Source organism: Diospyros lotus, chromosome 14, assembly GCF_014633365.1.
Source record: "Diospyros lotus cultivar Yz01 chromosome 14, ASM1463336v1, whole genome shotgun sequence".
Classification (NCBI taxonomy): domain Eukaryota; kingdom Viridiplantae; phylum Streptophyta; class Magnoliopsida; order Ericales; family Ebenaceae; genus Diospyros; species Diospyros lotus.
Genome location: NC_068351.1, coordinates 4291768 through 4580125, shown reverse-complemented (window position 1 = coordinate 4580125; position 288358 = coordinate 4291768). Strand labels below are relative to the sequence as shown.

Here is a 288358-nt window from a genome sequence, read left to right as displayed (position 1 = left end):
CCAAAGGGCCTTTGAGGAGATAGGGCCAATTTTGGCCCAGCAGCTCAGGCCCAAATTGAAGCCCAGCTCGGCCAGCCCTCTCCCAGGTATATAATAGTTGTTTCTCGTTTTGTGACCTACCTTCTCTCTGGCCGTTTGCGACTCCGTCCAAAACCCTAGCTTATCCTCTCCTCCTATCTCGCCATTTCTATCTTCTCCGAAAACCTGGTTCCTCCTTTGACGGATTTTTTACTGGTTTCGGTTTATCTCTTGATGGCTATAAAACCTATGTGGGTTCGATGGGACGAGTGGGTGAAAAAGAAGAGAAACCTAGTTGAACTCGTTGGGTCTCTATGTGAACCATTTCTGTGTGATCTTCTTGCTGTGTGCTGGTACCGAGCTGGGCTGATTGGATTTTCGTTTTGGGAGAGTTTCTCGTTGGTTCGCTGTAGGTGATGATATACAGATCTGAGCCTTGAATAAGCTGTAACCTTCATTGGTATTTTAAAAGGGAAGTTTAACTTTCTGTTCTTGTGTTTGTTGTTTTCACTTGTGATTTGATTTGTTCGCTACTAACAGAAAGTGTTTTGGCTTCGTGCGAGATTATTTTCCTAACAGTGACCTTCCGACCACCTCGAACACAAAAACAAGAGCAAAAGAGAGGGAACAAGATGTAATAGAGAAAGCTTTGAAACTGTATTCAAGATGGAATGAGTACGAGGGGAACACCCCCAATGTATAACCCTTGTCAAATGATAGAAATAACCCCACTTATCCTTCTCTGATGGGCCTTGTGTAAAAGACAAAAATAACCAACCTTGTCCACGTACAAAAGACAATTTTTAAATGGGCTCTTTCTTTTAGACTCACTCTTCCATTAGTTATAAGAGAATTGAGTCATGTCCAATAGCTAAATCCACTCACGTTGGTTGACACTAACAAAGTGTTGAAGATAACACCCTAAGAGGATGTTCACTCTCTCTGTCTATCCATTGATCTAGGGTGAAAACTCATGGAGAAGTGTAATGTGAAGTTTCAAAATTTTAATAACTCTATTCATAATCACTTAGTGGATTGCAGATCTCAGTTGCTGATGATGATATTTTGGCAAGCTCCACTATTTTAACGCATGTTGGAAAAATAGTTCAGTTTTGCTTTTAACTTTGAAATCGAACGACAATGAGATGAAGGTGTCATGCTTGGAAAAATGATCTATCACCACCAAAGTTGACCCACATTCCTCAATTTCAATAGAGCTAAGATAAAATCCAAGGAGACACTTCCTTATGTTGGTTCGAAATGGGCAACGACTTTAGTAAGCCTTTAGGGAATTGGTGTTCAAGCTTATCCTATGGGCACATCAAATAGGTTTTAACATATAACTCCACCTCATCCCACATTTGAGGTCAAAAATACGAACTCTCCAACAAAGCTTTAAGTCTTTTTTTTGTCTTGCATGTCTTAACCATTGTGTATCGTGACACTTTTTATGAGCTTTTGCTGAAGATAACTCTTTTTTGGTATGTAAATTTCATATTTCTTAATATAAAGATTGTTATCCTTTTCTTAGGAAGACCTTATTTTCTTCTCTCAAGCTAAATCTAGTATTGGTTTGGCCACAAGGTCTTAGTCTATGCCTTCGCGAATACTTTCCAAGAGATCCCGTGCACCAGGCTGATAGGCGCCAACTTCGTTTTCCGACTTAAAGCATTTGCCATGATGGTACGACCGATTTTGTACTACAAGTCGTAATCAAACTCTGCCAAGAAGCCATGCTATCATACTTGCTTCGGAGATGACTTCTTTTGTGTCTGAAATTAACTGGTGGTTCCATTGTTGATTAGGATTCAAAAGTAACAAGTAATGCTACCATGTCCGAAGGCAATAAACCACATTAACTTTTATTAAACGGTGTAACACCTCTTAGCCTTGTTCAATTTTCAGCTCTTGAAGATAATAAGGTGTTTGCCTTGCTTTTGGTACTTCGTCAATTGTAAAGTCCGAGGCATCTATATGCACTTCAAAGGGTTGGTTGTAATCAAGTAGGACAAGGACAAGTTCCTGCACAATTGTTGCCTTCAAAGTATTAAATGCCTCCTTGCATGCCTACTTCCACTCCCATGCCTTTACCTTCTTTAGGAGGTCCATCAATAATTAGCCAATCCAAGAAAAGAGCGAAGTTCAGATACCTTTGTAGAAGTCTCTCACTCTTGGATTACTTGTATCTTCTAGGTCTCCATCTGGAGCTAGCCTCCTCCAATGATATGCCCAAGGAAATGTATCTTCTCTTGGGCAAATAGCATTTCTCCCTCTTCACATAGAGCTTGCTCTCACGTAGTGCTTTAAAGTTCTCCTTAAAATGTTTCACACAGTCTTTCAAAGTTTTGTTATAAACCATAATATCATTTAGATGGACCACCACGATCCAGTCTAATTATATTGAAAGATCTTGTTCATTAATGTGCAAAATGTCATTAGGGCATTGGTTAGTCTAAAAGACATGACTAACCATTCATAGGCTCCGTGTCTGGTCAAGTAGTCTCTAGCTCATCTCCTTCTGCAATCCATACTTGATGGTAGCCGGATTTGAGATCCATCTTGGTGAAAAACTTGGCCTACCCTAATCTATCAAACACATCCTCAATTAAAGGAATATGATACTTGTTATTCACTATTACCTTATTTAGCACTTGATAATCACCACAAAAGTGTCTCATCTTGCATTATTTGGAACAATATTAACGCTCCATAAGGTGCCTTTAAGGGTTTGATATGTCTTGCCTCCAGCAAACTATTCAATTACCTCCATAGTTCTTGTAACTCTGTGGGTGTCATTATGTATAGGGGCATGACAGGTAACTTGGACCCCAAACACCAACTTGATCTGATAATCCACCTCTCCTAAGTGGAAGCTTCCTAGGTAACTCATGCGACATCACACTTTGGTATTCCTCCAACACTGCTTCAATTGCTTACGGCAGGGCCTCTGTTATCCCTTCACCTGAGTTGATCATCTTTAGGCTGACCAAGAAGGTCACGTCTCCCTTTTTCCAACCCTTCACCAGTACATGGTTGAGAGAATTGTCATCTTCTTCTCTATGGACTTTTATGGGAACCATGCCAGCAACTCCTAGCTATAATATGCAACAAACGTTCAAATAAGGCATATGAACAAAATTTATCTCCTGTAATAGGTTCATGCCCACAACCATCTTGAAGTCATCCATAGGAGCTACTGAAAAGTCTATTACTTCCTGTCCATGAGCCAATCTTGAGTGGGACTCCCTTGGTCGTGCCTACTAAGGACGTGGCAGTCGTATTGACAATCTTAAGCCATCCTCCTTCATTTGTGAATTGTGATCCTCAATCCCAGACATTCGGTTTCTTCAAGGGTGATAAAATTGTCGGTGGCCCCCGTGTCAACCATAGCCCAAGACGACTTTTCGTTAATGGATATAGGAATATACGTCAACCCCTTCTATTCCTTCCTCGAGATCACCTTGGCAGCATTCAAGAGGGTTAAGGTCAAGGAACCCATTTGCATGACGGTGGACTGGTCATCTCCCGCATTCTGGCCTCCCTTCTCCATTGCGGGCGGCTAACTTCCTCAATTTGCTCTCGGGATGAAGTTTGGAAAATTTTATTTATGACCATACGATTTTCACTTCGCAATTAGTGTAAAGTAAAATATTAAATTTTATTATTTATAATCATATTTATTATTTTTTATAACTATTTTTATTCCAAATATATCCTCTAAATATTATCCTCAAAAAAGACATCTCGCGCGCATCAAATCCTCTTCTCCTTTTTTTTGTTAGAATTATTTGTTGTTATTTGTTGTATTATTATAATTATAACTTTTCAACGTACATTAAATTATTTGTAATAATATTTTATTTTAGTATTTACTATTAGATTTTATTTAATTTTATTTTATTTAATTTATGACAAAATATCATAAATTTTAAAGAAATAAAAATAAACATAATTTTATTACGATTTGCATTTAACTCAAAAAAAATTAAAATTAGAATTAAAATAACATTAAGTCAAGAAAAAATAAATATAATATTAATCCAAGATTCGGGACATGATGATTCAAAATAATTTATATACATTTGAAATAATTTATATATAAAATTATTATATATATATATGTATATTATACTATTACCTGTATATAATATATTATATACAGGTAATAGTATAATATTTTATATACATTTGGGGAGAATGCAATTCTCCGAACCTCCGAATTCAATTAATATATGTTAACATTATATTAATTATATAATATGTTATATAATTGAATTTAAGAGAATTACATTCTCCCGAATCAGGGTTTAGGAGAATTGCATTCTCCTAAATTTATAGTTTCGGAAAAAATGATTTTTTCCGAACTCATGACTTCGAAAAAATTGATTTTTTTCGAATCTATGAATTCGAGATGCTTATTGAACCCTGAGATTCGGGGTTCCTCGAACACCCAGAACCCCGAGGTTCGGGGTATCCCTTAGCCCCCGAACCTCGGGGTTCGGAGGCATCCCCACCCTGAACCCCGAGGTTCGGGGCATCTCCCATCCCCTGAACCTTAGGGTTCGGGGACATCTACTAGCCTCGAACCCTCGAATCTTGAGGTTTGGGGTTTCAAGGCATATTTTTTATTTTTTAATTAATCTTATTTTTTTAATTCATCCCTCATGTATTTATATATAAATTATGTGATTTAACTAATGATAAATATTATAAATTGTGTTGTTTCTCGCTAGAATACGTAAATAATAGTGGATAATAATTTTCTATCGCTAATAGTAACTAGTAATTGGTTATGGCGGGGAGATCTGGCCTGAGCAATGTTTGGTGTTGAATAATAGTGATTGTGTAATAGTTGGTGTTAAATAATAATGATTGTGCGATATTCAGTTATAGTTGTGGGTGAGTAAAATGGCTGTCGCAATTGTTGTAAAAAAAGTGAGTAAACGCGCAAAATATTTTAAAAATATTTTAGATTGCGGTGCCAAAAAAAAAAAAAAGGGTGCAAATAGAATTTCTAATTAAGTTTTTCTTCTTCTGTTCATAGTCCTTCTGCCAATGTGGTTTGCCTTCTTTGCCCTTCTCTTGTTATTACGTAGCCACATGATAATCTCAACATTCTGTCACGTCACTCAGCCTCAGCCTCAGCCTCAGCCTCAGCCTCAGCCTCGCCCATGTTGAGCTAGAAGGTGCTTGCCGTGAACATATATAGTCCAACTTGAATAGATAGATATATTGTATAAACTAGCCATGCATCTGGAACTCGGGCCCACAACATGGCCCAATTTGGCAATATAAACCCAACCAGGGAGGCCTTCAAAATATCAAGCCCAATTCACCAATGTCCAGCCCAACATTGCAAGCCCCGTCAACAAATCGATTGTAAACCCTAATGAAATTTTTAATATTTTAGGGGACATTGGCGAATATAAAAGGACCTAGAGTGAGAGAACAAATAACATAATATTCTCCACAAGTGAGCGCCCTAATTTTATTCGACGAAAGAGACATTCTGTCGAGCACAAATTCACGAAGCTTCTTTCCTTTTCTCAATTCGCCGCGGTGTCCGTCCTCTAATATCGCATTATCGGAATCTATGTCAAGAAAGCTGCAATACGAACTCTCCGGTTGAGTCCTCATTTCTCCTCTCGGTCAGGCAAATCTCACCCCGACGAACTTTCTCAACCAGAGATCGACCTCAATCTGGCGAAAGGTAAGTTTGTCTATCTGATTCTCTTCCTCTCTGTTTTGGATTATCTCATTTCTTCTTTATCATGTCCGTTTGTTTGGATCTTGTGTCTCTCAATCCTTCCAACTGTTAAATGTTGCTATCTAGGGCTGTCGACTGAATTCTTCGTCTCGATCTGTCTGTTGCATGCATATTTGCATAAATGATCAAATCTGTTCGCTCTTGCTACATTTTCTTTTGTATTTTATTAGTATAGCTATTTTGCTTCGGTTATCTTCTGAGAACATTGGATGTTGCTTGGTGATTGGTGTTTTCTATATCAAAATGAAGCTTTAGCGGATGATTTATGATAAACTAATTAAGGTGCTTTTTATTTTTGTGGTGCATTTCTACAAATGGAGTTAAGCCCTTTCCGTGAGTATTCGCTTAGTCATATTTTCGTAGATTTATTATTTATTGTATGAAAATAATGTAAAACGTATACTTTTGTATGCTTACAAGTCCCTGGAATTGTGTTTTTTATTTCCTAATCAGTTAATAAAATAATAAACCATATCGCTTTAAGCATCCTTTTTTTAAAAAAGAGAAAAATTAATTTCAAAGAATATCTTGACATGGAATGCAACATCAATTTCCTTTTGATTTTTTTTATCATATTAGAAGTGTCATAAATTTTAGGTAAACTACCAGAAAAAATACAGACCTTTGACCTTGTTTTCAACTTTAAAATTGGTCTTTTTTTAATAGTCAAATTAAACTTCTTAAATTGTTTCAATTTGTAAAACCCTTACCGCTCCAACTATTTTTGTGGTTTAAGTAATGACATTGACTGCCTATGTGGAAAATGGAAGAAAACGTGGCCTGTGAATTTTGCTTGCTGGAGGTATTTGTGCCTGCATAGTTTGAAATATCTTTTTTTTTTTTTTTTGCAACTCCATTTCATTCCTCTCTTTCTCTTCTTCATATAGTGCTTGTTAATGGGGTTACAGGGAGACCACCATACGCACAATGCGTTGCAGTTGCAAAAAGCATGGTAAAGTGAAATGCTCACATTGCTCCCAACAAATTTGACGATTCCATCTTGCATTTGGGTTCAAAGCCAAGATGACTTCTGTGAGGTAAGTATCATATTTAAATGTTTTGTAGACATGGGTTTATTGTTAGTGAGAATGATAAATTTTCATCTCAGAGTGGTGAATTAGTATTGATTACATACAGCAGGATTATAGCCATACAGGTGGGGTTTATTATAGTTTGAAACAAATTGAAGAGATTGTAGCATTCTAAGGTGTTTTCTTCTTTTTGTCCAAGCCAACTTGAAAAGATTGGAAAACATGTTCTGTGAGTTTTTTGGTTTTTTCAAAGTAATAGGATTTTAATAAAATATTACCAAAATAGGATTCTTTTTAAAATATTACCAATTTTTTATTGGACTTGCTACGCCTTATGCCATGTGGGCAAACTGGCTGGCATGACAATGTTGACATATAACCGCCTCAAGTGGTTATGTTTCTTATATATAACCATCTTGGCATGAGGAATTGTAGCTGATACTTAGAATTTTTTCTCTGGGTTGGACATATTGGGCTCTTACAAAGCCTGCTTGTGCCATGAATTATCTTTATTCACTGAAATATTTGTGTATAACCCATCTGTTGTTAAAACCCAAAATCCCAATTTCAAACCGGATCTTTTTCTTGTTGTAATTTCTAATTTTATTACATTATGTTGAGTGGAAGTCTTGTTGATGGTTCATTTTTTTTTTATGCTAATTGTTATTTGTATTTCTTTCTAGAATTTTATAATAAAACCTCCTTATTTCTTTTCATGTTTTAAAAATTTTACTATTTCTTGCATATATTTTATTTTGTCTAGTTGATTCAAGGTATGATAAATTTATGCAGGGCACATGAATGAGTGTTTTTGGCGCAGTTTTTGAACTGTTTCGTGTCCACTAAAATAACATTTTTTGACTAAGTACATTGTTAAAAGTTGTCTAGAGTATAGGATAAGAAGATCAGTTATAGTAGTTTATTTGAAGGCCAATGAAGAATTAAATAAAAGTTTATATCCCATGTTGTAATTAGTGATAGGTGGGGGGTTAAACTGTAAATATTTAATAATCTTCATTGGAATATCCACCCACTATTATAAATAGAGGGCAAAGGGGTAGCGAGTGAGAGAGAGTTCTCAGTTTTCTATTTGTAAGGTACTGATTGCTAGAGAGAGGCTAGAGTTTGATTGCTTTGTAATCTTGGGGCGAAGGCTTGGTGTACTCGGGAATAGAAGGGAGAGAATTCAACTGTGTAACTGATTATTCTTTGAATAAAGAAGGCTGCTCGAGGGGGTTCAAGACTGGATGTAGGGTTGTCCAAAAAGGCAATCCGAACCAGGATAAAATCTGGTGTTCGTGGTTTGTGTTTCTGTTTCTTGTTTATTTTAATTCTGTTTCTGTTTATCCTTTCTGTTGAATTCATTGAATCTATTCTTAAGATCAAATTCATGTGTGTGAGATTGTGTGTGGCATAATTTTTGTCCAAGAAAACTGTTCCAGTGACCCTAGGTATAACATACATTAACAAGAATGATCAACATACACATCTTTAATGCATTAACTGTATTTGTATATGCATAGTTTGAAATATCTTTGTTTTTTTTTTTTTTTGATACAGCTCCATTTTATTCTTCTCTCTCTTCTTCATAAAGTGCCTGTTAATGGGGTTACAGGGAGAACACTATATGCAGCAAGATGCATTGCAGTCACAAAAAGCATGGCAGAGTGAAAGGCTCACATTGCACTAACAACTTTGATGATTCCATCTTGCATTTGGGTTCAAAGCTAAGATGACTTCTGTGAGGTAAGTATCATATTTAAATGTTTTGTAGACATGGGTTTACTGTTAGTGATAATGATAAATTTTCATCTCTTAGAGTGGTAAATTACAGGTGGGGTTTATTGTAGTTTGAAACAAATTGAAGAGATGAGAGCATTCTAAGGTGTTTTCTTCTTTTTGTCCAAGCCAACTTGAAAAGATAGGAAATCGTTTTCTGTGAGTTTTTTTATTTTTAAAAATAATATTATTTTAATAAAATATTACCAGAATCGGATTCTTTTTAAAATATTACCAATTTTGGATTGGGCTTGCTATGCCATATGCCACATGGGCAAACCAGCTGGCATGGCAACGACAACATATAACCGCTTGTGGCTCAAGCGGTTATATTTCTCGTATATAACCCATCTTGGCATGAGGAATTGCATACAGAGGCTTAGAAATATTTTCTGTGTCAAACGTATTGGGCTCTTATAAAGCCCACTTGTGTCATGAACTATCTTTATTCACCGAAACAATTTAACCCATCTGTTGTTAAAACCCCAAATCCCCAGTTTGAAACCTGGTCGTTCTCTTGTTGTAATGTCTCTTTTTGTTATGTTATGTTGAATGGAAGTCTTGTTGATGGTTCCTTTTTTTTGGCTAATTATTATTTGTATTTCTTAACTAGAAAGTTCTAAGAAATCTCTTTCTTTATTTCTTTTCGTGTTATTAAAATTTTGCTATTTCTTGCATGTATTTTGTTTTGTGTCTATTTAATTCAAGATATGATAAATTTATGCAAGGCACATGAATGAGTGTTGTTGGTACAGTTTTTGAACGGATCTCTTTTCCCTGTTTTAGACTGGCCATGCACTTTTTGAACTGCGTTGAAGTTTGTTGATCTGTTTCTTGTCCACTTATAACATTTTTTTGACTTCACACATTAACAAGAATGATCAGCTTAGGACTGAATTTTGTGACTTAAGAGTAGGTTTTTGATGTTTGAATAATATTAAGAGCGCTGGAAGTCATTCAAAGTGTGTCCGTGTTTGGAGCATCGTTATTTTCATTATTTGTACCATGTCTATTATATACGAAGTTGCCTTGTCATATTCCTTGTTTATACTTATTTATTCTATGTATTTCTTTTTATGCTTTATCTTGTGTTCTGCGTGTGTTTGGCAGGACTATGGATGTTGTCAGGGATCTGTATGTGGCCAGCCTCGTCCAGAGACACGTTATGTATCTATGGGAGAAGTATTGATCGAAGGATGTATGGGTGGGGGAAAGATCCACCCACATTGACCAACCATGGATCAGCTCGTGCTTCCGTAGGACTGGTTTTTATTATACCCACAAACCTGGTGGTGTTGGGCTTAAGTTGGATTTGCCCTTATCACACCTTCCATCTCACGATTGGCGAGGTGATAGTGAAGCTATAAGACGTGGGGGTGTGTTATCATATGGGGTTATGATAGACGGGTTGTTAGATATGGGAACAACGGACTAGCAATGGTTGGCACTTTGTGAGTAGTTGCTTTGCAAGTGTTCCACTAAGTTACCAAGTAGTTGCTTTACCACACAATTGGGAAAGTCATGCAAGGGTATGCTCGGAGCATATATCTTATGCATTGTTAAAGAAATGCTGCTAGTAAGCTAAGCTTGCAGACAGGCCCAACTCATATACTTACCATTGCTCTGAGATCTTGACCAATACGGCACTTCAAGAGGAATCTGCTGTGGTGGTCGAGATCTCAGAGCAATGGAAAGTATATTAGTTGGGCATTGCCTGCAGACTTGCTTGGTAGCAGCACTTCTTTGACAATACATATGATATATGCTCGCGCATATCGTTGCATGACCTTCTCAATTGCGTCATTTGTCAAATGGGCAAAATGCTTCCATATCAACGTGATCTTCAGCGATGACCCGATCGGACTCTGCTCCCCGACTTGGGTCTCTACTCACAAAGTGCCAGCCATGGGTACTTAGTTGTCCTCGTTACTGGTTGCTTGTCTACACATACCCCCATGATAATCCCCCTATCCCATAGTCACTACCCTCTTGCCCAACACTTAGACGGAATGTGTGGAGGGTTTGGTAATCGAATTTATTTGCAATGTAACCGAACTAATGGAAGTTTTGAATTAACTATATTAGTGGAAACGATTGTAAAATATTTAAATGGTCAGGAAAAGTGGGTTCTTTTTTTTTTTTTTTTTCCAAATTTTTAATTTTACGAATAGTAATATTTAATTTTAAATTTATTTTAATTACAGATTATTTGAACTAACTGTATACGTATAATTATTGTAGTTATAGTTATTATATATAAAGTAAAATCTGAAAAAAGTGGCCGCTGTCGCCGGACACGGTGGCCAGCCGCTTCTGCTCCATCGGCGATGGCTTAGCAGTAGAGGATGTTGAGAAGAAATATGGAGTGGATGGTCCCAACGGATTCTTGAATCTTGATATACTGTTGAGTGGCGTTAATATCATCAAAAACCCAATTTGGAATAAAGTTCAAAACAATAAAACAGAGAGCACACTCCCCTATCTTAAATGCGAAAAGAAATATCTGTAATTAGAAAATTTTGAAGTGGGAATGACAACATTCTGAAGATAAATATTTAGGTTGACATCTGTACAAGTGCATATGTTTATATTTATCATTTTTAATATTTGTTGTTTTATGTGACGTGCCACGTCAGTGTAACGACACTGACAATTCAAACTAAAAGTCCGATCCTATTATTGATAAAATTAAATTTTGTCTGTCAATTTTTTCTTAATTAATTTTGTGTGAAGATATGCAATCCAATCCTAGCAGTCCTAACAAAAATTAACCAATACAATAAATTAGTAAATATATTTAGTAGGAATTGTAAATAAATTAACTTATTTAATGACTGAAATTAATTAAAATAATTTTATTTTATTCAAAATAACAAAATGTAAATGGTTTAGTAAGTTTTCATTTGGTAAGTAAAAGGTTTAGTAAGATTATTATAAGATGTTTTAGTAAGTTTATGTAAGCGGCAATTTAGTAAATAGCATAAATTTATTGTTCTTTTAAATAATCATAAATTTGATTATTTCAGCCTATTTGGTTAATAACTTAATTATAATCTTACAATTATTCCAAAAATCAAATATCAAAATTTTGAAAATTTAAATCGAACAGCAACAAATTAAGTTTAAAAGTAAAGCAAATTAATTAAAATTTGTCTTTTCATTTCTAAAATTCAACTTCTAACCAAAAAAAAAACTCCCTTGCTTTCTTCAATTACTTGTGTTTGTGAAAATAGCTTGTTTTTCATTTTTTTTTCTTATTATTATTGTTGGAAATATGATTTAAAAACTCAATCTTAATATTTAGAGTGACATTTTATATTGATATTACATATAATATAATATATTAATGTATGACCATTACTTCAAATATTAAATATTAAAATTAAGTGTATAAGTATTATTATTATATTATTATAATATAATTTTTGCTGAAACTTGTTTTCATCATTTAATAGGGAAAGGGTGACGTGGCATTCATTTTTAGAGGAACAATAATTAGGTCAGCTAAAGTATCAAAGCTGTCTAATTCGTGTCGGCTGTTGTTTTCTTCATCTAATTAACTTGTCGACTTGCATTAGTCCATCGCTAAAATCACTTAGGGTTCATTTGCTTTGAATTTAAGGGTGAGTTGACTTAGAAGTTTTGTTGAGATTTAAATATTCTAATTAAGTATTTAGTAAATCATAAATAAATCACAAGGGTTGGTCGAGGTCGGTGATTTGAGTTTGTAAATTTAATGAGATTGAGTTTAATGTTAGAATTTTTTTATTATGTGTGTAATATTAATTGGATTTTATTTTTTAAGAAAAAGTCAGTTGGGCTATAACTTAATAATGCCTGGAGACCCAAATGAATTATATGTGATCATGATTGGATATTGGACTTGGTGCACCTTATTAGGCTTAGGTCTATTTGTATATATAATTGATTTGTGGAATAAATGTAGGCCCAATAGCTAGTTCCCCTCTTCTTTCTAATCAATCAATCTATTACACTATTTTCTTCCCATTAAAAAAAAGGCTAAGACATAATAGTAGAGAAAAAGAGGAAGATTTGGTTTGGTGGAGTGCATTTGTGCTGGCCATTGTAAACAAGTTTTTCATCGCCGTTATGGAGTTGAGAGGTATTCTTCTTCTTTGTTAATATCAGTGTTTTATATGATATGTGAATTTAATATATACTGTAAAGTATTTATATTTAACATTTAATACTCTAATTTTATCTTATAAATAGTCTACATAAATTTTATTTTTTTATGATAAAAGCTAAGACCAGTCTAGACTATAAATAAACTTGCAATTGAGACCAATTATAAACAATGCTATTTTGAGTAAAATGGCATCGTTTCAGTCCTCTCTTCTTTTCTTTTTGCATATTTGGGATCAAGAGACATGAAATATTAACGACAATGGAAGAAGCATAGTTTACATATTTAGAAGAACTATTATAATTATTATCCGAAATTCAACTCATCACCTTCTCAGTTCCAGTGTGGCCCTTTGTTATTTTTGTTTTGGTGCTAGATGGTGATGGAATAATTGAACTCACAAACCCTTTGCCTTTTACAAATATGGGAACATGAGACTATGACAAAACAAGTGCAATTTGTAAATCTAAGGAAGGCCCCTTTGCATTCCTAGTTCTAGCATGACCTTCGCCTCTCCCATTCTAGCACTGGACAACAACAACAAAATAGTTGAATGCACAAACCCTTCATTTTTTATAAATCTATGAATTTGAGAATAGTCAAAAGTTACGACGACAATAACATAATATGTGATGAAAAAAAATGATAGTCATTCTATTATTGTCAAACGCCAAAACAAGGAAGATAAAGTGCCACACCAAAATTGGAAAGGCAAAAGGCTTTCTTAGATCTATTTCGCGTTAGTTACTTTTCCTTATTATTTGTTTCGAGATCTATAAAGAGATAGAGAAAAAAATGATAAGAAAACCAACGATGTTATTTTACTTAAATTAGTATTATTTTAATTAGTTCAAATTGAAAATTTATTTATCGTCTAAATTGATTTTTAGTTTTTTTTTATTTTTTTATTCTTTATTATATATATAATATTTAAGATTAACTTTATATCATTTTTAGTCATTTTACTATTTTAATTCCTCTCAACTCTAATATTTATCAAATACTAATTTTTAAAATTTATTTCAACTCAACTAATTTACCAAATACACCCCCCCCCCCCCCCCCCCCCCCCCCCCCCCCCCCCCCCCCCCCCTAAATTTCAACTCATGTCACTCCACCTAAAGCTCAAAGATCCCCTTAATCTTTCAGTCAATCAACTATATGATGATGTCTATTTTGACACTCAGCTGGAGGAAGTCGTAATTATGAAAGCGATGAGCCTTGTACTTCAACCCTTTCATCATGAAAATAATCGAACCATGATCCTCTGGAAGAGTAAGTTACTTTTTTCATAAAAAAAATAAAGGTGAATAACTAGTTTATTAAGTCTTTTGAATGTTATTATAAGATATTATTCTTGTCAAGATATAATAATAAATTTAATTATTAATAAATATGATCATTGAGCTGCTTGAGTCTGCAAAGAAAAAAATAGTCAAGGGATGCGAAGAAGGTTCTAGCACAAACAATTTGACACTTAAGAGGCGTTTGGTACGAAAGAAGTTTTTAAATTTTTGGAATTCATAATTCCTAAGAATATTCTTGAAAATTTTTTATTTTTATGATTTATGCAATTTTATGTTTGGTTAGATTTAAATATTCTCAAGAATGTTGGATATTCTTTTCTGAGAATCTTATATTTTTATATTTGATTTAAATGAAACATTCCTAAGAATCTATGTTTTTGTTTAAAAATAATAAATTTCTTCTAATATATAAAACATTTGGACCTCCAATCTTTTAAAAAATCCAAAAACGTCATTTTTTTACACATTATGTATATATGTGTGTATATATATAATATATATGTTTGTATAATAAATTATGTATATATATTTGTAAGAAGGAAGTTATGACAAAAATAATCGTAAAAGAGCTATAGGGTTATAAGAGAGTAAAGGGTGTTTTAAACTTTTTATTTGTTAAAAACTTTTTCCAGTCCATGAGAATTCAAGATTCCCAACCCTCTTGAAGTTTTTTTTTTTTTTTTTTTTGAAAAATTGATTAAAAATAAATTCTAAAAATATTATTTTCCTAAGATTCTTTTTTAAAAAAGTTGTACCAAATATGAGAATGTAGATTCCTAACCTAACATTCCCAAGAATCTAAAAACTTTTTATGTACCAAACGTCTTCTTAAGTCAGACATTGAGAGTAATAAAAATCTAAGAGCAGTATTTACATCAGTATCAGAGACGTACATTTTCTAAAAAGAGTGCCTACCTATTTATAAAGAAATATGGAGTAATCCAGAATGACACAAGATTATGATTCTTATAATTTTTATCTTAATTGTTCTTAGTTTAACTAGAACTACAATTGTTGTGGATAATATCTGTAAGAACCCATATTTTAGTAACATTGTCATGTAATTTAGACAAGTTTAGAATATCGAAAAATTGGTTTGATAGCAATTATACGTACCAAATTGATTATAAGAAATGCCTCGGAGTGAAATTGTCTAAGAAAAATGATATGGGGTCATTGAGTGTTTCGAGATAGGATTTATGGTATCGAAAGAAATCAGGTCGAGAACAATTTTCGATACAGTTAAAATGCAGCTGCCATTTACACTGCAAAATTGAATTATCGTAAAGAACTCCCGGGAAGTCAACAGAAACCTGAGAATGTTTCGATTTTTCGTAATGAGCAACTCTTTAGTGGTTTCAGGATGAAACGACAGCCTAGTAAGGACACTGGAGCGAAATCGTCATTATCAAGTAACTTTAAAGTTATTAATTTTATATTTTCAGTATTGTAATACAATTTAATTTGGCATTTGAGGGTATACTTGCAATTAGGGAATTGCATAGATGAAATAGAAGTAAAATTAGAGTTTAAATGTATAAATTTTCTTAGTTTAAAGTGTAATATATGGTTTATATATATATATATATCTAGGCGTGAACGGGCACGCAATGCCCATGCCTCTGCAAATGGCCAACCCGAAAGCCATACCTCTCTGCAAGATTTTTTGGAGTGTTTCTCATGCCAAGAGGAATGGCCATGGCGGGTTTGGGGTAGTGAGTTAGCCTATAAATAGCAAGCAAAGAAGAAATGGAGGAGCAGAGAGTTTGAAGAGAGCTTCAACCGAGAAAGAGGCAGAGAGGCCGAGAGATGCGAGAGAGAGAAAAAGCTTGGTCGAGAGAGAGAGGGAGAGACCGGTGGCTGAAGCGAAGGCCGAGCTTGGGATGGCCGAACTCGGCCATGGAAGTGAGCTCCAAATGGCCATGGCCGATGCACAGCGAACATGGTCGCGGGCAGCAAAGTGGGTGCGCAGCTGGGCAGCTCGTGCGAAGGTTGCTGGTAGGGTCGCGACGGCAACCAGATGCGTGGAGGGGCAGAACAGCCGAAGTTGGCCATGGTAGTGCGTGCTGATGCAGCTGCAGGCAGCCATGGCCGACACGAAGGGGAGCTGCAGCGTGCGTAGGGGGCTGCTCGGTAGCGGCTCGCGGTAGTGGGCATGGTGCGCCCGGCGGCGGAGGCGCGCGGTAGCGCTAGCAGCGGCGATAGCCAGCGGAAGGGCCAAGTGGCCTGCAGCGATGCGCACGCGGGAGTTGAAGAAGAAGGAGGAGGAGGAGGGAGAAGAAGAAGAGAAAAAAAAAAAAAAAAGAGAAAAGAAAGAAAAAAGAAAAAAAAGGAAGAAAAAAAAGAAAAAGAAGGAAAATAGAAAAAAATTGGAGAAAATTTCTAGAAAAAATCTCGAAAAATAGGATTTGGGTATTTATTAATATTTCAGAGATTTTGGATGAGAAAATGGTTCGAGCACGCGTTTTGGGGATATGGCACGCATATCGAGAAAGCCTGAAAGGCTAAGTTAAGGTAAGTAAAATTTTTTAAAAAATTTTAGAAATTCAAGAATATTATTTTATGAATTTTCGTAGTGAAATATTCAATGAAATATTTGAAAAATATTTAGTTTGGATTTATTAAGGAAAAATAAAAAGAAATAGAGAGAAAAATAAAGAAAATACAAAAAATTATGAAAAATAAATTTTAATACTTATTTAAATAAATATGGTGATTATGATGATTTGAGGCTTAAAGTTGAAGCAACTTATGCGAATTTTGAGGTTGGCACGCAAATCGAGGTGATGTGCAAATTTTGAGACTGACGCGAATATCGAGGTAGCCCAATAAGCTTGAAAAGTTAAGTGATACTTCCCAACTGGATTTAGTTTTATGGAAAATGGTTGGGTGTAGGTGATTTATGTTTCAAACCCCGATCCTCGGGGATGCTTTTATCATATTGACATGCTTTGATATATATTCATCACGTAAACTGCATACATGACATGCTATGAAATGCATATGTACACGTTGATATCATTGATCACGCGCATTGTGGTCGTAAGGAATACGAACTGACATTGCTACTGTACCAATGGTGCACCCATACACCCTGGTTTCGAAAGAGGTGGTCGCAAAAATGGTGAGTAGCATGAAAGATGCAGTTAACCCTTACGATGAGTAAGACATTGCATTCATACACGAAATATGTTTTTTGTACCCTTACTTAGATGATTCATCATTTAACTTGGGTTTTGCCTCTAGAATACTCAAACGTTCCAAATGGAGATTGTAGCAGATACGAGGATGAATGAGGCATGAAATGGCACTTAGTAAAGTGCATGAGGAATAAAATGTATGTTATGTAGCCCGTGTATTTAAGTTCTGCTACTTTGAATTATGAACGTTTTAAGGATGTATAACCTTATTTAGGGTTAATGTTGAGAACTTATGTTTTGTATTAAGTTATGTTGAGGAATGATGATTTAATGAAGATATTAGGTTCGATCATTGCCTCCGCATTTGATGTGATTTAGAATAACAATATCTATTTTTTATAGATGATGTTTACCTTGTCCTATGTAGGGATAAAATTCTTTGTGAAATTTTGTCTTATCATTTTTCTAAAATGATTTTCAACTATCAGAATTATCAAGTTTACATGTTGTGTGGGACTCCTCTTGTATTTGAGGAAATACATCTATGATGCACTGAATCTTCCTGTATACCTCGATAGACGGAGAAGTCATGAGCCCTTAGAGCTACAGATCTTTTATGGTCGTGGGACATAATGAAGGTCGTGGGCAAGTCCGGACCTTTCATGAGGCTCATGAGGCGATTGCCTCAGGGCCCATGAATATTTGATTATTTGGGGGCCTATCAAATTGGGAACCCTTCTTTTTTGTAATGGCCAATTGTCCAGCTGCCCACCCCTTGCCCCTTTGCAAACCTGGCTCACCCTTATCGTTCTCTCTTTCTCGCTTTCGATCGCTGCCCAGTCTCTCTTTCTTTCTCTCATTCCATCACTCCTAGCTTCGCCCTTGCTGTTGGCGGATCGCCTTTACTCTCACCATCGGCGACTTGCCTTTGCTCTCTCCTCTCACTACTCGCCTGCTCCATTGATCGTTGCTCGCTGCCTTTCTCTCACTCTATCGCTCGGTCAATCAGTCGCTCGCCTTCGCCAACTCGCCTGGTGCTCGTGGCCAGTAGGTGGTGGCTCATTCTCCATCACTCGCTACCTGTCTCCGTGTCAGTTTCGCACTCTTGCCGGCTCACCCTCATGGCCAGTGGCTCATTGTTTTTACATCTTGCCTCTTGCTCCGTTGCTCGTTGTCGCTGGTCGTTCATTGCCTCTCAATTGTCGATTGGCTCATCACTCATCAGATTCAGTCTTTCAGATTTGCTTCAGCTCTGCTTCTCAAAGGCTCTAACTCTAGTCTCTAGATCTACTTCAACTTTCTTTCTATTTGAGTTCTTAATTAGCGATTAGTTGCTCCTTCATTTCGTTTCATTTATCATGCATTTTGAGATTTGGCTTACTTGCCTATGTCTATTTTATTTATGTTTGCTAAATCTAGCAAAAGCAAATTTAATTTGATTGATGTTGCTCTATTTTGTTTAGGATTCATGACATGATGACAACTTGTTTTCTTGTTAGAAGTTAGAACTAGAAATGCCTTGTTCATTTTATTTTTCTTTTATTATCACAAGTCTAGATATATAAATTAAGTTTAATATTATTATTACTTAAGTGTGCCTGTATTGTCATAATATTTTTTTTTCTTTTGGGTTTGTTTAGGTTTAAGCAATAGTCAAGTCTCCTAAACATATGTTTAGAGCTCAAAAAAGAAAAATGAAACAAAGGGAAGAAATATTAGTTCAATGTTAAGCCGGTGATATATTTAAATACTTTAATAGTAATAAAATAACATAAAGAGAATAAATAGTTAGAAACTTGAGTGAAATTTTGGTGGAAAAACAAGAAACTTGGAATAATAATGTCAATGAACAATGCAAAAATGTTGATGAATTGAATGAACACAAAAATAATCATGGTGATGTCAATGAATTAAACAAGAAGAAGAAGAAAATGTTAATGGTAATCGATTGAATGAGGAAGAATGTTTGATATAGTATAAATATTTATTTTTGTATACTTTATTAAAAAAAATAAAATTTAAATATACTTTATAATTCGGACGCCCATTTTTAGATTTTGACTTAGGCCCCCAAATTTCATGTATGGCCTTGGCCGTGGGCCATGCCACAGCCGCATGTCGTGTCGATGGTCGCAGGCAGTTTCGACGACTGCGAGCCTTTAGGGACCGTGTGTTGAGGCCGTGGCCGTGGGTCTTTTAGAGCAGTTTGGGCTTTGAGGATTTCGCGCGCCTTCTTATTCCGATCATTTGGATTGATTTAATTTTTTTTTCTTTTATTTTATCTTTTTGTACTATGACATACCGGATATATTTTTTAAAAAAATATTTAATTTAAGTCATATTATTATTGTTAAAAAAATAAATTCACCATTCTAATCATACTATAATATATAATTTAGTACTCGCACTCTCATTTACGTTCAGATCTACTTTAAATTGATTTGTATGGAAAAAGTGTATGTAAAAATAATTTATTTTACATATTTCTAAAATATAATGTTTGACCCACAAAGCTAAAAGAAAAAGAAAAGGAAAAAGAAAAAACTCATATATATATGTATATATATTATTTATAGGCTGATGATGCAGAAGCTGAGGTAACAAGATACAGCTGCTTAACTGCCACTAACAATAAGATATGGTGGAGGATATTAATCTCCAATTAATATGTTATTATAAAGTATAATAGTCTCTACTTCTAAAGTTTGATTAATTCAGCTCTAAAGCCGCACGCCTAAGAAAGATTCATTAAATTCACAACCAGGGCCTTCTAATCATTTTGCATTTGACTCTCAAATTTCATGCTGCTGCTGCTGCCGCCGCCGCCGCCACCGCCACCGCCACCGCATGCGAGCATGGATTAGGTAGGGCCGGGAACAGTCTGGTAGTGCAATCATGGCCGTTGAAACTCGCTCGATTTAATCAATTGTGATGCAAAAAGGTTAATTTTTTGATACTTAATTTATATGCTCAATTTGCAAAGCAACCGCTAACAGCAATGGATTAAGATTTAATAAGACGGGGGTGTTGCCACGAGGCGTGAGCCATGAAAGCATCTGCACTAACGGTACACTCTGGTAAAGGCAATGTGGACAAAATGGTACAGTGGAGAAGTGACGTATGCCAAGCTGGAGGGAAGGAGGGGTAAAATAGTAAAATAAGCACCGTCTTGGGTGTTGCATCGCTACTGTCGTTATTTTATCCGTGACAACTTGCCATCCTTAATTACCCTTCCAATGTTTTGATTGGCAAATTTTAACCGATTTGCAAATCTATATATTAAGTAATTTACACAGAATTTATTTATATATACACTCATTCTTACACAAATTTAAACTTTAGTAGTAAATTAAATTACTATCCCCTCAACACTATAAGGGGTGCAGTGGCACCCCACCGTAGCAGTTAGAGGGTGTTTGATAACATTCCAACTACTTCTTTTGTTACCAACTTCCAATTTTAAAACTTTGTGAAATGACTAAAAATAATATATCACTTATCATTAATTTTGTGTATCTTTTAAGAAGTGGTTGGCTCTAAGTTTAGGAGGGAGCTGAATTGAGATTTGAACGTTCTAACTAAGTGTTCAATAAATTAAGAAATGACCAAAGTAGGTTGAGTTAGGCAAATTGTGTTGACTTAAAACTCATCTTTATTAAATTTCTATGATTGAGGTTAAGGCTCTCTTGAACCCAAAATTTAAAATTTTTCAAAACCCAATTTTATCATTAATTATAAAACAGTCTACATAAATTTTATTTCCTTTTGTATCCGTATCCTTTATTAGGTATACGTGTATATAGATATAAACTATCACAATCAAACAAGCCCCAAGTTTACTTTTTAAAATTGTATTTTTTTTTTAATTTTTCTAAAATGTGGGTATTGTTTATGTGAATATATATATATATGCTTGTGTCAGTCACCCCATGTGGAAGGGTTACACTCAAGTTAGTTGGACTGCCCGTCACCAACCTTATTATATATGAACAACTTCCAGTGACGAAGTTCACTAGATTAACTTTAGGACTTAAATCAAAAATATCATTTTAAAAAAAATTGAATAATTAAGACCATGTCATCTCTAAGTTAGTACATTAATCTTTTAGGATATTTAATTAACAAAAAACCTTTTGTAAGACCACCTAATATATGGTTTAGTCCTAAATTTATAAATTGTACAATAAACCTTTAGTCCTAATATATGGTTTAGTAATGTTTTCAAAAACAATTGTTGAGATTAATTGAAGTGTTATAAAAATGTTAATTTACATGATTATTAATTAGGCAGACAAGTTTAGAATTGGTTGAGGGAAGGGCGAAAATCTAATCCCATCATATTTAGGGGCGGTGGTTGGCAGTTGGGTCATTTCGGCTGAAGCTTTCCTTTGTATTATATATTTGTATAATTACTTACATATTTTATTATTATTATTATTATTATTATTATTATTATTATTAATTAGTATTAATTAGCGTGTTCGTTTCATCTTTTTTATCTTTTGTGGCTCACAAAGAAAAGGAAAACCAAGCTCAGCTTGATAAGCTTTAGGCATCAAAGGCCAGCCCCCAGCCTTGTTCAAAAGCGCCTGCAGGCCGGAGAGAGAGAGAGAGAGAGAGAGAGAGAGAGATGCAGACGCAGAAGCAGGGAGGAGAGCAGCTACAAACACTGATGCAGGCAGGCCAAATCTCTGGAAGCCTGAGCTTCAACGGAACCCTAACGAAGGAAGACGAAGAGATGTCAAAGTCGGCTCTCTCCACCTTCAGGGCCAAGGAAGAGGAGATTGAGAGGAGGAAACTGGAGGTTAGAGAGAGAGTTCAGGCTCAGCTTGGTCGAATCGAGGAGGAAACCAGGCGTTTGGCCACCATTCGCGAGGTACTTAGTCCATTTCATTACTAAATTGATCTGTGCATACCGTGATTTTAGGTCATGATTTAGAAGATATTAGGGAGGTTTAGAGCCAGGAGACCAAGATTTCGGTGTAGTTTTGCAAGGAAAATGACGATATTCGTGGGATTCTTGTGTCTAGGGTTGTGTTAAAACTGAAAGAAAATTTATTGGTAACAGAAGGCCACAAAGTTGCGTTCTTCCATAAGAAATCGGGGGGGAAAGAGTGATGGTATTGTGATCTGGAATTTAAGAGAGTATCTTTGTGGAATTGCTCATTTAATTCATGAGTTTTTCTTTTTTTATGTCTATTGTTGCTTCAAAAAAGGAATTTTAGTTCAAAGAAAGGGGAATGCGAATTTGTTTCCTTTCTTCAAGATATGAGGGCGAAATGAAGTGAGTAATTAGAAGCTTTTAATATTTTAACTATTTTTGTTTCACAGATTGGTTGAAATTTGGCATAATTTTGAAAGAGAACAACATAGTGGTGTATTTTCCATCACCTTTGGGATGGGAATTGTTATTTCTAGAAGGCTGATTTATTTGATAACCCAGGCATTTTCCCAACGGTGTTCTAAAAATAGGCATTTGAAAAGTGTAATTATTTCAGGCTCATGTTTGGTAAGAATTAAAAAATGCCGTTGTTAGGTGAATCTCACATTAAGTGGTGCTGGGTGTGCTAATGAACTGCTTAAGATTTGTCTTGATGAACAATGGTTTCAAACCAAATAGGAGCTCGAATCATTAACGGATCCAATGAGGAAAGAAGTCTCAGTTGTTCGTAAGAAGATCGATTCAGTCAACAAGGAGTTGAAACCACTGGGACAGACTTGCCAAAAGAAGGTAAAAAATGTTTTCTCTGTATTAAACAGAAGATCGTAATGCGAAACCAAAAAATTGCCGATTCGTTCGTTTGCAACGAGGAGTTAGAATTTAGAGTACTTAGTACTTTGATCTGATTGAACCGTCGAATCTGGCACTTGTCTGGTCACAGGAGAGGGAGTACAAAGAAGCTCTAGAGGCTTTCAATGAAAAGAATAAGGAAAAAGTACAGCTAATTACCAGACTAATGGAGGTATTGGCTTCTCCTCTTATCTTGCTGATAGTACTTATTTTTACTCAAAACAGAGGCAAATTGCTCTAGGCAGTTCCTGTTTTCAGTATCAAACTTGCGGGTTTGGTTTTTTTTTTTTTCTTTCCCCCCCGTTTTTGGTTCTAATTGCCATGTTTTTGCGTTGGTGATTGATTACGCTTAATCAATCAGCTTGTCGGCGAAAGCGAGAGGATGAGGTTGAAGAAGTTGGAGGAGCTGAGCAAGAGCATAGAAATGGTGCGCTAAGAGCCACAACCCAAACGCTGATTACTAACGGGGACCTTGTGATGTACTTAGGCTGATTTACCTTGCTGTTTAAATTAAATCTGTGGGTGTCTTTGGCTTGTATTTTGATGGTGTTTCATGTCTGCTTTATTAGTAATGGTAGCTTTTTTATTGTATTTTATTTTATTATTTATTCTGTTGAAGAATTTGCTGATCCGGAAAGGGTAAAGGTACCCTCTAGACAGGTTTGTAATTGTAACAGGGGTCTCATATATATCTGGACCTGTTGTTCTCATCTTTCATCTCTTACCATTCAACTCTGCACCCTCTTGAATTCCTTTAAATTGGTTTCGAATGCTAAAACTGTAACTTTGTGGAATCAGATCGATGGAGATGAAACAAAGCTCGTCAGTCGTCCCGTGCTTTGTTTTGGCATTACTTTTTGACCGATTATGCTAGCTAGAAAAATAATTGCCACAATAGTTAATTGGGTTAGTCCATATATATATGTATATACTATATTTTAGAAATTATTGTTAAAAAAGTTAGAAAATGGAGGAGATGGAAACGAACAGAACACTTGGGTATCTTTCTTCATTGTTTGGTCATTTTTAAATGAGTTTATTTTTTCGTGAAACAAAGCACATAGCCAAGCTGTATAATCTTTTTTTTTTCTTTTTGAAAATGAACACAAAAAGCTAGAAACAAAAATGAAACTAAACACTAAACAGGTCTTAAATAAAGAAATTTCATAAAAAATGATGTTGATTAGTATTAACAAAGAGAGTCAGAGAAAGCCCCATCAAAGTGCTTTGTAATGGCAGGCAGACACATCATTTTCCAGTTAACTTTTGTACAGAAAATTCTAAACGACTAAAATGAGTATCATTTTCCACTAAATCACCCATAAACGCATTACATCTAATTAATGACTCTTCTTCTACTCTGATTAATTTCCTTACCTAAATCTACTTACAGGAAAAACACATGCTACACATTTACAAAGCAAAAGATGCCAAGGAAAAGATCGCCTACAACTTTAGAACAAATTAAAGTCAACAACCAAAGCAATCTATTACTATTCCAACAAAACAAACAAAGAAACGAAGGAATCCAACGTGTGCATTTTCTAAGAACAAGCTTTAAGATCTCAACAGGCGTCATACAACCAACGCTCTGCAATATAAACCCATTAAAAATGCTTGCCAGAAGCTAACTTTGCAGGCCAACAGCCATTGAAAGGAAGAAATAATTTGGTTGCGTTCATCTGCCTGCCGAATCCAGCTCACTCGTCCATGCTTCGTTAATCTTTGCCTGTCCAACGGCTATTAATAAGATATTATTATAAATAAAGTGGCGATAAGTCAAAAAACAACAATCAAAAACGCTTTTAATATATACCCAATGAATCGGCCGAACTCGAATAAGCCAACAGCCCTGTTTGGGCTGCCACTGCCAGTTAGCCTGATCTAAGAACTGATCCAATCTTCGCTCCAAATGGAGGCCTCAGCCTCACTGGCCTTCGTATGGCCCAACCTAGATGTCAGCAGCACATTGTCCAAGTTTGACATATGACTACTATGATTAATTATAGTGCAATACTCTTAATCTTTCTCAATGACTATATTAAAAATATATATACAGCTGGGGCCAAAAAACTATACTTTATCTTATTTGTTACTAGGACTCAAATCTCTCTCTCTAGACAAATTCACGCATGAATTTTTGTATACTTTTATACCTGATTTTGTAATTACTATCCGTATTAACTGACTTTATCAAGTATATATTTGAAGGATGATAACCAGAATGACCTGATTTAGTTTTGGGTTGGATACCTTGTGTGCGCCATGTTTGGATTTTGGATTTATGTAGGGAGAAGAGAATGAAAGCTAAGTGATCGAAATTATACATGTTATTGATCTGGGTATAAGAAACATCAAAAGTAAAATAAAATATACAAAGAAACAAATAATTTTTTTTTATTTTCTTGTTATTTTTTTGGTCTGATGAACACTTGTTCGGTTCTCATGGATGTTCTTAATTCAACCAACCAAAGTGGACAAATCAATGTCAAATTTCTGACGGTTTGGTTGCATGAATCCATTATCCATTATCCAAACATGGGATTACGTATTTGAAAAATCGAAAGCTGTTAAAAGTAGAGTAGTTGATGAAGCAAGAGAATAATAATTGATCATGGTCGGATAGATGATGCACAATCATCATAGGGTTATCTTAGTGCCACATAGTTAAAAATGCCAAAAACATCCATCTCGAGCATCATTCATTCAACATCCCCCCTCTCCCCCATAATTGAGCTTCTCAATTAAACAATAGAGATTTGGCCAAACACGCCCCAAACATCACAAAATGGAAGCCATATTCCCCCTCCAAACTTACAATCCTACATACCCTTATCCCGTATCCAAGGCCTTAAATTTTTTTTTGACAAAATATCACCCATTCCACAAAGCCCCTAATGGCTAGATTAAAGGAACCCTTCCTCTAGATTGATAGGTGGGACATAGAACACATAGATACAAATAAAGATGGTGTCTTTTGCTATCTAAGAAATATTATACAAACAAAATCTTTAAACATAAAATATAACCAAAATATAAAAAATATTAATATTATTTTATATAACAACGTCACAAGCTATTATTATTATTATTATATTATTCATTTTGGCTAAAGGTAAGTTGTGTACCACATTTAATATGTGTTTTTTTACAAATAATGTCATATAATACAGTCACTATGTCATAGAATAATAGTTTACTATTCTAGGACGTAACTAATTTATGAAATAGAATTATACTACACGTACCTTACAGGTAAAGGGAGATATACAGAATGATTCGCATGTCTCCTGTGAGAGTGACCTGTAGGAATAGAATAAGGGGGAGAGCTGCAGATGGGGTGGGTTTGGGAAGCTTCAGGGGAAATGGGCATTGGACATTGGAAAATGGACAAATTGAGGAAAATTAGGTTGAAAAAAAAAGAAAGAATGATACTCTTTTCTTCTTTCTTTTCATCTCCTTCTTCTGTACGGTGAAGTTTTAAGGTTAGATATGAATGATATTAAGGCATAGGCCTACGGGCTAGCTTTGACTCTACTCTACCCACCAATTATTAAAATTATTATTATTGCATGATGATGCATCCCCCCTTCTTAGTTACTCTCTCATGCTCATATCTTTGAGGTGTACATACATTGATTTTATTTTTCAATCCACCGTCACTCCAAACAAATTGGTTTACAAAATTTGTCCTCATCTTGTCAAATTCATGACATCTTCAAATCACCTTGTGTGATGTCATTGTTAGGCACTACTAATTATTGCTTATGATGCCTTGCTACCGAAAATATTATTTAACTTTTAATTGGTAAGATGGAATTAAAATGAAGAGAAAAATAAAATACAAAATAATTATTTTATTTTATTTTATTTTATTCTTGAACTTTACTAGCCCAATCGAGTCCGGCCCAAGACCTCTATTGGTCTTTCGACCCAATCTCGACCTCGTGTTTGTCAACAGTTATTATCATCACCTATTGTACTTATAACACTTCAGCACCCATTACAAGTTTTTATTGGTATTTAATGTAACATTTAATGGAGGTCTTGTCGGTACCACACCTCCGTGAGAAAGTCTTTTCGACATCGGACATCTCTATCCCATTTTGCAGTAACACCTAAACTCAACTTGCATCTTTTTCCCTCTATATAAGCAAGTCTATTCCTAGGCCAATGTATGTTCTTTTCAGCCTATCAACACTTTGTCAACTTAATCTCATACTCACTTCACCATTGAAGTGCTTTGTAGGTGCCGCCATTCTTCACTCCAATTATTAAAACCAGCTTCAACGCTTCTAGAATCTTTTCATTTGACAATTCTTTGGGTTAGAAGAAACAATTATATTATATTCTTAGCTGGCCCTAATACAAAATAATGGTGAACGAGGCTCCCTCAACAATTAAAAGATACAGTATTTAATTTTTAATATATAAAATGTCAAAATTTTATATCTTAACTATTAAAAATTACTATTTTAAGTCTTTACCTGAGACACGAAAGGGGATATAAACAAGAGAGCAATGGAATCAAGTTCAACAAAGAGAAATAATAGAGATTAGTTTTGTCATATGTTATGATTGAGAACATAATAAGGTAACATTTTTTTGGTTAGTGATTTATAATTTTTTTAAACTATGTGTAATTTAATCTTTTTTTAATGAAGGTAAATTTTAATTTGATGTGTTAAAGTATTTTTTTTTTACTTTTAATAGTTGAGATATGAAACTTTTGATAATTTGCACATTAAAGACCAAACACCATATTTTTTAACTATTAAAGGAGTGCAACAAACTAATCAGTGTATTCAAATATTGCCAATCGATCATTCACATGACATGTCACTCATGAAAATAAGCGCGTTCATATACGCGTTAACATTCTATCATAATAAAGATTTAAAGAATAATTTTTAATAGTTAAAATACAAAATCACAATGTTTTATGTATAAAAAATTAATATCATATTTTTTAATTATTGAAGAAACATTGCCACAAAATTAGTATGGGCTAAACAATATTGAGAATTTGAAAGGATAATAACTTAAAATTCGAAGTCTAAATAGGATAATGGATCAATTGGAATATATGTTACTCGAACATCTTCAAGATTTTGATCTACTTAAAATAAATGTTGCAGAGTCTAAGTTACATCTCTATTTGTTATATATATATATATATATATTTATTTAATACATAATGCCATCCCTTAACAATTTAAAAAATATAACATTTAGTTATTGATATATAAAATATCAAAATTTTGTATCTTAACTATTAAAATTATAATCTTAAATTTTTACTGTAACAAAATGTTAGTGTGTATATAAATGAGTCGATTTTTGTGAGTGACATGTCAAGTGGATAACCAGTTGATAGTATTTGAATAAGCTAATTAGTTTATTACACTCCTCAATAAGTAAAAAATATGATATTTGATCCTTAATGTGCTAAAAATCAAGATTATATATCTCAATTATTAAAAATTATTGATTTAAATCCTTATTTTAACTAATAGTAAACAAACTTGTTATCTAGATCACATAGAATATACACATAAAAAAAAGAAAATGCAATTAATGTCATAAAAAAGTCACGTCGTGAGATGCATTAGATTAAAGTTTATCTTGGTGGGGAAAATATGAAATTACCCAAAGCCTAAAAAAAAAGGCCTAAATCCCAAATATCTAAATATTTGAATTACTAACCCAAAAAATTTACCTTCCGTTCTTAATCACAAAATATGACACAATTAATTAACTCCATCATTTCTTTTATTGAACTTGGTTCTAACACTGTCACACTTCTTTGGTTTATATTTTTTTTTTGTCTCATGCTAATGACTTAAAAGTAATAATTTTTAATAGTTAAAATATATAATTTTGATATTTTATATATCAAAAATCAAACTCTATATTCTTTGATTATGGAAGAAATCCAACAAACCAATTGTTCGCCTTTTTTCTTTCCTGCAAGTGAACGGAATCATAACAAGTAATATAATGATGAATCAAGTATCGTTCCCACGAGTATTAGCTCTTAATCCCTACTCTAACCATTATTAACTTCAATAAGTTACACATAATCAAAATAATACTCAATAAAAGTTTTATATAAGTTAAAACTAACTCACCAAAAGAAAAACACAAAATAACTCTTTAGGTTTTAAATATAGAAATCTAATGCACTAGGGTTCATGAATTCACTATAGTTCTATAAATGGTTAAATCTTTCAATGATCGGGTTTTATAATTCTTGTTTTGAGATGAAAATCAATGATCCTAAGTTAATCAAAAGTCTCTCTCAATGGTCAATCGAATATATGCTCACATATGAGATTAATTATCTTTAATTAATCTACAAATATACAAACATGCATTTATCTACAATGATCATCAAAATAAGATTTCACAAGGCATAACAGCATCTCTACCTATTATTGAACCTTATGTCATTTATTATCAAGTGCTAATTTATATTGAATCTCTCAAAAGCAATATAAATCACAAACACGTTCTAAGGGCGGCCAAGCATTAAAACGGAATTAGTGTATAACAAATGATCAACTCAAAAGACAAGAATAAAATAAAACCCAAATACTTTTAATTAAACCATCATTGAACTAGGTTTCATCAATCACCCTAGCCATAAAGTACTTAGCCTAACATAGTTTCAAACAACGAAAGAGTAATAAAAACGGAGTTCATGATGTTGTAAAGAAGAAAGAACAGAAAAATAAAATCAAAAACCAAAGATCTTCAAGAAAATCTCCTCTTTTTGCCTCGACTTGTCCGTCTTCTCCTCCCTTCCAAAAAAAACTCTTAATCTTTCTTAAATGAGCCTTTATATAGTTCTCTTTAGGTTATCAAAGTCCTACACCTTGAAGGAGTCAATCTCTCTTTTATTTGGATTGAAACGGGCTTAAAACGAAGCTTTGAACCTTATCGCGGTATGCTTGTTGTTGCAGACCCGTGAGCTCCAGAAAACAAATCCTAAAGCGGTCCTACAGCAGTATGCATTCCGCTGTAGGACCGTGAGCTCCAGTAACTAAATCTTACACATGTCTTACAACGGTATGCATGTCGCTATAAGCCCGCTTTGTTTCTTTCTTCATCATCTTCCACTTTTTTGCTCGATACTCTTTTGCTTTCTTTCAATTCGGTACCCGACCATGCCTCCAAGCTTTATTTCACTCCCATCATATGCCAAAATCATTCTTTTTGCTCCATATTTGCTTTAACACATGCTCCACATCTACATAAGCATGTATAGAACCAAATCAAGTAGAAATCATGCTTATTGAATGTATAAATGCTAAAGTTATAGACCAAAATAAGTGTATAAAAGAAACTTATCACCAATCAACCTATTCAAATATTGCCAATTAATTATTTACTTGATATGTCACTTATCGAAATAAGCGTGTTTATACATATACTAACAGTTCCGTTATAGTAAATACTTAAAACAATAAATTTTAATACTTCAAACAATAAATTTTAATAATTAAAATATAAAATTTTAATGTTTTACATATTAAAAAATAAATATTATATTTTTTAATTATTAAAATAACGTTGTATGTATTAAATTTTTTTTCACTAACAAAATCAAATCTATCAGATTATATTTTTAACGATTATTTTATTTTAATATCTTTAATGCCTCATATGCTCTTTCAATCAAAATAAGATAGATATATTATATAGAATATTACGATCATTAAATTGACGAAGGAAAGAGACCATATCCTAAAATCTGTATATACATGTACATAATGGGCATGGGGAATGCTCGAAGAGAGACAGGTACATAAATTTAGATACATGCATGTGCATGAATAAGCACTCACTTGCACGGAAGTGCGTTTGGGATGCTGTTTCAACGTTTTCAAATTATTTTCTATTTTGGAAATGATAAAGACGGTCTAAAACGATTTTTAAGCCATTTTTATAAATTGCAAAACGTTTGGGAGCTATTTCACAATTTGTTAAAATTAAATGAAAACGTGTTTCAAGCGAAATGCGTTTCCGGTTCCCACAATAAAGGCTACGTGGCCCACACCTCACGCATCTCTAAGCTAGCCAAACCCCCTCCTCATTTTTCCTCTCTTTTTTAATTTTTTTTTTCTAGTTCTAGTTTTTCTTTTTCTTTCTGGTTCTTTTTCCATCACTTTTGATTTCATTCACCTATCGTCGTTCCTTGCCAAAAATCGTTCCTTCAGTCGCTTTCAGTCGAACCTCGATTCGTTACTTTCGATTTCATCGCTTCTAGTTGAACCCCGAAACTTTGTTGTCAGACGTTCTTTCAGTCGGTCGTCGCTGTTGTTCCCTCTCAAGTAGCTCTCAAGTAGCCGACAGTCAAACTTTCACTTTCTCTTTCTTTTTGTGTTCTTAGACCATTCATCTTTTGTATTTAGAAGTATATGCATTTTTTTTTTGTGTTTTTTGTTTGTTTAATTTTTGTTTTTAATTTTTTTATATGAAAATTAAATTAATTAATTTTTTTAGTAATATGACACATTGCATATTACTAAAAATAAATTTTTATATTTGAATTATTTTTTATAATTTACTATATTAAAAATTATATTTACAAAACTCCTCCTATATTTTTTAAATTTATAATTTATCCCATATTTCCGTTTTCTATACTTTTAAAAAAATGCCATTTCAACATTTTCATTTCGTTTCAGGAACATATCATTTTCCATTTTAGTGCTACATAGAATAAGCATGTATCCATATATTGTGCACGTATGTATATATTGTGGAAATAAAAAGAAGAAATTGTAATTAAGCAAAAAAATAAAGGGAAATTGTATTTGTAGGGGAAGAGAAGAGAATCCTATGCAGGGCACCACGTCATCAGGAGGCCGTCGCTTGTCGTTTGACCTGAGACTCAGAGAGGGAGAGGGGGGTAACCGTGGGGATGGGAAGGGAGGGCCCACCAACAGACTGGACAAACCTCCGACCATCGCTGACACCTGCACGAGGCACGTCCACCAACACGTGTGGATATTAGGCCTCGCCCGTCCATTGTATTACGTGGTCGCACCGTTTTACGGTGTATCTGCATCGTACACGCCAAAAGGCCTCTCTTTCCCCACCTCGGCACCTTCAATAGGACTCCCCCGAGTCCTGATTTCGTATCACCCTCGAGATCTAATTTAATTTAGTAATTTTCACAAAATAATAACATAAAATTATTAGAATAACAAATAAAAATAATACCATCACGTTATTTTTCTTGATAAAATATTTTTCAATTTTAATCAAATAAAATTCCTTTACATGAATTATATTATATATATACTATTAATTTGAGTAAATTTTTTATTGTGTTTCACCAAACGGCGTCGTTCCTAGCACAGCGGTGGGTTTCTCTAATTGAATTTTGGCAGGGTCGAAAGAGTACAAAATGATCTCAGGGACCCATAAAATATTGGAAACATGAACTCCTGCTCCCTCCCTCCTCCTACTACTACTACTGCAGCCGCTGGCTGGGCTGCTTAATAAATAATCTTGAAGAAGCGTTTGCGTCCTGCGTTTTTGCTTTTTTTATTGGGACAAATCTGGATGGTGGCTGATTTCTTGCTGTAGCTGAAAGCCGCTCTTGTCTTTTATCGTTGACCACAAAACCTTTCATTATATTATTATTATTATTATATGCCGTACAATTGTTTTTTACTTTCAAAGTAAGTTCAGTGGCACGCAGGGGCAAATTGGTTATTTCAGCAACGTGTCAACCATATCATTGTGGCAAGGAAGGGTTCTCATCCTTGGGCCATGGCGAAAAAAAAGAAGAGAGTGACTGACTAATTATGTTTTTTTGACATTTTGTGGGCTTAATTGTTTTTATATCTCTGTCACTCACTGTCAGTCAGTAAATAAGCTTTACCTTTTTATTTATATCGACTTCATGGAAATTAACACGGGCATTATTGATTAAGATGTAGTAGTGAACTATATAGTTAACCTGATGATTTTCATGTGATTATTATGTAAAGTAATTGAATGGTAACATGTAAGAGAATCTGCAAGCTATTAATATGGTAAGTTAATATTATTTCCTGGCGACACAATTGATGATAGTTAATGGTTCGCTCCTATTCATGTCTACCAACTACCCAACTCTTATATATGGTGAGAATTAGTAATTGACAAATGCAAAACAACAACTAGAGCTTCTAATTAAACAATAGAGAATACGAGCTAGCGGGCTTATATGTTACAAGAAGAAAAAGGGGGAATCACTGAAACACATGCAAATTAAATAGACTAAATATTAATTATTAATTTTGATAATGTCCCCTTCAAGTTGAACACCCATGTGTAATTCGAGTGTTGAAGAGGGGGAGGAGGAGGAGGTATCAAAAACAGGTCGGTAGCTGCTACCAAACGTCGTCACAAAGGGAAGCCATCTTTCTTGAATCTTCTACGAGTTCTGACTGTCTGACCCTGAAGCAAATAATTAACCAGGGGGTATGAAAGAGGACAAAGGACACGAGCATTCATGGAAATAGGGGGGGGGGTTCACACACTCGCTGTTCATCCGTTTATTGGTTCGCGGGCTTGTTGATTGTTTCTCCAGATATATTTAGAACCCCACCTAAACTAGCTTCGAGGTGGCAACTCAGCATTAGTTGGGTATGAATTAATACAGATGAAAGGTTTCGAATTCGATTTATCATAGGTTTAAATTATTTACAAGCAGTTTAAGGTGATAGTTTAACTGGAGTTAGTCTGAGCAAATTTTGATATTCATATTGTTCGATCATGTGTTTAAGTGAGATGAGATCTAATTAAGAAAGAAAAAGATAATTTTGTGATTGGTTTAAGTAATATTGTAGTGTTAAATTAACATTAATTATGAATCCTAAACCCTTACCGTGGACTCATTTTGGTTACTTTTTTGATACGTAAACTAATTTTATATGTATAGTAATATTTGTGGGGCAGACTTAAAAAGAGTCCTAACTAGCCTTCAACGATGCACGGCCAAAGGAGAATTGGCTTTCCCAATGTTCTTAGGATTCCCTTCCATGCAAGTTAGTTTAATTTAGTTTAGTTTAGTTTGACACATTTCCTAAGATTCTCCTTACAATTGACCAAGAGTATTAATCCTATAGCATTAAAAAAATTTATTACAGCCAGAATTTTACCAAAATTAATCCCACTTTCTTAGTTACTAATTTGTTGGATTTTATTATTGACGACTTTTCATGTTCTTCAATAATCCCCAATTTTATAAATTTTAAATTATTAAACAGTAAGAAACATTTTGGGCAAACATATAGACTTTTAAAATTTTTTCTAATGAAAAGGGATAAGTCTGAATTTAACGTGACATTATGTATAGAAGTATAAACCTAATCTTTTGTCTCACTCATTAAGTTAGGATTGGTTGGCCTATTTTTGCACTAACCTAACCTAACCTTTTCCCTATTACAGCCAAGTGCCACCCATGTTACCAATAATCAATAGATTGTTGCGGCTATATTGTTAGCCCTCTCACTTTTAAACAAGAGATAATATTATCACACATAATTATATCTTAAAAAGACTTTTTATAGAAGAATTCAAATATGTCCTCTTTTTCTAAACACTTCCCCTAATAGTACTAATACTAACACCCTTAATTAGGTAAGCTTGTAATTTTAAAAGACAGACATTTATTTTAATATACAATATTTATTGCACAAAATAAGAAAATATACTCACACATTAAAGGTTTTGTTTGCATAATAATAAAGATGTTAACAAAGACACTAAATACCTTTAAAAAGTAATGAACACCTCAAGCGTGTCAGTATGGCTTGATTGATATTACTGTGATTTTAAACTAAAATACTTTTGATTAAAAGGGTTTCATTAAGTGGTACTTTACTTTTGAATAGCATTATTCTTTACTTTTAGAGCATAATTACACTTTCCAAAAGGGAAAATAATAATTTTAGATTAAGGGACTCTTACTTTTTGTCAAAGCACAATAGATTTTAGTGAGACTCATAATCATTAAAAATTATTTACTTTAATAATTATTATCTTTCTCCATAATAATGATACATACCACTTTCCATGATAATAACTTAATAACTTTAAATACATATATGCATATAAAAAATGATAATATTAAAAATATTTTATTCATTTACTTATTTGTTTCGTTTTTTTATAAAATAATATTAATTTTATTTAAGATAGGACTTCATTTATAAATAATTTAGGTTCTATTCGATTGAATGTAAAACAATTTTTTGTTGACTTATTTTTAGCTATGAATTATTAATTTAAAATATTTATTTAATGTTTTAATGTCTTTTTCAATCATTTCACATATGTAAAACACATTAATAAGACATTAACCAAACACTTACTATTTATTTTAATATTAATAAGTACAATACCGTATTTAACTACCAACGCAACAAAACAACCACCTACTACTTGGAAGGGTACAGTACCCTTGGCCTTGGCTACCAGCCCTTAAGATGGGATGAAAAATGAAGGGAAAAGCATGCAGTATAAGAACAAGGGAGCGTAACCTAAACATTAAGGAGAGGTTAAGAATCACGCTGGAACGCGAAATAAAAATATCCACACCCCCACATACCCTAATATTAATTCGTCACAACAACAGTACACAGCCCACCCATCACAATATATCAATACAAAATACTTGAGACAAACGTTCTGGTCTTTAAGAGGTGCGAAAGCGATGCATCGGGCATACGTGGGCGTCAAAGGCTGCACACCCCCCCCCCCCCCCCCCCCCAACCAATTGGTGCACGAGGCGGCGGCGGTGCCGGTGCTGGTGCCGGTGGTTGGCTCTTGGCTGCAATCGATCGAGTGGCGATGCTGTATTTGTGCACCGAAATAGCCTCGTTTTAACGTCTATCCCTTTTGTCCTTATTCTTGGCCTCTATGATTGAAAGACACAAAGCCCTTTCCTCCTCCTTTCACTGTGGAAAGAAGCAACATTTTACATATAACACTAAAATTGCATCAGAGGGAGGGTGGGTGGGTGCGTCGACATTTTTTGTATTTTCTCCCACAGAATCTGAACGGTAGCTGAAGACACGCTCGCTGCTGCCTCCTATGTCAAAAGACAATGCTACCCCTCGCTCCCTTTCTTTCTTTCTTGATTTCTGTCTCCCTAACCCCATGCTTGTTTGGGAGGAGGAGAGGGATGGCACAAAGATATATAATAAACTGCAATGGGAAAATATTTTTAAAAGAAATAAAAATACAACAAAATATTTTAAAATATTTTTCAATCTCTTTAATTATTTACATTAAGTGAAAGAGTTTCCTTTTCCTTCTGTCTTGTCTTTTCTTCGTTACTTAATATAATTAGAAGTTATATTATTTATTTATGCATGTGTGTAGGCAGTAAGTAAACAACCAACACCAACAGCACCTCAGTTCAAGATTATGTTACTTTCTCAAGAAGCAGTCACAGAGAATCCCTGAAAGACATGCAACTAAATTAGATGCAAAATGTCTGCTCCAATATTCAAAACCTACCATATGTTTATAATTAACTATTAATATTAATTAATTTCAAGCTTCATTATTGCTGTCTGTCATTACTGTCCACCTTATGGATATGGATGAGAGAAATATCAAAGGCCTGGCAGTTCCATAAACAAATTGTCATACATATATATAATTCAAGAATTACTTTTTAAGGTAGTGTTTATTAATGAAGATGTGAGTTGGAAAAACGTGAGATTCAATTAAACACTACGAAACTACAATCTAATTTAATATATTTGCATGCCAAGGTTTTAAATATATACTAATTAGTCCCCTAAGTTTAAACGTCGATCACTTTTGACTGTTACCTTAGGATGCAATTAATTAAATCTCTAGTTTAACATGAACGAGGAGAAGAAAGCAACTTGGTGTATAGATTTAATTAGGATAACTATGTCCCAGTTATGTTCTATTCTCCATCAGTAGAAGACTGGAAAAGAGCATCAAACAGAGAATGAATGAAGACAAAAGACATGAACAGGAATAGTTATTAATAGAAGGACATAAACAGATAGGAAAGAGTACTGCGACTACACTTAATTTTAATATTTTATATTACTCTCATGATATATTATAGATATGACACACAAAATAATTGTCGGTTTTTTAGTTAATTAATTCTCAGCATTCTTGTAACAAAGATAAGTTAAATTAATTAATTATAAATTAAATTATCGATCATTTTTTGAATTAATAAAATTATTTTAAAACTAAAAATAATATAAATTATCTAAAAATAAAGGAAAATAATTAAAATTTAACTATTACTCTAGAGTAATGGTAAAAATTACCTTTTGTTTTAACGGGCACAGCTAAATTAAGGATTACAAACAAAAGATTAGAAAGCCATGCACATTAATTAGTTATTAATGCAAGATATAATTGATTTAATTATAATTAATTTGCATGCATAGGATTCTTGTTTGGCAGCAAAATGTTGAGAGATCTATTAGTGACAGTGTAGTACCATGCGCCAAAACTATAACTCTTACCATGTCCCTCTTGTGTTATATTATTCGAAGCCAAAGCTCTTAAAATAACATCTTTACAACAAAATATATATCTTTATTGTACGTAAATGCAAAATTTTTTTAAAGTTACATTACCAAACAAATGACTAATTATCAAAAACTAAAAAAAAAGACATATCAAATGTACTTTTTTTCATTTTTTTGTGACAGAATTTAATGTGAAACGGATAAGAATTTGAAAATTGAAAAATCTGATAGATAGGAACTTTGGACTTTATAGGAAAATTCATCATATAATTTTGGCAACCATGCACCTTCTAAAACAGCAGTAAAAGCAAACCCAGAAAGTACTTTCTTTTTTTGCTGTTGTGTAACGATCATTTGGAAGCTCAATGCAGGTGTTCTCACTGCTCATGGTTAGCAACTTTTAATATTGATAATAAAATATGATAACCTGAGACATGTTTGTTGCCTTTCGGAGGACAGTGCCCTTGTTTTCATCTCAATTTTGACACAGTAATGTACTTTAACACCACTTTTTTGTTTAGGTTACAAAATTTTAAGCTTCACCTGCAGTAAAGTGGAAAGCTTACTGTTCATTGTTTATCGTTATTGACGTGTTATGACTACGCATGCACACGCTTTCCAAAAAATTTTAGCAAATTTCGTATACAACTCCTTTACAAGACTTAATATATATAATATTTTTTTTCCTTTTGTCATAAGCTAAAAAAGTATTTTAACATTTAGATTTTAATTTACATTTGAATTGAAAGCCACATTCATTTGTTAATGATTTGTGTTACGGCCGGTCTCTTAGTGTTGCAATGATGTATCGACAAAGTCTTGCATGCATTTAAGTCTTTTAAGTGGCTTTACTCAATTATTTGAATCTTGATTGGTTAAGTATGATGTGATTTTTTGAGTTTAAAGATAAAGAGATTAATAATAAGGGTAGTAGCTAGCCGTGTTTCTTGATTTAGATACTAAGTATGTGATTAAATAGAAAAGAATCATAAATTTATCGTTTTTTCGTTTGTTAAGTGATAGTTTCATTCATTACTTGTTGGAGGAAAAAGAAACAGAATATTCAGCATTACAAGTAACAGCAGCAAGCCAAGCCAAGAGATGGGACGAAGTAGAAAAGTCTGAGAAGATACTCTAAAAGAGTCAAGTAGACATAGAAGAAGCACAAAGAATATAAAGACATTCGATATATAGAAGAAGCACAGACTAATTGGACAAGTCCAAAATACACCACCCACTTATTGGATTCTTACAATACAAACGACTCCATTGGATTCCCTTTCCTTTTGCAACTCTTCTCTCTTCAACCCTTTCCCATTTCACTTCCATCATTTACCCACAAAACTATATATAAACCCACGTTATTATTTGCTAATAAATTTGACAAAAACGTCATTTTTTTTATATTGAGAAATGACAGAAGTCAGAAGAAATATTATATATATATGCATATATGTAGATCGATGATATGAATTGAATAGATTTTCTCAGGAAAATGAATCAAATCTTCCTCAGTGAATTGAGAAGGAGGACCCACAATGGCAGAGGTCTTGAGAGACCAACATTCTCAGAAGAAAGTAACAGTTTCAGGTAAAAGAGAGAGTGAAGAGTCCAGCTGTTGAATTCCCAAAATGAAATGGTGGTGGGTCATTCTTCCATCTTTTCACTCATAAATAGATGTGTGTATATATATATATATATCCCATCAAACTGAAGATCTTAATGCCTATATGTACATACACACAAAACATATACAAAATATATATTTCATATTATTGATATATAGTACGTGTGTATTTGAATTAAAGTTGGGGTTACGGAAAATATTGAAATGGACTTGACCCTAAAAGAGAGGAATACGACCCCTGTCTCACGCTCCCTTCCACTCACTGTAATTCCTGCAGTTCGCCTTTTTACAGTTTGCACGCACAGACACACATACACAGACTGAGATGCGACAAGGATTTGAAAATTCAAGATCGGACCCTTCAGATTACGGAACGGACGGGTCAAGATCCGTAATCTCGTTCCTTGGCCCGCCCGGGTGGCCTCCCCCCATGTATTTTGTCGTTTTCCTCTGACCGAGTGAGACGTGCAATAGCTCGCCGATTTTTTTTTTTTTTTTTTGTCGTCAACGCCTTCGGGGAGAAGTGATAATGGTTACCGCGGGTGATATAGGTTGTTGGTCCGTGCAACGGGGGGTGTTTTTGGGAATTTGGTGATATAGCGTCTACGGTTTTGCGCGTCGTCGGCTGGACCGGCTGGGGAATGGTATTCTCTATGTTGTGTTTGTTAAGAAAGGCAATTAATGTAGGAGACTCTGTGACTCACACCGAGGATTTAGTTTAGTTTAAGCCTTTTAAGTTAGGTTTTTAGTCCTTTCAATCTCATAATTAAGCCTTTACGTAATTATGGGTGGGGTTTTCAGATATAATCCATTTATCATTATTATTATATATACTTAATTATAGAAATATATTTATTATTATATAAAAAAAACACTAATCCTTGTATAAGATTACCTAATTATGAATATTAAACTGTAGATTAACAATTAATATACGATCATTTAAGTAAAAGTTAAAAAAAATTAGATGGAACTTTAAGGCCAAAACGTTTAGGAGAAGGGAATTGATGGCGTCGAATCTAAACAAGCCACAGTTGGTCCAGCAAAGCACCGCAGGTCTCGAGTAGCCTGTGACTCCCCGCTGGCTGCCTGGCTTATCTCTTTGCTTTGCAGATTGCAGTTAACTTTATATCATTAACTTTTCTCTCTCAACAACTAATAATTGATATGATATATTTAAGATATTAATATTTTGTATAATAATAATAGTATAAAAACACAAAAAAAGCTTCATATATTAATAGTTATATGAAGCTTTAATTTTTACATCACACCATTTAATTTATTTAAATAATAATCAAAATACTCCCTTTCACCCTCACACCCTCTCCCTCTCCCTCTGTCTCCCTATTGGTGCCTATATAGAGAGAGAAACGGAAAGAGAGACAGCAGGATCCTTCCCTACCACTTCTGCTACAACTACACAAATCTTGCAGCCATTTCCATCTCTCTTTTAATTACAAAACCTTGATGCTTTTTATATATTTTCCTGCTGGTTTGTATCACCAACATGCCTCGATTTTCTAACCCCAGATTTGAATGACCCAGCCAGCAATAAGGAACTCTCCTCATTCCTTCCTCTCCCCCCCCCCCCCCCCGCCCCAACTATTTCTACCCCTCTTCTTCCCCTCCTTGAATCCTCCCTCCAAGTTGAAATCTCTTCAACTTAGCAACAAAATCAAAACCCATTCCAAAGTTCCAATCTTAATTTTTAGAGTTTTTAGTGGATTCTGATCGATGATGACTCATAAGCATTTACACGAGCTGCTTAAGGAAGATCAAGAACCGTTCTTTCTCAACGATCACCTTGCAAACAGGCGGTCTCAGCTCAAAAGGCCGATTCCCAGAAACTCTCTACAGTCCAAGAAGCGGAAGCCGATGGTGGAAAGCTTCTGCAAGCAGGCGTGCTTCTTGTCCTTCCAGGACTCGCCGGACGTGAGAAAGTCTCCGTTTCATTTTCCGTCGCCGGCGCCGAGGAAGGGCCCGTGTAAGAGCCCAAACGCCGTGGTTTTGCATGTGCCCGCCAGGACGGCGGCCGTGCTTCTCGAGGCCGCAATGAGGATTCAGACACAACCTTCCTGCTCGAAGCCGAAGACCCAGATCAAGAACATTGGGTTTGGGCTGTTTGGGTCCATTCTCAAGCGGTTGGGTAGTAAGAACCGGAACGAGGCTAAGTTTCTGCCGAGAAAGTCGGCTGGAAAGAGTGGGAAAGTGCGGGAAACTAGTGTGGATGAGGAAAGAGCTCGGTCCGAGATTGGTTTTTCTTGTTCTTGCAGTAATAGTAGGCGCAATAGCACTGTTTGGTCGGAGAGTAACGAAGAGAAATCGCTTGATTTGGAGACGTGTAGCAGCGGTAGGTCTGAAGATTCGGAAGAGATTGATCAGTTTGGAGAAGATGATCAAGAAAATGGAGTCTTTACTTTCTGTGAGAAGCACTTCTGTACAAGTCCTATGAGCCCTTTCCGATTTGCTCTGCAAACTAGCCCATCTCCCGGTCGCCGAAAGCCGGTCTTCTCGCCGCCGGCCACATCTCCGAGTCTCCACGAGACACAGGTTTGTTATTTGGATCATGAATATACATACATGTTGGCGTATAATTAAATTGTGATATGGTATTTAGAATTACATTGAATATTTTCTTGTAATTTTCTAAACTATTTTGGAGAATTATATTTAAGATAAATTCTCTTAAAACCCCAAAGAAAAAGAAAATCATTCCTCAAAACATGTAAAATTTTGGAAACTATTTTTTATTTGAAAAAACACGCAGCCAAACAGAGCCCGAGTTACTCGAACCAGCGGGTGAGTGAACTCGTGAGTTAGCTGACTGAGTCGAACGGGGTGGGACTGTCGGCAATCCTATCTCGTTCTGATTCTGTGGCCGGAATGTCGTTCATTAAATGACGAGATTACCCATCTGAACCAACCCCAACATGACATATATATATATATATCCAAGCCAGCTTGAGGATTAATTTGTCATTTCGATCACCCCGACCTTTCATTTGTACTTTCTTTCACGCATCTGCCAAGAAAATCTTTTTAATGACCCTGACTAGAAAACCATTTTCCCGTAAAGGGCAAATTCATTTTTGTTCTTTTACCTGGACTCATTACCCTCAGTTTAATCAAACATCCTTGGGATGCCCTTCCTTGCAGTCCCGTCGTTCCACTTCCATCTCACAATTTGTAACAGGAGAAGTAAATTTGAGTTTAATCTACGCGCACTATACAGGGAGGGAATTCGAACTTAAAAATTCAGACCTCTCATCAATCCCTGTGACCACTGGGGCAATCCCTGGGGACAGTTTAATCAAACATCCTTTAATCTTAATCAAGCCATTAACCTTTAGTTTAACAGAATTACACCGAAGGTCAATACGTGCATGCCAACCTTTCACCACTGTAATAATCCAAGTATTCTGTGTTGAATTCCTTCAATTTATCAAGAACTAATTAATGCTTTGAAGTTTTCTGAGTGTGATTTGATCGGTAATGAACAGGACAAGGAGAAATGTGAAGCAGAAAACACAGAAGAGATCCTGTTAGAGGAGGAGGAGAAGGAACAGTGCAGCCCTGTATCAGTGCTGGACCCTCCATTCGAAGATGATGATGACGGCGACGGCAACGACGATGACGACGACGAAGGCTACGATCTAGAATGCAGCTACGCCATTGTACAAAGTACGTGACATTTTCTTTTTCAACTATTGTCAATAATAGAAATCTATGCATGGACTCGACTTTAGAAAATCAAAAAACAAGTCGCTATAAACTCGCCGCATCTAGTTCTACTCTCCTTATTGCTGGAGGAGTCCTTTTGGATGAGATTGGGGTGTTTCTTGAGAAGTTAAACTTATGCTGGCTCTACCACACCGAAGGGTCCTAATCCATTTGATAACGTTGACGTTGGTTGCCTGAAATTATTTTTGTGGGATCCATATTTTGATCCTGACAAGGCATTGAGTGGGTGATCATGTCCTTGTACTATCACGGCGACTTGTTCATTAATTTTCCTTAAATGATTGAGGCTTCCGGCGGGGTTTAACTTCATCTGTGACCCACATTGTGGTGGCGCCGGTGGTGGTTGTTTCTTAACGTTGAAAGTATTGTCAATTACCAACTCAAAAAAAGAAAGAGAGAATGCATTGTCAATTCAAATATGTAGGGTTTGAATATATGGGTTGTTGATGGTTTGGTGATTCAGTATTTATTGTTTGTAGTTTTGAAGTTTGGTGGATCCCATTGAGAAATGAAAGCCAGAAGAACTACGTACTGCCATTACTCGATGCTTCCTTCTTTAATTCCCATTTGTACTTGTTTTTCCAGAAAAAGTTTCTTACAACTCATCTGAAAAAGTTATTGAGTATTAAGATGGTTACCAATTTATCCCTGTAAAAATTGTGTTGTGAGACTTTTCCCGATCTTATTAGATTTGGGATATAGACATTAGATTGAACCAAGTTAATTTTTTTGTGTTTACTTTAGTACTTGTATGTAAATTTGCACAACTCGATCCTAACAATTTTACTGGAAATGCAGGAGCAAAGCAGCAGCTATTGCACAAGCTTATGAGGTTTGAGAAACTGGCCGGATTGGATCCGATTGAGCTGGAGAAGAGAATGTTAGAAGAACAAGAAGACGATGACGAAGAAGAAGATGATGATGAAGAGGAAACTGAAGAGAAGAAAATGGATTCCTTTGTTAGGGAAGTTGTTAGCAAATCAGGCCTCCATCGCGGAGAAGCCTCGCCGGACATGAAGAGGCTGGTTCTGGACCTCGTGTCCGAGGAGAAGAGAGAGGCCGGAGACGGGGAAACGGCGGCTAAGCGGGTTTGCCAGAGGCTGGACTCATGGAAGGAGGTGCAATCGAACACCATTGACATGATGGTTGAGCTGGATTTCAGAAGAGAGCTTGATGGCTGGAAGAGAAGCGACAAAGAGCAGCTTGGAGAGGCTGCCATGGAGATTGAGCTTTCCATCTTTGGCCTATTGGTGGAGGAACTAAGTGAAGATCTGGTTTGCATGCATGGGCATTGATCAAAGTTCATCTCCATCGATCTAAATAAATTTTGCCCTTTTTTATGTTTATTTTGGGGGGTGGGTTAGATTTATTAAATTTAATTGAATGTTGTCGCACGTAGTCTGACTTGAACAACTATGAGGGGGACAGGCTAATCTCAGTATAATTAACTAAGACGATGGATTTAGATGATGGTAGAGTGGCATTACTATATATATGTATGTATATGCGTCATGTACATGTAGGAGGGGAGATGTATGTACCCTTTGCTTAATGAGACATGAGAGATTAGAATCCTAATACATTCTTGCCCCCTTAAATTTAAGATGATAAACAATTAATTTACACAAGAAAAAGAAACAAAGTGAAAGAGGAATAATGATTGAGAACAGGTAGAGCAAGGAATATGATTGGCCAACGAATGCAACTTGAAGCAGAAGCTTTTATGTATTTCTATGGATAAATAGCAGCAGCATCTCCATCTTCTTACCTCTTTTATAAATTCTTTCTATATTTGATGGTTCCCGGCCCAATCCCCACTGTCGGCGACCAACTAGAATTGTGTAAATTTCGTAATAGATTCATCATTTAGTTACCAGAACCATAATGGACAGTGTTTGGACGACTGCCAGCTCTGGTTTTTATTTTCTTTTATACAAATAAGCAGCTTTAATTAAATAAACAAGTACAAGGTCGCCATCTAAGGTTACATTATTGGCCAAATGTAAGCTTAAACGCATCAATTATTTCAATCATTATCATATGTTTGTTGATTACTAGCACAATACACACGCGCAGACACACACATATATATATAAAGGCAATTGAATATTGATGGCTTATAATTTCACCATCTTTGTATTTATATATATAATCTACAGTGAATGGAGAATTATCGTAATTAAGAATTAAGAAGAAACAGGGTCAATCATGGGGCCGAATATGAATAAGACAAGACAATTGAATAGAATAGTTAGTTCACCCACCAAGATTAGAAAGCTCAACCTCCTTCCAAACATCAATATACATACATATAACCACACACACACACACACATATATATATATATATAAATTTAACTATTCGAGAATTTAATTTCAACATTTGATAGTTCATTATCTTTAAGTAAAATTTTTTATTAGGGTTTCTTTTATATCATCACAAGTCTTTATTTCGTTAAACTAATGGTTCATATAACTAAATTATTACCAAGCACATGAGAGATACTGAATATAGTGTCCTTAAATATATAGTTTTCTCTTATAAGTAAGGATGTTCAATATGAGATAATGCATTTTTTGAGACTAGTATTTTTAGTTAGTATTGTGTGTACAATTATAGCTCATTTTACATGTTAATAAGGTTAAGATGTTGACAGCAAATCATGCTAAATACATAGATCCCTTTTTCAACTAAAGTGTAGATAGAAATAAATACATTTGTTGCTAAGATGAAGTTGATAAGGTTGAATGACCACCGCCCACAATGATGCAAAAAGGAACCAAAAGGAGGAGGAGATGAGAAGTTTGGAATCATTGGGCTGTCAACTAAAAACGTATAGCTTACTCATCCAAATTGGAAAAGCGATCAAAGTGGATTTTGACACCACAATTTGCTTTTATTTGCCCTCCTTCTCCTCTTTTTTCTTTTCATTTTTGGCCCCTTTCCCATCTAATCGTCATCTCTTTTGGATGAGAACAATAACTTTAGTTTAAGTTTGTTTTCATGCTACTAGAAGAGATCATTTTGATATACCACCAAGGAATGGTTCGTGGCACTGGCACCTTTGGTTATAATATTGTTTTTAGTTTTATAAATAAAATAAAAAATTAGAAAGAAAATTACAATCAAATTACCCATTAATGATTGGTAATGGTGTTAACGAGTTTAAAGTTTCAAATTTGAATAGTGGTGATGAGTTCGTTTTTGGGCCTCTACGTGAAAGCCTGTTCGGGAACCATAAAGGAATGGTAACTGGGCTTTTTGATCATTCTTATGGGCCTAATGGGCTTCCACAAAACACCGGGCTTCGATTTCCATGAGGCCCTTTAGCCCAATCAGTTATAGAGATATTAATCTTTTAGCATTTTCACAAAAAAATGATATGTCTTCGTCCATAAGAAAACATTCATATATAGACATGTTTGGTATTTGCTTATTGTTCTAAATAAGCAATGGATCAGTGAGGTGGTTATTTAAAAAATGTATTATCGAGTTTGTATATATCCGTCAATTTTTAAAGATTATTTATTAAATTTATTTGTGAATGTAATATTTTTTATATATAAAATAAAAAAATAGACTAGAAATGTGTTATACCTTGTTTGAGCTAAATCTAATCAATTATTATTTTTAACAATTATACCTTTTATAATTTGAAATTAAAAATATTATTTAAATGCTTAAATTAGATACTTTTATTAGCATTGATATTTTACATATTTTCATTGATATGATAAATAATACAAAATATCAAAATGAGAGTGTGACTATAAATATTAAAATAAATATCTAAATAACATTTTCTATCCTAAATCACAATAATTTCAAGTGTATAACGTGATTTTACTCAGCAATTTCATTTATTTTAAATTATTAATTTAATATACCATCATTATATTTAAAGATATGCAAACCGTCGATTTGATTATTAAATTGTTCAAATTTCACTTAGTCGAATAAATATCAAATAAATTAAATCGAGAGATAAAATCCAACTCGATCGTTCAATTAACTCAAAAATTGATCTAATCAATAATTAAAAAAATTAAACATAAACCATATAATTAAATTAAACTGACCGGATAAATCAAAGAAACATTAAAAACTGAACAAAATGGACCCAACCTATAGACTGAACTAATGGATCGAGAAAACAAAAACTGAAAAACCGACCAAATCTGCACACCCCATGTATGGCTTCTCCGATTCAACTCGCCAACAACAAAACTTAGCATAGTATATTACCAGAAATCCTAGCTACCACAGCATCTTCACTCACTTCAGGATCAAAAACACAACAGAAACAACAAATGCAACAATCCAAGCTAAACTCGAAACCCCAAACCCAAAGTACAAAAAACCAGATCAGTGTAAGCATATGCAGACACTAAATCAAGAACCAATTAAGTACCATCTGAATTTGAAATAGCAGAAAATGAAGTACCAAAAATCAGAACCTTAATTTGTGGAAGGCAGGGCTTCCAGCAACAGGTCCCCGAAGGCGAAGGGGAAGGAACAAGGAAGGTCCACGACAAAAGGGGAAGCCGACGGCGACGGCGATTTCCCGCGGTTAGAGTTTCGGCTCGGGTATGGTTGTGGGTTTCGAACTCTCTCGATCTTCCTAGTCTCTCTCCTTTCTTCTTCTCTTTTTCTTTTCTGTTCAACAAGTTTTATCGATTTAGTTAATTTAATTATTTCAATCAAAAAAATTAAATTAAAACTGAATATTCAATTTTTTTATAAAAAAAATAACTAAATTAAATTGATATAAAAAAAAAAAAATCGAACCGATAAATTAGTTAATTCAATTGAATTAGTTTGGATAGAACGAACATTTGCTCCTCCCTATTCATACCTTATTCATTTTTCTATTTTTTTTTTTTTTTTGCATAAAATTCTTCAGAAAATAATATATAGTCCAAACATAGAATTATCTAATTCTAGAAACGTGAGAAACAAACCGTACTTGGTTGAATAAACAATGAATCGAAGGCTCGTCCAAATTGCTACGATTTACTCAGAGAGAGAGAGAGAGAGAGAGAAATTGCAAGGATTTTGGGAGGCAACGACCAGGCAATTTCTCAGCCTCGTGGAAAGGAACTTGTGATCGAACCTTCCCAGGACGCGGCGTATTGACTTCTGAGTGGCGACTAAGTCTTGTTACTTGATCACCACATATTCATCCCTGAAATCAACTCATCACCAACTGATTCTATATATATATATATATATAGCAAACCAAACATCCAAGACTCCATTATTCTTGGAACCCACAAAAGCTTCATCCGTCATTCTTCTTAATTCATCAACAACTTCCACTCTAATTCTTCCAACTGTCAAAGCTTCAAGATCGATTACTTCGCCATATGAATTTCGATTCTTTTGCATTTCCTCTGCCCACCAGGCCTGCCGCCGTGGCTGAAGAATCAGTGCAACTGCCGCCGGAAATGGCGGTCGCGGAAGGAGAAATCGTCGACGAGCTCTTTCAAATTCTGGTGGAGTGTCTGGAGAGAGTCGGCACCAGAAGCCGCGAGCATCTGCTGAGAAAGTTCATTGAAGAGATCGGGAAGGGGGCGGCGCTGGAAGAAACCCAATGCTGGAGAGGCGTGGTGGCTGATTCTCCGGCGCCGAACAAGCTTCAACGGTTCAAAGTCAAGAAACCGAACTTGGACAGCGTTGACAAGGATGAACCGGAGGAGAACACCGATGGAAAACCGCCTTAATTGATCTCTCCGGTTGAAGAGCTGGTGATGTAAATGGTTTTTGGGTAATTGAACTGATTGGTTCATTCTTTGATTCATATATATAACATAAAGCTGTAATTTCTCTTGTTTTTGTTTTCTGAGCTTCCGAATTATAGTGTGAAGCTTCATCTGCAATTTATTGCTTGTGAAAGTAGTAAATAAGAAGCAACAAGATTGCAGCAGTGGATGTACGTACAGTGCCATGTTTATATATATATATATATATATAGTATGCCTTGATGATTCTTTCCTTTAATTTTGGATCAACGGTTCATATATAAATGCATGAGAAAGAGTTATCAAAGCGGAAAGAAAGTAATTAACGGGAGTGCTTTGTACGTACAAGGTGGTGGAGGCATATGGGGATGTGTGGAGTGGAGGTTGAATTGAGCCATGCATTAGCTGATGTTATTGGTGGTCTGGTATATACTCATGGTTATAATTACGTCACTTGTCATTCCAGAGATTAGTAATGGACTTGTGAAGGGCAGTGAGATCAATGGGCTGGCTGTACGTAGTCCAGCCTAGTACAATTATTCCTGATCAGATGCCAAATTCTGTGCACGATCGAGGAGGACTGCCATGAAGGTGAGTAGTTGGGTGTTTTGAAAGGGATCAAATTAATTCCATCCATTGTATGCATTAATTGTTGTTACTTAGTATATATTAATCTTGTGATTAGTCAAAAAGAAAAATTAAGATTGAAGACTCTTTCCAATAATTAACAGATTAAAAAAAGAAAAAAAAAAAAAAAGTGGACCTAAGAATTAGATCATTGTGTAAAGTAAAATGTATGAGTGAAATGCATGATTTGCAAACAGACTTTTTGTAGCTTAAACATGATTTTGAAAGTTGTTTTAATTTTCTCTCTTGTGAGTTTTTCTTTTTTTCCTCTACCAACCGTCTCCATTAAGGCAATGGTCATCATTGGGACCAATTAAGTGAGAGAGCTTCTGACTTAACCACGAGGGTTTGTGCATGGGGATGAGAGAACTGCATTGAGTTTGAATGAGGTGAAATATTCGTTCAACATAGTAATTTTATTCAAGCTAGCGTGACCATAAGGATAAAATCGAAATAAAATTAAGCGACACTTTCTACGACATGAATTAAACAATTAATATACAAAGAATATATGAATATATATATATATACATTACTGTTTCTGTAAAACTATATATGCCAATAAATTACTTTTGTCTTGAACATATGACATGAAACAGATCTACATGCATGCGGATGCAGTAGAGTAGTAGTACGAGTACTTTTGTAAACAAAGCCCATGCATGTGGTCCCAATTTCAGATATTTTCCTCCACAAAAAATATGAGATAATTTGTCAAAATTATTTACAAATTTAATCTTTCCCATTCATAGCCATAGCCATAGGTAACTATAAGCCTCGAGGGATAAAATCATTTATTTGTGTGACGCAAGCGCAATACCTGCACGGCGTCATCATCACAAGAAGTGGGCGACCATGGATCCCTTTACTTGTAGGTACCGGAATCTAAGACCACTTCTTCTCTTCTTCTTCTTCTTCTTCTTCAGGGTTTGACGTTTGAATTTCAATAGGCCAGCCTAGCTCCAACGCAACAATGCTTGCTTCCAATAAAGGCAGGCCACCTTTATGGATGGGCTGCCAAGCCGACATCACCTTGTTATTATTACTACTGACTACGCGTACGTACGGCCATCATTCTCCATCCGTGCAATTTCCGAAGACGAGCGAGCTTCCATTGTTTCTTCTCTCTCCCTCTCCTGCTAATTCAAATATATATTTTGTTAGCCGAGCAGTCCAGTTGATCAATAAGGGGCACAAAGTATTTTTCATGGTAAATTTTGGATTAAGGTTGAGGATCAACTCTTGCAAATGATAATGTGGGGTATTTCTCTTTAAAGTGAGGGAGTTTCTTGTACACGATGAACTCGGGTCTAATCACTGTGTCCGGTTAGATCACCATGATTAATCTCCCCTACGTCTGTCAGGCCGGGTGTGGGGGTGCTCAGAGTGAGCGATTTCACCTTTTGAAACAAATATATAGGTTTTTGTGTATTTAATATATTTTGTTTTTAATATTTAAATGTTTTTATAAATTATAATAAATAAATTTATTTTAAAAATAAGAATATTTAAATCCTAAAAATAAAATAAATTAAGTGTATTCGTTATTTACAATAAATGTTTTTTCTTTGTGCTACAGTACGTAAAATTTAAACAGAAATTAAATTAGATTTATATACTACAAATATTTTATTTAAAAAGGATTACATGTTCTGATCAGCAAATTAACTTTGAATAGCCGACCCGCGCGCGCCGTATGATTCATTCAAACTTTGGAATATCGATTCGCCCACACTTGCAAGGACCACTTGCAATACTCACGAAACCCTTGCTTCCTGCTGGCAGCTGTAGTGCTGTGTATATATATATATATATATCCAATAAGCATCGCCTTAAACCACAACCACATCTTCTTGCTGCTGCTGCATCTCATTTCTCTGCAAACCCTAAACGAAGTTAAAGCAGATGATGGCCATGGCCAATCAAGGACCCCCCAGTCGAGAACACTTTCACCGTCCAGAAGCGCTGCAACTTGCACAGCTTTCACAAAACATGGCTTCTTCCGAGACATGCGAGGATCTCGAGCCTCAGCCGGCCTACTTCCGATCTTCAGAAGCCGTGATGATTTCGGAGAAAATAATTCATCTGTCGCCGGCGACGGGGAAGACGCCGAGAGAAGAGAAGGAGGCTGTGGACGAGCTGGTCGTGATCCTGATCGAGTGCATGGACGAGATCAACACGAGAAGTAGGGAATTCTTGCTGAGGAAATTCTTCTTCGAGGTTGAGAGAGATGAGAGGCTCGAAAGGTTCATCGTCGAAAGGCTGAAGCAATCTAGGGTTGAAGCTATCTCCCAGCTCTGTGAAAAGCTTCCTAGGTGTGTGCGGCGGCGGTTGAATCCGAGTTCAGCCAATTTTGATCCAGAGCTCGAAGTGATGGACATTGATGATGATGAACAAGGAGAAGAAGATCAAGATGATAACGTTACGACAAGAGGCATCTGTGTGTCTGTTGAAGGCTTCTCGCAGAAGCTTGAGAGATTCAAAATAAAGACTCTTGATCTGGGGGAGGCTGCCAACGAGGAAGAAAGGAAATAAGAATTAGGGTTTCATATCAGCCCTCAAAAGTTCTGTCCAAGTCGGAAACTGTGTTTAAATTGCAAGATTAAATTCCATTCCATTCCATTCCGTTCAATTGATTTATTATTTATTTTAAAGATTAATTTCTGTAAAGCATATATACGTACTCTTCAGTTTTTGTTTCGTCCTTGCCTCTCGTAGACTATGGTCCCTAAGTGGTTATATATCCCTTTACCCTTAATTGGGCTCATAAGCAAGCACCTTAACCAAAGCAATTCAAGCAGCAGCTGGAGCCAACTTGTTCCCATCAAAATATATATAAATTCCCTGCACGAAACCAAGCAAAAGGTGACGATAACTTTTATTAGAGCTGAGAGGAAAAGCAAAACCAAATGGCCAATCTTGATGAAGACCTGTGTCTTGCACGTATAACTTAAAAAATAAAATTAATATTTTAAATGAAGGTCTATTATATAACAATTAATTGGCTGTTGTAATTTAGTTTTATATTTTTTTTAGGGTAAAATTTAGATTGAAATTAGATTTAATCTGATCATTGACTTACGTATGTTATAATTTCAAGCAAGTTTATGATGTCAAATCTTATTAGAAATTTTGTTTTTATTCATGGAAACAAAAATATACAGAGAGTATTTTGAAAATTCACTTTATTAATAGGGTTTTATAACATAAAAACACCTTGTTTAATTTGTGTAATCGACCTTATAATTTTTTTATTTATGTTAGTTTATATCTTCAAACTTTTATTTTGAATTTGATTATGAAACTAAGAACACGGGTGACCATAACCAAATGGCTAGGCCGATTCCCATTATACTCGATCTTTCGATTCGACCATTGTTTTGTTAGAAACAACTGTGGAAGCCCATCAAATTAAAACAACTAAAAGTTACAAATGATTATTTAAGAATCATAATTGCAACGTAATAATCATAAATCCGGATGGGCTGAGGCCTCATTAGATCATCGTCCTGCCCAAACCCAAGCATAAAGCTTTGGGCTTCGACCCAAAATAGTAAAAAGTTTCGAGCCCAAAAGTACAACACACACACACCGCTCTTCGTCTCTCAAAATAATTTTAAAAAATTGTGGGAATAATTAAGAGTACAAGTGTGAGAAGCTATCTCCTTCTCCTTGAGAGGGAGGAGGATGGCCATTGGCGCGCGTATACTGTAAGCTGAAGTCGCGAGCGACGATCGACAGCTGCAATGCATTTTGCAAAGGGGATTTGACTAATGAATTTAAATTCGAAACTGAGCTGCTGTGTCTGTCTAATGCCGAAACACACTTCCTTTTCATAATTAGTACTCCTGCTACTACTACTGCTGCCGAAATCAAAGCTTTCGACTTTCTTATGTGTCATGATTAAGCTTTTTTAGGTGACAACTCACTCCCATTCCCATAAAACAATAAGACAACTTTTAGATATAATCAACCCTAAAGTGATGGGCCTGCCTTTGCCTGGCCGCCCGGCCCTGCCCCGCCGTTGCTTGGTGTTTTCCGGCCGCCCATCAATTCCTCTTTGACTTTCCCTCTCCCCACTCTTCTTCTTTAGTGCACCAACGCTTCCACTTTTCTCCCTCCAAAATAATATCTTTGGCTAAATTTAACAATAGAAAATAAAACTCTAGTACATTATAATAATATATATATTATATTCTATTGGAGACTATTTAAGATATTTAAGAAAAAAAAAAACTCATAAATTAAATAACAGATAAACTTGTATTTTAACTCTCGTTTGATTGGTGGGTGGGTACAAAGTTGATGGGTGTTTGCAAATTGAACCCTTTGTTTATATATTTGGCAAGGCTAATTAATTAAGAGCTTCTTTAATTCATATAATAATATAATGGTAATTATTTGGGCAATCCCTTTTGGTAGGTCTCCATCTTCATGCAATGGGGTCGCATGCTATCATAAACTGGGGATCCCACGACGGATCCCGATGAATTGAAATCATATATGATTGGATGTTGACAACCATATTGCCATTACCTCCATTTTGAATGGATATAAATTTGCTTTCTTTTTTTTTTTCCTCCCTTTTTAAAGCTAAAATGCCCAGAAAAATCGTACCATTGTCCAAACCTTATAACAACACTTGTTTCCAGATTATAGCCTGTTATAGATAATGTTTTTATATTATTTTTATAAAGAAAAATCACATGGAAGTGGTATCTTAATTAGTGATGCTCATGAAATAAAACTAAAAAGATTATAGTTTATTATAATAAGGATTTAAATCTTTTTTAGAGCGAGATCAAATACAAATTTTTATACACATATAATATGTGTAATTTGTAAATTATCGTATATATTTGTGAATTTATTTAACATAATAATATGGAACATATTGACTTTGGTTCTAATCATTACAAGGAAAAGTATAAATAAATGAATGATACCTTTTTATATGAAATTTCAACTTAAAAAATTTGCTTGTATGCCAGTACCTACCTAGCTAGCTAACATTTAGGCGGAAAATATACCCATATATTCAGCACAAATGATACAATTACCTTTGGCTTTAACTAAATTTTCCCTTAGTGGTAAGATCACCATGTTTGGTTGGAGACAGTGTTGAGAATTAATAGAGATTTGGGTTCTTCAAGTTCCAAATTTAACTTAACAATTTCTTATTTTTATCTTAATTATTATATATCTTGATTCAAAGAGTATTTTAATCTTATCTCAATATAAATTTATTTTAATTATTTTAACAAACACTACTCAAGAGTATTAATATATTGTACAATCCAAAAGGAATTTTATATACCATCACCCTTCTTATTATATATCACTCTTTTTGTTATATAATATATATTTTATCTTATATAAAAAATATCATGACATTTTTTGGTATAGATATTTTAGAATAGATGAAATTAAATTTTATTCACTAGAAGAGTGTCTTATATATGTTACTTACCTACTTGTCAAAAAATAAAAAAATTTAAATAAAGATTCATTTAATACACTTAATTGGTATGGTATAATTTTTATTTTTAGAGCAAAAGTTCTAAATAATATAATACTTAGTGATGAATTTAAATCTTATAAATATATTTTTAAGATAAAAATTATATTACATGAAAATATATTTTAATATTATCAAATCTTGATTTAATTTTTTTTTAAAAAAATCACATCAAGGAATAGATTAAATAATAATTAAAAATACGATAATTGCAGTGAGAGAAACGTCAATTGGAGCTAGAAAGCAGCCTCTGCTGATCTGCAGAATCCCTCCATCAATCTCATCACTCAATCCCTTCACTTCGATCTACAGAACGACTATCACGTCATTAGGTGAGTGCACCATTTTTAATTATTTGTTTTTGAATTAATACACACAAACACACCCACCCACAAATATAACATCTTTTTAATGATTTAATTAATTTGTCAAGAAATGGGCCTCCAATTCGGACAGAGAGTGAGAGCTACTGCCCAATACTTGTTGAAAAATTATTGGAGTATATATGGTAATGTTTGTTAAACTAAATAAGATAAAAGTTATATATTAAGATAATATTATATTAATAGTTTTTAGATAAAAATATGGAATGATAAAGATAAAATTAAAAAATATTTTAAAATTTTTATTAGACAGTTTGTTAAATTTTTTAAAATGCATTGAGAATTACACTTTTTTTTATATATATTTGTTAAAATATATATGTTAAACACTGAGATAAGAATTTTTTTAATCAAAATATTTTTATTCTCAAATTCATTCAGTACTATTTGCAACAAGGGTGACGACGGCCGGTGAAGTAGGAAGATGAAAGAAAAGAGGATAAACAGGAAGATAAAAGAAAAGAGGATGAACAGGAAAATTGAGGGTTTTATGAGATGAGGGTATATGAATTATTTTTTTTTTATCTGTAAAATTTTAGATAAGAAATCGATAATTTTTTAATTAATTATTAGATAAATTTAATAAATATAATAAAAAATATCTTCATCTAAAATACTTTTTATATTCCATTTTTGTTCAACTAATTATATATTGTGAGTAACAAAAACTACACAAGCTAACTCCAATTATTCACCGTTAAAGTCCGCTGCTCTATTGTCAATCGAAAACCCAGCCACGGCCGGACAACTCATAGTAAATGGATAAAGTAGGCTTGCATGATCAGTTTTTAGAAATGTTGCCAGAGTAGATATATATGGGTATTATTTTTTTATATGGCTAATTATATATTATAACGTATAGCGTTTTATTTTATTATTTTGTAATGTATAAATATGAAATATGATAAATAAACCGATTTATTTTGGGTATGTTTTTAAAATAAAATTTATATTTTGGTCGTCATACTCGTATATCTTGACTCAAAATGATGTAAGAAATAATTTACAAATGCCATCTGTATCCGTATGGATGAGCATGAATGATGAATGGATCACATCAACGATAAAAATATATGTTTATACAGAATTTGGGCAGCTGCATGTGGAGAGTCAAACTCAACCGCACGATGAAGGCTAAGGCTGGCATGTGCATGGCAGCGGTGCAGGTGCGGCAGCACCTGATCAGCGTAGATTCTGGGCCATTCGTGTCTCTTTCTCTATTTTACGTGCAGTGCATGGATGGAACGTTCTGCTCCCCTCCCCTCTCTCTCTCTCTCTCTCTCTCTCTCTCTTAACAGAACCATGGTAACTTGACAGCAGGGGGACAGTGAGATTCCTGTTTGTACACATATAATGCCATTGCTTGTGTGTTTTCTAGCCATCATCGGGCTTCCGGACCTGTACATTTTTTATTTTTTTTTGGGTTTCGGATTTGATATAACAATAAAAATATCTTGTAAGAAAAAGAGTAGTTCATTTTAAAGGGGGAGACATATATACTTCGATGTGGAAAAAAAAAGGGTCCAAATTAAGTAGTGCTGTGTGGAAACAAAGATAATAAGAGAGTATATATAGTGTAAGAGTTAGAGTATAAAACGAAGGGATGTGGTGTACTTCCAAGGGAGGTGTGGTGTAATAAAAAGAGGTTGGAGGTATTGGTGATCCCTAGATACTCTAGAGTTTCTCTCATCGAAGATAAATAAATAAATAAATGAAAAGAGGTGACTACTGAGGAGCTGGATTTGATTATATTAAAACGATTGATAAGTTAATCAAGTTTAGTTTATTTTCATTGATGTCAAATGAGACCTAACTCAACTTGTGCTTTTACCTAGTGAAAGTCTGTCTTACTTTGATTATATTTTTGTACCTGTATTTAAAAGTAAAGGTAAGTTATTGCATATACATTCTCGTTTATACAATCATATTTACTTGAAGTTGGACACTTACAAAATGGATAAGAGATGCCTAATAAGGTGGCAGCATGTGATGAGGCTTAATTAGGTTGGAATGGAAATTAGAGATTTTGATTTCGAGTGTTGTCGTATATATAGTGGGTTTTAAAAGTGAAAGAATTATCAATGATATAAACAACAGTTTTTTTTTTTTAAATTTTTGTGTGTAATAGTGTGAGTTATATAGTGTTGAGTTAACTCTATAAAGTTAAATATCACGAATGAGACACGCACTAAACAAGATTCTTTCTCCTCGACACACATTAGATTAATGGTCATCGATCAGTTGCAAATAAAAATTTATATACAAATCCTTCAAAAGTGGGTGTTGACAGATATAGGAAGATGGCAAACCCATTACAATCGTACGGTAATTAATTGCCGCTTTACAATGAAACTCGTGAGTTTGATAGGTATAAATATTACTGTATCATATAAAAGAATTTATAAAAAGTTTCTAATTGAAATTTGATTGCTTGGATAAAAATAAGATACCCTCTTCGTCAACTTCATAATGAACTTGTTAGAAATGCCAATTAGTTGAGATGAGAAGTTAAGTGAAATTTGAAAAAGCTCATGAAGAGGACATTGAAGTACCGAAGGTCTGAAGCTGCGTTTAATGAAGCACTTCAAACTTATAAATAATGCATATAGTAGTACGTTCAGAGTGGAAGCAGAGTGTCAGGATTGCTTGCAATCACATGCTCTGATAAATTTTTGTTGTATTCAATTCAAACAATAAGATGGAAGAGGCTCAGAAGGCGTTCATATATTTGCAACATTTATATATACCTAAAAAAAATTGAAAAGAAAAAAGCATGAACATGAAATGCAAGACAAGACATATGTATGTATATATATGCATTATAGGCTTTGGAGAGATCACATGATCCGATTTTTGTAATATATACACTAAGGTTGATATCCAACAATATTGTTGCAGGAGACCATTGACTATTTGGTGTCTTGTTTGTTTGTTATTTATTTATTTTGCTAATTGGTGTCTTGGGGGCCTCCCCACATATATATCTTAATAGTTAATTTACAACAATTAATGATTGGTTAACCCTTTAGAACAGGCCAATTAAGCTTAGTTTAAGCTCTCTAGGAGGGGCAGAAACATGTAGCTATAGCTCTAGCCAGTCAGTCTGTCACAACATATATAATTCATTAGGCAGGGTAAATCAACTAAAGTTGAAAGAATTAATGTGGGTTTTCCCAAGTACGTACAAACTTGATTGCAAAATTTCTCAACCACTACTTGGTGCGACACTGAATTGGATGTCTTCTCTTAATAAAGAGAACATCAGCTTCGACAGCCGAAACAAAAGCAATTAGGTATTTTTTAGACTGATTCTGTGCTTCTCATGCGATATACGTACAGCCACCTATCACGTTAACTTCTAATCTGGACTTATTATTGCTTTTTACATAACACATCGTCTCATATGACCCTAGCTTATAAGTGAAAGGGTGGGTCATTTGAAAATATTCCAAGAGATACAAATAAAGTTAGATATGTCAAATTCAACTAATATCCATAGAGATGTAAAAATCTCTTTCACCGGATAAAAATCTTTTCAAAATATCAAGAACAGATCAAATCTAGTCGACTCGATTCCTTAACCATATATAGCAGTCTAAGCATACGGCAGCAATCACCAACTTTCATTTATCTCCTCCTTTACATTAGCTTAATTAAGAAGGCTCCAACGATTTCCTAACTCATCATCCCAGAAATGCATTCTTTTTGCATGTTCGGAGAAAGAGCATTTTAATCCAACCTGCACCAACTGCAACTGGGTTCCCTTCTTTAATTGATTGAGTCATCAATTCTTAAGATTGTGGATTAATTTTGTAGCACAATTAACCAATGTGAAAATGTTATTTAGACATTAAATTCTAACATTGTTAACATTAATGCCCATGCATTGAATTGTTATTCAGTGACATTAATATGATATAAAATACAACACATCAATATATGAATGTCATAAAAAATATTAATAAATAACATTACCTTTGACCAATATCTCAAAATTAAGGAAACAAGAAGTTCCAAAATGGACAAGCTTACAGGCTGCGAACAAACGAGGAAAGTAAAACAATGCTCTTTTGTTCTTGTGAACCGCCAGTTGGTTCGTTACAACTCAGTCTCGCATTTATATATATATATATCTTATAGTTTTTTCAGCGAATAATCAAGGGTTTGAACTTTGAATGAATCTAATCCTGTTGTTAGAATACATTTTAAAGTGGCAACTATATATTGCTAACTAAATCTTCCTATATAAAGTATTTTATTAAAATGTATATATTTTTCCCAAATGAATAGTAACGTGATTTTGGTCTTGTTTTCTGAGAAAATAATACGTTGATATTATTTTTCCTAAGCAAATAATACATTTGAGAATCATTAGAAATCCTAATTTAGGGGGATATGTCACGTCCTTTACTTGTCTCTACGCTTTTGTAGGTGCTTTATGCACCTAATTTTTGGACATCATTATGGTGCAATTATCAAATTCTCTTTTACCTCTCAAAGGTGTGGTCCTAAAGTAATCTCCTCTTTCAATAAAATAAAAGAACTAAATGCATGATAACTCAATAAAATAAATAAACGAGTGGTTGATTGGTGGTGATCTTTAATTAATTAAAGAATATGGTAAAATATATGATCTATATTTTAGGTGTAGCATAAATATATATATATATATAAAGACTACATTTATATGCTTCAAAATCTCAACATCATTATATTTAATCACACCTAGCTAGCAAATTAAATAACATATTCTTGTAATTTAATTAGAATTAATTTACTATATCGACTACACATACTATCTTTGTGCATGAAATTACATAAAGATATTGCACATTTAATTAATTTACGTGTCAATGGAGGCTCTATTATAAAAGCACGCATATTGAATCATCTAGTCATCATCATTCAATTTCTTAATCCGCATAATTAAGTAGGTATATTATACCATCTACTTATAATTATAATTAATTAATCAAGAGTTCAAGTTTGATTGTTGTACTCAGAAAGACAAATCAAGTCGAGGGCATTCCAAGTTCAATTCCACGCCACCTGCTCAAAGACTAGAAAAGGATCAATATTAGGACACAAGGTAAATTAGATTTAATACATTTTAATTATAATCATTCACCAAATCAATATAGAGAAACCTTATTTTATTAATTAAAGATTCTTCCGAAACCAATGTAACTTGTGTCTCAATTCAAAGAGTAGAAAACAGAGAGAGAGAGAGAGAGAGAGAGAGAGAGAGAGAGAGATCTAGAGAGAGAGATGGCCGCCATTGTCACTTTGTTACTCAGTACTATACAAAGAAAAGAAGGGACTTATCTTGATGAAGAGTCTATGGCTTAATTAAGCGTGAATCTCCCTCGTCACTACTTGATTAGTCTTCTAACCTTTTGACATAATGTCCTATCTCTCATTGTCATACACTGAACCTTCACATCCTATGGAATATGAAATGGTCATATATCAAGTTAATTAAATAAATGTGGCAATTAAATGAACTGTCGTTCAATGGAAGAAATATAACTCAATAAGGTTATATATATATATATAGTTATGTTAATGAGTCTTCTTGGGCGGTTAAGGTGTAATGTATTTATTAAAACAAATTAATAATTTTGTGCACTAGAGTACTGAGTGGAATTAAAAACATAAGTTAGTGGTATAAATATATAATTAAGAGTAATGTTAAGGTGCAATAAATATCTTATTTTGAGATAACTTTTATTGTTACATCTTAATTACTTTTAGTCTTTAAATACTTATATCGATTAATGATAAATATGCCTTGTTTTAAAACATTTTATTAACAAATAAGATTATTTAATTTGAGGTTACACTTTATTTCAAAACAAAATAAATTTATTACACCTTAATCAATAATCTTAATATTACTTTAAACATAAAAAAAAGAGATAATAAATAATTAAGATATGAAAAATCTTATACATATATATTATATATAATAGTCGCAAATGGAGACATTCGGAGAACTAGAATTCATAGAAGTGCTCCAAATGATGTGAATAATAAAGCTAATTAATTAACCTAATAGTTATAAAAAAGTGAACTCACCCTTATAATTAATTCATTTCTTTTGTTTTACTCTAACTTACATGTTTTACTAACAATTATCATAAAACTAAATATAATTTTTTCAACAAATCCCATTTTTAAAAATCAAACAAATTTTCTTGTTAAATTTTAAGAAAAAAATCTTAAAATTAATTCACAAAACTTTTGAGAAACTTTACGAAAGTTTGGATAAAACTAAGGATTAGGAAACCCTTTCTCATAATTTTACTATCTTTGTCCCTACAAGAAAAACCTTATTTTCAATCATAAAATGTAATCCTCGATCTCCCAAAATTCTCCACATATTATTCACATTTACAATCTTAATTGATCATGAAAACACACACACATATATGTACTTAGGACCATACAGAAAGTCTAGCTAGCTAATTGCAGGATAACCTTATAAAAACAAAATTTTTTGCAGGAATATGATAAATATAAATTAACATTAATTTGTTTAAGAATATTAATAACACATGAAAATGAATTTTATTATAGTTACAATGTCACATTAATTATTAACAATTCTGTGTATATATATATAATTAATTTGTGATGGGTCCATCCAGAGCCATGGTCCTCTGCATAAATTCAAAGCTTTTTCGTGAACGACACGATCCGGGTCTGCCGCTACTTTCACCGTTGCTTCTCTCTCTCTCTCTCTCTGCAGCCTTTTCACTGTTATCAGTTCACAGCAATCCACGCAAAGATGGAGGACCAGTACGGCTTAGCCGATCTCCGGCAGTATATGAACGGGCGGCCCCATTTTCCGGCCGGAGACCTCTTCGGCCACCGGAATCTTACGCCCCCCCATCAGCATCACTATGACATGGTCATGGTGCCGCCTCGCGGGCTTCATCCTCACCACGAGTTTGGGTCTGATACTGCCGCCGCAGCCGCCGCCACCAACACCGCTGCCAGTGTGACGGGCACGCCCAATACTGGCAGTCTGAACAATGGGTTGGAGGTGGAAGCCGGCGGTGGGTTCGGCGGCGACGGCGGCAGTGGAAGGTGGCCGAGGCAAGAGACTCTCACTCTTCTTGAGATCAGATCTAGGCTTGATTCTAAGTTTAAGGAGGCTAATCACAAGGGTCCATTGTGGGATGAAGTCTCTAGGTGAGTTCACTAGTACACTACTCTCTCTCTCTCTCTCTCTCTCTCTTGTTTTTCTTTATCTTGAAATGGAAGAGAATTTTTCTTCATAGCACAATAAAAATGGTGAATTTATTCGTGTTTAAAGTCATGTTATCCAGAAATTTTTACAGTATTTTCCGGACAATCTCGAGATTAAAACACTATTGCACTGTGTAAAGTAAATGAAGAATCATACGCACGCCAATAATATACCATCTGGAACTAGGAATAATCTTGCTGGACGCTCGGGTAGTGAAATCCTGATCCAGGAACATTATTATTTACAAAAAATATATTTTTTTTTACTTACTAAACCTACTTCTTTTTCAATCTGGTCGCCTCAAACTCAGGGAAAAGGAACAAGATTGTAATAGAAGTTAGTTTTCGTCTTGTTCTATATATATGATTTTTGAGTTTTCAAATATCTATTTTTCACTTGTTTTATATTTGATCAATTTCCTTGAATTCAGATTTGGGCAATATACATAGCTTTGAGCTGAAGAAACTGAAAGCTCAGTCTGCTTCTCTGTTGCTTTCGGGCAACTCGTATTCCAATCTTATGGTTTTGATTACTAATTTTTTCGTTAGAACAAAGCACAATGGCAAAGTTCGATCAGTTTAAAGGTCTCAGAAGTTATTCTCTTATTTACTTCTGATTTTTATGCATAAAAATTGGCTGCCAAAATTAGGTTAAGATACTGGAATCCAACATCAAGGATCAGTCTCAAGAACATGAAGCAAAATCAAACTATATCCCATAAAATTAATTTCTCTCTCTCGCGCGCGCGCGCGCTCGCTAAGGAACCTAAAACAATGAAATATTTTGTATTACTTCGAATGACTTTTATGGCTGCTCTACAGAGATAAAGATAAAAAAATCAAAATTAAACTCAGACATAAGACTAATTTTCTTTTGTTTCTATATGCAGGATAATGTCCGAGGAACATGGGTATCAAAGGAGTGGGAAAAAATGCCGAGAAAAGTTCGAAAACTTGTACAAGTATTACAAGAAGACTAAAGAAGGGAAAGCTGGAAGACAAGATGGCAAACACTATAGATTCTTTAGGCAGCTTGAAGCTCTCTATGGTGATTCCGGACAACCAGTTTCAGTCTCAGAAACCCATCATATATCAAACAGTAATTTCACATTCCAAACTGCAAGAAACAACATCAATGCACAAGCAAACCAGGAATTCTTCCAAGCTGCCAAGCTCTCTGATAGCATTAGCCTTTCTAACTCTTCCGAATTCGGGTTTTCTTCGTCAGATGAGAGTGATACTAATGATCAGGCTATGTTGATAGACACTGATTCGGTGGAGAGGGGGAAGAAGAAGAGAAGAGGGAGAAGGACTTGGAAGGCGAAGATAAGAGAGTTCATTGATTCACAGATGGGGAAGCTAATGGAGAAACAGGAAGAGTGGCTGGAGAAGATGATGAAGACTATAGAATCCAAAGAGCAAGAGAGGATTTTGAGAGAGGAAGAGTGGAGGAAGCAAGAGGCGGCTAGGGTTGAACGAGAGCACGCTTTCTGGGCGAACGAGCGGTCGTGGATTGAAGCTCGGGATGCAGCTCTAATGGAGGCCTTGAAGAAGTTGACAGGAAAAGAAGTGAACGAGAATGGAGGGGATGAGATAAAGAATTGTATAAGGAAGAAGAACAAGAAATGCAAAGAGAATTCAAGTTACTTTCCGAGCAATGAATCGATGTACAATCAAGGAGGAGTTTATTGTGATGAAGCAACCAATGGTGGAGCTTCACCACCTACTTCAAATGCAGGCAATATGACCATGAATGAGAGCTGTTTCAAGTTCTTGGTGGGGTCTGATCATGGGGAAAATCTCTGGGAAAATTATGCTTTGAAGCTCAGCAAAGGAGAGAATTAGTGCACGAGACTTCTCACATTTCAAGTGTCAAGCAGTTAATATAGAAACTGTTCACGAAATTGAAGTGATTAACTTGGTTTAATGCTAAGAGAGATTTGACTAGCTATGTGTGGTTTGTGGAGGTGGGTAGCTAATATTAACTGAGGGATTAGGGTTCATGTGTATAGGCATATTGATTGGTGTTTCATGGGTCGGATAGTGTTGGCTATTGGGTGTTTTTAATCAATTGGAGTTTAATGGGAAATATTGGTGGTGGTTTGGCTTTTGATAGGATTCTCATAATCCAATCTTTGATGAAATTATTATATATATATATATACCTTAATCCTCCCTTAAGCCTGCAATTAATTGGTTGTTCATGAGTGTTTCTTCTTATATGCTTATAAATACACACACACTCTCTCTCTCTCTCTCTCTCTATTATATATATGTGTGTGCAAATAGGATTTTTGTACAGAATCTTATGTAGGATAATCAAATTCTCGTACGTACAATGATCAAGTTTTGAAAAGTTAAAACCTTATCTTAAGAAATCCTATTTATCAAATTAAAATGTCATCGCGTATTAGGATAGTGTTTTATTTTCCCAATTACGTACGCCCTCTAACCTTTTCTTTCTTTCACTTTGGTTATTCAATATGATCATTCCTTCTAAATTAGCAGTATCTTTCATTTCTTGCTTGATTAATATCTATAAGGTATTTACAGATAAAAAATATATCTCTAAAGTACACTGCCATATGCGTGACATTTTTTTACATTATGATTATGCAAAAATACTAAAAGATTTTAGTTTCCTTTTAACCATTAATGTTATATATATATATATATTTTTAAACAAATTAAACTGCAATAAAAGAATACGATTTCTCTATGCCCATTAGTCCTCGTGGAACAAAAAATTACATATAAAAGTAGCTTGTGATTTGTTTTTTTTTTTTTTTTCAGATAACAGCTTGTGATTATTATTTAAATTGCTTTTGCCCCATCATTCCTTATTATACTTATTGTAAGAACAAAATTCCACAAAATTTTGTACCTTCTATCTAGCCCAAAAAAAAAAAAAAAAAAATCTACAAAATTTTCATTTTCCAAATCATGATTTGAACTCCAAATACAATGATAGATACACCCATTATACATACACATATGTATATGCTTGTGGAGGAAACTCGCTTTGCCAAACAAGGTAGAGTAGCAATCAGTACCAATTAATTGTAACTCTACTTACAAGCTTAGAAAAAAGAGGGGGAAACTGATTGGAAGAGAACCTTCAATGGCAGCTACTACAATGACAACACATACTGATCATTTGCTCTATGCATGCAAATATATTTGTTTATACATTTATGTAATTGTTGGAGAGGTATATGTGCAGCTATTGCCTAGGGCAGAGCCAATGATGCTTAGGAAGGAGAAATGAAGCTCCAATTCATCGCATTTTTTTGGTTTTAAGGACCAAACAAAAAGTCTGCACAGTAGCAGCAGAAGTAAGAAATAGGAACTCGTTTTTTGTTCTTAAACTCTCTCTCTCTCTCTCTCTCTCTCTGTGGAAGCAAGAAATAAGAATGCTTTTTGTCTGAACTCAGTCTTAATATTGTTCCCAAGGCCAAACCCTAGAGGCTTGGAGAATTATTCAGCTTTTAAGCTTCTGGGTGACGCCATTGATTTGACAAGCTACTGAGCAAAACCCAGTAAAATCTGCCACTGCCCGCTGCTCTTTCCACTTTCCAAGCCCCACAAGGCAGAAGCCACAATCCCAGATTAGGAAGTCTAGCTATGGTAGGACACATAATTTAGAAATAATATTCTAAATTCTAATACAAAAAATATTAACAGAATGAGTTAAAAGCTTCATATTTTAAGTTGTTAAAGATAAAAGCTACATAATACATATTTTGAGCATATCATATCATGAACTAGATATAGATAACCTCCTTTAATTAATGTTTATATTTCAAACAATCATATATTTTATCCTAATAATCTTGTTTTGGATATTACTAATTGTAACATCCCCGGAGCTCACCCAACAACATACGGGTCGTGTGGGTAGGGAAAAACATGGATTCTATTTTAATTTTATCCTTTCCTTTTGCAATAAATTAGAATTTTGTTTGCTCTACCTAGGAGAAGCCAATTAATTTAAGGTATGTAGTTCCAGCTCCCTTAAAAAGTCCTTATATTCTGTTTCATTTCAGCCCATTAATTCTACATTTCGAATAAGAATTTGTGGGACGGGGGGGATCGCATTTATATAAATTATATTATTTTCTTTCTATTCCCCCCCCCCCCCCCCCCCCCCCCCCCTCTCTCTCAAAATCTTCCAAGTTCCTGACATTAGATTAGCCTACAGGCCGATAGATAAATTGGGCCAAATGATCGTTAAGCCCAATTGGCTGTATAAGCCCATAATCAATCCTTTACCATTGCGAAATTAAAGGCCCAGCAAATATTAAAATTCTCTTTTTTCAACATGAATGAATTACATCAAGCATCCATCGGCAATGACAGACAGCTATTATTATTATTATTATTTGTTTTTACCTCAATACACATGTAAAAGATAAAAAAAAAAATGTTTAATTTACAAAAATGTGATTAAAGGGAAATGTGAGATCATGGGTTGAATTGTATTTTATTTATAGTTTGGTGGAAGGTGTCGTTCAAAGAAATTATTATCAAAATATTACCCGAATCCCCTTCTTCTTCTACTCAACTATATATCGATCATTGCCCATTTTAAAGTAATTATGTAATTATGGTTTGGTGTGATTTAACATTTTACCATCAACCAACCATATATATGTAAGTACTCATGACACTACTAATAAGGTAGCAGCAGCCAAATACACTGCATTTTCAACTCTCATGAGATGAGTGTATCTTCTTCGTTTCTTATGAATCATTCGAAAACAAAGAAAAGACAAAGATTGCAACCCACTCACTCACTCACTCCTACTAAACACATGCAGCTGGAGTGGACTGGAATGGACTGGACTGGACTTACCCTTTTTAGTTGCTATTATTATTATTTACTGGCCATCAAAATCCATCTACCACTCAAAAGCACAAAAAAGTAGCCCTCGCGGCCGGCCTTTCTTTAATTCCTTCTACCAAACCAAGAAGGACAATGCTTTATCTATAATCAGCCAAACCTACCACCAATCGCATCTCCCACCAACCTCCTCCTCCTCCTCTATCCTCGGCAACACAACCTAATAATAATAATCACCTACCCATCCATCCTCCACTCACCACTTTCAGACAAAAAAACAAAACAAAACAAAAAATAAAAGAAAGGAACCCTTCCCACTGCAATTTCATTTTCAGTCGACTGGCAGTAGCTGCCTCTCAGACAGATCTACTCATAACGATAATATTGTAATTTTATTAGATGTGATGAATTACATAATTTTAGTACAAATATTTTTCGTTTTGTTAAAGGTGTTTTTTTCTTTAATCTTTCCAACATTAAAGACATTTTTTGGTTTGGATTCTCTCTCTCTCACTTTGTGTGTGATAGTCTTAACAACTATTCCAATTATTAAGGGTATGTTCTCTTCTTTTGAGTTTTCAATTTTTAAAACACTGAAAATACATACTTTTTTTTGTTTTCAAAAACTTATTTTCAAAAATAAGAAAAAAAATTTATAAAAGAAACATTGGGTGTTTTTTGTGAAAACACATCCAAAACATCGAAAACGCACGCACCCACACCCCCCCCCCCAACGGCAGAGACCCACATATCTCATTTCTCTCCTCTTTTCTCCTATTTCTCCTTTCTTTTCTTCTTGTCGTCGACTGCCCCGTCTCCTTTCTTCTCTCTTCTCTTTTGGCCCTCCATCGCCATCACTGCTGTCGACCGCTTACGCCATCGACCGCCCCCATCACAAACCCTTACATCACGTCCATCGTTGACCACTCCCGTCTCCTTTCTCCTCTCTTCTCTCCTTTCTCCTCTCTTCTCTTTCGGCCCTCCACAGCCCACCACCATTAATTGACAACCCCAGCATCGTGCCTATCATCGCCCATCATCAGTTGAGCTCTTTTCTTCCTGATTTATGCAGCTCCCCCTCCCCCATTTGTGATTTGATTTTTATTTGTTTTGTTTTATTTTATTTAAATATTAATATATGTAACATGATTTTTTTGTATTAATTCACTTTAATAATATTTTTAAGATTTTAGATTATGCTATGATAAATCAAATGTTTACTATTTATAATTTAAACTAATATTTTATAGTTTAAAGTCTTTAAATTAAATTTATAATTTACTAATAAATATTTATAATTCATTTTAAATTAAATTTATTAAATAAAATATCATAAAATAATATTTTATAAAATTTCAAAACAAACGCATTTTTTAGTTTTCTATTTTGAAAAATAATTTTTCAAAATTAAAAAAAAACGTGTTTTTAAAAATATCAAAATAAACACTCAAAACATAAAATTAAAAATAAATTTAAAATTCAAAACTAAAATACAAAAAGAAAATCACCTAAGATTCTATTAAGTCGTTCTATTAAGTCTTAACAATGAAGCATGGACTGGACTGACTGATAGCACAACTTTTCTTTCATACTTTTCCAAGCCCGTGTCGTTTTTCAAGTTAAAAGAAACATCTATAAATGTTTTCTATAGTCAATGGTAAATACTGCATTACTAACTTAAAAAATACAGAAAAAAAAAAAATGCTACTTCAACACACCATATCTAAAATATAAAACACACAAAGGACATTATTTTGCTACTCCAAAAGCCTCAAAAGTAGATGTTAAAATGTTGCCCAAAACATTTACAAGTTTCTCGTTTAGGATTTTAAATTTCCCCATGATTCCCCTGCTTTAGCCCGCCCGCCCACCCTTTTTAGGTAATAACTCACTATTTGTTGTTTTTATTTTCAGGTGTTGTACTACTCTTGGAAGTGTTTTTAAAAATAAGGGTGAAATATAGGACCGCAATAATATAATATTTTCCATATAATAAAGGGAAATTAAAAAAAAAAAAAAAAAAAACATAGGGGAAGACTCCAGTACTAATACTAGGACCCATTTAAACACCATTCCTCCTATTATATTTATTTTATCTACTGAATATTACAATTCAACTACTATAAATCAAAAAAGCTTGAGAAACAATCCACTGGGGTTTTCAAACCTACCACCCAAAATAGTTGAAATAGGAAACTGGCAAACTAGACCATCAAATCCAGGAAGCTACGAATTATAATTCAATGGTTGGTTGGTTCAATTAGCCACATAATCCTGGAAGCTACACGACTAAATATTCATTGACCCAATGGGATTCAAAAGAGCCTCTCTCTGCTTTTAGGACCTAACGCGTCAAAAATCGCAAGATTAATAATAAAATTATTCTAGCTTTAAGATTAAAAGAACTACTAATGTTCACACCAAAATCTAAGGTAGAAAATACTACTACCAATCTCACAAACAGCATCTCAGTGCAGCGAAAATAGATAGGTCACTAAAATGGCCAGCCTAATGGGTTGACCAAAGGATAGAGCATATACTCGTATGGCACACGGAGTATCTCTTAGTCCAAACTTAACCTTCTCTTTTACCCAACAAAAATATATATATATATATATACAATTTTTCTAAAACAAATAACAAACAAACGCAAGGCACATCGCGTAGAGTGGTCGAACAAGAGTAGGATATCAAGGGCAATTTCTTGGGCAGTTATTAGTCTTGCACAAAATGAAATACGATTCCAACTTTCCTCAACATACCCACCATCCTCTCGAGGCTTTATTTTAGTTCCAAACAGTTCGAGACCAAAACAGAAATTAGAAACAAAACCAAATTAGGCCTCCGATAAAAGATTAAAGACACAGCTCATCTTACCCACCTGCCACAGTACTCTCTAAAGAGACAAAACATCAACAACAAAAAAACAAAGCAAAGCAAACCTCAACTTAGTACTTGTAGTCCTTGACGTGAAGACTCTCAGAGGCACCCGCACTCAATCCAGCGCCGCCCTTGTAGGTACCGAGGGTGGCCTCGGAGTTGGCCTTGGCCCTTGCAAGGAGTGCAGCCTGAGCCTTCTTCACATTTTCCTCCTTTCCTGCCCAAGCCTTGAGAGTGCTCTGCTGAAGAGCTCTTCCAAAGGAGAACGACAGGGACCATGGCTTCTTGCCCTTCACCTTATTAATGGCATTCAGGTTGAGGGTAGCCTCCTCCTCACTCTGCCCACCAGACAAAAACACCACAGCAGGGACTGCGGCGGGAACGGTTCTCTGCAGGGCACGTACGGTGTACTCAGCCACCACCTCTGGCGCAACCTTGGGGGAATCCGACCCTGGGGTCACCATGTTGGGCTTCAACAGAGTTCCCTCCAGCAAGACATGGTGATCATTTAAGGCCTTGTAACATGCCGCAAGAACACGTTCTGTAACCTCAGCACACTTTTCAATATCATGGGGGCCGTCTACCAGGATCTCAGGCTCGACAATGGGGACCAGGCCATTTTCCTGGCAGATGATGGCATACCGAGCCAATCCATTGGCATTTTCATTGATCGCGAGCTGCGATGGCTCAGTTGGACCGATCTTGAGCACAGCACGCCATTTAGCGAACCTAGCACCAGCTTGATAGTACTTCTTGCAGCGCTCTGCAAGACCATCAAGACCCTGAGTGGTTGTCTCACCTTTTGTTCCAGCAAGTTCAACAGTGCCCTTGTCAACCTTAATTCCAGGAAGGACACCACCTTCCTTGAGCACGTCGACAAAAGGCTTACCTGAACATGGCAACACCATTAGATGATGACACATTCTCGATTGGTATAACAATCTCAAGCAGAAAATTTTAGACCAAGCAAGATATTTAGTCACAAAGCAAAATCTTCAGGGCGGAAATAAATGTCCAGTGAAGAATCATGGCATAACAAAAGTTCATACCACCAGCAGTCGACTGATAAAGGGTTTCCTCAAATAGAATCACTCCACTCAGGTATTGAAGAACGCCAGGAGCGGTGAAGAGGAGCTCTCGCAGAGCCCTCCTGTTTGATTCGACATTCTCAACATTGATGCTGGAAAGACGCTTTCCTATTGTACCAGTGGACTCGTCAGCAGCAAGAATGCCCTTTCCAGGAGTGCCAATGTAGGCAGCATTGGCAATAAGCTCATCTGAACAGCACAAGAGTTTTGAGTTTATTACAACAATATCAGGAGAGAGACAAGTATCCACAAAAAACACAAATAGTTCACAAGAAACAAGATCCCAGTCATCAGTAGGCAGGACAAAGCAAAACCAGGTAACTTAGTGCAGGTATCACATGTTAACTTAGTGCAGGTATCACAACCTATAAGTTCATCATCTTCGCCCAAACTAAATCTACGCAAATCCAGGCACTTCGAAATCAAATTTTCCGCAATTATACAAATCAAAGAACAGGAGTATCTAAACAAATCAAACTCAAGAGACGTAACTTGAATCAGAAGAATCAGAGCCTAGAACAAATTGTAGGTATTTATATTGTTAACAATAACTAAACCGAATGGAAGTTAAATGCTCAGAAGACCACAATCAAGAAATTTTCCTCCAGAAAAAAAAGAAACAACCAACTATACATTTATTTCCCGTATAATGCTTGACATACATGTGAAAATTCTTCGATTGTTTTCATGAGATAGATAGTTTAATCAAAGCCAAAACAGAGCATCACAGTGCCGGCAGAAAACAAATCCAGTAGCCAAAAATATTATACTAGAACACACGATCCAAAAGCAGGAAAATCCTAGCAAAGTAAAAGTGATAATTGGTAAACCACCTACAGATCCTCAAGCACATGGATCAACCTACAGATCTTCTTCTCCTTTCCAGTCAAAGTTACTAACAGTAGTAGATCTGGAAGATAATGATCTCATCAAAGCACGATAACAAAATCTATAAATGGAATAACCCAACCAAGCTAGAAAAATCAGATCTGAGAAATCAATCAAATAAAGCAGATGACCGTCACTGTATGCGTGATATCGAACACTAGATCCACTGGAAAAGAACACTGTTTCACAGAAAAAGAAAAAACCCAGATTCAAACAACGAAATTGAGGACGAGTGGTCTACCATGGTACTTTCCCTTGAAGGCAGTCATGGCTGTAGCTGTAGAGAGAGCGGCGACTTGAGAATTTGATACGACTCCGAGCGAGAGAAAGAGAGCTTTAGAAAGAGAGACGGCGATGGGAAAGTGTTCGATGGTTGCTTTAAATGGGCCGAGAGACGTAAACACTGAAGAGAGAGAGAGAGAGAGCACGATTATCGTGAACCTTACTTTTGGCTTTTTTTCCAAGTAAACTGCTTTCTCTCTCCTCTTTGAAAGGCGGTTTTGTGTTGTTTTACCTTTCTGCCCTTTGCTCATCTACCTGAACTGGGCTGGCCCACGTTACTTGCGTAATTCTAGGCCCAAAATGAGATTTTTCTTTTTCATCTCCATATTTTCATATCAAATATCTTTTCTAGAAATTATAAAAATTTATCATGACTTCTCAAACAAACAGTATTTTATTTTATTTTCAAAATTTAAAGGTTCAAAATATATATATAATTATTAAGGTAAGGTAAGGCAAATGAAATTGTCTGATATAACACATGCAGAATTGTAGAAGTAATTCTAACTATAAAATGTTAAAAATTCTTTTTTTTCTTGAAGGTATACTGAAAATCTCTTTAGTTGAAATTTTAAATCAGAAAGCCATGTGGGTGGACGAGGAGTCATCTGGGCCAGCCCATTCACAATTCTTCTCTTTTTCCGACAGAAGGGCAGAATGGAAAATTGAAGCAAAAGTAAGGGGAGTTTCCAAAGATGACACCCTGAAAACCAGGCGGAGCCGATTTGGTGGGTGGGAAATGAATCAAGGGTCGAAAACAAGAGGGAGAAAAGAGGGGGGTGTCCATAGATCATGATGCGGCTCACGGATTAATTAAAAAAACCCGTGGGTCGTGCAGTGGAGTTGCTTTGGCTGCCAGGACAGGGAGGAAGCCTCCGGATTCTTCCGATGGAGAAAACAATGGGACACCCCCTCAATATTCATCGTCATCTATATGTGTATATATATATTTATATTTTTCGTTTAATAAATAAATAAAATTATACTGTTTGAGAAATTCAATTCATTTTTATGTAATTAACTGCCTGCCGTGATATTATTTAAAATTAATTTATCCGAAATGGCTGATTTCCAATTTAGGACCAGTAGGTATAGCAGCAACTCGCAGCAGCAGCAGCGACATATACCTCCACCACCACCACCACCACGTCTTGCCCCGCATCTGATGCGCTTTTTCACCTTCTCCTTTACCTAACAATGTTTGAAAAATAATAAAGAATATTAGCTTAAAGTGCTAGCAATTAATTAAAATTTTATGTAGATTAATTCATTCTGTTATGAATTTGTAAAGAAAAGAAATAAAAATGCATGTGAAATAAAATAGACGTGAATCTTTTTTTATTTACTCTTTGGAAGGGTAAAAACGTAAATTGGAGAAGGTTTAGGAATTTCAGGGTTAAGGTTGACAACGTAATTAACTATTAAGGTTTAAAAATTGAATAATAATTAGCGTAGTAGCCGTAAAGACAAGAACATGGTTTCGAAGATGAAGAGTGATGAAAGTAACAAAGACAAGAACATGGTTTCAAGCGAATGGCTTCCCCACTGTTTTAGTGTTTGATCGGTGCAAGGAAATGAATGAGTCACCCACGTTATGACTCAAAGCAGCTTCAAGTAATCTCTCTCTCTCTCTCTCTTGTATTTCAAGGCAATTTAACTTTTAATGAATAGACTGAGTTGATGGTTTATGCACTTGTAGTTGTATTAGAAGTGTGTTTTGGTCAGTAGTTTATTCTAAAGTAAACCATTGAAATCGGAATAGGGGTGGGGGTGGGGGTTTGTTTCCTTTTGATCAAAAGGTAATTTTGAATTTTGAAACAGGCCAGCAAATGATAATTTTTTTTAAGTAATGTGAATCAAGCTCGATCATATTTCTCACAAGTTTTGTGTCAAATCAAACTGGAAAGCTTTTCCAAGGCCAAGCCAAGCTGAGAAAATGAAGGCTTAATTAAATCAACACCCGAGATCGACAAGGCAAAGAAAGAAAGAAAGAAAGAAACTCCAAAGCATCAAAGATTGATTCATCACTCGGTGTTCTTACAGGCGAAGATCAAAAGAGAGAATCCAACGCTTTCATTTTCCTCCTTCTGATGATCCCAGATCCTCTCCTCCAACCAAATCCTGCTCTCCAATCCATTCCTTCTCCTGAACATGAACACGGCGCAACCAGATGTTTGATTGAAGAACCAGTCATGAACATCCCACATCACGTCCACCAGAATCCCGTCCACAAATATCGTCTGATTCCCCCGGAAATTCCACTCCAATCTCTTCACTCGGATCGCGTTCCTGTGATCCACACTCACGGACAAAGCCCAACTCTTCGATCCTTTCTCCTCGATGCACTTGATCAAGATTTCATGGCAAAGTCCCGTCTCGCAGAACCGAGCCCTAGTTGAGTAGAAACCGCCGCCGGAGAAGTGCTCGCTGCGAGAAACCAGCGAGAATTTCGCCACCGGAACGCCGGCGATCATCTTCTTCAAATCAAGATCTCCGTCTGCGTCTCCGCCTCCGTCTCCGAGGCGCAGAATTAGCTCTGAATCGGCGAAAATGATGAGATAAAAACCGGTGATCGGTTCAGGTCCGTCTCCGTACTTGGCGGCGGAAAGATTCCAGTATACGTTAATATTCGAACTGCAGGATTCGAATGATTTCGCGCCTCTGGCCCCTCTCAAATAGCAAGAATTTGAACTGAATTTGGAAGGAGAAGACGGATCGTCGCAGATACTAATGCTGTTGAGATTGCACCAGGAGAGTTTGATCAATAGATGTTTTCCGGTAGATAATCTGGCTCTGTAGGTACACGAAACTTCGTCTTGGATTGAAGGAATCGGAATTGGAGAAACATGAGACTGATCCGACGGGCCTGAACGGTATGACTCTGACACCTTAATGGCATGTTGGCTGTAACAAGCTGCTATATTCCTCATTTTCCAGGAAAATGAAACAGAAATCAGAAACAACTAGTTCGATTGAAAATTGGATCTTTAGCTTCAATAAAATCAAGAGCTTCAAACACTGCTTTATCTTTAAGAAACGTAACTGAAGAATAATTAGAGACAGGAAAGTAGTAATGAAAGAAGAGAAGAAAATGCAGGTTATTGGCCGCTTCAAGCTCATTAAATTTGATTCCTCAGCCTAGAAACGAAAATAGTGTGAAGATAAGACTATATTGAATTCACAAGCAACGTCTTTATATGATATTTCTTGCTGCCAGACCCATCTCCTATATGTGACATGATGCATGTATTGACATAATAGACAGGAAAAGATTGGCACTGATTGAACTTTGACCCTCCTCTCTTTCCTTAGAATGCTTAATTGTATTGATATTTTGTGATATTTTGTTAATTGGGTATCTGATCTTCCCTGAGTGAAAGTGAAGTTTTGCACGAGATATTTTACATTTTGATAAAAAAATACACTACCCTCGTGACCTATACAATTTTATTTTTAAAAAGGTTTTGGGTGGATGAATCTTTGTTTTATTAATCACGAGTTTCATCAATTCGAATATATTATAAAGTTTATCTCTAACGAGTTTTTCAAATGATTCTCGTTAGTTGTGGAAAACACAATCAAATCATCTGTATACAACTCACTCTTTGACTAAAGATTCATATCAAAGAGAAATAATTTCATGTGAGGTACGTGTTAAGAAAAAAATACGATTTATAAATAATGACACGAGAGTTATTTTTAAAAATAAAATCATGCACACCATGCTTGTGTGTGTGCATCTCTTGTCAAAGTGTACAATACCCCATGCAACTCACGTCTACACGTCTCTTAATAAAGTGAGCAAGCAATACCTTGTACAAGGCATGCCTAAGCATCACTCTGTTTAATGGAATGATTTTTATGCCATAACGTGGGAGCAAGTTAGGATTTGGTTGCTTGTTATTTAACTTATTGTTAAATATGATTAAGATTGGATACTAATATGTTAGGTAACACAGCCAAGCCAAGCTAGAAGAGATAGAGAGAGAGGGCGAGCTAAGATTATGGGGAAAGGGGTGAATTTGCAAGTTAATTATCCAATAAAATGGGGAGAGAGTTGATGAAGGTGAAACTGGGGGCACAATAACTGAAAATAGACAGGGCAACCACCCCCTGCAAGATAGCTCTATCATCTAACTCCCATCATAAATGTTAATGTGAAAGGCTCCTTTGTCCCTTCTTAGCTACGGTTTTAGAGTTCATCTGTTCTTATCTCTGTAAAGCAGCTACTTTTTTAAGTAGATCAATATATGAATTGGATTTGAGAGTGTGTATGAGAGCTAGGGAAGAAATGGAACGGATAAAATGAACAGGAAAGGTAAATTATTATTTTTTTTAAAATCAAGTATTACTGTATTATTAAATTTAAATTTAACTTTTTTCTAAAGAAACATTAATTTTTTTACTTTGTTTTAATTAAATATTTTTATTTGATTCATGATTGTTATTATTGATGATACAATGTCAATGGTTAATCTCTTTTAACAATAATAACTAATCATATATGTTGTGATTGGTAATATCGAAGATTGAGTTTTTGGAGGTGCTTATGATCGAGGCGACGTTATAAGTGTAGACAATGAGTTTTAAGAAGATATTGGATAATAAAAAAAAAAAAAAATTTTGATGATGAGGTATGACCATGTTATATAATTAAAAAAATAAATAAATGTAACTATTAAAAAATTAAAACTTTTATCTAAAATAAAAAATACGAGGTTTATATTCTTATAATAATTTACTCAAAATTACAAGTCCTCTAAATTCTTTTTTTCCTCTTTCTTTCACGTGAGTATGGTAGAATAAACAAAAATAAAATAAAATAACTATTTTACACTATATTTAAAGAGATTTTTTTTTTCTTTCTTACTTTTTTGACCTTTTTTCTCTCTCATTTTCTTACCTTTCAATCTCATCTCTCCATTCTCACATTATTGATAATCAATGACTCCTTGCCAACCAACTTGCATGAAGATGGGATTTATTACCTGCCATGCCATCGACTCATAGAGATATTCATGCAATAGGAAGCCCTATTGTCTTGTGGTGAAGACCAGACAATAAAAATCAGATGACAGTGAGTTACATATGATGGAAATGATGGCAAAGGAGACGCTCAACGGCAAAGGAGACGCTTATCATCAAGAAACCTATAATCTAAGTTCAAGATCTCTAGATTCAAATAACAATTTCTAATATTTTCAAAATGATTCAAATATAAAAAAATTTCTCATCACTCACATGTTATTTATCTTTATCTCATGTAACCCATAGTTTTGAAGGACGAGTTATTTATTTTATTCTATTTTTAATTTTAGAAGAGAGAAAGAGTGAATGGCATTTTAAAAATTTTAGTAAATTTAACTATCATCACTTAACAACAAGGGTGTATCTATTACACGAGAGAAGGAATGGCATTTTAGAAATTTTAATAAATTTAACTATCATAACTTAACAACAAAAGGATACTCTATTGCATGAGATTTAATCTTGACGATGGTTTTTGGGACCGATCACCACGTATCACCTCAGCGAATGAATCTCAAGAATTGAACCTCGGATTTGGCGATGTCGAACCTCGGTGATAGGACCTGCAAGACAACGGAGTCACGGGGCTAGGGTCCCCCGGGGTAGATTCCGACGCTTAAATCAGTAAAGTAAATGCGAGTACTAATAAATGTGAGAGCTGTAGAGCTTTTTTTATACCTGATGAGGACCTATGCTTTTTATAGGAGAACCCGAGATAAAATCCGAGATGAGCGGGCATGACTCTCGAAGACCCGGTCAAGTTGGAATGGGTCTTGTGGTTCGGCCCATATTTTTTGGGCTTCGCTCCGGATTGTTGACTTGTCACGTGTCAATCTCTCAAGCCATCCACATGGCGAGCGAGACTATTAGAGCGTAGGGGTATTCTGGTAATTTTAGGTAATGCCACATCACTTGCCCCCCACTCCTTAAGCTGAGCTGAGAATCACGCTGGGTCGAGAAGTAACTTAATTTCTGAGACTATTTAACTGTAAATTTTTCTCGAGATGTGCATGAGTATTTTTAAATATGAGACAACTAAGCCCCAAACTCTTAAGGTTAGTTTTTTCCTCTCTTTCTTTTATTATTTTTTTTTCTTCCATTGCTTTTTTTTTTATTTATATTATGTTGCTCCTTATTTGTTGCTATATTATGTTGCTCCTTATTTGTTGCTTGTCTTTTGTTTGTCTATTTGCTTTTTTTTTTTTTTTTTTTCTAAAGTCATCTTCTTCCTCGGCCAAGCAAAGGCTTGCCTGGCCGAGGTCGGCCCTGGCTCGACCATGGCTGAGCCAGAGGTCAGCCCTGGCTCGTGGCTGAGCCAGAGCTTGGCCACGCTCGGCCTCGCCAGACCTTGGCGAGGCTGAGCTCCTCAGCCATGGCCAAGCGCTTGGCTCGGCCTGGCCAAATCAGCCATGGCCAACCTCTCTCTAGGAGCCCCTTTCTTGCTTGCTTTTTTTTGGGGGGGGAGAAGGGGGATATATATATATAAATATATATATATGGGCGCACATTGGGTTGGCCATGGCCTACCCTTGGGGCTTTTGCCCTTTTTTTTTAATATATATATATGTATTTTTTTATATTAATAATAACAAAATAAATCTTAACTTGACTAACCCGTTTCTTTGGCTTTTTTTTGTCGCAGGTGTGGCTCGAGATTTTTCAAGGTAAGTCGCACCTATTGAGCTCCATTTGGTTTGTGTCCAGCTATGGTTTTCCTTCTCTAACCTTCTGTATTCCTTTAATTCGAGAACGACTCAGGACTCTTGACCCTTGGATTTTAGCTACTTCCGTGAGGGTGTTGATTTCCTTCCAGCCACTAGTCCGCCTTCGTCTTGGGGACAGCCTAGAGCTCTTAACCCTTGGATTGTCGCCACTCCCATGTGAAGGAGGGTGTTGAGTTTCTTTCGGCCATTAGTCTATCTTTGGTTTGTGGACGGCTTAGGACATTTGACCCTTGGATTTTCGTCACTCCCTCACCGAGAAGGGTGTTGAGTTTCTTCCGGCCATTAGTCCACCTTCGTCTTGGGGACAGCCTAGGGCTCTTGACCCTTGGATTGTCGCCACTCCCACGCGAATGAGGGTGTTGAATTTCTTCCAGCCATTAGTCCATCTTTGGCTTGTGGACAGCCTAGGGCACTTGACCCTTGAATTTTCGTCACTCCCTCACCGAGGAGGGTGTTGAGTTTCTTCCGGCCATTAGTCCACATTCGTCTTGGGGACGGCCTAAGGCTATTGACCCTTAGATTTTCGTCACTCCCTCACTGAGGAGAGTGTTGAGTTTCTTCCGGCCATTAGTCCACCTTCATCTTAGGGACGGCCTAGGGCTATTGACCCTTGGATTGTCGCCATTCCCACGCGAAAGAGGGTGTTGGGCTCTGAATTTTTTTTCTTGGCCATTAGTCCACCTTTGGGGACGGTCTAGGGTTCGTAACCCTTAGATTTTAGCCACTCCCTCGCGGAGGAGGGTGTTGGGCTAGAATTTTTCCTTAGCCATTAGTCCATATTCGACTTGTGGACGGCCTAGGGCTCGTGACCCTTGGATTTTAGTCACTCCCTCACAGAGAAGGGTGTCGGGCTAGAGTTTTTCCTTAGCCATTAGTCCATCTTCGGCTTGTGGATAGCCTAGGGCTCGTGACCCTTGGATTTTAACCACTCCCTCGCGGAGAAGGGTGTCGGGCTAGAGTTTGTTCGTGGCCCTTAGTCCACCTTTGGGGACGGCCTAGGGCTCGTGACCCTTGAATTTTAGCCACTCCCTCGCAGAGGAAGGTATCAGACTAGAGTTTGTCCGTGGCCCTTAGTCCACATTTGGGGACAGCCTAGGGCTCGTGACCCCTGGATTCTTCTTTGGCGAAGTGTTGTCTTTTGTGAAATTGCTCATAAATGGAGAGAATTCGAAGTATTTCCATTAGTCATAAAAAGAGTACAAAAAGGTTCGGGGAATTCCCCTGCTCATTGATAAAACTTCCTTAAGTTTTGCACATTCCAGGTATGCTTCAAGGACTTGCCTTCCATGTCTTCTAGTCGATATGCCCCCAGACTTAAGGATTCCACCACCCGATACGGTCCTTCCCAATTCGGAGTTAGTTTATTTGCGTCCCGAGGATGACTCACGTCAAACCGTCGCAGTACAAGATCTCCTGACATGAAACTCCTAGCGTGGACTCGTTGATTATAGTACCTGGCGATGCGTTGGTTATACGCGGCTTTTCGAATTTGCGACAGGTCTCGGAGCTCATCCATCCCCAGTGGGCTGTTCTCCTTCTCTCCGGGACGGTGTCCAACTTCACTCTCAGAAGCGATCCTGAGTAGGAGACCTTCTCCTATTATCTGACTTGGACTCAACTCTACCCGAACTCACGCCTTCTTGGCCAACGAAATCTCGGAGGTAACCCCGATTGATAAGCTCCTGAATCTCTTCTTTTAACTAGATGCAGTCCTCTGTAACATGACTATGGTCGCGGTGGAATCGATAATACTTCCTTTTGTTTCGAGTGTTGGGTGGAGACCTCAATGGTGGAGGACGCCGCAGATAATCCTTATCCTCCAATACCAATAAAATCTCTGCTCGACTGGCGTTGAGGGGAGTATAACTCACCGGGTTGCCATGGGCACCCCCAAAGCCCAGGCGATCTTAGGTTCGAGAGGGGCAATAGTCTATCTTCTGTTCCATCACTGGCTTTTTCTTCTCCTTCTCTATTTCTTTCTTGTCAGGTTGTTCAACCCGCTTCACCTTCATCACCTCTTCAGCATTAATGTACTTGTTAGCCCGTGTAAGGGCTTCTATGAAAGTACGAGGTGAAGTCTTAACCAAGGACTGAGCGAATGGTCCAGCCCTCAAGCCATTCTAGAGAGCCACCATTGGGATCCGCTGATTGAACTCGTCAATGCTCAACGCCTCCTCATTGAACCTAGCCACGAAATCCCTTAGGGATTCACCCTGATTTTGCTTGATGTTCACCAGAGCTATGGAAGACTTCCGATGGCGCTTCAAGGGAGCGTAATGGGCTAGGAAATAGGTCTTCAACTCTTCTCAGCTGTTGATGGAACGATGGGGAAGGCAGGAGTACCAAGTCCGGGCATGACCTCCCAAAGTAGTCGAAAATGCCCGACACCACATCGCGTCAGACCCCGATTGCACCAGCATGTGAGAGGAGAAAAGTTCTACGTGATCATAGGGGTCGGTGCTTCCGTCATAGAGCTTGATGGATGGGATACGAAACCTTTCTGGTGGAACCTCTGACATTATGCCCTTGCTCAAGGGTTGGTTAGAGCCGAGGTGGGGCAGCTCTTCCTTTCCCTTTTTGACTTCTTAGACTTGCCTTTCTAGGAAACGCAATTGTCTCTCCTGAGAAGTCCTTCCTTCTCGTGAGGGGGAAGAAGTAGATCCTGCTGCCTCAAATGGGTGGATTTCCTGACCCGACCGATGGGATTGACGAGGCTCCCGAGTAAGAGGAGGTGACTGGTGCTCCGCCCGCTGAGAGGGCACGTGCGGACAATGTTGTTCATTCTGGTGTAAGTAACCAGTCAACAACTCTGTTAACTGTTGGACCTAATTCTCCAGCCTGGTAAGTCGATCCTCCGATATTGGATTGGCCAGAGGTGGTGGATTCTCCCCTTGCGGTGGAGCCTCTAGATTAGCCCCAGCCTGGCTTCGAGTCACATCCTTTCGGGGAGCCATGTAGGTAGTTATGGCCAGGAGCGAAAGTCGTGTAATACCTATGGAAAGACCAAGGTCCAAGGTGAGGAGTTGAAGTCTGAAGTGCGATGCAAGGAAAGAAAAGGCTGGCGAGTCTGGATGTCGGCCCCACGGTGGACGCCAAATGATGATGGTTTTTGGGACTGACCACCACGTGCCACCTCTGTGAATGGACCTCAGGAATCGAACCTCGGACTTGGCGATGTCGGATCTCGGCGATAGGATCTGCAAGACAATGGAGTCACGGGGCTAGGGTCCCCCGAGGTAGACTCCGACGCTCAAATCAGTAGAGTAAATGCGAGTAGTAATAAATGTGAGAGTTGTAGAGCTTTTTTATACCTGATGAGGACCTCTGCTTTTTATAGGAGAACCCGTTATGGTGTACCTGAGATAAAATCCGAGATGACTGGGCACGACTCTCGAAGACCCGGTCAAGTTGGAATGGGTCTTGTGGTGCAGCCTGGATTTTTTGGACTTCGCTCCGGATTATTGACTTGCCACGTGTCAGTCTCTCGGGCTATCCACATGGCGAGCGAGACTATTAGCGCGTAGGGGTATTCTGGTAATTTTAGGTAATGCCACATCAAATCTCATCAGATATTAGTGATATTTTAAAAAATACATGAATAGTATAGTAATTCAAGGATAGTTTGAAATTTGCCCTAATTTTTTTAAGCTTATGAATGTTTAAATTTGTTCATAACTTGAACAATTTTTTTACTAATAAACAGTTATTAATTGTTATTTGTTATGTAATATCTATTCATTTCTATTATTTTCCAAACAAGAAAAGTTAATTTACTTTTTTTAAAAGAAATTTACATACATCCCACTGATTTCCTTTTTATACCATTACTCTCTCTCTCTCTCTCTCTCTCTGTGCAAACCCTCAAACTGGGCTCAATTATGGAACCACAATCCACAAATCTATAAATATCGACTATAATCATATATTGAGAGACTTTAGAGAAACACAATAACATGCACCCATGGAGAGCTCCTCCCCCCCCCCCCCAAAAAAAAAAAAAAAAAAAACAAAAAACAAAAAAAAACAAAGTCTATTGATAGCTATTTCCATCATCTTAGACCATGTAAAATTATAAATTTTATTTCTAAACAGAACAGTGAATAGTAATTCAAAAATAATTTATCCATCTTCCAACTAAAATTATGTTGCTAAAATCATTACTAGGTAAAAATTAATTACAAATATTAAATTTCTCTATATTTTCTAATAAGTAGACTTTTCTTCTTGGGTGTTGTAGATAAATATAGGGTAGGGCCAATGGATAAGAGTATAGAAAGATCGTTCAATGCTTGATTGAAGGAAAAGTGGGTTGCACCGAGACCAATGATACCTACAATTTTGAGCAGGGGACAAGACTTTCAGGAACCTAAAAGAACTTGGAAAGCAGGACACCCAAAAATTGTAATACCAGTTAAAAAAAAAAAAAAAGGATCTTTAATGATTCTCGCAGAACAGAGAATCTCATGCATCCCATCGCTCTCCTATACTGTCCACAATTTATTTTAATACCTTATGTTTGCAACCCTTAACTTGGTTGCCCTTCCACCTAGAATGGCTTGCTAATAGACTCTCATGGAGTATCAGATTCTTCAGATCATTTAAGTCCCAGAATTAGCTTAACAGCTAACTATATAATTATTTGGCACTGGGTTTCTGCAAGCATTATAACACAGTAATGACCATGGATAAGACCCATATGGCTGAAACCATAAGCATATATTCTGATGGAACGAGGGCAAGAAGCACGTAAGTGGACAAGCAGCTCTTGGCACATGAACTGATGCAGCTTGATGACATGGCAACAACTTCGGGGAAGGATAGAATCACAATCTGTAAATCCATCCTTGAGAATTCATTCAGCTCCTAAGGAGAGACAGTTTCAAAGTGTTTGTTCAATCAGTTTTTGCAGTTGGACTGGACATGCAGGGGGGGGGGGGGGGGGGGGGGAGAATTAATTTTGGTAGCAGGGGGGCGCCCAAAACGGCGCCGTTTTGGGGCGCCAGTGGTGGCCAATTGCGCGGCCACGTGGCGCGCGCTGGTGCGCCCAAGCGACTGCTTCTCCCACGCCACTGTTTTGCACAGGTTTTAAGGCCAATTTGGCCAAGTATTTTGGCCGATTTTCTTGAGCAATGGGCTGCCATTTAAAGCTTCAATTGAAGCTTAATTAAGGAGCATAACAGAGAGCAAAAATGAGGGAAAAACGGGCACGAAGTAGCGGCGAAGAAGGGAGAAATTAGAAGAAAAATTTAGAAAATTAATTTTTTTCGTGTTATTAAAGATCCGATCCGAAGGGCAAAGTAAGTTAGTCAGTGTGTATTAAACATTTTCTACGGATTAAATCATATTTTTAGGCTGTATTTTAATTTATTTTAGTGTTAATATTATTTTACAGTGTACGGGCATTTAAGGCCAGAAATTTACAAAATAAGGTAAGCTTTATTTATCTTCTAAATTTTAGTGACCTCATATACCTATAATAGCTTCGATTTTATACCGATTTAGTTAGGTTATCGGAGATACATGTATGGGTTTTATATCGAAACTTAATTTCATTACTAAAATTTATTAATTTGTACAACGGCTGAGCCAAGAGGTGGTAATCTGCTAGTAAAAGACAAACTTCTAACCCTCTCATCCTGTTCTTTAATTCTCGTGAGAGACTCTGTAGTTTCTTGTATTTTACGTCCTCCCTTACTCTAATTCAGCGCCTAGCATTATTTATTGAAATATTATTCAATTGTTTTAATTTAAATTAAATCTGAGACTTCTATAGTTTTATTTATTGTGTGCCTACGGGGGGTTTGTGCCTCCCCCATTCCTTTCGAAATGATGCTGAACCTAGTTTGGGGACTAGGTTCCTAGACATGCGGGTTTATTTTCGATTTTCTCGGGTTTATTTATGGTTCGGTTAGGGCTATCGAGCAGTGGGGCAAGGGTTGGCTATTTGGTGATGTTATGGTAGACTATTGTACGGCCCTGAAATGGACCGTCGGGTGGACACTCCTAGTCACTGGCCGTTGACCGGTGCCGAGCACTGCTGACTGGCTCTGCCAGTATGTGATTTACTGCACGATTAGCTTCATTATATTACTGTTCATGATTTGATATGTACATGTGTACGGGTTGCATGTTGGAATATTCATTTATTGAGTATGCTTGGACACGGCCATTCTAGCTTGGTTATGTTGCATCCAATACGGGCATATGCATCACGTGTGGTTTACTATGTGGGGGGAGCATGGCCTGATACCTGGATGTATAGGCGTCAGTGTATCACGTTGATGCTCACTAAGCCATTGTATTTTTATATGCATTGCATGGTTACTGGTAGTTATCAGTTCTTGGACAGGAGGACCGTTTCGAGGGAGCCTATGGCTCGGGTGTCGGGAGTACCGACATGGACACACGAGTGACGGGAGCACCGACCCGGGATGGCGCACACAGGTTTGTGGAGATATTTGTTGCCTTTCCGGGAAATGGCAAGTTGGTATGGGACTTGGGTGTCGTGTGTCTTATGTAAGCCCCAAGGACCGGTATATGCTTTCATTATGCTATATTATTATGTGGTAGCGTCTCATGGCTTGTGTGTGCTTGGGGGTTGGTGTTCTGGGGGAGAGCTTATTGGTTTTATATAGCCTTCAGCCTTTCTTTCTTTATGCTTACTGAGTCTCTCGACTCACTTTGCTTTCCATTATTTCAGGTAGTGGCAGCGTGGGCCATAGCAAGGGAGTCAGCTTTTAGAGGCAGAGTCGGTATGGTGTACAGGCAGTCCCGTCAGTCCCTGTCAACTCTGATGTCGGAGTAGGATTTACTCTATTATTTTTACTGTGCCAGGTCTTTCCTCGAGTCTCGTGTATGTCAGCACATGAGTCTGTGTTCATTTATTTATCATGTGACCGTTGTATTAGCGAGGTACCCGTAGTGCATACATGTGTTTAACCTCGCTTTCGCTGTTCTTATTTTTGTGTATGCATGCTAGAGTAATTTTTGTCTTATGTTCCATTCTTTCTCCTTCCGTAAGCGCTCTCGTTTGGATAGTCCTGGTGGTTGGGGATATCCGGGCGATGGTGCTTACAACTAAATTCTTTTAAAACACTAGGATATCCACAAAAATGATTTCATAGTTCATTGTTCCTAAGTATTTAAATATTCTTTCTAATGCAAACTAGTGATTAATACTAGGGTTACTAGTATAAACTACTTAATTTGTTCATAGTATATGTTGTATTTGGCCTAGAACAATTTGACAAATATATTAAAGAACTAATTATTTGTGTAATACCCCAAGAATCTAGAAAATGGTGGTATATATCGAGAATAAGTAAAGAATGAAACAATACCAGTTGGATACTTTTTGGACTAAATGTAGACAAAGAATTCTCGGGTTAAACGTGTTTGAACTAAGGAAACTCAATGATGAGTAATTTCCTGGGAAGTTCGCGTAAGTTCATCAAGGTAAATTATTCTGATCCTCTCTATTGCTCGATGCGAAATGTTATAATTTGTAAATACTTATGTTGAGAAATAGTATTACCAACATTTTTATGCAAATGAAAATTTAAATAATAAGGAACTGAAACAGACTTTACATCATAATAGTTAAAATTTCTCAATAAGGTTTCAAGAGATTGTGTTAGTATTATGCCATTTTGAGTTCCCAAAAATTTAATTCCTAAAATTACATAAACTTGACCCAAGTGTTTAATGGCATCAAAATTATTATACAAAAAAAAAATCATTTAATGGCATCAATATTAATCCTAAAGATAAGAATATCATCTATATATAAACAAAAGAACATATAGTTATCATCAAACTTTTTAATATCAACACATTTATCTACATCATTAATAGAAAATTCATTAAAAATAACATTATCAAATTTTTCATATTATTATTTGGGTGCTTGTTTTAATCCATAAAGAGATTTTATAACCTTATATACTTTATCTTTTTAGCTAGAAATTATAATTGATCCATATAAATTTCTTTATGTGAAACTTTATTCAAAAAAGTCATTTTTACATCCATTTGATGAATTTCTAACTTATAAATAAAAGCAATTGCAGCTAAATTTATCTATGATTCCATCTAGTCTCAATTTTTTCTTAAACATTCATTTACAGTCTATATTTTACAATCATGGGTAAATCAGTTAAAATTCATGTATTGTTACTCATTAAAAAATTCATTTCACTATCTATTTTTTTTTTTCCCAAAAAGAAGGATCTATTGATTTTATAACATCATTATAGGTAATTAGATCATTTTCTAGTAGAAAATTTTCAAAATCAGAACATAAATTTTTTTTCCAATTTTTCAAAAACGTGTATAGTAGAAAATACACGTTTATAGAAGAATTGGAATAAGGCCCATTGAAGTATTATTTATTTTTTTCTTTAAAGGAGAAATATTATCATAAAAAATAGCACCACGAGTTGGGTTAGGCCATGGCTTGGCATAAGCCTCTCATAATGCCATGGGACATGATGAAATTGAACTAATGCCATATGGCTTGGCATAAGCCTCGCATAACTGAAAGTCACACTCCCAATTCGCAGTCAATCCGGTAAACCAAAATTTCATGTTAGAGTTGGGTTAGGCCATAGGTTAAAGTGGTTTAAGTTTAAGCGTAATTTACACTCGTACCATATTGTTCGATTTTATAAAATTAAACTCAAAACTCACTTGAAATTATTAAGTAAAATAAAATTAATTAAATTCAATAAAAATTAAGTTAATTCGGTTCAAATCTTGACGTTATCTAAGCCCTCAACAATTGCAGGAAAACCTTTTCCCAAATAGCTCGTTGGTTTGGTTTTCACTTGGCAGCAAGTTTCGACAGATATTAAGAACATACAAAAGACCAGTTATTCTCACGATTGGGCTGCACTTGCAAAGTGGGAGAGGCGATGGGCGTTGCCGGTCAGGCCCAAGGCTGAAGCAGACTGCGAAGGTGAAGACGAAGACCAAGACGATGGCTGTTCTCTTGTTGAGCTGGTTGGATGGGCCAATACAGAACTGGCCTTGCTTTCTGTGCTCTCCTGCTTGCATAATGAAGTTGGCTCAATCCATGTCAAAGCCCAAGTTCTTTTTTCTCTTCTCTGAGTGCGTCTCCAATATAACACCTAATTTAACACCATTTTTAGTATAAAAAGGAATGTACATCAAATTTTTTAACACCAAATTCTTTTTCACTCCAATGTGCTTAACACCAAATTGGTGCAAAAAGCATCTTCAAACAATATCCTATAAATAATTATTTAACCAATATTAATTAAATTCTTTAATAACAAATATTATTATTAAAAATATTTAGTCACATTTTATAAAAAAAATTAATAATTACTCTCATAATTTTTTTAAATTTTTAACAAAATTTGTTATTCTAATTAATTTTCCAAATAATTTTTTAATTAATTTTTTTCACCTAATTTTTATCAAACTAATTATTTATCCATCTCATTTTTTCAACTAATATTTTTAATCAAACTAACTATTTATCCTATAATTTTTTTCTCTTAATATTTCAACTAAGTATCTCACCTTCTTTTATCCGCATATTTTTTTTTTAATCAAACAAGATGAGACAATTTTTTAAATCCATGAAACAAAAAAAATCAGCAAATTGCATGTATGTTTAAAGAAATCTAAGCACATATACAAGAAAGTCAATCTCTAATGCAAAGAAATTGTGAAATTCAACTGTTATGAGCGAGACTAAAAAAATAAAGTTGCAAGAATGATGTGAAAATAATAAAATTTTATAGAGGGATGCAGATTCCATAAAAAATCCAATATTACGTGATGCTCTTCGAAGTAAACAAATAAAAATTTATGAAAAAATGGCTTATGAGCAACAATTTCAAAGAGGAAGCGAATCATCAAATTCATTTATCCAGTATTTTGGTAGATATAGAGGAAGTGGAGATGATCTTTCAAATTTTTTAATAGTGATTTAGAATTAATTTATCAAGTTTTTTATTTTTTAAGCCAATTTTTTTAACTTTTTTTTTTCTATTTTTATCATGTATTTTTAATTTAAGTTAATGAGAATGTTATTGCTTTTTATTATATTATTGAGTCTTTATATTAAGAATATTATCTTTCTATTAAGTAATTATTTGTTGACATTCAAATTTAACCGACCGTGATCCGTTAGGTCAGTAGTAAATAAGTAAGTCCAAAATGTAAGAGGGAAAAACAAAATAGAAAGAACACAAGGAATTTTTACGTGATTCGATCAGAACGATGACTACTCTACAATTGTACTATGGATATTTCAGCAAAGTGACAGTATGCGATTATTCTTGTTGTCTCCCCATTCAATGATATTTTTGCCCCCTATTTATAATGAGGGTCGCTTACAATTGCATAAGATATAAAAATATAAAGATAATATAATGGGGGACAAACAGTCATTATCATCTGTATAAAATCGAGAGTGGAATCCTCATTACGAGGGGTATGATTTGCCTCAAATAAAGTGAGTGGGTCCCTGTTTTCGGCTGTTCAGCAGTTTTGTTATTTATGCGAATTGAAAGATTTAAACTAGCGAACTAGAAGTATCGTCAGGAGCTCGTTGGGTGTATCACTTAGAGTTTGCTGGAAGTCTTGTTGGGAGTTTACTTAGTTCCTTAATCTAAGTTTGGATTTCAGCAATGTATGAGCTCGTTCTGACAAACTCACTTGGGCTTTCTGGGTTTTAGACGATTGGACCGACCTACTAGTTTGGGTCTAGCCCATAAGAAGCGATACGAGAATTATGTATAACATTATTGAAATAATAATTTTTAATATACATAAACAAATTTAATTTATTTTACATTAACATGGTATTTATAATATATATTAAAATTTTAAAAATATATTAAAATATATTTAATATTATGCTCATTTTGTAGATTTCAATAAAATATTTTCAACGGCATATATTTTTTATAATAATTTAATTTTTATTTTTAATTATTAATCAAAATATGTAAATATAATAAAAGATATAAGGGGAAGAATTTGTTTTAGAATTATATCAAGAAGGATAAAATTAAAAATAATATAAAAAACTAAATTTTGTGTTCATAAATAATAAATAACACCATTGGAGCTTATTTTGACACCAAAATTGATCCTCTCACTTCTGCTCATCATTTCTTTTTCTTAGTACTTTTGCTCATAATTTGTAACAGAGTGTAGAAGGGCAATCACTTTCTAGTTTACGATTTGGTCATATTTCTTTACATAATCTTTAAATTTGAAATTTTTTTCATAATATTCGATCTTAAACGTGTCTTAAATTTTCTTTTTATAAAAAAAAAAAAAAAAGTGAGATCTCATCTCTAAATAAATCTTTTAATGCTAAATCAATTACGAGAATGGCGTAATAATAATATAATAAAAAATAATAAATAATATATCTCATTTATTTATTGGAATTATACTTTTATATAAGTGGTCAAGATGGTCGGTTAAGATAAGATTTATTAAATGGGCAAGAGGGAGGGCCACTTAATGGACCACCGCTTGCGACTTGAAGGTTGGCCAACCTCCTGTTGGGTCTCTTTTGTTTTGGGGTCCACTTTCAATTCAAGTTGTCTTGTGCCATTCTTTCTAGACTTTATATTAGTATCTATCACCAATTTGTTCGAATGTTGAATTTATTAGTGCTAAAAATAGGATTTTAGTTCACATAATAACTTCTTTTAATAAAATATATTCAAAAGTTTATTATTAAAATTTTGACAAGACTAAAAAAGAAAAGAACACCAAAATGCTTATTTGCTTAAATAATAGAATAGATATATATATATATTATATATATAATGAAAGTAAAATTAAATTGACGAATATCAATCACCAATTTATGTTCACCCAATTTAATTCATACCATTATTTCGTCGTAAAAATAATAAATAGTATAAAGAGTATGATCATATCATTTATGATCAAACACAATGCTAAAGAGTTAATTATTAAGAAACAAAATAATAAAATACTTGAAAAAAAAAAGTTATCCGAATGTTCTTAAATGGATTGAAAAAAAAAGAGTTAAGAATTTAAAGAATATCGGAAATATGATTATTTCTTCATTCCCAGTTGTAAACAGTGCAAATAAGACATTAAGCTCAGATAATTTATGATCAAAGTCAAAAGTGTACAACTCCCCAGTGAGTGACGAAGGCCAGCACCTTTCATTATACAAATCTAATTAATATCTGAGTTTGATCATCCCCATAAGATATATAATAGATAGATCCACGGTCGGGTTTGTCTTTTTGCATCTGCATCAGCTAGCTAGATGTGACCTTCAACATCACGTGTGCATGTCCTTCACCTGTTTGGCAGCCGAGAAAGATGAGTGTTCCACTTTCCCACTCCTCAATAATAATACCCACTACTTAAAATTTTCTTGGACCGAGGAAAATGTCACTCCTTGCGTCACCTTTGGCACAGCTCAATTGACCTAAAGCTTGCCGAGCCCAGGTCCTTGTATGGCCCCACACCCACCCCATTTTCTTCTTCTTCCATGTACCCATTATGGCCTCTCTTCTTCATTCTAAGCCTGTAAACAACAAACCCTACAAGTACCAAAAATGACAAGACGGCCACGCATAAGAATCCAATCCCAACCCCATATCCGACGCCCATTTCCTTCTTCCCTGCACCTTCAGCAACCTTAAAATACCCCACCTTGGTCTCATCCCCAACAGCCACCAATGTCTGTATGGGGTAGGATAGGGTGTAGCAGAACCCAGATGAGTTAGTGTACACCACGCCCCAGCATGTACAGTTGTTTTCACAGGCTTCCTCACATTGGGCCTGGGAGCCCATTTTTTCAAAGCCCATTAAATCTTTGTATGGTAACTCCAAGCCATTTCTTCTTACAACCCGATACTTGGAATTGTTACTTTGGCCGCAGAAGTCGCCGGAGTTATTCTCCGACGAAGAGCAATGGCCGGAGTTGTAGTCGGTCCGGTTGTCTATACAAGAACAGCCTTTACCCTGTTGGCAGAGGCCGTACGACCCGCAAGCACTAGGGAGCTCGCACTGGTCCGAATCGGGTATTGCCTGGTAGTCCAAGACCCAACTTGACCCGGTCCAGAAATACCCTCTTAGGTTCCCGTCCGGTTCTAGCCGGACACGTCGGGCCCCCGATCCTCTCTGTTGAAAGCTGCTGAAGGATTGGACATCAACGGGGACCGACCTGTTTTGGTACATACCCAGAAACCCGTCCGGGCTGAGAACGAGGTAAATGGGTCCTTGGCCGTCGATTACGTCTGCTTTGGCCTCTAAAGCTCTGTGCTTCCAGTAAATCTGACCCGAGCCCGAGGCTTGATTGAAATTGGCGTATAACCCGATGAAATCGGATCCTAACCGCATGCAATAGAGTCCGTTCGAAGAAACCAGAGACATGGTACTGGTGAAATTTTGGTTCTCCACGAGGGTATCTGAGGGAAAATAAAAACTTTGCCACAGTATAGAATGGGAAGCATCGAGCTTTTGAATTTCGAGATTCGAGGTGTTTAGCCAAACGCGGTCGCCGTCGGTTTGAGTTGACCAAAACACCCCAGTCTGAGGGTCGGAAATAACAAGGCTGCCATTGAACAACACCCGAGTCGCTTTCGACCACCTCGGTAGCCGGGTTGGGTTGGCCACCCAGAGAGCTTCAGAAGACGGGACGTGGATAACGGCGAGAGCAAGTTGGGCCCGGTTGACTCGGAGGAAACCCAGTGAGTAGTTGCCAGCGGTATCACGGAGCAGAGATTGGAAGGACGAGCCCGATGGATCTGGACTGGCCGTGAAGCCCCTGAGAAGCTCTTGCGCCGCCGCTGCTGAAACCCTAGATCCTGCGGCGGCGAACAGAACAAAGATGGCGGTGCAGAAGAGCTGAGTCGCCGGAAAACGAGTCATCGAGTTGGTGGGTTGCCTTTTCATCTCGAACAAGAGGAGAACGGCCATGGAAAATATACTCGGAAGGGCTCCGAAGTGCACAATATACCCACTAACAGACACGTACGTAGAACAGTTTGCTCGTTTGTTATCTTATCAGCCAGTAGAATAGACCACATGAAACCATTTTCAATCTGAAAACGATTAATATATACATAGTGTATGTATATATATTGTGTGTGTGTATATATATATATATATATATAAAATCAGCAGAATCAGTGAGTGGATGTCCCGTTGGCTGTAACCATTTTTGCAAGTTGCAATTCAATGTCAAACCCCAAAACCTACTTTCTTTAAAGGACCAAAAAGTGATACATCAATATTTAATGTTCAATTCTTCGATATTTGCCTTTTATGAGACATATACCTATATGTATGTATAATACTTTTTGTGAATTTCTATGTACAGTAGATGTAAAGTTCGGGTAAATGAGAAAGATCAAAAGCGTAAAATTTGTCGGATATATCATGCAACAATATAGATATAGAAAGAGACCTGTCTACTTTTGCATGGTATTATCTGGACCCGTATATGTAGTTTAGACTCAAACTGATCAGTTAAAGAAATTCAGCTTAGGTGCCTGTTTCTTCCACAGTAATTAAACCATTTGGTTGAAGTGAAGGTCTTGGGTTTGATTTATCTTCCATTAATAATGGGAACTACTGTTAGAGCTATTAGAGCCTAAATTTTCTAACCTAATGGCCTTCTGGTAGGGTGGAAATTGACAATGTGAAAGTTGCTGGATTTCTGGAAATGTTAGTTGAAGTTAGGCTATGTCAGCCTAGTTAAAAATTACCAGATTAATCATTTAATAAGCATCTATGCATGTAGGGACAACTGGGGCTGTCCAACAGCTCCAAGCCTAAGTCAAAACAAATTAAGAGGCTCTCACCCTAGTCAAGTCAACCATTGGATGACATAAATGTTTATCTGATTATCTAGAAGAAACAGTATTTGTAAAAAATAAAATTCTTGAAAAGTGATCTTATATATATGATAACTCATATTTCATGTCCCGTGTAAAGTTTTTTGGTATGAATATTTTTAATTATTATTTTATATATCAAAACAATTAATGATAATTTCTATGATTAATTATAACATTGTAAATCCTTTATCTTTAAATGAATGGATCAAAGATCATATCATTTAGGCAATAGTTTTTACTAAAAATTTAGTATTTATTTGATTTTTGGGGGGCTGAATTTGTTAAGGGATAAATGTTAAGCAGGAGTAGGACTCTTTACATGATGACATACCAATTAAATTTGTAAAATTTTTCACGAGATTCAGATTGTGTCTCGAACTGATTTGGCCTAGAAACTCTAGCAGACTTGAAACAAGAATAATTGTTTGAGAGCTTTACATAGAAGATATCAATCCGATACTTAAGTTACTAAAGAATCCTAGAGATGACTTATAGATTCATGAGAGTAACGTAGAATGTGTTATATTTAGCTTGCCTCTCAAAATCTTTTTATGCCTTTTGCCTTTTTGGGATGAGTTTTGTAATACCCCAAAATTTTGGAAATAATAATGCATATCAAATTTTATATTTGAGAATTTAAGGTATTAACTAATAGAGACAATAAATAATCATAATAATAATAAATGAAATTAAATTAATTAATTTGTTAAAATTTGTGGCGGTGCGCGTATGCTTGGAAGCTACGCTTTGCACAGTAGCTACTTTCTGTCAAATTAAATCAAAGAAGAAACATAGAGAGAGATAGAGGGAGTGAGCAGAGAGAGAGCTCGCGAGAGATTGCGAAGGAGAAAGCATTGCCAAGAGAGGGAGCCGAGCCAAGAGATTGTGAGAGGGAGAGAGATCGAGAGAGAAATGGCCGAACTCGCCATGGCCGATGCATCCTTGAGCTGCTGTTGTCGTGGCCAAGTGAAGCGAGCAAGCGAGGCAGCAAGCACGCAGCGAAGGCGAGCAGCGGTGGCCGGTTGAAAACGGCCTGAAGCGACCGTGGTGGCTGGCAGTGGTGGTCGTTTGGAGCAGCAGCCATGGCCGACGCACCAGCAGCAGCAACATGGAGGCAGCGTGCGCGCGGGGAACCAGCGACGGCGAAAGCGGCTTCTGGCGACAGTCGTGGGGAGTTCAAGGCGGTCGGTGGTGATGAGTGGTAGCGACCGTGGTGGCCGATGGAGGCCGAGCGACGGTGGCAGGCGCACGGGCTCATGAAGAAGCAGGAGGAACAGGAGCGAACGCGTGAGGAAGAAGAAAGCAGAGAAAAGAGGAAAAGAGAATAAAGAAAAAGGAAAATAAAAGAAAATAAAAGAAAAGGAAGGAAATATGAGGAAAATGAGGCGATTTTGGGATTGTTTTGGCATGAAAAGGGATCAGGTACGTGGGTAAAAAATTAGTAGAAGCGTGATATGTTTAAATTATAAATTTTGCGTGATTAGAAATAATTAATTTAAGTCCCGGTTGTGTTATTTGCTAGGAAATGATTTAATTTGTATCAGGAGCGCAAGAAAGGCTGAAAGCAGCTATTTTCAGGCAAGTTCCTAACGCTCTCCTCGTGTTCTTCAATTCCCGTGAAAGGCCCCGTGATTTCTCGTATTTTATCACCTCCCTTACTTTAATTCGGCGCCTAGTATTATTTATTGAGTTCTTATTCATTGGGTTTAATTTAAATTAAATCCATGACTTTTAGAGTTTTATTTGTCGTGAGCCTATGGGGGTTTGTACCGCCCCCACTCCTTTTGGGAATGATGCTAAACTAGTCTGGGAACTAGGTTCCTAGACGTGCGAGTTTATTTACGATTTTATCGGGTTTATTTACAGTTTTTCTCGAATTTATTTATGGTTCGGTTAGAGCTATCGAGCAGTAGGGCAAGGGTCGGTTGTTGGTGACATTGGGGTAGACTATTGTACGGCCTTGAAGTGAACCGTCGGGTGGACACTCCTAGTCACTGACTGGTGCCGGACATTGCTGACTAGCTCTGTCAGTATGTGATTTACTACACGTTTTGATTCATTATATTCTGTTCATGATTTGATATGCACATGGGTACGGGTTGCATGTTGGGATATTCATTTATTGAGTATGCTTGGACACGAACATGCTAGCTTGGTCAGGTTGCATCCAGCATGGGCATATGCATCGCATGTGGTTTACTATGTGGGCGGAGCATGGTCTAACGCTTGGATGTATGGGCGCCATGTATCATGTTGATGCCCACTACGTCATTACATTTCTATGTGCATTGCATGGCTTCTGGTAGTTATTAGTTCTCGGATGGAAGTACCGTTCCGAGGGAGCCTATGGCTCGGGTGTTGGGAGTACCGACATGGACCGATGACGGGAGTACCGACCCGGGACAGCACGCACAGGTTTGTTGGAGATACATATTGCCTCTCAGGGCAGCGGCAGGTTGGTATGAGATTTGGGTGCCGTGTGTCTTGTGTGGGCCCCAAGGATCGGTATGTGTTTCTAATATGCTATGTTATTGTGTTGTAGCATCTCATGTCTTGTGTGTACCTGTGGTTTTATTCTGGAGAAAGCTTATTAGATCTATACAGTCTTCAGCCTTTCTTTTCTTATGCTTGCTGAGTCTCTCGACTCACTTTGTTTTTCCATTATTCCAGGTAGTAGTAGCGTGGGCCATGGCAAGGGAGTCAGCTTTTAGCGGCAGAGTCGGTATGGTGTACAGGCAGTCCCGTCAGTCTCGGTCAACTCTGATAGTTGAGTAGGATTTACTCTATTATTTGTACTGTGCCAGGTTTTTTCTCGATTCTCGTGTATGTCAAACACAGGAGTTTGTGTCCATTTATTTATCATGTGACCCCTATGTTAGCGGAGTACTCGTAGTGCATGCATGTGTTTAACTTTGCTTCCACTATGCTTATTTTTGTGTATGCATGCCAGGGTAATTTTGACTTGTGTTCATTCTTTTTCTCCTCCCGTAGGCGCTCCCGTTCGAGTAGTCCTAATGGTCAGGTATATCCGGACAGGTGCTTACGAGTTTCATGATAAGAATCACAGGAAAAATTAGTTGGTCTGGTATATATCACAAATGATTAGTTGATTTTTTCTACTCTCGTGAGCTCATTTGAATTGGAGTTGTCAAATAAGTGTGGTATATATATACTATCTTGGAGTGATAAAAATTAGAACACGTGATATAAAAAAGACTAAAAATGTCTATCATATTTTTTTCATATTAAACTTGAATTTATTTATTCTCTAAATTATAAGTATTTGTTAAGCCTTTGTTCAAAGACAATTTTTATATAATAACTATCGATAAGTGTTTTGAGATTTTCTTTCACTTAAAACTATACGTCGTGAAGATTATTTATATTATGACCTAAAAGATATTTGAGTATCGATGTTTTGTTTAGATTTGGTTCTTTTTGGTTTGCTCATCTATGAGTAATTAAAAAAAAAATTGATCTATTTGAAATTGAAATTTTTAGTTATAATTAAACATTCAAAATCAACTCGTATATTAATCAAGTGCCTTCGTTTATCTTTGCTAAAGAAAAAAAAGAAAGCTGACTTTGGCATTGGAGGAAATTAATGAGAAAATATGGAACATTAGTGGAGCACTCAGGTAAAGATTTGACCAACGAAGGATTGTAAGGGTTGATGGGTCATTCCATCAAATGTCTATTCCACCATTAAGACAGTGGTAAGACACTCAAGGTCATTCTCGACCATACACATTTATAGTTTGATATACATCATCATGAGTTTTTTTTTTTTTTTTTAATAAAACGAAACATATTATTAGTGTTAGAAGCAAATAACATACTACAGCTCTCAAAACGTCAATACTAATTAAGTGACTATGTGTTAAAAACCCTCGAATTAATTAGGAAGCATAGAACAAGTGTCCAACAACCGTATATATATATATATATATTGAGAAGAAGATAAATTGGATCATCCAAAGCTCACAATTTATAAATTGGAGCACATCACTTTCCTTCTAGATGGGGTTTCTTATTATTATAATGTTTATGGAAGACAATATCTTCTGCACGTAATCTTGAAAGCTCAAGGGGGTCCAAATCCTTGGGCGTGTTTCTACTCTCATATTATTCTTGTCGTTGGAATATTAGCTCAGTCTTGGCATGCATTCGTTTTGGCTACGTACTCTCCCCGGCAATTGATAAATCTATGGAAAAGCATAATAATTTGATACGTTATGTATATATAATATATAAATAAAAAAAATTGGCATAAGTGCTAACTTTTAAGAGAACTTTTGTTTTTAATAATAAAAGATAAAAAGTATGAAACAAGTTATTAGAGTTTAATTAATTTGATCGTTATATTTAAAAAAATACTAAATGAGTTTTTGTATTTTTAGATCTAAAGTCGCGTTAGTTATTATGATCGACGTCTTTTAATGTCGTCAAATAATACTTTAATTCTTGTTAATTTTAGTTCTATACTCAATCAAAATAACCTTACACGATCACAAATTAAGACAAATTCGATCTCAATTCTTAAAATATAGTGATTTTTGTGTTCTTTTTTTAAGATACAGTAATCAATTTAGTTCTAATACTAAATACAATAATTCATTTGACATTTCATGATAAAACACTTATAACCCAAGAGATTTAAATTGCAGTGAGAGATGTGGTTCTACATAAGAGTACTAACAGAATAACAAAAATGGAATCAAGTTTACACATTGATTATGACCACAATCAAAAGCATGAGAATGATCCAAAATTAGAAATGTAAAAATATGAGAATTATCTAGAACAAAAGTAGTAGTAGAAACTTAAAAATTACGAGAATGATAAAAGAAAAACCTAGCATCAAAAGCGTAAAATGTGTGAAACTAGATTAAAAAAACCAAAAATGTAGAAGCACGAGAATGATCTGAGATAACCCATAATTAAAAGTGATATAAATACATAAAAATGATCTAGAATAATGAGGACTAGTTAACATGCTCAAGGGTCACTTACAAAGCATGAATTTGCCTCGAGCACAATGCAAGTATTTGCCTTGAGCACACATAGATTAAAACAAAGACTCGCTATCATGTCCAAGGGTCATTTGTGATTGACCATGGACACACACAAACAATCAATGACAACCCATCAAAAAGGAATAAAGTAAAGAGTCCTTTGACAAAATGAAGTCCTCTCAAAAAATTGGGGAATAAACCCAAACTTGAGAAGGAAAGGACACAAGACAGTAAAAAGAGTCTTTAAAGCTTACTCCACTAGGTTAGAAAAATCTCCACTTTAAAAATTGGGCAAGAGCTCCAAATTGGAATCATCGTATCAACTTTGTAGTCCTAAATGGTAAAGTTCTCAACAACTAATAATAGTGCTCTTCATGGAAAAACTCAAATGACAAAGAGACGATGGAATCAATAAAATAAAATGACCAACGAAAAAATCTAAAAAAATCACAATCGTTAAATGAAAGAGAAAGGAAGTCTTGCGTGGAAAGATATGCTAGACAGAAAATGTTAACAAAAAGAGTAGAAGGCTCCTAATAAAATCTTCTTGAAAAGGGCAAACCATAACATAGTTTTTCAGAAACTCAAATAAAAGAATACAAAGCAATTGATGTGTCATGAGCAAGTTCTACTAAAAAGCAAAAAACCCAAATGCAACTCATAACAGTCAACTAGAGACCGTAAGAGGTCCCGATTAGACTCTAGTCTTCCAAATAAGAAGTTCCAAGAAGACTCTAGTCTTTCAAAGACTGTAAGAGATCCCAGTTAGACTCTAGTCTTTTTGAGACTGTAGATCTTGAAATACTAGGAATGCTTATCATGAACTTCCATGCTCCTCTATAAATAGATAACCCTCATTCCAAAACAGATATATCACTAATAATGATTCAAGGATTCTGTAACTTCTTTAAACATTCTCAATAATCTAATTTAAACATCGTAATATTTGAGCAAGGACTACAAAATGCCCTTCGATTGTGTTCTCTCTTGTAGGATTCAAAACGATTTGATTAAAAATTTTCCAATTACTAATCTATTGTTATGTCACAACCAAACCACCTCTAATGATTCTTCAATGGTCATACACCAATGGGAAGGCAGATGTGTAAAGCAATGAGATCATTTCTCTTTCATGGCAAAAGAATATCAAAACCCAAAATATATATGAAACTTTTGCATGCCCTTTTCGGTCACCAAGATTAGCCAACATCTCCTTGGAATATTTCGGCTAATAAAGATGAAATGTAGAGAATCCAGTTTCATTCATTAGGAAAGACAAATTTATTGTAATAATTTATAATTATTAAAATATATATCACTAACATGTAAAAAGGGGCATTCGTCACTTTCTAAACATGAGAATGAGAAATGAGATAAACAAAACTCCAAAGGTTGGCCGTATGATAAAAAAACTAGGATGAGAATCTCTATTATTAGAGTTTAAACCTCCTTAATTAAAAAAAATAAATTCACATACAAATTTTGTATTTATCATAACATATACTATAAAATATCTCTTTCCCTAAAAATAGTGTGACATAGCCACAAGATCATCGAGAGATGGTGGGGATAGCAGGAAGAAGATGGCGATGGGGAGGGTCCATCCAATAATGCAGCGAGGAATATGATAGTTTTATGTAGAAAATATTATTAGAATTACATATATTAATATTTTTGTAACTATAGTCCTTTCTGTACGGGTGAGTTTAATAAGTTTCTATTATATATGTACAACTTGATATTCAAAATTATAAGTGCCTTCTCTGAAAGTCTTTCTGCGGACAAACCCTCATTTGCTTCTGATCAGCTTCCTCACTGCATACCCCTCTCTCTCTCTCTCTCAGCCATGAAGCAAATATCCCAAGTGATTCTGATCAGCTTCCTTATTGCTTTGCCTCTCTTTTCCAATTCAATAGCATCTGCAAGTCTCCTGACGTTTAGTCAAAGTTCATGCAGCTGGATACACCACAGAAGAAGATGATGATAATCTCTTTAATGTACAAATATGTTTGCTTCGCTTTCCCCCGTTATTTTAATTCTCAGTAATAAGACAATCTTTTTCCTTCTCTCGTTCCCACTGACATGTATAAATATGTATACTTAAGTATATTGTACTGTTTTTGGGCATGCAGCTACTGGGACTAGAGGAATGCGACACGCAGGTTGCACGAAGAGGAGGATGGTTTCAGAGGCTCACTTGGATTACCCATACACTCAATCCCATACACCTGAAGGGCTTCTCTGCCCTTTATAGAGTCCCGAATATCAGTTAAAAGAGTATCAGTTGTTTGATTTGGGCAGTGTCATTGCTCTGTGTTTAATATCGAGTCGAGTATCAGTTGTATGATTTGGGTCATTGTCATATCGGGTATAACTATATCATGTCAAAATTTGGTGTGGAAGGCTGTTAAATCCCACATTAGTAATTTATTGAGAATGTATTGAATGTACTATTTAGTCACGTAAACTCAAAAGTCGCCCACCATCTGATACGCTTTTATTAGAACCTGTAATATTACGGCTATCCAAACCAACCCAAAACTACTATAACAAGGGTACTGGCCAAAAAACTTTTGAAGACTGGCTGGTCAAACTCAAATACGAAATGTTTAGCCTGGTGAAATCAACGGGAATCAGGGAATGAGAATCTGTCACCTAGTTGTGCCACGCAGGGCTTACATAAGAGACTTTAAATAGATCAAGTCAGGTCAGGTCAGGTCGTGCCATGATATTTGAACCTCATACCGACTGTCATCCCTACTTGGTTCATAAATCCAAGAGTCGTCTTTCCTTCATGATTAAGTCAAAAACAAACTAAAAAGGGGCATACTTTGCAAGAAAAACTCAGAAGGGGCATAACCAGACCTATTTTCTGAAGCCCCGTGATGTATTGGTCAACCATAGATGGAATCAACAAACAAGGGCTTGCATATTCACCTATTAGAAAAAGAAAAAAATCTTAGGGGTTACTCTTCCCACTTCCTTATACATGAGCATACATCATTCAGAAAAGAGAGCTATTACTACGATTCTACTAAGCATTTCGTCCTGCTTATTGCTATGAACATGCTTTTCAAATAACATCTAAATATCTATATATATATTATAACAAAACAGCCATCAAAATTTTTTCTGTCCATTTCCAATTACTATTTTGATATTTTATTATATTTTTTAATTTTTTTCTTACCCAAAATAGAATTTTTATAGGTCATTAATTAAGTCTAGATTTGTGAAAAACGTATAGTTCTTGGAAAACGTAAATGGTTTTTTTTATGGTTGAATAGTATTTAGAGAATGTGTAAATATACTGGTATATGAAGAGACAAGATCTAATCTATATTATTAATTTTTTAATATTAACATAAAATTTTAATTGAAATAAATTATAGAAAAATGAGACTTTTTTAAATCAGGAGAAATCTTTAGATATCAGGTAATATTGCTGAATACTGACTGTCAAGTAAATTTTTTTTTTTATATATAGTTTAATTAATTTAAATTTATTTTTTTATAATTTTAAATGTTATAATTTTATATATATAACTTAAATGTTATAATTTTATTTTTTAACTTTATTTTTTTTATTGCTTTCTTAAAAATGTGACATGTCTTAAATGTGATAATTGATCACTAGAGGGAATATGCAAAATCATGTATGAATAATCAATTTTAAAATTTTGATTATTATTATTTATATAATTAATTGATTATTTAAATTATTTTTATTTTATATATAGTTTAATTATTTTAAATTTATTTTTTTATAATTTTAAATGTTATAATTTTATATGTAACTTAAATGTTATAATTTTATTTTTTAACTTTATTTTTATTTATTGTTTTCTTAAAAATGTGACATGTCTTAAATATGGTAATTGATTGCTAGGAGAAATATGTAAAGTCATATATGTATAATTAATTTTGAAAATTTGATTATTATCATTTATATAATTAATTAATTATTTAAATTATCTTTATTTTATGTAGTTTAATTAATTTAAATTTATTTTCTTATAATTTTAAATGTTATAATTTTATATATAACTTAAATATTATAATTTTATTTTTTAACTTTATTTTTTTGTTACTTTTTTAAAAATTTGATCTGTCTTAAATGTAGTAATTGATTGTCAGGAGAAATATGTAAAGTCATACATGGATAATCAGTTTTTAAAATTTGATTATTATCATTTATATAATTAATTGATTATTTAAATTATTCTTATTTTATATATAGTTTATGTAAGCACCCCCGTCCGGATATTTCAACCACTTGGTCTATTCGAACGAAAGCGCTTAGATAGAGGAAAGGGAAATAGACTTAAGACAAAAATACCCTGGCATGTATACATACGAAAAATACAACAGTAGAAGCAAAACAATATACATGCACGCCCACAAGTACCTTACTGGAACAACAGTTAAGGAGTATATAAAAATATACAGACACATGTGCCAATAAATAAAAGGTACCAGGAACAACCGGGCACAGTAAAAAATGAGAGTCAGAACTCCTAACAAAACATCAGAGAAGACGGGGGCAGCTAATTGTACACCCTACCGACACGACTGGCTGCTAGGTGGCGCGGTCCTCGCCCTCAACTTTTGCTTTACCCTTACCTGAAATGATGGAAAGCAAGGTGAGTCGCAAGAATCAACAAGTTTATATGAAAAGGAATGCTATAAATGAAATAGAAGAGGAGATCACCCCAAATATAAACCCACATGTACACACAAGCCATGTGACGCAACAACGCAACAGTGTCGCATGATGAAAGCATATACCGGTCCTTGAGGCCCACATAAGATACCTGGCACCCAAGTCCCATACCAACCTATCGCTGGCCTGAAAGGCAACATAGATCTCCAACAAACCTGTGTGCACTGTCCTGGGTCGGTACTCCCGTCACCCGTATCCCTGCCGGTACTCCCGACAGCCGAGCCATAGGCTCCCTCGGAATGGTACTCCCATCCGAGAACTAAATACTACCAGTAACCATGCAATACATATAAAATGCAATAGCGTAATGAGCATCAACGTGATACAAGGTGCCCATACATCCAGGCATCAGACTATGTTCCGCCCATATAGTAAATCACACGCGATGCATATGCCCGTACTGGATGCAACCTGACCAAGCTAGAATGTCCGTGATCAAGCATAACCAAATCATGATAATCCCAACATGCAGCCCGTACCCATGTGCATACCAAACCATGCTACAAGAATAAAATGATACCAGATCATGTTATAATCACGTAACGGTAGAGCCAGTCAACAGTGCTTGACACCGGTCAACGGTCAGTGGATAGAAGAGACCAGTCGACGACCTAAGATAGACCATACGACAGTCACATCGTCACCGAACAGCTAACCCCACTGCACAACCGCTCTAGCCAATAAATAACCAAAAATTCAATAGTAATACCTGACAGCTAAGAACCTAGCCCCAGGTGAGTACGACATCATTCCCATAGGCTTGGGGGTGGTACAAACCCCCGTAGGCAACCAACGAATAAAACCCTCGAGACCAATTTAATAAATTAAAATTTAAAACAAATCGTTTTAAATTCCATAATTTATTAACATCCAAAACCAACGAAGAGAGGTCAAATAAATTGACATCGAACGAATCGACAATGAGGGTATAAAGAACTTGCCTTTACGAAGATAACTTTAGGCTCGATTTGACCAAACGCGGTCAAAGTTATACAAACTACAATAACCCAATTATTGTCAAAATTAATAAAATTGGGCTCTAAACAAAATTTCAACCGTACAGAATATTAATTACTAATTTAATTACATACCTGGATAATTAAATCTGGGATTAAACGGAGTTTAATCCGATTTTGAAGCCCAAAATCTCTCAAATTTTCCTCGCGAGCTCGCAGTTATTTTCTGTAATTTTTTTTTACTGTTTTGATACAAAAAGAAGCCCGAAATCGGGCTTTAATTGCAGCCAAAATTGGCCAAAAGAAGTGGCCAGAACGCGGCCACGTGGCAGCGCTGGGGCGGCCACCGCCTTCTAGCGAAAGGACGTCGTTTTGACGTCTATGCCTGATTAAAATCGACAAAAATCCCTCAGCCTCGCGCGCTTGCCCGCAGATTTGAAGCCGCGTCCGCTGCCTAGCCGCCTCGCACACAACCGCTCACAACCGCATCCCTTCTTAACCTATATACGCAACCATTAAATTTAAAGGAGACTTTTGGCCTCTTCCACAACTCGCGCCAGCTACCCCTAACTTTCATTAATCACACAATCACCCCCCTATAATATTTACAGTAACATCCGGAACTTCCAAAAATCACACAACTTTATTTATTTTAATTTTTTTATAATTCTAGAAATTTCTAAAATAAATTAATTAATTATTTTAATTTCTTATTTCCTTAAAATCACCCAATTTAATTTTATTTAATCACAACAAATTATTTTACTATTTCTTTTAAATCAAATAACCCCAAAATTAAATTAATTACTATTTACGGGGCGTTACAGTTTAATTATTTTAAATTTATTTTTTTATATTTTTAAATGTTATAATTTATATATAACTTAAATGTTATAATTTTATTTTTTAACTTTATTTTTATTTGTTGTTTTCTTAAAAATGTAACATGTCTTAAATGTAGTAATTAATTGTTAGGAGAAATATGTAAAGTCATGTATGTATAATTAATTTTGAAATTTTGATTATTATTATTTATATAATTAATTAATTATTTAAATTATCTTTATTTTATGTAGTTTAATTAATTTAAATTTATTTTTTTATAATTTTAAATGTTATAATTTTATATATAACTTAAAAATTATAATTTTATTTTTTAACTTTATTTTTTTTTTTGTTGCTTTCTTAAAAATTTGATCTGTCTTAAATATGGTAATTGATTGTCACGAGAAATATATAAAGTCATATATGGATAATTAATTTTAAAATTATGATTATTATCATTTATATAATTAATTAATTATTTAAATTATTCTTATTTTATATATAGTTTAATTAATTTAAATTTATTTTTTATATTTTTAAATATTATAATTATATATAATTTAAATATTATAATTTTACTTTTTAACTTTATTTTTTTATTACTTTCTTAAAATTTGACCTATTTTAAATGTGGTAATTGATTGTCAGGAGAAACATGTAAAGTCATAAATAATTAATTTTAAAAATTTGATTATTATCATTTATAATTAATTGATTATTTAAATTATCTTTATTTTATATATAATTTAATTAATTTAAATTTATTTTCTTATATTTTAAATATAACTTAAATGTTATAATTTTATTTTTTAACTTTTTTTTTTTTACTTTTTTAAAAATTTGACCTATCTTAAATGTGATAATTAATTATTAGGAGAAATATATAAAGTCATGGATAATCAATTTTGAAAATTTGATTATTATTATTTCTATAATTAATTAATTATTTAAATTATATTTATTTTACATACAATTTAATTAATTTAAATTTATTTTTTATAATTTTAAATATCATAATTTTATTTTTCAACTTAATTGATTATTGTCATTTATTTAATTCTCTTTTTTTTCCATTGATCTACTTCGAAGATGTGCTATATGTTGAACTTGGGGAAATTAAATACAAATTAAATTTGTGTTTTGAAAATTATGTTAAGTAAGATTTAGATTGTGAGGCAAAGTGTGGGAAAAAAAAAAATTTAATGGTGACGTGTGATTTGATAAATTGAGAGAAATAAGAGAATTTGAAAGAAGAAAAAATAATAAAAGAAAACAAATCTCTCTCTCTTCTTCCTCTTCATTTCCGTTCAACACTTCCATTTCCTCTCTTCTCCTTTCTCAATTCTTCTTTACTTTTATTTAGTAAATTTTAACCGTATTTTTTTATCCAGTTTGATCTTATAGTGTAACATAGCACCACTATTCTGTCAAATGAGTGATAGGAATGCAACTAGAAAAAATTAAACCTTGAGGATTCATGTAATACGCACATATGAGACAAATACACGTGAAAATTAAAAAAAAAAAAATATCTACCCTTGAATACATATTTTAAAATAAAAATGTTAGTTATCGTTTATTCTTTTTTCCTGTTATCATGTAATTTTTATATTTTTTAACGCATTGCTTATTGTATTATATATTAATTTAGATTTATTTTTTACATAATTTCGAGATAGAATTATATGCTTTTTATTATTCGCCTACCCTTGAATGTATATAAAAAAATCTTTCAAAATTTATAATTCTTTTGTTGTATTCACATGATTGTAACACGTTAATTTTGTTTATTTTTTACTTCTTTATTGTGATTTTCATTTATTGTAACTATTAAATTATACAACTTTCACTTTAACTATTTTTTTTTTTTTTGCAATATCCATGCATCGCATGGGTGATCCACTAGTTTACATTATGCATTGTTGAGGCAGATCTAGAGGCATAATACAAGACCAAACAGACAAGTCACCGGGAAAACAAACCGAGACACTCCAATACTGTATTGTTTACAACCAGAGGCCCCATGACATTAAATCTCACTACAGTATAATGAATGAAATCTACCCACCAAACACAAGAAGATAATATGCATAATCTGGAATGATTTGCACAAGAAAAGCTATCGAGAAACTGAAAATATTGCACCAAAGAACTTGCCCCCCAGGCGCCTGTCAAAACACAATCCCTAGCAAGAAAATTACTGCTGAAGGGTGAACCTACCGCATTGTTATCCTCTCCTTCGTTCAAGACCCCTTCTCTCTTTCAAAATCATTGAAGTTGAGTTCTTGGCTAAGTGCATGCAGCAAGTACGCATCAAATAGAAAATTTCATAAATAAACCACCAATAACCAGATTACAAGCAATCAGCAGCTTGCTTGCAATCTCATTAGAAAGCAAACATAACATAGGAAGAAGCTCTTACAATAGATTTGAGGGCTTGGATCTTGGCCTCAAATTTAAATGAAAATAATTGCTTATCATATTCAGTTCCACTCATGGGAAATATAATATAACACACCAGGGGCAAAGTTTTTAATCAAAATTATTTCTGCAAGGAACTTGCAACTGGAATGGAAAGGCACAAGGAATCCTTTTTCAAGTGAACAGCATATGAATGGTGATTCCAGTAAAGAACATCAAAGAAAAAAAAAAAAAGTCATCAAGTAAATTAATAAAACCAAAACAAGCAAGGCCAATCAAGCATTATTGATGCCAGGGAGTAGGTAGCAGAATAGCTCGTGCTGAAGAATCAAGGCAATTGAAACACGAATGCACAACAAAGAAAGAAGAAAGCAGATACCATTTCTCCCAACAAAAGCAAAACTCACCACTGGTATAGAAACAAAAAGCATATTGGGTATTTTGATGATTTAGTAAGCATGCCTTCTGCGGATTGTGTAGCTTAAGAAACCTGCAGAGGTTACTTTTGCAAAGCTGCTAGCAACAGATTCAGGAGTCAGAGTCAAAATGTTGCTTTAGCTAGTCAAAACGAGCAATGATGGACGACAGATCAACCAAATTAGACAAAGAAAATGGTTTGTAAACCATATGGCATTTCTTTGTATGATTTAACGTTAAAACTAAGAAAAATGAAAATTTGACAAACTAATAACCAGCTGTAGGCACCGTTATAGCCACGGATGATTTGACGCCAGATGATGATGAGGCATATACAAGCTATGAATGGTAAACCTGTATATGCTCTATCTGTTTCTTTACCATATAAGCGGGCATTATGACAGTGCTCCTTTTCAACTTAAAATATTATGCATCCATTTCCTGAAGAATAAAATACGTAATCAATTACCCATCTGAAAGAGAGCATGTTTATGAAAAGAAAGCTAGAAGAGAACAAGAGGAAGTTAGGAAAGAAGATACATAGAAGAGCTAGCAAGAGAACACAAGAAAGTTAGGAAAGAAGATACACAGAGGAAAACAACAAATATAATAATTACCCAAGGTTATTTTCACGATAAGGAACATCATTTGCAGGAAAATATGACAAATTAACACTATGGTTACCCTAATTTACAGGCTAAATGTCCTTCATAGCAACTCCATGACAATAATACAGAATAATTTTGCCTCTGATCCAGGAATATACCATGAAAACTTCTCCATAAATTAATGTGACAATGTTAACTGTGTATCTGTTTATTTATAAGCACAACATCTGCAAGGCATTTCTACCCCATGAATTAGCAAGCACCCTTTCACAGAAATCACCTATCAAAAAGTGTGATGAATTTTTTTTCTTTTTCTTTTTTTTGGTTTGCCGGGGGGGGGGGGGGGGCGCTCAAGGGGATAATAGAAGCATTCATGCATGTGAACTAAACTCACCAAAATTTTCACCAACTTTCATTAGAAGTAAGCAGGGGTAAGGGCAAGGAAACTAGTTGTTTCAAAACCACTAGTGTAGGGGATGTGAACTAATTTATCTATAAGGATCTTTGACCAGAAGACAGTGAATTACAAATTCCAAGAAAGTCAAATGTTCTACAAGATAAAACCAGCTAGATCAAATTTCTTGGAGTCAGTTATCCAATCAGATCGGTACTCATGTCACAGGGCAAACAACACTCAAGAACATCTACAAAAGAAAGAAAAAATCATCCGTGTCAGATTGCAAAAGGCACAATTTGAAGAACCAAAACACTTACCAATTTAACACTGCTCCCCAAAGCCAAATCCTCAACTGAACGTTCTGATAGGCAGTTTGCATGAACAATAGGTCCCTCGGCAGCACTATCCTTTGAGGCTCCTACCATAGCATCTCCCATGGGTATAGTCATGTAGACAGCTCCTTTGAACATCCATTCAGCCCTTTCATGACTGTAAAAATCTTCAAAAAGCTCACCACACAAAATGCATGCGCATTGACTTTCATCTGCAGGAACCATATCCATGCCCTTCTCCATTCCCTTGCCAGATGTTTCCAACACAGTGGATTCAATTCCTGATGGAATTCCAGCCTTTCCACCTACCCAATCAGCTGAGTTTGCATACCATGTTCTTGAAGCCTTGTGTAGATCGGTCACTTCAGGATTTCTCAATGCATGCCATTCCATGTGACTCTGAAGTTGATCTTGAAGTTTAAGTCGAAGGCAACAAGTGCTGCACTGATGAGGAAGGTCATCAAGTAGTTCAGTGATGACAGCTGGATGTTGCTGACGAATTACATCAGGTTTAAACTCAATACCAATAAGAGTTTTTACAGCCTCTGAGGTCAATTGAGATATGGCAACAGAGCCCCCAGCAACAGGTTTGGAAAGCTCATCTCTATTGGATGAAACTGTGGTGGTCGAGGTAACTGGAACTGAAGAAACAGATACTGTAGCAGTTGAAACAATGCTTGCTTTCTGTTTATGGGGTTGATTAGGCATTGGCTGAGACAAAGACGTAGGTAGCTCTTTCTGTGATGCAGAAATTAATCCCTTTGCAACCAAAGAACTGATCAGACTAGACACGGGATTGGTGACGGCATCTGTCACATTTGAAGCTTGTGTCGACGCACTACCCACGAGCAAGGAAGGAGGACAACTAAGTGGCAGGGGTGGTTGCTCTACCTCTCTTTCAAGGAGAGTTGTGGAGGCTGATTTACTGTCATGGGAAGGAAGACTTTTACGGGATCCTGATGCTACTCGGGAACCTGAAGATGTAAATTGAGCAGGTGGAGGGCCACTCGGTAAAGGAGGCGGCATGAAAGACTTTGATGACATTTTCCCAGAATTCTGAAAACTCAACTTTGGTAGGCTGCCACTAACAGAATTGGCACTGAGTATTCCACTTTCCACTATGGAAGCCAACAAAGTACTTGTGTTTGATGATTGCCCAGAAGTTTCTGCAGGAGGAGGATTTGCGGGATCTGATGAAGGATTCTCATGGGCTGATGCATTTCCAGAAACTACAGCCTGAGGAAATAGCAATTTATGGGATTTGTCAGAAGGTTCAGACATTATGGAGTCTGGTGGAAGGTGTTGCAGAAAAGGAGAGCGCAGCTTTACATCAGCAGAGGGCATCACAGGAGGAGTACGTAAATTCTGGGGTTGTTTCTGTGAGTTTGCTGGACGAATTTTTCCAAGATGCAGAGACATGGAGTCCTGAGAAAATTGATTGTGAGGCCTCATGTTTGACGGTCCTGAAAATTGTGATTTTTGTAATTCTGGACGAGGAAGGAATTGAGTTCGCAGATGGTCTTGATCAATCAAGCTCTCCAATCCTTGGTGGGGATGGTGCCCTGGCAAAGATGAGGGTAAAGCAGCTCCGACAGAATGTTGTTGCCCCATCAATCCAGTGGAACCTGACACTGGATTTGTTGACAACCCAAAACTTGAGGGTCCAATACTTGATGGCCCTGCTTGTGACTGGAAAGACACCCTGGATAGAGAATTTGCACTTGTCGACAACCCACTGAAAGAACTAGGAAAGCCTTCTGAATGGCCTGAAATAATTCTATCAGAGCCTGAATGGCTCTCCCCATCTGTTGAATGCTTTTCTGGAGTCCATAATGATGACATCTGATGCCCAAAAATTGCTTGATCTTTCTGTTCCTTGGAAAGTTCATCAGTTGACGCTTCTCTTTCAACTCTTGACCCAATATCATATATGCTTCGTTGTTTCCAGAGATGGTTCTCACTGCCCTGTACATGGGACACGTAAATCATTCAATAATAAATGGCATACTACTACAACCAAAGCTAAGTGAAATTAACCAAATAAATCAAACTAAATGATCAATATATTCATTTAAGAAACCAATCACACAAACATTCATGAAAGCAGGTGTGCATTACTGCAATTGCCAGACCAATAATATCTTGAGATAAGGGCAAGATCAAATTGTTAATGAAAGGACCATACCACATCCTAGACACTTATCACTTTGCATCATGCAAATTACCTAGATAACTACTCCAGTTAAAAGGACCACACAATATTCTTAACAATTCTACACAATGGCACCTAAGCGACGTACAAGCACATATATAATAAGGCAAGCAATTCAAATTCAGAGACAAGAAATAACAACTATCCCTATGGTGCTCATACGGCACCATAAAGGAGTGCATGAAGAAAACAGGAGAGGAACAGTCCACAAGAGTCCCAGTTACCATGTCAACTATGGCAAGATGCACATCAATCCCATAAATCAATAGTAGTGTCTCTGAAAGAAAGGGATTGAATGGTTCAAGTGACAAGCAGTTTGAAACTTCGGAAGGATGCATGCTCACATACTTGGTCCAACATTACCACTTGTAGGTGAGAATTCAAGGAGTTAATCTTTGTCTAATAATTAGTAAACAATACTAAACAAGATGTTTCTGAAAGTTGAATCATTTCATGTTTCATACCAGATAATTTTCCAAACAGCAGGTGTGTTCATCATTTGAGAATTTAATATCCATTCTTGATAACTTACCAATCTTTCAGAACCATCAGGGGTCAAATAGTCTTTCCTAGAGCTACTGATTGCACCATGATCACTTGATCTGGAGTTCATATCATCCCACATATACTCCTCTTCATCAGAGTTCTTCCAGCTCTGATTCACCCCACTATTGCTTCTGCTGGGAATGTCCTTTTTTGGTTGTTGATGATGCACATCAATATTCGTCATTCTAGAGGCTGAATAACTTGGAAACCCATGCTTTACATCAAAACCGTTCCTTTGTCCAGATATTGTCTCTGCCGCACTAGAACCAGCTCCATACCAAGGCTTGTTAAATGCTTGCTCCTTAACCTGCTCATCAGCTCTTTCTGTTCCAAAGCCCGGATGTGAAAGATCAGAACTCAATTCATAGTCTCCATATGACGCACCAATGTTCTTCTCACGAGCAGACTCCTTAGGTACATCCCTATGAGGACGTTGAGCATCCTGCAAAGCTCACAATGTTACGATACAATCAGATGGGATACTAAAGAACATAAAACCCAACAAATCAATTGCCTTACATGCATCTTAAGAGGAGGATCCACCCATGGCCTCCCAGAACTAATAAAAGCTTCCTTTTCTGGTCTCTCTACGTCCTCAGGTGAGTTCGCCATTGTCCCACTACTGTCATTAGCCACTCCTTTTGCCTTCAAGAAGAAAAGTCAAGTGAACAAACATAAAGAAAATTCTAGATAACACATTCAAAATACTTGTAAATTACCAAAGGAATCTATCCTAAGTAGAGAAAAGTGACAGATTATGCAGGTGTGTGCTTCAGCAATTGTGCCCCATACTGTTTGGATGCTAAACAAAGCAACGGTCCATCAATTATCCAATGAAAGACTGGGATTTACCCAGTGTTCTAAAAATCGGCCTAGACGGCCCCTGGCCGCCGCGATTTTGGCCTATTCGGCCTCCTTAGGTGCCGGCCCGGCTAATCGGCCAGGGCGGCTGCCTAGCCCCATGAATCGCCTTGGCCGCTTGTTCTCTCTGTTGCGGCGCCTAAGAAAATTTAGGGTTTTTTCCCCTTTACCCATTCTCTCTCTCGTCTCGCCGTCGCTGCGTGCTCTCTCTGTTACTGTCGTCGCCGACCGTCTCTCATCACTTTCTCTTTGTGTCTCAGCCTCTCTTGTTGCACGACACCGCCGCCTCTTGTGGACAATGAACTCGTCGTCGTCGCTTGCTCCCTCTAGTTGCAGTCGCCATCGACGTTGCATTCGCCACTTGCAAAAGATTTGCTCTCTCTCTGAGTCTCAACCTTTGCTCTCTCTCTGTTGCGACGTTGCCATCGCCTCTTGTGGCTTGTGGCCTAATCCCCTTTATATATGCAATATATATATATAATATAATAATTATATTAATATATAGGTATATCATATATATGTGTTTATAACTTTATATATATATAAATAGAGATAGATTTATATATATATAATCTCTATATATATAATTTATTTATATATATGAATATATATGTATGTATGTGTATTGAGAATAATATAAATTTTATTTAAATAATTTTTTTATATACCGCCTAGCGCGTTTTAGAATACTGGATTTACCAGATCACCTATCACACACTGAAGGTGACCCTGAATATTGTAACCCTTGAAAAAAGTACTTAATTTTACCATGATTAATAGCCTCCTCTCTTGTGTTTTTTACTCATGTAAGAATATTGGCAGAAGCTCTCCGCACTACCAGAATAGAAAAAAAAGGAGGGAATAGTTTATTTTAAGATTTAAAGACTTAGAAACTCGCATTTCATTAGTATGACGCTATTTTCGCACATTAACAATAATACACGTAACTAGTTCTTCTGGTAAACCATAATTTTTCAGATGTGAGAAATGTGAATTTGTTGCTGCCAAACAAAATGCACTAGAAGGGCGCATCCAGAACAAGAAAGCAGGAGGCAAGTAGCAAGTAGGTAGCATAAGTAACCCATGGACAAGAAGCACAAGATTAAAGGAAAAAGGACAATAGATGAAGATCACCAAGCAAACCCTCCCACTCATCTGCCCCCCCACCAAAAAAAGAGGAAGAAGAAGAAAAAGGGGTGCAGGAATGAAAAGGCTACCAATAAAATTAGCTTAGGGATTATAGTTTCGAAAAGACGGGATATAGATGAAACTTTAGGACTACCGCCACGACCCATGAATACTATTTTTTGGTGTAAATGAAAAACAAGAGCAGAATCTTCGTAGAAGAGGAGAGTTGATCATTAAAATAATTCAGGAAATGGTGCTATACATGTAAGTCTTGTATTGTAACCCCCCCCCCCCCCGAGCTCTCCACATCACCTCCCTCCCGCTCTGCACATGCAGTGGGAGGACAGTAAGAAAATTCTCCTGACATTGAGTCAAGATACAGAACTTCAGATATTTGGTTACGGTTCTATGCCCTCCAACCTCATATGCTAATCTGAAAGTACCCATGGCTCTAGCAATATAAACAAGAATATTCATTCAAGCAGCATACATGGAATGCAAGAATTTCCACCATGCACATCAGCACATGTGTCTTTGTGTGCGTGCCTACTCAAAACTAGAAAATTTACCATCCAATATATGCCATTAACCTTGTGACATGATCATAATATGCTAAGAAAGAGATACCCACTTAAAGATACTATTATGACATCAAGAATCAACAAAGAAGCATCTGAATAAATTCTAAGAAATTATGGTGCTGTAGTGACAAGATAAACATTACTATCCAGTTATACCTTGAGTATGACTGAGATTGGGAATCCTACATTTCCCCACCATATTTGAATCTAGAGTAAACAAATTTCAGATGTGCATCCAGACAATTTCTGTTTTAAAGATACTGAACATCAGCTGTACAAACCAAAAATGTCCATAATACTCAAACAGCAAAAGAAAAAATGTCCATAACACACTGACCCCATTTATTCCACTAGCTAAAGTTAGGGCATTTTCAGCAAAGCTTCAAGTCTCCCTATTCAAAACCGTAAGAAAACAGTCCATACAAACTAAATTATATTAGTTCTTCTAATTCTCATACATGCATTGTAAAACATGATTGTTCGGAATGGAAATTATGAAATTCCAGAAAATTTCTTCAGATGCAGACCATAAAATGTGTTAAATTACATCAATTCTGTAATAGATTGGAAACTACCATGAGACATGCTAAAGTTCTCAATGTAGACACACACATTTTTCTTACTGGTATAGTGATATTGCAATCTTTTTTTAGTTAAATCTATTATTTTTTAATCTCTTATTTCTTGGATAATTCAAACTCCTATAAACTTCTAAGGTAACTTTACAGGCTACTTTTTTTATTGGAACTTAGACCATTGATACAGCCAATATAAAGGCATAACAACACAATAAAGAAGGATTCAGGAAATGCATTTACCCTGCTTGACTGTTGAAGACGTTGTCTTGCCTCTAAATACTTTGGATTTACATGAATGCTGTGTGCAGGACGTTGAGGCTGTGAATCAGGCCTAGATGTTGCAGGCCCAGAGGATGAACCATTGATGGCAGGAGGAAAACCAAGTTCTTTCTCAATCATCTGAAGGGACTGAGGAGGGAAGACTCCTTTCCAAGTTCCAAAAAGATGCCGCATCCCAGGATGTGTAGAAGAGTCAACCTGTCTATATGCCTTGCAGAATACCTAAAACACAAAAGAGGGGGAAAGGGAGCTATCAGTAGAAAAGTCAACCTGTCCATACATCTTGCAGAACCCAAAAGGATTCCTTAAGAAAGAGGAAACTATGAACGGACATAAGTGGTATAGGAGACAATTTATGAGTCAATTAACACGCAAATAAGAGAGACAGACAATTAATACATAAATAAGAGAGACAGACAGAGGCAGAAGCCATTGTGCAAGATGTATGGACATAGATAAAGCCATTGTGCAAGCTGTAGGAGGCAATTTATGATCATTATCTCTGACATTTTCCATTTCCATAGATAAAGCAAGGTATAGGATGATTATTATCTAGTGAGTCTGAAAGTCCCTCCAGATATAGGCAAAGTGGACAACAAAAAACCAAAATCGTCATTTATCTGGAAGAGTAATGCAGTGATGAGAAACTACATGTACAATAATTTCTTACCTCAGGTAATCTGGCAGCAAAGTATTTTATGTAATCCCTCCCAATATTCTTCACAATGCTGTCTAAAAGATAAAGTGAAGGAAGCTTTTGCTCACTTGGAACCTGTAAATATTTTTTAGGGTTAGATAGCAAGCTATGACTTAATCTACAAACAACTCATAACACAACCCACCATTCTCTGAAGTCTTAGGGTGCCAACAAAAACGCAATGAAAAGCACAAGTGATTACTACTATCCATGATTTGAAACACTAAGATGATTTGAAGATCATGCATTGAGGTCCTTTCAGTAGGCCATATCACAAGTAAGATGATCTGCAATGCTAACTCAAATCCTCAAAAATTGACCCAATGGTAGGCTGCCTATATCCTCCTACCAACATCAAATAGAAGACCATTTTCTCCATCCAGATGAAAATCATTCAGTTTATTCTGTCTACATAGAACTGCTGTGCTACTATGACAATGTTTAATTAGTGTATATTCTCAAAAAGAAACAAACATTTAGATGCCTTCATCAATAGAAAGAGCTTGGCCCCTATTACAACCAGCTACATTACATAATATTGGTAAGGCCCATGCAATCTCATCTCTTTCTCTCTTACCTCCTTATGCACCACCTGAAAGCATCATTACATAGCAGGAAAAAATACAGCATCATTATTCACAGCATCTAACTTTAGTAACCATGTTTCAGCACTTCTGCAAGCACTGAATCCTTATGATGACATTAGGGGACAGTCTAGAGGAGAGAAAAAGAAGGCAGCCACTAAAAAAAAAAAAATTAAAGTATGGGCAGTTTAGATGGTGCTGATTCAACTTCTAACAGCCACATAAAGGCAAATATATTTGGAAACTAACTAGAGCACAAACTAATTGCTCAATTCTGGTACCCATGCACACAAGCTTGAAGATACAAATGCATTATCCTCATTAATGAGGAGGATAAGCAAACCAAAAAACAGAACAGAGAAAAGCTGCTTTCATGCTCAATTGAACACACAAGATTGTAACATATCCTTGCGTACATTAGTTTGTAACAGTAACATTGCATAACTCGATCAACATCATCTCCTCTCTGGAAAGGTAGCTCATTTAGAAAAACTGATAAATACATGTGGTGCATCAGGTGCAATATTCAGGCCATCCATTGCCAACCAAATAGAGATCAGCAAAGGTAAAGAGCTATAACTGGAAAATTAAGATGAAATGGAGCTTTTCTCTAATCCTCGGATGAGATAGAGCTTACTGCTATCCAAAAGAATACACCCTTACATAAGTAAAACCAATTGCTTTACAGAGAGATCGAAAAGATGGCACATATTCCAGAGGAGGGCTTTGTGAGAAGTTCGTCAAACCTCCCAGAACATGTTAGAAAACAAATGACCTGTGAAGCTCAATTATCCCATTGCTTATGTAGCAAATAGTTTGAGTTCAGCATTCTTGCCATGCCCTTAGAAAGTGGTAAAGGATGAAGAATTACTTGGTCCTGGGTAGCACAAAGCCACAACTTGCTGGATTCATAAGCATTCCATGTTCTCAAGAAGCATAAACTCAACAAATAGCACAAGAAACCACAAAGAATCCATTAAGACCACTTCTATTTACAAATTAACTCCTCCTGTTTTCCTATTTCAGCTAAATCAAACCTAATACCTACAAAAGAAAACCCACAAGAAAAAGTATACATTTTCCTTTATCTTAGCTGATTTTCCTTGCACTTCAACCAACATGTCACTGAATTTAACATACAACAGCTTACACAGTGTAAATCCAGAATCACCTCGAGAATATTAGCGCAGACTGTGCCCGCAATGGCCTTGGCAGCGTACAAGTTCTCCCCGGCGATGATCGTCAAGTTAGTAATGATGGGCTTCGAATTGAAAGTCAGCTCCGCAAGGGCGGTCTTGTACTGACTGACAAGCTCTTGGTGTTGTTGATGTTGCTGCTGGTAAGGCCCTCGCATTGAATCGCTACTCTCCGAGTCCCTATCTCTGTCGTTGGATCGATATCTTGTGGGCATCGAACCGGACCCCAAAGGAGCAGGCTTCTGTGCGAAAAGCCGCGCGTTTGAATTTCTATCGATGGCGGCCTCTTCGGCCAATCTCGGCTTCTTCGGTCCCGGTTCTCTCGATCTATCATATGGTCTACGAGAACTCTCCATTTCCATCGACGCAACACCAAAAAAATAAAAATCACAAAATTGGGAACCCTAATCCTAGACCGGTGTTACTCCTTCCAACGTAACAATCCTCGAACTTCAAAAATTATAAAAGAAAAAAAAAGAGATTCACAATACGAATTTCATATCTTTTACAATTTGAACTTCAATTGAGAAAGTTGTACAAATCAGGAAGCTTAATCCAAATCTACATATATACATCCAGAGAAAAAGAAATATACAAGAACTTGAGCCTTTGACTGGAGATTCCGATCTTGCAGGGGGGATTCTCTGTATGGATCCAAGACGAAGCCATGAAGCTCTTCGGCATCGAGCGAGATAGGGTTTGCACTGATCAGTCCATTTATATATTATGTTCTATGTTATCGGTCTCTGTCGATTTCATATATATCTTGACGTAATTACATAACAACCCCCTAATATGAGTTATATCAATTTAGAATCTGAATTGGCGTATACCGTAACCCTTTTTAAAGTGTGAGCTGGCATAATCACACTCGTTATTATTCACACTATTATATTATAAATAATTTATTTTTTATTTTAAAATTTATGTTTACCTTAACAATACTTTCTATTTTACTCTTGACTGGATATCATATTTTATTTAGTTATTAATAAACTTTAACTCTAATTTTATTTACCTTACTTATAATTTTTATTACTATAAAAATTTAGTATTTATTTTCTAATTTAATAATAAATATTATTCCGTTATTATGACTATTCGTCTTCTTTAACTGCGGGTCTTTTCTTTTTCGTTGGATTCAATCCTTAATTCAATAGCCGTCCTCAAAGCTAACGACAAATTAGCTGGAATGTGTTTCGTCGTGTCCGTCTTCTTTAAAGGAATTTCGTACTTTCACGGTATCAATTACAACTACGATAATAATCACGATAGTAATAGTTGTGACGATGACTATTATGAAAAAAGATAACAAGGATTGCAATGGACAACAACAATAGGTAAAAGCGACAAAAGTTTTGGACTTCGATATTTGAATTACTAGCAAAATTAACAATGACAAGTTACTTCGAAATAGCTTATTCTATCACCTTTGCTAAAATTTTGACTTAGCAAGGGAAGCGGTGGAAACAATCTAAATTGGAAGAATGTTTGATTTAACCTCTAAGATAGTTTGGTTGGGCTTTTTCATAGAAAGGAAAAAAAGTTTGATAGTATTTTATGTTTTTTAAAATTTTAAATATTTAGTAATTTAAGTTAATAAAAATATTTAGACAAAACATATTTTAAACTAACAATTTTATATATGTATTTGAAAAAATAAAAGTTTAAATCTATTGAAAAATTATCAATGAAGACATACTTCAACTTTAAATAAATAAATTTATATAAAAATTGTTTTCAAGAATGAATTTAATAAATAATATTTATAAATTTATATTAAATAATTAAATGGACTTTTAATAATAATTTTGATTTTAACAATAAAGGACATATAATACTATTGCGTGATTAAATAATAATATTTAAAAATACATGTTGAATAATGAGTTTGACTCTTCAAAATATTAAATAATAATTAAACCTAACAAAGATATAATAAGAAATACAATAACAACACCAAAGATCACAAGAAGAAATCACAATAGTAACAATGATAAGAAGACAATAATGGAAACAACAATAACAATGATAGAGATTGACATGAACATCAGATGTTAAGCTAAAAATGATGGCCATCAATGAGGGAAGATAGAGATGATCTATCAAGGAAGAGAATAAATCTAAGAGACGAGAGAAAGTTTTATCTTGCCCTAGAATTTGAGGACATTTTTTGGAAATCTTTTATTGTCTTAATAGCATATTTGTCTTTCATTGGTCAATATTAGTTTCTTCTTCTTTTTTTTTTTTTTTTTTGTAGTTTTAAGCTTTGAAAATAAAAGTTAGCATTGTGTGGCAGAAAAAGTAATTCACCATGGTTTCTAATTGAGGAATTTTGTTATGTTTTGCAATTTTTGATCAATCTAAAAAATCCATCCTTAGGGAAGTTTACAAGCATTTGCTTAAGGATGTTATAAATATAATTTTTTTATCTCAATAATGCAATCTAAAATCTTAATAATACAATAATTTTTAAATTATTTTTCTAGGGGAACAAACATCCCCCACCTTGCCCTGACCCATTGTCTCACCAAGTACAGGATGAAAATGAGAAGTGACGTGAAGAATGATGTCCCCAAATCTGCCCCTATTGCCCTCCCTCCCCCATCCAATAAAGGAAAATTTCCACTGCAGCAAAAACAAAAGGAGATAAAAGAGGGAATGGAATTTCCCCGTCGTGGACAACCTGTGGGGTCAATATTGTGGGACAAATTATCATTTGCCTTCTCCTAAAATTTGTAACTATTCAAATATAAAGATAAATGTTCTTTCAGATATTAAATTATTTATACATAAATAATACTATTTTTTTATGAATAAAAATAGGAAACTGTAATTACTCTTACATTTCGTTAAAATTTTAAATTATTTTACATACCTAGCCAATATTGACTATTTAAACCACGGTATTCAAATTTAAATAAAGAATAGGCTGATGCTTTTAAGCAAATTTAGAAAATATTAAATATAAAGTTGCCGTGCTTTTTATAATTTGTTATTATAAATTACATGATAATATTTAGCCAAAAATATTTTGATTTTTTAATGTTAGAAACTTGAACAAATTTAGAGACAAACATCGTATTAAGTGAATACATTAAAATTTGTGCGTACAATGCCCCTAAATAAAAGAAATGCTATCTCTATAAATAAATTTTGATAAATAATTCTCACATAAATTTATAATAATTTTATTTAAATTATTATTAATTTTAAATAAAATTAATATAAATTTAAATATATCACATCAATTTATAAAGTCTATTTATCAAATTTAAATGTAACCATAACATCTCCTAAAATAAATACACCAAATTTTGAATGGATTGTCTTCTCAACATCTCTACCCATTGACGAGGGAGGTGACAATGGCAGCGACTGATGGCGAATTTGACAGAACAGGTTGTGGTACCAAAGTCATTTATACAACACAAAATGTTTCTTTACAACATTAAAAAAAAAACATATAATCCATCTTTGAACATTAAATATTCACGTAATATAATACACCAATCACGATGTATTAAATACCTTTTATATTGTATAAAATAACAGTGCACTTGAGTATCATATAATTTTCCACTTATTTAACTTTGGTTGGCCAATTACTTATGATCAGCCCAGGGTCTACACTGCATCATCACAAGAAGCTACACCTTCAACTGGAACTGAACTCTACTCTATGTTTAGTTGCATTAAACTATTCAAGCATTCAACGCATTTTCATACTTCCCAACTGCTGATCCCTGCCATTCGCTTTAACAAGTTCATGCATGTCAACAATGGTAAAACGTTTTTCATGTACTTGTAGTCAACACGTGAAGAGCTCAAATAAGATACAGAAAACGTAGGTACAATTGCCTAGTTATAGAAAAAGAAGACGGGTAAATGCTACTGCAAAGTAAGAAGAAGTTTTCAAAAATACAGATAAAAAGAATATTAAGAAAAACTTGGCAGAGATTTATCAGGCATTATATATGTCTTAACAATGGCCTCGTATTTCTTTCCAAGGCCAAGCTTTGACAAAACCCATCAACTATAATCCTGCTCAAGAGCAAGCAACTGAGAGATTAAAAGAATGAGGTCATCTGAACAATTACTTAAAAGATAACAAACAATGAATCTTCCTGTTCTACAGCACCTGTTGAATCCACAACTAGCTGCATATTGAATCAAAATTTCCCGTTTACAGAAATCATGGCAAACTGAGAAGCTTGCTTCTCTCTGAAGAAGATAACCTAATAATGACAAAAAAAAAAAAAGCAAAGAAATTAAGAAAAACACAAATGGAAACCACTCTCAGATCTGCTCTTCCATTATAACAAACTAGCTATTTGATTATCTTCAAATGAGAGCATATACAGTGGGAAGAGGCAAGCAGTGTACAGGTCCCGCTTATCTGATTTGCTAAGCTGATCTTTACTCGCAATAATGCATAGATACAAAACTATATGCAAAAAGTTTCCAACATGCTAGTATTGACCAGGAAATTTGCTTGGGACACAATATTTGTTGATAAATTATACATAGAAATGCAAAAACGGATCTCGTGAGAGCAACAGCAGCTTCTTGGGTTGCATGAAAGATCAAGTGTTCTTAAGGCAGTGAGTGAGAAGATATATGTACAAGGAATATCCTACACAGATATCACACGATAGCACAATTAGGACTCTTAAACAGCCTGCATATGCTGGGGAAGGGGTGAGAGAATGAACAGCAAAACAGCAGCAATCAACAACAACAAAGACACATTAGCCACTTTAAAGGTCCAAAACTCAAGCTGTCAGATTAAAGACCAACAGGTGATATATATTCACATCTTATCTATGTTGTAAACACCAGTTCCTATCTTTTGGTCAGATAGTAATAGCCATGAGCAGGAGATTAGCACGCCCAACATGCCATACTGATGATTAAAAGAGGACTTATAACTTCACTGTCCGTCATGAGCATGCCTTTATTTCACATGCAAGTTCTTTTGCAGAGAGAATTTGAGAAAACTAAAACACTGTTTCATCTTTTGGGAGGGGCTCTTATTTATACTTTATCTTGAGAATGGGGGGGCCAGGATCTCAAGATTCAAATATTTCCCCTTTTTGGAAATGAAGTAATAGGAACCAGCAAGAGGTTTACAACATCATGTAAGTAGTCAAGTCAAAACAGCAATTTTCCAGATACACACCTGAGATCATCTGAGCAGTGCATTTGTTGCCAAAAAGTAGAGCATCAAAGAATGACATATATGTGCATAACTAAAACTTTCAAGATCTCATACAGCTTCATGTAACTGCATGTCTGTATGAACTGTTTGAGTTGTTGGAGGTTTAATCAAAGGCCTTAAAGAGTCCATGATACTAGAGAAGGAAGGGCGTTTCCGGGAATCACTGCAGTGAAACAAAAGCTTATTAATAGAAATCCAGAATTATTATTTAAGGGTATAATGGAAGCCAAACAAATGAGTTAATCAGCTCACTTGGCCCAGCAAGCTTCAATGATGGCTGCCACGTGAGGATTTAAATCACGCGGAATCTCAAGCCTTTTACCCTTGAAACCTACTGCTGCTACAACCTACATATAGTGCACGTTCAGTTTTTTTTTTTTTTTTCCAGGAATGTTGAGATAATTTAATGAACCAAATAGGTATAATACAATCTTATGCAAACTGAAGTTTAAAACAACGTCAAACATGCATATTAAGGAAAAGACAAAATGAATTTCAGGGAAAACCAGACATTGATATTGTGTTTTTCAACACCTGAGTGTTGCGACCATGTGCAAGTTGTACCCGTAAAGTGTTTTTGGCTTAAACACCAAGGAAGAGAGGGGGGGAAGCGCAGTAGACATGATAAAGCTTCAAAGATGGTCATAACCATCTGGACCGCAGATCATTACAGGTATAAATTCTCTTTTTTAGAATATTCTAGGTATTCCAGAGACCAAAAGTCACAATTATCACCGCGGGGGGGGGGGGGGGGGGGGGGGGGAGAGATATATCTTGACAATGAGAATTTATTGCATGATTAAAAATGTACGCTTACAACATTGAATTTCCAGTATGAGACTAAAATTTCATCTTTAGAGTGAATTCCAGGAAAAAGAAGGAAAGCATTGCGATCTATACCTACATCTCCGGATAAGGTTAATCATGTTCGTGAAATTTTGATGCAGGACAGCAGAAAGATTGCAGAAAATTGGCAGAGAGAAGAAAATCAGGGAAGAGAGAGAATAAATCTGGGGAAGATGAAGTAGAGGAAGTAGAAAGGGAGAGGAGGCCTAAGAGAGGCAGAGAGAGAGAAATCAATAATACTTTTGCAAATCAACAACTTTCTCCTGATTAAATCACTAATCCCTATTTATAGGCTAAAGTTCAACCAGTAAAAGACAAAATTTCAAGTTACAATTATCCAAACAAATATACTAAAATAAAAGCTAAACAAATCTAAAATACAAATCAAAATTAGAAATAAATCAAATTTCCCATCACTTCTTTCATCTGCAAAACATCATCTTAACACCCTTAATTGATTACCATTCACCATCATTATTTTCAAAGATGGGCACATATATCAAGATGTCAACCTTTTTCTGAGGTTAAGTGCGTAAACCAAAATGCTAAATCCCTTTGGCTCTGGTTTCTATCATTTCACCAAGAGTATAAAGCCTACATCATACAAACCTGTGGTGGATTTAAACCGCTCCAAGGCTGTTGCAACGTTGCAAGCTCCCACAATATCACACCAAAGCTGTATACATCTGACTTCTCATTTGATGGTTCATCACGGAGAACTTCTGGTGCCATCCATTCAGGCTATTAGAAAAAGGCAAAAAGGAAAATTTTATTTTGTAAGCAAACAATGCTGTCATAAGATAAGTAAATGGAGTAAAGAAGTGATTCAATAGGAAAGAGCATACAGTTCCTGCTGCTGACTTTGATGAAAGAAATGTGTTTGCTTTTAAACGGGAAAGACCAAAATCACAGACCTGATTTAACAGAAGGGAAAGAATTTAGTACACAAGCTAAAGCTAAAAACCAAAGGAAGCTAAACTTGGTATTGGAATACTTCACACATAAAGCACACAAATACAGTACTTGTAACTGAAATATGTAGCCAAAATGGGTATTTCACTACCAGACAAAGAGACAAAGATACTGGAGAATTAATATCAACTATAACTGGAAATGGATCCTTTTCTTTTCTTTTTCTTTTTTTTCTGTTGATCCCAGTGCACAAGGTTCCCGCATTACGGGCTCTGGGGAAGGTCAATTGTACTCAGAATATAAATATCAGATAGGAACATTGCATATGCACGTGTTTCACACTATCAGTACAGCAAGATAAAACAAATTTTCATCCAAAAATATTGGTCACTGCAAAATCTATTAAAGATACCAAGTGTTTTCACGAACTTAGCACAAAAGTAGGAAAAATAGTATAGCATACAATCACCTGGCAAGATTTACATATAACGAGCAGTCATCAATACATCAATATGTGCAGGAGGCTGCAGAAAATAAGGCTATTTCAATTCAACCATGCATATTCCTGACAACCTAGGGCTAACTACAGGCTCCTATTTTGCCATTCCTCCATACAAAGGGTCAATGCTTCACCACTTAACCGAAGCCTAATGTATTGAATCACTCTGAATGAATAAGGCCCTTCCCCATCATATAAGCATGAATTAAATGGCAGAATACCCAAAATTGACATAAACATAGCGGTGTAAAAATATTTGCCTAGGATTAAGTCTTGAGACTCAGGAGAGGAAAGAATTAGAGAAGGATGCAGGCATCAGTAGGCTTCTAGAAGTCCGTTAGTTACATATTGTAACGGTAACCGCCACGTGTATAAGGTGGCTACCGGTTTCGTTTAAATCCTTGTAACTCCTGTCCTCTATGGTTTATCCATAAAGGTCGGGGGGGGGGGGGGGGGGGATTTCAAATACTAATTTCATTCTATCATGAGAGAAAGAGTATGTGTTGTGTATGCTAGAAAGAAGTTTGTGTTATTGCTTTGTAATCTCTGGATAGGGTAGCGTGTGTATAGGGCTGTGAGAGAGTGCAGTGCATGTAATCTATTCTCCTGATTTCAAGATAGTAAAGCCAAGACCCTCATAAGTCTGGACATAAGATCTCTCAAAAGGAGATCCGAACTAGGATAAATCTTCCTGTGTCACACGTGTGCTTTGAGTTCTATGTTGTTTTCTTGTATCTTCAAATTATGTCTTACTTCGTATGAGTGAGTGTGTAATTCTTGAGGGATATCCTAGAGTGTGTGAAAGTGGGATTGTGACAACAATCTAGTATCAAAGCAACCGTCTTCCACATTCAAGATTTCAAGAAAGACTCAAGGGGAGAGACACGACCCAATAGCCAATCATGGCTTCTACTTCATTCGCCTCTAGTCATGACATATAAAAGTTTAACGAGCAAAATGACTTTGCCCTCTAGAAGATGAAGATGCGTGCAATCCTCGGCAATCTTGGCCTTGAGGAGGCATTGGAAGGCGAAGCCAAAATGCCGAAGACCTACACGACAGATCAAAAGAGGGAGATACTCAATAAGGCATACAACACACTTATCTTAAGTCTCGATGACAAGGTGCCAAGGGAGGTGTCCAAGATGAAGACAACAGCTGAAATTTGGCTCAAACTGGAGAGCCTTTGCATGACCAAATCATTGTCCAAGATTCTTTACCTTTAAAATGCATGACGGCCAAAAGCTTCAAGATCACATTGACGAGTTTAATAAACTTTGTCTGGATCTTGAAAATATAGAGGTTAAATACAACGATGAAGACAAGGCATTAGTCTTGTTTCACTCCCTACCTAGCACCTATGAGACATTTGTAGACATTTTAAAGCATAGTAGAGATAATTTATCCCTAAATGATGTAATAGGGGCCCTTAATTCAAAAGAATTGCAAAATAAGGTTGACAAAAAATCCTCCCCTGGAGATGCCCTCACTGCCAAAATTAGGAATGATAGAAGAGACCCTAGGGGAAGGGGTAGATCAAGGTCTAGATCAAGAATTGGGAAAAAGCCTATAAAATGCTATTATTGTCATGATGAGGGCCATATTAAAAGAAATTGTCCCAAGAAAAAGAAAGATCTTCAAGAGAGGAGTAATTATGTTGGTGGGATCAGTGTGTGTGAGTTCGAGTATGATAGTGCTAATGCACTGGTTGTTTCAAAAAAGACTCAGAGTGATGTCTGGGTTATGGACGCAGGTTGCTCATACCATATGACTTCTAAGAGAGACTGGTTTCAGAATTATCAAGAAATAAATGGGGGAAAGGCCCAAAGGTCATGCTAGGCAATGACCATGAATGTAAGGTATTAGGAACCGGTGACATAAGGCTTAAAATGGTTGATGGATCATTTAGAACCCTAACAGCTATAAGGCACGTCCCAGAACTCAAGAGAAAATTAATTTTTCTTGGTGAGTTGGACCGAAATGGCCTTAACTTTAGGGGTGATGGTGGAGTCTTGAAAGTCACTAAGGGTTCCCTAATATGCATGAAAGTTGTGCTGCAAAAATGGCATTTACATTCTGCAAGCATCCACTTTGAGTGAGGAAGCTGCAGTAGCAAGCAATAGTGCTCATATGCAGGCTAGGTTGTGGCATCTAAGGATGTCACATATCAGCGAGCAAGGGCTCAAGGAGCTAGCTAAGCAGGGCATTCTAGGTCAAGAGCACGTTGTTGGACTCAACAAATGTGAGTCTTACATCTATGGAAAGGCTACCAAGGTTAAGTTTAGTAAGAAAGCAATTCATTCCTCCAAAATCACCATTAGATTACATTCATTCAAATCTGTGGGGACCATCACAAACTTTAACTCATGGAGGCTCTAGATATTTCCTATCTATCATTGATGGACTACTCTAGGATGGTGTGGGTATATGTCTTGAAATCAAAGGATCATACCTTTGAGGCCTTTAGGATATGGAAGAAGATGGTAGAAAATCAAAAAGGGAGTTCTATCAAAACCATTAGGACCGATAATAGGGTAGAGTTCTACACAGGGGCGGAGCCACCTGAGGCCAAGTGGGGACAGTTGCCCCCACTGGGCCATATTGTTTTTTTTTGGTTGTTTAATTTTATTTTTTTACAATATTTTACTACTAAAAATAAAAAAAAAAAGTATTGAAGAAAGCAAGTATATAATGGCTCAGTAGTAACAATCACAACATTTTTTACAATTTGTTCATAATTTTATTTTTTTACAATTTGCTCATAATTTTATTTTTTTACAATGATGATGCAAATAAAATTAAGTATTGAAGAAAATTGTGAAGCAAAGAAAGCAAGCATGGAGAAAATTTATATTGAAGAAAATGAACAAATTAACAAAGCAAGTATTAAGCAAAATGATGTTGTACAACTTCCTATGGATCCCGAGCTAAAAACTACAATAATGGATTACAATGTTAATTTTCAAGATCAAATTAGAAGAGTCTATTTGCAAAGAGGTCTGTGTTAACCTTGAAATCAAGACAATTCATTCCAGCTTGGTTCAATGAATTTGGTGATTGATTAGAATATAATATAAACAAAGATGTCGCATTTTGCTTATACTGTTATCTTTTTAAAACAAATAATAGGAAACAAAGAGATGGTGATTCTTTCATGAAAGAAGGGTTCAGTAATTTAAAAAAAAATAATAATAAATAAACTTTAAGTTCATGTTAGAGATGCTAATAGTGCACACAATTAAGCTCGAAATAATTGTGAAATCTTAATAAATCAAAAGCAAAAAAATTGGGATAGTTTTCTTCAGACAGTTAGAACAAATACTATGTGATTATCGAATTCGTCTAAATGCATCAATTGATTGTGTTCGACTTCTTTTACGATAAGAACTAACCTTTCGCAGTCATGACGAGTCTAAAGATTCAAATAATCAATGTAACTTTCTTGAATAATTGTAATTTTTAGTATGAAAAGCTGTAAGGAACAATTGTAAAAATATATATATTTTTTAATATTATCATTATTATCTTATTTTTTAAATTATATTTTTTATATTTAAGTTTGCCCCCACTGAGCCAAAATCTTGGCTCCGCCCCTGGTTCTGCAATAAAGAATTTACACAAATGTGTATTGAGAGTGGAATAATTAGGCACTCGACTGCCCCAGGAAACCATAAACAAAACGGAGTAGCTAAAAGAATTAATAGAACACTATTAGAAAAAGTCAGATGTATGTTATTCCATGCAAAATTACCTAAGTCTTTTTGGGGGGGACGTTTTATCAATTGCAGCACATGTGATAAATGATCACCATCAGCTGCAATTGAGTTTAAGAAACCCTATGAAAAGTGGTCAGGTCATAAACCAAGTTTAGACCATCTTAGGGTATTTGGCTGCTTAGTCTATGCTCATGTGAAGCAAGGCAAGCTGGAACCTCGGACTAAGAAATGCCTATTTATAGGATATCCCATCGGAGTCATACGTTACAAATTGTGGAACCTTGAGACAGAAGGGCCTAGAACTATTCTCACAAGAGATGTGACATTTGATGAAGGGGCTACCATGAAAGCTGTAAATATAGATGTCTAGCCAGACTTTGGGGAAAATTCTAAGCCTATAGATGTGGAAGTCCAAGGCATAGTGTCTAAAAATGTCTAGGAAGATCCTCATGATCAGGACTCTACACAATATGGGGAGAGTGAGGAAGAGAGCGATGCAGACTCTAATTTAGGAGACCAACTGGATACCTCTAGGTAAAGTGTGGCTAGGGATAGACAAAGGAGGAGTCGAATGCCACCTCTTCGATATAGCTTTTCAGACCTAGTGTCTTATGCACCTACAAGTGCATTTGAAGTGGTAGGGGAGGAGCCTCTTACATTTGAAGAGGCAGTGTCATCAAAGGAATCAAATAGATGGATAAAGGCCATGAAGTCAGAAATTGCATCCTTGAGGAAGAACCAGACATGGGTTTTGGTTGATAGGCCTCAAGGACAGGGAGTAGTAGGCTGTAAATGGCTCTATAAGATCAAGGAAGGGGCTGAGATTAATCCACAACCTAGGTATAAGGATAGGTTAGTGTCTAGAGGATTTACCCAAGTCCTAGGTATAGATTTCAATGAGGTTTTCTCACCAGTTGTGAGACATACCTCAATTAGAGTGTTGCTTGCCATAACAGCCTACCTAAACCTAAAACTAGAACAAATGGTTGTAACCAAAATTTTTCTTCATGGAGACCTAGATGATGAGGTATTAAAGGAACAACCTAAAGGTTTTGAATCCAGAGGAAAGGTGGAGCATGTATGCTTGCTTAAGAAATCACTTTATGGGCTTAAGCAATCTCCAAAGCAATGGTATAGGGAATTCAATATCGTTATCGTAAGCCAGGGGTATATTAAAAGTTCCTATGATCATTGTGTTTATTTTAAACATATCTCACCTAGTATTTCAATCTATCTATTCCTTTATGTGGATGACATGTTCATAGCAAGTCAATCTAAGCAAGAAATTCAGCATCTAAAGCTGAAATTAAAGTCACAATTTGAGATGAAGGAGTTAGGGGAAGCAAAGAAAAATCTAGGGATTGAAATTACTCGTAATAAACAGCAAAGAAAAGTATACCTATCTCAAAAATCCTATCTAAAAAAGCTAATTAAGAGGCTTGGAATGGCATATTCTAAAACGGTGAATGTGCCATTTGCCCAACATTTTAAATTATCCTCAGATCAGTCTCCTAAGGATGAGGAAAGTATGAAGGAGATGAGTCGTGATGTGCACAAGACCTGATTTGGCTCATGCAATAAGTGTTGTGAGCAGATTCATGGCAAATCTAGGTAAAGCACCACTGGAATGCTGTTAATTGGGTATTTAGGTATTTAAAAGGGTCTAGCAGCATGGTTTTGTCCTATGGTGGAGCAAATAAAGGAGAATTAGCCAGCATCCTAGGGTACTCGGATGCTGATTTTGTTGCTGATTTAGATAAAAGAAGATCCACAACCAAGTATGTTTTTAAGTTGTGGAATTCTACTATCAATTGGAAATCAAGCCTCCAACATGTGGTGGCTTTATTTACAACTAAGGCAGAATATATAGCAATATTTGAGGCAATAAAAGAGGCTATGTGGCTAAAAGGCAAACTCCTAGGGACTGTAGTGGATGCCACTTTGATGTGTGATAGTCAAAGTGCCATACACTTGTCCAAAAATCAGGCTCACCATGAAAGGACAAAGCACATAGATGTCCGTCACCATTTTATTAGGGAAATATTAGATAAAAAGGAGATAAATCAAATAAAAGTTGTAGGTGACGAGAATGTTGCAGATATCTTCACGAAATGTGTTCCTATGGCAAAGTTGAAGCATTATTTGAAGCTGCTTCAGGTGGTCCAATAGGCTGGATAAGAAGAGTGGGTCAGGTATTGTTGAGTGCAAGTGTCTGTCTTGATGAAGTCTAATCCTATGCAAATGGTGGAGAATTTGTAAAAAGATTAGCCTAGGATTAAGTCTTGAGACTCAGGAGAGGAAAGAATCAAAGAAGGGTGCGGGTATCAAGAGGCTTCTAGAAGTCCACTAGTTACATAATGTAACAGTAACTGCCACGTGTATAAGCTGGCTACTGGTTTCGTTTAAATCCTTGTAACTCCCGCCCTCTATGGTTTATAAATGAAGGGTTGAGGCGGGTTATTTCAACTATTGATTTCATTCTATCTTGAGAGAAAGAGTATGTGTTGTGTATGCCAGAGAGAAGTTTGTGTTATAGCTTTGTAATTTTTGGTTAGGACAACTGCTTGTTAGAAGTTTGCCTCAAGTCAATACGATCAGTGAAGAGAATTGTGTCAAGCGACTAAAGTATAGATAGGTCATTTTTATTTGTTCCAACTGTAATTTAGTTAAGTTGAGAGGTTAAAACCGGTAATATCTAATTTAGGTAATTTGTATTGGGATGTCTGCCCACTTAGTCTATAAATAAGGGGGCAAGGGGGTTAGTCGTTTTACTGAGAATTCATTTTTTGTGAGTGCAACTTCTGTTTTCGTTTAGAGAAAAAAGGCTAGAAAGCGGGATAGACCTTTGTAATCTTGGTGAGCGATTGAGGGTGTACTCGAGTATTGCTGTACTGATTGTTTGTCAATAAAGTAAGGCTGCTCTCAGGAGGATTCTAAGGCTGGATGTAGGTTCACTCCAAGAGTGAATTGAACCAGGATAAAAATCTGGTGTTCATCGTGTGGTTTGATTTCTTGTTTCTATTTCTGTTCGATTTATTATTCTGTTGTTTATTTTTATGTTATGTTATTTCAATCAACCAGGTGTGTGCACGATTGTGAGAGGCCTAATCCCGTCTCAAGATTAAATCTAGTGATCTCTTAGTTAACAACTTGGTACCAAAGCTAGTATTTAGGATCAAGAAAGTCAAGATTTCATTATATTCATCTTTCTATCATAACATAGTGTCGAGAATGTCTGCCACCAGATATGATATTGAAAATTTTGATGGCTAGAATGATTTTGGCCTCTAGAAAATGAAAAAGAGGGCATTGCGGGGAACATAGGATTGGAAGAAGCTTTAGATGGTGAAGTAAAGATTCCTAAAACATACTCGGACGAACAGAAAAAGGAAATCATTAGGTTAGCCTATAATACTTTGATATTGAGTCTAGGGGATAAGGTGCGGCGAGAGGTGTCTAAAATGACAACCACGACAGAGTTATGGCTTAGACTAGAAAGCCTTTATATGACCAAGACTCTATCTAGCCAATTATATTTGAAGTTTAAATTCTTTACATTCAAAATGAATGAAGGTCAAAGGTTACAAGAACACATTGACAGTTTTAATAAATTGTGTTTAGATCTGGAAAATATAGATGTTAAATATGATGATGAGGATAAGGCATTAGTCTTGTTACATTATCTCCCAAAATCATATGAGACTTTTGTAGATATATTAAAACATAGCAGGGACACCCTAACCCTAGATGATGTAATAGGGGCATTGAATTCAAAGGAATTACAGCATAAGGTAGAAGGAAAGAGTTCAATTGGGGATGTGTTATCAGTTAGGTCTAAACCCGATAAGAGGGACCCTAGGCAAGGGGGAAGATCTAGGACCAAATCCAAGAATGGTAGGAGAATTATAAAATGTTATAACTGCATAAGGAATGACATATTAAGAGAAACTGTCCTCAGAAAAAGAAGGATTTCCTAGATAGGCCTAAGTCTGAAATTTTGTCATCCATTTGTGAATATGACTATGATAGTGCCAAAGCACTTGTAGTGTCTGAAAATGCAGATAAAGATGTATGGATACTAGATTCTGGGTGCTCTTTCCACATGTCACCCCATAGGCAATGGTTCTTGAATTTTAAAGAAATAAAAGGGGTAAGGTGTTGTTAGGGAATAATCACGAATGTAGGATTAAAGGCATAGGAGATATAAAGATCAAACTGCATGATGGGTCTATTAAAACATTGAATGAATTCTGTAAGATATGTTCCTGATTTGAAAAGAAATTTAATTTCCCTTGGATAGTTGGATAGAAACAACTACTCCTATAGAGGAGATGGCAGAGTCCTAAGGGTGATTAGAGGCTTTCTAATAAGCATGAGAGCAATCCTAAATAATGGAATCTGTGTTGCAAGCCTCCACATTGTGTGGAGAAGCTGCAACCACTAAGGTAAAAGCCTGTGATAAGACAAGGATTTAGCATTTTAGGATAGCTCACATTAGTGAGCAAGGCCTTAGGGAATTATCTAAGCAAGGAATATTAAGAGAAGGGAAACTTACAGATTTAGATAAATGTGAGTCATGCATATTTGGAAATCAACTATGGTAAAATTCTCCAAAACTGCCATACATTCATCTAAAGCACCTTTAGACTTTACACACTCTAATTTGTGAGATCCTGCCCGAACATTAACTCATGGTGGAGCTAGGTATTTCCTATCAATTATAGATGACTCTTCTAGGATGGTTTGGGTGTATGTTCTTAAGTCAAAAGACCACACTTTTGAAGCCTTCAAAGGCTGGAAAACCATGATAGAAAACCAGAAAAAAAGCAAAATTAAAATAATTAATTATGACAGATAATGGTTTAGAATTTTGTAATAAGGAATTCACTCATCTATGTAAAGAAAATGGGATCCTAAGACACCTAACAACCCGAATCCATGGTGAATAAGTTGTAGACCTAATTGTAGAAGTTTAGAGGTTAAGCGAGAATAACTAACTTTTGTATAAACAGTTAGCAAGGCTGTTATAGTAGTTAGTTGGTTGTATTTTCTGTTATTTCCTTCAATTGTAAGCCTATAAAGAGGCTGGCATAGTTAGAGAAAGGCATGATTTGAATAACAATTGAATTCCATTTCTCTCTCAATTCTCTTAGCTTTCTCTCGGTTATCTCTCTTCTCCCACAATTCTTTCTGTTATGTTCTCTCCTTCCCTCCCTTTTTGCTCTTCCTTCTTCTAATTCTTACCAATTTACTTCCTAAACCCTAGCCAAACCCTAGGATAGTAACATTTGATATCAAAGCCAATCGTTCCTCGGTTGTGATTGTGGAGATTTTAATAGCTAAATTCAGATTCGATTCTTGAAAGGCGGTGATCTGGAAGTTCTTAGTAGTTAGCTAGGGCGATTCAGGCATTTAATTCCGACGAGCCAAGCGATTTCTGGTGCTTCAGGCAAGTAAAATTTGGCCTGGAATTGAATCGGAATTGAGAGGCGAAGTTGTGCAAAGCAAACATCGACTCGGTATTAAAGGCAACATTAGCCAAGATAGTCCGACAGTGATCGGACTTGAATGTTGAAGGCGACGCTCCTCAGCGAGGAGATCTAGTGCATCCAATCCTAATCCTAGCCGCAATCTGGAATCGGCGATAAACTCAAGTGTCCTTGATCGCGTCCCAGATCTAGTCGTTGCATGTGACAAGGGCGAGAAGGAAGGCACGACTAAAGTAGACTAAGGCATCAAAGAAAAGCAGATTGGAGCAATTGGAGGCTACAGCGATCGCAATCAAGTCCGAGCAATCTTGAATCCGCTGTGAATTGAACGCGGAACAGGAGGATCGCGATCTACATGCAGCCATAGGCTATTGCTCTTAGTGACGAAGTCAAATCAAGCAAGGAGGAGTTACGCAGCAGAAGTTGCTTCAAAAGCAAGATGGTGGATGGTGGATGATGATTGGGTGGCGACAGTGACTCTAAGAAGATTGCAACAAAGCTAGTGGTTCTCCAAGCCTTGGACGGTGATCGGGTGAGAGAAGAAGGCACTGAATCTAGCGAGAAGGAAGTAGCGATGAGAAGCAAAGCCTTGGGCCATTGAAATCGGAAACCATTTAGAAGCAGATTTCCGCTAGCGGCAATTCTCATGCTGTCAATTTGGAGAAGTCGACTTGAAGGTAGAAGAGATGAACTAAAATTGAGCGGGCTAGGCAATCCAACCCAGCGACCAATTGCAAGGCGGAATTGAACGCGAATTGGAAGATGTGTGAGTAGGGGAACTGGAAGGCCGAACAAATTCAATCTTCGGTTGCGGAATTGAAGTTAAGGAGAGAAGGAATCTGCGGTCGGAAACAGTCCATAAGGGAATTCCGAGCAACTGGATCAAGGTGATTCTCCTAGGCGACTACTGTGAGGTGATTTTGGACAGAATTTCGGTGACTTGGGAAAGTGAGAGTCGGCGATTCACAAGAAGTTGCAACAAGAGCCAATCAAACTCTTAAAAGTTGAAATTTGGAAGGCGATAGTCCTTAGCTACTCCATCGTAACTAAGGCAGTGGTTTTGGGTGAGTTGGAAGCTGATAGTAAGCTGACTTGAAGGCCGAACAAACTCGATCAGATTTCAGGAATTGATTTGCTGGCCATTCAGCAGCAGCTAAAAAGATGATTCAGATCTAGGTTATTGCTAGGACGATGTCTGAAGCGGATTAAGGTTGCTGAATTGAAGCAGCAATTGCATTGGCTTGGGTTGGGTTGCTGAATTTTAGTACCAGAATAAATTTTTGAAGAGATCCTTAAAAGTTGAGCAAGAGGTTGTTACTGCAGTGAATTTTCAAGGAATTGAACAGATGAGATGGTTGAAGGACTATGTGCTACAACAAGGGAAGGAATCAAGGACCTCAGTAGATAATTGGATGACTTTTTTATTCTATTTTCACATAAATTTCAAGTTACTATTCCGATAGAATGTTTTTTCTAGGGAATACTCTGCTTCCTTCAATCAGATCAGAGATGAGAGCTATAAAGAGGAGCTTAACAAGCTGAAACAAGAGGGCTCGGTTATGGAATACCTGGTTAGGTTTGAGAAATTGAAAGTACTTGTGCTCAATTTCCATCCAATTTTGACTTGAGTCTTATTTTTTATCAAGATTCATTAATGGCCTTAACGAAACGTTGAGGCCTATGGTGAGAATGATGTTTCCAGCCATGGTATAGTAAGCAGCCTAGAAGGCTAGGCTGCAAGAGTTGGCGCTGGAAGCCATATACCAAAAGCATGGGCTACTGCCTAAAGGTTACCCTAAGAGCAGCCAATAGATCGAAGGAACTTCTAAGGCTGCTAATCAAGTAGTGCAAGGAGCTGATGAAGTAGCAATGGAGGAGGAAGATGGAGTTTATGCAAGTGATGAGAAGTATGAGGTTGATGAGGTCCTAAAAATGGGAATGGTAATTGCAAAGAATGAGGGAAAACCTGAATTGGATCAGGCAACTCAGAATGACAAGAAAGGAAAGGCAATTGCTAAAGAAGAGAATGAGGTTCCACTTGAGGAAAAATCTGCTGAAAGTGAGCCTTTGGCGTACTCCAGCAATCAGCAAGTAAAAGTCTCTCCACTTGAGGAGGTCCCTACTGAAGATGAGGAAGGAGCTTCGAAGGTTGGATTTGGTGTTGCGACAAGTAATAGTACTATTACTGTTGAGGAGTCACAGGTCAAGGAAATTCCAGTCGAAGAAACTAACATTGTTGTTTTGAGGTATTTTGATCCCGAGTTGTATGACAATATTGCTGCCATTTCACCTGGTGTGGACCAAATTCAGATGATGAAGGAAGAACAGGTTGCAGCCATTTGGTTCGAGAGTTTTGATATTGTGGAAGAGGAGGTTACTGCAATCTGGTTTGGGAGATGTGACATCGGAGAAAAAGACGTGGAAAGGCAAAAAAGAAGGATACGAGATAAGCACAAAAAAAGGAGAAGAAGAAATCAGATTTTAAGGCCGGTATTGGATGAAGAACAGGTTAACAACTGTCAATTCTTGGGGACAAAAATTGTTTGAAGGGGTGGAGATTGTCGTGACCCTGAAGATATGATTGTAATTGGGGGGGAATCCATGATGAATAAGTTGTAGACCTAATTGTAGAAGTTTAGAGATTAGGCAAAAATAACTAACTCTTGTATAAACAGTTAGCAAAGCTGTTATAGTAGTTGGTTGTATTTTCTGTTATTTCCTTCAATTGTAAGCCTATAAAGAGGCTGGCATAGTTAGAGAAAGGCATAATTTGAATAGCAATTGAATTCCATTTCTCTCTCTCAATTCTCCTAGCTTTCCCTCGGTTATCTCTCTTCTCCCACAATTCTTTCTGTTATGTTCTCTCTTTCCCTCCCTTTCTGCTCTTCCTTTTTCTAATTCTTACCAATTTACTTCCTAAACCCTAGCCAAACCCTAGGGTCATAACACAACCCCTGGAAATCCAAAGCAAAATGGGTTTGCTGAAAAGATGAATAGGACCTTGCTAGAGAGGATTAGATGCATGATTTTTCATGCCAAATTATCCAAAAAATTTTGGGGAGAAGCTGTAAATACAGCAACCTACATTATAAACTTATCTCCCTCAGTTGCTATAGGATTTAAGACCCCCACTTAAGAGTGTTTGGGTGCTTGGCTTATGTCCATATCAAGCAAGGGAAACCTGAAGCGAGGGCTAAAAGATGTCTGTTTATAGGGTATCCTTCTGGTGTAAAAGGGTACAAATTGTGTAGTCTAGAATCAGGGTTACCTAGGACAATAATATCTAGGGATGTGACCTTTGATGAAAACTCTACCATAAAAGACATAAACTTAGATGAATCTAAGGGAAATGAAGGGAATACTAAAGCTGTGGAAGTTGAACAGCAACTAGGACCTTCAGAAAATGTCTTAGATAGCCCTATAAACCTAAATCCAGAAGAAGAGATGTCTGAAAATACAATAGACAGTCCTATAGATCAGGACCCAGACTATAGTATGGAGAGTGAAGGGCCATCTAGCATAGACAATGATCAAAACCATGTGAGGGTGGTGGGCCGTAAGTGGTTATTCAAGATTAAGGAAGGTGCTGGGAAAGAAGATAAGCCTAGGTACAAGGCTAGGCTAGTGGCTAGGGGCTTCTCTCAAGTGCCCGGCATAGATTTTAATGAAGTACTTTCACCCGTTGTGAGACATACTTCAATTAGGATCCTTTTAGCCATATCAGCACACTTAGATTTAATCCTTGATCAAATGGATGTCACCACGGCCTTTCTACATGGAGAGTTAAGAGGAAAATATTCTTATGGAGCAGCCTAAGGGATTTGAGGTTAGAGGGAAAAGAGAGCAAGTATGTTTTCTCAGGTAGGTAGTCTCTCTATGGGTTGAAGCAATCTCCTAGGCAATGGAATAAGAAATTTGACTCTTTTATGATAGTCCAAGAGTTTAAAAGAAGTGCATTTGGCAGCCACGTTTATTTCAAACATATGCCTGGTAAGATATTGATATACCTTCTCCTATATGTAGATGATATGCTGATTGCTAGTCAATCAGCCATAGAAATCCAAAATTTAAAGCTAAGATTGAGATCAGCCTTTGACATGAAAGAATTAGGAGAAGCTAGTAAGATATTAGGCATAGAAATTAGGAGAAATAAGCAGCATAGACAGCTTATCCTATCCCAAAAGGCATACCTTAGTAAGTTGGTTAAGAAGTTTAATATGCTGGATGCAAAGGAGGTTACAGTCCCCTTTGCACAGCACTTTAAACTCTCCCATGAGCAGTCCCCAAGTAATGAAGCAAACATGAGAGAAATGAGTAAGATTCCTTACTCAAACGCAGTGAGCAGCCTGATGTACAGCATGGTCTGTACAAGGCTGGATTTGGCTCATGCTATGAGTGTATCTAGTAGATTTATGGCCAATCCGGGTAGGGCTCATTGTGATGTGAAATGGACATTGAGATATGTGAAAGGAACATTAGGTATAGCTTTGGTTTATGATGGAGCAAAGCTAGAAGAAGAACCTTGCATTTTAGGGTTTTCGGATGCTGATTATGCAGCAGACCTAGACGGAGGAGATTCTCAACTGGAGATGTTTTCTAGCTATGGAATTCTACTATAAGCTGGAAGAGCAACCTGCAGCCCGTGGTGGCTCTTTCCACCACTGAGGATGAATACATTGCTGTTACGGAAGCAATCGAGGAAGGTCTTTCATTGAAAGGGACTGTGAGTGAACTCCTAGGAAGAAATGTTAAGGTTGAGTTAAGATGTGATAGCCAAAGCGCAATCCACTTGGCTAAGAATCAATCCCACCATATTGATGTTAGGTATCATTTTATTAGGGAGATTCTTGAGAAGGAGGAAGTAAGCCTAACTAAGGTTGCAGGAGAAAATAATGCAGCTGATATTTTTACCAAACCTGTTCCTTTGTCCAAACTACACCATTGTTTGAATATATTAAATGTTTGTTGTGCGGAGTGATCAGGTATAGAATGAAGTCCCAGAAGAGAGCAGGATCAGCTTTGGAGGATGGATTGAACTCAAGGCAAATGGTGGAGTATTGTTAGAAGTTTGCCTCAAGTCAATACGATCAGTGAAGACAATTGTGTTAAGCAGCTAAAGTATAGATAGGCAGTTTTTATTTGTTCCAACTGTAATTTAGTTAAGTTGAGAGGTTAAAACCAGTAATATCTAATTTCAGTAATTTGTATTGGGATGTTCGCCCACTTAGTCTATAAATAAGGGGGGCAAGGGGGTTAGTCGTTTTACTAAGAATTCATTTTTTGCGAGTGCAACTTCTGTTTTCGTTCAAAGAGAAAAGGCTAGAAAGTGGGATAGACCTTTGTAATCTTGGTGAGCGATTGAGGGTGTACTCGGGTATTGTTGTACTGATCGTTTGTCAATAAAATAAGGCTGCTCTTGGGAGGATTCTAAGGCTGGATGTAGGTCCACTCCAAGAGTGAACTCAACCAGGATAAAAATCTGGTGTTCATTGTGTGGTTTGATTTCTTGTTTCTATTTCCGTTCGATTTATTGTTCTGTTGTTTATTTTTCTGTTCTATTATTTCAATCAACCGTGAGTGCATGTGATTGTGAGAGGCCTAATACTGTCTAAAGATTAAATCTAGTGATCCCTTAGTTAACACTTCTGTATAGGGCTGTGAGAGAGTGCGATGCATGTAATCAGTTCTTCTGATTCCAAGATAGTGAAGCCAAGACCCCCTTATCAATCTGGACATAGGATGTCTCAAAAGGAAATCCGAACCAGGATAAATCTTCATGCATCACATGTGTGCTTTGAGTTCTGTGTTGTTTTCTTGTATCTTCAAATTATGTCCTACTTCGTGTGAGTGAGTGTGTAATTCTTGAGGGATATCCTAGAGTGTGTGAAAGTGGGATTGTGACAACAGTACCCTTATCCTAAGTCTGACAAAATGCCACCCTACTACTGCGATGGCAGGGTACAGACACAACAATAAGGAGGGAAAATAGAATTGAAGCTTTAACATCTATTATGAAATTCACAATTATACCATAAAATCAAATACACATGATATTTGTGCTTTTGATACTTTCCTACATCATGAAATTCATAGTCATGCCATAAAACCAAATGAACAAATGAATTTTCAACATCATCCTCAACAAATCAACTGGAATCTGTATCAGCTAGACAAATAAAGCAATCGATAAGAATCTGAAAACAAAAAATTACATCAATGAGCATTCTCAGACAAATTTCTTTATTCCTAAAACATGCCAAGCAAACCACTATAAAGAAATATTCCGAAAAAATATCACCAATATGCTTGGGAATATAATATCAGGGACTGAGAAGGCAAAAGAAGTATTATATAATTCTCTCTTCCACTTCTTCCCATTAGTTTCACTCTTGACAACACTTTTTAAGTGTATGGATCCTTTTATAAAGAAACTCAGGCACGTAAAATAATATATAAGGAGACATTTTTGTCCCAGTTGCAAAACATGGCACATATTGGTTTTTTCTATTTTAGGTCTTTTTCTCTTTTTTTATATTTTTGGTCACCACTAAAGAAATAATGTGCTTTGATTTGTTTGTATTTCACTAAAATAACGACTGCTCCAGTATACCTACAAGTGAACCTAGACAATCCCTTAAGCAATAATTTGTTCAGATTGAGTGCATTTCACTCATCATTTATTAAGTATGCTATTGTATGCTTACATACATAAAAGAATTAAACCAACAAATATGCAGGTTGCTGGATGATGCACATTTACAATTTGGAAGTAAGATCAAAGCTTCCCAAATGTATTAGCTGCATTCAGTCATAAAAGAAAATGCATGAATACAAAAATCAGACCGCGGAATAAAGAAACACACAAAAATATGCAAATGCATGTCCACTGCTTTATTATATGCCAAATACATGGATGGAAAATGTCATTAGGTGGCACCCAATTAAATCTAGTGAATTATTAATGAAGGAGGCAGCTGAGGTGGGGAAGGTACTAAAGTAGATGGGTAGGGAGGTAGATGAGGTATAGATGGTGGATAATTAATGTACTGGAAAATGTTTTATGAACATATATGTGGTAAGCACTCTTATCTCCTCTGCCATTGGCATGGCAAAGTTAAAAGAAAACATCTAAAAAGGCGTGAGGGGATTTGTATGTACATATTTTGGGGAAAATTATCAAATAAGACGCATGTTGTTGCGAGAATGGAGAACATGACAACCTACTTGAAGATACAAAATGCTCTTGATCTGGTATCTACGATATATGAGTAATTCTTATATCGGCAATTAGATTTATAATCTTTAGTTGGCGATGCTGCTTTTGTTGGTTGTCTTTCCCGTCTGTTAACAGGGATTTGGATCTAATAATAACTGCATATTATTTTCCCCTCGTTTTTGCAGGTGTGGTTGCCTCTTCCATGAAGGTTGCTTCACCTGAATGTGATGGTGGCCAGCTAGATTTGAGAGGTTATACGTAGCCTTGGAGCATATAAAAGGAGATTCTTACCAGATTTGTGAGGGCTGTCATAGGCCTTAATTGAATTTCATAAAAAGTTTGGCCATAGCAATCAAACATCATTCTTAATATACAATTAACAAAAAAACATCTAAGAGAATAAAAACAAATTCGAGCACCAGAAATTTATCATTTGGGATAACTAGGAATATGTTATATTATTTGAAGAGATGCGAAGATTTGATATCATTTGCCAATAGGAATATCTTGACAATTAGAAAAGATAATGACCATTTAATATTCCAGAGTACAAATTTACCATTTAAAGTTGTTCGTTGGATCCTGTTGTAAATAACAGGTGCAAATAGAAAGTTAATCTACCAAACATTGCTCGATAAGGAAATTTGTACAGGATCACACCCACTTAAAGGTACCAGATGTCAACAAAACATGATTGAGTGGTTATTTTAGTAAGATTCCAAGTAAAGAGGGAGAACTGATAAGAAAGTTGAGATAGAAATGAGAGAGACTCGGGAAGAAAGAAAGATTGAACCTTCAATTTCCTGAATTTCTTCCTCTTACAATGAACTACCCCTTTTATAGGGATCCTCAACTACTCTTCAGTAGTGCAGTAACTGAAAGCCCAACAGCCTTGTAACAGCCATTGCTTCTAACTGTTTTACAACAACCTAGACAACCACTAACTGCTTCTAACCAATCTACAACAACAGCAACCCTCAACTTACACAATTACCCCTCCCTACACTAACAACAACCCTCAACTTACACAATTACCCCTCCCATAGCCTAGGGTCGTGACAATGATTTATTCAACACAGCCTAGCAACTATAAGACCATAAGAAGGAATTAACAATTGAAACTAAACAAAGAGCTTATTTGGCTTCAGCAGTTGGACAAATGCAGAGATGACCCTATGTACATATGAAGAACAGAAATTAAGAAATGTCAAAGAAAGTGAGACTCACACAAATAGAATGGCCTAAGAAGTACTCTTAATTGATTCACAAGTAGCAAATGTCAATTTGAGGTGGCTAAAGAATATGACATCCACCTTAGTGAATTGAGAAAAGTAACTGATTATCAATCAAAACTGGATACAATCACCTATGAGCATGTAATCCTATTCTCACCTTCACCGTATATTTTTTGTCGACCAAAAGATTTGGAGACTTCAAATCTCGATGAACAATGGGAGGATTGCGATTATGAAGATAATTCATTCCCTTTGCCTACAGAAAACAAAAGTACAAATTGGTAATTTCTCCCCAAAAGTGTATGAATGGACCTATTTGATTAAAAGGTGAAAAGGAAGTAAGGATTTAACAAAATTCTGAAACCTTTAGCACTTCATTGAGACAACAACTTGTGCATGAGGAGAAAACACAATATTTATAGGTCTAAGCGTGCATAATAGATACAACAAAAACAGAACTTTCTAATGCATACCACATCATAAGCCATACTCAACCTGCGCCTCTCATCCAATACTTCTCTTGCACCCTGTTTATGTAAAAGTCGATATAAACTCCCTCTGCAGTTCAAAGCCAAAACTAGAGTTAGTTAGCTACTTGAATCAATGCTCTTGGTGATACATGGATATCTAATCTCTGTGATTGATGGTAAGGGAATTACAAGAGACAATGGAAAACCTTGATAGATATTCTGTTACAATGGACAAGTTTGGAGGATGAGTAACAGCACCCATAAATAGAACTATATTTGGGTGCCGCAAGCGTTTCATAATTGCGACCTACAAACATAAGTAGTCAAGTCAAGAAGCAGAAATATAAGAATACAAAATAATTCAAATCATTAGGTACTTAACAACAAATACATAAGATTCATTAAGTTGAGAATCCTCAAATTTAGACTCAGTTTTCCAGAAGTTTCAACACACCTCCCTTAAAAATTCTTTCAATCGCCCTGGATGCAAATCTTGATCCATGAGAATCTTCACAGCAACATCCTGAAAGATAAAAAATTGTGTGATCATAAAATCTGTTAGAATGAAGCCAGTAGCACCTAAAAATATGACTGAACTGTGAAGTGATAGTTGATAGAAATAATGTCATAGATAACTAAGTGGAACCTAAAAAGAAGAGCAATAAGAAACAAAAGAGTTACGAAAATAAAAAATTGAAGTTTTATTGGATCTTGACAAACAACTGAAATTGAGCTCATATCTCCATCAATATGGAACAGCAAAGACATACAGACCATATATTACAACCATAACAGGATTGTTCATCATGCTGTCAAGGTTAAGTTAATCTTTTCCATTTGTGATGTAATCTGTGATGTAAACATACAGACTATCAATCATTTTAACTGATAATCTTAGGGAATCAGTGCAAGAAAAGTAGGCAGTAGCTAAAATTTTCCATTTGAGTGGGTAAGACTTCCATATAATCACACCTGATGATCAAGTGTCAACTGTTTACATCACAGATTATTCTGACCTAGAGCCTAAAGTGTATATGAGGTCAAAACACAAACAATTCCCTTACTTTTCACACTAAGGATGCTTCCGTATTATATAAAAAATAACAACAGAATCATTTTCCCACATTTTAAATGTTAGTGGGGGCGTGCATAATTCGGTCCAAACCATTAAACCAAACTGGGCCGGTTAGTTTGGTTTGGTTTAAGTTTTGTTAAAAAACAGTTTGGTTTGAATTTTTAAAAAAAAAAAAAAAAATTGGTTTATGGTTTTGTTTCAGTTTGTGATACAAAAATTAATCAAAACTGTAAACTATATTATTATATTATATACTATATTATACAATACAAATAATATAAAATCGACATTTTTAAACTAATTAAAAAAATAAAAAATAGCAAAACAACTAAAAGAAAAATGGAAAACAATATAACACATATAGATTAAGTAAAAAAAAAACTGTTGTTTTAGGCAATATTTTATATTTCAGTGTCTAGTTATCAAAAAAACAAAAAGATTGATTATGTTTGTTTATTTTTTGATGTTAGATAGAGAGTTTTAGAAGTGTGACAGTTGTTGCAATTTATAAAATATGCATATAAAAATTATTTAACTCTTATTTTGTTCAAACCGTGGTTTGAACTGAACCAAACTGCAATTTTTTGTTTGGTTTAGCCTGTAAAAAAGTTTAGTTTGGATTGGATATTCCAGTAAAACCTAATATATGGTTAGGTCTCAATTTTTTTCCAAACTGGACCGTGCACGCCCAGTATGTGAGGGAATAAAACAAAAAACAAATATATTCTGTAACACCCATACAAGATCAAAATCAGAGACATAGATTTAACAAGGTTCAGCAATGTGGCTACATCCACAGGCAAAGAAGGAGCAAAAATTCAATACGTCACAAATGGAATACAAAAGAGAGAAACTCTCATTCTCAACCCCAACACACTAATCTCACAAATTTCTCTGAGATTCATCACTTAATGCCCAACCGCAAATCTAACAATCAGAAATGAGACTCTATTTATAGAGAGAAAAAGATAGGTAAAAAAATCCTAAATTATCTGAGTCTTGGATTGAGCATAAAAATCCTATCTCCACCATACTTAGCGTTGGGTCATTTAATTTGAATTCAAGGCAATCTCAATGCCACATATTAGCAAAAAAGCATTATCAAAAGTCATCATATATCTATACTATATTAGCAACTCTTTTTCTAGAGCTCGTGCAATTAATTCATTCCACATGTTACATCCAAAAAAAGATAAAAAATTAAAGCAAAGTTCAGAATATGAAAGGCACAAGCAACTCACATTGTTGTCATAAGATCTATACGCCAAAGGGACAGGAAATAAGTTCTAACGTCTAGTTCCAAGTAAAATTAGTTTCCAAACTGAAAAACTTTAACTTTGCAGAAAATGAAACAAATAGCAATCTCAATAAAATATCACTTCCCTAATCTGTACGACCATGTTTGACAGAGGAGACCAACCAAGCTAAAATTTCTGAACAAGGGAGTCAAAAGACTAGGCTGCCTTCAACTAACCATGAATTAATAGGATCTGTGCGCTTCAATATATTTGTTAAATTGATCTCCAACAACCCCCCCCCCCCCCCCGGCCAAAAAAAAAAAAACAAAGAATGTGGCATCTAATTTTATCTGCCCTTACTTGGCTCTCATATTTGAGTAGTCCAGGTGTTTTCACTAATTAGGATATTCAATTCAAATGAATTTACTTTTTTACTGGAACCGAATAAATATTCTCACAGGAATATCATCAATTCCAATCGAGACATAATCATAAAAGATAAAAGGAAAACTAGGTTGCTATGATTAACCAGTCAATATTTCAGCAACACCAAACAAAGCCATCCATTATTCAATTTTATATTATAACTACAATATTGCAAAGTTGTTAACCAAATATAATCTGGCACCTTAAGCCATAAGCACAATTAGGTAACTCAAATACATTAGGATAGCTAAAATGAAAGAAAATCACATTACAAGGAATCATGGAAATTTACTCCTATTCATCAGTTTCTGAGAAGCAAACTTCAAATGGTAGTTTAGAACAGACAAGCAATTACTTACTGAGCCATGCCAATCAGCACGATGAACAGTGCCAAAAGAACCTGGTAAAGCATCATGTCATTTACTTTCAGTGTAATGTCCCACATGCCTAAAAAAAATAACTTTTCTGCACAAAGAATTGTAAGTGACCTCCTGAAGTTTCTTCCAACATGGAGAAAAAAGACTTACCTGATCCAATTCTCTCTTTCAAAACAAGGTCACTCCAAGGAATGTCCAAATCTTCCACATCAAGGGAAATTTCTCTTCTTTGTCTAATTGGAACCAGTTGACCACCCTCAACAAATCTCAAATTGTTAGCTGCATTTCCTCTCCGATCAGGCATAACTATATGTGGTCGAATTTCTCTATGACCAATTGTCTGCAAATGCTCTAGAGGGACTCGATCATTGACCATATCTGTTGAGCTTATGATAGCATTATTTTTGTTAAATGGTTGCAAATCCCTATCATGAGCATTTGCTGAGGGTGTTGGTAACTGAGGAATTTCATTGCTGTCACTTGAATTATGCACATGGCTTTCCCTATCAGATTGCTTAGGATATGTCGGTTCTCCATTATCTCCTTGCAAAGCAGTACCTGCAACTTTAATTTTAAGAACTTTTAAACTCAGGAAGTGACAAATATATGATATTGAAACTACAGAAACTAGGGTAAGTGGGGGGACACACGTCAGGCTGATGACTGCCCTAGAACTGAACTAAACATCATTACTTCTACCAAGTATGGAAGAAAAACCAAACCCAGACATCAAATGAACCGGCCCAGTAATTCTCAACTCAATTTAAGTTCGACCCAATGTTAAAGCAGGAGCGAAGGTTGAGCACAAATTCAATGTGGTTATATGCCATTGACAACTTATAGCTGTCATTATATTTTGAGTGAAGATTTTAGGAATGTGATAAATGATTTCTAGATGCAAAAAGCTGTACGGATAAATCTATTTCTCTTGTTGAGCTTATATAGAGTCCTTTCTTTAGAACCTAAACCTTATGCATCATCATGAAAACAGCATTAGATCAAATCAGTGCATATGGAACTAAGCAGTAACCGGTAATTTTCAATTCAATTCCACTTCAGCCCAATGATATTTTTTTTTCTCTTAAAAATAATTTTTAGTTGTGGGCCACATTTGACAATAAGTCATTACTGTTTTGGTGTTAAAAGTTTAAACTAACCAGGCCATCATTTATTGGGCTATGGGATAGCATTACAGGCCAGGTCATTGCCATGCAACCTAAAAGATTAAGATATTAGGCCATCGAGTCAACTCCCCTTATATGGCCTAAGATCTCCCCTTTCTTATCTAATGTAGGATTCAAGAGTTAAGCTGTTTTGATATCCTCTTGTCACAAGGTGAGGACTTACCATTCAACCCAAAATTTTAAGCTAACAGGTGGTACTACCTAACCCCTTGTATGGCTCAAAGTCTCCACTTTCTTGTTCAAAAGAGGTGCAACAAATCTCATGATGTCAAAATAAGGTTTACGAAAGAACAATGTAGAAAATCTTTGAAACCCTAAACATAAATAGACCCATGCTCTCAAAGCATAAACTGCGCTGACATTGTCAGCCATAAAATACCCTTTAAAGAGAAAATTACATATATAGAGAAAATTGCACTGATGCCCTATTTAATCCTCATCTACTTTAGATTGGAGTATAGAAATGTTATTCTTTCTGTAAATTAGATTATGGTATAGAAATTCTAAATCACCTAAGATTTAGATTGAGTTATAATTAAGGTCGGCCTACAAACATACCACAAAGTGAACCACATTGCCTTGATTCCCACAAACATACTGAAATAACTAAAATCTCTTAACTTCTCAAATATACCTTAACAGCCACATTATTACTCAAATGTCATTACTAACCAAAGTAAAATACCAATAACCAAACAAAGTTGGATTGAAATAGCCTACATATGGTCTAATCTAGATAGTCCAAAACCAAAAGTGGGTCAAAACCAAACAGGTCAACAAACCAAAACTGGTTTAAGAAAAATATGTCTCAAATAGGATAATAAATCAAAACAAGGAGAAAATTTTGATTATTTCATTATACTTGTGAAATTCAAGCCAATGTGGAAAATTCTTGAGTTTCTTTTAATTAGTAGAACAAGCCTAGCTATAACTCAATTTAGGCAACTTCGGATTTTTGTCCACCCTATCTCTATATAATATGCTAATGCTACATTATCTGATTTACAGAGTATGGAGTGCATCATAGAATCATCAAAAGATTGTGAGATTAGTTGTCTTGGGATTTTAGAGTTAAAAGTTTTTTATATTATGTAACTTATTTTTCACATGGTGAATTATCAATCCTTCATCTGTGGATGCAACTGCAAACACATTGTTGAACCACAGTAAACCAATGTGTGACATGGCAGCCGCATTCAAACAGGACGAAGAGTGTTACTCACTGATTGAAGGATAACAGGATTGCAAGATCAGAGAAAACAGGGGAAGCTGATTATCAAGACAAAAGGGAGAATGCCAATATTATCCAAACAGAAGATCAATATGGGAAAGAAGGCGGCCTCAGAGGTATTTGTATTGACAATTCAGCTGGAGGATAATTGCTGAAATGAGGAAGTTAAGAATGAAAGGGTGAATCAGCTATGCCTTATATGGAGCAACGCAAAAATAAATGAGATGGCAGTGGTCCATGCTTGAGATCAGGCCAATTGTAATAACAGTTGAATAATTGTTATTAGTTAGCATGTTCAGCTCCTTTCTGTTGGCTATTGGTAAACAGGTTAACTTCTGGAGCCTAAGATATTGTATAAATAAACCAAGTCTAGTATTTGGTAAACAGGTTAACTTCTGGGCCTAAGATATTGTATAAATAAACCAAGTCTAGTATTTTCAATATTCAAGCAATGATTACATCTCTTCTTCTTCTTCTTCTTCTTCTTCTTCTTCTTCTTCTTCTTCTTCTTCTTCTTCTTCTTCTTCTGAGATCAGGCCAATTGTAATAACAGTTGAATAATTGTTATTAGTTAGCATGTTCAGCTCCTTTCTGTTGGCTATTGGTAAACAGCTTAACTTCTGGAGCCTAAGATATTGTATAAATAAACCAAGTCTAGTATTTTCAATATTCAAGCGACAATTCAGCTGGAGGATAATTGCTGAAATGAGGAAGTTAAGAATGAAAGGGTGAATCAGCTATGCCTTATATGGAGCAACGCAAAAATAAATGAGATGGCAGTGGTCCATGCTTGAGATCAGGCCAATTGTAATAACAGTTGAATAATTGTTATTAGTTAGCATGTTCAGCTCCTTTCTGTTGGCTATTGGTAAACAGGTTAACTTCTGGAGCCTAAGATATTGTATAAATAAACCAAGTCTAGTATTTGGTAAACATGTTAACTTCTGGAGCCTAAGATATTGTATAAATAAACCAAGTCTAGTATTTTCAATATTCAAGCAAGGGTCCATGCTTGAGATCAGGCCAATTGTAATAACAGTTGAATAATTGTTATTAGTTAGCATGTTCAGCTCCTTTCTGTTGGCTATTGGTAAACAGGTTAACTTCTGGAGCCTAAGATATTGTATAAATAAACCAAGTCTAGTATTTGGTAAACAGGTTAACTTCTGGAGCCTAAGATATTGTATAAATAAACCAAGTCTAGTATAAATAAACCAAGTCTAGTATTTTTAATATTCAAGCAATGATTAAACCAAGTCTAGTATTTTCAATATTCAAGCAATATTCAAGCAATGATTACTTCTGGAGCCTAAGATATTGTATAAATAAACCAAGTCTAGTATTTTCAATATTCAAGCAATGATTACATCTCTTCTTCTTCTTCTTCTTCTTCTTCTTCTTCTTCTTCTTCTTCTTCTTCTTCTCTTCATTCTTTTTCTGCTACTACCTGTTTTATGCAATAGAAGGTGATCACTGGCTTAGTGATAAGTCGTTAATAACAGTGTCTTTAATTTTGATCTAGTCTATTGTGGGTGTCAGGACCTCGGTCCTGACACGTAAATTTCTCCTCTTGAGAGAGAAATTAGGGTTAGGAAGAAGGGAAAAGGGGGAAAGAACGAGAGAGAGAGAGAGGAACAGGGAGTTGCAAGAGAGAGAGATTGAAGAGAGAAAAGAGTATCAGTTTTGGTTATGAAATTCCTTCCCTCTCTTATTGAATTGGGAGCTCTTATATATCCCCTTTCCCGCCAATCCTTGGTGGCTACAAACCTTAACAATTTGATGGTTACATCCTCCAACAGGCTAACAGCTTACTACACCCTCCTAACCGCCTACCAACCGCTTTAGCTGCCTATTGTTATGATATACAGCACTTACCCACCTGCTGTTACAATGATAGGAAGAAAAATACAATTTTACCCTGGGTTCCACGTAGGGTCCTGACAGTAGGTTACAAAATTATTATTCAGCTTGATATTGATTTATTTCTAACATGTATGACAGTAGCCCATGAAAGCTAATTCTTTATAGTAGGCTGTGAGAAGTGAGAACAAATTGTTTACTTCACAACCTATGTAGGAACAAAGGACTAAAAAGGCTTAGCTAGCTTGGAAAGGGATTCAGTAGTTTGCGCATGCTTTCTCCATCAACGTTGGACCAGTGGAAAAGCAAGTACATTTTAATTTATTAATACATGGTTGGGTTAAAGCTTAAGTTTGTTGTAGATCAATTTCCATTTTGGTTGTGTAAGTACATGCGTCAATCAAAAATCATACAGATGTCATAACCCAAACAAATGTACAAAATTGGGGCAAAGCATCATTTTTCCCTTCAAATACAATGTCGTGTACCGAGGCTATAACCTTTACTTTGTTGCTATTCGTAGCTATTATTGTAATTTTTGGAGGGAATTAGCCTGCTGGTAGAAGGTTCCAAGCAGTGCAAGTTGTATGTAAACGGTTAGGCAACTTGACTGATTCTAGAAGGGACTTGGCAACCGTTTTGGCACCAATCCCAAGTTGTGGCCGTATAAGAGATCGGCCCAACTCATTGTATAGACATGATTTGATAATTGAAATCCGAATTCTCCCTCCAAAACTTCTCGTTCTTTCTCTCTCTTTATATTTTTCTCTCCCTATTCTACATTTCCTCCCTTATGTTAAAGGTTGTCTCAAGTATATGGTATGAGAAGAAAATGATAGCAGTTCGCTAGAGTTCCTTTTGAAGATTTTAGATAGAAGTTGTAACCCAAACTGCAATTAGTTATAGTTTGGGGGTTAAACTGTAAATATCTAATCATATTCATTAAGATATCCACCCACTATTATAAATAGAGGGCAAGGGGTTAGCAAATGCAAACAGAGTTCTCATTTTTTCTTGTTTGTAAGACTACTGGTCATCCTCTTGTGCGCTGAGTGTTGTGGGAAAGAAGAGATCAAGATTGTGAGAAAAGTGATTCTTGGAGCGATCTGGTGGAAATCTCTTTGGTTATTTTCATTGAACTTGGGAGCGCTGTAACAGGAGGGAGTAGGGGACAGTTGTACTGCTGTAATCACTCTCGATTTCTAGTGGATTTGTCTCGGAGAGAAGGCTGGATGTAGGATTGCACTTTGCAATCCGAACCAGGATAATCCTGTGCCTCGTGATTGGTTTGATTGTTCTTTACTTTCTTTTCTTTGCTGTTTTTCATTATCAGTTATCTCTATTCTATTGTGGTTTGATTTACGGGTGAGGAGTGAAGAGAGATTGGCAAAATCTAAGTCTTGAATCGGTTTCTAAAAACTCCTAATCATAACACCTTATTTCTGCAAATTCTCTATCGGATCAGAGAGAATTCCCTCTGTCAAATCAAGGATCTGACATCTTGGTATCAGAGCATTGTCTTGGCCGGCATTCTGAATTGAGGAGACAATGGTTGACGACACGAGGATGAGGCAAATGGAGTTGTAGGATTCAACAGGTGACTGCTTAAATGGTGGAAGTCCAAGCTCGGGTGGAAACAATGAAGGATAAGATTGGTTCGGTGGTGGATCGAAAATTAGAAGGGATTGCAGAGAAGATCAAGGATGACATGCGAGACCAAATTCGAGAACAGATGCGAGGGATGCGCAAGCAAAGCAATGTGTTGCGCAATCAACTGCAACAATTCATGATCATGTTCTCCAATCAACATCAAGTAAGGATTTCACCTAATTTTCCCCTAATGAACGTATCGAACCAATTCTACTGAGAATTGGCACAAGTAACCGGAATGTTGGGCCATCAGAGGTTGAGATGGATCTATCCGCAAAGGAAGAGAATGTGTGGAAGAGTAGACATGAAGGCACTACTCATTCAAACCACACCGGATTTCCAATGTCAAGGTTGGAATTGTCGATGTTCGAGGGACAAAAACCCCAATGGTGGATCAAGAGATGTGAGAAGATGTTTGTGATCCACCAAGTGGCCGAGAACCAAAGAGTGTCCCTAGCCTATGCCTACCTCAATGACTTTGGGGACATTTGGTTCCAGGGGTGGTCCAAGGTAAGGGAGTCCTATAGCTTGGAAGAATTTTCTAAAGGACTTTGTGAGAGGTTTGGGGAAAGAGGCATGATAGACGTAGTGGAAGAATTTAATCGCCTAAGGAAGGAACGGTGATGGAATACCAAATGAAATTCGAAGAATTGAAGTCCCTAATGTTGAGCAAAAACCCATACCTCACCAAGGAGTATTTTGTGTCTAGTTTTGTGGGAGGATTGAATGATGAATTGCAATCGGCAGTGAAGGTGCAGAAACCCAAGACAGTACAAGAGGCAGTAGAGGGAGCCTCCTTGCAGGAGTTAATGTTTGAGGCTTGATGAGGAGACAAAAAGGGCAGAACAGAGGAGGGATACCAAGTACCGTGCAAAATGGGGATAAATTCACAGGGCGAGAACCTCCAAAGGGAGGAACAGGGGCCCGATATCAGGTATTACCTCCTCCAGGGCCTAATTTACAATCTAGGGACAAAATTATTGAACAACGGAGACAAGTTGGGCTATGTTTCAAGTGTGGAGATAAATACTTCGTAAGGCATCAATGCAGAAAGTAGTTGTTGTTGCTAGAAGGAGAAGAGGAGGAAAATAAGGAGGACCACGCGATGATAGAAGAAGCAGGCGAAGAGGACAATAGGGCAATCTCGTTACATGCTATAAAAGGGGCGACCAGTAGCAAAATAATCAAAGTTGACGGCAGGGTATGAGAAGGTACCCTTATGGTGTTGATTGACAGTGGAAGTACCCACAATTTTATTGATGAGAGTACTGCACAGAAGATGAAGTGCCATGTGGCCAGTACACGCAGGGTGAGGCATTTGAAGCTAACCTGAGATTGCTGAAGCTGGGGGGTTGTCACATAATTTTGGGTGTGGATTGGATGAAGGGAGTGAGTCCAATTAGTTTCGATTTTAATAAGATGGAAGTTTCCTTAGAAAAAGAAGGAAGAAGGGTGGTTCTCCAAGGCAATATGGAGATGGGGTCCTGCAAAATGATAAGGGGAAGAAGCTACATCAACTTCTTCGAAAGAAAATATCCCAAGTGGCACATCTGTTCTCGATTGAGGCCAAAGAAGAAAGGGAAGACAGAGAGGAGACAAAGAGAAATCACTCAAGAAATGGCCAAAATCAGCCACATGAGGTATGGCAGGTATCTAATCTAACCTCACTTGAGTTATTACTAGTTGAATATCACAACCTGTTTGTAGATCCTAAGTCACTTCCACCTAAGCGACCCCTAGACCATTCCATTCCCCTAAAGCCAAATGTTGAACCAGTCAACGTAAGATCTTATCAATACCCTCCCAAACAGAAAATAGAAATTGAAAAGTTGGTGAGGGATATGCTTTCCCAATCAATTATTAGACCAAGTCATAGCCTTTTTGCCTCTCATGTCCTCTTGGTCCGAAAGAAAGATGGAACATAGTGTTTTTGTGTCGATTATCGACGACTAAACGCCATCACCATCAAAGATAAATTTCCAATACCTATCATTGAGGACCTACTTGATGAGCTCAAACACGCCTCAATTTTCTCTAAACTCAACCTACGCTCAGGTTACCACCAAATAAGAATGAACCCATCTGATATTCCAAAGACCGCTTTCCGAACTCATCATGGGCGCTATGAATTCACGGTGATGCCATTTGGCCTTACTAATGCCCCGATTACTTTCCAAACATTAATGAACCAAATCTTTGAACCATATCTCAAAAAAATTTATCTTAGTATTCTTTGATGACATCTTGATATATAGCTCTTCTTTTGACCAACACTTAGAACACCTTAAGACTACTTTTCAGGTCTTGCAATTCAACCAGTCGTACCTCAAAAGGTCTAAGTGTGCTTTTGCACAAGCACAAATTGAGTATTTGGGGCATGTTATATCTAAAGCATGTGTTGGAACTGACCCTCAGAAGATTGAGGCCATTACTGCCTAGCCTAAGCCCACTAATATCCGAGCCTTGAGGGGGTTTCTGGGACTAACCGGATACTACTATAAATTCGTGAAGGATTATGGGTCGATCAGTAAACCACTCGCTAATCAACTGAGGAAGGAGGGGTTTAACTGGGATTGGAGGGCGAAGGAAGCATTTGAACAAGTAAAGAGGGCTATGTGTGAAGTCCCAATACTTGGGCTACCAGATTTTAGCAAGCCTTTATCTTTGGAGACTGATGCCAGTGAGGTGGGCATAGGGGCAATACTTTCTCAGGAGGGTAGACCCCGGCTTTTCTCAACCAAGCCTTGAGCCCTAGACACCAAGGGCTCAGTATATATGACAAGGAGCTCCTAACGGTTTTAATGGCAATGGGGAAGTTGAGACATTATTTAGAAGGAGGGTGGTTCATTATTAAAACTAACCACGAGAACCTTAGGTTCCTCCCACAACAAAAACTTCACTCTCATCTCCAAAAGAAGGGTATGGCAAGATTGATGGTGCTAGATTATATCATACAGTATAGAAGGGGGAAAAAAAATGTGGCTACGAATGCATTATCCTGCTGCCATGAAGGGGGAACATTGGATGCCATCACCTTAGTAGTACCAAATTGGGTCCAGGAGGTCATCGAGAGTTACCAACAAGGGACATGGGTCAAGGAGTTGTTAGAACAAATGAGGGTTAATGGAGATTGTAGACCTAATTATGCTCTATCTAATGGGCTGATCAGATACAAGGGAAGATTGGTGGTTGGGGAAAATATGACTTTAAGGAACCAGATCCTCCAATCACTTCACAGCTCCCCACTGGGAGGTCATTCTGGGATCCAAAACACCTACAGGAGGGTAAAACAAATTTTCTATTGGCCACAGCTCAAGAAATTTGTGATGTGTGCAAGAGGTGCAAACATGAGACCATAGCCCAACCCGGCCTACTACAACCACTGCCCGTACCAGAAGGAGCTTGGACCAATGTAACTATGGATTTTGTTGAGGGACTACCAAGGTTAGAAGGGAAGGATTGCATTCTCGTAATAGTGGATCGGTTTGCTAAATTCAGCCATTTCATAGGCCTGTCCCATCCTTTCACTACCCAGGATGTGGCAAGGGTCTTCTTGGACAACGTAGTAAAGATGCATGGGGTGTCTCAATCCATAGTATCAAATAGGGACAAAGTCTTTACCAATTCATTTTGGAGGGAGCTACTTAAATCCCTAGGCACTAAACTACATATGTCTACTGCCTATCACCCACAGAATGATGGGTAGTCAGAGAGGGTGAATCAATGTCTAGAATCCTATCTGAAGTGTCTATGTTTTATGCAGCCAAGAGGGTGGCACAAGTGGCTATTAGTAACTCAATGGTGGTATAACTCATGCCACCATAGTTCCATAAATATGAGTCCCTTCGAGGCTTTATACGGATACAAACCAGCATTGCCACCGACAGTAAGGGAACCACCAACAGTAGCGGAAGTGGGAGCTTATATGCAACAAAGGCAGGAGGTTGTGAGACTATTGAAGGTTGAACTAACAAAGGCTCGAAACAGAATGAAACAAATGGCTAACCGAAGAAGAAGTAAGAGAGCATTCTCCGAAGGAAAGGAAGTATACCTAAAGCTAACTCCCCAACAACTCAAATATCTTACTAAGCAGTCGGTGTCTAAACTGAGCCCTAGATTTTTTGGGCCTTGTCTAGTGCTGGCAAGAGTAGGGCCAGTGGCCTACAGATTGCATTTACCAGAAAGCTCCCAGATACACCCTGTTTTCCACGTATCCTTGCTCAAGAAAGGAGTGGACTCACTGAGAGTCAGCCACACACTTCCTTCTAGTGCCAACGAGAAAGCAGGGCGTGTCGTTCTTACTGCTATCGTAGACAAGAGAATCATCTACAAACAGGGGGCACCAATTATCCAGGTGCTGGTCAAGTGGTCTTCCCCATAGTCAGACACTTGGGAGTACTTACCTAATCTGCTGAGGTAGTTTCCTAGTTCAGCCAGCCTGATGCACATTTCTTGAGAACAAGAAATGATTGATGGAGGGGGTAGTTGTCATGTACCGAGGTTGTAACCTTTACTTTGTTGCTATTTGTAGCTATTATTGTAATTTTTGGAAGGAATTAGCCTGCTGGTAGAAGGTTCCAAGCAGTGTAAGTTGTATGTAAACCATCAGGCAACTTGACTGATTCTAGAAGGGACTTTGCAACTGTTTTGGCGCCAATCCTAAGTTGTGGTCGTATAAGAGATCGGCCCAACTCATTGTGAAGGCATGATTTGATAATTGAAATCTGAATTCTCCCTCCAAAACTTCTCGTTCTTTCTCTCTTTCTATTTTTCTCTCCCTATTCTACATTTCCTCCCTTATTTTCGCGAATTCTCTCTTGGATCAAAGAGAATTCCCTCTATCAGGTCAAGGATTTGACATACAATTAATTTCATCACAAAAGAAAAAATGGTTCTAGAAATGAAAACAGCTTCCATGATACAATATTCTCATGACAACCCACTTAAGAAAGGGAAAAAATAGGAATTACAAAACACAAAATAAGAGGCGCCTTACTGTATGCTATTTGCAACTGATACTGCCTTGGCAGATGAGACAAAAAAGACATGAATCTTAAATTTCAATTACAGAGGAACACCTTCAAATCCAAGACTTCAAAGTTGGTCAAAAACCAAATGTATGGAGTGTAAATTCAGTACAAATAGAAGTGTGGACGATATGGTGAGACTTGAAGGCCAAGTTATTCCTATAAAAGATCAATTTAGATATCTCAAATCAACTGCTCAAAATGAAAAGGTGATATAGAGGATATTACACATAGAAGATGGTTAAAGATGAAAAATTGTGCCCAACATTCTCTATACAACCATAAAATCTTTTTAAAGCTAAAAGAAAAGTTTTATCGTACGACAAGGCCACACTTATTGAAGGCTCAAAATATTAGGAGTTAAGTACCAATATGTGAAAAGCATGAGCATAACTAAGATGGAAGTACACTAGGTGTGTGGCCGTAGAGGAAACCTAAAATTAGAATGAGGTTGTGCATAATAAGGTTGGAGAAGCTCCTATTGAAAATAAGATGTGCAAGACACGATCAAAATGATTTGAACATGAGAGAAAAATAAGGGGTGGAATGAAAGAACTTTGTGGCAAAGGACGTATAAGGCTAAGATGTAAGAAGATGGGAGTTCATGTTGAGAAATAACATAATTCTTTCCCTCCTATTTCTCTCCCCTCTTGATTCTCTCTTTCAAATTCTCCCTCCAAAACCCCCTTCTCTCCCTTGATCTCCCTCTAATCTTTGTTCTGTTCGAGTCTCAACTTAAAGACTTCACACAATGGTCTTACAAAAGACATAGCTATAGATAGAGATAGCTGGGGAAACTATAATTCATGAAGCCGAACCCACTAGTTGAATTAAAGTTTCTTGTTATTGTACAAAACAACCCTAACTTGAAGCGGGGGAAGCAAGAGAAGTCAAAACTTCTTTTTTTTTGGTTAGGCATCACAAATAAACAAGCATAAAAAATTGTAAACAAAATGTTCAAGAACTAAAGAAATTACCTGTGGGAGCCTCATCGAATATATTACTAAGTGATTGACAATCAGAGAAATATTGTTTTGCCAGTGACCTGAAATCAATTGGAGGTTCAACCTGTCTGAATCGCGGGAAGCGCAACGGTGAAGCAATTGATACAGAAGATGGGCCATTTAACGAAGAATCAGGTTCACTCAAACATCCAGGCATCCCAACTAAATCAACTAGATACTCCCTACAATAATACATGGATAACATTAGCACCAATAATACACTTATGAGACATTTTGAACGTCTGTAATAAATTTCCTCTTTTTTTCTATAGTGTGGCCTAGAGGAGCAAATACAATTTATACAATTAAAAAAATTGATTATGTGATAACAGGATTCATTCTGCATGCAACAAAACAAAAAAATGCAAGGGCAATTTGTGATTCCACAACCTCCCTCGCCAAAGAAAACAAAAGAAAATCTCAAACTTCATGACTACAGATCCATCCATTCACTTTTAGAACAAAAGAAATGTCTTGACGAAACAAAAGAATCAACAGAAAGCAAGGCGGTGGGATGGTAGTGCTAGGCTACTAGCTATTAACCCAGCTTAAATTTTGTTCAAAAAGCACCTGACCTGAAATCTAAAGCTGCAGATAGTGTCTTCTTTGGACATGAACATTTTGTTTGCCCACCCAAATATGACATATTAACATACCTACATCTTAATTATTGAGCCACATTGCCAAACTGAATATTTTTAACTACAATTCCCAGAAGGGGGGAAAAAGTTGAAATTGTGTTCAAACTTGTCAAATCAAACACAAGTTCCGGCTTATTGGAAAAGGTTAAAAACATGTCAATGCCACTTCAACTATGCACAAGTTCTCAGGAGAGAGGAAATTAATTGATGGTAAATGAGAGAATGTAAAGCTATTGTAAGGTAGGGAACAATGTACAAATATACACCCTGAAGTGAAGTGTAAAAGTAGTTCCACGTTAAAATTTTAGAAAATAACACAACACAAGAAAATTGAAGTAGCATGACACTCACCTCCCAAAAACGTGATTATACAAAATATAGTTACAACATCAATGAATGAGATTATGTGAAACCACATCAGTAAGGCTTAAGGTATCCATAATCAGGAAGATCTGATGTATAATTCTTACATACAATTAAAATTAAAATGGGAATTGAGACAACAGCATATCCTAGATTACCTGTCAACCCCGAAGCGAACGAGGCAAGAGGCAGCATCCTCTCTCATACAATATTTGCAGCCCTTGGCAATTCGACATGGCAAATCAATTGTATCAGCTAGAACCTGCAAAAAATCAATAGTTGAAAACATACCGTTGGTCTTCAAATAACATAAATTTTTAACTTTAACCCATGGAAGACAGTACTGCAGTCTCATTTTGAAATCTTTGACAATGAAAAGGAGAGATAGCAGGAGTTCATAATGGATTTTTTTTTTTTTTTTTTTTTGGGGGGGGGGGGCGGGGGGTGGGGGTGGGTGGGGTGGGGGAGGGGTGCAACAGGCATGAAAAAACAATATAATAGTCCTATCAAAGAGTAATTCAATAAAGCAAAGTAAATTTGTCCAACAGTAGCTCAAAAAGTTCCATTAAGTGGAGGCATTGCAATAACCCCTGGTTAGGTGAACTGAGAAATACACAAGATTGCAAAATTAAGTAAATATTGGAGACTTGAGATGTACTTTGAATAGCAAAGCACGGTGTCTGCAAAGACCAACAGGAAGGCTACTGATCCGCAGCACAACAGATCCCAAACGGTCCTCGAGATCATTGCTGCACTTCTTCCAGATGGGAACAAAGTCATCTTCTCCGGTTGAAGCTGTACCCCTTGTGATGGCAATAACATTTGGTCAGAAAAAATACATATAAAAGTGAAAAGTGAAATGAGTATTCCAAAAGCCTTTCCCGCCCCATCTCTCTTTACAAATAATTGTTCAGAGACTGTTTTTAACAGCCATATCAAAACTCACCCCATACAATGGCAGACTATCTTTGCAAGATGGTCAACAACTTCTTTTGTAGTGATGCAACTGAGAGAGATATTACAAATCCGGTTCTGTAGTTCTTTTAAGATGGGATCATTGCACCGATCAATCAAAATTACTTCAATAGAAGAATCCATCCTAGGATGAACAGCCTTTAGTGATTGAATTGAAGGAATGCGACCATTTTCTTTCAGATCAGTGCAAACAGTCCATACATATGGATCCATCCCATGAATTGTATAAAAGCCATCAGGAATTCTGTCAAAGTATGACAGACAGCCATTGACCTGATATATATATTACATCTCAAAACATGATATGTCAATCGTAGTTCACATTAAACTAACATCATATGATAATATCACAACATAATGCACATTTATCACATGACATTGTGCCAGGGGAGATACAAGCAATAAACAGATGAGCAAATCATATGCATAAGGATTTTCTTTTCCTGTCTTTTTTTGAATAAGTTAAGAGTGAGAATCTCAATGTTGGAAATCATTTAGAACATTTTTCCATTGATGAAACAAAAAAGAAAAGGTAAATAAGAAAAAGAATTTGATAATCACTAATTTAATAGGTTTTTGCATAGCAGAGAAACAAAATAGAAAATACAAAGCAGCAAATCCATAAGATCATATAAAAGATTTTGGAATCTCTAATCAAGTAATCAATTTAAAGAAATGCAGGACATTGCCAACTAAGAGTGTTCATTATGTAATCCCAAAAACACTGAAGGGATAGGGTAGTTTGTCCCCAAATAAAAGGCCCTTGTCAGATGCCTACTACTAATTCTGGAAGTCTCACGGAGGATTTTTTTCCCCAGGCTGGGTGTTTATTGTTACTGAAAGATGAAGTGTTTTGGATGTTGACCACTATGAAAGAGTAGGATAGGCCCACATCAGAGAGAACAATCCCAAGCAAGGAAGGACTCTCACGCCCCAATACATAAAAAAATCCTATGCAAGGGATTACTGCAAATTGATGAGAATGCATAGAAGATTTTGAACCCAAGCAACTCGGAAGTATAGGATAAATCTCCCTGCACATCTTGATCAAGAGCCTAAAAGGATGCAATGACAAATCCTAGTGGGATTATAGGTTCAATGGACGTAATACAAGGCAGAGCTGCACCATATCATCCATGAAAGCACAAAGTACATTTCTTATAAAAAGGATTTTAGATCAAGCGTTGAGGAATGGAAAATATTGAGAATGTATTGTTCTGTTCTGAGAGATATTTTTTTCTTGAAATAAATGAGTAAGTATTGGGGTGCTGGCCAAGAAGTCAGTCAGACAGTGCACTATGCTCTTTGCTTTTTTGGGAAAAGTCAGTCAGGTTGACAACCAACACAAATAGTTCTATGGTCCCATTCCAAATTGATTGTACAGAATTTCCCCACGGGAACATAAATGTGTGGGTTTATGTTCATAAGCTAGTTACATCTATACGCATGTAGCAGGCAAATTTGACAACTTATAATAGCATAGTTGTTGAGACAAATGTAAAGGATCATGGCTGAGGCATTCAATTCTAAGATCATGGCCACTGACTTCAGAACCCAACCGTCCGTAAATCTGTGCTAAGCAGTGCGTTTCACTCACAGATGGGCAAGTTTTCCCGTCCACTGGCATTCAAGGGAATACTCTTAAACTAGCAATTGAGGGGTATTTCTACTTGTTTATTCTATGGCATCCAATATAAGGCAGATACTTCTGAGTAAAATAAAAAATGTTGGCAAATATGAGTTTCACATTGTACCCTAACATTCTAACTGAAAGATCGACCCAATTAACACCTAAATCGGATCCATAAGACCTCGTACCAGGTAAATGAAATTGTAACCAAGAGCAATAAAACTGAAACCATGAGAAACCCTACCCAGAATCTGTGCGACATGGATTCAGCAGAACCAGACGAAGACGACGACCGCGACGCCAATTCGTCCGGCACGGGATCCAAAAAATTGGGATCATCGCCAGATGTAGCATCGGACGACAACCGGAGCGCCAAAGCAAGCTGCAACTGATAACTCTCCTCCGTCTGCTGCGCCCAGCTCTTCGACGACGACGATCCCCAGCCGCCGCCGCCCCCCGTCTCCGCCGTCTTCAACCTCCACTCTCCACCACCGCCACCGCTGACCTTGAAAACATCGTCATGAACGTGGCCAAACACATCAGAATCGCCGGGCGGCAAGTAGTAGTCCCCGGACATCGAGCTCCCGCCGAAACTACTCCCGCTCGACTGCCTTTGCAGCCCGATCGACGATGGGAACGCCCCCGCCGGGATCCTCGCCGGCGGCTGCGCCATCCGATGATCAACCAGTTCCCAATCGAATCCCGCGCCGCCGCCAGCTGCGGCGGAGATCTTCTGCAGCGGCTGGTGGTGGTGGCGGTGGTCGTCGTCGTCGTCGGGGAGATGACTCAGCAAAGTGTAATCCGACCGTCTACCAGGCGTTTCCATTGAAGAAACTCCGAAAACCACACGAAGTGTACCCTCACAAAACCCTACAAATCGCCATTTTCAGAGGGCGGTTCGACCTTGCGTACTTTCTCGCTCCATATTTCTTCCTCTATCCCTATAATTTTGATTGCTAGTGTTGTCGGAGTGAGAGATGACGGAGCAGTGGCGTAATCGTAATAATATTCAAAATTTGATGGTTAATTAATAAATATTCCCCTTTAATTAATTTTGGGGGGACGGCGATTGGCATCCGGAGCCTTCACGTTCCCACCATGACGTAATACCATTTCTTTTTATTTTATACATTTTAGACTACATAAGAGGATATTATGACTAAAATATTTTACGCCTCACATGCGCCTCATCGAGGATTTTTTTATCATTAATACATCTTTATGTAGTCTAAAAAATACACAAAGATATACTAATAATATTTTTCTTTTTTTCGGGTTTGTTGTCTAAATCGGTGGCTTTTGCACGTGAGACATACGCGTTCTGAATTAACGTGGGACGGATTTTACTTCGCCATTCTCGCCTTCATTGGATTAGAGTCGAATCGAATTTATATAAAACACTACTAGTCCTCCAATAAGTTAATAGCATTAAAAAAACACTTTTTTACAACAATAATTGTTTCAAGTGATACCGTGTCCGCACAACAAATAATATGTTATCAACATTTTATAATAATAACAAGATCACTTGTCAAGATATCATGTAATTGTCAAAGTTTTAGAGATATCAAGAAACAATGTGTCAAAACAATTGACATATTTATACTTTTTTTATTAAGTTTATTCATGTCACAATTGATATAAGTTGAGCTCTAGATTAGAGTAAAGTTCTTTAATTCAAGCATCTGTATTGTATAAAATTTAAAGGGTCATTCATCATGTTTAATGACGATTTATAAATAAATAAATAAACCAATGATATACAATCATCTATAATCTATCAAAAATTATTTACATTGGTTAAAAAACTGAGTTGAATGAAAAGTCATTAATAGATAATTAAAAACTTAGAAAATATTGTAAAGAACACTCTTCAAGTTTAGCAAAATTATTAAAAAATTATGATATTTAAAAAATAGTAATAACTACTCTTACTGTTAAATAAAGGAATAAAATGTCTAATTTACACTTAATTCTTTTTTATTAAATATTAAAATACAAAAATTTAATCAACATCGAACGGAATTTATTGAGTTCAACATGGACGGTGTCAATGAAGCCAATGAATTAAGACCAACATGTGGTGAACCCATCTAGATTCATCATATCCCAACAATAAATTTAAGCACTAAATAAATAAATAAATAAATAACAAGAAAGAGGGTTATGGGTTTTATCAAACTCAAAATATAGAGAGATAATAAAAAACAAATGTTTAACAGAGTCATGTTTTAGCTTGGTCAAACCTATAACATAAAAAGATAAAATAAAATAACTTATCGCTATCGTTTGGGCCATTTCACTAATCATTTAAAAAAAGAGAAACAAATGACAAATTTGATATGAGAGATAAATGTAAATGAAAAATAATTTAAATATAAATATATTTTGATTATTTTTTAATTTTTAATGAGATTAATTAACAGTAAAAGATAAATTACAACATTATATTAAAATTTAGGTGTATTTTCTTAAATATCAATAGTATTTTTTATAATTACCTTAAAAATCAAATATATCACTCAAAATTTTGTCTAAACCTTAAAAAGATGGACTTTTCCCTTTTAATTTATCTACAAACATAATCTTAGGAGTAAAATAGTAGGTAGATGAAACTCATTATATTTATAAAGAATTCAATTATTCATAAAAATTTATCAAATAGCACAATTCGCAGATATGCCCTTGTCCAATAAATAAGAAGCATTAGAGCTTGTTGCGTGGATACACAAAATTAATTAAACAACCATTGGAAGGAGGAATCGGATCACAAATCAAGTGCCCACGAGTGGGGATTAAGAAACTAGCTCAAATGGCCATATACAATGTATATGAAGCGATGAGCAGATATTTTCTGACGACACCTTAAAGATAAAGTAGTTGAAGGCAGCGGCAATGTTCGATGAACCTGGTTTCTAAATGAATTGATTAATTCACATTGGGATATTCAAATGGACTCAACTGTTCGGGTTGCCACTTGCCAGCCCAGCCACATCAAATTGCATTGCACGGAGGCAATACATTCGCAGCCGCTGATTAAAAATGTTAATTGCCAAACCAACAACTAAAGAGTATTATTCTTAGAAAAACAAAAGGAAAGAAAGAGTATAATTTATGTATTTTATTATACATTTAATTTTGATATATTATACATTTGTTGAACCAAAACTATAATATTAATAGTGCTTATAATAATAAAATTACATAAAATATTGAAACTGAATGTATAATATTATACAAAATTACAAACTTTACTAGACGCTCGCAGGACTAACATATGCTTCGTTTGGCAAAATAGTTTGATCGTTTATAAATTATATATATAACTTATAAACTGTTGAGAAAAACTGGTGAACTGTTTGGACGCACTTCACCAGTGTTTAAGCTAACTAGTTTAAACGTTATGATAGTAACGTTTTACAAAAGCCATTGGAGAGTAACTTTTGCAAAAAATTGTTCATTTATAAGCTGGGTTAACCAAGTAATTTACCATCTTACTCTCATCATTTTTGCTTATTTTCAGCTATACCCTTATTCTTCAACCTTTGCCTCCTACCTTTTTCCTTCTCAATTATTCCGGCCTTCACCGTCAACCATCGTCATCGCCCTCACCAGCTGCTTCCTGGCAGCCTCGCTCGCATCAGTTGCTGCTCCCATCGCATCGTTGGTCGTTGCTCCTATCGCGTCGTCGACCGTCCATCGCCCTTATCTCCTCCATCCGTGCTTCTCCTCCGCACTATTGCCATGGCCGAACTTTATATATATATATATATAACAATAATACATAATAATATATTTTATTATTATATAACATATACAATATATCTAATTTATAATCTTAATATATTTTTAATAATTATGTATAATTTATTAACATTTAATGATAAAATTTTATATTATTTAATAATATATCTATTTTTATTTTTTTATCAAATTTTAATAGTTTATCAGCTCTTTCAAACTACACACATAATTATTAACTATTAGGTTAAGAGCACATTTATCCAAACATATTATCAGTTTAAACGTTACAAAACTTAAACGCTATAACTAGTTTAAACACTATCCAATTTGAAAGATTTAAAAAAAAACGCATAGCCAAACTAGTCCATAATGAGTAATGAGTAAGTAAGAAGCTGGATTTCTTCTTTCCATGAACAAATACTATTTGGCATATAGACTTTCATTTTTATTAAATAAAAAATGTTTTTAAATTAAATAAATGCATATTAGTTTTGTCTCAACTAATAATAAATAATAAAATTGGTGTTAGTGTTTATTTATTTAGTTAATATTTTATTATTGTGTTTTGTATTTCATAGAAAATGATTGGAAAGATTGTGGCACGGTAAGAGTCATTTTAATCAATTAGTTAGACTATACTATTTATAATATTTGAAGTGATATCATAAAATTGTAAATTCAAAGTGTCTCTTACATGACCAACAAAATAATATGAAGACGTCTCCTATTATTAAAAAAAAAGTAATTCACGTTATATTTATTTTAAAGACACATTTGTTTTATCCACAAAAAAAAAAACACAATTTTACACTTTTACTTCTTATATTCAAATTATAAAACTTTTAAGTATTAAAATTTGTTGTTATCGATATACAATACAATAATAAATTTATAATTGTAGTAGAGTTATTTTCAAGTATTTGAAAAATTATAAAACAGAATACAGTTAAGTGTACAAGATGTCTTATGTATGTGCTTTCTAATACTTAAATTAATTTTAATTAAAAAATAAAAAAATATTCAAATAGCTTATGTATAAATTATTTCATACTTCAATCAAATTGATCACTTTAAAGAGGTTGAATGTTGACCTATGGAATATCTATTTCTTTTGAGACCATCCATTTTGAATTTTCAGACAAACTTTAAAGGTGAGTAAATACAATTTTGGTGGGCCATAATTCGAAAGGTATATTGAAAACTATATATCTAGAAAAGCCCTTATAAAAGGTCTCCATGGAGGTCTTTCAAAACTACTCTATCAAAAAGATATTTTAGGCCTCCTTTCCTGAACTTATCCTTCTATGCCTCTTTTAGCCTTTAACCCACTTTCATTTGCACATCAGAAATAAAAAAATAAAAAATAAAGTAACAACTATTTATTACAAACTATTTTACATTTAATTTGAAGGATGGTTGTGGTACTTTTTCAATTTAAAACAACTTAACTATTTTTTAAAAATTTAAGTTGCATTTTTAAGAGTAAATATTTTCTTCAGTGCATTTTTATATTTCTCAACAAAAAATAATTGTACTTATAACACGAAACGTACCAGGGCAATAATCAATTTTATAGGGAGCAAATGTGATGTACACACGGTGATGAGCATCATCAATGAGGCCCTATTTCGGGCAAATTTCAATCATGGGTGAAATTTGTCTTTTGTTGTTTAGCTCAAGTTAGTTGGATTCAATATTCAAATAATTTTTACATATCAATTGTAAAAGAAATTTTTTGTTACGAGAACAATGTGTGATCATGATATAAATAATTTATTTAATTAAAAATAATTTTCAATATGATATTTCTTTTTAAGTTGTTGAATGAACTATCTCATTCGAAGAATCCATGGATGTTAGTGGTTCACAAGCCTGATAGGACATGCAAAGTGCGAGATGCCAAAATAGGGTCAAATCTTGTCAGCCCTTGTGATCGGCTTTTGGGTTGTAATACCAATAGATTTCAACTATATATAAGCTTGAAAGTGTTATGTTTGAGAGTGATGCGAGGGTTTGAGTTGTCAAATGTATGATTATATGACAATTCAAGTCAATATTTTGTTGTTGCACCCTTTTGTATATTAATTTTAATAATAAAAAATATATATTAGTTTAATATGTAAATCATGAGTCAAGATTATGATTTTTAACATATATAAATTTCAATATCAAGAATTACTTTGTGAAAATGAAAATCAAAAGAATTTAAAGTATCAAGATTTCAAAACCATGTTTTGATTAAGTCTAGAAGGTTAGCACCTTATAAGGAGACATATAAGAAAATATTTTTATTTTAAAAAATTATTTCCCGATATTTTGATAGCTAACAATCACTAATGCTAAAACGATTTTTAATGATTTTTTCATTAAATAAAACGTATATATTTTGGAGGTGGTAAAATCGCAAAATCCTAAATTTGTACTAAAATTCAAATTCTACTTTCTTATTCTTATGAATTTTGATTTTCTAGATATTTTTATTGAATCCAAATAAGGGGTATTTCGTTATTTACATTTACGTATTAAAATAAATAGAATGTAAAATATAAATAAAATAAAATGTGGACATTTACTTAAACTAATTAAATAAATGTAAATAAGTTGTGATCTATTCATGCTATGGATTGTGCTTTCAAATATATTCTTTTGAATATATGTCACGTTTCTATGCATATTTCGAAACCCTTTTAAAAAGGTTTTCAGTGTATGCTATTTCGAAACATTTATGTATTAACATTTGTTCAAAGTTTTCGACTATGTTTCGAAATCTGTATATTATGTTTTGAAATCTTATTTCCAGATAGGTATGTTTCGAAACCTATTATGTCATGTTTCGAAACCTCATTCCATAGAAGTATGTTTCGAAACTTCTAACATTCTGTCAGCAGATATTTAAAAATCGATATGCATTTGTTTTGTAAATTTATTTTTATCAATATCATTTGTTTAATGCATTCTCCATGCTCTGAAAATTCAAATTTAAATTTGAATTGGATATCATTTTTAATCATAGTGGACATGAGACATTGTCTCCCACTCAATGCTGTCCCTAAGTGCAAGTACAGTTGGAAATGCTGTATGTTTCGAAACCTTAGTATATTTCTATGATGTTTTTGTTATATATGAGCCATAAAAATCAATTTTAGTTACACAAAGGGACTCAATTTTGTAATTCTTTAAATATTATTTAAATAGCAAGTTTATGTTTTATTTAAATTACAATATGGTTTAAATTATAAAACATATATCCATTAGTATATAAGGAGTGGATACCATTCTTAAGAGTTAAGAATACGAGTTACGGATAATCCACAATTCGTTATACTATAAATATGTTACTGGCTGTAGAATTCATAATCTAGATAATAGTAACTCGTAAAGGCCAGCACATCGTCTTTTTCCTTATTCAGTATGAGATACTGAAATATAAGGTTGATGAGTCTCGTGTCATTCTGTATGAGATATAGAAGGAAGATGAGTGGATGCTCGTTATAATAACGAGTTCACTGAACGGGACTGTTAACATTAAATCACGTGGGTTATTTATCACGAGTTAATGATTTAATGTTAGCTGCGATTTTGCAACTAGTCATTAGACCTGATATGACATAGATATCTATGTATTGGTAGATTATGATATCAATGATATTATGTGGTTGTTCTAATCAATAATAATCATACGTATGTATGTGCTTGATTCAGTGATGCATGAAATATGTGTGCATCATACATGAAATCTATCACCTTGAGATTTATGAGGACGATATCTTATGCAATCCAGTAATCATTTGACGATAAATCATTGGCCGATGTAATATGACGATGAAATTTGTTCCATACGGGTTGTGTTATAATTAGTCAATATTGATTTTGAATTTGGTTATATGCCGAGATTAAGATATTCGACATACTGACCATAATCTCATATCTTGTCAGGATATATGATGATAGAAGAACCGTATTGCATGGTAACGTAGTAACATGTTCACAATGCCCGCTTCATAATAAATTGGATAATCATGACATATTGTTAAATGTCACTTATGATTTACGAAGATTAATCATTGATTATTATCGTTGTCAATTTATTTATGAACCCAGAAAATTCCACCCAAAAGAAATTACTTTCAAAGAGAAAATAGATAAATTAATAATTTTATAATTACTAATAATAGTGGATTTATTTATTGGATAAATAAGAATAATTAAATAATTATGTTATGAATATAAAATAATTAATTATTAATTAGATTGGGCATTTTACTAGCACATTGGGTTTGGTCCAATGGCACTATTAAATTCAATATAACACCATTGGTTTGGGGTTGGCCTAATGGCATTAAATGAATTAGGCTTGAGAAGCCCAACCTATTTAATAAGTAGGGTTAATGAAACCCTATATATAAAAGCTCTCAATCTCTTCATTTTAATCACTTTATATTTTTTAATCACTTGAAAAGTTGAGAGAGTTTTAAAGAACTTGTGTGAATCCAAAAGGTAAGTTATAAATTTTTGTGAAAAAATTATTCTATTTACCACTCTCTTTGATATTCTTGGATAGAAGTAGTGTAACGGCTCGCCTCCCAGAGCCCCTGTGCACTAAGAGGATCCGTGAGAGGGTCATTACTAAAATGATACCGAACAATAGCATAACTACAACTTACACACAAACCTTATTGAAATCATAATCTTCCTTTAATATGATATCTCATAATCGTCATTACAAAGCTGATCACCGTGTGCCTATTTGGCTTACATAATATACATATATTTCAAACATAAAACATTAACCTTAACACAAGCACAACGACACCCAAGATCTAGTTCCGGGAGAGCTCTGCACTTGCTACCATGACATGACGGTTAGGACCCAATCCTCGCTGAATGCACCTGCTATCACAGACGTTTTTCTTACCTGAAATGATGGAAAGCAAAGACTCAACAAGCTCGTGAAAGAAAGGCTGTAGGGTACGGACAAGACTCTTCCCATAACACCCTATACAATTCATGCCAATGCAATGTCATTTCATGCCATGCTCAATACCTGTCTTATTTCTAAATACATAAACAAACAATGAACTTCACATAGACGGTCCTTGGGGCCCACATAAAACATACACTGGCGCCTAAATCCAACATACAAACCTGTTGGCAGCCTGTTATAGGCTACCGCATCATTACTATTCCAAACATGCTCTCTCCTGTCATCATATCGTCTTATCTTGTCGTTGTCGTGGGACTCTAACCTCCGGTCTTGTTGTTGTCGTGGGTCTCACCCCAAGGTCTTACCGTGGGCCACGCCTGCTACCCATACTTATCACTTAAAAACGCACACTCTCACCATGCAGTGCAACAATTAGGAAATGCAACGGCTTTTGTAGCATAAATGTGATGACAAGACCCCCATAAACCAAGCATCAGGCCATGCTACGCCCACATAGGAATTCACACATGCGATATGCTCTAAATGCACTGGCTCACCTAAAGAACCCAAATCGGCTCTTGGACCAACCGGGTCATACAAATGCTCACACATCCCATCACACACAAAGCATGTCCCACAATGAATGTAACTCGAGCCCTATGCAGCACACACATCATGGTATGCACAAGTCAAGACGAGAATTTGACAGTACTAGCTCTTCTAGCCCGTCTAGCGCTTATCGTAACAGCCGATGACTGGCGCCCATACATCCATCCATCAACTGCCACGACCTATAATCGACAGTCAGTGGCTTTGTACCTCATACCCTTAGACACACTTACAGATAACACTGAACTTAGTCACTTATTATTCCACAACTTTCTCCGTGAAAACATAAACACCATTTATCATTCTTATTCTCATATCTTCTCATACATAGGAAGCTATCTTTCACATTTATAATAAATTATTAACATAATCCCATTAAACCACAATCAACTATTCTAAGAACCTAGCCCATTAGGTTCGGCATTATTCTCAAGGGAAGCAGAGCGATACGAGACTTCGTGACGGTCGAAATGAAAGACACAAAGATATCACTGCTTAGCTTATTCTATTAACAATAAACCCATTAATAAAATAAAATTCATAAAGTGGTTACTGCGTGGATTATTATTATTTATGCATAGAATCGAGTCACGGTGAGGGAGGGTTTAAAATAAAAATAACCACGGAAACTTTCACAGGAAATAAAGTACACAATGAGAGGGTTATGAGCTTGCCTGTAGATTGCCGATCATAGTTTCTCTCGTGCTCTCGCTACGAAGTAAAATGTTTAACATAAAATAATAAATTTACAACGTATATTAATCAAATCTAACCATATAAAATTCGTAATTTAAACATATAATACTTCTGATAATTTTATCCATTTACCTAACTAATTTAATCGCAAAATAATCTCAAGATTCATGAATTTCTTCCCCAATTTTCCCCTTTTCCTCCATTTTCTCGCGCTGCCCGAGCTCCCTATTCTCTTCCTTATTTCTCCTGCTCGTAGCATGCTTCGATTGAAGCCTTTAATGGCTTCCAACTTGCCCAATATTGCATTATATATACCAAATTCAAGTGGCTTTTAAGCCACAAAAAGTATTGGCCAAGACAAGGCCAAGCACACACAGATACAAATATATATATATATATTAATTTAATTTAATTTAGTTAACTCTTTTATTATAATTATCATTATTATTATTATTATTATTATGATTTCTATTATTATTGTTATTAATTTTACTATATTTCATTTTATTATTTTCATAAATACTTCTAATTAATTTAATTAATCACCTTAATTTCCTATTTCTTCAAAATATCATAGATAAGTATTTTCTCAAAAATCTTCAAATATTCTAAAATATCCTCAAACACTAAAATTAATAATTATTACGTATCTCCAAAATTTTGAGATGTTACAAGTAGTTTCGGGTGGACTGACTTGGCATCCTACACTTGGAGGATTTTACGGCGAGAAACCTAACGGTGAAATCGGATTTTATCAAAAAAGTAACATTTCGTTTTTGTTTTCAATTTGTTAAACTGTAATTTCAGAAAAACGGGATACTTGTAAACTAAATTTTAATTTCGCTGTGCATATGATAAGATTTATGTAATTTCAACAGTTTCGAAACCTATTATGTATGTTTCAAAATTTACTTTTTTGTCTTATCTCTAACGGCTATAAACGACCAGATTTTTATCTCTTGGTATAAATAACATGTATTTGAAGATAAGAAGAGATTGATTAAGATTGATAGAAGGACAACAAGCAACAACAAGTGAGCACACACTAAAGACATACACACAAGCACAAGTGATCTAAATCATTATTCACAAAACTTTCAAAGAAGATCCATTTATTCATTCCTAAATGTGCATCGTGGTGTAAAAAGGACAAGCAAGTTGAAATTCAAAGTATCATTTTTCAAGCTCTTCTCACTCAAACCAAGAGGTTTGTACAGCCATGTGGTAAGGCATTTAATCGCTATAAATTTTATTGGGCTGTAAAGATAAGTTTATTTATCTTGTTAATGTTGTAAGATTTGAGTTTAGCCTAAAACTAATTATGGTGTAAATGTTTGAGTTGAGCTTAAAACTCATTGTGTCAAATGTTCAAGTTTAGCCTTAAAACTTATTTGGTGTAAGGTTTGAGTTAATCCCGTAAAAACTCATTTGGTACTAAGTTTAAGTTAAGCTCGTAAAAACTCACTCTATAAGGTTTTAAGGTGAATCATAGTAAAACCCTTATTGTGGTGATCACTAGTAAAAAGTGATTGGGATTAAAAATCCTTCAAGTGGGTAAACTTGAAGGTAGTGGATTAGGCAGAGTGCCGAACCACTATATATATTGTCTGTAAGTGTTATTTAACTTTTGCTTATCATTATTGCCTATTGCACATGCTTTCATAAGTTTTATTATCAAAGTCTAAAACAAAGTTTTTCATGAGCTTAATCATATACATACATACATACAAACACCTTTTGTATATTCTTAATTATTTAAATCATATTTTCCAAATATCGTTATTTTGAAATACAAGATAAAAAATTTCGAATCAAGTAAAACAGTAAAGCAGATTACGAAACATACATTTCATATTTCGAAAAATAATGAGGTATATTTCGAAACATATATACTAGGTTTCAAAACCTACTTAATAAAAAGGTTTATTTCGAAACATAGTGTTTTGCCATCAATCAAAGTTTTAAATTATAAAAAATTTATACAAATCCCAATTCACCATTTTCTTGAGATATATTTGCCATCATTAGGACCAACACATTTGTGGGGCCCAAAAAAATTTCCACTTATCAAATAAATTATGTAGTCATTGGTACCAATTCACCGAAGCAAATATTCAACTTGCGTTGATTGTGGAATTTGCAAATAGCGGTAAAAGAAATAGTAAAACAATCTAAAGTGGGAAAAAGCAATTTTGTCGGGAAAAAAAAGTAAATTGCATAGATGATTAGATTTTCTTTGCTTCCGTATAGCCATGAAAAAATATAACCATTAACTTAATCCCTAAACTTAAGCAAAATATTAATTTAAATATAATTTTTCAAACACGTAGTTATATGAATATAATTTAAATATAACCAGTTTTTAATTGAATTTTCAAACACCTAGTTCTATGAATATTCTTATTTTTTAAAAAAAATATAAAATTTTAATTAAAATTTTAAACACTATAGTTATACATCTAATTTTAAAAGTTAAAAATTGATCTGCTTCTTGGCAATAATTATAGCTAAAAATTGTTATAAAATGATAATAAATTGTAATTTAATTAATTATAATATTTAAAATTTAATCTGTTTATTTCCTTTTTGCACCCATCTATTGTTTCATTGTATTTTTAAATCAAATTTTTGGAAGTGAAAAGAAAGAATCAAAGACTGTTAGGCTGTATTTTCTGAATTTTAGTTTTTAGTTTTGAGTTTTAAATTTATTTTTAATTTTTTATTTTAATAATTTATTTTTAAAAAATAAAAAACGCATTATATTTATCATTTTAAAAAACTATTTCTCAAAATAGAAACAAAAAAATGTGTTATGTTTGGAATTTTGAGAATAAATTTTTAATGATATTTTATTCAATAATTTTAATTATTTAGTAAATTAAAATTATTTAATATTAATATATTATTAAAAAATATATACATTTTAAAGTTGATAAATCTTGTAATATTTTTTTTCGATTATAAGAATAAAATATGAATAAATAAATAAATTGCCTTTTCTTTTATGTGTTTTGTTTGAAAATAACTAAAATAATTTTTTATTGTTTTAAGTTTTTTTATAATTTTTTCTTATTTTTAAAAATAACAAAATAAATGAGTTTTCATTGTTTTAAAAAATTCAAAACTAAAAATGACCTTGGAACAATAAAGAGAATGTGCCCTTACTTTTTTATTTTTATTTTCAAAATAATAAAACTAAAAACAAAAGTTAACAAAAGAAACTTGAAAATTTTTTGTATGAAAGAAAGAATAAAAACAAGATAACATAATTTTTATACTGCTATCTTTTTTTATTTTTTTCTCTATTGTTTCCTCTTAAATCATTATTTCACGTCACTTTGCTCCATTTGAAGATAAGTTTGGTATTTTTATTTTTATTTAATTTATAATAATGAATTTGTGCATAATTAATTAGAACATTGCACTCATTTTATTTGTTCATTATGTAAATTCTTTTTCTTGCCCTAAAAATAATGTTAAAAGAGATTCTCAAAAAAAAAAAAAGATTATACGGAAATTAAGTATCCCAAAATATAATTTTAAAAAAAATTAATGAATTTTAACCTATTTTTTAATATATCTTCTGAGATCACCATATTAAGTGGGAGGTGTTTAGAGACAATGTCTCGTGTTCTTGTGAAGAGGAATGATGACATGATTATTGTTTATCCAATTTGGAAGGCAGTAAGCCTTGGGCCATGTGACAACATGTAATGGATATCACGTCAAACACTCATGCTTGTGGGATGAAGACCACTCACTGCAAATGATACTTAGAATTTCCTCCAACATAATGGCCATGCGCGAATGGCTTACAAGGTGATAAGTTCACCAAGTGATCCACATGCTGGCGCCATGTGCCTGCCAGCAGGGGCGGATTTAGGAGTAGATCTGGGGGAGGTGTCACGACCCAAAATCTGGTATGTCATGATCGGCACTAATCCCTAGCCCCAGCGGCCCCAAAATGGACTAGTAAGCCTCTTCTCTAGCTCGATTTGAATAAAACAATATTACTGACAAGATATAGAACATGAATAAAATACCAATTCACCTTCTAACATAATATCTCAATATTTCATATACAGCAGTTGTACAAAATAAGAATATCTATCACACTGCTGTCAATAATACATACCCGATCCCGTATCTCGGGCCCTTAGCACAATTATGTGCCAACAAAAATAAAGACAAAACATCAGACTCTACAATATGGGTATGTCTCCACAGAGCATCCTATAATACATCCGAAATCAAAAGAGGGTATGACATCATACCAGAAGATCTGCTGGACCAATAATCAAAAGGAGAATTCCCTGAAAATATTTTTAATAAAACGAGGTGAGTCTTGTGGACTCGCGAGTATAAGGTATGTCATGCCCACTAGGAGAGTATACAATAAAATGCTAGGATGATCATCATGAGTATAATAACGTAATAACAGTATAAACAGTGGAATTATAAACCATAAGTTAAATAATTTGAGATTTCAAAGAAAAACATAGTGTAGGAAAAATAGGTGCTTAAAGACAACCCCCATAAGTTGTTCCCTAACCACCCAAGTCCCCTATACTTTTGTATGAGATGCATGCACTGATTCTGATGACACACTAGTAGAAACTGGCCTAACGCCTATATACACATGCACACAAGTATATATATCGGCACATACATCATCATCACACAATATCATCATAAAGGCCCACGTGATAGCAGTGCTGAAACATACTATCCGTGTCTCTCATGGCCTTGGCATGCCAAGCCTCACAGTACCATGATCTTTTCCTGCTGTGAGTCACCAGGGAATCTACTAGATAGTCCTCTAATAATAATGCAAATAATACCCTAATTTATGCACAAGTCATAATCATTTATCATTTCATGTGGTGCCTAAAATACACCATATCATTCAATAATTCACATTCTCAAAACAAGAAATCAATTAGGGTATCTTTCAGTTTATGTCTCTCCCAGTAGGATGAAAATATTTCATGCAAATTAGAAACATTTAAGAGTATTTTTCTATGATCCGCATATAAAAATCATGTACGAGTTATGCATATAAAAATTTATACAAGGTTATAATATTTATGAATAAAACAGTATATACGTGCATAATATAAGGTAATCATAACATATCCTGTCTACTCGCCTGGGAAATGATGACTCAAGTCCGAGTCTGGGGAGAAGATCGAACAAAATCCTGAGAATCTGAGCCTACAATAAATAGAATGGGGTGTCACATTTAGGTAACAAGAATAACGACGTAAAGAAATTACCGAAAATCCTAACCATTGCCTAACACCCTAAATCGATTATTTGGTACCTTGGCCCGCGCAATATTCAAATCTGGCGTCATGGAATTCGTCGAGCTAAGCCATCGACTACGTCATCATGTCTCGCTTTGCTTGCTACGCGTAAGTGTATAGTGGAACTACACACCCACTTATAGGCTGCAATATCATAATATATATATATATATATATATTTACCCATAAACTAGTTTTCTTTTAATATAGATAATATATTTTTTTATCTAAATTCCTCCTTTATCAAAAATACATACATATATATATTTATAACTAAATTGATAAATTTTCTTGAAAACTTAATAATTAATTAATAATTTAATAAATGGTTTAAAAGGAATAAATTGCAATATTCTAGCCTCAGATAAAAGGAATCCATCAGAAATCAGGATTCGAAATAAACCCACGTCATCATCATAGGCTAGCCTAGAACGCACTCGGGGTCAGTCTTACTCGGCCTCGAGTCGTCTAATAGGGCTTCGTCCTTAGGAATCCGATCAACAAAATGACTCGCCAATCATATCGCCAATTCTAGGAGACCTAAAGAGAACCCAAATTAAACTGACATCGATATCCCGAGTAGGACCAACCTAACCAAGTCATCCTAGGTTCCCGGACAAGCGACAAGGGAGAACAAGCCGAGTGGGCCAGCCCAAGGGCTGCCACAACTGGGTCAGTCATGCCCAACACATTGGGCCATCCTAAAACCCAATCGGGCCCCGCCATCCTAGGCTAAAACCTAACCCGACATGCCCAACCCCAAAAGCCCTCATTTCATTTTTCCTTATATTTTTTTTATTTTTTATTTCCTTTTATTCTTTTTCCTTTCTTTTTTTTCTTTTCTTTCCAACACACTGCCACCGCCGGCGACCGCCGCCGGCCGGCCAAAAATGGCCGACCAATATACCGATACGAAGCCCTCGCCACGAATATCAACATATATTAAAATGAAACCCATCGGACGGTCAGATCTTACTAGATCTGAGATTTAATTTTCGGCCGAAGATTAGCATGGCCCCTGCGCAAGGATGACACGCACAAATCGAGAAATGGTCCAAATTTTTAATGTAATACCCCGAGAGCCCAGAGAGATTAGTATATATCGAGGATAGTGTAAGAAAGGAAACAACACCAGCTGGATACCTTTTGGGCTGAATGTTGGCAAAGAACTCCCAAGTTAAGCGTGCTTGACTTGGGGCAATCCAGGGATGGGTGACCCCCTGGGAAGTTCGTGTAGACCCATCAGGATAAGTTGTTCCGGTTCTTCCTATCGCTCGAGCGGGATGTTACAAATGGTATCAGAGCCGACCCTTGGCGAAAGCGGTCCGATGAGGGCGGGGAGTGGCGCCGGGGCTCGAGGGCCTGTACAAGGAGCGGCTTCTGGCAGGCTTCTAGGATGGTAGCCCCCAATGGGAGAAGGTCTGGGACCAGTTGTAAGATCGCATGACGAGGACGTCATGTGCTTAAGGGGGGAAGAATGTAATACCCCGAGAGCCCAGAGAGATTAGTATATATCGAGGATAGTGTAAGAAATGAAACAACACCAGTTGGATACCTTTTGGGCTGAATGTTGGCAAAGAACTCCCAAGTTAAGCGTGCTTGACTTGGGGTAATCCAGGGATGGGTGACCCCCTGGGAAGTTCGTGTAGACCCATCAGGATAAGTTGTTCCGGACCTTCCTATCGCTCGATCAGGTCGTTACAGGAGGGCTGGCCCCCAGATCCATAACCCATTTCAGCCCTCCTCCCTTGCAAATCTGGGGGAGGGCTGAATCTTGGGGGGTTGCAGCCCGTGCCTACCCCCCTAAATCCGCCCCTGCCTGCCAGGCGGTTCATCCGGCCGCTTAGGCACGGATGGATAGAAACACACGCACAAAAGGTGTGGTTTGCACTATGCTTACGTAAGTAAAAAGTAAAATATTATGATTTAAATTTTATATTTTTTAAAGCAAAAATTAGATAATGATTAAAGTTAGTAAAGTGATAACATTAAATATTTTATGAGATCGTGAATCAAATTTTAGTAATTAAGTTTTATTTTTATTTTTTAAATAAAAATATAAAGAGTATTTTGAATTAATTTATTAACATGATTTTATAATACCAAAATGCATTCTTTGCTTGTATAATGGTATTGATTGATATATATAAACACAATATCTATAAATAAAAATTTAACAGAATTTAGATAAATATTTACTTAATGGTGTTTATATTTACATTTCAATTTTTAGTTTTTATAGGTCAAACTTAAACATGAAAGGGCTTTAGTGTTGCGGTGAAAGGTGTGTACAAATTTATGGAAATTGGGTAAGTTATGAATTTAAATCTTGTTGACAACTTGTTTTTTTTTTTTAAACTAAATAAATAAAGTGTATTTTGAAAATTCAATTTATTGAGAGAATTTCATACAAAATAAAATATGATGTTTGTTTATATATAGTAGAGGGTCGCCCATGCTACGTACTTATACAAAAAAATTAAAATTGTTAAATGGAAGTTAATTGGGAGTCGTTTAATAATAACAGTTTACTTTTTAAATTTTTTAAACAAAATTATACATAAAATGAGACCACTTAGTGTAGTAATAAAGTTGTTTGAAAATTTAATTATTCGTTTAAATTTTGTTAACGTAATTAATGCTTGTTTTTTAAACAAACTATATAAAGAGTATTTTGAGAAAAAACTTAATTGACAAATGTAGATTTGATGTTTGTTTGTATAATAATATAGACTATAGGATTATAGGGGTGGACAATCCCATGCACATGTAAAAATATATATAAATATATATATAAATAAAGATTTATTAGGTAGAGTCTGAACAGACAATCAAATATTGTTTAAATAGTATAAATTCAAATATTATTAATATAGTTCATTTTGATGTTTTAACCAAGATATATAAATAATGTTTTTAAAAACATTTTATTAACAAAATTTCATAGCAATAAAATCTAATGTTTGTTTATATAATAGTATATGTGTATATATATATATATATGCACGCATATACATAGTTGTCTTTAAAATATAATTTAGTCGTTGAGTGAATACCATCTATTATTTTTGTTAACATATAAATGATTTTTTTTATTTTTATCTATAATTTAAAATCTAATCTCAAATTTTATTTTATTATCATCATAATTTTTTCTTAATATTGTTGTATAATTTTTTTAAATTGCAAGACAATTTTATTTAATACATTTTGAATATATTAAATATTATGCCATAAATTATATATTTAAGAATTTGTATACCATTATTTAATTAATATTATTTTATTTTATAAAAATACATCCCAATTCATATTCAATCATACCTCACTCTAACAATTGAACTATAAATCTATCATATTTTCAATTTGATACCCTTTTCGAATATTTTACAAATTTAGACATATTATCACTCCTAATAATATATCAGTAATAGGTTCATGATCAATGTTTAAGATTCTGTTAAATTTAATGATAAATTATATTTTATTTCATATAAAAAAAAAGAATTTCATTAAAGAATATAAGAGGCTTCAATTAAAGTTCCTTTATGCATCTCTATATTTTTTTCATTTTTCGTATAAGATATTAGATAGTGTAAAAGAGGAGAGAGAAAAAGAGATTACCGTAGAGATAAGATAGCCTAAACGAGGGTCTTTTTGGAATTTTAAAAAAATGTGGTTTGTTTAATGGCACAAGCATTGATAAATAGAAATTTTAAACATCAAGAAAAGTTATTATAAAATTTCAAAATAAAAATTATATCATTTGAATTTTATCTAATATCAGGAGTATTAGTATAATTTCCCTGATTTTTTTGGAGATCACCTTTATTAATTTAAAGAATTTATATTGAATTTCAATGATTTTACTTTTGACATTTTAAACTCTAATGAGTTTTTTTTTTAACTTTTTATAATTTAAAACCAACATTAAAGATAACATACTTGGGCTCTTAATGTAGGAATTGATATATATATATATATATATAAATATTAAACCATAGAATTTAAGCGAAATTTACCTTTTAAATTATCCATAAAAACATGTATATTCGATTATTTGCGTATAACGTTGATCGGTGGATGTTGCCCGTCAGATGGTTGCGATCCAAAATGATGAGACGGCCCAAGCCCAATTAAAAGGCAACCTAAGCGCGCGCCATTTTAAACGATCACGAAAAAGTACGCAAAGCAGCATGGCGGCAAAAGTTCCCTCCAACAAAGCACCCCAAACAAACAGCCTCGTCAATGTCCTCGCCATTGCGACCGATCAGTTAGATATTTCTCTCAGCGAATGATCAGATTCTAAAAGGTATGTCTCCGATACGATCCACTCGCTATAGCATTCATGAACTCGAAAATAGAGCAGATTATGCACAAAAACTGTACACTGTACGTTTCCCGAATGCGTCTGTTTGATATTTTGAAGCATTTGGTGTATGTGTTTTCTCTTTTCATGATACTATTAAGCTTGATTTTGATCGTCAAGGACAGTAAACGGTCGGATCTCGTCAATTGCGTAATGTTAGGATGAAGAACTCTGATTCGTTTGTTTAACCTTTTGGCCAAGTTGATTTACTTGTTTCAAGAACTGTATGCACTGGATCATCGACTATAAAGCATGATTTTATCCATTGCGGATAATATATAAACAAAATTTGATCAATTGTCTCTATTTAGGTCACATGGCTCTGAAACCTAGTCAATTTTGATTGATCATCGTTTTCTTTGTCACTGCGTGGTAGGCTTTTGGAGAAATTGTTCTTGTTGACCATATAAATTTTAACTTACTTCTGGTGTCTTTGCCTTCACCGGATTGCTACTTCTATCACCAGTCTACTAATTGCTTCTTGCTCTCCCGAGTTTTGACTAATTGCTTGTGGATTTCCTGATTCCGATACTAGTCACGGTTGTCTGGTAGCATTTTCATGTTTTCTTTCGCTTGGTTCATTCAGGTTATTATTTTGAAAAGCATATGATTAGAAATGTGCACACTATATGGCCAGTGCCAATTTCCATCCTCCAACTTGCTTGAAGACGCAGGTAAGACAGAGAAGAAGGTTCAGTTGCATGTTTTTTGTTATCTTTGTTCAATACTTAAAAGTGTTCCAAGTCTTGATTCCTTTATATACTTGTTTGAAATGTGTTTTTTGGCTTCATCCTCCAACTTGCTTGAAGACTAAGGTAAGATACAGATTTATTAGTTTTAACTCAATTAAGAAATATATATTTGATTACAAATATAAATGGTTTAGATTTATTAGTTTTAACTGATTAAAATTTGTTAGCCTATTTCGAACTTTCTATTTTTGTAATAATATGTTTTTTTTTTTTTTTCAATCTCCATGAGTAGAAAATTCGGTCACTGAAATTTATTTTCTGCCCTGGGACAATGTATCTATGGCTTACATTGTTGTTATTATTTTTGGTAGATAGATATGTTACTATTTTATTTGATTGGATTTATCTAGCCATTTTAGTTCTCCTAGTTTTAAGTAGAATTTTTCTATGATTTTGGTAGACTTTATCTTGATAGCTTTTATTTTTTTAATAATATTTTTTTAATATAACCTATCTCATTGTAATTAACCTCTAATCAGTAAATAATAAGCTTTTATAAATAAACTGCTAACCTTTTCAGTTGAAAAACACAAATTAAAAGGAGTACATATTTTTTTTATATATAATAGTATATACAAGAATATCTCAATTAGATGGTCTTTGTTAGGTGAGTCTAACTTTTCACACGGTGAAAAAATTACCCGAGGACATGTTTCCCTCTTTAGGTCTAAATCTTTGGTCTCTATTTTTGGCCTGTATTTGCATAATAGATAGGGGCAGACACCAAGAACAACATGGAAGGCAGAACAAAAAAAGCAACCAAAAGGCATGCCCTGACATAATTTTATGGATTATTTAAAAATTGCAACTTTGAGCACATGTTAAATTGCTATAATCATGCTAATTATACATAAACTACAAGTTAGCCCGTTATCCTTTGTCCTTTCCACCGACAGTCACTCTTCTTGTCATTCCATGAAATGTTTGTCCGGCACAGCTCTTTCAACATCAACTCTAGTTAGTGCATCATTCTTGCTTCTGATCAGTCTTGCTTTTCGTCCTAGTTAATTTGCTAGCTGGGAAGTGTAATCTTGCAATGAGAGGACGGGGTGCCCTTGTCTTTTGGTCGAATCCCCTTACGCAGACAAAACCTGCAGGAAAAAAAAAAAAAAGCAAGGTCTTGCATGGTAGTAAATAAGGAGAGAGTTATTGCTTTGGACTTCCTTAATTTCTACTTGATTTTCCAATCCTTGCTCATATTGATGGTTACAAGAAGAGCTGTTACCATGCCATTCCGTGAATCTGAATTATCCGGCCTTTCACGGAGTATTTTTTGGTCGCTTTGCAGTGTGTTTTAAGAAAAATTATTATAAAAATTAAAGGAAGTAAACACACAATTTTTGTTTCTTACATACCTCTCCAAAAGCAGTGTTGAATGCTTTCTGTTGATAGGCCTATTAAATAAACAGACCAGTCAATTTGCCACTCGGGGTGTAGGTCATGAATCACCATTCATCGTTTAAGGCTACGCACCTTTAAATATTGTTGGTATGGAGGTTCCAAAATACACTGTGCGTCTTGTCAAATTCCAAATCCAAGCTCTAGGAACATCTATTGGGTGAAGGCTCGATTCATGGTCAGCAAATACCTGCATAGGTCAATTCTTCTTTACCATGGCCTAATTTTGTAACATGTGTTTGCAAGAAACACATTCTATTAGCTGATGATTGGTGTTTCAATTTACCTCATTGACTTGAAAATATGTCCCATTCAGGGGGAAGCTCCCTCTCATAGCTGTGCGACATGGTATCTGTGTAGAATGTGTATTAACTAACTGATAGATATTTGATGTAACTAGTTAATGCCACATTGAATAGTAGTGAAGAACATATTGTTACCAGAAGGGTCCCTCGAACAGTTTGGGAATTTGCTTCTCGAATGCTATTGCAAGAAAAGCATGTCTTCTCATCACATAGTTTGCCCAATTCTTGGAAGTTACACCTCCCTTCTGGTGCTTGAATTGAATTTGCAGTTTCACCTGACCCGCATGGACACATTTTGATTTAGTAGAATCAATTACAAACCCCCCAAAAGAAGGTTAAACACGAATGAATGTTCAAGTTTCATTGCCTATGTCCTTGCCTAGTGGCTGAATGAGATTGGAGAGCGGTTTAGTGATTTGTTTAGAATGCTATATATGTGATGGAGATATTTGACCAATTATCCATGCCCCTGAACCAATAATGTCTAATCCTTCCGTGTAACTGTTCCTCTGATGTTTTAAGCATCCTTACAGTTATATTCCTAGTTGCTGTTTGCACTTACCAGGTGTCCATATAGCAAGGAGGTATGAACATGGATCATCAGGTTCTCGTTTGTCCAACTGTAAGTTCAGCATGTTTATACAATTAGAATATACATTTAGATGGAAGAGTCAAATTAAACATTTCTCGAAATGTAGATGTATACCAACCTGTTTCAGTAGAGGATGAGAGTCTGGAAGCTCATAGCTGCACAGTAGGAAGAAACAATGGGTATATGTTAGCAAGGGTTCAACATTGTATTACCTTCTACAAAGATATCTAGCATTTAGTTCACAAGCATATTTTTGCGAATTAATAAGAATTGTCCTCAAAAGCATTTCCCTATCTATTCCCAGCAGATTTTCTCCTTATGGCTGTCTGGAATATAGTTTTGGAAATGATTTTGATTTCTACATCTGGTGGTGGTTACATATTATCTATGATCCTCTCCTTTTGTTCATAGGATATATCTACATGATCATGACCACTATGCTATATCCAGTTGCAATCTTATTCTATACTGTAAGAGGTAGTGGTCCGGTCATGACTTTTGTGATCTTGACCATGTTTTGAAGATATGGAATGTCTACTTACACTTGGTGTTCTGTTCTTAGCTGGCTCACATTTTTAAGTCTAGGCATAGGGATTGAAGCAGCTCCTTTTGTTCATAGGATATATCTACATGATCATGACCACTATGCTATATCCAGTTGCAATCTTATTCTATACTGTAAGAGGTAGTGGTCCGGTCATGACTTTTGTGATCTTGACCATGTTTTGAAGATATGGAATGTCTACTTACACTTGGTGTTCTGTTCTTAGCTGGCTCACATTTTTAAGTCTAGGCATAGGGATTGAAGCAGCTTCTGGTGTTAAAGCTACTAAAGCCTTTGACATTTTGTCTTCCTGGAGTTCCATATTCTGTTGCATGTAGTTCTGTAAATTTTGAGTGAACTCTTCAATATTGAGTTTGATCACTGGAATTTCCTCAGGATCTTCACAAAATGCATCCTCAATGTCCCGTTCTGGTACTTGTAAATGTTCAGGTTCTGGTGTTGCTGGCACTTCAATAATAGGCTCTGGTGTTGACGGCACCTCAATAATGGGCTCAAAGTTAATCATTTGAGGTTGGTCTTGCATTTGCTGACTAGTCAGAGGTAAAGGCAGCTGCAATGACTTGATAATCTCCACTGGCCTTTGGCCAGCTGCTTTGTTGTCCCTAGCACTTACTATGCTTTTTTCTTCTGGCCCCGGGAGGGCAAGCCTGGCACTGCATCCAACATGGTTCATCAGTGAGCACGTGTGAGTGAATATCTTTAATGTATATATAATAGGCTTGTTTTTGGATATCATTGCAACATCGGACAGAAAGAATTCCAACATAAATAGAACAAAGTTGTGACTTCTTGAAAGTTGCCAAATAAATCAACTGTCTTTAGATCAAAGCTGATATAAATTCCAAATAAATAAAATCTATACGGATAAAGTTGCTTTTGTCGTGCATCTTTTACTATTTGAATAATATAGCAGGAAAAAAAAACACAAAAGTGTGTTTTTACAAATGCATGTGCCTTTGATTAGTATTTTTCACCCTTTACAATAGTATTTTGGATGACTATCATTCTCCTAGTTATGATTTTTCACCTCCCACGTCCTTCTGACGGATTGTTGAAAAGAGGATTCTAAATTTATCTGACTATAGAAGTGGTTCCCTCAACTCAATCCACATGTAGAAATCTCTAGCTAGATGTGCAGATAATTGGTTTGTGGTGGTTTAGGAGAAGAGAATCCCTAGATGATGGACAAACCTTGCAAATGCACTTGCAAAATGTCGGCATTCTCCTCTCATTGGGCATGCGTTGCAATTAGGCTTGCTTTTTGTACAAAAAACCTACATTGAAATGAATGCCTGTAAGCTTTCTTTCTTTCTTCTTCTTTTTTTTTTTTTAAATAATCATCATTTCAGGGGAAATCAATCTATATTTCAAGTAAATACATACCTTTCCAAAAGTAATCATTTGGTAATGCAGCTCGTATCTGTGATAAATAGCAGTTTATCAAGTGAATGCCATTGCAAGTTTCATTTAGCTTTCTTGTTGTGATATGCATGAAATGTATGTATATGTGAATTAGGGGATATATAAACAATAAAACTATTACAGTGTTCTTTGATCAAGCTTGCAGAGACGTGGCCAGAGGTATTTCTGAATTGATTCCAACACTGGGTACCTATAGAGGAATAACAAGATTAGCTTCATTTGTCTGTGTGCACGTTGTGTGTGTTTAAGTAGACACAAACCAGTAGGAATTTAACCCTTACAGTTCTAAAAGATGCAACTGAAGTGATTCTGGCAGAGGCTGAAGGGGTACCCATCCTAGTCTGACAGCTATACGCCCAACATTTGTGTCAACCTTATTTAAGATTTACAAGCACAAACTGTTTGAGTGAAGATTTTGTCCATCTTGTTTGCAATATTTTCTGCAGTTATAATTTAACTTATGAACTTACTGGAAAAGCAAGATGGTGAAGTGTCAAAAGCCGCACGCACTCCACGCTTTTCAAGCCCAATCCTCTTATGCTCAATAGATATTCTCTGCAAATATAAAATCTCTGTAAGCTCTTTGTTGTTTATTCTTTTCATTCTATGGGATTCTGAAACTGTTTTGGCCATGAGGTACTTCAGATTTGTTCCTGGACGTATACAAAAATGATCTGAAAATCTGCTCTGAAAATCTGCTGGCTTACTTTGCTTCATCAGGTGGAACATCTCTTAACCATTCAAGATCAATGCTTCCATGTTCTCTAACCAGTCGGTTCAGGAAATCCTGCATTTTAAACAATAAGAGTTATAAACATAGGCAAGCAATCCACAGTTCAAGTAATCAAAGTGATGAAATGTTTATGGTATGCAAACACACCTTAATTCGCCCTGCTAGCACGTTATTCATTCCCCTATCTTTGATGGTGTTAGCAACCTCACTAACATCTGCACACCTCACTGCTTCCCAGTTTAATGAATCCATTGTATTGACTGTTCTTTCCCTTTTACCTCTGGTTTGTGCTTTCTGTCTTAAGCTATCCCAGTCCACTTTCTCTTTTGGCTTCCCAACCCTTCTCCGCTTCACTTCTGGAGCATCAGAACTCCCATTTATGTTCTTACTGGGAAGATAGTCCTGGTTCTTCAAACTTGACTCTACTGCCTTATGGTCACTGATCTGTGGGTTATTGATTTCACTGGTGCTCTCTGTGACATCCAACGTGTTCCTTGAAAGGTTTGGGACCTCAAGAACTTGCTGGATTCCACAGTTTTGGTCTTGAAGGCTGTTGTGTGCATGATTGTTTTTGCTGGAATATTTCTGTTTTTGGAAACTTGCAGTCATGATGTTTTCTTCCATAGCCTGGCTTAAATATTCTGCTGTTACTCCGCTTTGTTCGCTAGTGCAATTTTCTTTGTGCATGGAAGTATTAGATAATGAGGTGTTATCTTGCAATGTTTCAATGGATTCAACTTCCTGCACTCCTGAGTCGGGGATCATTTCTGAATGGTAATTACTGGAAGCTATAACAGGCCTCAGGGAGGTTTTAGGATAATCTGATATGTGCTTGTTTTCTTTTTGTGTATCACATTCTGAACCATTCATGTTGGTCTGCCTTGTTTCTCTATAGGATGATTCATTTCCATTCTTGTGATTGTGAATTCCACAAGTGGTCTCTGTCCTTGGTAATATATCCACAAATGAAGAGCCGACAAGACCGATGGAATTTGAACTGATTGCTGGATCTTCTTCTGCATTGTCCTGCAAGTATGATCCTACTTTCTCAGATGTTTGAGCTATTGATGAATCCATGGAGTTCTGACAAGAACCAACAGAATTCTGAGAGGAGAATACATCATCCATTTCTCTTTTATCTCCAATCGAACTTGCCACTGCTTCTTGGAGGTGCATGACATCTCTGTTTGCTGTTGAATTATGAGATATACCTATACCATCTTCAGATATATCTGAGCATTTACATTCTGACTTATCTATTGGCTTCACACCATCACTGCTGCATGCAATCAATTCACTGCTGTTAACAACTTCTTTCTCTACATTTAAATCTATGCCATGAAGTGTCATAGAATTCATGTCCCAGGCTTGCAGATTTGACTTCTCTTCATGCCATCTGATGGTATCCTCTGGATAAACTGCGCACATTCCTGGTTCTTCGACCAATATACTCGTGTCTTCAAAGTATGGCCTCTCATTGTGCTTCTGTTTGAGGGGATAGTGTGCTGCAAGAGACATGAAGGCAGAACTGCAAAAAAATGTAGTAGAATGAATAGGTTTGCCTTGACAACAGGTTTTAAATACCACATTGAGTTAGGAGGTTCCTTTGACCTAGAAAGATGGTCTGATACGTTTTGAGTAAGGAAAACTCCCACAACCGAGTCCACAACTGATCCTTTCCATGGGGAGAAGCGTCTATCTCCTGTGAATGACATTGCACTGTGAAAATAATAAAATGACATTGCACTGTGAACAATAACACGACATTGCAATGTGAAAGCAATAACATCTAGCAAAATTTGTTGAATGGACCTCATATTTCTATTCCATAGGTGTTTGAGAAGTAACAGGATGGCCTGAAGTATTGTTGGATGTATGGAGTGTCTTCTGGGCACTTTCTTTGTTTGGTAGGATTTCTTAAGAAGATATTTGCAAAACCTTCTTTTTGTTTGGGGTTAGTTTGTCTAGACATAAACTTTTTAATAGAATTGCTTACAAGCTCGGGATAGCTTGAGTTTTTGCATTGCATTTAGCTGTTTTTGCTCTTCTGTTCCTATAAACTTGAAATTGGTTTACATCTTTAGTTTCCTTTAGCACTATTTGCCAAAGTAATCTATCTATAATAAGCTAAATGGCTTCTATTTAGAATATAATTTATTCAGTGTTTGAACTTGTTTGAACTTTTTTGGCTATTCTAGCTGTCCACTTCACCATTCTTATTCTTCTATAGATTTTTGTAAACAATATGTCAAGCCTTAATCCTATTGTGTGGGGTTAGCTACATAAATTATAGCTCGTCAATAATTTCTTTCTATAATCTTTTTTTCTGTAAGACCTTTATAGCTCATATCATACATTTTCTGTTAAATACTTTTCCAATCCATCCATTCTTTTCAAAGGATCCTCTATTGGTTTTCTTCTCACATGATTGAACCGTCTTAATTGTGTCTCATGCATCCTATCTTTGATAGGAGCTACTCCACCTTATTACTTTATTACAAATAACTTAACTTCTAATTTATCTTCCCTTGTATGGCTCCACATCTGTCTTTACATTCTCTAAATATCTTTTAAGTAAAAAAAATAAATAAATAAACAAGCTGCAATAAGTTTTTGATGCAGTATCATCTTAACTCTTCAAGAAACCAAAGGTTTGTGGATTAAGAGTCAGTCTTGGCTTATAAGTAATGTGGTTGTGAATAGATTTTCCTATAACAGGTCTCTTTATCAGCAAGTTCAGGAATGCCGTGCTATGCCTATAATGCTACTAGTACTGAAACAATTTCATTATTCATGAATCTTCTTTTATGACACTTTGATTTCTTTCTTTTTTGGCCTATTGAAAGACTTGGGCTGTTTTTCAACGTACCCATTATGTGAAAGGTTCCCCTGTTTGTGTCCATGTGCATGTTCCTAATAGTTTGTACCTCTTTCGGTGTCTGAGCAGTCTCTCTCTCTATTTATATATATATGTATATATATGTGTGTGTTTAACTACTGAGGCATTAGTTTGCTACTGTTAAATATTAAAGAATAAATTATCTGCAGACATTTGAATGGTGAGTCTATTAAATACCTTGGACAAGATGCATGCGTGCAATAAATGAGTCTGCCCGTCCTTGGAACACTCTTCGTTCTTCTTCCCACCATTTTGCTTTCTCCTCATCTGTCCCATCAATACCTTCACTGTTAATATTTTCCAATAGAAGCTTCCATACTCTGTCTGTCTCACCATCAAGGTCAACTTTCGGACGAAGTTGGCGTTTCTTGATTGGATGAAATGAATTTTGGAAAGGCACAACAGGTCCACCTCTTTGATAAAGAACAAGTGCATTCTGCTCTTCATATGTTAAACCATAAGGAAAAAGTTCACACTGATGTTGATATGTCACTTGGTTGTTTTCCAGACTGATGTCTAGGGTCTTTAAAAAGTCAGTAATCACATCAACTGCGGGAATGCCATCCTTTGTTGCATCTGGGTGATGAGTAGAGGCCTTTGATCTCTTCTTTATCATCCTTCCTTTTTGCTCAAAAGCCAGTTTACACTCATACAGTTGCTGTTTATCGTGAGCTTCCACAAGTGATGCAGTTTTGGTTGAGGTGCAGCTAGTGTTAGACTGAGCAGCCAAAACTGCACAATTGGTTCCTGATATATAAGGACCTGCATATGCATTGTTCAAAGGGCTTGATGTAGTTCCTGTCATGCTAATTTCTGCAGCTGTCCTGATAGACAATGGGCTTGATGTAGTTGAAAACTGCTCTTTCCCGGTTCTCTTTTTCTTGTGAATTGAGGGAAAATTAATGCCTGGAGTTGCGTTGTCATACACGTTTGCTGGAAACATTTTATGGTATTCTTGCAAAGAATTGCATTGACATCCCATAATGTTTGTGCGGCTGAGTTCTGCTTCATCAATGGTGCATGAATGTACCCTCTTTAGTGTCCTTTCTTGTTGTGCACTGCTGCTGCTGTTAGAATCATTTGGACTTGGTGCTGGTTGGTTTTCACTATTGATCACCATTTGTACATTGGTTCCTTGTTTGTCATGTGTTTCATCAGAGAAAACTATCTTGCATTTTCCTCTTGTACCTTCGCTTTCGGCAGAAGCCATTGATTTTTGCTGCAGTGGATCAGTGTTGGAAGGGGTCAGATAGCTCTGAGATTGCTTTTCAGATATTGATATGCAATCTTCAACCACTTTGTTTATGGAACTTGCATGGCTGTGAGCAATACCCATTTGTGTCTTTTCATTTGCAGCCTCCATCCTTTGGTCAAGCTGCACAGTTGACTGTGAGTCACCCCTTGTATAAAAGTTTTGAGCTTGTGCTTCTGCATTCTCATTTGGCCTTGCCTTACATGAAGTTTCTTCCCTTTCTTGTCCTTCAAACTTCAATTTTCTCCGGCATGTTTTTGTTCCAAGTGGTACTTTCAGATCACTACCTGAGCAAATTCCTTCTGTTGGTGATGTTTCTTGGATCTTGTTAAGTCCATTTTTCCGGACATACTTCCTCTTACCTGTTTGGTTATCCTTGGGGAGTGAAGGATTTGCGGTCTTTGGCTTCCGAGTCCTTTTTGGCTTGCCTTCTGTAACCACTTTTGGCCTGTGCTTTCTCCTTCTTGGCTTTTGCTGTGGTGTTTTCACGTCAATGCCAGGGTTGCCTCCCTTGTCAGGGTTGTGATTCTCGTGCAATTGCATTGAAAAAGCAGCGCTTGACAAATCATCTAGTGGTGTTTTCTGTTTATCATGATAAAGATCAATAACTTCAACCCTCATGGAGACTTCATTTCCCTGGTTAATAGTTTCCTGGCATGTTTTTCCATCCACATGTATGTAGTGCATATTGTGAACCTGCTTGTTTTCTGCTTTCTTGGACTGATCTGATGTCAAGGGTGCAAACTGGGAGATATTCCCGCTTGAGAGTGCATCTGCTGATGCAACTGAGATTGCATCTGTTGATGTCAAGGGTGCAAACTGAGAGATATTACTCCTTGATAGTGCATCTGTAGATGCAACTGAGATATTCCGGCTTGAAAGTGCATCTGATTCCCTAAGTTGTGAGCTGAGATGATTGGTGGATTGGAAAGGCATGTGAATTCCATCTGCAGTATACAGGTGTTAAATTCATCAGTTTCAGGAAAAAAAATATCAACAGAATTTTAAGTAATGTTTTGAAATGGGAATATGCCTTGTGTATGTATTTGAATATGTTATCTGAAGAACAAAGATTTTCTATTGTTATCTAGCGGTTGGTGAATTAGTAAGATGCTGAAAAAATATCTTTCAGGAAAATGTTGGCAGTGGGTGAGGAACCAATCAAAAGGGCATCTGTGGTGTGCTATTTACAGAGGTTGAGGACACACTAGCTTCACCTTGCTCCTAAATCCTTCTCTCATTTGTGCTACTTGTCAAGTCCTTGAATTAGGACTTGGCAATTCAGTAGTTCCGATCGAGAAAGAGAGGGAAAAGTGAATTAGAATAGAGAGAATAGAAAGGTCAAGAGAGAATGATTTATTCATCAATTAATTGGTAAACCCCCATGTGCCGTAGGTCTCCTTATTAATAAGACCTCTAACTATACAATGGTTCTTCTAATCCTCCTAACTGTCTCTTGAGGCTGTTACAACAGCCTCCCCTGCCTCCTAACTTCCCCCCAACAGTTTAGTAGAGGTAAAGATTACAAAATAACCCCCAGGGTCATGACACTACGTTCATGCCAGTTTGAGATTCAAGGGCCAGATCAAAGAATAGGTCAGAATGAAAGGAGAGCTGGGCTGTATTCTGAAATATAATGATTGATAAAACAAATTGTAGAAGATTGATGCACTGGGGCATTGTTCTTTTCTTGTATGCTCCTGCCCTCAACTTAGGTGCCATGCAGAAAGAGCTGTCTATGTTCTCTAATTCCTGTCTTATGCTCATTGCTTTTTTACAGTTAAGCTATGTTGGTTTGCTAACGAGATTTTGGGATTAGTAATACCTATATGGATATGCCATAGGATTAGAAAAAAGAAAAATCAGAACTTATACAATAACTAGGGATTGTCTATAAGGGGTGGATAGACAATGCCATAACTAATGGGTTAAGCTAATTTTCCACTTTTGGAGGATTGGCCATTAGGCCTGGACTATACATTTGGACCAAAAGAGGCACGGAAAATTGGGGACTAATGGGGCCTATGGGATTAAATATCCAAATCCCGTCCCTATAATTCCCCAGACTTGGGGCTACGGGAATGGCCTCTTCTTGCCAGTTCCAGTGCTCAGAGCAAAGCATGTGTCAGGAACCTATTTTTGTTTGGCAAACACCAAACACATCGGCATTTGACGGCTTGACACTAATGAAACTGCGCCTTGCCTTGATCTTTGTTTATAGTCATTTGAATTATCTGTTTGTTTTCTTTCTTCACTAAATGCAGGTGAAAGCACAGCTCCAATTAACATGAACTGAACGCGGAGCAGGGGTGAGGGTAGTGACACTCACATAAGGGGGCATCTGGCGCACAACTGCTGTTGCTCCATGAGTTTGACCCAAGTGAGCTTTGCTGGCCAGCAATGCAAGCCGTGGAGTCGCTCTCGTATTGATTACTTTCAAATTGAGGCCTGAAAAAGGACATGAATGGACTGCCTGCTCCATTAACATCTCCTTGCCTAGTACCATCTAAAGAAACTGTCGGGCCAGCTGCATCTGCAAGAGCCATAAGACTGGTAAAATGTCCCCTTGGGAACCTTTCAGAATCCATGACGAGCTCACTAAACTTGGAGAAATCAGCGGAAGCTCTGGATTTCGCAGCACTAGCCTTGTTCAAATCAACGGTATTTACTGAACCAGAAGATGCTACTGTTCTCCCATAAGCTTGAGTTTCCTTTTGAAGCCCAGTTGAAAATCCATCCGGCACAAAACAATTTGCTTGGCCCGGCTGATTTTCTTGTTTTTCCTCACAGATCGGCTGCTTTTCTGGTGGAATATTCTTCACTGGAGTCGTTGGAACCCAAAGGTCGTGAGTCTGGAACTCTTTCGTATCTGGAACCGAGGTTTCTCTTCTCATATCCATTTCCAAGGCCGTAAATCAGGTAGGTACCTACCAATCGAATTTCCCTCTTTCCCTTTCTTCAAGTTGCTCAGCAAGTTCCTCTCTTCATCTGCATACCATAGATTACACAACAAATTTCAGAAATTCTTCCAACTTTCTTCACTATTTTCCCCCATCACGAGACTACTACCTTTCCCCAAAGAAAATAAGAAATTAGAGAAATATGGGCACAGATTCACACAACAAGATCAGTGAAACCCAACATCACAAATCAAACAAAAACACCCATCACTTTGAACAAATTACTCAAATTTGCTAGAAAATCACCACAGAATCTGTGATCTCCTCAAAGATTAGTTCCGTTTCACTTTATTCCACTACCAAGATGTGTATTCCGGCATCTGCGTGTTTTCAAAACAGAAGCCATGAATAAAATGTAAATTTGGTAGAGCTATGGATAAGATTTACCTGAAACCGAGTCATTGCCGGAGATCTGGTACACTTACCAGGCGGCCAAGCGAAACAGAAAGTAGTCTTTTATTCTTTAGAGAGAGAGAGAGAGAGAGAGAGAGAGAGAGAAGATAGGGAAGAAACCAAACAGAAAGACTCGGGAGAAAATTGTTAACATACTTTCCCGGTAAACCACCCCGTAAAATAAGTGACAAAAAAAACCATTTAATACATTATTAACTAATAACTATTGCTTTTAAATGACGTGTAAGATACTGATAAAGGTTAAGTCGAGTTGATTAATAAGTCTGGGTAGGGGGGTATATTGGTAAATTGCAAGAGCAACAATGAAAGCGGTGTGCTAGGCGTCTAAGCAAGACCCCAACACGTGACTGAAATATGGCCCAGGGAGCTCACGTGGCGAACGAGTCCTGACGCATGGTGCGTGTGAGGCCCGAGAATTGACCATTATAGGCTTGTTGACGCTGTTAAGAACTCCGTTAATCATCTCGACGTCATCTAGACGTGGTTACCGGTCCACCGATTTGGCTCACAGATACTGTGGTGCACACTTTTCTATTTGCGGGTTGGGGGAGGAAAAAAAATATTCAATCTAACTGTATTAACTGTCGTGACGTTGACGTGATATTACAAGTTAATTATATTTAATAATATATTTTAAAATTTAATAAAATTTAAAATATTTTTTATTTTATTTATAATTTATTAAAATAATTAATAATAACATATTTATATTTATTATATAATTATATAATAAAATAAAATATTAATAAATATAATATAATATTAATATAATTGCATAATAACACTATTTAGTTATATATTTTATAGTGATAGATATCCCATGCCCCTTGGAGTTTATGCTTTTGCTTGGATGCTAACGGGACCGGTATAGGATAAGATAGAGTTTTGTATTAATTAGTATTTTTTTATTAAAAAATTAATTTTACTTTTAAAATACCTGACACATTATTGTTCTTCTTTGAGATGGTGGGGACGTGATTGGTGTCTTTTATAAAGTTTGTTTCGTTGTTGTTGTTGCAGTTATGTCCGTTATAAGTATTCATATCAAACTCGAATATTGTGTATTGATAAAATTTTATTTATTTGATTTGAATTCGCTTGACAAAATTTTTAATTTTTATTAATTTTTAATTTGACTTCAAATTTTTTCTTTTTGTTAGAAAACAAAAATTAAATACATTTTATAATATTATTCTAAACTGAACCAAAGACTTGATATAAATTTTCTTTAGTTTATTTGGTGATTAAATATATGTCAGAGTATATTTATGTAGACAAAAGTGTCCTTAATGTTAAAAATCTACTTATTTGTCTTTTCTTTTTCTTCTTCTTTTTATTCTCGACACATCTAAACTCTGCTCTCAATTTGTGAATTCATATTCGGAAGGAGCTAAAAAAAGAGATGAGGCGTTCAGTTGGGGTAGCTATTGGAGAGGAAGAATGAAATATGAATAAGTTGAATAATCTGAGAAAAAAATTAAAATATTAATTCAAGTGTAATTCTTTTAAAAAATTTTCAAGTTTGACTTTTTAAAAAAAATTCAATAGGCCTAAAAGTGTCATATTCTATTGAAAACTAAAGTGTAGCAAAACATGCTCTTAACAATTCATTGTCGTTACATGTAATTACATTTAAAGATACCAAATTTATTTAAGCCCAATATTAACTAATTGTTGACTTGAAAGTTGAAAGAAGGCTAATGAACATTAAAGACATGACCATTTTAAACAAAAATCGAAACCGTCTGATTATGCTTGAAAACCTAGTGATTCTTTTATTAAATGGTTCTAGTTTCATGGCCTGTTTGCATCCTAAACTGGTGCTTTTAGCTCGTCGAAGTATAAGTTTTTAATATGAAATTATCTTAATTAAAATCTAAAGTCATAGTAACTATGGTTTGAATGTACGGTGAAAAAAGATGTGACATCTAGTATAAAAGATTTTTTTGTGTGCGAATTTATCTGTAGGAATTCAAACTTTAATTGCTATAAGTATCGAAATAATCTTTTATCATCTTGCTAGCCCTTGGGATTAAATGTTCATAATGGTTTAAATTTATAAAATTGTTACTCTACCTAGCGAAAAAAAATTGTTTCTTACATTAAGTTTTTATTAGAAATTATATACTCGAGTACATAGTTTTGTTGGATTTAATTTTAATTTTGTTAATACATGAAATATAAATATTTAAATATTACTCAATTTTATAAAAAGTAATACCCAATTGATACACTTTTTATCAACTTGAAGGTATTTTAAAAATTATAATGACAAAGGACAACACTAAAATGAATATTTAATTGTCTTTTAAACAAGATTTAAGTGATGACCAATATTGCGAGTTTGAATAACAAAAATAAGACTGTGAATTTGTTTTTTTAATAATTTTTATGTATATATTTAAAATTGTTTTCCACAAAAAATAAAATTTTTACTTTATTTGAAAGAAACGAGATACCTAGTTGCTAGAGTTGTATTTTTAAATTATTATTGTAACAGATGCTTTGTATTGTGATAAATTAATTATCATTATTTTCAATTCAAATAATTTTTGAAGCAAATAAATGAATTGAAAGACTTCAACCCCCTTCCTCAACGATTGAATCAAAGATAACTATGATGTAGTTTGTTGTATTTGAAACAATTAAATATCATTAAAACTTCAAACTCAGTTAAATATTGAGTGGTTGATTGGTTAATATTTAACAAATTAATTAAATTTAACAAATCACGTGAATTTCAAAACCATTAAATTCTCCAAACATTGTCGATGCGAAAATCAGGCAAAGGCATGTGGGGTGAACCGGAGTATGGGTCCCATATCATATCGGAAAAGAGAACAAAACGGAAGTTGCAACAGTAATGATTTCAGAAATTTAGTGATGTGATAATTTTTTTTATTAATTTAAATAAATAATTTTAAATTATTATTAAAGGGTTAAATTTATTTACAAGTATTAAAAATTTATATAATCTCAGTAAATTTTAAAAAATTCACTGCTTCCTCAAATTAGTTTTACGGGGTAAGCTTTATGGGGGTGTTTTTTTGATTTATTTTTGTTCTTATTTACTTTTTAATTTCAAAAAATAATGAGGTAGAAAAAAAAAAGAAAAAAGAATGATATGTAGTTCAATAGAATAGTCTAACTCCATCAGCCTATTCATTCACCTCGGTAAAATTAAATGATTTTGTGAAACAGCATAGCAGCATGTACAAGAGAAATTGTACTCCATACAACTAACGGTTAGAGATGACTAATTGATTGGAAAGTATGATGGTGATTTAAATACTTAAGGACTGATATATCTTTGTTTGTAATTTGTTATCTCACTGTCATTCGTGCTTATATCTTTTATAATATAAATGTTATTGTTAAAGAACATATTACACAATTAAAAAAAGCGTTGCATGACACGATATGTGATATATATAATAAAAAGTATAATGTATGTTCTTTTTATTTTATATAAGATATTTTTTATATTATACAGAACACCAACACTCCCACGGTGATTGTAGGATATTTTTTAATTAAATATCATTGTCAAACACCAAAATCCAAAACTCGTTTAGGCACTTTCATAGGAGGATCCAAAGGACGATGAAATCACGGCCACACAAAAACGCATCTCCTCCGTGTCCCACACGCACATGCGACCTTTGAATTCTGCTAGGTTGGGTTGGGTGGGGTTGGTTTGGCGTCTAGCTTACAAAATGAGAGGGCCACGTAGCCACACGGGTTTTGCGTGCCTGGGCTGGCCTCGATTAACATGTGTCGTACATGCAATTTTCTTTGTCTTCTTCTTCTGCGTCATTCGTTGACCCATTCAAGGGGTTTGGTTTGTTTCCCTTTAAGTCAAAATTTTGCTTGGAATTATTTATCACGGTTCTGCGAAGGTAAAAAAATTATCATAATGATAATTTTAAAATGTTACTGTTTTATGTTAATGTATGTAATACATCTAAAAGTTGGTTTAAATCACCTCCTTTAAGAACCATATATTGTGGGGATGTGCATTACACATACATTAACAAAAGGATAATTTTGTCTAATACTTATTACTTTTTATAATATTTTATTATAATAAATTAAATCACTTCTTAACCGGTGAAGTTAACAGTTACTTGGTCATTTTATTTTATTGAGTGTTGTTTCTTTACAAAAATATTCAATTTAATTATGAATACTATGTCATGGTTTTGACTTAAAATCATAATTTAATTGTTCTCTTAGATTTTAAATAAAAGATGTTAAAATATATAAAAATAAATCATGGTCATATATTTAGATTTTGTATTTATAATAAGATAAAATTAAATTGCAATATTAGGTTTGTAAGCACCCCCATCCGGATATCCCAACCACTCGGTCTATCCAAATGAAAGCGCTTACGTAAGGGAAGATAAACAAATACAAGACAAAATGCCCTGACATGCATTCATAAAAGAAATGCCACAGCGGAAGCAAAATGATATACATGCATATCCGCAGGTACCCCGCTGATACAGCGGTCATGGAGTATATAAAAATACATACAGACCCTGTGCCCACAATAGGAGGTACAAATGACAACCTGGCACAGTCAAAAATAAAAGACAACGACTCTAGCAAAACATCAGAGATGACGGGGGCAGCTAACTGTACACCTTACCAACGCGGCCGGCTGCTAAGTGGAACGATCCTCGCCCTCGGCCTTTGCTTTACCCTTACCTGGAATGATGGAAAGCAAGGTGAGTCGCAAGACTCAGCAAGTTTATAAGAAATGAAAGGCTATAAATAAAAGAAGAAACCATCCCAAACACAGCCCCCACAAGTACACACAAGTCATGAGACGCTACAACACAACAGTGCAGTATAGTAAGAGCACATACCGGTCCTTGGGGCCCACACAAAACACCTGGCACCCAAGTCCCATACCAACCTGCCGCTGCCCTGAAAGGCAACAATATCCTCAACAAACCTGTGCGCACTGTCCCGGGGCGGTACTCCCGTCACCCGTATCCACGTCGGTACTCCCGACAACCGAGCCATAGGCTCCCTCGGAACGGTACTCCCGTCCGAGAACTAAATACTATCAGTAGCCATGCAATGCACATAAAATGCAATGGCGTAGTGAGCATCAACGTGATACCAGGCGCCCATACATCCAAGCATCAGGCCATGCTCCGCCCATATAGTAAGCCACACACGATGCATATGCCCGTGTTGGATGCATCATAATCAAGCTAAAATGCCCGTGACCAAGCATAACCAAATCATGTTAATCCCAACATGCAGCCCGTACCCATGTGCACATCAAGCCATGCAACGAGAATAAAATATAAGCAGGCATGCTATAATCACATAACGGCTAAGCAAGTTAGCAGTGCCTGGCACCGGTCAACGGTCAGTGGGTAGGAGAGACTCGCCGGCGGCCTAAGGTAGTCCGTACGACAGTCACTCCGTCACCGAACCATCGATCCTAGCCCCCACTGCACAACCGCTCCAGCCAGAAAATAACAAAAAATCCAATTAATACCCGAACCGCTAAGAACCTAGCCCCGGGTGAGTACGGCATCATTCCCAACAGGCAGGGGGTGGCACAAACCCCCGTAGGCAACCAACGAATAAAACCCACGAGATCCATTTAATAAATTAAATCTTAAACTAACCGTTTAAAAACTTCATAATTAATTAATGGCCGAAACAAACGAAGGGAGGCCCAATAAATCGCCAACGACAGAAACGACGAGATAGGTAAGAAGAACTTGCCTTAACAGAGATATCCTTGGGCTTGTTGGGTCCAAAAGCAGTAAAAATTATACAAACTGCAATATCCCAATTATTTGCCAAAATTAATAAAATTGGACGCAAAACGAAATTCTGACCGTACAGAGTATTAATTACTAGCTGCTCTACATACCTGGATAATTAAATCAGGGATTAAACGGAGTTTAATCCAATTTTTGAAGCCCCAAAATCTCAAATTCTCTCGCGCACGCTGCTGCTCTTTTCTGTAATTTCCTTACTGTTCGCATGCAAAAAGAACGCCCGAAATCGGGCTTAAATCGGCCAAAAACGAGCGGCTGAGGCGCGGCCACGTGGCAGTGCGCGGGCCAGCCACTGGGAGCCACCGCCATTGACGAAACGACGTCGTTTTGACGCCTATGGCTGAATTAAATCAGCCAAAATTTCCCTTCCTCGCGCGCAGCCCCCGCGATTCGATCCCTCATCCGCTGCCTGGCCGCCTCGCGCGCGAACCGCCCGCGCCCACGCTCGCATCTAACCTATATATGTTTTAAGTTATATTTAATGTGACTTTTGGCCTCTTCCGCGATTCACGCCAGCACCCCTAAACTTCCATTAATCACACAATCACCCATTTAATTAATTACAGAAATGCCCGAAACTTCTAAAAATCCCACAACTTGATTTATTTTAATTTTTCTCTAATTCCAAAAATTCCTAACACAAATTAATTAATTATTTTAATTTCTTATTTCCTTAAAATCACATAAGTAAATTTTATTAAATCACAACAAATTATTTTAATATTTTTTTTAATTTAAATTACCCCAAAATTAAATTAAATTGGCATTTACGGGGCGTTACAAGGTTAGTGTAATGAACTAATGATATAATATTAGAATTAGATTGAATATTTTCATGAGTTATCAATCACATTGTTGGGTTTAGTTTGTCACCAATAATGTTGCACTTCCAATCGCACAGGGATTTATTATAAAATAACAGATCACGTAACATATTGGCAAAGCATTATAGTTGACAAAATGTTTTACTATTTTCAAAAAGTTATTATCAAATGAGATAATGTTACTTATTGTGACGTACTGAGTTTTTGTAAATCTTGAAAAATAAATAATAGTTGGTTGAGGAGTATTTAAAAATTTTGAAAAAAATATTTATTTATTGTGTTTTGAGGAAATGAAAAAAATTAAGGAATTAATTATTTTATTTGAAAATAATTATGAAAATATTGAAAATTAGAACAAAAATCACTTTAAAAATCAAATGGAGGGGTGTTATGAAGCAAGGAGCGATTGGTTTAGTGGCCATTGTGCTCATGTGCATATGAGGGGCGGGAGATCGAACCCCTATATGCGTAAAAGAAAGGCTGGGAATTTTTATTCCTAGCTAGGCGCCCAGCGTGCAGCCTTGCCTTTTAATTTTGTTTGCCATAGCCCAAAATCACTCCACATTTTGATGCAATTGCTCTAGGAACTTGGGAAGAATATTAATAATATTGTCCAAATAGTAGACTATTCAATTATGTCATGAAATGATGAAAATTCTCAGTGAAGAGTGGTATAAATAGAGAGTTTGGAGGGCAATTGAAGGCAGCGGAACGAACCTCAATTTGAGGAGAATCAGAGCAGTAAAGTATGCTCAATTTAAACCTATTCTATTATTAGTCAATTGATGAATTGATTAGTGATGTAGTATATTTGATTAAGTTAAAGTCTATTCTAATTAGTTAATTTAATTAGTTAGTTAAATTAATTAGTAATTAGTTAATTTAATAATTAATTAAATTAATTAATAAGGAATAATGTTTAAGTTAGTTAATTAGTTAATAACTTTGTGGATTCAATAGTTAATAAATTTAATTATGCGTTGACCTTGTTTCGAAAATATTTTTTAAGGAAATTGAGTACGTTAACGTTACGAGTTATCAGACGGCACATATCTCGAAGTAAGGGTTTAATATGCTTTGTGTACATTTCTTTTGTCATGACTTATATAAGATATTGAGGAAGTGACTAGGCATGGGGCAATGGATTGTTGACCGTGAGGGTCCTAGGACGGGATCATAGATGGAATCACTAGGGGCCACCTAGAGCCTGAGATAGGTGCGGTGGACAGACTTACATGCATGTTGCATTTCATTTTTATCTGTGATGTCATGCTTAATAATTTATTGCATTCCATATTATCTTTACTGAGTTCTAGGACTCACCTCTCCATTCCTACTAACCGCACAGATAGTTCGGGGTCCAGTAAAGGTAATGCGGTGTATGTCGAAGACCAGCTGAATGATGAGAATGACAACCCATGACATGAATATGACCTAGTAACTTGTGTCTGTCGTGTAATTATTTCGTGGTTATGCTGAATGCTGTTGTATTTCCCAGTTGGACTTATTACTTTTAATGAGTACTTGTAGGAGTAAGTTGTGATATACCCTAATTGCAATTTATTAATTTGCTCATAAGGCACAGGTCAGATTCGAGACTCGAGTGTCTTTCCGCTGCAAATGAGTTCTAGACCTCGAGCCCTCGATGGTCGGAGATGGCGAAATTTGGACACCACCCAGGACGTCCATGTTATTTTATCCCCCTGTTGTTAGGTTATAGCTGGCCTCCAGAGTAGGACCTACTGATGTAACCCTGGGTTACGGTGACACCCGGTGGTGGGGACGGGACGTCACACTTATCTTACAAAGAAAATAAAATGTGGATAATGATGTGATTTTTAATTGATAAATGAGAAAAAAAATTGAGAAATATTATGTAATTTTTTTGTCCGATAACATTAATTTTATTGAGAAATGAAGTGATAGTTAAAAGTTACATTATTGTCTGTCTTATATTTTTCTTGTTTATTTAATCTGCTAAGTTATTATTTAATGATAAAAATACTTATTTTTAACAGTATTTTATAATTAAAAGATTGATAAGCTTGATTAATAAATTAAAATTAAAATTAAAATTGTGTTAAATTTAAAAATACAATATTTTTTTTATAATTGACCTTGATTATTATTATTATTATTATATGAAGCGTCACATCATTCTGATGATATGTAATTTTTTCTTAAATACAAGTAGATTGTAATTCACTATGGTAAACTTTAGGGGTGTTCATGGTGCGATTTGGGTGATTTAGAGTATTTTCAACACATCAAATCGTACGGTTTGGTTTTGTTCACGGAAACTGCACCAGACAGTATCGCAATTTGCGATGCGGTCTAGTACAGTTTCTATGGTCTAATGCAATATTGATCAAAAGCAGAGGTTTGACAAAAAAAATGCACCAAATCGCACATGCAATTTGCACATCTTAACAGACCGAGCGGTTTGTTTCTGTGATTTGAGAAACAAGAAACCCTAAGTACAGGAAACTTTAATATGCCAACAACTAAATTCATAGAATAGTCCTATAAGTTTGAAACTCAGAACCCAATAGAGTAGTAAAGGAGAGAACTTATAGTGGTAGTAAGCGAGAGCGAGAGTGAGGCAGGGGCGCTGAGCAGTCCGCACAATAGAGATCGTCGACCACCGAGCTTTTTGAAGTCAACGACCATAGAACGGATCAAGAGTGGAGGGTCTGAGAGCGAGCAAGAAAAAAGTCGACGTGTAATGAATCAAAGCTGAGAGTGACAAAGAGGTAGAGAGAGCGCTGTAATGACTAGATCACCAGCAGAGAACGAGTTGCAACGAGTTAATGACCATCGGCTACAGCGTTGTGGATGGTGATAATGGGGAGCGGTGGAGCTTGCGACGATGAGATGCAGTGGCAGCGATCGAAGAGAGGTGGGAGCAGAGAGAGAGAGAGAGAGAGAGAATGCATGTGAGAGAGAGAAATAGGGGTTGGTGCTAATCGATGATCGTATGAGGGAAATGGGAGAGAAAGAGGGTGCGACAGGCGTGGGTGGGTGCAAATGGCTTAGGATTAGGGTTTGGTTGGGGGGAAAAGGGAGAGAAAGAGGAGAGGAAGAGAAATTTTGCCTTTTTTTATAATTATAATATTAAATTATATTTTTTAAAAATTATATATTATATATGCTTGCGGTTCGATTCAAAATCGAATCGTCAGTTTGGCAAATCTCAAACCGTATGGTTTGATAGTTTTTCAAACCAAACCAAACCATCATTTTAAAAAAATTGGTTGTTTCGGTCTTGTTCGGTTCGGTTTGTCCGGTTTGATTCGACCAGAAACTGCAATTTAACGGCTTTTTTGAACACTCCTAGTAAACCTTATTATTTACAAGAATAATGTTGCAGTTTCATGTAATTTGAAATCATTATCAAATTATAAGCCAGCTCTACCAAACATTCCTGTTAGCCAAAAAATAATAATAATAATAATGTTTTTATAACTAACATAGTTGCTCAGTACTTTAATCGCTGTGTTACGGATTAAAAAAATTATAAATATCATGAAAGTAAAAATACAGGTAGATTTTTTGACACTTTGAAAATTACTTATCTTTTTTAATTTTATAAAATTTGTATTACTTTTGTTCTTATTTATTTAGTGCCACTAAAAAATTTAAAATATCAAAAATACACTCAAATTCTCTCTCCCTCTCTCTCCTCCCTGTGGCAATGTTAGTAACAAGAATGCTTGCCCCCAGGGCGTAGCACGGTTGGTTGTGAGATGGTAGATTGGTACCTAAGGAGCCAGGTTCGAGTCTGGCCAGCCGCAGTGTGGGATTTCTGCTCCTCAGGGGTGGGGTCCTTGTGGGCAGTCAGCACTGGGCCTCCCATTGACCATGGCCGCCGTGTACCTGATTTACCTTCTCTCTCGTGGCGTGGGGCAGTCAGAGAGGGGCCCCCGAGGTGAGGGATTTCACCTTTTGTACCCAAGTAACAAGAATGCTTTTATAATCTAGCAATTGAACCCTACAATGGGCTTTATATTGAAGATGTTAGACAGAAAACATGTTTCTATAACAGTAACAAGAATTTAAAAATAAAAAGAAATGGAAAATGCATGATGAAAAATGTACCCCAAATAAAATGTGATATAAAAAATAAAAATGGAATTAAGAAGGAAAATTGGTTCCGTGAAAATAGAAAGAAATATTTTGGGGATTACTTCCAAATATTTTAGGTTTTTGTTTTATATTTGCTATGTCCAATAATAAGTCAAAAAAAGAAAAAGGAAACATAAAACAAAACCATCATGAAAACTAGTCAAGGGACTTGTGGGAAACTTTAGAAGCTTACGGGAGACTTGGGCGAATGGATAGTCGATTGAGAGATTAGTTGAGTAACCAAGTAAGTCATTGTGAGACCTGGTCGAAGGGCTTGCAAGAGACTTGATTGAGAGGGACTTGCAAGTGACCATTGAGAAGGACTTGAATGAGCTTTAAGAGACTTAGTCGAGTGACCCTTAGCTAAACTAAGATCGAGTGACTTTACTCGATAGTTTTTCTTGATGTCTTTGAGAGACTTTCTCGAGAAATTTATGAGTCACTTGATAATTGTTATTTTGAATACTCATGGGTTAGCTATTTCGATATCATTGCCTATAAATTCAGAAAAGAGTCCAAAATGTTTGTTGAAGATCGGGTCTTCTTTCAATCTCTTTTTCCCCTATAAATTGGAGATTTCTTTTCTATCAAAGGTAGACACATAATCCAGCTAAGACTATAATTTCACTTTGAATGTGAAATTGACTTAAGTATCGGAGAGCTCGTGTAAATCTAGTTTCTTCGTTGTAGGTGACTAGTAGACTTACACTTGAGATGATTTTTTGCACAAAAAAAATTATTATTATATATTAGCAGTAATAATATTATTTATGATCAAAACAATAATTAGACTAATTGTTATTAGGAGATAATGAGAGAAGAATTTTAGTTTGTGCTATTTTATTCACTATTAGATTATTTGGTAACAATGTGACAAAAAGGTAATATAAAACTTGAGCAACTTGAAGAGTATGCACCTATATTTTTTGCAAAATTAATTAAGAGGGGAGCACATGTGTTCTCTATCAATTATACATAACTTGTAATATCTCAAAAGTCTAGGGAATAGTAGTATATATCAAGAATAAGTAAGAAAGGAAACAACATCAATTGGATACTATTTGAGCTGAATGTAGATAAAGAACTCCCTGGTTAAGCGTGCTTGAACTGGGGAAGCTAAAAAATGGGTGGCCCCATGGAAAATTCGCGTAGGCCCATCAGGGTAAGTTGTTGCGGTCCTTCCTATCGCTCGATGCGGAATGTTACAGGTGGTATTAAAGTTGACCCCCGAGCCTCTGAGCGTGGTGGTAAGACAAACCTCAGCGAGGACGCCGAGTCCCTAGGGGGGTACGTGTAGGCACCTTAGGCGAATTCTACATCGGCCATGCAAATGAAAGAGATTTGTGACTAGTTGTAAGGTCGCACGACGAGGATGTCATGTGCTTAAGGGGGGAGAATGTAATACCTCAAGAGCCCAGTGAATAGTAGTATATATCGAGGATAAGTAAGAAAGAAAACAATACCATCTAGATACCTTTTGGGCTGAATATAGACAAAGAACTCTCGGATTAAACGTGGTTGAGTTGGAGAAGTTCAAGAATGGATGACTCCCTGGAAAGTTTGGGTAGACCCATTAAGGTAAGTTGTTCTGATTCTTCCTATCACTTGATACGGGATGTGACATAACTACCCATTATATGCGATGAGTGAAAATGTTAAATAACTTATTAAGTTTTAGTTTTTGAGTTAATTTAGTTATTTTAATAATTGAATAAATTATTATATTTTTAAGATTGAGATCAATCCAATCATTGTATTTTAACAATGTCAAATAAACTATTGTACTTTTTGATATAAGACCATACTAATCATTATGATATATATTCTTTTAACATTGTCTAAGAACGATTTAATTATATTAATAATGCTAACTTTATCTCAAATTAAAATAACCTCACAAAAACTTGTAAATTTAAATTCAAGCGACTTGACACATTTATAGTTTGTGTTTCTTAAAATATAGTTATTGATTTGATCATAACTCTTAAAGTACATTGATTTGTTTGACTATTTTTAAAGTACAACGAAACACATTTTTGCACTTTTGTTGGTGATAAACCCATCTTGGTTCGAGACTAATCGTCAACATGTGAACTCATATTTGGGTTGGAAAGAGAGATAAAGAAAGAAGAGGAGAAATAAATAAAAGAAAAAGAATAAATTAAAGAGAGATGAAAGGAGAGACTTAGTGATATTTCATTTCGAATTTAGATTTGGGTTTGAGAGAAAAGAGGAGAAATATAAGAAGAAGAAGACAACAATGAAGAATAAATTAAAGAGAGAAAAAGATAGAAAAAGTGGATTGGGTTTTAGATAAACAATGAACCAGATTTAGGCTCAGAGAAAGAAAAAAAAAATAGATAAAAAGGAGAGTAAAATTATTCATCTCGAATCCAAATTTGGTTTAAAGAGAGACATATTAGATGTCTATCATCATTATTGTTGCTGCTGCAATGAATAGCTTTCACTGTGACCAAATGCCTGCATTGTTCCCTATATGACTAGCTTTCACCATCGTAGAGCGATAACTAGAGAGAGAGTAGATGAACAATTGTTTGTTATTGGCTGATGGAGAAAAAAGTAGTGGAGAAATTTGGAAAGAAAGAAAAAGAAGAGTGAGAAAAGAAGAACGTAATTTTAAACATAAGGGTATTTTAATTGTTTTATAAAATTTAACAGTTAACTAACATTAAGAGAGAAATTGTAATTATCATTAAAGTTTAAGGATACTTTATGTTTTTTTTTAAATGCCGAAAAAACCTTTTACATTTACTCTAAGTGCGTTTGATTGTACACATTTTTCATGAAAAATATGTAATTATTACACATTTTCTATCGAAAACAATCAAACACTCTTAATTTTTTCATGAAAAAATATGTATAGTACAAACATTTAAATTTTTTTTTCATGAAATTCATTTTCCAAGGGGGTGATAGTTTTTGTTTTCTAAGCAATATTATCTAGAATTAAATTCTACGTAATGCATTCAAACATACCTTAAGTGTGTGTTTGATTACAAGCATCGAACTTGCATGGAAAGAAAATAAATTCAAGACAATTAAATTGCCTAGAAATTATTTGCATAAAAATTATGAATTAAAGGTGTTTGATTGATTTAATTTTTTACCTAGAATTTGTTATAATTTTTTATTTTTTAATATTTGATTACAACTTAATTTTCATAAAATTATACCAAATCCCATGGTCTCCTCTTTGCCTCTCTCCCCAAACCCACTTTCTCCCCTCTCTGTCTTCCCCCCTCTCTTTCTTTATCTTGCCAATCCCATTTCCCCTGCCTTCCCCCGCCAAAACCCATTTTCTCTTTATCCCTGCCTCTCCCATCTTTCTCTTTCTCCCCCTCCAAACCCATCGCCTTCTCCCTACATCCCCCCATTTCTCTCTCTCTCTCTCTCTCTCTATATATATATATATCTTTTGTCTGCGGTAGTTGAGTAGCAGATCCGCCAGTAGCTTATTCGCCTTTCTATTTGTCGTCGTTCGCCATTGAAGCTGCCACCATAAGTGATTCTGGGAATTGATTTGCAGTGGCCATCATCCACCTCCGATGCGATGGAGTTGGTTTGCTCTTCAGTGAGTTTCTCACTCTCTCTCTCGCTCTTTCACTCTCTCACTCCGTCGTCGCCCCCTTTACTTTCAATTTCATGGAAAGTTTTTCTAACCCCCCTAGAATTTGTTTTCCGGCAAAAGTGGCAATTAGCCATCATGTGACCAAAAGATGAAAATTATTTTTCATAAAAAATTTGGGTAATCAAACACATCAAAACCTGAAATTTAGATGAAAAATAGCAATTTTTTATGAGAAATGTGGCCAATCAAACAGGACTAAAATTTTAAAGATCCTGTGTTAAACTTTCTCCTTAAATAATAATACTATTCAATACCATTGAAATTTATAATTTTAAATTATTAAGTTTAATCAATTCGATTACTATGTTACCACTTTTGTGGGAAAACTTTTGGGACTCGACGAGTTTCTCAACCCCAACAAAGATTTAGTAAATTGTTTTTAATAATTTTATTATAATTTACTATTTAATATTTAAAAATTATTTAAACCTATCAAAAATTGTGATTTCAGTGTCCCTTAGCACATTTCCCATGACGGTGAACAGTGGGAGCCTGACGACGGGCGATGCTTGCAGTATCGGTGGGGAGATGGCGGACGACGGCGACGACAATACGAGAGCAATGTAAGAGGCTGGCATTGCAACTCACAAGAGTGAGTTTGAGAGAGAGAGAGAGAGAGTAGGGGAGAGATAGAATGGATTTGAGAGAGAGTGTGAAAGTGAAAGAGAGACTGAGGGGTGAGACTGGAAGAGAGAGAGAGAGAGAGAGAGAGTGAGAGAGAGAGATGAAAGTGATGTTGTCTTGTACATTAAAGGTTAGATATATAATTTTGTTAGAGTTATGCACCAGGTTGCCTAACTTTCTTTTCGTGTAGCATTATTTTATTTTTATTGGTGAAACAGGCAAGAGACCTCGGAAGGAGAGCGCTGATGTGGGCTCACTTTTAGGAATCAGTGTCTCCATTAGTTTCCGTACCGTCTGGATTGCTTCCTATGACAGAACAAAATGTGGCCCATTCACCATTAATAGATCAAGTGGCACGTGGATCGTATGTATCCATGGAAAACTAAAACCTGTACTTGATAGGTACGGCTGATCAAACCCATATTTTTTCACTTGGAGTTTATATGAAAAACTTATCACTCTTTTAAATTTTAAATCTAATATTTAATTTTTATAATTTATATTTATTAACTAATTAACTTAATTTAAAATAATATATAAATTATACGTGAAGTGAGATAAAAAAATAATAATAAAAGAAGAATAAATCAATTCAATCATTATGTTCACTTTTTCTTTCATTTTTGATTGTTGTATTTGTTTTCATCTCCTATTGATCGTGACTATTTCGACTAATCTTGATAGTTACAAATAAAGTGAGCTATAAAAAAGAAAAAAAACAATGAGAGAAAGAGTAGAAGAAGAATTGATCGAATCGATCCTTTTTTTCGTCTTTCCTTTACATTCGATAATTGTTTTTACTCCTATCTCCTTTCTCTTGTAGACAAATAAAAAAATCGAGTCTCACATAAACTGTTGTTGTCTCATCCAATCCCTACCTTTACTCATTGCTTTGACCAACGATCCACAAGTTGTGATTGACCTATCCTTCACTTTCATTGATCAATGATCTACGATCAACTCATTCTTTTTTTTTTTTTTTTTGTCCTGACTAGCGACTTATGACTAACTCTCCCTTCTTTATTCTTTTTACTCTATCCACCCTTCCTTTGATTAACAACCCATTCTTCTCATTCTCTTTGATTTGACTAACATCTTACAACTTATCTATTGATGAGTTTGACTAAATAATTAGGTTGTTAATTGATATAAATTATAAATATTAAATATTTAATTAATTGGTCAGATTTGAAATTTAAGGATGTGATAAGCTTTTTTTATATAAGGTTCAGGAAATATGGATTTGACCTTTATTTAATTATAATTAAGTTAGGTTAATTATTGGTCATTTTATTTAAAAATTTTACAGACTTCATCTAAGTAGCATTACTCAAGATTATTATATATAATATAAAATTTTATACAAACACATTTTTATTATATTTTAATTTGTTATTTTTTATAAAATATTGTTCATGTTCTATAAAATATTACCGGATATCGATATTCTTGAGATCATAAAGTTTTTCATTTTAAATTAAAATACAATGAATATATCTATTACATTTTATTTTAAATTTTAATGAAATAATTTAAAATACAATTTATTTATCACCCATTAATTTATGAGATGTCTAAATTCAATTATTAATATATCAATTTTTTTCTCTTTTTAAATAATCCAATCAATTTGAGAGGAGGTACTCTCCAGTATATTTAAAGGTGCTCCTTTTTTAACCCCTACGAGCGTAGCATGAATGGTTCCCAGGATAGAAGATTGCACCCAAGGGTGCTCCTCTTTTCAAACGTGCACATTAAAAAGGAGTCTAAAATCAGTAATTTTCTAGAATTTGCATTTAATACAATAAGTGCCCAGGAAAAAAAAAAAAAGAAAAGAAAAGAGAGTAAGCATATACATCCGTCTAATATCTTATAAAATGTGTTAGATATTTAGGTAAGGGATGATGTAAAGGCTCCCCAAATTGAGTTTGGACAAAATTTTAAATTCAGTTATGTGATTGGCTTGTGCTTTAAATTATTTATTATTATTATTTTTATGCCTAATGACTTAGTCATTAGGTAATTGTTTAAGAAAATGGATTAAATGGGATAGGCCTGGATTCTGACTTCATTAGACATGACGTTTGAAAAGGGTAAATCTCATCGTGATTTTCTAATTTTTTAGAAATATTTTTTAACTTTGTTTTTAGTATTTTAAGTTTCTCTAATTTGCTTTTCAGACCAATTATACATTAAAAATGTGCTTTAAAAAATTAATTATATGAACTCAAAATATTAAAAAATAAACAACATATGTAAAAATGTCTAAATCATAAGGATTTAAATAAATTTACCCTAAAATAGAAGATGCATGAATTTGAGTTAGAGAATCTTTTGTTGTCTCACAAATTTTTTTTTTTTTTTAATAAAAAAAATGGGTCAAATGATTAGGTAGATTGGATTTGACTACCATCCGATATAGGTGGGGACTATGCTGTGTTAGGGTGTTACACTATGTTTGGTTATCATCATATTTGAGTGTTGTATATATAATTGATAGAATTCTAGAAGCTTTAGCTTGAGATTAGTATATATTTTACAATAACATTTACACATGATAGATATTATTGTAATTTGCATTATGGTTTGCCAGTAGCTTTCAAATATACTGTCTTCTATTAGGCCATTTAATTTGACTGGTTCTCATTTTCATGACATTAATTATGAAGTTTAGAGAAATGAGGATGAAGAGCTTGATAATTGAGTGAGAATTGCAGTTTTGCCCTCGATTGTGGGCATTAATTAAGGTACAACTAGCCAGCTAGGGTTTTAGAGATTCTATAGTCAAAAAATGGAGGAGTGTTTGGTGTGGTGGGAGTCCAGCATTCTGGCTATCCTACTCCTGGAAGAGCAGCCAGCATATGAACCAACCAAACATCTTTGATCTTGGGTTCTTGTTTGATTATTTTGGTGGCTTCTACGACGGACACGACTCTCAGCAAATAGAATTCAATCCATGCACGTGAACCTGTGCAAAGATTCTACGTAGCTTTGCCAATTTACTTGTACTACTACTCTTCTGGGTACAAGTGAAAGCAACCTCCTCCTCCTTTTTTTTTTACTTTTTCCACTCTTTTTTCTTTAACAATTTTATATAATGAATAAATTCATCAGTGCCCTTAATATTTCAAATACCATTGAAATGCCCAAATATTACATGCCACATATATATACATTCTTAGGTCACTGTCAAATTTAAAGTGGTTCACATTCTTAAGTCACCATCATCTTTAGTCCACTTACATAGATTAGTATTTTTCGTCTCGACATGTTATTTGAGTCTAATTCGAGTTAAAAGAAAGATTTTTTACGTATTTAAAAACAAACTAATTTTGTTTAGGGTTGAATTATCTAATCTGATTAGCATTTTCCTCTAAAATTAAGGTATAAGCTCAAACATTATTTATGACTTTTTTTTTACAATTTAGTAATCAGTTTAAATCTCAATAAATTTTGAATAAATCTATTTTCTAAAATTTTAAGAAGTCAGTCACAAAACTAATCCACTTGAATTGTCTAAGATATAATTATTTCTAACCATCATTTAATAAAAGAGACTTAATCTTAAGTGAATGACCATCTCTAAATTGTTGTAAATAAAGAAGGATCTCTCCTCCCTAGGTAAACATTCTCAATTATAATCTCAACTTCTCTTGCTATTCTTTCGCGTCTAATTTAAGTAATAGAATAGTTTTCCCAAGTAGTCTTTCGGTAGTCGCACCATATTTTTTCTTGCAAAAGATCAACTCACGAGTTCGAAATTCAAACTTTTCTTATTACATTGTACGTGATTATCAATGGTTAATTCTTTATGTAATCACCTACATTCACGACATGTATACATTCTTAGGTCACTTTCAGATTTAGAATGCCTCACATTCTTAGGTCACCGTCACCTTTGGTCCACTTACATAGATCACTTTTTGCCTCGATATGTTACTTGAGTCTAACTCAAGTAAAAAAAAAGAATCTTTCATGTACCTAAAAGCAAACTAATTTTGGCTAGGGTTGAATTATCTAAAAATAGTCCATTTAGATTATTTTCGATTTTTCTGTTAGAGTTCTCAAATTTTGTTTTTCTATTTCAATATTAAATATAAAAATAAAAAATATTTTCACAATTTTAATTGAGAATCCCTTTTAAAATTCCCTGCGTTGAGAACTTGGTATTACGAGAATCAATTCTAATTGCATACTGGAATCTGCACCTTTTGTTAAGGAGATTGATTTCAGGATTCTCTCTAGAGGCGTTGCCCGGCACGGCCCGGCCCGGCCCGGCCCGACTTGACCTTAGAAGTTATTTTTATATAAATTATTGTAAATTTTTTTAATAAAATAAAACAACTAATCTATAATTAACTCTTGTATTTTTATTGTAAAAATATCAAGTTTTTGTATATATAAATTGTCGATCGCTGTTGTGTATATATTCATGTCAACATTTGTGCTATTTTTTATTTACAATTTATATATTTTTCAACATATTTTAATAACAAATTAATTAATACAATTAAATTATGATCTACCCAGTTGGTCGTATATGAGTTGTGCTATGTGGACCCTAAGAATCAATTAAAATTTTTGAGACTTATGAAGATGAACACTTTAAAAAGTCCAGAGCAGCCCAAATTCAGAGGGTTCAAAAGAATAAGTCTACCTCAAGGTCTCGTAACGGACAACCCAAACTTGCGTCATGGTGGGTTAGGGCCCAAACTTGGACCTATAATCGATTTCCTTAGTTTATTGTGAAAATTATATTCGACTAGTAATGTTATTTTATATTAATTATATCGGTTGCATAGATTGTCTATATAAAGATACAGTATTTAAGAATTCAGATACGACACTTAATATATATTTATTATATTATTAATGTATCGTTTTCTAATTTAAACATTTGAGAATCTATTGAAAAACTAGATCTTACTTTTTGTTTTGACAAAAAAAAATTAATATAAAACACGCATCAAACTCACGATTTTTAGGGTATTCTAAATACCATGGAGTAGCCAGAGAGTGCACACACAGATATATAAAAAAAAAACAGATAGTAATTGGCCTTGCAATTCTCGTCAACTTAGAATGGAGCCATCAATTTTATCAACACTGTTATCTATTACTAACTTCAAACCCTAATAATTTTGGAAGGATGTGAACTGAATTGAGTCCGATGGGTGGTCCGTCATGGTGCGTGCTAGCTCCGCCCCACTGCCATTTTGGGTTGGCCTACGTGGGCGCTCGTGGATGACCCGACATTGCATCCTTGCAAGGGTTTTAAATTTTTTTTATATTATTTTTAATTTCTTTTAATATAATAAGCTCATGCTAAAAGATTTTTACATTTTATTCATTTAAATTGTTCTACTCGAGAAAAAGAAACATTTTTTTTTAATATTTTTAATTCCTTACTCTTCCAAACAAATATATTTTACATTTTATTTCACTTTAGTTTAGATTCTCATAATTTTCTTTTCATTCTATTGCTCAACTCTCTTGAAACCAATCAAAGGAAAAAACTTTCTGGGGCCTAGTTTAGAGGGGGGGGGGGGGGGGGGGGGGGGGGGGGGGGGGGGGGGGGATGTATAATAACAACTATTGGTGAGCTTAATGTGCCATTGAACCTTCATATCCACGGCTAAATCATGTTAATAAGATGAAGTGACTGCAATTGACAAAGTTGAAGTGTAAAGCAAGGAAGCCTTGTCAATGAAGGAATCATATTGGGCATTTCTCTGCTTTAGCCTGCCTCCTGGGGACAAAGTAAAGGTCAGTCCAAAAGCAGTTGAAAGTGCCACTACACCAACCCAACCCAACTTCCAAGGCAAGGAGATGCCAATGCCCTGCATTGATAAGGACAGGATATACAGAGCATTGATTAGAGAGACATTGATGATCGTCCCCACCCCCCACCTTGTTTTACTCATTTTGTTTGTCTGTGCATGCATTTGAGTAAGGGTCGATATGGAGAACCCTTTAGAAAATGTTCACAATTACCAACCAACCCACCAAAAACTTACATCGAATATATATATATATATATAAAAGTTTGAGAAATTTATTAAGATTTAATAAAATTTAACATCTAATATTTATTTTGACCAATGATTATCTATCACATCATCTACTAACTCATTAAACTCGTGACAAGGGGTCGAACTATGTGTATGTATGTGAGGGTGGGCCTTTTAACTTTTAAAATTGTACTTTTCTCTTGATATCATTGATATTATGTATATAAATTATTATATCTCTTAATATTTATCTTTTTAAAATAAGAAACATAAGAAATAATAAGTAATGTCAAAAAAAATTAATATATAAATTTAAAATTTCTGTTCCCCACTCAAGGGCCTCCTAACTCCGCTATTACTTGTGACCTCAAAAAATACTAAAAACAAGATCCAAATTTCAATGACCACGTGTATTGGTTTTAGCTTATCTTCTTGGTTCAACTTCATCTAGCATTGAAAGGAGAGGGCCCATAAATAAAAGTTAAAATATGGGACCAAGCACTTGAGCAGTCATAATCTAGCATTGATACAATGGCAAAGTTTTGTTGCAATAATAATCTGCTTACTCATATGAGGATCTTTGTTGCATTATAGAATCAATATCTTATAATGGTTGGTTGCACAACCAATTTGATGGTGCAACACTTTAATAATTTGAAATTCTTTCTTACATGCTAAGATTACTCAGGCATTAAAATTAGGAATGGCAACGTGGCGAGATGAGAGCTAGTTTTTGTGCTTTAATAGAAAACGTCTCATCTATATTGTCCATAGAAAATAAAGATCTTTGAACTTGCAGCATTGTTTAAAATTCATCATATTAACAAGTAAACAATAATCAAAAACTACTTAAATAATTAATGATATATGATAATCAACAATTTTGTAAAATAATTATGAAATTACTTTCGGAACCATTCAAATCATTGCTTTAATAAATTATCTATTTTAACGACACAAAAAATTAGAAATAAATTCGTAAAAACTTTACTTCATTGGAGAAGTTTGCGGAGTGTAGACTTCCCTTCTAGATAAGATGAAAGGGAGCTTTTCCTCTCTAATCAAAGGTCTCATTAAATTTATACAAGTAATGATATTTTATACTAATTTCTTATTAGGTGGGAGTCCAGAAGGAGTGCGATTTTGTTCACCCCCTTTAACGGGGGTGAACAAAATTGCACTCGTCCAGAAGCCTTACCATTGGTGTGAGGTTTGAACAAATTGAAGGAGAAGTGCCGGCCGGCAGTGGGGGATGGTAGGGAAATAATGAAAATGATAAGAAAATTGTGAAAATATCTTATATGTCCACAAGCAGCATCCCGACGCAGAATAGTGCCAAGGAATACACCACAAGCATCTTTGCTCTCGGCCAAAATCTTATCCCACAAGGACCACCCACTAGAAAGTAAGACACCAGTTCCTAATTGTGCTTCTTAACAAATTAATCTATATTCTAATCAACCAAACACTGCGTTCATTTCATATAGTCCATGATTATGTAGAACATTTGTTTTTGCAACCTAGGAAATTTCAAACAACATATGGGTTTAACAGAGCTTGTAAGTCACAGCGTAAATTTCAACCTCTACTTCTCCTCATAGACAGTAGCGAGTGATGTTTATGGATCTCTCCAAAGATCAGGCACGGGTTCAACAAGTCAAAGTTCAAAAGATGAAGCAGCTGCTAGAATTTGAACACTTTTCTTCTCAGGACTTTCCTTGATTTTAACACCAGCAAGAACCAAGCCTCCCTTCCACCAGTCACTGTCTACTTCGAACATCCCAAACTCGACGCTTCCAGCTCCCTCGCCATCGCTCGGTGCTGTAAATTCTCCCCCGGGAACCTCGTGCCACTCGTCAGGTTTTGCCTGGTACTGCTCCAGTTTCGCGCTTTTCTGGGCGTATTCCTTTCCGGTTACTCTGACCATAAACTGGACCGGAACAGAGTGCCACCCAAATGCATCGACCTGGAACTTGACGATGTAGTATACTGTGTACGTTTTGCCTGCCTCGAGTCGTTTCATGTCAATCTTCCCCGTGACTGCGAGCCAGTTAATTTGAATTAACATAGCCGCTTCTTTGGAGTCCGGCGTCCTGAGTGTCACAAGAGACACGAAATGATTTTGCTGTCTGGAATTCTGAATCTCTTCATACAAGTAGCATACAAGTCATGATATTACTATTTAGGTGAGAATTGATGATCAAAGATCTTACTGGCTTTTTCCCATTACCCCTTCCTCCATTTTGATCCACTCCCAGTAACGCGTATGGCTCCCCCACACGATGTTCAACGCTCGGGCGGGGATGCAATCTGGACCTTTTATGTGAGACGGTTCCTGTATCAATCAAATCTAGGTTTAGAACCCTGCTTAGAACCAGAACAGATGAAGGGCGAAAAAGGATGAAGATCTTACAGCTTTCCAATGAGGGTCCGCGTTACTGCTTCCGTGATCTTTCGCCATAGGTTGAATCCAAAAGATGCAGATCAAGCCTGAGAACCTACAGGCTCACTGAACTAAATCAAACTGGAGACAGATTCATTTATATGGTCTACCTCGCTCCTTTTCCTTCTGTGTTGGGCAAATATGGACAGAGATTAATTGTGTTCTAAGTACAGAATAATCCAGAATATCAAGCCGTGCGCCACATCTACCATGTGAACAGTTCGAAAAGAAGCATTCCTTGGAAGCAAGGAATTTTCTTGCTTTCTTAATCACTGACGGTAACAAAGAACAAATAAAAGAATAAAATAATTGGATAGAAATCTAGTTTAGATACTGTTTAAGCTTGGCTGGGCATGGTATATAAAGCAAACAAACTGAACCCTGGTACATAATTGTTTTCACATTGCGGCTTACAGGAGTTTATTCCCGGAGGATAAGTAAAACTGAACAAATATCAAGCCTATGATTGAGGAAATAGTGTCAAAAAACAAAAGCACTGCTTCTCAGGCAGATATACGCACAGACCAGACCAACATTAACACCAAGTCCTGCACAGGTACATGAACTCCAATGGTATCGGTTTGACAGCTGAGATTTGCTTCAGTTTGTTCTTCCAGCTTTTACATGTTAACTCCTGTAAACTCTCTGACAGTAAACCTGTATACAAATACCACGGTAAGCTGCCATAAGATGAGGCCCGGTCCTGGAAGCAGGAATACCTGAACCTGCAACACTAGTGAAATTTGTAAGATCACAAACTTCTGTGCAAGTAAAATAATGAAAGGAAGATAATCCAGCCTGAAATATCCCTGTATAATACTTGCTTTTGTTCAAATTTGCATCTCTCACCATGTTTGGGATACATTATCATACCAAAACATGAGAATTCTTTCCATCTGCTATCTCGAGAGTAAAATAGCTGGAAGGCAAGTCAAATGTGCTAAACAGATTGGACAGGTAGAAAACCCTCTATACAAATTTGAGAAATCAAGGAGTCCTTTATTTGTAAAAGAAAGTTTACTAAATGCAAAATTAGGGGGAAAAAAAAAGTTACCCAACTTACTTATGAATGTTCTTTCCACTATGCTCTGGAAGCTATTTTGTCTCAATGAAGATGCTATTTAGCATTAATGCAAATGGCTGTATGTCAATATTGCACCAGAAGTAAAACTTTTATCCTTTTTCTGGAAAAGCATTTTGGTTATACCATGGACGGTATACCATAAAAAATTCTAAAATATCTAAATAAGCCTTAACTGAGAGATTATGTAAAATCATCTTTATGAACAAAGGAAACAGAAACTGAAGAACTGAAATGGTTTTAGTATAGAGATTCAAGTACTAAGGTGGTCCTTTGGGTCTTTCCTTTAAAATTCACTTTCCAGCTTCTTTTTGCAGGTGAGGGGAGGGAAGGAAGAAAAAAATGCTTTTACTTTCAAAATCATATGAAAATGAACCTGTACTCCACCTGCACAGTGGTAAATGGACAGTAAGCCAACTTTTATAAAATTATACCTTTCCTTTAAAAACAATTCAAATAAATTTTGTTTTAAATTCGAGGAGCAAGATTATTGAATCAATTAAGAAAATCTTGGGTACAAACCAGACACTGCTACTTGGCTCAAAAGTTGTACCCTCCATCAGCCTGCAGCCAATCCTGATCAGGGTTGCTATACCGTTCCCCATTCAGTGCCATGTCATTCTTGTTATCATCAATGTCACCATTACCATTCTTGACAGTGACTTCCGCCTGTTCCCTTTCCCTGTTCCATTGCTCAATCTTTGCCCTTCTCTCAACACTGCTTTCCCTAACTGGGCTCCTATTTCTCCTTTCCCTGGGACTTCTACCACGTCCTCTTTGGCCAGGGCTTCTGCTTCGAGGCTTCCTGCCCCTATCATGGTGGCGGTGATCACGGTCATCATCTCTCCTACCAAAACCACGACCCCCATGTGATGGCTCCTCGTAATTACGATTCCGTTGTGGACTACGGCTACGCCTTCGCCTACCCCTTCCAAATAATTGCCGCCTCAACTCTCTAATTGAAGGGGAAAAGGAATAAGTTGCAAACAAACTCAGAAGAATATGAAACAATGGCAAATAACATGAAAAACAAAGAAACACACCTGCTAATCTTTTTCAGATGCATAAAATTGCAGTAGCCACCTCGATTGCATACATTTTCCTCATACTGCCTACATGTAGCTTCTCGGAAGTCTGTCACTGGGGAGAAGTCAACAATGATAGGACGTCCTAAAATATTGGAGTTAATGATGTCAGTCACCATGATTAATAATATTATTTTTACTTTATCGTTGTTTTAATTTAGTTTCAGCTAAAACTGCATTCACCCACCCATATATCATGAGAATACATATCCTGATTCCTAGATTCGAAAAATAACTAAGCTCGCTATTAGTCAATTTTCTTTTCTTAAGAAGTATTATAAAAGGAAGGCACTAGAAAGGGGAAAAACCCTGTGCAAAAGGAGATACATGACCTCAAAGCCTGCATATACTTGATGTTTGTAGAGCATTGAGAAGATAATCAAGGCGAAAACTTGTAATTCATCCGTTAGAAGGTATAACTGGATTCTCTATTTCCTGGACTGCTGGACCTTTTTCCTATGCTTTTCTTTTGAGCAATTTTTCTATGCTTTGATGTATATATACTGATAATTGATTGTCACAGTGAACTGGGTATTTTAGGCATGTTTTTTCTATTGTCAACTAGAAAAGGATATTTATTGGCAATGACATAGAGACATGAGTACATGGAGTAGGTCACATGCCAGTATGATCACCTTTTCATGAAAAAGGTGGGAGTCTTTGTTGGGCTATATAAACAGAAGGGGTTAAGTGCCACAGGATCTTTGTTTTTTATTCTTTGTTTTGTGCGTGTGAATGTGTGTGTGGGTTGGGGATCTCTCACATGGGCCAATAATTCACTTCCATAAGCTCACCAGTTCTTTCGAACCAAGAAACAAGCTTCTGATAAAGTATGCAATTTCTGGCCTGTTGTTCTCATTTCTTTGAGGAAGGAATGGTATCTACCTAAAATGGTACCAATATATAGAAAATAAGACTGGAAAATATTTGAATAAGATCCTCCCCAGAACAAGAGTAGGCACGTCAAAAGTGATAGGAGATTATAGACTTTATTTAGTGATTCTGATTAACCTTCTGTCACAGCCCTAGGGTTTGGCTAGGGTTGCGATAGGAATTTGGATGGATTTAGGAAAGAGAAAGCAGAAAGGGAGGGAGATATAGAACTGAAACAGAGAGAAATGGAGAGGAAAGAGAAGAAGAACCGAGAGAGAGAATTAAGAGAGAATAGAGTTTGAAATTCATTCTTCAATTCAAGCATGCGAACAAACCCCTAACAGCAGCCTTATATAGGCATCTTTGTCTTCTAATAGCCTAACCACTTGCTAAAAATATACCCTCACAGTTATTATAAACCTATTACAAGATTATCTCCATTTATTATATTCCTATTACAGCATTGACCCTCCTATACTCCTAGGTACATGACAATTTTCCCCACCTTAAAGTTTCTTATCTCCAAGAAACTTATTATCGTTGAGCCACTTCTCTATCTTCATCCAACTCCCACCTTCATTTTCTGTTCAATCTCTTTTTTCCTCTTTCTCCTTCTAGGCTTCTTCTTGTTTGTTCTTAGGATTCCAAGAATCGTCACCGGCATAACTTGGACCAGCACTTCAATAGGGGCAACCAGATGGACCTCAATGACTTCAGATTCAGTCTAAGTGCTTGATGGAATAGCAGACCAAAGCTTAGAGTCCTCAACATTGTTGTTTATGTTTCTTATGAATAGAGTTCGAGATGGTTGTTTCCCATGAGGATGTTCCCCATAAATCAAACTAATAGATCCTCCAGAATGACAATAAGGGTATCCTCCAAAAACTTTAGTATCTCCTAGTCCTGGAGGGAAGCTATCTTTCCCCAAGTCCAATTCTCCAACACTGCCAAAAAAATCTAAATATTTAGTATCATCTCCAGCCTTGGATTGGGGCACATAGTCAACCCCATCAGTCACCCCCGATAGTAAGTCATCGCCATTAGGGGAAGGTTTCCCAATAGTTTGTGCCTCAATTCCCTCAAGGGATTCAAAAGGTTCCTCTTCCTCATAGTGAGACGTAGCAACACCAATAGGATGGCTACTTGGATCAGAAAGTTTAAAGAACTTCACCATTTGGGATTCCACTGATGTCAGTTTCTCTAGGGCTGATGAAACAACTGAATTTTTGTCTTTTGTTCCTATTCTTCCATCCATTTTCACACTAAGCTTCTGACAAGATAAGGAAGGAGGTTCAACAGAGTCATGATAACCAGGCTTTGATGCCTCAATGCTATAATTCCTATCATTGTATTGAGGTTGCCCAACAATTAAACCATCTGCCCCTATTGGTAATTCTGCCACATCTTCGCCTCGTTCATTGGAATTTTTCTGAAGCTCACTCTCAACATTTTTCTCCTCCACATCAGCAACATCTTCTAATGAGACAATAACCCTAGCTGGAATATCAGTTGCAAGGAAGCCATCTTCATAGCAGTTTCCTTTCCCAATCTGATTTATAGCCTGTTTTTCAACCGAGTCATCAGTATCCTACCCTTGAAAAACGTGGTTCACACCAATCTCCTTATCCAATCTTCTTTCATCTTCGAAATCCCGAGTTTCCATTGAATTGCTCGCTTCATTTACAGTGCCAACTCCCTTAATATTGGCTGAAGTTTCAGTCGGAATCTCCGGATTACATACAAACAATTCAGCAACTCCTCCTTCCTTGTGTTTGCTGGAATTTCCCTCTATATGAACTTCTCTTTCAACAATTTCAGTTTGTTCATTTGCCTTTGCTGCCCTATTAATCTGTTCATCACAGATTCCCTTTGGATAATGCCATTCACCACCAATATCATCACTAACGTTGCATTCCTCCTTGATAATTCTGCTGGAACCGGTACACTTCTTCCACTCCACATTGGAAATGGGTAGTGAATCCGCTCCTCAACTTCTTGCTTTCTCCTTCGGCTGCTCCATTTTATGATAATCCTTAAAGAATCATGCCGGGAAGCTATAATGATACTTCTAAGTAAGTATCATTGCAAACTCCTGCAATTGTTCATATAGCATCCGGCCGAATTCCTTGCCGAATTCCTTGCTATAATGATACTTCTAAGTAAGAACACTTCTTGTTCTCTTGTCCAATTGGCTGATCTCATTCTCAAACTTCTTTTCCATCGCTCTTCAATAGTCAAGTCTGAATCAGGTGCAAGTGAAGTCAACGGACACAGAACAAGCAAAATTTACTTTGGAATTGGCTTCTATGAGTTGGCGGAATCACAGCCAAGAAGCGGAATCACAGCCAAGAAGCCTGGGCCAATGGACTGCAGTGATTGAACCTAGATTAGCTCCAATTTTGCCTTCAATACTCGTCTAATCCAGCTGCTCCATTGCGCCTCCAAAATTCGAGCTTGACCATTAAGAAATTGTCGGAATCGCAATCAAAATCACCAGACCTTCTTCGCCTTCAAAATTTGTACAAAGAGCTCCCTGCTGAGATCGCCCAGTTCGTTTTGTTCGGAAATAGTCAGAATTCGCCGATGATCTACTGTGACCTATCGCGATGATCATAATCGCTATCTGATTTCCGACCCAATCGATCTGTCTTGTTGAAATTGTCGCAACGCCTCTGGCAACGATTCTATACCTTGCCTTTGACAACCTAATTTGGCCTCCGAGATTCACTCTCCTCGCATTCTAGATCGATTACAACAACTCGGAAAACAGCAGGAAATCACCCTGCTATTCCACCTTCAATGTCGCTCCGTTTCCGATCCCATACCTGCTCCGCCACTTTGATTTGGACTTCAAATTCAACTCGGTATCATCGTCGATCTCTCCTGGCTTGTGTTGTCTTCAATTCTGTTGAGTCTTGATTCCAACACTAATCATTGTCCGCTTCACCCAATCACCGTCCAACACTCCAAGTCGGCCAATTGTTCGCCTATGATCGCAATTGCCGTTGATCATCAATCGCTCAAGAATCTGGACTAGCCACAATCGCACGTCTTCACAATCTGGATCTCACGCACCGATACAAAACTTCCAGATCCTTAGCCAAAAAAAATCATCGGAATCACTTACTGGAATTAATTAGAATTGTTGGAACTCTAGAATTTGCTTGAATCGAATTCACAATCACAACTCTACTTCTCCTTCCTTGTTCGACTGCAACAACGTTTCTTGTTTTGATTGCAAATTTGAACGCGGACTATCGGAAATTAGCCTAGCTCGCCTTTGAGTCTCTGATAAGAATTGCCAAGATCACAACCTAGAATTGATTGAAATCACAGCCAATGATTGATTGCTCTGATACCAATTGTCACAGTCCTAGGGTTTGGCTAGGGCTGTGATAGGAATTTGGATGGATTTAGGGAAGAGAAAGCAGAAAGGGAGGGAGATATAGAACTAAAACAGAGAGAAATGAGGAGGAAAGAGAAGAAGAACCGAGAGAGAGAATTAAGAGAGAATAGAGTTTGAAATTCATTCTTCAATTCAAGCATGCAAACAAACCTCTAACAACAGCCTTGTATAGGCATCTTTGTCTTCTAACAGCCTAACCACTTGCTAAAAATATACCCTCACAGTTATTATAAACCTATTACAAGATTACCCCTCCTTATTATATTCCTATTACAGCATTGACTCTCCTATACTCCTAGGTACACGACACCTTCCAATCCAACATATCGCTCTAAATGATCTGAACAAGTTTTCATAAGACTGTAAAATGAAAAACCTGAAGTATTTCCACTATTGCATCCAATTAACATCATGAAAAGAAGTTCAATCTTCTCAATAACTAACCAAACTTCTATTATATAGGTCCAGAATTCTATGCTTAACAGTCTTTATGATGCAATATTAAAGCAACCTATAAATTTAATTGTGTTACAATTAGCCCATCCATATTAGAATGCCGTGTAGGATAGCAAATATTCATTACGATGAATCATTATCTCCTGGTTAAAAGTTAAAACTGTAATATTAGAAAAGAACCAACACTGAAAAGCTGAATCTATACATGCAAAATTAGCCAGTGGGAGCAGTAAGTGTATATCTGCAGGTGTATATATGTTAAGAGTATCAGTTAATAATGATATGAGGATGATAATCTAGCCTGCATAAAACCTCCCACTCAGATTCTGCAGAGCGTTTGCAGCATGTTCTTCCTCTCTGAACTGAACGTATACATTACCAACCTGCATAAATCCATAGAAAAATTAAGAGGAATAACAACATCAGCAATAACAGGTACTGAGATCAAAACAAAAGACAATAAATACCATGTGGTCAGCCAAGTTGTCACAGATGTTCAAGCTCTCCATCTCTCCATATTTGCTCAGCTCCTCAAACAAGTCCTCGTAAAAATCCTGCATCCAGTAAAACTTTAGCATATTCAAACAAAGAGCAAACCATTCTTTTGGTACTTAGGACAATGGCAATGTGAAAACAATGGTAAAATGAATCAATTGCCTGAATACAATCTGTAGTAAGTAAACATCATCCTAAGTCTCACTTCATAATAAAAAGACAATTCATCAATTTTCTAGAGCAACATAAATATTAAGTCATAACAGCATATTTTCCAATGAAACTACTGAGCAAGAGACAAAAATTAAAATTGAGCAAATAGCACACATTGCTATAGGTAGTCACAAACAAAACCTTGGGCTACATCTAAAACACGTTTGATTGCAAAGGAGCCCAAAACTGTGGAACCAAGAATGTCAATACCAATCTCTCCTTCCAATTTAATTTGTATCAATGTGATGCAAAATCCAAATCATTAAGAATAAACTCTGGAACAAAATGAGCACCAACATTCTTGGATATAGAATCTAAAATAAGACATAAAAAGGGAAATTATAAAGTAAAAGATTACAGAGAAAAAAAAAAACAATGAGAGAGAAGGAGAGTTTGATCATTTCCAGAGGCCAAATTGCACACTGCACAGCATACCTGAAAACCTACATACCACCAACAAGAAAATTTTTACTACATGTATACATGTACATTAGGACAGACATTTATGTGAATATATATGTACCAATGGGTACGCATTTTTAGGTCCATACAGATGTCACATGTATAACAGGTAATTGTAGGCATACATACAAAATATTCTTACATCTGGTATATATCACATACATAACATTATTTTTACATTTGACATAGACATTAATGTGCATATATACGTACAAATGTATATGCATTTTTTAAGTGCATACAGATATCACATATATAACAGGTAGTTATAGGCATGTGTACAAAATATAAATTTATATCTAGCAAATAATTTTAGGCATACCTGCAATATGTACGTGCATATCCATAATAATGTGTAAATAGGGTACAATAGCTTACTCTTTCTATTTTCTTGGAACAGCATTACTTTCTTAATTGATAGCTTTACCCATACAGCACTTAGTTATTAACAGCTTAATCACCTAGTTTTTAACATGAATGTTCATGCAAAAGTAACAGTGCCCCTTCCTTTCATGATAACTACGTTAGATAGATTCAAGTTCAGTTCATCGATGGAGGGGAAGAAAAATAAGAGAAGAGGGAGACCCAGGCACACAATGTGTCCCTGGACACTCTATATACATACAGATTTATGTGAATAGATATCTTTATCTGCATATGTGTATGTAAGAATGTGTGTGGGTGCATGTGTGCGTGCATGCCTGACTAGCTAAATGTTTGTAGGAACATGATGCAACCTAGTTGATGCAAGGTCATCTTAACTTGTTACAGAAATCAATATTTTTAATAGTATATTCTAATCATAGTGTTTCATGTCATGTACCTAGGGCTTACCTAGGTTTTGAATTGGAAATTGGAAGAATGAGGGGGAAATTTAGAAAAAGAATAGGGAGAATCAGAAGAACAGGAAATGAGGGAAAGAAAGATCGAGAGAGAGATAGAGAGAGAGGGAGAGAATTTGGAGGAGAGAAATCAAAAAAAGTTTCAAATGTATTCATTCATACCCATGGATTATGCTGAATCAGTCATATATACCGATCCAGATAGCAGTGATTTGGCGCCAATAGGGTTGCCAAATATTCAAACCAATTATAACTAAAGGCTGTTGCCTTCTAGGTACAACTGCAAGCTACTTTTAAGTACAATTGGTTCAATCCAAACTAATAGCAGATACAACAAAGGAATACATCTATTATTTATTACTACTATACCCTTGGGTCCTGACATTCCCCCCCGCCTTAAAACATTTCTTGTCCCCAAGAAATGCCACGCCTCCACAGCTTCCAATATGCTTTTCCTTCTCTTCCACAGCTTGGACGACGCAATCTTGAAAAACTTCTGTAAGCCTAACACATTGTCCATAGCTCTCTTGGACTCATCGGCTGAAACAAAACCCGAAGCAACCACTAGCTAGTTGTCGTAGTAAACAGCTGAAACCTGCCGACTGCTGTTCACACCAATTTCCCCCATCATCGCTCCTTTGATGTTGGCTGTTTGAAGTCCAGAGGAATGGATGACTATGCATGTGACTTCCTTTAATAATTCATCACCATCTAATATAAGTAAGGATGGCAAACACGCCTCCATAGATGTAGTTAATGTATTCCAGACAAACCAAAGGCCATTCTCTACTGCAAAAATATCTGCAATAACTTGCAGACGCAACGGTTGAGTAGTGTAGACTTGCTTCAGATACCCAAACAAGAACTGTCTAGGAGCAACAAAACTAGGAGTTGCTGCAATATCAATTCTAGTCATCACTCCATCCTTCATCACCATAGACAAAAATCCTAATTGGTCAGCTGGAATGAGAACAAACACAACAGCAGGAGCTTTGTCCTCTGCAGCAGAACTTCTGGCTCCTCTAGCTGTTTTCCTTAGCTAAAACCTTGATATAGATTTATTTGTTGAAACCATACTTTTCGTCATCTCCAAAACAGTGTTTTGCTTAACTGGCACAAAGTACCATAACCTTCCTTGAAAATTTGAATGGTCTAACTCATGCAAGACCTTGTTTCCAGCAGTAATGCCTGTTTCCATTCTTTTCTGTAGTTGTCCTCCGATTACATGTTGTCCCCATACTTCCTTATCAAGTCCACACACCTTCACAACATTGGAAGATAAGTCAGCTAAGGATATACCTCCAAACATACCATTTCCAGCAATAGTAAAGGACTCAAATTTCTTTGCCCTTCCTGTCCAGACATACTGATTGCATAGGAAGTGATAAGAAAGTTCCACAGGTTCCTCAATGGCTGAAACCAAGCCTCCATCACGATCTTCATCCCAAGCATGATTTATAATCGGATTATCCAATGAAACAATATCCTTGACCAGAATATCAGCTGCATAAAAACCATCTTCATAGCAGTTCCCATCCCCAGACTAATTTATAGCCTGTTATTCAACCGAATCATCAGCCTCCTGCCCTTATAAAATGTGGTTTACACCAATCTCTTTATCCACTTTCTTTTCATCTTCGGAGTCCTGAGTTATCATTGACAAGTTCACTTTAATTTGTTCCTCAAATTCCTGTAAACCAGAACCCTGTGGAAGGACTCTGGCGCCATCTTCCTTCATATTGACTGATTTCTCAATCGGAACTTCCTGATTCCATGCAAATAATTCAGCCACACCTTCTTCTTTCTGTTTGTCGAAATATCCCTCTACATGAACTTTTCTTTCAACAGGATCAGATGGTTCCTTTGGATATGTTGTCCTAATAACCTGATCACTATAGTTTCCCTTTGAAGAGTGCATTGCATCACCAATATCATCTCTGACATTACAGTCGTCCTTCTTGTCATTACGGCGGCCTAAATCAGAATACTTCTTCTACTCAAGATCGGAAGTACGCAATGAATCACTTTCCCACAATTTTGACCCTTCCTTAGACTGTTGCATTTTAGGGAACTCCTGAGGTGATAATGCTTCTTTAACCACGTCCTTCTTATTATCATTTTCTGCCCTAGACATTCCAACATCCCATTTCGAAACAACTATTTTGTCTCCTTGCATTGGATTCTGAGATTTGTCAATAGAGTTCTGGTTCCATAGATGAGTAAGGTAAGGATTCACTACAAGATCTAACCCAGTTCCTCGAGGAGAGTAAGGATCAATCGTAGGATCTGGTAGCTTCTCTATAATAATTGGATCAAAATATTCTCTAGAAAGCAAACAAACAGGTAGTCTAAACTGATTCAAACTTCAAACATTATCATGCACTAGTCCATCATCCAATTTTTGAATTCATCCATAATTTCACGCCTGTGATTGATCTCCTCTCGCAACAAACCACAACACTGTCTAGCTTCCTATCCACCGTCAATTCTACAGATCCAACATGGATCTGCCTCTCCGTCATCGTTGCCATCACTTGCTACAATTGAGATTCCCTTAGCTTCATCCTGATGTCATCCACCATTAGAATTCAAATAGCTAATGGAATTGACGACCGAGGAATAGCTCTCGATAATTCTATTGAGGATCAAACAACTGCTATTATCTGCCAAAATTGAGAAGCGATCATTGCAGATGCCTATAAACTCGTTTCCAATGCTTCCTCCGTCTGAATCAATGAAGTTAAATTCTCCTGCAAAATTTGAACACAGACCGCCAATCGCTGCAGTAGTTTATGAAACGGCTTCCAAATCCGCCGAATGCGCTTCACCCTTCTACTTCGAGCAGCAAACGATTCGATCCAATCCGCAGAGAGTCATCAGCTCTACTGCAATCTTTCGAGAATTCAATTGACTTTGTTGAATTAGTCACACTAAATCTCCAAAATCGCCTGTGGAATTAACTTCGCTACATTGCGGCTATGAATCACCCATCTGCTTCAACTGCAACACTTTGATTTGCCTTCAAATTTGGAATCGCAACTGCAATGGCTGGGAAAAATAGCAACAAATCAACATGTTGCTCTGCCTTCAACAATTGAACCTTCCACAACCAAGGTCACTTTCATCGCCTTCACAATCTATACCTTAATCACGCCAAAATCCACCACTGGAATCGCCTATTGTGAGGTGATCGGAAATCGCCTGAGTTACTCGCCTTCCTTGATCGAACCACACTTTCGGATTTCTCAAGCCAAGAGCCAATCCTCCGTTCGAATAACTAGAATTGAATTCGCCTAAATTCAGTTCACTCCACCTGAAGCTCACACCCACTGTAATTGATCGACTTAGTTGTTTGATCAATTTTATCGCTACTTCTGGTTTTCGTAGTGTTATGTTGTTGTCTTGAGTATAGGATAAAGTCAGCCATAGTAGATCAATAAAGGCAGTGTGAATAAGTGACTATTGAAGATTTAGATAGGAAATTATATCCCATGTGAAATTAGTGAAAGTTGTGGGGTTAAATTGTAATTATCTAAAGTCTTCATTGGGATGTCCGCCCTATTCTATAAATAGAGGGAAAGGGGTAGCAGAGAGAGAGGGATTTTTCTTATTCTATTGTATCAAGTGGATATTCATTCCGAGAGAAAGGCTAGTTAGCAAGATAGCTTTGTAATATTGGAGAATGAGTGTTGGATGTACTCGACAATAGGAGAAATTACTCAAGTTGTTGTACTGATCATTCATGGTAATAAAGAAGGTTGTTCTTGGTGGGTGTTTGAAGGCTGGATGTAGGATTGCAATCATTGCAATCCAAACCAGGATATATCGCTTGTCTCTTCTTGTGGTTTGATTGTTTCATTTCTGTTTTCATTCCTTTAAATTCTGTTCTTTAAATTTCAATCTTATTTCTGTTGTTTGGTTTTGATTTCGGGTGAGGAGTTGAGAGAATTGGCAGTAAGAATTATTGTTTGAGTTATCAAAAGAGCTCCTAATCATAACACGTAGTCATCTACAAATTCCGAGAATCAATCCTCCTTGCGTTGGACAGCAGTCGTCGATTTATGTCAAAAATTAATCAACAAGAAAACTGTCGAGGAATGATGCTTTGATACCAATTTGTCATGTACCTATGGTTGAATTGAAAATTGGAAGAATGAGGGGGGAATTTAGAAGAAGAATAGGGAGAATCAGAAGAACAAGAAGTGAGGGAGAGAAAGATCGAGAGAGAGAGAGAGAGTGAGGGAGAGAATTTGGAGGAGGAAAATCAGAAAAGTTTCAAATGTATTCATTTATACCCATGGATTATGCTGGATCAATCATATATATTGATCTAGATAGCAGTGAGCCCCAATAGGGTTGTCAAATATCCAAACCAATTATAACTAAAGGTTGCTGCCTTCTAGGTACAGCTGCGAGCTACTTCTAAGTACAACTGGTTCAATCCAAACTAATAACAGATACAACAAAGGAATACATCTATTATCTATTACTACTATACCTTGGGTCCTGACATTTCACTTCTTATTTTTAGATGTTCTGAAGGCTTATTTATATGACATTCAAGCTCAGGTTGTTACTAACATGGATGGGGTTACGATAATTTAAGGCAATGGCAATTACTTGTTATAAAGGTTTTGTAAGGTCTATATTATAGAAGTTTTGTTGTTCTGCTGTTGTTGGCTACCATTCTCTCTGTTGCTGCTGCTTCTTTCAATTATAAATAAACTTCTTCATGTGCTCCCCTACTCTTGCTGCTATTATCATGTTATAAATTCACTGCTGCACCTCCGTTTTCACCTCGACATTGTTATTTTCATTTTCGGATCTTTAACCATATATACAGTAGTAAGGCAGCATCAACTAGTACCAGACATCAATAGCGCACCAAATGCATGATGTACGAAATCTAACTTTTATCACATGATTACAATTATATGCATAGAAAGATACTTAATAGGGATGTGTATGAAAAGAGAGAGGGGAAGAGAGACCTCGAAGTGGTGTTGCATTTTCCGAGGATCAAGAGGCTGCCCCTGCGCGTCGACGCCGGGAGTGATCATGTCAGGACGCTGATACATGTTGGAGAGGAGCAGCGTTGGGCTGATGCTTGGCTTGGTGTGGAGCCGTGAGCATCGATCGCCGTGCCGGCAGGCCCCGATCTTGAAGTAGAATGGGCAATTTACTCTATCCTTCTCGGTTCCAAAGATCGAAGCCAAGTGCTCCGCCATCCCGCCTCCCAATTGAATACACGCCTCTTCTCTCTCGCTCGCTCTGTGTGTTGGTGATCTAGGTCTAGGGTTTACGTTTTGGGAGCTCGCAGTTTCAACTTTAAACGTCAAGAAGGTTGGCTCACTTGGGCCGTACAAGCTAAATCATATTGTAACTTGAAAGAGGAACCAGAGCTGGACTTCTCCCGGTTTCAGTATGGATCCGACCCGAACTGTACGTCTAACATTTATTTATTTATTAATAAAGTAACTGGACAAATTGGATATGAAGACCAACCTTTACCTGCAGACGCATCCAAACTGAACCTTCGTTTCTCTCATGACTCGTCAAACTATTTGGTTCATCGCTTGTTTTTTTTGTTCAAAATTTATATTTTTATTATTATATTTTTACATTTTTTTATAATTATTTAAATTTTACATTATTTCGATTATATCCTCTTATCTATATTTTTTATTCAATTTAATTCATATATTTTAATATTCTTTCATGTGATAAATCAAATTTTTTATTATTTTGATTATATTCTTGTACATGTATTTTTAAGTCAATTTAATCTTTATATTTTGAAGTATACAAAAAAATTAAATTGACTTATCTTATTTTATTATTTTTTTATATATCAAAATATATGAATTAAATTAATTTAAAAATATAAATATATGATGGTAATCAAAACAAATAAAAATTCAGATTAACAGATGAAAAACATCCAAGTATATGAATTAAATTAAGTTAAAAATATAGGTCAAAAAGTGTAATAAAAATAATAAAAAATTTAAATAATTGCACAAAAAATATGTAAAAATATAATAACAAAAATATGGTTTCACTTGTATTTGTTTTCTTTAAAAAACACAAAAATAAAAACAATACTCAGAAAGCATAATATTCCAACTTATTTGAAAGAATTATTATGTTTTTTGTACCATGCGCTCTTAACGGGTAAAATTAATAAATAGTCACTGAATTTTAAAGTTGTAATTATTTGCTCACTTAATTTTAAATTGTAACCACTTACTCATTGAACTTTACTCATCGTTAATTATCCATCACTCATTATAACTCCGTTAAATATTAAAAACGGAAAATACTAACGGAATCTGATGTGGCTAACGGAATCTGACGTGGCAAAAGTAAATTTAACAAACACTCACTGAACTTTAAAATATAACTAATTACTCACTAAACTTTGCTCAACACTAACCATCCATCACCCCGTTACATCACTGTTTGATCTTGAAACATATTAAAAACTTTTTTATGCTTTTAAGATCACTTACTTTTCAAACCAAAACTCAAAAATTAAATTAATAATTAAACAAATTATAAATCAAAAGTAAACAAAAAATCTATTTAAATTTTTTTATCTCCATTACGAATAACGAAATTCACAAAAAAAAAAATCAATAATGAGACCAAGAGCCAAAAACTAATTACAAAAATCGTATTTGTAAGACAAGGATATCATATGCATTTTTTTGTATAGAAGAAATACGATTTTTGTAATTAGTTTTTGACTCTTGGTCTCATTATTGAATACTTTTTTTTGTGAATTTCGTTATTCGTAATGGAGGTAAAAAAATTTAAATAGATTTTTTTTTTTACTTTTGATTTCCATCAATAATTTTTTTAATTTAAATTATTATTTAGTTTTTAACTTTTGGTTTGAAAAGTAAGTGATCTTAAATGTATATAAAAAGTTTTTAATATGTTTCAAGATCAAACGGTGATGTAACGGGTGTTTTTCAAGATTAAATAGTGATGTAACGGGGTGATAGATGGTTAATGTTGAGCAAAATTCAGTGAGTAATTAGTTACATTTTTAAAGTTCAGTAAGTGTTTGTTAAATTTACTTTTGCTACGTTAGATTCCGTTAGTATTTTTCGTTTATAATATTTAACGGAGTTATAACAAGTGATGAATGGTTAACGATGAATAAAGTTGAGTGAGTAAATGGTTACAATTTAAAGTTGAGTGAGCAAATAATTACAACTTTAAAGTTCAGTGACTATTTATTAATTTTACCCCGCTCTTAACTGATCAAAAAACTTTTTCTTCTTGTTAACAAACATTTCGTTTTATATTTTTTAAATATTTTTTTCTAGTTATTTAATAAGGGACAAATTACATAAAAAAAAACTGAAATTTTATGTTTGTTTTATATTGGACTCAAATTTTTAATTTTATCAATACTAATATTCCACTTCAATTTTCTTTCAAAATGTTAGAGCTCTGTTAACTTTCTATTAAGAAAAATTGTTAAACACTAATCTGGTTGGAACAAGAATAATTTTTGCAACATTAGCATATATCTATAAAAAATATATATATTTAGCTCATAAAAGTAATTATGAATAGCGATAATCACTATAGACGACTACCACTTGTCAGATAAAAGAGTTGAAGTTAATACTCATCGACAACTATGGATTCTATACAATCTTTGTATATATTTAAAAAGATAGAGGGTCACTCTTGATAATTTTTGTTAGTATTCGAATTATCGAATGTATATAAAATTTTTTAGATTAGGGATGACGAAAGTAGTTTTCAACTCCCATCTCATTGACGATATCCAATTATAATAACCGGTCTAATATATTTATCTACATATATTGTGTATATATATATATATTCTATAATTGTTTTTATAAATTAAATATATTTTTATAAATGCTGACGTGGCAAAAGTTATTGAGGTGGGAGCCACATCAGCAAACCATGTTAGTGAGTTAACTGTGGTCTAAAATTGAACAGATTTAAAATTAAATATTAGTTTAAAAATTATATTCAAAATTGAAAAAAAAAAAAACGTAACCCCTTGAATTATTAATACCCTTCCATTCCATACATTTCCATTGCTATCCTATAAAGAAAAAAAAATATTTTTTTATTATTCTCCAAAAGAGAATGATATATTTTATATTTGATTTCATTTATTTTGACTATATTCAATTTTGGGTGTGGGGTTAGGCCCAAAATTATTTTCATATTTCAGTTGTATCTACGGGCTGTGATCGATTTATGGGTGTAAATCAGGATTGAAATTTAAAAATATATGTCTAATAGATAGAACCATTGAAGGGAAAAACCTGCTGTTGCCTTCCAAAATTCCGGAAAGTTTATCACTCTCGAGCACAAAATCAAAATTTATTTGAGTTCTAAATTACGAAGGAAGGGTGACTGTCTTGTCTTCTAATTAGACTGACCCATTTTACATGTGGATTTCTTTATTAACTGCAAGGCCAAAAATTCAAGAATTCCAGACAGTATAACTAACTGTCTTCAGCTCAGCAGCCTGGGCGTCTATCTAGTAAGGCTCCACTGGCGCTCGGAAGCTCGCTCCCGCATAAACTGCTTCTGAACCCAGCTCCTCCTCGATTCGCAAGAGCTGCGTATGTACAGTACAGCCAAGGAACATTATGCGGCTTTGAAGTTTTAACATCTCATTCTTAATGCATTGATAAAGTAATTTAGAACTAGTAGTTGGAAGTAAAGCCAGGACAGGTAAGTTAATTAGGTTGATGCAAATGTGGAGATCAGGATGTTTACCTGGTTATATTTGGCGAGACGCTCGGATCTGCATGGCGCTCCTGTCTTTATTTGGCCCTGGTTGATCGAATTCACGAATAATCGACATCAGGGATATATAGCTGTTGAGGGATGATATAAACTTAGACTAGACTTAATATGCTCACCGTTGCCAAACCGACAGAGAGGTCAGCGATGAAGGTATCCTCTGTTTCCCCGCTGCAGCCAAATAATGTGAACCATATTGGTGACTTGGAACTTTTATGCATCATGAAAATACAAACTCAATTGAACTTTTGACGTTCTTTTGAAGATATGATTTTGATACCTGCGGTGACTGGCCATTACACCCCAACCAGCAAGTTTGGACATCTTTACAGCTTCAATACTCTCCGTTACAGATCCAATTTGATTGACCTGTTCATAAAGCAAGAAATATGATTGCATGTGTACATACATACTGAAATGGTCTGGAGATCAACATTCCAGTGTTCCAGCAAATGGGGAATTCAGTGATACCTTCAGAAGAAGCGCGTTGCAAGTTTTCTCCTTGATTGCCTTCTCAACCCTCTGTAAGTATATGCAGCGGTCACTAAAAAATATACAGACATATATACATAATACATACAGAAGAGAGATGCCCCGGGGGCGGCGGGGGGGGGGGGGGGGGGGGGGGGGGGGGGGGGGGAGAATAACCTTGAAATTGCAAAGGCAATGTTTTATTCAGACAAAATGGTGCAAAAAAGCAATGTTGCTCTTTAGTGAATGAAAGGTCAAGGAATTGGAGTTGTGGAGACAATCTCTTTGCAAGGAGAAAAAACAAAAAAAAAAAACAAGAATAAGGCTTTATACAAAAACAACCGTCTCCCAACCCTTATAAAGCAGGGAGCCTTATGTACTGGGCAAGCCTTGGTAGCAATAGAAAGGTCATTTACTTGTGATTGGAAGGTCACAGGTTTGAGTTATGGAGCAGCTTCTTTGTTAAGAAAAAAAGTAAAAAGTAAAAGGAAAGATGTGTATAAATACAACTCTTCCCCACGCTCGCAAAGTTGAGAGCCTTGCACACTAAGAATGCCCTTTTTAGATAATATGATGGATACATAGACACACCATGGGAAGGCGCCCAACTAGTCCGAAAGAAAAAAAACAAACTATTTCTGCATCCATTCTTACCTTTGGATTGGTGACCAAGAGATCATCTCCCACAATCTGTACACTTGCACCAATTTCACTTGTAAGTAGGGAGTAATGTTCCCAGTCATCTTGGTCAAATGGATCTTCGATCGATACAATAGGGTATTCATTGACAAATGTCTTGTACAGATCTTTGAGCTGCTGCCCTGAAATCTTCTGTGAGCCATTATTGTTCTGCACAGCGAAAGGAAAAGAACCAACAAAAGGACATAAACTTATATTACATCTCAAGGAAGCTCTGCAGTGGTATAATAACAATTTATATCACTGAATCCTGTATTTTTATGTCAGCATGTATTAGAGTACTTAAGAATCTTAAACATTCTTGCTGTGCCAGGCAATATTGAATTTGTTATTGTTGAAAATGTTTCAGTGATTAAAAGAAAGTACCTAAATGCTGAAAAAGAATTTTAACTATAAATAAATTGACCATTTTCTAGAACTGCTGACTTGAGAACTCAAGTGAGAATCAGAAAAACGTGGTATGGATAGACTAATATTGTTTATGTTCGTAGAAGGGACCAAGGAATGAACCAGCAACAGCGAATGTTCCAGTTCAAGAGAAATTGCATCACCTGGACTTTCAGTCTGGGACATCTCTATTATGTGCCAAGAATTAATGGCCTGGTCTTCTATGAATGCGTATAGCATGAAAAATGCAACATAACTTCTGGAACCAACAACTTGTAGACGGTTTAATTTAAGTTATCACTATGAGTTTATGCAACCTGGGATTTTGAACAAGAATGAGCACACAGCCTCAGGAAACACTAGGCCCGCTCTGCATAGAAATTTAGAACAACCGCAAGATCCAAGTGGCACCAAGTCAGTGAATAATATATGAACTCTTTTCAATTCGCAGTCAATGTGACAGGAGGATCACCAATTTGATTTGTGGAAACAAAATCTTTGCAAAGTAAGGATAGGGTTACAAAGAAGACACTTCCCCGACCCTTGAAAAGTAGGAAGCCTCTCTCATAGGCGATGCACTTCTTTTAGTCAATGTGATATTCATTTTACTGACTATCGACCAATATGACACTGACTATAGACAAATATTATTAAAGCAAAATATTTAGTTTCAAAACACTTGCCTTGGTGGCATCTACCTGAAGTTAAAGAGAAAAATAACTCCAATTCTACATACAGATTCATACCTCCCCTATGTTTTTCTGAGTCTTCTTCCAAAACCAAATCTTTCTTTGAGTCACTGTTGTTCCTCCACCCCCCCCCCCCCCCCCCCCCCCCCTCCTTTTTCCTCTGTTCTAAAAGCTTTTTGCAAACTACTTTTTAGATGAAGCTATTGCAAGAGCTAATTTGGTGAGTTTTCTAAAAAGTTGCTTTATTAAATAAGGTAAAATGGTAGTAAATACGCTTTCCAAATCCCAGGTTCCCATGGCTCACTACTACATTTCATGTGTGCTTTTCTATGGGAGTGGTTTCAGGCTGAACTCTAGATATAAAAAGAGAAAGGGTTCACCGTTTGATTTCAAGCTCTGTTTCCAAATCTCAAATATCGCGAATGACCATAGCGACCACAAAAATATAACAGAAAACTCACCTCTTCCTTGAAGTTCAGATCATAGGTCTTATCTGATCCATAAAATTCAGATGCAGCAACATCCATACCAATAACAACCTAAGAAATCAGGAACCACTTAGTCTATAATCTCTAACACATGATAGGCATAAGAAATGAGATAGCAAGTGATCAAGACTGACTTTTCCTGTATAACCAGCTTTAGCTATTGCTGTTTTGAGCAATTCAAGGCCTTCCTTGTTCTCCTGAACTTGAAAAAAAATTAAACGCTTTTAACAATATATCAAGATGATTTATACAGATATATAGCTCCTATGAAGTCAAATTGCTATTATGAAACACTATTTGACCTGAATATTTGGAGCAAAGCCACCTTCATCACCAACATTTGTTGCATCTTGACCATATTTCTTTTTAATCACAGCCTGAAATTAGCAAATAGAGTAAGTAGCAATGGCGAAGTTTGCAGTCAAGGATTAACTCTAAGATGGAAGGTCAAATACAGAGAATAAGGATGATATGTCAGTCAATAATCATGTAATTTTGTAGAAAATGCAAGAGGACAAGAAAAGAATATTGTAAAGCACATATCCTTGCTGCAAAAGCCCATTGGTTGTAAGTGATTCATATAAACGTCTGAGGAACAGAATTTAGTTAGTGAAGTAAGAAGATCAAGTGCCAAAATTTCCTCAGACCCATGAAAGGTATTATCAAGGATTGATGCAATTACTACATTCCAAATAATGAGGTGACAGATGAACCGATGATAACGCTGTAGTTCATGCAGCATGCCAGAATGAATATCATATAATCTACCTTCAAATGGTGATACACTTCAACACCCATTTTCATTGCCTCTTTGAAAGTAGAGGCTCCAACTGGAAGAATCATGAACTCCTGTAAATGAAAGTTGATGGGAATTTCAGACTGGATAAATATTTTGGCAAAATAAAACAGCAATGCTATATCACAAGACATGCCTGCATAGCAAGTTTATTCCCTGCATGTGATCCACCATTGATAACATTGAAAGCAGGAACTGGCAAAACCAACTTTTTGTTTCCAGCAAGGTTGGCTATGTGCTGCAATCAGAAGATACAATTATATCAGATCTGTGGTTTTTGATGAACATTTACCTAGAGTCATGGCTGAAAAGTCACAACCCTAAATAAATGTCAAAGACAAAACCTCTGAGCCTAATTTGATATACGGGAATGTAAAAGTGGTGTATTAAGTTTATTATTCATTGATTGATTGTGAAAGGGTGGGAAATCTTGATAATGTCCTTCATTAAGATGTTGGGATAAGAGAAGCGGGGGAATCTGGAAGGCATTGCAAATGCAGCAAGATTTTGTGAAGGTGCCAATTACAAAACTAAACAGAGAAACAGGTCCTGGAAGAGTGATCTATACTATACCTTGTAAAGGGGAATATTCTGGACGCTAGCTCCAGCTTTACAAACAGCAAGAGACACAGCCAGTATAGCATTTGCTCCAAGCTGAAAAACAGAAATTGATTCAACGTGTAAATGATGTTCAAGAAGCCTGTAAAACTGTAGTGTAGACAAGCAATCTGGCAAATACCTTCTGCTTGCACCAACCCCACTCGTTTACAGTTCCATCAAGTTGTTGAACCATGAAGTTATCAATAGCAGCCTGTTCCCTCGGGTCCTGTAAAAGCATTAACAAACTTTCACTTAATGCAAAGGAGGCAATCCAGGTATTTGACTGCTATACATAAGTTACTTCTTGATCATTTCTCAAATAACTCGATTGATCATCCTAATCTTTGAAAACGCACAAGTTTATTTATCAATTTTTTTAACAAAATTGCTTTGATCTGGTATAGAATGTCAGAGCCACTGCCAACTTCATTTATACTAGGAGGAACAAAGTGTGTTAAACAAACCTTTCCAACGAGAGCAGGCCCAATAATTGTATTCACATTTTCGACAGCCTATATGCAGAGGAGAGTTGAACAAAATCAGTAGAGGGTGAATGAATTGGGGGATATGAACATGAACTGAAAGTAGTAACTACCTTTGATACACCTTTCCCAAGGTAATCTGACCCTCCATCTCTCAATTCAAGGGCTTCATAGATTCCTGAAATGAACCAAAAATTACACATGAGATAAGCATGCGATGTTTGCGTAAAATTCCAACAATTTTGTGCTTAAGCATTATGAAAGCAATGGAAGCTACTAATTTAAACCCGTGAGAGATTTTAAGTTAGAAATTCGTAGAGAAATCAACTAATAAGCTATAATCTATATTTCATCAGAAGACAAAAGACAACATGGATCCGTTTAATTCTCTTTCCTTTTGTTTTAAAAAGGAAGATAAAAGGTCTATTAAAAAGGATAGTTTCAGGGGTAACCCATGTACCCAGGTTGATGAAAGCATTCAGGGAGTCGGTAGAGAAAAAACATAGTGATCAATTGACATAAGAGGAAGTCAAGTCGCCAGACCACCCCGCAAAAATTAATTTACTCACGACAAAAAACGAGGCTGTATTTATACAGCATTATCAAATTACGAACTGGTTACAATTTAACACCATGTAGTAGACAACAATGGACACAGGATTCATGCAGAACAGTAAAAGAAGTAGCACTGGTTTCTACCCCATGAATACATTGAATAAGCATCCCATAAATCCAGACAATCATCCACCATCATTTAGATGTTAAGAAAATCATTTAAAATGACATGGTATGGAAACTGACTTACTATTAAGCCGACTGAAGCAAATAAGGACATAGAATATGGTATCTTACAAGAACATAGAATATATAGATAGATAGATAGATAGATTTGGATTGCACTCGTAACAGATCTTACCTGTGGATGCCCCGCTAGGAACAGCAGCTCTGGCTTTAGTACCATCTGTTAAAACTACATCCGCCTACATGGAGCATAATCAACATAAATCAATAGATCACCAAGACATAACAAAGCAACGAGCAATTTTGTTGAATCTGCTGTCAACTTCACCACGCCAAAAGCATATTGTATCCCCCATTAATAGTCATGCCCGAAGTTATGATAATTACACTTGCATCACACGTTTTCTTTTCATTTTCAAAATCAACAAAAAAATTAAGTTTATTTCAATCCATCCTGTTTGTTTTCCTTCGTTCTCATTTCCGCCATGTATCTAACAAAGAGTAAACTCAGGAAGCCAATGTAACATTGGATCATGCGAAGTCCTAACCACACGTTTACTGTATGAGCGATGAAATCAAGTTGACGTTCGTAAGATGACTCATGCTCACGTCAATTCAATCGCCGATTCGGCTCAATGAACTAAAACAATGTAACAGAGAACGAAACTAAACCTCCACGGTCGGATTGCCGCGGCTGTCGAAGATCTGGCGTGCCTTGACGGTCTGGATGGTGGCCATTGGGGATTGTGTTTGAATCTTCTTCAAAAGAGAATCAGAGATTAGCAAAAAGAACTGCGATTAGGAGGGGATTAGCTTGGGAGCGTATTTGAACTTGGGTTGGTTAATAATAGCCGTCCGATCTGGGTTGGGTTAGGTCTTAATCAGAAAAAAAAAAAACTATTTTATAGAACCGTGGATCCCGTGTAATTTAATACTTCTATCATAATTATTTTCAGCATTGAGTTGATTTTCAGTATTTTATTAAATAATTATAATTGAAACTCCATTAAACTTACCTCACCTGAATTTACTCACTTAAATCACAAATAAACCTTAATTGCTGGGGTTTTTAAAAATTATCAATTATTCTTTCTTATAAAAATTATTAATAATGGTATTTATAAAAAATGGATCAAATTAGTTGAACAAATTGAATTAGGAACATGTTTGACATCAATCCGGTTCATCTAAAAAATTACAGGGTGCGTTTGATTGTGATAGAAAAGTGGGGCGGAATTCCAATAAAATTGGAATTCCAATTCTCACCCCCTAGAAATTATAATTCCTTAATTTCAAGAAAAATTTTTATTTTTTGAACTAAGATGGAATTCAAATTTCATGAAAAAAAAAACTGTTTGATGAAATTTTTTAAAATTTTGATAAAAAAATATTTTTACCTTCATTTTTCACCCCTATCAAACGTATTCTTATAAAAAATTAGTCGATTTGTTCATGTGAAATTGCAGTTGGACTGGTGTATTAGATTAATTAAATCAATTAAGTTTTTTTTTAATTTTATTTTTCTATAATTTTTAAATATAAAAAATATAATAATAATTTGAGATATTTAAAAGAAGTTACCATCTACTATTTGAATACTATCTATCCTTTGATAATATATAGTAATTTTTTTATTTATAATTCAAATATTTAATTTGATTTTACTTTCATCATAAATACGGTTAAGATTTTTGTAAAATTATTTAACTATAAGATAATTAATATCACTTAAAATATTTTTAAATTAATTAAATTTTATGTCATAAAATTTATTTTTAAAATTTTAATATAATAATTTTTAACAATCTACATTTATTTTATTTTATAAAAATAAATATCAATTTCACCGCAATTTAACCCCAATATTTTTTTCCCTAGTCAATACATCTCTTATATATTATCCTAAGACTAAATATATATTTATACATGAATGACATGTTGCTCGGGTCGAGCTAGTAAGAGGGGGGAGATGAGTATATGGGTCTTACACCCTTCATCTCTCTCAATTTACTCGCGTCGGACAGATTTTATATATATTGTAAATATTATTTAGTCTTTTATTTTATCTAAGACTAAATAATATATATTTCGAGTGTTGATATATTACCCATGTCTATTGCGCGACGCAAGTTACCAAGGGGGTGGGATCGTGCCCACCTTCGCTGGCATCAAGCAACATAATAATTCTCTTTATGTTCCATCTAAACATATAAATACATATACATCTATTATTTGATTATTAGTACAATTTTCATAATATTAATTAAAGAGTAATGTTATTCAACCACCCTCAATGTCACCCCATGAGATATCATGATATCTCGCGTTTTATTAACTCTAAAATATCACAATATGAAGAGCAACTTAAAAGTCAATTATTTCAAATTTCTACCCCTTATCTCTCATTCTTGCCCGTGCTAAAACTCTTTTCTCCCTTTCAACTGTCACTCTTTCCCTTTCTGGCCATCTCTCTCTTCCTTCTAACAGCCCTTGGGTTGGTCCCGTGCTGAAACTCTGCCCTTCAGACCATCTCTCTCTCTTTCTCTCATTTTCGATAGCCCTTGGGTCGGTCACGCACATGCATTATCCATCGGTGTCTTTTTCGCCTCCAATGGTCGTCTCTCTATTTCTCTCCTCATCCGATCATGTGTGTGTTTCTCTCTCTCATTTCCAATAGTCTCTCTCTCACTCGTGCAACTGATCGTCCTCTATTGCAGCAGCTACCTCGTGTCCTCTATTATTCAAAAAGTAACCCATGCGACCAAGCCTCCCCCATTGCAACTTTCATTCTCTCTTAAGAACTCTGTAAAACACTGATTTTGTAAAATTCATATTTTCACCGTGAAAGTGGCCCCAATCTATAAAGAGGTAAATCTTTTAATTTTATTAGCAATGATTTTCAATATACATCCACGATATATATGTATATACACACGACTTGGGTTTGACCGAAGGTTTAAATTGAGATTTATGGAAATTCGATTGTTGGGTATTGCTGATTTTTGGGTATATGGGTCAATGGGGATAAGGGTATTAGGTGGTTGCCTCTGATCACCATAAACTACCGGCCACGGTGGCTGATGACGACTAACAATCCATTTACAATTCAGGTTTAGTCGAAAGTTTAAACTTAGATCTTTGGAGATTCCGTCGTTGGATTTTGCTGGTTTTCGGTACGTGGATCGATAGGGATAAGGGTGTCAGGTGGTTGCCTCGGATTGCTGGTAACCATTGGTCACGGTGGACGGTGGCGACTTGTAATATCCTGAAATTTTGGAGACGAAAATAATTATTAAATTTCTGTATTTGATGATTTAAAGTAATCAAATAGTGGTAAAAATAATACTGCTAATAATAAAAAATTTGTAAATTATGTTAACTTAATTTGAATTAATTAATTAGTACATATTGATAATAATAATGAGTTAAGAAATTAACTTAAATTAATTAATTGATAAGTTAATTTGTGGCTGTGGTGCGCGTGAATGGCTTGGAGGCCAAGATTGCCACAGTGACCTTCTCCAAAAAAATCTAAACTCAGAGAGAATGAGAGTCGCGAGAGAGCAGGGGGGAGTCGAGTGAGGGAGGGAGATGGAGAGATCGGGTGAGGGAGAGAGCTCAGCTGCGAGAGAGATAGAACGAGGGAGAGAAAGAGGTGGCTGCCATGGGAGCTGGCCGAGAGCTCGGCCATGGCAGCCGAGCAAGCAACCAGAAGCGGCAGCGATGCAGGGCGGAGCAGCAGCGTCGATAGGCGTCCTACGAGCCAGTGGGTGACCGCAGCAAGGCAGCCAGGGGCTTGGCCGATCGGCCATGGGCGATGCGAAGAAGCAGCGGCGGCGACGGCCCAAAGCGTTGGTGGTGCGATGATCAGCGGCGGCGGTGGCCGCTGGTTCGGGCGAGGAAGAAGGTGCAGGGGAGGCAGCGCGGGGAAGAAGAAGAAGAAGAAGAAGAGAAAGGAAGAAGAGAAGTAGCGTGCAGGAGCAGGGGTGCGGGAAGGAGGAGAAGAAGAAGAAGAAGAAGATGAGGAAGAAGAAAAGGAGAAGAAAAAAAGAAGAAATGGAAGAAAAGGAAAATAAGGAAAAATAATAAGATTTTGGGATTTTTCGGCATATGAAGTGATCAGGTACGTGAGTAAAAATTAATAGGAGCATGTTAGGTTTAAATTATAAATTTTATGTGATTAAAATTAATTAATTTGGGTCCCGGTTGTGTTATTTGCTAGGAAATGATTTAATTTGCCTCGGGAGCTTGAGAGAGGTCGGAATCAACTGGTTTCAGGCAAGTTCTCAACCCCCATCTCCTGATCATTAATTCCCGTGAGAAACCCTGTGATTTCTCGTATTTTATACCCTCCCTTCGTCTGTTTCGATTGGTTTATTAATTATGAAAATTTGAGTCGTCTGATTTAAATTTAATTTATTAAGCTGGCTTTATTAGCGTGATTTAATTTAAAATAAATATGAGACTCGTTGAGATTTTAATTGTGGTGCATCTACGTGGGATTTTAGATAGATAAATTATTTATGTTACACGCTAGATTTATTTAATTAAAGCTGCGATTTTATTTATTGCCAGCGAACGTTTTACTTCGTAGCGGGAGCGCAAGAAGGGTAAAAAACGGCCGTGTAAAGGCAAGCTCTTAACCCTCTCTTCTTGATCTTTAATTCTCGTGAAACACCCCATGATTTCCTGTACTTTATTCTCTCCTTTACTCTAATTCGGCTCCTAACCTTATTTTTTATTCTTATTCATTTGTTTTAATTTAAATTAAATCCGAGGCTTCTAGAATTTTATTTGTTGTGAGCTTATGGGGGTTTGTACCGCCCCCACTCCCTTTGGGAATGATGCCGAACCAGCCTGGGAATTAGGTTCCTAGACGGACGGATTTATTTATGATTTTATCGGGTTTATTTACAGTTTTTCTCGGATTTATTTATGATTTGGTTAGAGCTATTGAGCAGTGGGGCAGGGGTCAACCGTTTGGTGACGTTGGGGTAGACTACAGTACGGCCCTGAAGAGGACCGTTGGGCGGACACTCCTAGTCACTGACCGTTGACCGGTGCCAGGCACTGCTGACTAGCTCTGCCGATATGTGAATTACTGCATGATTAGATACATCGTATTACTGTTCATGATTTGATATGCACATGGGTACGGGATGCATGTTGGGATATTCATTTATTGAGTATGCTTGGACACGGACATTCTAGCTTGATTAGGTTGCATCCAGTGCGGCATATGCATGGCGTGTGGTTTACTATGTGGGCGGAGCATGGCCTGATGCCTGGATGTATGGGCGCCTTGTATCACGTTGATGCTCACTACGCCATTGCATTTCTACGTGCATTGCATGGATACTGGTAATATTTAGTTCTCGGACGGGAGTACCGTTCCGAGAGAGCTTATGGCTCAGTTGTCGGGAGTACCGACTGATACAGGTGACGGGAGTACCGGCCTGGGACAGCGCGTGCAGGTTTGTTGCAGATATTTGTTGCCTTTCAGGGCAGCGACAGGTTGGTATGGGACTTGGGTGCCAAGTGTTTTATGTGGGCCCCAAGGACCGGTATGTGCTTTTATTTTATTATGCTATTGAGCTGTTGTGTTGTAGCATCTCATGGCTTGTGTGTACCTGGGGGTTTATTCTGGGGTGAGATTTCTGATTTTGTGTAGCCTTCAGCCTTTTCTTCCTTATGCTTGCTGAGTCTCTCGACTCACCTTGCTTTCTATCATTCCAGGTAGTGACGGCGTGGGCCATAGCAAGGGAGTCAGCTTTAACGGCAGAGTCGGTGTGGTGTACAGGCAGTCTCGTCAATCCCTATCCACTCTAATGTCTAAGTAGAATTTACTCTATTATTTCGTACTGTGCCAGGTGTTTTCTCGAGTCTTGTGTATGTCGGCACAGAAGTTTGTGTTTATTTATTTATCTTGTGACCGCTGTGTTAGCGGGGTACCCGTAGTGCATGCATGTGTTTTTCTTCGCTTCTATTGCTCTCATCTTTGAGTATGCATGCCGGGGTGGTTTTTATCTCGTGTTTCATTATTTTTCTCCTCCCGTAGGCACTCCCGTTCGGGTAGTCCGGGTGGTTGGGGATATTCGGGCAGGGGTGCTTACACGACTGGCAGTACATTTACTATTTGGGTTTGGTTGAATGTTTAAACTTAGATCTATAGAGATTCAACCGTTGGATTTTGCTGATTTTTAGGTATGTTGGTCAATGGGGATAAAGGTGTCAAGTGATTGCCTCTAATAGTTGGAAACCACCAGCCACGATGGCCAGTGGCGACTAGCAGTGCGTTTACGTGGGTGTTGAATTTGGCTGAAAGTTTAAGCTTAGGTCTAGGAAGATTTAACCGTTGGATCTTACTGGTTTTGGGGTATGTTAGTTGATGGGGATAAGGGGGTTGGGTAGTTGCCTCTGATCGCCAGAAACCATCGGGCATGGTGGCCGTTGACGATTGGCGGAGAGTTTTTAAGTTATGGTCGAGAATTAAAAATTAAATCTATGAAAATCCAACCATTAAATCTAGTCTACTTTTGTCTATGTTAACCTCCTTGACTTAGTGGTTCTAACGGTAGACTCTGATCGAGATAATCTTCAACTGGTGATGGTCATTTGCAGTCGCTAGTGGCGACAATTGTGGTTAGTTTGGGTTAGTTTTGTGTGTAGATACATATTTATATATTTCCTTTTCTTGTGCTTTAGTATTTTTGTTTGTTTATGTTGTTTTTTTTATGGTGATAACAGAATGATTTCATTGTTAAAATGAAAATTAAAAAATATGATTTGTTTTGATTTTTAAAATGACATGATTTGTTTTTTTTTTTTTATGTTATGTGTGCATTTAGATATTGAAAAGGGAGTTTGGGGTCTCATTCGCGAATCAGGCAAATAATCAAGCCTATGTGACAAGGCAGGCGAACAAAATTCACTCGCTAGCGAATGCCGCAGGGAAAGGGGTAAAGACAATGTTGAGGGAGACAGATTGCAAGATAGTGTTGAGAGAGACGTGCTTTGTTTATTATATTTTTGTATTAATTTTTATGTTATGTTTTAATTTATTCAAAAATAAAAAATATAATGTATCATTTAATAATTTTAGTTTGTTCAATTTTATTTATTTATTTTATATATTGTTGACACACATTTTTGTAACACTTCGCATCAAGTGATAGGAAAGTCTGGGACAATTTATCTTAATGGGCCTACGTGAACTTCCCATAGGGATCACCCATTATTGGGCTACCCCAAATCAAGCACGCTTAACCCTGGAGTTCTTTGTTTACATTTAACCCAAAATGTATCTAGCTGGTATTATTTCATTTCTTACTTATCTTCAATGTATATTATCATTTTCTGAACTCTTAGGGTATTACACACATCGTGTCATCATTAGTGGGTCCAGAGCTGCAAGTCAACTTTTGGCTCTCGCCCTTCAACGCCCAAGAGCCCCACCGCACTTATAAGCCCCTTAATGGTCGCCATCTGAGTGATTGATGTGGGACAAACCCGGTGCATCCACACCATATATATTAAAAAAAAAATTAAACATAATTTTACTTGTAACAAGTATTATCTTTTTATTCTTAATAAGTATTAACATGATTTTTAAGTTGTTATTAATTAATTTTAATGAATTAAAGAACATTGACATTATTAACAAAGAGGTGAGAATGAATAATGAATTAAAGATTGTTTATGTGAAAATTATTTAAAATAACACCTTATTATTTTAGATTTGAATATGAAATAATAAAAAAATTTGTATTATATGTTTTATGAATTAAAAATACTAAATATATATTATTTTTTAAACTTAAAATATTTATAATAAAAAGGAATCAATAAAGTCACATTGAGTTATTAAAAAAATTATATTAAAAATTGAAGATTGGATTTTTGAACCCCGATCATAAGCATAAGAAATTAAAAAGACAGAAGTGAAAACTCTTAAAAATTGATTTAGAGTATGGATGTTGTAATCTTAATCTCACAATTATTGGAATTCACCCGCTGCAATATTTGATACTTCGTTTATTCTAAACTTTCATTTAAACTAATATGAAAGAAACAAACAATGAATACAATAAGTATTTTTACTTAAAATTATATGAATGCATTTAAATTCGTATATTGAGTGAGTTTGATTTGGATTGTTGAAATGAAAATTAAAGAATATGATTTGTTTTGAGTTGCAAAAGAACATGATTTGATTCTTTATTATATTGTGTGTGCATCCAAATATAATTAACTTTATTTGATTAATTAGGCTAGATTGAAATTAAAAATTTTTCATTTTAAAGACTAAAGACGAAATTAATTTATTATAAAAAAAATTGACATAGTTCAAATTGAGTTAATAAATTTTTTTTATCTTATTTAATATAAATTTAAAATATATATTCACATTAATAAATACCTAAATTCAAATAAAATTACCAATAACTTTTACCATTCAATTCTTAATTAAACCCAATAATTTAGGTCCACAAAACAAATATAAATCAATTCAATTTCTTCACATTCAAATTTCAACCAATTATTTCATTTTAACCTTCACAATTTTCAAAATATCACCCATCCAATCAACCTTTACAATACAAATCCATAATTAAATATCACATTTAATATCAACATCCATAAAACATGAATTCCATTCACCAAATCATCAACATCAACATCTATACAATATAAACTAAAATAATTACAAAGTAATATTTAAATTGATTTGCGTCTCAACAGTGTCTACAACCCTTTCCCCACTACATTCGCCTGAGATTGAATTCCATTCACGAGCCCCATCATATCGGCCTTATTCTCGCTCTTCTTCGCAAAGGAGACCTCAAACTCCTTTTCAACATCTAGATACACACAGAATATAATAAAAAAACAAATCATGTTCTTTTGTAACCTAAAATAAATCATGTTTTTTAATTTTCATTTCTACAACTAAATCATTATCATCGTCACCATAAAAAAAAAAAACATATGCAAATAAGAAAAACTAAAGCAGAAGAGGAATATGTATGTACGTACGTACACGTACATACGTTCAAAAACATCTTAACTAGTCACAATTGTCACCATCAGTGGTCGCCAACGACAACTATTACCAGTCGAAGACTCCCATGATCAAAGTCTATAATTAGAAACACCAAGTTTTAGCATATACAAAAATGAGTCAGAATTAACAGTTGAATTTTCGTAGATTTGATTTTTAATTTTTGATCACAACTAAAAAATGCATTACTAGTCGTTACTGACCATTGTGGTCGGTGATTTCACGTGATTAAAGGCAATCACCCGACACTCAAGGGTCCATCGACCAACATACTAAAAAATCAACAAGATTCAACAGCCATTTTTTCTTAGATTTAAGTTTAAATGTTCGATCAAACTCAACACTCGCTTATATACACATTGCCAGTCGCCATCGGCCACTATGGCTAGTGATTTTTGGCGATTAAAGTCAACCACCCGACACGTCCATTGACTAACATATCCAAAAATTAATAAGATCCAACGGCCAAATCTTCTTAGATATAAGTTTAAATCTTCGACCAAATCCAACACTCGCTTATGTACGTATTGTCAGTCGTCATCGACCATCGTGGTCGGTAATCAGAGGTAATCACCTGATACTCAAAAATTCATCGACCAAAATATCAAAAAATTAACAAGATTGAAGGACCGAATCAGATCTAAATTTAAAGTTTTTGCCAAACTTAAATAGTGCGTATGTACACATATATCATGGCTCTATAGTGAAAATAATTGCAGATATGTTTAAAAGACTTAATAAAGACGTGCAACAGACCGGAGAGGGGGAGAAAAGGCTGAAACTACTACAATGAAGATGACACAGAAGTTGTTGCAATGAATAGGCTCGGTCACATAGGCGGAAGACGACGAGCTTGATGGCCGAAAGGGGAAGAAGGGAAGCGCGCGTGCGCGAGAGAGAGAGAGAGAGAGAGAGGGGGGGGGGCCCGAACGAAAGGAAAGGTCACGCTAAAGAGAGCAGGAGGAAGAAGATAGTGAGAGAGAGAGAAAGGACAACGTGGGCTTTTGACCTCGAATTGAGGGTATCTTAATAATTGCCTCAATAGATAAATTTATAATTTACTCGAGAGTAACACGTGGCCAAATATCATTACTCTTAAAAAGATTGTTTATGATTTTTGATTAGACAAATTAAGCTTTCCGTTAACTCTAGAAAGGTCAATACCGGGGTGAGGGTGATGGAGTCCTGAATTCCGGGAGAGCATCTACTTCTATGCGACAGCGCCTGTTATAGAAACCTGACGAGCTGCTCATCAATAGAAGCGGAGGGACAAGATCCCAAACCGTACCGATCAAACAGGAAATGGACGGTTCAGATGATGAAAATTCATTTGCAACCATGAGCGATAAGGCACCAGATTATTCCTCCTCACGTGACCGTCCTGCCCCCTGTCCCTCCAATTTTCCATCTCCCGTTCCCCTTCTTCGCCTCCTCCGCCCAATTCTGCAATCCCATCCAAATCTTAATCTCTCTCTCCCTCTCTCTCTCTCTGAAATGGCAGCCACAGTCGCTCAGACCATGTCGAGGCTTCTCTCATCGCCCAAACCCATCTCTGTTTCCAGCACCGCGTCTCTGCTCTCCCCCAGAACCCTCTCTTCAACCCTCCTTTCCACCCGTCTCCGCTCCCTGCAGCTTCGGCAGCATCGCACTACATCCCATAGATTCTCCACAGCCTCCGCCCCTCCCTCAATCTCCGCCGCCATCAAGGTTGGCGACAAGCTCCCGGACGCCACCCTCTCCTACTTCGATGCCGCCGACGAGCTCCAGACCGTCACCGTCTCCGACCTCACCGCCGGCAAGAAAGCAATCTTCTTCGCCGTCCCGGGGGCCTTCACCCCGACCTGCTCTCAGAAACACCTCCCCGGATTCGTGGAGAAGGCGGCGGAGCTCAAGGCCAAGGGCGTGGACACCATCACCTGCGTCTCCGTCAACGATGCCTTCGTCATGAAGGCCTGGAAGAAGGACCTGAATGTCGGCGACCAAGTGTTGCTTCTCAGCGATGGAAATGGAATTTTCACGAAGGCAATTGGGTGTGAGCTCGATTTGAGCGACAAACCGGTTGGGCTCGGGGTTCGGTCGAGGAGGTACGCCATGTTGGTGGACGATGGCGTCGTGAAGGTCTTGAATTTGGAGGAAGGCGGTGCTTTCACATTCAGCGGCGCCGAGGATATGCTCAAGGCGCTCTAAGCACGTGTCGGTAATTTTCTATATTAAGGTTGAGCGATTAGAGTCACAGTTTTGGAGTCGAGCGATTTGTGTTTGATGAATTGTCCCAGTGTCGTGAATTGGCGTTTATGATGTCATCTATAGACTTTTCATGGTGAATGTCCTCAACTTGGAACTCTTTTTGATATTTTGGTGGCGAGACACTTTTTTTTTTCGGTTTCTTGTCTTGCCTTGTGTATGGATTTCTACTTAAAACCAGGTAAATCTGAATCCTAAAAGAGATTTGAGGCAACCCTTTGGATTTGTGTTAGTTTGCTTTTAGGTTGAAACTCAAAAAATTGGGCTTTTTTTTGGGTTGCATTAACCACCCAGTGTCATCCGTTGGTTGAGAGTACCCATATACATTAGATTATGGTGATGACGTGATTTGCCCTTGTACCATTGAGTCGCTAGATAGTATGCAGGGACAATCAACTAAAGGTAAAAATATAGACCTTTTCTCATGAGCTACCACCACAGATTTTTTTTTTTTTTTGTGAGTACTTGCCTGTAGAAAAGGTGATCTGAGAGTACAGTTGTTTCGAGTTCTGGGTAATGGAGAGCGAGAGCAGGAGATTTGGAATTGGGCTGTGGCATTTGTGGAGAAAATGAGTATAATTTGTTATATTAATTGTCTGTGTCATGAAACACTTTGTGCACTGCCCATTATATGTTTGTTTTTATTCCCTCGAATAAAGCTTTAAGTCTAAATTTCAAGTTACACACGTGGAGCATGAACACCCAAATTCTTGCTTCACACATTAAGTTACATTTAGTGGAGCCAAGTCTATGGTGTTCTTTGTGGGACTGATAACACCTGATATTAAATTTCAGTTGTAGTTTTATCAACACATTAACTTGTAGAGTACGTATAAACTCATGAAGGATAATAAATAACCGGACTTATAAAAAGAAAGATTGCTCATTTAAACTCTGAAACACAACTCGTAAGTTGTATGCTTACGTGGCATGACCATCATTTGGTTTATGAACCGTATAATGTGTTGATTAATTGAACTGAGTGTTAAAGTCGGAAGATTTTCTGATGTTTCTTTTTGTGTTTGGCTACTGGGAATGTAAGATGAAGAGGGAGGGGAGGAAATAGGAAAAAGTTGACGTCAAACGACACACAGAGAGTGGAGATGCAGAGTACCTCTACCATCTGAGCTACATCCCCAATTCAACAGTTAATTGAACGTTTATTTATTCTGTAAATTAGTACAAAAACAGGCCCATCTAGTACAAGATTTACGAGAACTATCTAACATTCAAATTCATTACACCTTTAATCGAAGCTCAATTAACTGTTTCTGTTCCTATCAGAATTAATCAGACCTTCAATTAGGGGGTCGATCTCAATCCTTGCCACTCCTTCCCTGGCTTCTGCCGCCTTAGCCACCTCAACCTCCCCAACCACCACTCCGTCAATCTCCTCCTCCTCCGCCGCTGCCACCACGTAGTTAGGATCCCCCTCGTCTATGGCCGGCGGTGCCGGGTTCAGCTCGCCCTCCGCAGGGCCCTCCCAGGTGTACTTCCCGCCGTGCCCCCCCTTCGGTGGCGGCTTCCCAAACGGCAGCCCGTCGGCCGGATGGCGCTCCATCCGCTGGACGCCCTTGTCAACGAGCTTCCTCTCCACGTACTTGAGGGTGTCGACGCTGCGGGTGTTGAGCTCCACCTTCTCCACCCTCTTGTGGCCTTCTTCGTCTCGGTGAGCCGCCCGGATCGTCACCTTGTGATCCTTCTTCTCGTCCGCTGGCTTCATTTTCATCCGATTCTTTAACTTCAACCAGTGAGTAACTAGCTGCTGCTGCGTGCTCTTAATTTCTTCTGTGGCTTTCGACAACCTGTCCTTGCGTAACTGGGTGGAGCGTGAGTGTGTGTTTATAATCAAGGGTTTGAATGGAGGATTTCGAGATAATGGAAGGTGCTGGAGAGATGGAAAGATGGCAGGGAGGAGAGGGGCCAGAAGGTTCTGGTACTCGGCGGCGATACCCAGCTTGACAAGTGTATTCTTTTGGTACCTGCTAGAAGCGTCGGAAAGTACTTAGTGTGCTGGACAGATCTGGATGAGACAGTTGAAGAGGCGCTTAAACCCTCAGTGAAAACGGCTAAAACCCCACTTTGAACCGCCATGTTAGAATATGTGGAGGGAAGAGCTTTGTTCTTCACTATTGAAGGAAAGGCCAACGGCCCAAACTAAAGAGAAGCATGGGCCAGTGGAAAAGAGAATGTAAACAAACTTTTCAATAGAAAGAAATGAACTAAAAGAAAGCATCTGCCTATGCCTAAGGGCAGAAACTAAGAGAAAGAACTAAAAATGCCTAATTTTTTCAGCACTATACCAATTATTATACTGAATTTTTTAACATAAAAATATTGATTTTTTTCTAGTTTTGGTTAAATTATTTCCTTAACCATAAATTTAAATTTAGTTGTAATTTGGGTTTTGTTCTTATATTTACATTTATTATTATAATATTTGAAAGTTGAAGTCATATCATCATTGCTTGTATATATATATTTTTTATAAGCACAAATAGGTTCCATCCATGAGTACAATAAATTAAGCAGTAAAATAAATACATGAAAGAACAATAGTTACAAAGTAAAGGAACCAAACAAGTTAACTGTTGTTTGGACACAAAAATGAATTTATTTATTAAAAATATTGTTATCAATGCACTTAAACTCTGTAAAAAGAGAATGATCAGAGAGTATAAGATAATTCTGATACAAATACTCTAATATTTAAGTCTGATATTTAATTTTATTGAGTCAGATAATTAGAGAAATCGTTTTGAATGCTCTGAAACTTTTTAGAAGGAGCTATTGCCAATGAACTCTTGAATTAGGAGGGTTATCAATATTAGCACTCTTCTCATCATGTTTGTTATCCGCAGGCAGGACTGGCCCAATGGCCTATGCCTAGGGCCCCAAACCCCCCCCCCCCCCCCCCCCCCCCCAATAGCAGAGAACAAAGCACCCTAAAAAAAATACCCCCCAAAGAAAAATAAGTAGAGAACAAAGCATCCTAAAAAAAAATTGCCCTCCCCCCTCCAAAAAAAAAATAAAAATAAAAATTTGGGACCTCCAAAAAATACACCACGCCACCCTTCCCTAAAAAAATTTCATTATCACCTAGGCCCCCACTGGGCCTTGGGCCGACCCTGTCCGTAGGTTGACATCTTATGAGAATCATTTTACTTTTCTTAGACTATTTGAACATTTTTTATTGATGGTGTTAATTATTGTTGCACAAACACAATAATAAATTTATGTACTGGGAATGTCGTTATTAAATTACTTAAATTCTATAAGAAAAAGAACAATCAGAGTGCGTATGACACTCTAAGACAATCACTCTAATACTATTAAGTCACAAACTTAAGTTTAGGAGATTTTTAATGTCTCACAACTATAATTTAATTAAGATTTCTTATGTAGATCTCATTCTTCATGTCCTAATTCAAACAACTAACTTTTGTCCATTTTAAAACCCAAAACTTCACTCGACAAAATTGAAGATCTAACCTATCAAAGGCACAACTGGTCAAAAACCATGGTGACCCATGACTGATGACTCCAAGGCCCCAATACCTTACTAATAAATGCTATTTATGAGCCATTGGACTATTTAGCATCTCTCTCATCCCTAAAGAAACAAAAATTAGATAAATACTAAGCGTAAGGCAAATGTTCCCAACATTTGTTTATAATTTCACAATCGATGCATAGTGTGTGTGGCATATATACCCAAATATATATATATATATATTTTAATTTAGAATATGTTGATTAGTAAGATCTGTTGTACCCCCCATGAATTAAATTGATACATCACACCTAAACAATACGACACGTTTTGGTATTGAACACTTTGGACAAAGCATATGCCCACAAGATTCCTGATTCGTCATCGCACAAGAGGCACAAAAAGTTACAAAGGCATATGTTGTCACCAAATGAAAAGGAAGGTCCAAACTTGGCTAAAATGCGACCTCACTATGTTAATGACAATTTTGGGTTCCATTTAAAACAACATCAACCACCCCCTACCAAAAATATATATATATATATATATAAAATTAAAATTAATAAATTTATTCAGTATACATTCAAAATATAGTAGTTACGGATTCTTATTAACAAAAAAAAAAAAAACCAAGAGACTATAATAATTTTCTTTACAATTAAGGTTCATATTTTGTGATCGAGCATGCATACAAGTTTTTGTATACTTGCATAAAACGCATGACTTATGCACACTTGATATGGGTAATTTAAAAAAAAAAATTGCATGTTGGTATTGATAAGATTTAGAATGATTAGATGAACTATTCTTAATGTTTGAGAAAATACAATAAATATTCTTAAAATTTAATGCCGTGTGGTAATTTTTCCTTTGTTATTAGTCAATCTTAGTTAACATTAAAAAATGACTAAAATATCTTTATATTTAAATATTTTCTCTTTATTTCCTATTTTTCTTTCTTTCTTTATTTTCATAAGTCATTGTCTTTTGAAAATAGGCTATCCCTTTACTTTTCACTCTCATTTGCAAGATAAATTAAAATTAGATTTAGTTTTATTTGTACGATGAACATTCATCTATGTTTATCTATATTTTTTTTTATCTTTGAGCTTAAATCTAAATTCGAGATGCATTCGGATTGGAATGCAAACTTCAATACCTAGTTATCACTAATGATTGAACAATCATTGGTTATTTTTTTTCTTAATTTTATTTTTTGTAAAATTAAATGAAAGATAAGAAAGAATGAGAGAATAAAAGGTAAAATGATTATTTTTTTTATTATTTAACAATGAAAAAGATTATTATTTTTTTTAAAAATAAAAGGTGGGTTTTACAATATATCAAAGTACAGAGGAGACTGCTGCAATTTTCCTTTTGAAAAAGAAAAGCTCAAAAAGAGACATTCTGAAAAGGATCCAGCATTCGCGGGTATAAACCGGAAGATGATCCGATATTCCACCGGGTCTCGGGCGCTCTGACATTTGTTCTGTCTCCGCATCCGCTTGTCTGTCACCATCACTGCATGGAGCACTTCGCGCTAACCGACGCGGGGGTGCTCATGGTAATATGGTATAAAACGCCCCCTCGTCGAGCTTTTCCCTCCTCTCTCCATGGCTCCCGGCGATCGATGGTGCTTCATCCACCTTCAGCGTTTTGTAGTTCTTCGAGTCGGAGGTGAGTCTCTGTTGGCTCCTGCTTTTTATCCCCGAGTTTTCGTTTGATTTTCTTGTTTACTTGCTGGGATTGATGTCTGTTTGGTCGCTAAGAAAGGAGAAGAACGAATGCTGGATTTCTGTTGCGCGTTAATGATTCATTATTGCGTTGTTGCCCTTGCTTGATCACGAGTAGTGATGATTCATTATTGCGTCGCCCTTGCTTGATCACGAGTAGTGAAGTTTGAGAATCATATTGTTACTGAGAATATGTCATGAATAGGGAAAGAAACTAAGCATAAGAAGATGAAAATTTGAGAGGGTTCGGTAGCATGATGCGACTGAAAATTGGGCTTAACTGGACTTCTAAATTTGCTTCGTTTGGTGTTTTTTTTATATTTTTTTTATTTTTGACATAGAGGATAGGAATGAACTCTTTGCTATTTATCTCAACCACAATTGAAGGAGACCCTTGTGATGGGTGTGTGTTGTAGGAAATACCAAGAACTGAGGCTCTTATTTGCATACGTAATCCTTGCTGAAAGTAAAGTAGTAATTTTAATTTGTCTAATTGTTGGCTTATCTTTTTGATTCAGGAGTTGTAATATTTCTCAGAGATTTTGAGATATCACTGTAGGTTGCTTTTGTACTAATGGATTGTGACACAGTGACAGAGCCATGGTTTAGTAATTTGTGGAGAACTTCACATAAGGGCGTAGGGCCTGATTCTGGCAATGCTGTGATTGGAATTTTGGCATTTGAAGTTGCAAGTTTTATGTCAAAGTTGGTTAATTTGTGGCAGTGTCTGAGTGATAGCGAGATTGTTAGGTTGAGGGAAGAGATATTGAGCTCCAGTGGTATCAGAAAGCTTGTTTCGAATGATGCTGATTATCTAATGGATCTTGTATGTGCTGAAATGATTCAGAATATTGCTAATGTGGCAAAATCAGTCGCAAGGCTTGGGAAAAGGTGCGATGACCCTGTATATCACCAACTTGAACATGTTCTTGGTGATCCGATTAACTTTGATCCCAAGTGGTGTTCCTGGGAATACAGGTTGAAGAAGATGGAGAGGAAAGTTAAGAAATTGGAAAGATTTGTTGTAGTTACAGCAGAGTTGTATCAAGAGCTTGAAGTCTTGACTAAGCTTGAGCAGAATCTAAGGACAATGCGGGGTAGTGTTGGTTTAAATCGGGTGAAGTTACTTGAGATCCAGAAGAAAGTATTATGGAAGGGACGGGAAGTGAAAAGTTTGCAAGAGATGTCTCCGTGGGTGAGAACATATGATTATATGGTCCGGCTTCTGCTAAGATCCATTTTTACAATAGCCAGGAGGATCAAACATGTATTTGGGATTAATAGATGGGCATCTGTTGAAGGAACTAGTGATTCTGAACTTTCAAGTGCTGATTGGGGTGTTCACAGCTATTCCTGCCGTATGCATACTTTAGTTCATCCATCTGAAAATAAGTTGTCTGTACTCAGTTCCAGACATCTGGGGAGGTCAGCATCAGATTTGGGGCGGAGTGGTGAAAATATGGAATCAAAGAAAAAGAAATTTCAAGCTCATCAGCAGTGGCCCCTATGTGGGAAGCCCCAATCTCCAAAAACCAAAGGTTTGGCTCATGCTGGACCTTTTAAAGGATGCATGAATGGAAGGGAATCTCCTCAAAAAGGCATGCTGATGAGAGCTGGGTCTTTGAGGTCAACTGGTGCTCTCCCAAATAACATCGATAAAAGTAAACATCTCAACATTGCGCCTAATTCTTGCAGAAACTTTACTCATCCTGAAATATCACTTTTCATTTCCAAGTCCAAGCTACTGAAGACCCCTCCATTCACTGTTGGTGCTGCTGCTTTATCTCTCCACTATGCCAATATTATTGTTCTGTTTGAGAAACTAGCTTCATCTCCTCTCTTGATCAGCCTTGATGAAAGAGATAAACTATATAATATGTTACCCACAAGTGTCCAAACCTCTCTAGGGGCAAAGATGAAGTTGTTTTCCAAAACTTCTGCTTCATCCGTCTATGGTGCTGATCTTGCAGTGCAATGGAATATGACATTATCAAGAATATTAGCATGGCTGGCTCCACTTGCCCATAACACAATAAAGTGGCATTCTGAGCGGAATTTTGAGAAACCGCGTATGGTTCCTGGGAGAACTGTGCTACTTATCCAGACCCTACACTTTGCAGATCAAGTGAAGACAGAAGCTGCAATTATGGAGCTTCTTATGGGTCTGAATTACATCTCAAAGTTTGGAAGAGAAATTCATGAAAAGGCTCATCTTAATTCTGCTGGTGGGAAAGCTTGTGACAATAATTTTCTAGGAAGAGACAATATTGTATGCAGTGTCTGATGAACACAAGACTAACTGAGATCGGGGCTCAGTTGCTGCCTGGGCACTTGGGTAGTGTCATTTTTTCTATTCTACTTCTTTGTCGATATTGAGTAGGCATTCTTCCATCAGTTAAGGTACTTTGTTTAAGCATTCAAATAAATACCATTTTTCCCTTTGGAGTAAGCCACCCATGAGTTGGCTTGTTTGGTTGAGATCCACAAATGTTGCTTGGAGTAAGTCTGCCATGTCACTTCATAGCCACTTTCTTTTAAAGTGTATTTTATAACTTGTACCATTGAGATTTCCATGGTCAACTTAAGAGAATATGTGTGACACCCGTAACTTACTTACATGCTTAATGATAATAATATTCATATAAAAATATTTGGAGCTTAAAACCAAAATCCTACTTCCTTTAAATCAAATAAAATTCCAAGACATGCTTTATGGCATACATATAAGAAAAGATCATAGTTTAACCCTAGAAACATTGTTTTCAAAAGGAAAACTAAACTTAAATTCTTGAAAATCCTTTTTAAACAAGCCACCACGCTTCACGTCCATGTCCTGGTCTCCTCATTCATGCTCACCTGGGGGAGGGGGAAACATAAGGGGGGTGAGATTACGCAAATCTCAGTAAGTACAAAAGAACCATCATATGTATTTAAACAAGTTATGACATAACATAACATATCGTATGGAGACACGAGAGGTTCCACCAACTTGCAGGGGTAAGAACCCTCGTGCGTAGCGCTACCGAGCTCCGGTCCCGGAACTTGCGTGAACATAACATAACATGAGGGACCACATAACATAGTTCATAGTCATGCTTAAACATCATAAATAGTTCATAATGTACTTACCTTGACTTGGTTTGATGAGATTTGAATGCTGAAGGCTTCACCTTTACAAAAAGCTCGAAGCACTCCCGTCTAGCACGAATTTATCCTAACTTAGAATGAGGAAACTCTTGGCCATGAGCCCTATTTATAGGCTTGGAAACTTGGTCACCAAGTAAGTCACAATCATTTCAAATCTTTTCTAAATCTTTCAAGATATTCCAATCATTTCAAATCTTCTAAAATATTCTCTAATCATTCCATATCTTCTAAGATATTCTGAAATCATTCTTATCAAATCTTATCCAAATAAGATCTTATCAAATCTTATCCAAATCATATCAAATCTTATCCTTAAAGTTATCATGAGGCTTAATCTTTATCTCTAAAGTCATCATGAATACTTATCTTATCTCTAAAGTCATCATGAGCTTTCATCTTATCTCTAATATCATCATGAGGCTTCATCCTTATCTCTAAAATCATTTATAAGGCTTTTCTTGAATCTCCCAAATGCCCTTAGGAAAAATATTTCAAGAATTACACTTTGGCCCAAACTTTTCAGGTAATTGCACTTAGACCCTTTTCAACTTGGTCCCTAGGCCAATTTTTAATTGCATTTTAGTCCCCGAAGAAAGGACTAATTACGCTAATACCCCTAGTTTTTAGGTAAATTATACTTTTACCCGAACCTCAATATTTATGATTTTGTCACTGGCTCAAAAACTGAACCTTTGTCTCAAGGCTTCTATAATCCCTTGAAAGGACATATTTCCTCAAGTATTAGAAGCTAAAATAAAATCCCAAGTATTACATTATATTTCAGTTTAAAAATTTTGGGCGTTACAATATGTACAATGAGACACTTATTTCATAGGTTTCTCTCTCAATGAGAATGTCTCAGCTTGTCTGCCAACTTCAACAGTTGAATTAGAGTTGAAATATAGAATGTATGGCAAGGCACGTGATAGCTCTCAAATAGTCATCACGGGAATGTAATGCAAGTGATGTTTATAATCCACAGGAACTTGCATAATCTTGGTCCAGCATGAGGCCTTTGAGGTCTGTTTTTGCTTTTACTAGCTTGTTTCCCTTTATTCAATGGTTGGCATGTTAATTCTTGTTTATATCAAATTTATTCATTATGTTTTTTTTTTTTTTCTGATGTTCATTATTTTGAATTTGAAAAATATAAAAAATGTCCAAAACATGATCTTTCTAGATCATTAGCACATAGGGTGTGCAAACGGTCAGTTAATCAACTGAAATCAACACACTGAATAAATCGAATAAGGGGATTAAATCGAACCGAACCGATCAACTAAACCCAATAAATTGAACTAATTGATAACTAAAAAAATTGAGTATAAACCATATAAATCAAACTGATTGAATAAACCGAACAAACACAAAAAAACTAATCAAAACCAAACTAACCAATAGATTGAATAAGCTAGAAAACTGTGCAGTGGACCAAAAACGATGTCGTTTTATAACTATAGAAATGTCATTGTTTAAAGTTCAGTCGGTTTGGTTAGTTCAATTATTTTCAACCAAAAAATCGAACTGAAACCGAAAAATCAAATTTTCCTAAACAATTAACTGAACGAAACAGAATAAAAAAAAAAAAACCAAACCAACTTTGTACACCACTTTTAGCACAGTTGACACAACATAGAAAAGACCTGTTTGTATTTCACTTGACATGGTTGGCTGGGCATAGAAAACCTATGTTGGCGGAATCAATGATTACTCTGGAATCAGTTCACTTGCTTTCAATATGAAAACTTTTCCAATTTTTCTAACCATAGATGCAGTGTGAAACCTGCCCAGTCACTGGATCTGACTGATGCCAGGGGAACCACTCAAAGTAGCTAATTTGCCACTCCCATGATCTGCTATGAGAAGTGAAACTTAAATTTTAGGAACATCTATAGGTTCATCCAATGCGTACACCCTTTCAGCTTAGGTTGTTTGCATTTAACTCATTTGAATACTTTTCTTCTTTTTCTTTTTTTGGGTATTATATAAAGGGACAACAGCAATTTTTTGTGACAATTTTACCTTAATGATTCATATACATACTCTTAAACACTTTTGGTCTGAGTAATTTTTAAATAATTAAAAGGTAAATATGAAAATCACACATATCAGTTATAGCTGCAGACAGGAAGAAGAAAAACAAGAATAATAAAACTGAGAGACAGTAGGGATTAGGCACTTAATCACCTAAGGAGTTGTTTCTAGTGAAACTTTATGGGGACTTTGGACTCAAATTCTCTTCATGGAGGAATGCAGCCAAAGCTACCGGGTGTTCCCAGGGGCAACAACACACGAACTGCAACCACGAATGAGACAGAAGTACCTGGATGGTCATCCATCATTCTCCATACCTCCTCTCCTTGTGGGTTTGGCTTTCAAGGGTGTTAGCTTCCGCAGAGTTATACCTATCCTTTCACTCATATCCATGGTCTCTGGAGTGACCGAGCTATCAAGCTCCCATTCAAAAGAGTGTAGCAGGGCAGCAAGAGCAAGTGGAACTGTTCGGTGAGCCAAGGGTAAGCCAACACACATTCGTCTCCCTGATCCAAATGGAATCAGGTCAAAATGCTGCCCCTTGTATTCAGTGTTTTTGCCAAGAAACCTCTCTGGCCTGAATGACGAGGGATCTTCCCAGTGATCTGGATCTCTTCCAATTGCCCAAGCATTCACAATGACTTGTGTGCTCTTGGGTATGAAATATCCCATATAGTTCAAATCTTCCAATGTTTTCCGCGGTACCAGTAACGGAGCTGGAGAATGTAGCCTGAAAGTTTCCTTCACTACTGCCTGCAAGTACGGCAGCTGATCCATGTCATTCTCTTCAACCTTCCTGTTGGGTCCAAGAACTCGATCAAGCTCTTCTTTAACCTCTCTCATTGAATCAGGGTGTCGTAGTAGCTCTGCCATAGCCCATTCAATCACGCCACTTGTCGTTTCTGACCCCGCTAGGTACATTTCCTGCATTATTCGTCCCGGATTAGTGATATTTTTTGTATATTAGTCTCGTGCTAATGGTTTTACTTCTGTAGTGAAATCTTCATGCCTGTGATATGTTAACTCAATGACTGCATTAGTGCAATATTATTACCACTATGATAATATTCACATTCGTCTCTGAAATCTTATCTGACCCTTCATTTCCACCTTCATCATGCTCCAGTAGAACATCGAGGAAATCTCTGGTTGCCTTCTCTGTGCCCGACTGCTTTTGTTTTACCCTTTCATTGACAAACTCAGATATAATCTTCATGGCTCGTCCCATATCTCGTTCCATATTCTTTTTTATGCCCTGGGGGTCGAGCCATTTCAGAAATGACAGGTAGTCTGCGAGATTAGGTTTGCCAGCCCAATCCATGATCTTGTTCATTGCATCAAAGAACTCACGCCCTTCCATGGATTGCGGTTCCAGGAGATCTCTTGACAGCATGAGGTTGCTCAAGACATTGAAAGCCATGAGAAACAGGAAGTGGGATATCTCTACCTCCCTTGATCCCCCCTGTGAGCGCGACATTTCTGCATCCTCCTCAATCCAGTGGATCATGTTGTCAATGCATTTTTGCCGGAGAGTGGCTGTCTCTTTAAGCCGTTTGTTAACCAGGAATTCTGCGGTACAGAGGCGCCGGATTCTGCGCCAGTATTCACCATAATTACCGAATACCACGGATCCCTGATGATAGCTCAAGGCTGTTAGTGAATCGGGAACCATGCGTCCGCAGACACTAATATCATGGTTCCTGAAAAGTTCTTCGGCTGCCTTAGCTGATTGTATAACCATGGTGTTCACGGATCCAAGCTGCAACCAAAGAACGGGTCCATACTTGAATCTGAGCTTGTGTAGGTTCTGGTGTGGTGCATCTCCAAGATCAAGTATGTTGCCGATGATTGGCCATCCTGGTGGCCCCGGTGGCCGCTGATTGTTGGAGCCACTCCTTGCCTTTGCCCACCGGAGCACAAGCCCGAGAGCAGCTATCAACGAAGCACCTAACCAGGCAAGTGAAGTACAATCCCACATCATTTTCTACAAGCTGTTGAGATGTATTCTCTCTGATTTCACCTCAAGTTTGTGATGTGTGTATAACTATGCTTCACCCAGTCAGGGATCTGTTGCCTTGGGAAATAACAAAGAGGAGAAGAGCTGCACGAAGTAGCATTCATTATAATTACGTCATCCTATATTTTGGAAATGCTATGGAAACAGAATTCTCACAAAGTAAAACCACAGTGAAAATGATATCTCCTTCTCATCTATTTACGCATAAAGAATACCGTCATGATTTGTTATCATTCACTGTCAAGTGTTTTAGTATTACTTTTTTTATTGAAAGGCTCTACTAAACATCATTTTCCTCTGATTTGCTTTCTGTTTTTTTTTTTGAAGGAAACATGCTGAGCTAATGGGTTGGCATTCAGGTTCCAACCTCTTGCGGGTGGACAGAGAATTTTGATTTTCCTTTTCAATATAGAACAAGCTTAGGTAAAAGGTGACGGAGATGAAGCTCCCTATTTTATGTGCAGATGTGTAACATTTTAATGTAAATATCTGATCAAATCTTCCTGAATCTTGTCTTTTTCGATGATTTTGTATTTGCCCACTATTTTATCCCTTCCAAGTACTTTGTTTTAGTCTGAAGGGAAATGAAAACCCAGAAAAAGTGAGAACTCCCAGATTTTTTTTTTATTATTCATTCGCTTGTTCTTTGTTGATATCAAGATCAGAAGCAAGGTGGCAACATAATGGTAACAGTAACCTATTGGAGGTGAGTCATTTCAGCTCTAGATGTGCTTAATTTCTTCAAATTCTTGTGCAGAGTACAACTGTTGAGATTTGTAAAGAGACGGGGAAATCTGGAAAGGTGTACGTGGATTTGTCATTTGCTACAGGAAGTCAAACACTTTTGGTACCAATAATAATGTAATTTAATTCCCGTGACAGGGAGGCCAAGGTGCCATCGAACTACTGAATTCTGGTCATTCGCGCATGAAAAAATAATATGGAGATCTCTATCTGATTCGATACTTTTTTTTTTAGGGTAAATAATAAAAAAAATCTAATTTTTTTCGTAAATTTATAAATTTATATGAAGGTTTTAATTATGATAATTGTATCTCATTTAGTTTAATTAAGTATAATTTTATCCAAAACTTGAATTCAATTTAGGAGGTATGTATTATTATTACTGTAGCATGTCACTTATTATAAAAAAAAAAAAAATGAGTGAAATCATATGTACACATATAAAAAAATAAAAAATAAAATTATATATTTAGGTTCAACATTTGGATCCCACTTTTATATATATTTTTATGATATACATGACTTGTTACATTAACAATGACACACACATCCCAAATTGATTTAGGTATTAGATAAAATTGCACTCAATTGGAATATAATTATCAAAAACATTTGAATAAATTTATAAATTCACAAAAAAATTTAATTTTTTTGTTGTTGTTGCTATTTGCCCCTTCTTTGTGGTTTAATATATATGGATTCTTTGGACTACTAAGAAATATGATTTTTAGGTCTTCAATTAAAACTTTAACATATTTTCTTTTTCAACTTTTTTTTGGGATCACATTAAGTCCCCTTCACTTGCTTGTAATAATGCATGTGTAATTCAACACTTTGAGATGAAGACTAACGTGAAGGACTTAAGGTGACCAAGAAAATGGTCAAGCGAGAAAATATGCTAAGATTTTAATTGAGGGGCTAAATGTTACATTTCTTAATAGTCCAAAATCTCTCTTGTATATTAGGCCAATTTCAAGTGACAGTGAATTGAAAATTTAAGAAAAAAGTTCTAAATTCTCAAACCCATGAATCTACTTGTCATCCCCTTTTCACCTGCCATTGCCACATCTCCAAACTTGTCAGCCCTGCTTACCTCCACAAATTTCTTATCAACATTCACTATTATCTTAAACCACCACCATCATCACCATTGCAACGTACCAACACTTCTATCTCAAACAATCCCAACTACCACCACAACTAACCCCCCTTCTGAGGGTTTGGCTCATGGGAGTTAGGGGTTCTAGGCTATTTAAAATTTGGAGGTCTTTTAAAAAATAATAAAAAAATATGAAAATTTTATTTTTTTTTTATTTTTAAGATATAAAATCACTAATTTAATTTTTATACCTTAACTTAAAAAGTAAATATTTTTTAATTAATAATATAGTTAAATTACTTAATTTTTCTTGTGACATAGTTGAACTTAAGTAAGATTTTATTAATTTAATTTTGAAAACTTTTTTTCACCAAAACTACAGTAATATGAATGGTTAATAATATTTTATAACTTATCCATATATTTGGAAAAAAAATTATATTTTTTATAAAATTTAGTACCGCAAAATAATGTGTTTATGTATTGTGTGATTCCAAAAAATGTTATAACATCAACACATGAATTTTTCATATCACAAAGAATTAAATTAAGATTGTAACAATCAATGATTTATAAAATGCTATTGAATTTATATCTAATAATCTTTTTTTACACACTTTGTTATTTACCTTTTATATTAGATCCATTATCATATTCTTGTCCTCTTACATTATTTATATCAAATTCAAAATTTTTTATATTACTTGTAAGTACATTAAAAATATCTTGACCAGAAGTATTATTAACTTTTAAAAAATTTACAAAATATTCTTTTATTTTTATCAGACTTATTAAAATATCTACCCATTTTAATATAAAAAAATATTTATTCTTTAGAAATGTGATATTAAAAAAAAAAGAAGAACCGGATCTCACAGAAAAAATGAGAAATCAAAAACAAGGAACAAAAATTGAATTAAGATCTCGACTCATCCACCACACCTAATCACCTCATAATTACTTAAAGAAAAAGAGCAAGGCGCCCGCATGGGCAGCCCAGTTGGTCAAGAAATGGGGGCACAAAGTGCCTTCCGTGGTGAATCTTGGACCAAGACCAAGGATTGAGTCTCGCAAGCGGCAGTGTGGAGGTACCTCTCTCCAAAGTGAGGGGGCTCCTTGTGCGAGGTGAGTTCGGGTCTAACCACTGCGTCTGGCTGGGTCACCATGATTAATCTCCTCCCACGTCCTGTCGGGCCGGGTGTGGGGGGCGCTCGGGGTGAGCGATTTCACCTTTTGGACCAAAAGGAGCAAGGCCGGCTTAAGGCATTTTATAAATCATTGATTGTTTTGTCAAGTTTAAATGATTGAGTGGTAGTGGTGGTTGAAGTGATTGTGTGAATTTTGCTTTGGGGATGGCTAATGGCTAGCGGTGACGGCAAAGGTAGATAGTGGGTTTGTGCTGCAAAGTGAAGATTTTTTTTATATTTTTTTTTCGAGAGATGAGTGATTGTGATAGTGAATTGGTGATGGTGGTGATGGCCAGCGAAAAGAAAAGATGATGAATGTGGTGGTGGTGTAGGGATGAGAGTGAGATTGAGCAGAAAGAAGGAAGGGAAGGAAAAAAATAAGGGTGCTATGGTGGGCAAATGTCTAAAGAGAGTGAGAGGAGTGGTTGTGATTAGGGCTGGATTTTGGACACAACTCGATTACGATACGAAAGTAAGTGGATTAGGGTTGAGATTAATCGGGTTTGGGTCATAAATGGGTTAACCCGTTTAGACACGTAATGATTCGTTTAATTAAACGGGTTGACTCGAACACGTTAACACGATTATATGTGAAATGATACATTTAATTAAAATGGTTAGTGAGTTGATCTGAATACGTTAACACGATTATACACGAAATAACACGTTTAACAGGTGACACAGCACGACCTGTTTAAATTAAACGAGTTAAACAAGTTAACAGATGACACGACACGACACGACACGTTTAGTTAAATGGGTTAAATAGGTCATATCGTGTTACACGTTTAATAAACGTGTCGTGTTTGAGTTTAAGGAATTTGACACGATTATTAAATGAGTTGTGTTCGGGTTAGCCTGATACGTGTTATACATGTGTCTCAATATGACACGATTATGACCCGTCAACTCGTATTGTCACCCCTAGCTCTGATGGTGATGGTGATGGTGGCCAATAAAAAGTAAAAAAAAAAGGGGGGGGGGGGGATGAAATTGGTGGTTGTGGAGGTGTAGGATCAAAAGAAGAAAAAATATAAAAAGAAAAAACAAAAAAGAAAGGGAGGAAGAGAAAATGGGTTAGGGATTTGAGAAATTTTGAATTTTTTTGTACTTTTGTGGTTATTATAAAGGATGATGCCTAAAGATTTAGTCATGATGTGTAAAATTAATCTGATGTGTTAGAAAGATTTAGTTTTATTTATCATAGTTAATTGAGCCATTAACTCTTAATTAATTGAAGGACTTAATGTGATAAAAAAAATAATTGAAGGAGAAAATATGCTAAAAGTTTAGTTAAACGACTAAAGATCATTTTTTTTAATAATTTAGAGATTTATTTATGTATTAAACACACCTAAAATTTGCGTACCTATCTATTCACTGTCCCTTTTACATGCTTATAACATATATGTAATTCAAGCTTAATGGAGACTAAGAACTTAAGGTGTAAAAAAAAAAATAATTAAAAGAAGAAATATGTCAAAATTTTAGTTGTGGGGGATAAATATATGTCACATTTTCTAGAAGTTCAGGGACTTCCTTATCTATTAAGTCTTTTTTTTTTTTTTTTAAGAAAGCATTAAATACTAAAAACAAAAAAGGTTTTACAGAATCAAATCATGAGAGGTTGCAACCCGAGGATCGAGCCAAAAAAAAACTACCATAGTTCATCACAAACCATTTTCAAAACAAATAACAGGTCAGACAAGAAGGAGCTATAGCCATCATAAATAAATAATGTAGGATCAATAGAAATGGGAAGATTAAAATTCAAATCATCTACGATCCCTTCTTTAGCAAATAGCTCAAGTCCACACATGCTAACAAGCACAGCCCAATCATACTGATTTCTATTCTCTATTTTATTAAATCCTAATTCAATAATGCTAACAGTTTCCCATATTTTATTACTAATATTTTGAATATAATAATATACTAATAGTTGTCTATAGCTTGTGACAAGTACTGTTCATCGCCCCAAGTTTTTTGGAGCCAGTTGAGAACAAAAACATCACAGGCAAGAACCAGAGCTCTTTACTGAGAAAGAGAGTTGGATGCTTAGGAAGTTTTAGAACTATGAGGATGGCATCTAAGAAGACTTTTTTTTCTTTTATTTTCGGAAAACATTGATGGCATTTTTAGTGAACAAAGTGTTATGCTTAGCGGGCATTAAGAAGGGTTCTAAATGCTAATCACATCACAAACGTAAGACGCATCTTGTAGTTTGGGATAGTGACAACATGTAAGACAAAGGGTGGCCCGGGCATTGGTTGTACTGATGTGACTGTTGCCGGGGGGTAGCCGGTGCCACCTCCAATTAAACAGTAAAAATATATATAATAAATAGTAATATATATATATATAAATATATAAACTCCCCAACACACAGTCCAGTTCCAAGCTCCCCTTTTGCATCCGCCCCTGTGACTAACAACTTGTTTGACTAAGAGACTTTTCTTCGGCAGTTGGGAGATCAAATCATTTTAAAGAAGATAAACTTTGGGTGGAGGTTCTCACATCTAATCAGTGCCAGCGCCAGTCTTGCAAGGAAGAAAGTTTTCCAAATAAACCAAAACCTACTAATTTTAGCTACTTGCAATGGTGTTGTAAGAAGTGTTAATCCAACTGGATTTGATTTTCTAAATGGGGATTGTGGGCACCCTTTCCTCAAAGTGGGGTTTGTATTTATGGCAGCAATGTGGATAATATTGAAGATTTGAAATAAAAAAATCATTGAGAATAAAGGATGAGCCTAGCTAGCAACATCACGGATGAGTCAAAAGTTTTGTTTATAGAGTTTAAGATACTGTTTCTTAAGAAAATGATTTGTAATAATTACATAGTCTTCTTTGCTAATTAACGATAATTATAAAATTATATATTAAATTAAAATTCAGTTATTTCTTAATTATACAAATTACAATTTATATTTTTACACATAATGTAAAGTTGAATGATGATTTATGTTGTTTAATCGCACAAAAATGGTAACAAAGTTAACGTATTGTGTTTATGACATGAATATATATATGAGTGTCTACGCTTGTAACTAACTAATTCGTAAGTCAAAAACTGTGAATGGAAAGTGCAAAATTAGGAAATTAGGCCAAACCTGAATTCCCGATCACCGACGACGTCGCCGAACTTCGATGGATGAGTAGACTCGTGAGCGAGCAGACTTAATGCTTAAATTAGGCCGATCTTCTTCTGCTAATTGATTTCCTAAAGCGCCAATAGCTAGTTCTTGCTCAGACCTCTTGGTGTGGCGTAGCTATAGGCCAGGGTTTTTGGAGAACTTTTGGATACAGATTGGTTCGAGGTATTGGCTAGCTAGCTTGCAGACGCGGATCTCGGCAAAGAAGGGTTTTCGGTGATGGCGACACCGCGTCCACAAAGAAGAAGACTGGTTAAATCGTTCGGTACACTGCACTGGCGGTTCTGGGATTAATTAATGGCGGTCTGATTGTACATGAGCAAATTCTATTCACAGCCCCAAAAATTACTCTTTACAGCTCACATGTTCATCAAATTTTTTAATAATTTTAATATATCTATTTTACCTCCATAATGCACAGCCAACCCTCTCAACCGATGACCACTCATTTTCTTAAACAAATAACTGAACGAAACAGAATAAAAAAATAAAAAAAAAAAACCAATCCGAACTTTTGTACACCACTACTAGCACAGTTGGCACAACATAGAAAAGACCTGTTTGTATTTCACTTAACATGGTTGGCTGGGCATAGTATAGAAAACCTATGTTGGCGGAATCAATGATCAGGCTTAGCAGTTACTCTGGAATCAGTTCACTTGTTTTCAATACGAAAACTTTTCCAATTTTTCTAAGCACAGATGCAGTGTGAAACCTGCCCAGTCACTGGATCTGACTGATGCCAGGGGAACCACTCAAAGTAGCTAATTTGCCACTCCCATGATCTGCTATGAGAAGTGAAACTTAAATTTTAGGTACATCCAATGCGTACACCCTTTCAGCTTAGGTTGTTTGCATTTAACTCATTTGAATACTTTTCTTCTTTTTCTTTTTTTGGGTATTATATAAAGGGACAACAGCAATTTTTTGTGGCAATTTTACCTTGATAATGCATGTGTAATTCAACTTTAACATATTCTCTTTTTCAACTCAATTAAAACTTTTAACATATTCTCTCTTTCAACTTTTTTTTTTTGGATCACATTAAGTCCCCTTCACATGCGTGTAATAATGCATTTCTAATTCAACACTTTGACGAATACTACCCTGAAGGACTTAAGGTGACCAAGAAAATGGTCAGGCGAGGAAATATGCTAAGTTTTTTCCTTGAAAATTTAAGAAAAAAAAATAAATTCTCAAACCCATAACCCACAGCCACATCTCCAAGCTTGTCACTGGATTCTGCCATGCTTACCTCCACAAACTCCTTATCAACATCCACTATCCCTAGTTGCTATCACCAGTCACCAGTCACCATCACAATTAAAATTCTACGTCTTGAAGTCAATAACTTTTTTTTTCCCCACTTTCTGTTACATCTTTCTCCCTTTAATATTCAAACACCAAAATTATCACTACCACCGCCATTCATCTTAGGCCAACCACTGCAACCACGACCACCATCACAACTAGCAAACAACCAAAACCATAGCAGCAACCACCACCACTAGCCATTTATCTTAAACCACCACCATCACTATTGTAACGTACCAACGCCTCTATCTCAAACAACCAAAACAACCGCAACTATTACCACAACTAGCCCCCATTCTCAGGGCCAGCCCATGGGAGTTGGGGTTTAAAATTTTGAGGCCCTTTAAAAAATAATAAAAAATATAAAAATTTTATTTTTTTTATTTTTAAGATATAAAATCACTAATAAAATTTTTGTATTCTAACTTAAAAAGTAAATCTTTTTTAATTAGTAATATAGTCAAATTACTTAATTTTTCTTGTGACATAGTTGAACTTTTATTAATTTTAATTTTGAAAACTTTTTTTTACCAAAACTACAGTAATATAAATGGTTAATAATATTTTATAAGTAATCCATGTATTTGGAAAAAATATTACATTTTTTATAAAATTTAGTACCGCAAAATAATGTGTATATGTATTGTGTGACTCCAAAAAATGTTATAACATCAACACATGAATTTTTCATTCCACAAAAAATTAAATTAAGATTGTAACAATCAATGGTGTATAAAATGCTCTTAAATTTATATCTAATAATCTTTTTTACACACTTTGTTATTTACCTTTCATATTAGATCCATTATCATATTCTTTTCCTCTTACATTATTTATATCAAGTTCAATTTTTTTTTATATTACTTGAAATACATTAAAAATATCTTGGCCAAAAGTATTATTAACTTTTAAAAAATTTACAAAATATTCTTTTATTTTTATTGGACTTATTAAAATATCTACACATCTTAATATAAAATTTTTTTATTCTTTATGACTTGTATCTATGATACAATCAACTATAATTAAAAATATTTGATTCTTTGATTTTCTTAACAATAATATTTTTTATTTTTAATACTAAAATATTTATCATTAGAAATTTATTGGGGTCCTTTTTGGGTAAAAATTATTTTTAATAGTAAAATATTTAAATATTTTTACTGTTAAACTTAGCAAAAAAAGAATTTATTGGGGCCCTAGGCATAGGCCTCACTGCCCTATACCTTAAGCCCGTCCTGCCCTTTTCTTTGAGCAATTGTGAGGTGATTAGGTGTGGTGGATGAGTCAAGATCTTAATTCAATTTTTGTTCATTGTTTTTGATTTCTCATTTTTTTTGTGAGGTCTGATTCTTTTTTTTTTTTTTTTAATATCACATTTCTTATGCTTGTCGAGGTTGTTGTTGTTGATAAATGAGGTTTGATTTCTATTATCTCTTCGTTCGATTCTTTTAAATTTAAGCAAAATACATAATTATGAATTTTTATAATTTTTGTTGCAATTTTTCTATTTAATTGCAATTGTGGTGTATCTAGAATTTATTTACTCTTACCCTTTTTTGGTAAGTAGGTTTTGGTGTGATGGAATGCTGGGTGGAGCTTTTGATGGGCGGTTTTTTGTTGAATAGAAATGGTTGATGGTGGTGGTGATGGTTGTAAGGGCATACTCTCGAATATTTACGCTAGCATTGGATATTTGAAATGAGATTATCATAGAGATGGTATAGAATAAACTATAATAAAACAAATAACTCTTTTCATTACCAGCAACCAAAACTAAATTAAGGTTTAGTTACCTTTCCAATATTTCATGAGTTTCCTCTCGAAGGCCATATAAAATAAATAAGAAACTCTATTGCTAACTAACAAAATAAAAATCATTTTATCTCAAACATCACCAAAATACTAATCAGGATCTTCAAGTTAGGACGCGTCTCCGTACACCACTATTCTTGGGTCTTAGTCCCACTGGACTCGCTCCTAATAATAGCTTTTCTTTTACTTGGAATGGCAAAGAAAATCAAGTGAGCCACAAGACTCAGTAAATTCGAGGAACAATGAACATGATCAAAGAATATAGTGACACCAAAAAGAGTAATCAATGACTCAACAGTTATATACGTGATTCATAATTTATGACTTAATCAATTCCAAATTAAATGCATCATGCCACCATGTACCACTTGTAATACCCCGAGAGCCCAGAGAAGTTAGTATATATCGAGGATAGTGTAAGAAAGGAAACAACACCAGCTGGATACCTTTTGGGCTGAATGTTGGCAAAGAACTCTAAAGTTAAGCGTGCTTGACCTGGGGCAATCTAATGATGGGTGACCCCCCTGGGAAGTTCGTGTAGGCCCATCAGGGTAAGTTGTTCCGGATCTTCCTATCGCTCGAATGAGATGTTACAAATGGTATCAGAGCTGACCCTTGGCGAAGGCGGTCCAATGAGGGCGGGAAGTGGCGCCGGGGCTTGAGGGCCTGTACAAGGAGCGGCTTCTGGCAGGCTTCTAGGATGGCAGCCCCCAAGGGGAAAAGTTCTGGGACCAGTTGTAAGGTCGCATGACGAGGACGTCATGTGCTTAAGGGGGGGAGAATGTAATATCCCGAGAGCCCAGAGAAGTTAGTATATATCGAGGATAGTGTAAGAAAGGAAACAACACCAGCTGGATACCTTTTGGGCTGAATGTTGGCAAAGAACTCCCAAGTTAAGCGTGCTTGACCTGGGGCAATCTAATGATGGGTGACCCCCCTGGGAAGTTCGTGTAGGCCCATCAGGGTAAGTTGTTCCGGATCTTCCTATCGCTCTAATGGGATGTTACACCACTATTTAAATGTGCATATAAATTTAATATCAGTATCAAATCTTGAAAGCTCGCAAGCCATCAATTAACACATGCCCAAGTGCATCTATAAACAAAATCTTACAAATAAATATGAAGCCAACTTGCTAGGCTATGGTCACCTCGTCCTGCACCAAGTGCTCTAAGGTACCCTTTCTCTCCGCGCAAAATATTAGGTGCACAAAGATAAATAATACTAAGCTTCATAATATGATTATACTGAATGTGTGTAAAACGTGTCATGCATTCACTTCCACATATGTATAAATATCATGAATTTCATCTCATAAGTTGTTTCCATACTTATATATATTTTATGCCCATCTCACAATATTGGATAATTTTTCACTCATATCAAGTGTTATTTTGTTCAAATGAAAACCAAATTATTTTCATTCTTATACATATGAGGATTTGCAAAAATATTTAAAAGAATCTCTTAAAGTGAATTTCAAAATTAGATTTGAAATTGTTGGTAAAAAAAAAAGCCAAAATTGTTGGTAAAAAAAAGCTAAAATTTTTAATGAATTTTTCAAAAAATAGAAGCTATGTATTTCGGGGGTGGTAAAATCGCAAGATCCTGAATTTGTACTAAAATCAAAATTCTATTTTCTTATTGTTATGTGTAATACTCCGAGAGCCCAAAGAAGGGTAGTATATATCGAAGAAAAGTAAGGAAGGAAACAACACCAGCTAGATACCTTTTGGGCTGAATATAGGTAAAGAACTCTAGGGTTAAGCGTGCTTCAGTTGGGGAAGTTCAATGATGGGTGACCCCTGGGAAGTTCTCGTAGGCCCATCAGGATAAGTTGTTCCGATCCTTCTTATCACTCGATGCGGGATGTTATGGTGGTATCAGAGTCGACCCTTGAGCCTCTGAGTGCGGTGGTGGGGAAAACCTCAACAAGGACATTGAGTCCCTAAGGGGTGTGTGTGGTACCTTAGGCAAATCCCACATTGGCTATGCAAATGGGGGAGATCTGAGACCAGTTATAAGGTCGCATGACGAGGACATTATGTGCTTAAGGGGAGGGAGAATGTAATACCCCGAGAGTCCAAAGAAGGGTAGTATATATCGAAAATAAGTAAGGAAAGAAACAACACCAGTTAGATACCTTTTGGGTTGAATGTAGCCAAAGAACTCCGGGGTTAAACGTGCTTGAGCTGGGGAAGCTCAAAGATGGGTGACCCCCTGGGAAGTTCACGTAGGCCTATCAGGGTAAGTTGTTTCGGTCCTTCCTATCACTCGATGCGGGATGTTACATTATGGATTTTGATTTTTTAGATATTTTTATTGAAACCAAATTGGGGGTCCTTTTTATTTACATTTATGTATTGAAGTAAATGATTCATTTTCTTTAATTTATATTTTATCTGTCATTTACTTAAACTAAATGAATGTAAATTGATGGGTGTATTCGAATATAGCTATATATATATGCCATATATATGTTTTGCAAGGGGGGTTATTCGAATAAGGCAGGGGGTATTCAAATAGCTTATGAATATTTATATAGGGTGATTCGAATCAAAGGGTATATATATAAAAGGCTATTCGAATCAAACAGTAAGTATACATAAGGGCTATTTGAATCATGCAAGGGGTTGTTTGAATCCGTGAGTTTATAAAAGAGGGCCACTCGAATCATGAATATCATATATATATATGCTATCCGAATCAGGTGAAAGGGTTATTCGAATCAGGGAGGGTTTATTCGGATCATGGCAGTGATTAAGAGGGAGAGAGATAGAGAGTTCCCATTTGAATAGGTTGGGAGCCCATTCAAATGGGCTCATCTTCACAACGAAAGGGAGGGAGCTTTTCGAATAGCTTGAGCTGCCTTAAACAGAGGGCACATCATTTGAATGGCAGCCCAGCCATTCAAATTAGCCTTATTCTATTTATATATATATATATATATGCGAAACTCTACATCTTTGAAATACAGAGGTCTCATATCTCCTTTAAATTTGAAAATACACCATTCACAGAAAGGACTTTTTGGTGAATTAATCCCCATTCGAGACTACAAGAAGACCCCCAAGAGATAGAACAAGGCATCAATACACTACTAGAAAGGCTTACAGTTTATTAGTATATATACACAAATATAAATCTATGTGGCACAGCTCGACGGATACAAAACGAATGAGGTATTTGCATCATTTCCTAACCAACAAAGCCATCCAAGAAAAGGAATTATGGGTGACGTAAATCCCATTTGAACCCTCAAGGAAAGACTCATGAAACACCAAGAAATCCACATACAGCACATTAGATCAATATATGTACATTTATAAATAATTAACATACAATGAGTAGGAATGGAAGAGACAACCATGAGGCTTGCTCGACAGAATAAAAAGAAAAAATGGTACAAGAATCACTTGCAGAAATTAAGAGGGAATGACTGAAATGAACTTGCTTGAGGAATAATTCTAGGACAATACCACAAGTTGAGCTCTTCCCTTCACTAAGCTTTAACGGTAGAGAGAGAGATATGCAGAAGGCACAATAACAAGGAGAAGAAGAAGACTATGTAGCAATTGGAGAAGAAAAATGAAAGCGATGGAAATAGAATCAGGGGAACAAAATAAGAGGATATGTGTACCAGAGGATCAAGGGGAAAGTGGCTGCAAGGTTTGCATGCCTATTCTCGCAAATTGAGCAATTCGCCCTTGCTCACGCAACAGACAACACTCACTTTGGCTACCTATTTCAATTTTTTTTTTCTTATTCCACTTATTTCTTTCCCAAATTGTAATTTCTTCCATTACCCAAATGGGCTCAAGCCCACATCGAGACCCAGTATATTATTTTCTAATTTCTAAAAAAATAAGCCCATATACTTATTTTCACGATCATTTGAACCATGAAATGAAATTATTCAATCTAAAATTATTTCTATGCCATTAAATAAATTTATCATTAAATATTAAAGTACTTAGACCTATATTTAAAATACTATTAAACTAACGTTAAGTATTAAAACATCTAGACCCACTTTAGGGTCGTTACAATGGTGGTGGCAGAGGGAATGTTTAAATGATTGAGTAGTAGTGGTGGTTGAAGTGATTGGGTGAATTTTTCTTTGGGGATGGCTGGTAGCTAAGGATGACAGCAAAGGTAGATAGTGGGTTTGTGCTGCGAGATGAAGATTTTTTTTTATTTTATTTTCTTTTTTTGAGAGATGAGTGATTGCGATAGTGAATTGGTGATGGCCAGTGAAAAGAAAAGATGATGAAGATGGTGGTAGTGGTGTAGGGATGGGAGTGAGATTGAGAAGAAATGAGGAAAGGAAGGCAAAAATAGGGTGTTATGGTGGGTAAATATCTAGAGAGAGAGGAGTGGTTGTGATGGTGACGGTGGCCAACAAAAAGGGGAAAGAAAAAAGATGAGTTAGTGGTTGTGGAGGTATATGATCAAAAGAAGAAAAAATATAAAAAAAGAAAGGAATGAAGAGAAAATGGGTTAGGGATTTGAGAAATTTTGAATTTTTTGTACTTTTGTGGTTATTATAAAGGATGATGCGTAAAGATTTAGTCATGATGTGTAAAATTAATTTGATGTGTTAGAAAGATTTTGTAATGTCTCATTTTTTCGAGCGTTAAATAATTTAGGAATTTTGGGAATATATATATATTTTTCAATATAAACCATTTCCTGACAATCCCATTTTACCTTCCCAGTATACTAAATAAGAATCAATAAGCTAAGACAGGTAATCATAATAAATGCGGAAGCTAAAATCAAAACCTGATATGATATAAGATCGAAATCCACTTTAATCATAAAATAAGAATCCGTACCATTACATCTCCAAATACTTAATCACATGGAGACTCATCGTCAAGCGATAACAACTAAATACCTTAAATGATACAATCTAATGATACCTCAAAAGTACATTAAACCATAACAATTATACATGATCATCAATATAATAATATATCCTGAATCCTCATGAGGAAGCAAATACCGAGACAACTCGCCAAACCCATCGGCCACATCATCATGTGCCGTTACGTCTCAATCATCTCATTTCCATATCTGCAAGTCCTAACTGAAACATTTGAATATTCCAGGGGCATAACCCGATTAGAACATGAATCTTCTAATGAGGGTTTAAAAACATGATACGTGAATGAATAATGCAAATATATGAACAATCATTTGCCCTGGTGTAACTTCTAAGGCCTAGCTCGGCACGGAACCCTAGGCAGAATCTTGAATCTCTGTAGGATGAGTCTAACGTTGTTCTATCAATTGCCCTTGAGGAATTACGGCTATACTCTTAGGGTGGCATCCCAATCCCATTCACAAATATCAATATGACAATAATATCGTGCCATGCAAATATCACGATTTTTCATGTAATATGACAAAATGAATCATATATTTTATAAATATCATGCATGTATAAGCAATCATATCTTTAATAAATATTATGCATAATAAACAATCATATCATATAGATATGACAACTCACCTTTAAAGATAAACTCGAATTTCTCGAAAAGCGTACATTACCTCGATATGCATGTCTGACCTTGATTTTCGTGTCACTCTCGAAAGTTACACCAATCACTTTTGCTCAAGCACATAAATCATAAAAAGCATATTTAATACCTAAATATCTCAATATTCCAATTTCTTTCATTTTTTCTTTATTTTCTTCCATTTTACCTTCTAAAAATCCCAATAAATACCCTTGAGACTATTTTCTCGAATATCTTTTTACAACAATTCATAATATCCAATAAAATTCAAAAGAAAAATACTGGACTTACCCGGATACTGCGTTTTCACGTAAAATGAGGCTATTTGGTACAAAAACTAAGACATCGGAAAGGTCAAATCCAAGTCTTTTTACACAAACATCGACAAAACATTTTTCTAGGATTTTAGGAAATTTTCGCATAATTTTCCAAGCACCCACACTCCCTCACGTGCTGGCGCGTGGTCTGTGTGTGATGACCAACGCGTGCAGGCCACGCATCGGTCATCTTTCTCAGCCACGGCACACCGGAGATCGGAGATTCCAATTCCATCTTGTAGCCTTCTTTGAATCGATCCATATGGCCAAGTTTGAGCCCGAAATGAGCACCGGAAGGCCTCCGACCAGCTGTTTGAAGTCTCGGCCTAGGCGGACAGCCTCATTCTCCGGTGAAGCTCAAAACCCTACCAAACCTCAACCAAAACTCTTCAAACTTTCCAGAATTGCTCTTCAAACTATGGGCAACAAAATCCTCTTATTTTGGAACCCTAATTCATTCGATTTCGTGGCCGATTTGAAGCTCCAAGTCTTTCCATTTTTGACTTTCATGGACGCCTATTTATAGGTGAATTCGAACCCTCAAATGCCTTTACCCGGCTAACCCAAAGCCTTAAGAGCTTCTACCTCCCTCAAATGGACCTGGAACGAGCCCTTGCTGACCACAAAAATCAATTTGCAGGCACTCAATCTCGCGACCACTTTCGATCACTTTTTCTTACTTTTTCGGCCAACCCAGTGGCCATTGTCGGCCCATGCCTTTACAAAAGATGCTCCCCCGACCATCCCTCATGCAACCCTGTGGCCAAAATCGACCGTGGCTGACCGGCCATGTGCTGGTTATTGGCCAAACTTTTGGCTTTTTACACTTTGGCCCTTTAACTTTTGGCTTTTACCTTTTTGGTCATTTTCACTTAGTCCCTGAATTTTTCATAATTGCATTTAAGACCTTTAAGTCCTAAAACATCTATTTGACCCCTGAAAATTTTGAAAAAATATTGTTTCGACATCCCTCTGGCAATTTCGAAAAACTGTAGTTAAACCCGAATATTCGTTTTCTTTTGTTTCTTCTTGAAACCACTGAAGGGTTGTTGTTTATGAAAAATCGAAACCCCCTCAAGCTTCTGTTGACTTCTCGAAGGTCGCTTCTAAAGATTCGATTTTACAGTTTAAATGGCATCTGCATCTTAGCGCTTAATTAATTGAAGGACTTAATGTGATGAAAAAAAATGATTGAAGGAGAAAATATGCTAAAATTTTAGTTAAACGACTAATGATCACTTTTTTTTAATAAATTAGAGATTTATTTATGTATTAAACACACTTAAAATTTGTGTACCTGTCTATTCAGTGTCCTTTTTACATGCTTGTAACATACATGTAATCCAACCTTAACGGAGACTAAGGTCTTAAGGTGTAAAAAGAAAAATAATTGAATGAAAAAATATGTCAAAATTTTAGTTGTGAGGATAAATATATGTCACATTTCCTAAAAGTTAGGGATTTCCTTATGTATTAAGTCTTTTTTTTTTAATCATGTTACATATATATCATTTTTGTACATCTTGAATTACATAAAGAGGTATTATGACCAAAATATCCCTCGCCTTCATGCTTCTCACGCGCCTCTATGCGCTTCATAAGAGACTTTTTTGTCATTGAAATACACCTTTATATAGTTCAAGAAATACACAAAAAGTGTACTAACAACATTATTTTTTTTTTTAAGAAATCATTAAATACTAAAGGCAAAAAAAGTTTTACAGAATCAAATCATAAGAGGTTGCAACCCAAGGATCGAGCCAAAAAAAAACTACCATAGTTCATCACAAACCATTTTCAAAACAAATAACCGGTCAGACAAGAAGGAGCTAAAGCCATCACAAATAATGTAGGATCAATAGAAATGTAAAGATTACAATTGAAATAATCTACGATCCCTTCTTTAGCAAATAGCTCAAGTCCACATTAGCTAACAAGCACAGCCCAATCATACTGATTTCTATTCTCTATTTTATTAAATCCTAATTCAATAATGCTAACAGTTTCCCATATTTTATTACTAATATTTTGAATATAATAATATACTAATAGTTATCTAGCTTGTGACAAGTGCTGTTTATCGCCCCAGTTTTTTGGAGCCAGTTGAGGACAAAAACATCACAGGCAAGAACCAGAGCTCTTTACTGAGAAAGAGAGTTGGATGCTTAGGAAGTTTTAGAACTATGAGGATGGCATCTAAGAAGACTTTTTTTTCTTTTATTTTGGGAAAACATTGATGGCATTTTTAGTGAACAAAGTGTTATGCTTAGCGGGCATTAAGAAGGGTTCTAAATGCTAATCACATCACAAACGTAAGACGCATCCTGTAGTTTGGGATAGTGACAACATGTAAGACAAAGGGTGGCCCGGGCATTGGTTGTACTGATGTGACTGTTGGGGGGTGGGGGTAGCCGGTGCCACCTCCAATTAAACAGTAAAAATATATATAATAAATAGTAATATATATATATATAAATATATAAACTCCCAACACACAGCCCAGTCCCAAGCCCCCCCTCTGCATCCGCCCCTGTGACTAACAACTTGTTTGACTAAGAGACTTTTCTTCGGCAGTTGGGAGATCAAATCATTTTAAAGAAGATAAACTTTGGGTGGAGGTTCTCACATCTAATCAGTGCCAGCGCCAGTCTTGCAAGGAAGAAAGTTTTCCAAATAAACCAAAACCTACTAATTTTAGCTACTTGCAATGGTGTTGTAAGAAGTGTTAATCCAACTGGATTTGATTTTCTAAATGGGGATTGTGGGCACCCTTTCCTCAAAGTGGGGTTTGTATTTATGGCAGCAATGTGGATAATATTGAAGATTTGAAATAAAAAAATCATTGAGAATAAAGGATGAGCCTAGCTAGCAACATCACGGATGAGTCAAAAGTTTTGTTTATAGAGTTTAAGATACTGTTTCTTAAGAAAATGATTTGTAATAATTACATAGTCTTCTTTGCTAATTAACGATAATTATAAAATTATATATTAAATTAAAATTCAGTTATTTCTTAATTATACAAATTACAATTTATATTTTTACACATAATGTAAAGTTGAATGATGATTTATGTTGTTTAATCGCACAAAAATGGTAACAAAGTTAACGTATTGTGTTTATGACATGAATATATATATGAGTGTCTACGCTTGTAACTAACTAATTCGTAAGTCAAAAACTGTGAATGGAAAGTGCAAAATTAGGAAATTAGGCCAAACCTGAATTCCCGATCACCGACGACGTCGCCGAACTTCGATGGATGAGTAGACTCGTGAGCGAGCAGACTTAATGCTTAAATTAGGCCGATCTTCTTCTGCTAATTGATTTCCTAAAGCGCCAATAGCTAGTTCTTGCTCAGACCTCTTGGTGTGGCGTAGCTATAGGCCAGGGTTTTTGGAGAACTTTTGGATACAGATTGGTTCGAGGTATTGGCTAGCTAGCTTGCAGACGCGGATCTCGGCAAATCTCAAGGTCGTGTCGTGTCGTGGTCTTCCAGGGCTTTTTGCTAGGTGGCTTAGACGGTCGGCGGTATACGGCTTTCGGTGATGGCGACACCGCGTCGACAAAGAAGAAGACTGGTTAAATCGTTCGGTACACTGCACCCGCAATGGCGGTTCTGGAATTAATTAATGGCGGTCCGGCTGTATATGGCCTACGGCACTGGAACATTGTGCAATGTAAAAAATATTATGTAAGTAATAATTATATAATACATGTTTCAAAAAGTGAAATCGCTCGTCCCGAACCAAACGTATATATCTTTTATGTATATATATCTTATGTATATAAAATATACTTTTCATATTACATGTTATATTTTTTTATCGACATCTATAATATATTTATATAGTATTTTTGTATTGCATTCATAATTAGGTCCATTTGATAGTCTTTTTTTTTTTTTTTAAAATATCATTTTCCACCCAATTTTATACTTGTATAGTGTTTGATACCTAATTTTTTTTCAAATAACTCATTTTCTCATTTATGATCACGTAATTAATTTTTTCTTCAAATCACGGAAATGAAATTCGGAAGAGCTACGATTTTCTTGGCAATTGAAGCAGCCAACCCACCGAGAGACCATAGAGGCAGCAAGGGAGAGATTGAAATGAGAGAGCCAAAGAGGCAACAAGAAAGAGGCTGGGCGGAGAGTCGGCAGCCAGCGAGGGCGAAGGGGCCAGGGGCGACTGGCAAGGCAGTGAGAACTAGGCTGAGGCAACGTCGACAAGCGACAGAGCCAGACAGAGGCAATAGCGACTAAGCGAGGCGAACGAGTAGCGAAAATATGAGTCGTCTGACGAAGGCCGGAGCGAGTGAAAGCAAGAGACAAGTAGGCAACTCACAGCTTGTTAGTCCCTTGACACATAATGGCCATTCAAGAGGGGGGTGAATTGAGGATTAAGAACTTATTAAACCGAATTCTTCCATTTTTAAAATTCTTGAGCTTTGGTTATACAAAGAAAATACTTATTATAAATATATATGTTGTTTGAGAGTTATAACAATATAAATATGCAAACAACAATAACAACACAAGAATATATTGTAGTTCGGTGTCTCCAACACCTACTCCACTCTCTCAAGATCAACCCGACACTTGAGGTTCCACTATAACTACACTTAGATTTTCCAACAAGTTTACATAAGAAACTTTTATACCACATTGAGGTTTTTCCCTTAGCTCACATCGGAAACTAATATAACAATACACCTAGATTACTTGGACTCTAGGAGACCACTCACAATTCACAATTAATATAAATAAACAATTTTATGTCCAACAAACTTGGACTAATATGGATATGAATACAAAAATAAATAGGCTTAATACATTTTTTCGTCCATGGACTAATCAAAAAAATGGCTTTAAGGACCTCTACTAAAAAGTGTTCACTATTCATCCCTGGATCAAATTAATTTGTACACTTTTCGTCTTTGAGTTAACAGTCGTTAAAAAATGTGTTAAATTTGTCACGTCAACACTGCCACATCACTCCTATTATCCTTATCAGCATTGCCACGTTACCCTCCCATATATATATATATATACACACACACACACACGCACAACACACCTAGCCATGGCCGCGACCATGGGAAGGCTGGGTACACACACACATATATATACATATATATATACACACGCAAAACACACCTAGCCATGGTCACGACCATAGCTGGGTCGAGGGAACGGCCATGGAGAGGTTGGGTCATAGAAACCCTGAACCAGATCTTGTCATCTACAACTTCCTCCAGTCATGGGCGCCGAAAGTCGTATCGCTGTTTAACATCCCTATGATTTTGTTCTCAACTTTTGGTGCCACTTTACTCTCCTTCATGCTCCACACCGTCGAAAAGCCCGGCGTCGAGTTCCTATTCTAGGAGATTCACCTCCATGAATATGAAAAACCAGGTTTCCATGACCTGCTCCATGCCACCTCCAATGGAGTTAAAGACGTAGACCGTTTCTTATCTACCTTGAACCAATCCTCTGGCATCGTCTTGATCAAATCCTCCACAGAGATAGAGCAAAAATACCTGGATTACATCTTCTTCTTAGCCAAGAAGAAGATCCAAGCAGTCGGCCCACTAGTTCAAGAACGCTCATTGGTTCAAGAACCTTTAATCTCCTCCTCACAAGGAGATTCAGATGTAGAGATCATGGAATGGCTTGGGAAAAAGCCCGAGCTCTCAACCGTGTTTGTTTCCTTCGGGAGCAAGTATTTCTTGTCGAGAGAAGAAATAGAAGAGATAGCTAACGGGCTGGAGCTAAACTTAGTGAACTTTATATGGGTGGTGAGGTTCGCATCAGGAGAGAAGACTGGGGTCTTAGAGGCCTTGCCAAAAAGTTGTGAGGGTAGAGGAGAGAGGGGAGATCGTTCAAGGCTGGGCACTGCAGACGAGGATTACTTAAGTGAATGGTGAGGGAAACAGGGAGAGAGAAGAACAAGAATTACCGCGTGTGAGTGGAGAGATTGACGATATTAATGGGTTGGGATTTGAATTGGGTGTTCGAGATGGTTGCTGAGGAAGAAGAAGATTAAGGAAGGAGACGATGGCAAATGATAATATGTTGGGAGGGCAGAGAGCCCAACCATGGCTGCAGGGTGGGTGCTGAGGACTAAGAAGATTAGGGAAGGAGATGATGGCCCTCGACAGGGAACCTTGTGTTCCCTGATTGGTGGGTTCCAGGACCCAGCCACGACTGGGTCGGGGAACCAGCCTTCCCATGGCCGTTCCCAACCCAGCCATGGTAGCGACCATGGCTGGGTGTGTTGTACGTGTGTGTATATATATGTGTGTATATATATGTGTGTGGGGTGACGTGAAAATACCAACAAGATAATAGGAGTGACGTGACAGTGTTGACGTGGCAAATTTAACACCTCTTTTAACGGCTGTTAAGTCAGGGACGAAAAGTGTATAAATTAATTTGATCCAGGGATGAATAGTGAGCACTTTTTAGTAGAGGTCCTTAAAATCATTTTGTTGATTAGTCTAGGGATGAAAAAATGTATTAAGCCAAACAAATAATACAAGTCAAATATACAAATGATACAAGAATTACCAACAAGAAGAAAACTTCTTCTTCTTTGTCTTGTGCTCCAATGGATTGATCTTTAATGCTTGGGTCTTGGATTGCTTTCCTTGAGTGCTTGAGAGCTTGGATGTACTTTAAAATGATAGCTATCTCCAGATTTCTCCTTTTCTTTTTATAGATTTATCTTCCAATGAATCTGTAACGGCTAAAAAAATCCGACCGTTGGAGTCTGGGAGTCGACTTTCTTAAAACAGGAGTCGACTTCCAATTTAAGTAGGAGTCAATTCTAGTTATATAAGAGTCCACTTCTCCAATGCTAGAGTCGACTTTTTGTAAGTAAATGTCCTCATTTTTCTTAATTTATATTTTATCTTTCATTTATTTTAATACATAAATGTAAATAAGAAAGTACCCCCATTTGGATTCAATAAAAATATCTAAAAAATCAAAATCTAAAATAATAAAAAATAAAATTTTGATTTTAGTACAAATTCAGAATTTAAAAATTTTATCACCTCCAAAATACATACCTTTTATTTCTTGAAAAATTCATTAAAAATCATTTTAACAATAATGAATATTAACTATCAAAATACCGGAAGATAGTTTTTGAGAATGAAAATATTTTTTTATATGACTTCTTATAATACACTAATATTTCAGATTTAGAGAAATAACATTTCTTGATTCATTTTGATACACAAAATACTATAATACTTAAAATATATTTTTCATCATAAGACATATAAAAAAT

General features: G+C 35.8%; 18 protein-coding genes, 4 long non-coding RNA genes and 1 pseudogene across 31 annotated transcripts; 10 read left to right on the top strand and 13 right to left on the bottom strand.

Annotated features, from left to right (window-relative positions):
• The first annotated feature begins 5491 nt into the window (after positions 1 to 5491).
• On the top strand, positions 5492 to 10742 carry LOC127789597 (uncharacterized). Its single transcript, XR_008020621.1, has 4 exons — positions 5492 to 5728; positions 6694 to 6822; positions 8432 to 8562; positions 9706 to 10742. It is a non-coding gene; the product is annotated as an uncharacterized LOC127789597 (long non-coding RNA).
• Positions 10743 to 21764: 11022 nt separating this feature from the next.
• LOC127789604 (uncharacterized) lies at positions 21765 to 23690 on the top strand. The gene is made up of 4 exons (XM_052318539.1): positions 21765 to 22065; positions 22810 to 22920; positions 23072 to 23152; positions 23342 to 23690. Exons 1-4 carry the CDS (start codon positions 21820 to 21822, stop codon positions 23414 to 23416), a joined length of 513 nt encoding a protein of 170 aa, XP_052174499.1. The 5' UTR covers positions 21765 to 21819; the 3' UTR covers positions 23417 to 23690.
• Positions 23691 to 24601: 911 nt separating this feature from the next.
• Positions 24602 to 26319, bottom strand: LOC127789767 (uncharacterized). The gene is made up of 3 exons (XR_008020648.1): positions 26229 to 26319; positions 24797 to 24931; positions 24602 to 24709 (listed from the first exon to the last, which is right to left on the bottom strand). It is a non-coding gene; the product is annotated as an uncharacterized LOC127789767 (long non-coding RNA).
• Positions 26320 to 40489: 14170 nt separating this feature from the next.
• LOC127789856 (uncharacterized) lies at positions 40490 to 44466 on the top strand. The gene is made up of 3 exons (XM_052318894.1): positions 40490 to 41697; positions 42648 to 42828; positions 43687 to 44466. Exons 1-3 carry the CDS (start codon positions 40882 to 40884, stop codon positions 44181 to 44183), a joined length of 1494 nt encoding a protein of 497 aa, XP_052174854.1. The 5' UTR covers positions 40490 to 40881; the 3' UTR covers positions 44184 to 44466.
• A 4496-nt stretch (positions 44467 to 48962) lies between these two features.
• Positions 48963 to 52097, top strand: LOC127789855 (uncharacterized). Its single transcript, XM_052318893.1, has 2 exons — positions 48963 to 49220; positions 50935 to 52097. The coding sequence occupies exon 2, from the start codon at positions 51162 to 51164 to the stop codon at positions 51789 to 51791; it is 630 nt and encodes a 209-aa protein (XP_052174853.1). The 5' UTR covers positions 48963 to 49220; positions 50935 to 51161; the 3' UTR covers positions 51792 to 52097.
• Positions 52098 to 61838: 9741 nt separating this feature from the next.
• LOC127789854 (trihelix transcription factor PTL-like) lies at positions 61839 to 64593 on the top strand. Its single transcript, XM_052318892.1, has 2 exons — positions 61839 to 62354; positions 63302 to 64593. The coding sequence occupies exons 1-2, from the start codon at positions 61948 to 61950 to the stop codon at positions 64254 to 64256; spliced, it is 1362 nt and encodes a 453-aa protein (XP_052174852.1). The 5' UTR covers positions 61839 to 61947; the 3' UTR covers positions 64257 to 64593.
• Positions 64594 to 69944: 5351 nt separating this feature from the next.
• On the bottom strand, positions 69945 to 72539 carry LOC127789853 (fructose-bisphosphate aldolase, cytoplasmic isozyme). Its single transcript, XM_052318890.1, has 3 exons — positions 72352 to 72539; positions 71184 to 71411; positions 69945 to 71023 (listed from the first exon to the last, which is right to left on the bottom strand). Exons 1-3 carry the CDS (start codon positions 72377 to 72379, stop codon positions 70203 to 70205), a joined length of 1077 nt encoding a protein of 358 aa, XP_052174850.1. The 5' UTR covers positions 72380 to 72539; the 3' UTR covers positions 69945 to 70202.
• Positions 72540 to 72856: 317 nt separating this feature from the next.
• LOC127789780 (uncharacterized) lies at positions 72857 to 75661 on the bottom strand. The gene is made up of 2 exons (XM_052318768.1): positions 74434 to 75661; positions 72857 to 73583 (listed from the first exon to the last, which is right to left on the bottom strand). Exons 1-2 carry the CDS (start codon positions 75320 to 75322, stop codon positions 73444 to 73446), a joined length of 1029 nt encoding a protein of 342 aa, XP_052174728.1. The 5' UTR covers positions 75323 to 75661; the 3' UTR covers positions 72857 to 73443.
• Positions 75662 to 91207: 15546 nt separating this feature from the next.
• Positions 91208 to 93240, bottom strand: LOC127789594 (PAN domain-containing protein At5g03700). The gene has a single exon (XM_052318529.1). The coding sequence runs from the start codon at positions 93098 to 93100 to the stop codon at positions 91580 to 91582; it is 1521 nt and encodes a 506-aa protein (XP_052174489.1). The 5' UTR covers positions 93101 to 93240; the 3' UTR covers positions 91208 to 91579.
• Positions 93241 to 108380: 15140 nt separating this feature from the next.
• LOC127790246 (polyadenylation and cleavage factor homolog 4) lies at positions 108381 to 119103 on the bottom strand. Its single transcript, XM_052319592.1, has 7 exons — positions 118355 to 119103; positions 116573 to 116674; positions 115864 to 116124; positions 112995 to 113120; positions 112462 to 112917; positions 109703 to 111682; positions 108381 to 108821 (listed from the first exon to the last, which is right to left on the bottom strand). Exons 1-7 carry the CDS (start codon positions 118739 to 118741, stop codon positions 108807 to 108809), a joined length of 3327 nt encoding a protein of 1108 aa, XP_052175552.1. The 5' UTR covers positions 118742 to 119103; the 3' UTR covers positions 108381 to 108806.
• A 3215-nt stretch (positions 119104 to 122318) lies between these two features.
• LOC127789571 (serine/threonine-protein kinase CTR1) lies at positions 122319 to 163639 on the bottom strand. 4 transcript variants are annotated; one of them, XM_052318495.1, is made up of 17 exons: positions 162909 to 163639; positions 161006 to 161307; positions 160718 to 160862; positions 160218 to 160321; positions 159029 to 159237; positions 147250 to 147663; positions 147082 to 147122; positions 144438 to 144506; positions 144190 to 144290; positions 143987 to 144071; positions 143671 to 143769; positions 125292 to 125360; positions 125056 to 125187; positions 123853 to 123947; positions 123562 to 123763; positions 122521 to 122617; positions 122319 to 122423 (listed from the first exon to the last, which is right to left on the bottom strand). In XM_052318495.1, exons 1-15 carry the CDS (start codon positions 163488 to 163490, stop codon positions 123649 to 123651), a joined length of 2562 nt encoding a protein of 853 aa, XP_052174455.1. In that variant the 5' UTR covers positions 163491 to 163639; the 3' UTR covers positions 122319 to 122423; positions 122521 to 122617; positions 123562 to 123648. The 4 variants fall into 4 exon arrangements, with proteins under 4 accessions (XP_052174455.1, XP_052174454.1, XP_052174453.1 ...); XM_052318494.1 differs by having other exon boundaries at positions 122319 to 122617; XM_052318493.1 differs by lacking the exons at positions 122319 to 122423; positions 122521 to 122617 and adding an exon at positions 122826 to 123015.
• A 13419-nt stretch (positions 163640 to 177058) lies between these two features.
• On the bottom strand, positions 177059 to 178946 carry LOC127791184 (uncharacterized). Its single transcript, XR_008020883.1, has 2 exons — positions 177961 to 178946; positions 177059 to 177851 (listed from the first exon to the last, which is right to left on the bottom strand). It is a non-coding gene; the product is annotated as an uncharacterized LOC127791184 (long non-coding RNA).
• Positions 178911 to 179007, top strand: LOC127791253 (U6 spliceosomal RNA; annotated as a pseudogene).
• Positions 179008 to 182128: 3121 nt separating this feature from the next.
• LOC127789838 (uncharacterized) lies at positions 182129 to 195042 on the top strand. Its single transcript, XR_008020670.1, has 3 exons — positions 182129 to 182255; positions 182899 to 182986; positions 194495 to 195042. It is a non-coding gene; the product is annotated as an uncharacterized LOC127789838 (long non-coding RNA).
• Positions 183839 to 195745, bottom strand: LOC127789836 (protein ROS1A-like). Of its 4 annotated transcripts, none has more exons than XM_052318851.1 (20): positions 195578 to 195726; positions 195437 to 195510; positions 194560 to 195218; positions 191156 to 193177; positions 189691 to 189781; positions 188227 to 189607; positions 188054 to 188133; positions 187817 to 187901; positions 187628 to 187719; positions 187468 to 187536; positions 187308 to 187344; positions 187116 to 187198; positions 186110 to 186577; positions 185478 to 185514; positions 185330 to 185387; positions 184903 to 185042; positions 184749 to 184814; positions 184538 to 184652; positions 184420 to 184458; positions 183839 to 184155 (listed from the first exon to the last, which is right to left on the bottom strand). In XM_052318851.1, the coding sequence occupies exons 3-20, from the start codon at positions 195128 to 195130 to the stop codon at positions 184031 to 184033; spliced, it is 5559 nt and encodes a 1852-aa protein (XP_052174811.1). In that variant the 5' UTR covers positions 195131 to 195218; positions 195437 to 195510; positions 195578 to 195726; the 3' UTR covers positions 183839 to 184030. The 4 variants fall into 4 exon arrangements, 3 of the variants coding, with proteins under 3 accessions (XP_052174811.1, XP_052174812.1, XP_052174810.1); XM_052318852.1 differs by having other exon boundaries at positions 195616 to 195705; XM_052318850.1 differs by lacking the exon at positions 195437 to 195510 and having other exon boundaries at positions 195578 to 195745.
• A 22326-nt stretch (positions 195746 to 218071) lies between these two features.
• LOC127789866 (uncharacterized protein PHLOEM PROTEIN 2-LIKE A4-like) lies at positions 218072 to 219250 on the bottom strand. The gene is made up of 3 exons (XM_052318917.1): positions 219064 to 219250; positions 218864 to 218985; positions 218072 to 218743 (listed from the first exon to the last, which is right to left on the bottom strand). The coding sequence occupies exons 1-3, from the start codon at positions 219109 to 219111 to the stop codon at positions 218308 to 218310; spliced, it is 606 nt and encodes a 201-aa protein (XP_052174877.1). The 5' UTR covers positions 219112 to 219250; the 3' UTR covers positions 218072 to 218307.
• A 136-nt stretch (positions 219251 to 219386) lies between these two features.
• Positions 219387 to 233369, bottom strand: LOC127789865 (splicing factor U2af small subunit B-like). 3 transcript variants are annotated; one of them, XM_052318915.1, is made up of 6 exons: positions 232998 to 233369; positions 226462 to 226548; positions 226296 to 226377; positions 221218 to 221344; positions 220697 to 221129; positions 219387 to 219750 (listed from the first exon to the last, which is right to left on the bottom strand). In XM_052318915.1, exons 1-5 carry the CDS (start codon positions 233232 to 233234, stop codon positions 220715 to 220717), a joined length of 948 nt encoding a protein of 315 aa, XP_052174875.1. In that variant the 5' UTR covers positions 233235 to 233369; the 3' UTR covers positions 219387 to 219750; positions 220697 to 220714. The 3 variants fall into 3 exon arrangements, with proteins under 3 accessions (XP_052174875.1, XP_052174874.1, XP_052174873.1); XM_052318914.1 differs by having other exon boundaries at positions 219387 to 220561; positions 232998 to 233368; XM_052318913.1 differs by having other exon boundaries at positions 219387 to 221129; positions 232998 to 233368.
• Positions 233370 to 236359: 2990 nt separating this feature from the next.
• On the bottom strand, positions 236360 to 243006 carry LOC127789738 (enolase 2). Its single transcript, XM_052318690.1, has 17 exons — positions 242843 to 243006; positions 242346 to 242409; positions 241543 to 241607; positions 241412 to 241459; positions 241087 to 241173; positions 240921 to 241001; positions 240484 to 240585; positions 240320 to 240400; positions 239854 to 239928; positions 239686 to 239748; positions 239525 to 239602; positions 237943 to 238137; positions 237289 to 237339; positions 237098 to 237186; positions 236937 to 236988; positions 236791 to 236847; positions 236360 to 236629 (listed from the first exon to the last, which is right to left on the bottom strand). The coding sequence occupies exons 1-17, from the start codon at positions 242906 to 242908 to the stop codon at positions 236549 to 236551; spliced, it is 1335 nt and encodes a 444-aa protein (XP_052174650.1). The 5' UTR covers positions 242909 to 243006; the 3' UTR covers positions 236360 to 236548.
• A 9512-nt stretch (positions 243007 to 252518) lies between these two features.
• On the top strand, positions 252519 to 253611 carry LOC127791172 (peroxiredoxin-2E-2, chloroplastic). Its single transcript, XM_052321009.1, has one exon. It carries the CDS (start codon positions 252534 to 252536, stop codon positions 253416 to 253418), a length of 885 nt encoding a protein of 294 aa, XP_052176969.1. The 5' UTR covers positions 252519 to 252533; the 3' UTR covers positions 253419 to 253611.
• Positions 253612 to 254615: 1004 nt separating this feature from the next.
• On the bottom strand, positions 254616 to 255499 carry LOC127791173 (uncharacterized). Its single transcript, XM_052321010.1, has one exon. The coding sequence runs from the start codon at positions 255202 to 255204 to the stop codon at positions 254737 to 254739; it is 468 nt and encodes a 155-aa protein (XP_052176970.1). The 5' UTR covers positions 255205 to 255499; the 3' UTR covers positions 254616 to 254736.
• A 3008-nt stretch (positions 255500 to 258507) lies between these two features.
• LOC127790550 (protein PSK SIMULATOR 1-like) lies at positions 258508 to 261133 on the top strand. The gene is made up of 2 exons (XM_052320110.1): positions 258508 to 258645; positions 259220 to 261133. The coding sequence occupies exon 2, from the start codon at positions 259276 to 259278 to the stop codon at positions 260983 to 260985; it is 1710 nt and encodes a 569-aa protein (XP_052176070.1). The 5' UTR covers positions 258508 to 258645; positions 259220 to 259275; the 3' UTR covers positions 260986 to 261133.
• Positions 261134 to 263901: 2768 nt separating this feature from the next.
• LOC127790252 (iridoid oxidase-like) lies at positions 263902 to 284644 on the bottom strand. 2 transcript variants are annotated; one of them, XM_052319602.1, is made up of 3 exons: positions 284279 to 284644; positions 264937 to 265983; positions 263902 to 264806 (listed from the first exon to the last, which is right to left on the bottom strand). In XM_052319602.1, exons 2-3 carry the CDS (start codon positions 265861 to 265863, stop codon positions 264180 to 264182), a joined length of 1554 nt encoding a protein of 517 aa, XP_052175562.1. In that variant the 5' UTR covers positions 265864 to 265983; positions 284279 to 284644; the 3' UTR covers positions 263902 to 264179. The 2 variants fall into 2 exon arrangements, with proteins under 2 accessions (XP_052175562.1, XP_052175560.1); XM_052319600.1 differs by lacking the exon at positions 284279 to 284644 and adding an exon at positions 272042 to 272353.
• A 1615-nt stretch (positions 284645 to 286259) lies between these two features.
• On the top strand, positions 286260 to 286988 carry LOC127790132 (beta-D-glucosyl crocetin beta-1,6-glucosyltransferase-like). The gene is made up of 2 exons (XM_052319423.1): positions 286260 to 286380; positions 286477 to 286988. Exons 1-2 carry the CDS (start codon positions 286260 to 286262, stop codon positions 286986 to 286988), a joined length of 633 nt encoding a protein of 210 aa, XP_052175383.1.
• Positions 286989 to 288358: the final 1370 nt, after the last annotated feature.

Excerpts from the sequence above, each read along its gene's own strand:
- LOC127789604 (XM_052318539.1), top strand. The coding sequence starts at position 21,820 with ATGCAGACGCAGAAGCAGGGAGGAGAGCAGCTACAAACACTGATGCAG. Across the intron at positions 22,066-22,809 it reads GTTTGGCCACCATTCGCGAG|GAGCTCGAATCATTAACGGA; the intron begins GTACTTAGTCCA and ends CAAACCAAATAG. Across the intron at positions 22,921-23,071 it reads GACAGACTTGCCAAAAGAAG|GAGAGGGAGTACAAAGAAGC; the intron begins GTAAAAAATGTT and ends GTCTGGTCACAG.
- LOC127789856 (XM_052318894.1), top strand. The coding sequence starts at position 40,882 with ATGATGACTCATAAGCATTTACACGAGCTGCTTAAGGAAGATCAAGAA. Across the intron at positions 41,698-42,647 it reads CGAGTCTCCACGAGACACAG|GACAAGGAGAAATGTGAAGC; the intron begins GTTTGTTATTTG and ends GGTAATGAACAG. Across the intron at positions 42,829-43,686 it reads CAGCTACGCCATTGTACAAA|GAGCAAAGCAGCAGCTATTG; the intron begins GTACGTGACATT and ends CTGGAAATGCAG.
- LOC127789855 (XM_052318893.1), top strand. The coding sequence starts at position 51,162 with ATGATGGCCATGGCCAATCAAGGACCCCCCAGTCGAGAACACTTTCAC.
- LOC127789854 (XM_052318892.1), top strand. The coding sequence starts at position 61,948 with ATGGAGGACCAGTACGGCTTAGCCGATCTCCGGCAGTATATGAACGGG. Across the intron at positions 62,355-63,301 it reads TTGTGGGATGAAGTCTCTAG|GATAATGTCCGAGGAACATG; the intron begins GTGAGTTCACTA and ends TTCTATATGCAG.
- LOC127789853 (XM_052318890.1), bottom strand. The coding sequence starts at position 72,379 with ATGACTGCCTTCAAGGGAAAGTACCATG. Across the intron at positions 71,412-72,351 it reads CTTCAAGGGAAAGTACCATG|ATGAGCTTATTGCCAATGCT; the intron begins GTAGACCACTCG and ends TGTGCTGTTCAG. Across the intron at positions 71,024-71,183 it reads TTATCAGTCGACTGCTGGTG|GTAAGCCTTTTGTCGACGTG; the intron begins GTATGAACTTTT and ends TGCCATGTTCAG.
- LOC127789780 (XM_052318768.1), bottom strand. The coding sequence starts at position 75,322 with ATGAGGAATATAGCAGCTTGTTACAGCCAACATGCCATTAAGGTGTCA. Across the intron at positions 73,584-74,433 it reads CTCTCTTTTGATCTTCGCCT|GTAAAGGAGAAGGTGAAAAA; the intron begins GTAAGAACACCG and ends AAACATTGTTAG.
- LOC127789594 (XM_052318529.1), bottom strand. The coding sequence starts at position 93,100 with ATGGCCGTTCTCCTCTTGTTCGAGATGAAAAGGCAACCCACCAACTCG.
- LOC127790246 (XM_052319592.1), bottom strand. The coding sequence starts at position 118,741 with ATGGAAATGGAGAGTTCTCGTAGACCATATGATAGATCGAGAGAACCG. Across the intron at positions 112,918-112,994 it reads ATCCTCCTCTTAAGATGCAT|GATGCTCAACGTCCTCATAG; the intron begins GTAAGGCAATTG and ends TGAGCTTTGCAG. Across the intron at positions 111,683-112,461 it reads CTGATGGTTCTGAAAGATTG|GGCAGTGAGAACCATCTCTG; the intron begins GTAAGTTATCAA and ends TCCCATGTACAG.
- LOC127789571 (XM_052318494.1), bottom strand. The coding sequence starts at position 163,490 with ATGGAAACGCCTGGTAGACGGTCGGATTACACTTTGCTGAGTCATCTC. Across the intron at positions 160,863-161,005 it reads ATAGTCTGCCATTGTATGGG|GGGTACAGCTTCAACCGGAG; the intron begins GTGAGTTTTGAT and ends TGCCATCACAAG. Across the intron at positions 125,361-143,670 it reads ACAAAAAATATACGGTGAAG|GTCTGTGATTTTGGTCTTTC; the intron begins GTGAGAATAGGA and ends CTGTTAAATCAG.
- LOC127789836 (XM_052318850.1), bottom strand. The coding sequence starts at position 195,130 with ATGGATATGAGAAGAGAAACCTCGGTTCCAGATACGAAAGAGTTCCAG. Across the intron at positions 184,815-184,902 it reads CTGTTCGAGGGACCCTTCTG|ATACCATGTCGCACAGCTAT; the intron begins GTAACAATATGT and ends CATTCTACACAG. Across the intron at positions 184,156-184,419 it reads TCAACACTGCTTTTGGAGAG|GTTTTGTCTGCGTAAGGGGA; the intron begins GTATGTAAGAAA and ends TTTTTCCTGCAG.
- LOC127789866 (XM_052318917.1), bottom strand. The coding sequence starts at position 219,111 with ATGGCGAAAGATCACGGAAGCAGTAACGCGGACCCTCATTGGAAAGCT. Across the intron at positions 218,986-219,063 it reads CGGACCCTCATTGGAAAGCT|GAACCGTCTCACATAAAAGG; the intron begins GTAAGATCTTCA and ends TGATTGATACAG. Across the intron at positions 218,744-218,863 it reads GGGGTAATGGGAAAAAGCCA|GACGCCGGACTCCAAAGAAG; the intron begins GTAAGATCTTTG and ends TGTGACACTCAG.
- LOC127789865 (XM_052318915.1), bottom strand. The coding sequence starts at position 233,234 with ATGGCGGAGCACTTGGCTTCGATCTTTGGAACCGAGAAGGATAGAGTA. Across the intron at positions 226,378-226,461 it reads ACAACTTGGCTGACCACATG|GTTGGTAATGTATACGTTCA; the intron begins GTATTTATTGTC and ends GGATTTATGCAG. Across the intron at positions 221,130-221,217 it reads CATCTGAAAAAGATTAGCAG|AGAGTTGAGGCGGCAATTAT; the intron begins GTGTGTTTCTTT and ends CCCTTCAATTAG.
- LOC127789738 (XM_052318690.1), bottom strand. The coding sequence starts at position 242,908 with ATGGCCACCATCCAGACCGTCAAGGCACGCCAGATCTTCGACAGCCGC. Across the intron at positions 241,460-241,542 it reads TTGGGAAAGGTGTATCAAAG|GCTGTCGAAAATGTGAATAC; the intron begins GTAGTTACTACT and ends CTCTGCATATAG. Across the intron at positions 238,138-239,524 it reads ATCTGAACTTCAAGGAAGAG|AACAATAATGGCTCACAGAA; the intron begins GTGAGTTTTCTG and ends TTCGCTGTGCAG.
- LOC127791172 (XM_052321009.1), top strand. The coding sequence starts at position 252,534 with ATGGACGGTTCAGATGATGAAAATTCATTTGCAACCATGAGCGATAAG.
- LOC127791173 (XM_052321010.1), bottom strand. The coding sequence starts at position 255,204 with ATGAAAATGAAGCCAGCGGACGAGAAGAAGGATCACAAGGTGACGATC.
- LOC127790550 (XM_052320110.1), top strand. The coding sequence starts at position 259,276 with ATGGATTGTGACACAGTGACAGAGCCATGGTTTAGTAATTTGTGGAGA.
- LOC127790252 (XM_052319602.1), bottom strand. The coding sequence starts at position 265,863 with ATGATGTGGGATTGTACTTCACTTGCCTGGTTAGGTGCTTCGTTGATA. Across the intron at positions 264,807-264,936 it reads ATGTGAATATTATCATAGTG|GAAATGTACCTAGCGGGGTC; the intron begins GTAATAATATTG and ends CGAATAATGCAG.
- LOC127790132 (XM_052319423.1), top strand. The coding sequence starts at position 286,260 with ATGGAGAGGTTGGGTCATAGAAACCCTGAACCAGATCTTGTCATCTAC. Across the intron at positions 286,381-286,476 it reads GATTTTGTTCTCAACTTTTG|GTTTCCATGACCTGCTCCAT; the intron begins GTGCCACTTTAC and ends ATGAAAAACCAG.